This window comes from Scyliorhinus canicula, chromosome 13 (assembly GCF_902713615.1).
Source record: "Scyliorhinus canicula chromosome 13, sScyCan1.1, whole genome shotgun sequence".
Lineage (NCBI taxonomy): Eukaryota > Metazoa > Chordata > Chondrichthyes > Carcharhiniformes > Scyliorhinidae > Scyliorhinus > Scyliorhinus canicula.
Genome location: NC_052158.1, coordinates 29,513,887 through 29,802,244, shown reverse-complemented (window position 1 = coordinate 29,802,244; position 288,358 = coordinate 29,513,887). Strand labels below are relative to the sequence as shown.

The following is a 288,358-nucleotide window of genomic DNA, read 5'->3' as shown; positions in this document are numbered from 1 at the left end:
CTGAGGACCGCAGCAACGGGGCGGGGATGGTTCGCGCAGAAGTGCTGATAACAGCAGGGTCCATATCTACACGTGCTGCGAATCGTCAACAGCCTCTCCGACTGGAGGGCGAGGCATCACACAGAGCCCAGTCAACAGTCCCTCCTCAGCAGGCTCCATTACCTTTCTCGGGTTGGGCTGAGGTGGGACGGAAAGGGATCCTGAAGGGTTGAGATACGTAACAATCCTGAATGGGAGCATTCATGTTCTCTCTCATGTTGTCTCTCTCTCTCTCTCTCTCTCTCGCTGTAGAAGGCGGGGGTGGGACATTAGATTCCTTCGCCCTGCAGCTGATGTATGTTTACAGCTAAGGCAGACCAGCAGGAATGTGTGGGCTCCCGCCAGGAAAGACATATCCTTGCACTGCACTCTTGGTCGCACATTACTTCCTTACTTGATCAGTGCCCTCCCAGCCTTGGGGCAGGCAGATTTCATTGTGCCAACCCCTGGCAATTCTGCCCCCCCCCCCCCCCCCCCCCACCCCCCGCCACAGCCAAACATCCCAGGGAGAAAGTTTCCTCCAGTCACTGTGTGCTGGAGATATTAGTCGGGACAACAATTTGCATTTACATAAAGTTAAGCAATGCAGTGCACTTCACGGGAGCAGATACGAAATGAGATTTGGATAGTTTATCAAAAGTATTTTAGCCGGGGTGGCACGGTGGCGCAGCGGTTAGCACTGCTGCCTCACAGCGCCGAGGACCCGGGTTTCGATCCCAACCCTGGGTCACTGTCCGTGTGGAGTTTGCACATTCTCCCCGTGTTTGCGTGGGTTTCCCCACCCCCCCCAACAACTCAAAGATGTGCAGGGTAGGTGGATTGGCCACGCTAAATTGCCCCTTAATTGGAAAAAAATTATTGGGTACTCTAAATTTATGAAAACAAATATTTTAGTCCAGAGGTAAGTTTTCGGAAGCAATTTTAAGGAGTTGAGGGATGGAAAGTTTTTAAGGTGGAAGTGCAGAGCCTGAGGCCTAAGCAGCTGAAGGCACACGGTGAGTTCAGTCGTGCTTGAAAGGCACATTGGATGGGCGCAGAGATCTCAGAAGATGGATGTCGCCTGAATATTATTCTTGGAAACCTTGTTGTGCAGTGGGTAGGGTCCCTGCCTCTGAGCCACGAGCTCTGAGTTCGAATCCCGCCCCAGGAATTGACGGCCAAAGCAAGATAAGTTCATAACGTGGTCAAACAAGTTGACACTTTCAAATGCTACCAAACATGCTAACGGCTGGCAGTAAGAGTGGGAGAGACTCTTGGTCAGCCACACTTGATGTGAAGGTGTGCCACCTCAAGCTATAAACCCCTGGCGACAGATTAGCAAGCGGATCCCAGAATTACTAGCTGAGCAAACAGACAAAGGTCTGCCTTAGTGCACCACCAGGTGTTGGAAGAGAATTGGAATTGGAATTAGGTTCAGCCTGAAGAACAAGTTATTTATTAATTAATTAGGCAGAGGAACAGACATCCTTCCAAATACTGAAGCTGAGCCAACCAAACTCAGTAAACAAGAGTGTCCTGGCATACTGCCCCTGTATCAAATTCCTGAGTCCGCTAAAGCGGATAGGCTGAACCCCAATCTCTTATGGTTAAAATGCATCCCTAAGGAAGGCACGAAGGCAACTTTGGAAGGTTGCATGAAATCCCCGGAAAACAACCCCAGAAACAATACACATGCTTTGAAGATTGCTTTTGTAATCAGGAGCCATTAAAATACTTGGTGTGTAGCTCCCCTGATTACACGACTGAACTGCTGTTAAATATTATGCTTCAATTGCATTCCATTAAATGATATGCCTCATTTGAAGGTAAAAATGCTGAAACAGTTTTCCTTCCGAGCAGTTCGCTGGTCTGCTGCTAACTCAAGTATGGGAAATTGCAAATACCCGACATCTGAAATAAAGCCAACATATTGAAAACACAAGGGTCAGTCTGCTGGTATTTGAAAAGAGAAGGTTGTGTTTCAGATGTAGCAGATATCTTCTACCCGTAACATGGAATGTTATGTCAGATTTTAATGGGCAAGTTTGGAAAATAGCATCGCAGGCAGCACACAGGTATTCAGTTCCAGCTTGAACAGGCCGTGGTTAAGCAAGTTACAGCCAGTAATTTTAGGTTCATGTACCTACACCTCTGATAGTCCCCCACTGTGGGAGGTCTTTGGGTACAGTGGGCGGCATCCTTATCTCTGGGCCAGAAGCTCTGGGTTTGTGTCCAACGCCAAGACTTGTCGGTCATGGAAGGGGCATTCAGGACGCGGTTCAGCGGCCCGATAATCAGATCGGGAAACTTTCCGCTGTTCCCCCAAGGAGGAAATAAACATTGTGTGTGTGTGTGCACTGAGATATGCTTTAAAAAGAATACGAGCCCCCTGAATTCCACCCTGCATTAAAAATATATTTCATTTTTGTCTGTAGAAACCATGATGTAATGGAGTGTTGGTGCAGCATTTTTAACATCAAAAGCAGTGATGCAGTGGCATTGTCATTTGTTGAGTACTCCAGAGTCCTAGGGTCATGCTCTGGGAATCTGGGTTGGAATCCCAGCAAGACAGATGGTGAAATTTGAACCGATTTAAAATCTGGAATGAAAAACCTAATGATGGTCATGAAACCATTGTTGTAAAAACCCATCTGCTTCCTTTAGGGCAGAAAATATGTTGTCCTTCCGTGGCCAGGTCTACATGTGACTGCAGACCCACAGCAATGTGGTTGACTCTTAAATGTGTTCAGGAGCTGGCAATAAATGCACATCTCATTCGTGATTTTTTTTTAAATGGTGCCAGGTTTAGAATAAAGAGTAAACTTTCTGCCTTTCTTCTTAATAAGGTAATTGGCACAAGTTCTGAGCCGAGAATTGTAACATCTGGCTGCTGCCTAAACAGGGGAGGAAAGACTGCTGTGATTATTTGAGCAGTGCCATAATAGGCCCTGGCAGCTGCCCACGCCATCACCCACTGCGACATAGGGGAACAATAGAATCGATTGCGCATGCCCGCCATTTGCTGTAGCTTTGGCAGCGAACGCAGCTGCAGGTATTACCCCCCTCCCCCCCCCCCCCCCCCCCCCGCCCCACATAGGAGACGATTCAGAGGAAATTGGCCAGATTGATACCTAGAATGGGATTTAAAAGGAGGGGGCTGCCCTTTTAGGACTGAAATGGGAATATTATTTTGTCAGAGGATTGTACGACCTTGGAGCTGTTTGCCCCAGAAGGCGGTGGAGGTGGGTCACTGAATATTTTTAGGCCGGAGGTAGTTAAATTCTTGTTGGAAAAGGGACTCAAAGGTTATCGGGGCAGGGGGTTAGATGGAAATATGGGATTCGAAACAGGAACAGGCCAGGCGTGACGTTATCGAATGACAGAGTAGGTTCGATGGGTCGAATGGCCTACTCCTGCTTTTGCTCCTGTTACATATGGGCGTACGTGAAGCGTTCATATGTGAGGGATTGCCCCCAACATTGAAAGTGTGCGTTCAGCTGCCTGTGCCCACGTCCCTCCCTTTCACTGGCCTGCCCAGTCAATCATTGTGCAATGCACCCCCCCCCCCCCTCCCTACCCACCGACCTCAACCACACAAACTCACATCTTTCTCTAGTTTCTCGCCCCTTCAGAACTCATCTCCTTCTTCTTGCACTAATGGTGCTCTCGCTTCAGGGTTATCCCACTGTCCTTTAAATAGAGTCTCTTAAGAGTCACAAGGAGGCTCAAGTCCATACCTGCCCCATCGCAGAGCTAGCCAATCAGTCCCTCTCCCCTTGCCCTCCATTCAATGCCCATTATCCTCCAGGTTTAACGCCGTCAAGTGTCCACCTAATTTCCCTTCAAAGATTAATGATGTCTGTTGCAACCACCCTCGAAGGCAGTGGGTTCCAGGGCTTTTTTACATGCTGCAATAAAAACGTTCTTCCTTGCATTTCTCCCATATTTCTTGTCCAACGTCTGAGATTTGTGTCTCCTCGTCCTTGTCCCATCAGCCAATGGGAAGAGGTTTTGCTTGTCGACCTTAATCCTGTCACAATGTTGTCCACCTCCTAGCAAATTTCTCCTCAGTCTCCTTTGCCCCATGAAGAACAACCCCAGCCGCTCAAACCTAATCCTGGAACTGAGCTTCTCCCCGCACCTTACCCTCCCCCACACCCTTATGTCCATCCTGGTCAATCTCCTTTTCGCCTCCTCAAGAAGCTTCAACTTTTCTCAAAGCGCGGTGACCAAATCTGCTGTCATCAACCATCTCCTCAGAAAATCGACCTTTGGCACCCCTCTCCTCAAAAGCTATCACCACCATCTCCAACCTCCCTATCCTACTAAACCTTCAACGTGCCTATCTCCACCTCTGTAACAGCGCCCGTCGTTCTCAGAAACCCGCCCCCCCCCCACCCCCGTCCACTCCCCCAGGCCGATGTCTCGGTTCATCTGCTGCTGAAACCCACCCACCCCACCATCCATTCCTCCATAACCACAGGCTCAATAATTTCATTACACTCCCAGCTGCTCTCCCATATTTTATCCTCTGTGAACTCTGCACAATTCTGCTGCCCATGTCCCAAACCTGCACCGAATACCTATCCCCTGTCACCAATGCCCCGATTGTTGACCTCCAGGTCAGGAAACATTTTGATTTTAAAATTCTCCACCCTTGTTTTCAAAGCCCTCCCTGGCTTCACTCCACATCACCTCCCCCTCCACGGCGCTGGCTGGGAGGGCCGAAGATCAGAATGATCAGCCATTCTGCCAGCTGCTGTAGGAGGCCATGCATCTGACTGTACTAAAGCCTCTGTTGTACCAATCCGAGTCTTTAGTACAATTGTTACAGTCAGATTTTCCACATTATGGACATCAGGATCAAACCAGATCACCTGCAGCTGGATCCGCACTCGCCAGACGCCAGAAAGGACTTTAATCACTGGATGGCTTGCTTTGAGGCCTACATCAACTCAGTGACCCCCGCGCCGACGGAAGATCAGAAGATCCAAGTTCTATACTCCAGGTTGAGCTCCAGCGTGTTCCTGCTGATCCAGGATGCTACTTCTGCGGCCAACAGAAGCACCCCCGCCAGCGCTGCCCAGCCCGCGCCGCCACCTGCAAATCCTGCGGTAAGAAGGGCCACTTTGCGGCGGTGTGCGAGGCCCGCGCAGTCGCCGCTATCGCACCCGAATTTGCTCCCTTCCCCCAACCAATCGCGCAACGGCGCTGCCATCTTCTGCTCCTGGGGCCACGTGCGGCCAGTGGGCGCCGCCATCTTCTATTCCCAGGTCCACGTGCGGCCCGTGGACACCGTCATCTTGCCCCGCCCCCACAACGTGCACACCATGGGCACCGCCATCTTGCCCCACCCCGACAACATGCGCTGCATGGGCTCCGGAAGTCGCTATCGCCGCCATTTTGTCTCCACCTCGGGACTGGAACGCTGGACCCGGGTCGCCATCGCTCCCCATCTGATTCCTCGGACGACCGCCTGCTGCTTGCCTCTATGACGCTGGACCAGTCCCGTCCTCACAACCTGGCCACCGCTTCGACGACAGTGCTAATCAACGGCCATACAACCTCCTGCCTATTGGACTCCGGGAGCACCGATAGCTTCATCCACCCAGACATGGTAAGGCGCTGCTCCCTCGCGGTCCACCCCGCCAACCAGCGGATCTCCCTGGCCTCCAGGTCCCACTCTGTCCCGATCCGAGGTTTCTGTGTGGTCAATCTCACTGTCCAAGGCGTAGAATTCAGCGGATTCTGCCTATACGTTCTACCCAACCTCTGCGCTGCACTATTACTGGGTCTAGATTTTCAATGTAACCTCCAGAGTCTCACCCTCAAATTCGGCGGGCCCCTACCCCCACTCACCATTTGCGGCCTCACGACCCTCAAGGTTGACCCTCCCTCCCTCTTTGCCAATCTAACTGTGGATTGCAAGCTGTCGCCACCAGGAGCAGACGGTACAGCGCCCAGGACAAGGCTTTCATCAGGTCCGAATCCACCGGCTGCTTCGTGAGGGTGTTATCGAGGCCAGCAATAGTCCCTGGAGAGCCCAAGTGGTAGTGGTTAAAACTGGGGAGAAGCACAGGATGGTTGTGAACTACAGCCATACTATCAATTGGTACACGCAGCTCGAAGCGTACCCCCTCCCTCGCATATCTGATATGGTCAATCAGATTGCACAGTACCGGGTCTTCGCGACGATTGACCTTAAATCCACCTACCACCAGCTCCTCACTCGTAAATCGGACCATCCATACACTGCCTTCGAGGCAGACGGTCGCCTCTATCAATTTCCCTTTGGCGTCACTAACGGGGTCTCGGTATTTCAAACAGAAATGGACCGAATGGTACGGACTGCGGGCCATGTTTCCGTACCTGGACAACGTCACCATCTGCGGCCATGACCAGCAGGACCACGACGCCAACCTTGCCCAATTTCTCCACACCGCCTCTCTCCTCAACCTCACCTACAACAAGGAGAAGTGTGTGTTCAGCACCAACCGCCTAGCCATCCTCGGCTACTTAGTCCAAAACGGACTCCTGGGGCCCGACCCCGACTGCATGCGCCCCCTCATGGAGCTTCCCCTCCCCCACTGCCCCAAGGCCCTCAAACGCTGCCTTGGGTTCTTCTCCTACTACGCCCAGTGGGTCCCAAACTACGTGGACAAGGCCCGCCCACTTATACAGTCCACTCTATTTCCCCTCACGGCCGAGGCACTACATGCCTTCGCCCGTATTAGAGCAGATGTAGCCAAGGCCGGGATGCACGCAGTAGATGAGACACTGCCCTTTCAAGTAGAGAGCGACATTTCAGATGTCGCCCTTGCCGCCACTCTAAACCAGGCAGGCAGACCCGTGGCATTCTTTTCCCGCACCCTCCATGCCTCTGAAATTCGACATTCATCTGTTGAAAAAGAGGCCCAAGCCATCGTTGAAGCGGTGCAGCATTGGAGGCATTACCTGGCCGGCAGGAGATTCACTCTCCTCACTGACCAACGGTCGGTAGCCTTCATGTTCAACAACACACAGCGGGGCAAGATCAAAAATGATAAAATCTTGCGGTGGAGAATTGAGCTCTCCACCTATAATTATGAGATTTTGTATCACCCCGGCAAATTCAATGAGCCCCCAGACGCCCTCTCTCGAGGTACTTGTGCCAGCACACAAGTGAACCAGCTCCGTGCCCTACACGAGAGCCTTTGCCATCCGGGGTCACTCGGTTGTACCATCTGGTCAAAGCCCGCAATCTGCCCTACTCCGTCGAGGAAGTACGGACAGTCACCAGAGACTGCCAGGTCTGTGCGGAGTGCAAGCAGCACTTCTACCGGCCAGACCGTGCGCGCCTGGTGAAAGCGTCCCGCCCCTTTGAACGCCTCAGCGTGGATTTCAAAGGGCCCCTCCCCTCCACCGACCGCAACACATATATCTTCAGTGTGGTCGATGAATTCTCTAGGTTCCCCTTTGCCATCCCATGCCCAGATATGACGTCTGCCACCGTCATCAAGACTCTCAACTCCATCTTCGCTCTGTTCGGTTTCCCCGACTACATCCACAGCGACAGGGGATCCTCATTCATGAGCGATGAGCTCCGTCAGTTCCTGCTCAGCAGGGGTATCGCCTCCAGCAGGACCACAAGCTACAACCAGCGGGGAAACGGGCAGGTAGAGAGGGAGAACGGGACGGTTTGGAGGGCCGTCCAGCTGGCCCTACGGTCCAGAAACCTCCCAGACGCTTGCTGGCAGCAGGTCCTCCCGGATGCACTGCACTCCATCAGGTCTCTACTGTGCACTGCCACGAATACCACACCCCATGAACGTGTTTTTACCTTCCCTCGGAAGTCCACATCCGGGGTGTCGCTCCCGACTTGGCTCTCAGCTCCAGGACCGGTTCTACTACGTAGGCATGTCCGACTCCACAAGGTAGACCCCTTGGTGGACAGGGTACGCCTGCTCCACGCCAACCCCCAGTATGCGCCTATGTGGAGTTCCCCGACGGCCGCCAGGTACGGTCTCACTCAGGGACCTGGCTCCCTCGGGTTCCACTCCCACACACTTCCCCACCCACGCGCCACCCTCCCCTCCCCCGGCGCTCCCAGCATCAGCCCCACCAGGTCCATCCCTCCTTCCCCTGCCCACGCTAGAGGACGAGGAAGATTTCGACACGCTCCCAGAGTCATCCAACTACTGGCCAGCACCAACACCGCCAGCCGCACTTCTACCGGCTAGACCGTGCCGCCGTCAACGCCGACACCGCCAGTACCGACATCGCCACCACCACTACGTTGCTCCCAGCGAACTGTCAAACCACCGAACAGGCTTAACCTCTGAAAGGCACCAGACTACAAGATGGACATATACTTCTTCCCCTCCCCTCTGTAAATAATTCACAATTCTGTATATCGTTCCACGCCACCCCAGCCGGACTAATTTTTAACAGGGGGTGAATGTGGTGATCCACTGTGTTAACTGTGTGCACCTGTATTTGGGGATGTACGGTAGTACCCATACTACAGGTTCGCCGGTAGCCCCTGCCGGCTAGCTCCACCCACAAGGAGCCGTATAAATGTGCATGACTTCTACTGATCAACCATTCTGCCAGCTGCAGCAGGAGGCCACGCATCTGACTGCAATAAAGCCACAGTTGTACCAATCCGAGTCTTTAGTACAATTGATAGTGCATCAGTGCACAGATCATGCAGGTTGAGGAGGCCAGCGGTAAGAGAACAAATATCTATTTAACTATCTCCAATGTTCTGCTCAAGGCAGCCAACTCTCTCCTAGTATAGTCCTTGCTGGGAGAATTAACCACGTCAGGCCCTGCTTTGGGCCGGCTTTTATGTTCGGGTGTGATGAGCACCAGCTGGGTGATGTCCGCCCCTACCTGGGAAGTTCGTATTCCACGGGTTTCATGGGGAGACCAACAACAGTTTCTCCGTGGTCTTCGTGAGAGTTATAATAGCGAGTTTTGAGATTGAAGAGACATTAATAGTGGATTATTTATTGCTTGCTGATTAGAAAGACGTGTGAATAAGGTAGTGGATATCATTCCTGCCATGACAACCCTGTCCTGTTATCATACTACCACGATACTCTGTCCTGTTCTAGTACAGTTGTGTTACTCTGTTCTGTTCTGGTATAAGAAGGATACTCTGTTATGTTCTGGTATCAGAGGAAATGCTACGTCCTGTTCTGGCCATGGAGTGATAGCTTATATTTCAGCTTTCTGAGGAACAAAGAGCACCAGCAGCAAACATGACAGGGTGATGTGTGGGTGCATGCATACCCTTACATTAACATATATATATCTGTGTGTGCCTGAGTGCATTTTTGCATCATTAACCTTTGGAATGTAGATATCACTGGCTGGATCAGCATTTCGAGCCCATCTCCCATTGCCCCAGAGAAGGTACTGGTGAGCCATCACTGCAGTCCACCTGGTGGAGTTCCAGAATTTTGACCCAGCCACAAATAAGGAAGAGCGATATAGTTCCAAGACTGGATGGTGTGTGACTTGGAGGAAACGCACAGAGATGTCTTTGCAAGCATGTATATCATTGAAAGTATGCTTTTATATGTAACTTTGCATGTGTGTGTATATGTGTATATATTATTGCATGTGTTTCTTTGTAAATATGTATGTGTAACTGTGTGTGTGCATGTGTGTGTCTATTTGTGTATGTATGTATCTTTACAGGTGTGCATCCTTATATATCCGTGCATCTTTTTCTCTAAATTTAAAGTACCCAATTCTTTTTTTTTCTAATTAAGGGGCATTTTTTTCCAATTAAGCGGCAATTTAGCGTGGCCAATCTACCTACCCTGCACGTCTTTGAGTTGTGGGGGTGAGACCCACGCAGACATGGGGAGAATGTGCAAACCCCACATGGACAGTGACCCGTGGCCGGGATCGAATCCGGATCCTTGGTGCCCTGAGGCATCAGTGCTAACCACTGTGCCGCCGTGCTGCCCCTCTGCATGTAACTTATCTTTGCATGCATGGACACATCTTCATACATGTGCATATCTCTTTATATGTGTGGGTATCTTTGGGTGTGTATATCTTGATATGTGGGTGTGCATCTATACTTGTGTGTATTATTATATATCTGTGAACCTTTGTGTGTGTGTTTCCTTAGAAAAACATGTGTATTGTTATATATGCGTGTTTATCATTATATAATCATGTGTAGGTTTCTTTATCTGTATACTTGTGTGTTTGCATTGTTATGTGTATGTGTGTTCTGTGCATGTGTGTGCATCTGCACCTTTATATATGTGTGCTGGTTTTTCTTTCTATGTGCCTATGTGGGGCCGGCTTTTTCTGTGTGAGGATTTTGAAAATTCAAGGAGGCTTCAGGGATGCCTGGGACAAAAGGGTGGAGAGAGAGAATCAGCTCCCCCTGTAAAGAGCCGCACTGTGCCCCAGTTTGGCAGCAGGAACTAATGATATTTATTTCCCGAGGTGGAGCTGGCGGTGGCTGACCGCAGCTTTTCCAGCGGGGCCTGTCTCTTACTGACTTTCTTTCTGACTGAATTCCAGAGTGCTGAAGAAGCATCCTGACATGTTTTCCAGAGCGCGTGCATCACAGCAGCTGGGTGTCTTCCAATTTGTGTTGCGTGCAGAGCTGAAGGAAAAAGCACTGGAGGCCTTCAAGGGGGGAGGGGAAGGAGGTGTTTTCTCATTGAGATATGCCTCGTTCCGACTCCTGGCAGCTTGCGTGTCCACAGAATTTGAAATAGGTTTCCAAGCCTGGAGCCTGGGAGTGAGGTTCATGAGCAGAGAACGAAAAGGAAAATCTGGTATTGATCAGCTTACCCACCATTGGCTGCCAGCGGGATCTACCGGTCCCACCTGTGTTTACAAGCTTTCCTGTGGCGCACATCCGTGGCGGAGGGAGGGCTTTCCATCGGTGGGACAGGTAGATCCACTGGCCGGGACGGGAAGGAAAGTCTGCGCCAACATGTAACGCACGGGCGATTAAAGAAATCCAGTGGAGAGCGCTGTGCCAGGGACCAAGGGTTGGATTCCCGGTTTGGGTCACTGTCTGTGCGGAGTCTGCACGTTCTCCCCATGTCTGCATGGATCTCCTCCGGGTGCTCCGGTTTCCTCCCACAAGTCCCGAAAGACGTGCTGTTAGGTGAATTGGACATTCTGAATTCTCCCTCTGTGGACCCGAACAGGCGACGGAATGTGGCGACTAGGGGACTTTCACAGTACCTTCATTGCGAATGTAAGCCTACTTGTGACAATAAAGATTATTATTATTATAAAATCCTCCCCGTAATCTACTTCCACTGATGTAATGTTGCCCTTTGTCTCAAGGGAGGTCGGGCTGCTATTTTATGTGCAGATCACTTCAGTCATACCGGTGGAAAGAAAACTATGCAGACAGAAACCAGCGGAATTTGGCTACCCTGCGCGTAGACAACACTCAGTAAAATGACTCGTGGCTGCACTCAGAACCCAGATGGGCCACATGTGGCCTCTGGGGCCGCAGGTTGCCTACTACTGAGTGAGACAGTTCGGGGGTGGCCATCAGGTAACACTTCCCCGCACAGGGGGAAGGCTGTAACTGTGGCCTTCAGAAAGTTGGCCAGGATGGGGTCAATTGAAAAGTTCCAAACTGAGATCACCGGACTTTTTTTCAAATCGGGGATGGCCGCCATTATGGGATGTGAAACCAAGGCAGGTAGGTGCAATCAAAGTGCAACCTAATTTGAAAGATGGGGCAGGTTCGAGGGGCTGATTGGCCTATTTTGGATCCCGCAACCTTCCATCAGGAAATGATTGACAGGTGAACCCTGCGAGAAGCAAGCAGAGCATTACAACAACAGCAACGTCCTGCATTTATATAGTATTTTTAAGGCAGTTAAAATAAATTGTCCCATGGCACTTCACAGGAGGGCTAGTCAGTAAAACCTAACGCTGAGCCATGGGGGGGCGGCGCAGTAGCACAGTGATTAGCACTGTTGCTTCACAGCTGCAGGGTTCCAGGTTCAATTCCCATCTTGGGTCACTGTTTGTGTAGAGTCTGCACGTTCTCCCCGTGTTTGCGTGGGTTTCCTCCGGGTGCTCCGATTTCTTCCCACAAGTCCCAAAAGACGTGCTGTTAGATAACTTGGACATTCTGAATTTTCCTTCTGTGTACCTGAACAGGTGCCGGAATGTGGCGACTCGGGGCTTTTCACAGTAACGTCATTGAAATGTTAATGTACTTGGGACATAAATATTACTATTATGAGAACACGCAACAGGAACAATGTTCAAGGGGTTATGGGGGAGTGGCACAAAGCCAAAATGTTCATTGAAAGGGTCAGTGCAGATGCGATGGGCTGAATGGTTTCCTTTTGAGCCTTAACAATAGTGTGATTGGAAATCTAATGAAAGGGCGAGGTTTGAAGGAGTGTCTTAAAGAAGGAAAGGTGGGGAGAGAGTGAGAGCGAGAGAGAGGAGTGCCACAGGGAGGTTTAGGGAAGAAATTCCAGAAGTCAAGACTAAGGCACAGGGGTCAATTGAAAAATTCCAAACTGAGCTCACCAGTTTTTCTTTTCAATCACCAGTGGTGGGGCAATGGAAATCAGTGAAGCACAAGAAGCAAGAATTTGAGGAGCTCCAAGGGTTGGAGGGCTAGGGGAGTCAGGGGAGGGGAGGAGGCAAGCTGTGGAGGGATTTAAAGACAACATGAACAGGACAGGCAGCCAATGCACATCAGCGAGTTCATATACAGGGGGTGACGGACGAACAGGACTTGCTGTAAGTCAGGAACGACAGATATTTTGGGTGACCTTGAGTTTACAGGGGTTGGAGGTTTGGAGGATGACCAGGAGAGCATCCGATTAGTCGAGTCAGTAGATAACAAAGGCCTGGGTGAGGGAACAACGTGCACTGAGGGATGGGCTAGAGGGGGTGGGCCAACCTTCCCTCAGCTGTGACAAAGAGTCATCCAGACACGAAACAAAGAACAAAGAAAAGTACAGCACAGGAACAGGCCCTTCAGCCCTCCAAACCTGCGCCAAACACGCTGCCCATCTAAACTAAAATCTTCTACACTTCCGGGGTCCGTATCCCTCTATTCCCATCCTATTCATGTATCTGTCAAGATGTCCCTTAAATGTCACCATCGTCCCTGCTTCCACCACCTCCTCTGGCAGCGAGGTCCAGGCACCCACTACCCTCTGTGTAAAAAACCTGCCTCGTACATCTCCTCTAAACCTTGCCCCTCGCACCTTATACCTATGCCCCCTTGTATTTGACCCTCTACCCTGGGAAAAAGTCCCTGACTATTCACTCTGTCTATGCCCCTCATAATTTTGTGGACCTAAAACGTTAGCTCCCTTCTCTCTCCACGGATACTGCCAGACCTGTTGAGATTGTCCAGTATTTTCTGTTCATGTTTCTGAATCCAGCATCTGCCGTAATTTGATTTTATTCCATTCGCTTTCCTGATGCCTGCTCTGCACTGATTTCACACAAACTGGGCGAAATGAAATCTATCAGAACTCATTCGCTCAGGTATTACAATCGGGCCCAAAAACTGAGTCCAATAAGATTCGGAGATCGATCTTGATTTTTGGCTTTAGCTATTTCAACACTTGTTCGCAGCGTGTCTGCCTGGTGCCAATTTCCTGTGTGCAATAAGTGAACATGCAGGATTTTAGCTGCCATGTCTCATTCACTCATTCACTGCGCATCAGGTTTGTATTCATGCAATCCAAAGGAAATCACGGCAATAAGCCCCGAGGAACCATCCACCCAGCGACTCCCGCCCATCCCATTCCGTAATCTGACATAACTCCTCTAACCACTACCTGTTGTTTCATATCCTGTCACCCGTGTCCTTATCCTTCCTCAGGCTTTCCTTTAGATCTATGCCACTTTCAGTTTTTACTCTTTAGCCTTTTGTTTGGAAATCTGTCCAAAAAACATTGGACTTCAGGTCATTCTCAAACTTTAAACTTGTATTCATTCCCCTGATGACGGGAGGTAATGTGGTCGAGGGGGTTTTGTACAGTCTTTCTCCTTGTCTTTTGTTTTTCAGAACATCCTGTGATAAGGGAGCACATTCAGGTTTTACATTAGCAAACCCAACTTCCATTTACAAATGAAGAATTGGCCTTGGTCAGGCCCTCCCCCGCATTGCCCCCACCCTCCCACCAGCCCCCGCAGCTGGAGGACTGAGCTCAGCTCTGGCTGCTGCGGCAGGAAGAATTGGGAAGCAGTGGCGTAATGGTATTGAGTAGTCCAGGCACCCAAGGTAATGCTCTGAGGACGCAGGGTTCCAATGCCTCCACAGCATCTGGTGAAATTTGATTAAAGAAAATCTGGAATTAAAAGTCTAATGATCGATTGTTGTTAAAAAAAAAAACCCGATCTGGCTCACTAATGTCTTTTTAGGGAAGGAAATCAGCCGTTCTTACCCAGTCTGGCCTACATGTGACTCAGGAGTTACAATCAGGCCCAAAGCAATGTGGTTGACTCTTAAATACCTTATGAAATGGTCTAGCAAGCCAGCCAGTCGATGGTTAATTAGGGATGGGCAATAAATGCTGGCCCAGCCAGTGACCCAGGGTGGCACGCTGGCAGAGTGGTTAGCACTACTGCCCAATATGCCAGGGACGTGGGTTTGATTCCGACCTTGGGTGCTGTGACTGTGTGGAGATTGGAAATTCTCCCCTTATGCTCCAGTTTCATCCCACAATCCAAAGATGTGTAGCTTAGGTGGATTGGCCATGCTAAAATTTCCCCAGTGTCTAAAGGTTGGGTGGGGTTACAGGGATAGGGCAGGGGAATGGGCCTAGATAGGATGCTCTTCCAGCGGGTCGATGCAGACAATGGCCCAATGGCCTCCTTCTGCACTGTAGGGATTCTGTGATGTTATGACTCACGTCCCAATGAATGAATAGAAAAAATATACAGAATTGACAGAAGTGCAGCTCAGATCCACCAGAAAAATGGGGAACCTGAAAGACTTCAATTATGAGGAGAATTTGCCCAGACTATTTTCCTTAAGTAGAGAAGGTCGAGGGGGCGATCTGATTGAGATGCTGGAAAGGTTAAAAGGATTCGATAGGTTAGAGGCAGAGAAAATACTTCCTTTGATGAGGGAAGCCACAATCGAATGGCGATAACCTGGAAATGAGAGCACGTCATTGCATTTTGGAGGGAAGCCGGATGGCAGTACTTCAGGCAAAGGGGAGAGGGGCTCTGCAATCATCTTGCTCAACATTAAATAACAACAAAAAAGGCTGAATTAACTTAGCATGTCCGGCAGCATCTTGCGGAGAGAGAAACAGAGTTGGCCTTTCGAGCCCGTACGATGCTCTCCGAAGACAGTTTTTTATGAGCACTTTCTCTTTTTTTCCAGTCGCCAGTGTTTCGCTTTAAATAGAGATCATTCTCTGTTGGCTCACAGTGCCATGGGATAGGGTGGAAAGGTTGGCATATGGATTTAGGGCGCAAATCACCCATGACTTCATTCAGTGACAGAGCAAGACTGAGGGGATGAATGGCTCACCCTCCTGTTCCCATTCTGATAAAGTATTGCAAGGGTTTATGCCACAGAGACAGGCCATTCAGCCCAACAAGCTGATGCTGGTGCTTATGTTCTATGCAAGCCTCCTCGCAGCCTGCCTCAATCTGGCCTTGTCAGCCTATCCCCTCCCTCGCTTTCATGTTATCTAGATTTTCCTTAAGTGTAGCTATGCTATTCACTTCAGCTGCCTCATGTGGCAGCGAGTTCTCCCTTCTTATCACTGCCTGAATAAGATCAATAAAATGTCATTGGGTTAGTAATGCGGATGCCCAGGCTGATGCCCAGGGGGGCACGGGTTGGAATCCCATAACGGCGGCTGGTGGAATTTAAATTCAATTTATTTCAGATTTTATGGAATGAAATGAAGTGAAAATCGCTTATTGTCACAAGTAGGCTTCAAATGAAGTTACTGTGAAAAACCCCTAGTTGCCACATTCCGGCACCTGTTCGGGGAGGCCGGTACGGGAATTGAACCCGCGCTACTGGCCTGCCTTACAAGCCAGCTATTTAGCCTTGTGCTAAACCAGAGCGAGTCTCAGTAATTGTGAGCATGAAACGATCCCAACACCCTTGAGGGAAGGAAATCTGCCATCCTTACCTTATCTGGCCTACATGTGACTCCAGACCCACAGCAAGCGTGCTCTGAAATCGCTTGGCAACCACACAGTTCAAGGGCAATCAGAGATGGCAAAATCAATGTCAGCGGCACCCACATTCTTGAATATAATTAACAATCTTTATTGCCACAAGTAAGCTTACATTAACACTGCAATGAAGTTACTGTGGAAAGCTCCTAGTCGCCACATTCTGGCGCCTGTTCGGATTCACGGAGGAAGAATTCAGAATGTCCAATTTACTTAACAGCACGTCTTTCGGGACTTGTGGGAGGAAACCGGAGAAGCCGGAGGAGACCCACACAGACACAGGGAGAACGTGCAGACTCCGCACAGACAGTGACCCAAGCCGGGGATCGAACCTGGGACCCTGGAGCTGTAAAACAACGGCGCTAACCACTGTGCTACCGTGCCGCCCTGGAGAGAAAAAAAAGATCAGTTGAATCCAAATAGCCTGTTCCTATACTGTGATTCCTCTCAATACAATCGAGGCATTCAGTGGGGTAATAGATGATTTGAATAGAAGCAATGGGCAAGGGGACGGGGAAAAGGCGGGCAGTACGTCATAATGCTCATGGGGAGAGCTGGTGCAGACACAATGGGTCGAATGGCCTCCTTCTTCACTGTAATGAATCTGTGATTCTCCCTGTATTTATTAGTGACTATGTTATCATTGTGGTCCTCAGTTTCAGACTACCTCACAAGTGAAAACATCTCCCCTACATCTACCTCAGTGAGCTCTTCAGTTTTAAGGGTCTTGAACATGTCAGCCTTCACTTCTCTGGAGAAAGGAGCTCGAGCCTGATGGGTATAACCTCTCACTTCTGACCTTGCCGATCTTTGTTTTTGCGCCTCCTCCATTGCTTCTGCAGACTTCTTATAATATGGGGCCCCGAGGTGCAGTGGTTAGCACTGCTGACTCATGGTGCCAAGGACCGGGTTCTATCCCGGCCCGGGTCACTGGCGGTGTGGGGCTCTCCCCGTGTCTACATGGGTCTCACCCCACAACCAAAAAAGTTGTGCAGGGAAGGTGGAACGGTCACGCTAAATTGCCCCTTAATTGGGAAAAAAGAAGAATTGGGTGGCCTAAATTTTAAAAATGATAAGAATACGGGGGCCAAACTAAGAAAAGTACTCAAAGCCTTGTCTAGCCAAGATTCTGAGCAAGTTTAACGTAATTGTTGCACAAACAAGATGCTGCTAATGCTGGGGCTCTGAAATGAAAACAGAAACTGCTGGCGGAAACAGAAATGGTACCGGTCCGGCAGCATTTATGGAGAGAGAGAAACTGAGTTAATGTTTCGGGTCCAATATGACTCTTCTACATTACACCACTGGCTTAAAATCCACTGGCTTAAAACCCAGTTCTCTTACAAATGAATCTCAGCGCTTTGCATGCATTTATTTGCCATTGTTAATCCATAGTTTTAGTGAGCTCTGTATCTGTCCCCCCAAAATTGCTTTGTTTTCCAACCCATTTCAATTCTAATTTTCAAGTAATTTTCTTTATTCATGCATCCAAAAATGTAGCACCACATCTCCGATTTGCATTGAGTCCCCTTTGTGCATAACAGATTTATTATATGCGTATGAACATATGAATTAGGAGTGAGAGTAGGCCACTTGGCCCCTCGAGCCTGCGCCCCTCAATAACGTCATGGCCAATCTGATTGTAACCTCAACCCCACATTCATGCTGACCCCCCCCCCCCCCCCCCGATAACCTTTCACCCCCTTATTAATCAAGAATCTATTCAGCTCTGCCTTAAAAATTGCCAACGACCCACTGGTTCCACTGCCTTTTGAGGCACAGAGAACCAGACTCACGTCCCCTGTGAGAAAAAAAGTTCTCTTCACCACTGCCTTAAATGAGCGACCCCTTATTTTAAAATGGTGACCCCCAAGTTCTACATTGTCCGACAAGAGGAAACATCCTGTTTTTTTTTAAATGTTTCCAATTAAGGGGCAATTTTGGTGTGGCCAATCCACCCAACCTGCACATCTTTGGGTTGTGAGGGTGAGACCCACGCAGATCTGGGGAGAATGTGAAAACTCCACACGGAGAGTGACCTGGGGTCGGGAACGAACCTGGATCCTTGGCACCGTGCAAGAGGAAGCATCCTGACCATATCCAACCTGTCAATACCCCCTCAGGATATTAAAGATATCGATCAATCCATCTCTTGCTCTTCTAAACTCTAGGAAGTATAACAAGTCGAACAACCTGTCTAAAATCAGCCTTCCTCCCGCTTTAACAATGCACACCCTCTCTACTGCCCCTCCCATTCCTCCAGCACCCTCACACAATTCAGCATCACCCGCAAATATTGATAATCTGCTTCCCATCCCCAAGCCCAAATAATTTCTGTTAATGCTGAATAGTATTCCCAGCTAGAATTCCCGGTGGAACACTATTTCCCATTGACGTCAGTCTGAGTAACTGCCTTTAACCTATGCTCTCCAATTAATAGCCAGTTTAGAGTCCGTTTCTCAGTCCACATCCACACTGAGCAATTACTCATACCTTCACCTACGCTTCCTGTGATTCCCTTAAAAAATTCCATAGGCTTGTTCGAGCATGACCTTTCCACTTCCAGTGTCATTTCAACCGTGAATTGTTTTTTTCCATCACATTTTCAAGAACCTTTACATTCAGCGAACATAGACTCCAGTCGCTTCATTAGTTCTTTTTTTTAAATGTTCCAATTAAGAGGCAATTTAGCGTGGCCAATCCATCTACCCTGCACATCTTTGGGTTGTGGGAGTGAGACCCATACAGAAGTAGGGAGAATGTGCAAACTGCACACGGACAGTGACCCGGGGCCGGGATCGAACCCGGGTCCTCAGTGGCATGAGGCAGCAGTGCTAACCGTTGCACCACCGTAATGGCCTCTCCCTTCATTAGTTCTAACTCCCTTTTTAAATATATGAATGATAATAGTTGTCCACCTGTCCTCTGACATTTAGGCACTTCAAAAATAAATAAACAATCAATAGTTTCCCTGGTATCTCTCCCCGTTAATTTATTTTAATATGCAGATAAGCATTCTGCGCAAACCCTCCTCAACGAGTCTAATTTTGGCTCAATTATAAATGATCTCCCAATTCCATCATATCTGTTTCAAAGTTCATCGCTTCACAGAGTTTTACAGCTCGGAAGGAGGCCCTTTGGCCCATTGTATCAGCGCCGGCCATTAATTCTAGTCGCACTTTCCAGCACTTGTTCCGTAGCTTTGTATGCTGTGGTATTTCAGGTGCTGGCCTAAATGCTTCTTAAATGTTGAGACAGTTCCTGCCTCCACCACCCTTTCAGGCAGTGAGTTCCAGATTCCCATCACCCTCTGGGTGAAAAGGTGTTTGCTCAGATCTCACACACAGGTTGCCCCTTTGGTTCTAACTGGGTCATTTTAGAACATAGAACAGTACAGCACAGAACAGGCCCTTCGGCCCTCGATGTTGTGCCGAGCAATGATCACCCTACTTAAACCCACGTAACCCGTATACCCGTAACCCAACAACCCCCCCATTAACCTTACACTACGGGCAATTTAGCATGGCCAATCCACCTAACCCGCACATCTTTGGACTGTGGGAGGAAACCGGAGCACCCGGAGGAAACCCACGCACACACGGGGAGGACGTGCAGACTCCACACAGACAGTGACCTAGCCGGGAATCGATCCTGGGACCCTGGAGCTGTGAAGCATTGATGCTAACCACCATGCTACCGGGTTCCCCTTCTTCCCCTGGTTCCCCTCTTTCCCTTAATATACTTATAAAACACTTTGGGATTTTCCTTTATTTTGCCCAAATGTATTTTCATGTACCCTCTTTGCTTTCCTGATTATTTTTAAATTAATTATTTATCTCCTAATTATTACATTACGTTCATTACTCCTCTCGGGCGCCCACTGTTTTGAGCCCCCTGAATCTGCCATAAGAAGCCTCCCGTTTTTTCCTGATCCAATATTGTATATCCCTTGACATCCAGTGAACTCTGGGCTTTTTGGTCCCCTGCCTTTACCTTTACGGGAACATATTGGCCCTGTACTCTCTCTATTTCCTTTTGGAATGACTCCCATTGCTCTGATTTCCTGCACTTTGTTTTTTTATTACAGGTTTCCAGCATTATCCGTGTATTTTTTTTTAAGTTTCAGATTTCCAGCATTTTGATTTTGCTTCCTTTTCAATAATCGCTTCCTCCTGACCCTTGCCCTACGATGTTGCCACATCTGAGCACAACCTGGGGTTTTCCCGCCCTGTCGGCCACTTGCCTTTCCATTCATGAAAAGAAAGTCGCCCCCGGGCTCCCAGCCAATGGCGCGCGGAATAGAATGGGCAGGCATTGTGACGCGTGGCAGAGGTATCCAATCGGAACGGGGAGGCGGGGCGCGCATGAGGCAATAAAAGGGCGGCGGCGCGCGGTTGTTTGTCATCCATTTACAAATCGAGCATACCCATGGAGGTGATCTACACTACAAGCGCCGTGCATTTTAACCAGAGTTGCCAATTGAGCCAGCGGGCTGGCTCAGATTCGCAGCCTATGTCATTCCCCAGTCGCAAGTCTAAAATGCCCCAGGTCTTCACTTTCGAGCCCATCCGGCAAAGTGTGAAACCCAAAAGGCACAAGCGACGACATCTGAAAATCCTCTATCCACCTGGCCAGGTAAGCTTGATGTTGCTACAAAAGGGTGGGGGACAAAAATCAATGCCTCGTTCACTTGTACAATTCAGTCTGAAAGCATTGGATGTTTCGTTTAACAGGTTCTCTTTTTCTTCCCTCTCTCTTTCTCCAGGTTAGAAAGTCACTTCCCACAGAGAAGGACATGACCAAGAGGCTGCTGCTATTCTTCCTCTCCATCGTCCTCTTCCAGGTGTACACCACGGCCACTGAAGACGAGCTGAGCCTGCTGGCCACCCCGGAGCCGAGCGCCGGGGAGCAAGTCGCCACGTCCTCCACCCATTCTCCACAGCCGCCTGCACCCTCTGCCGTTCTCTCGGTTGTCTTCCTCCCCGCCACCCCTGGTGCTGAGAACAACTGCAGCCAGCGGCTGCTTGCGGTGGCACACTTGAGGCCCGTCCGCTCCTGCAAACTGTGAAGTTTGGGAATAACTGACCAGGAACTGGAGGAACTCCCCTCTGGACAAGTGGATGCAAATGTCTGAGAAGAAAAGGGACTATTTTCTCACGGGCAGAGACTGGAGGGGGGTGGAATTGACCGCCCCCATCTTACATAGAAAAACTTTTGACTATGCTGGAATAATATTTAAAACCCCAATAATTTATTTTGTACCGGTTACCTCGGTATTAACTATCTTAAATGTGCTGTTTGGCTTAATGGGGGGGCCTGTATTAATATTTAAAACTCCAGTAATTTATTTTGTCTTGATTACCTTGATACTAGTTATTTAAAATCCAATGTTGGTTGTCTGGCTTAATAGAAGTTTTGAAAGCTTGTGTAATTTATCATATTTATTACTGAATATTTATTAAAATGTTAAATTAATATTAGTAGAAGACTTGTTTTAGAAGTCTCAATGAATCCGTTTGTGTTGAAGATCTCACCTAGCAGTGGGACTAGAAACCTCACTTTGTAACTAAGTCTGTTGTTAATGGATCAGACAATTTGTGTCCAATATGTCTCTTCCATTTTGATGCTGGTATGTTCTGTGAACAATTATTTGTAATAAAAAGTTCTTTATTTCAAAACAAAGCTACTGGTCTGTCACAAATACCTGTGGAAGTCGCCACCACAGAAAACGTTTGTTTTCAAGAAGCAGTTTGATATAGCACATGGGGGTGAAGGGGATCAAAGGATATGGGAAGGAGGTATCAAGCTATTGAGTTGGATGAGTGGGGAGCAGGTTCAAAGAGCCTCCTCCTGCTCCTATATTTTCTATATTTTTTTGTATTAAAATATTATCCAATTCCCTTTTGATACTGATGGATTCTGCTGCCCTTGACTTTCCTATTGCAGTAACTTGCTGTGTAATCGTTACCTCATGCCACTTTTAATCCTTTTTGCTAGTTACCTTCAATCTGTAGATGCTAGTTTTAGTCAGCATTTATTGCCCATCCCTGATTGTCATTGAACTGTGTCGCTTAAGACCCTGAGGGGTATACACTGACGGGGTGTGGAAAGGATGTTTCCTCTTGTGGGGGATCCAGCGTCACTTTAAAAATCAGGGGGTCACTCATAAGACAAATGGAGGGTGTTGAGTCGCTGGAACACTCAAATGGCAGTGGAAACCGAGCCTTTGAATATTTTTAAGGTAGAGCTTTTGATACATTCTTGATCAACAGGTGGGTAAAAGGTGTGGGAGAGGCAGGAATATGGGGTTGAGATTACAATCAATCAGCAGTGATCTAATTTAATGGCAAAGCAGGCTCGAGGGGCCTATGCCTAATTTGTATGTTCCTATGCAGCTTGATTGGACCGTTTGAGGCCATTTCTTTCTCGAATATCCCAATTCGGGGGCCATTTAGCGTGACCAATCTACCTATCCTGCATACCTTTGGGTTGTGGGATGAGACCCATGCAGACATGGGAAGAATGTGCAAACTCCACATGGAAAGTTATCCAGGGCAGGGGTTGAACCTGGATCTGTAGTGCTAGCCACTGCACCACCTTTCGAGAGGGCATCGAAGAGTGAAACACATTGCTGTGAAACTAAATGGTCTGGAGTCGCATGGAGGCCAGACTGGTGATGTTTCTAACTCTAATGGATATTAATGAATCAGATGAGATTTTTTTTTTTTTTTTTTTACTGACCATTAATGACAATTTCATGTTCACCAATTGTTTCCAATTCAGTATCTTTTTAAATTAATTGAATTTAAATTTCACAATTTGAACCTATTTCCCTAGAGCCTCAACCTGAGATTTACACTTCCAGTGATGTTCCTGTTATGCCAAATTCTTGGCAATTGCAAGTCATTAAGGTTTAGAACGGGCTGCTGATCTGTAGCACCAGGTATATAGCAGGCCTGGAATCTGAAAAAATTCTTTGTTTGTCAAACGAGGAGCTAATTGTTTCCAGAAAACTGAGTAAAACAATAAAATATCTGCAGCACTGAGGGTGATAGGATATACCAGCGCTATCAATATTTGGCCGAACAACTTTATAAATATTACATTTAGGTACACCTCCCATCAACCTGATTCATAAATCTAGTTCATTTTTTAATTTGGAATACTGTGTGGGGCTATACCCATGGAGCTGTAGCACCACCACTTGGAAGAAGAGAATGTTTCGAAGACCAAGAGCTCAGGCGCAACACCACGCTACAGAGCAGTAGTGACACCCTCCTCTTGTGTACAGCAGGCACCTCAGAACCCTGAAGAAGTACCACCTGCATTACCTCCGCCAGGTCCTGAAAATTCAGTGGCAGGATAGGCGCACCAACATCAATGGTTTTGCTCAGGCCAACATCCCCAGCATCGAAGCATTGACCACGCTCGATCAGCTCCACTGGGCGGGCCACATCGACCGCATGGTGGTTAGCATAAATGCTTCACAGCTCCAGGGTCCCAGGTTCGATTCCCGGCTGGGTCACTGTCTGTGCGGAGTCTGCACGTCCTCCCCGTGTGTATGTGGGTTTCCTCCGGGTGCTCCGGCTTCCTCCCACAGTCCAAAGATGTGCGGGCTAGGAGGATTGGCCATGCTAAATTGCCCGTAGTGTCCTAAAAAGTAAGGTTAAGGGGGGGTTTGTTGGGTTACGGGTATAGGGTGGATACGTGGGTTTGAGTGGGGTGATCATTGCTCGGCACAACATCGAGGGCCGAAGGGCCTGTTCTGTGCTGTACTGTTCTAAAAAGAAATGTCCAACACGAGACTCCTAAAACAAGTGCTGTACTCGGAGCTTCGGGAGGGCAATGGAAATGCTTCAAGGACTCCCTCACAGCCCCCTTGAAAAAGCGGAACATCCTCACCGACACCTGGAAATCTCTGGCCGAAGACCACCCAAAGTGGAGGGAAAGTATCTGGGAAGGAGCTGAAGTCTAGAGTTTCATCACAGAGGGAGGCAAACGGCAACAGCCAGAGGAACACGTGGCGACTCGGGCACACCTCCCACTTTCTCCTGCAGCCCGACCTGTGACAGAGACTGTCGGGTCACACATTGGACTGACTCCTCAGTCACCCGAGAGCTCATTTGTCGTGTGGAAACTAAGACATCCTCAACTCCGAGGCGTGAATTGTAATTCCAGTTTAAATGGGCAGCTCGGGTTGCAGGGTCATTTCGACAGGAAGCGTAGAATCTCTCCCTCTATCCATGGTTGCCGCCAGAGCTTTTGCAGCACTTCCTGAAACCTTAACTCTGTATCTCTCTCCACAGATGCTGGCAGACCTGCTGAGTTTATCCACCATTTTCTGTTGAAAATGAAAAATGCTTATTGTCACGAGTAGGCTTCAATGAAGTTACTGTGAAAAGCCCCTAGTCGCCACATTCCGGCACCTGTCCGGGGAGGCTGGTATGGGAATCGAACCGTGCTGCTGGCCTGCTTGGTTTGCTTTAAAAGCCAGTGATTTAGCCCAATGAGCTAAACCAGCACTCCATCACTGAAAATGATTTCTCCTTATTTAATCTGTCAAAACCTTCCAGGATCTTGAACAGCTCCATCACGTTCAAAGTATTCTGCCCCCTTTTTTAGACATGCACCTTTGTCATCCATCCCCTCTCCATTTGGATATGAGCGCGAGAGATGTTACTGGCTTCATGACCTCATACATCAAGTGACACTACCCTCCCCACCAGTGACCTTGCCACCAACCGTCATTTAGGTATTAACAATTCCTTTTTTTAATGCTACTTTTCTTTAAAATTTAGAGTAAAATAGAGGTTTTTTTTCCAATTCAGGGGCAATCTAGCATGGGTAATCCACTAGCCTGCACATCTTTGGGTTGTGGGGGTGAGACCCACGCAAACACGGGGAGAATCTGCAAACTCCACACAGACAGTGACCCAGGGCCGGGATCAATCCTGGGTTCTCAGCACCACAGGCAGCAGTACTAGCTACTGTGCCACCATGCCACCCTGGTATTTAACAATTCCGCTGCTTTACTGATCAACCTGCTATCTTCCACTCTGCCGTAACTGGAGCTCGTCCAAAACTCTGTGTCCCAATTTGTAGAAAGGTCCCATTCACCCATCGCTCCTGCATTCACTGACCCGCATTGGCTCCCAGCCCGGTAACACCTCTATTTTAAAATGATCACCCTTGTTTTCAAGGATGCTTCCCCACCTCAAACAAAAAATGTCTACTGTTGGCTGTGATTCTGTGATTGGGCAGCAATTTACTGAACAATCCTGAGTGCGCTGATAGCCACAGGAACAATCAGTTTAAGATAATCTGTTGTTCAATCTGGTAATGGAATTTACCCAATTGGAGTTGACTTGACCAATCAGACTCAATCAGCATCTCTTTTCTCCTGTAATATAAATTGTTGTGGTTATTTGAGATTTGGCATTCTTGTGTTTGTCCTGATGAATGCAAGATGAAAAGCTTTGGCAACATGTCTCACTTTTCAGCAAAATTAAAGTACTGTATAAATGAAAGTGTCTCTTCTTGTCAGCTTTGTTCAATGGCTAGCACTCTCACCTGTGAGTCAGATGGTTCCTTGTCCAGGGACCTCACTACATTCATCTAAATTCATCACAGGGAAGTACTAAAGGAGTGCCGCACTGTTAAAGGTGCCGTCTTTCAGAAGTGATGGATCAAGACTCTCCGTTCTATATCGGTCATATGTGAAGGATCCAACATTAGTATTCAAAGGGTAAATTGCTGCCATAATTCCTACATTCTGGGCAGCGCGGTGGCACAGTGGTTAGCACTACTGCCTCACAGCTGCAGGGCCCCGGCTTCAGTTCTGGCCTTGGGTGACTGTCTGTATAGAGTTTGCTCTTTCTCCCCGTGTGTGCATGGGTTTCCTCCGGGTGCTCCGGTTTCCTCCATCAGTCCAAAGATGTTCAGGTTAGGTGGATTGGCCATGCTGAATTGCTCCTTAGTGTCCAAAGGTTGGGTGTGGTTATGGGGGATGGGTCGGGTGGGTGGGGTGCTCTTTGAGACGGTTGGTGCAGACTCGATGGGTTAAATGGCCTCCTTCTGCATTGTAGGAATTCTATTACAACCATGACTGTTTCAAATTACTTGATTGATGGTGAAGTGGTTGGAGATGTCCTGAGGCCACGAAACAGAGAACAATCCGATGCCCAAAATCTGGCCCCCTCTCGGCCGAGACCAAGACCATGGAGGATTCCAGAATTTTCCAGATTGCCCACTGGTGGAAGAGGCAGCTTTGTATCAAAATAATAGGGAGGGCCACGACAAAGCACGACTTAAAGTGTCCCAATGGACTCCAATAGTGTGTGCAAAGGATCAGTCAGAGAATGGCCACTTCAGTGCCATGCTAACTCTGCTCCGGGAGTGGTGGCCAAATCTCCCGGGAGACAAATACCAGGTTTTTGGACAATTCTGGTTTCTGACTGCTGAATTTTGGATCCTCTCTCCCTCCCATCTCTCCGTCCTCATTCCCTCCCTCTCTACCTCTCTCCCTCCCTACCTCCCTCCTTCCTTTCTTCCCACCTCCTCCCCTCCAACTCCCCCCTCCTTCCTTCATCCATACATCCATCCCACCATTCATTCATCCACCCATTTATTCATTCACTGGGAACTACCTCCGACCATTCCGAAATGAATAGGATATGTCAATCCTAAACGCCCACGCGCTTCCCCCTGCCTCCCTGCTAGCCTGTCACTGAGAGATTTCAGCCCCACATCAGCCAAATGTAACAGGAATTGTATTACTTGCAATCATGCCAAGTTTACATTCTTGCCAAACTGTCAGCAATTCCTGAAATGTGAGAAAGCACAAGGTCATCACTGAGGTTATTGGGTGTGCCCTCACTTGTCAGAAACAAAGTTCTGTGGTGGCCACAGGTGAAGTAGCTGCAGTAAGCGGAAGATATTGACTAGGACATCTTCCTGTGCCAAAGGCAGCGTGAGCGATTGCTATTGATCCGGTTACTGCTGCGACATTGTTCAGGATGTCCAAATCAATGGGGACAAATGCTCCAACGGGTCAGACAAGGACACTGGCCGAGCATGACCTGCACACCCAACATGCACAGCTGGTTGAAGCACCTTTATGGCATTTGAAATATTTCTACAACTTTCTTTTTCTAAATGACTACCATTGACACACATTCGGGACTTAAGGTGTGCAGCAACGGACCTGTATGAGTCAAGTGCCAGCGCAGTGTCAGAGAGATGAAATAAGTAGCTGTGGGATGGGCACGTGAGTCACTGAATTACCTGTTCAATTAACCGCATCCAGCATATTAATTTAAAACGAGGCCAAATATGTGCTTTTCCTCATTGATGTATGATTTAAAAAAAAAATTTAGTGTACCCACTTCATTTTTTCCAATAAAGGGGCAATTAAGCTTGGCCAATCCACCTATCCTGCACATCTTTGGGTTGTGGGGGTGAAACCCACGCAAACACAGGGATAATGTGCAAACACGGACAGTGATCTAGAGCCAGGATCGAACCTGGGACCTCGGAGCCATGAGGCAGCAGGGCTAACCCACTGCGCCACCATGCTGGCCCTCATTAATAAAGGATTGAGATAGGACACTTATATTTTGAACACTATCAAAATGGTAAAATTCTGGAAAAATCTCGACAGGTCGGGCAGCCTCTGTGGAGACAGAAAATCGGGTTAACATTTTGACTTCTTCGGAGTTAAAGAGAGCGAGCAATTTGTTAAAATCACAGAATCATAGATAATCTGCAGCACAGAAGGAGACCATCCAGCCCATCTTGCCCATGCCAATCTGAGGACACCCTGGTGCCCTTTCGAATCCCAACTTCCCACACCCGCTCCGTAGCCCTGTAGCGCAGAGCACTGAAGATGCAGATCCAGGTATCTCTAAAAGAGTTTAGGCTCTCTGTCTTCACCATCAACTCGGGCAGCAAATTTCACACACTCACATAGAAAAAGGTTTTTCATCACGTCCTCTATGCACCTTCTACCATTTATCTTGAATCTATGTCCCCTGGTTCTAGAATTCTATGCCAAGAGAATCAATTTATCCTGTCCACTCTATCACTTCCCCTCATAATTTTGTACACTTCAATTAACTCACTCTCAGCCTTCGTTGTTCCAAGGAAAATGACCCCAACCTATCCAATCTCTCCTCGTGTTAGATGATGTTTAAGAGGGGCTGTACTGGACAGAAGATCCACAATTGGTGGGAGCTAGGAGAGATTACAGCAAAGAGATGTAGGTCACAGACAGAGGCAGTGTTAATGGCAAAAGGAGGTGCTAGTAGCTGTATAAAGGTAAGGTATTAGAATAGGAAAATAAAGGTTGGTGCTCAGTATGAACAAAATTGAATAACAAGTGACAAATGGCCCAGTTGCGGAGGGCGAGTCATTGGGGAGGGTGTGTGTGTGTGTGTGTGGGGGGGGGGGGGGGGGGGGGCAGAGTGTTTAATTGGGACAAAAAAGAATTTGGCTAGAACAAAATAAGGTCAATACAGAGAAGAAAGTTCACATTCTAAAGTTGCTGAACTCAGTATTGAGTCCTGAGGGCTGTAATGTGCCTATTCGGAAGTTGAGGTGCTGCAGCTCCAGTTTGCAATGGGCTTCACTGGAACGTTGGAGCTGGCCCATGGTTTTTGGCATGTAAGGGAATCCATGATTACCAGCCCAGCGGAAAAAATAATCTGTCCTGTTTATGTGGTACCTCATCGTGCTTCTTAAAGGGACATGGGAATAGCCCACACAGGTACTCCAGTCTGTCCTGCCACTCAATCATGGCCAATCTGTATGTTAACACCACTACTTGCCTTGGTTTCCCCAACCCTTAGTACCCTTACCGAACAAGGATCTATCGCTCTCACTTTTAAAATTTTCAATTGATCCCCAGCATCAACAGGTTTCTGGGGAATCCTCATTTCCATGATGCTTTGTGTTAAGATGTGGCACCGGCCCCTTAACAATAGCCTAAGCCAGTGCAGCATGGTGGCGCAGTGGTTAGCACTGCTGCCTCACGGCGCGAAGATCCTAAGGTCGATCCCGACTCTGGGTCACTGTCCATGTGGAGTTTGCACATTCTCCCCGTGTTTGCAGGGGTTTCGCCCCCCACAAGCCAAAGATGTACAGGGTAGGTGGATTGGCCACAATAAATTGCCCCTTAATTGGAAAAAATTGGGCACTCTAAATTTATTTTTTAAAGAACAATAGCCCAGCTCTAGTGATTAGGGTATGCTCCATTCATCTGGTCTCCCTCAAGCTGGAGGTAATAGTTTCTCTCTCTCAACCCTATAAAATAATTTAATCATCCTAAACTCCTCAATGAAATCTGCCCTTATTCCTGTATTTTCTCAATTTCCAAGCACTTTGCGTCAAATATTTACTTCTAGGAGGGGTGGTAAATATTTCTACTGGGTGAAAGTGGCAGCCATATTACAGACAGGAAGATGCCATCGAACCAAAATGAATTACTAGTTAATTTGGTTTTGGTATTTAGGATTGTAATTATAACACAGCAGAGGAGACCATTTGGCCCATTACTCTCTCTTCCTCTCCCCTATGGCGCTGCAAATCTTTCCCCTTTGTTATAACCCGCACGGGTCTTATGGGGTCGGTACGATTCAGTACACATAGAATCTTGCAGAATGCAAACTTCTCCAATAAGGGAGCGTGGGACCTTTAACAAAGTTTGCTTTGTATAAATAGAGTCGGCCAATAAGGCGGCAACTAGAGAAGGCCCACTAGGGAGCTATTGGAGCTGGACATAATAGTAGAATGTAAAATAAAGTTTTTGTTTTTGACCGACTCGGTTATAGACCCTTCATGCCCCTTACAAAACCATTAAAAAAAATAATCTTTATTGTCACAGGTAGGCTTACATTAACACTGCAATGACGTTACTGTGAAAAGCCCCTAGTTGCCACATTCCGGCGCCTGTTCGGTTGCACAGAGGGAAAATTCAGAATGTCCAATTCCCCGAACAGCACGTCTTTCGGGACTTGTGGCAGGAAACTGGAGCAGACACAAGGTGAACGTGCAGACTCCGCACAGACAGTGACCCAAGCTGGGGATCGAACCTGGGACTTTGAAGTCTTTAGCCAATTCTTCATTGATCCTCAGGGGACACCACAGGTAACTTTGGGAGTGATAGAACATAGAACAGTACAGCACAGAACAGGCCCTTCGGCCCTCGATGTTGTGCCGAGCAATGATCACCCAACTCAAACCCACGTATCCACCTTATACCCGTAACCCAAACAACCCCCCCTTAACCTTACTTTTTAGGACACTACGGGCAATTTAGCATGGCCAATCCACCTAACCCGCACATCTTTGGACTATGGGAGGAAACCGGAGCACCCGGAGGAAACCCACGCACACACGGGGAGGACGTGTAGACTCCGCACAGACAGCGACCCAGCCGGGAACCGAACCTGGGACCCTGGAGCTGTGAAGCATTTACGCTAACCACCATGCTACCGTGCAGCCCCATGTAATGGAAAAGTTTCGAAGTGTCATTTGTGGTGGGTTTTTCCCATTGGGTCAGCTCCGATTGATCCATTTCATCACCGGGGACCAATGGGTACCTTAGCAGTGCCATGATGGGAGTGCAAATGTGCCAGCTGGGCAGTGCTAAGATGCCTGTGGTCCAGGGGGAGGGACAGGGGGCCACCCTGCACTATCCATGGCCAGCCAGGGGGCTCTAGTGGCCCAAGAGACCCATAGAAGTTATTCTACCTGCTCCATGTTTGTGGAGACCAGAATTGAATGACGCCTGGCTGGCGTCTCCCTGGGGAGGCCATTAGACGTCAGGTGGTCGGTCGAACCTGGGTGAGTAGACCTTAGTAGGTTTAAAATCTTCTGAAGCGAGCACAGCTTGGTCCAGCCCATTGTAGGCGACATTCTGCACCGCCTTGCAGGACTTGGGTAGATCCCGTGAGGCGTGGTGACTGCCGGGAAGCCTGCAGGAGGCCCTACCCTGCATCTACTAGCTGCATTGCACTCCCAATTGGGCATGTCGTGACCACATCACGCCCTTTGTTTCTTATTCATTCAAAGAATGTGCACATCACTGGTGGTGCCTGCATTTATTTCCCATCCCTAATTGCCCTTCAACTGAGCAGCTTCCATTTCAAAGTCAACTGCTTCGCTGTGGATCTGGAGTCACACACAGGCCAGAATCAAGACAACAGATTTCCTTCCCTGAAATGGGCCAGACAGGTTTTTAAAACAACAACTTCGATTTTTATTACCCTGTTGGGATTTGAACCTGGGGTCCCAGAAAATTACTCCGGGTTACCCGCCCGGGGACAATACCAAGATACCACTGCCTCGGTTATGCTGTGGTAATGCAATAAATATAGTTAATGTGATCAAATGTCCCAAGGTAATTCTCTATTTGACACTGGGTGACATAAGGAGATAATTAGGACAGGCAATCTAAAGTCTGTTCAAATAAGTAAGAGCAATGAAAATGTGGACAGTAGGTGGAGAGATTTAGGGAGGAAATTCCAGGCCCTGAGTTAAATTAAACAATGTCAATTAAATTCAGCTTCGCTATTCATGTCTCTACCCTGAGAATAAAATTAATGTTCAAAGTAATGATTCATCATATACACAAAAGCCACAGTTGATCTCCTTACCTGATGTAGGTGTGAGAGAGAGGGTGAGATGTCTAAATATGGCCACTTGCCCTTTTAGGGATGTGTATATTACTCATCCTTTTGCCCCGAAGGCTCTGTTCCATGTTCTACTGACCCTCCCTATAGCAAAACAGAAGAAGTTTCTCCGTATGTAAATGATAGTTACACAATAGTTATATTGTTAGGTCAGTTTGCTGGACAGCTGGTTCATGATACAGAGCGATACAAACAGTGTGGGTTCGATTCCTGTATCGGCTGCGGTTACCCTGAAGGCCCTGTCTTCTCAACCTTGCCCCTCAGCTGAGGTTAAATCATCACCGGTCGGGACGCCATGGTGAGCGAGTGGTTAGCACTGCTGCCTCATGGCGCCAAGCAACCGGTTCGATCCCGGATCTAGGTCACTGTCCGTGTGGAGATTACACATTCTGCGTAGGCCTCACCCTCACAACCCAAGAAGGTAGAGGGTAGATGGATTGGCCACACTAAATTGCCCCTGAATTGGAAAAAAAAAATTGAGTACTCTAATTTTATTTTTTTAAATCATCACCGATCAGCTCTCTTTCAGTTTCGTACAATTTAACACACTGTGTATCTATTGAATGTGAATGTTATCGCTGGTGCTGAGTGCCAGTTCGTGTTGGTGGCGTCATCAAGACCACACACCGCATGTCATGATCAAGTCATTCTGACTCTGTTATGCTTTATTTAGTAGACTGTCACAGTAAAGTCAGGTAGCTGTCACTGTGTGATTGGAAGATGGTCATGTGGTTCATGAGAAATGGGTCTTTAAGAAATGGGTCTTTATCAGTGATGTCAGAGTGTGAGTGGAGCTGGGCTGTCTGGCTGCTTTACTTTTGATTTTGAGTAGGCTGCTACAGAGTGAGGTTTTCGTTTCGTTTTCAGAGAGAAGAGCTGCAGTGAAAGCCAGCACATGTGCATGGATTTCTCTACAAGCTAAAGAGTGTTCATTTGGGTGATTTCAAAGGGATGACTGCTCTCAATAGAGAATTTAAACCTGATCTCTGTGTTTAAAAAGGGTCTTTTGTCTTCCGGATGTTGTTTGGGAATTAATTAAGGGTAATCTATAGAAAACTGTATTCTTTGGGGATTTATTGGTGTTGATACTTGTTAAGATGTTTACTGTGGGTTTATAAAGTGTTAACTGGTTTCATAACTAAACATTGTTTTAATTTAAAAGTAGTGTAACTCTCTGTTGGATAACACCTGAAATGCAGGCCCGTGTGTTCCCCATAACCACAGTAAATTCAAAGTTAAGGATCAGGTGAACTCCATGATACACTTTGGAGTTCTCTAAACCCTGGACCTGAACAAATTGGGGGCTCGAGGGGGATAAAAGTCGATCTATTGGATTGGCTTAGTGAACTGAAAGACAGCGAGGGGTGAGCATATTGTGGTTGCTTTTCAGGTGTGGTACTTCAGTTTAAGTAGGGAGTGTGTCATGGACAATGGCTCTTTCAGAGGCTCTGAAGTTTGTGGAAGTGGAGACGGTCACACACAGTACCTTACAGACAGAGACTAAAAACACGCGTTCAGAGTTGGCAAAAACATTGCAGTTAACATTACCTGACAAAATGCAAAAAGATGAGGTAATTATGGTGGTGGCTAAGCATTTAAAATTGCCTGAGATACTGTTTGACTCAATGGAAATGGCAAAAATTCAGTTACAAGTTAAACAAATGGAACATGAGAAAGAATTAAAGCAGCTTAAATACGAAAGTGATAGAGAGGAAAAAGAAAAGGAGAGAGAAGAAAGGAGAAAAGAAAGAACAGCCCTAGCAGAACAAAAAGAAAGAAAAAGGGAGATACAGATCAGGGAAAAAGATAAAGAGAGAGTTTGAACTTCAGAAAATGGCCATGAAACATGACAGTCAGTTAAAATTGGTGGATATAAAGGGAAATAAACGGTTGGATGATAGTGATGAGGATAGTGAGAAAGAGCGTCATAGTCGAAGGCTTGTTGGGGATCTATTTATATATGTCCAAGCATTGCCAAGGTTTGATGAGAAGGAAGTAGAAGCCTTTTGCTTTTCATTTGAGAAGGTAGCTAAACAAATGAAATGGCCACAGGACATATGGGTATTACTGATTCAAACAAAGCTGGTAGGTGGGGATAGTGAGGTGTTTGAATCACTACCGGAGGAGGTATCTGGGACGTATGAGGAGTTGGAAAAAACCCATCTTAGGTGCATATGAACTAGTGCCTAAAGCCTACAGACAAAGGTTTAGAAATTTAAGGAAAGAATTTGGTCAAACTTACATGGAGTTTGAAAGGATCAAACAGAGTAATTTTGATAGGTGGATAAGGGCTTTGAAAATAGACCAAACGTATGAAGCTCTCAGAGAAATTATACTTTTGGAGGGGTTTAAAAATTCAATTCCTGATGTAGCGAGAACTCATGTGGAAGAGCAGAGGGTTAAAACTGCGAGGTTAGCAGCAGAAATGGCAGACGATTATGAATTAGTTCATAAATGAAACCTTGGTTTCCGACATGTGTTTCAGCCTGTGAGGGATTGAAACTGGAGACATGAGAAATACTCTAGTGGTAAATGTAAAGGTGATATGATAGGAGATAATAAGGAAAGTGTGCCTCAGGTTAAAAAAGAAATCCAGGAGGATGGAAAAGAAATGAAAAGTTTCAAATGTTTTCACTGTAATAAACTAGGCCATGTGAAGTCACAGTGTTGGTGGTTGAAGAAAAGCACTGGGAAGGCTGATGTGCTAAAACAGGATAATACAGTGGGGTTTGTTAAAGTGGTAAAGGAAAGCCCAAGTGAAGCGAAGGAGATGCAAAAGACTGTACAGCCTGATCAAGAGGTGATTGATAAGAAGGTGCCAGATGTCTTTAAAGAATTTACTTGTGTGGGTAAAGTTTACTCGTGTGTACCAGAAGGAGACGGTAAAGAAGTCACAATTTTAAGAGATACGGGAGCTGGTCAATCTTTAATGGTAAGAGATGAGGAGTTATGTAGTTTGGGAAGAATGTTGCCAGAAAAGGTGGTAATATGTGAAATTCAGGGTGAGAAGAGTAGTGTTCCATTATATAAGGTAAGGGTGGAAAGTCCAGTGAAGAGTGGTGAAGTGGTAGTAGGAGTAATTGAGAAACTATCTTGTCCAGGAATACAGTTTATCTTGGGTAATGACGTAGCTGGATCACAGGTGGGAGTGATGCCTACTGTGGTTGATAACCCAGTGGAAAATCAGGCAACTGAAATGTTGAAGGACGAATATCCTGGCATTTTTCCGGATTGAGTAGTAACAAGGTCGCAAAGTCTCAGGTTAACAAAGAGATTGAAAGTATGCTTTAAAATGGCATAATTGAGGTGGGTTGTAGCCAATTGCGCTCACCCATAGTGATGGTACCAAAACCGACAGTGCCCAACGGTTGTGTGTGGACTATAGAAAGGTTAATGCAGTTACAAGAACGGACTCTTATCCTATTCCACGTTTGGAGGATTGCATTGAGAAAGTGGAACAATCAGCTTTTATTTCCAAACTGGATTTAATTAAAGGTTACTGGCAGGTACCTTTATCCGACAGGGCGAAGCAGATTTCAGCTTTTGTTACTCCAGATGGTATATACAATTCAAAGTTATGTCATTTGGCATGAAAAACGCCCCAGCCACATTTCAACAGTTAACTAACAAAGCATTACACAATTGTGTGAAATACATCGACGATCTGGTAATTTTCAGCCAGACAAGGAAAGAACATTTAAAACATCTGATGGGTTTATTCGATCGACTTCAGGAGGCGGGTTTGGTGATAAACCTAGCCAAAAGTGAATTTGGAAAAGCCCAAGTCACTTTCCTTGGCCATACAAACGGACAGGGTCAAATGGTCACATGGGATGTGAAGACAACAGTTATTGAGGAGTTTCCAATACCCTCGACGCACAGGGAAAAAGGGAAATAATGCAATTTCTTGTCATGAGTGGATTTGATCAAACATTTTTGCAAAATTTTTGGAGCGTGGTTGCTCCACTGATGGACTTGCTGAAGAAACGTCAAAAATGTCAGTGGACAGCGGACTTTCAACAGGCATTTGATGGCCTGAAAGCTGTGATAACCAATGCTCTTCTGTTGGAGAATTACATTCTGTGATCAGATTGAACAAAAGTATCCGACTTTAAAGAGAAATACCGAGGCATAGAGAAATGGACGGATCGTGCAAAGACCTTCTTGTTCAAAGAGACTGTTAATCGAGAAGGATTATTGTTGAAGAACTAAAATGGACCATATTATTATAAATGTTTGCGTGTTTTGTTGAGTTAAAAAAAGAAATGTATATTCACTGTCCATGTTTCTTAAAGGAAAGTGAAAAGGTGAAAATGAAACCATCTTGAAGTTGATGGGTTTTTTTTCTTGGGGGGGAGGTGTCATGTGAGAGTACCTTTAAGAAATGGGTCTTTACGAAAGGGGTGTTTATCAGTGATGTCAGAGTGTGAGTGGAGCTGGGCTGACTCTGCTTTACTTTAGTTTTTGAGCAGGCTGCTACAGAGTGAGGTTTTAGTTTTGTTTTCAGAGAGAAGAGCTGCAGTGAAAGCCAGCCCATGTGCATGGATTTCTCTACAAGCTAAAGAGTGTTCATTTGGGTGATTTCAAAGGGATGACTGCTCTCATTAGGGAATTTAAACCTGATCTCTGTGTTAAAAAAGGTCTTTTGTCTTCCGGGTGTTGTTTAGGAATTAATTAAGGGTAATACTGTAGAATACTGTATTCTTTGGGGATTTATTAGTGTTGATACTTGTTAAGATGTTTACTGTGGGAATACAAAGAGTTAACTGGCTTCATAAACAAACATTGTTTTAATTTAAAAGTACTGTAACTCTCTGTTGGATAACACCTGAAATACAGGCCCGTGTGTTCCCCATAACCACAGTAAATTCAAAGTTAAGGATCAGGTGAACTCCATGATACACTTTGGGGTTCTCTAAACCCTGGACCTTAACAATATGTAGTTTAAGGGTTGGCCACATATATGGTTCATATGTGGGACTGAGTATTAGTAACATCCACACAGTAATGCAGGATGGCACCTGACCTAGACCCAGGGTCAGTGTGGTACTGAGCAGAGTTGAATATAGACCTGAGCATGGACAAAGCCCATCTAGTGTCCTTTGCTCTACATGTAACTAGTTCCAGTTGTAATGAAGGCTTTGGCCAGAATTCTCTGAACCGAGATCACCCTGCTACCAGTGAGAATGCAAAATTTGGCACTCGCTGCAGCGGGAGCGGAGAATCCCGCCGACATGATTGGATGTAGAATTCCAAACTTACAGTGAACCCACCGAGGACTATGGGGTTTCTTTAAGACACACTGTTCTGTAACCTACACCCTCAATGAGATTGGTTGACTGTCACGGTGAGGTTGGCAGACTCAGGGCCGGTGCTAGGAATTGCGGGCCCAATTAGAAAAGTGATGGCGGGGCCCCTACTCTACAAAAGTAAAAATTTATGTATGTTTATATTTCGTGTAGTATTATCGTCTTTAACCAAAAAAAACCATTAAATGCTTGATATACTAAAATTTTGAAACTTACTTACCCGGGCGGAAGGATTTGGCGGCGCAGGGCTGAAGGATTTGTCGACGGTAATGCGGTGCGTTCCCCAAGAGTAAAAACGACCCTATTGTTCCTCTTTGAATACAGAAAAGGCTTCTTTTGTAAATCATTTTAAGTCTGTACCCTCTCGTTCTGGATCCTTTGACAAGCGGGAACAGTTTCTCCCTATCTACTCTGCTCAACCCCCTCATGATTTTGAACATCTTTTATCAACTCTTCTCTCAGCCTTCTTCTCTCCCAGGAACACAATCCCAACTCTCCAATCTATCCTCATAACTGAAGCTTTGCATCCCTAAAACCATTCTTGTAAGCCTCTTCTCCACTTTCTCCAATACGTTCACATCCTTCCTACAGTGTGGCGCCCAGTACTGTACACAATATTCCAGCTGAGGCCTAACTAGTGTCTGTAAAGGTTCAGCATAACCTTGCTCTTGTACTGTATGCCCATATTGATAAAGGCCAGAACTGCTCTCTCCACCTGTCCTGCCATTTCAACGACATGTGCACATGTACTCCCAGATCCCTCTGAGTCTGCGTCCCTTTTAGAATTTTACCTCTTATTTTATAATGTTTCTCCATGTTCTTCCTGCCAAAATGCATCACCACACTTCTCTGCATTGAACTTCATCTGCCACCTATTTGCCCACTCCACCAGTTTGTCTATGTCCTTTTGATGTTCTACACTGTCCTCTTTGCAGTGTGCAGTGCTAAAATTTTTCTGGTATAATTTTATACTATATACTATATATATTTGGTGAAGTACATGAGTCTGATATAGTGCTGTTGAGGCCAAGGTGTTGACTTTTACCTGTGACTCGTATGGTTCATGCTGAGATGGGACCCAGTTTCCTTGATAACATGATGCCTTCTCTCTGAGCAACAGGTGACTGTTTCCAGTTCCTCCGCATCCTGTGTGACGTGAGTAGCTAAAGTGCTACTGCGCTTGTGTCAATCGGTGATTCAGGTCTGGCAGGTAAAACTGGGCCAGAAACAAATGACCTTTGGGGATTAGTGTTAAACTTGATTTCATATTATCTGTGTGGTGGAGACAGCGAGATACTGACAGGCCTTTTCAAATCTCCACGTGGACCCCTACAGACTTAGGATCCCAATAATACATAATAGGTACTAGGCTGGGATTAGTGGAGGCGTCATTAATGGGTAAATGTTTACTATATTCTCATTCCGCTCATGCTCAGCTGTTTTAAATGAGGCAGTGAAATATTTCAAGGTTGTAGTGCATTAAAATGCAGGAATGTTTTAAAGGAATGTTTTAAAATGGACAAGGTAGTGAAGAAAGCATACGGAAAGCTTGCCTTCATTGGCCGGGGCATTGAGTATAAAAGCTGGAAAGTCATGTTACAGTTGTATAGAACTTTGGTAAGGCCGCACTTGGAATGTTGCGCACAATCTGGTCGCCACACTACCAGACGGATATGGAGGCTTTGGAGAGGAGGTTTACCAGGATGTTGCTTGGCCTGGAGGGCGTTAGCTAAGTGGAAAGGCTGAATAGACTCGGTCTGTTTTCATTCGAAAGATGGAGGTTGAGGGGTGATCAGATAGAGGTCCACAAGATTATGAGGGGCATGAATAGAGTGGATAGGCAGCCACTCTTTCCCAGGGTGGAAGGGTCAATCACCAGGGGGCACAGGTTTATGGTCCGTGGGGCTAAGTTTAGAGGAGATGTGTGAGGCAGGCTTTTAACGCAGAGGGTGGTGAGTGCCTGGAACGCGTTGCCAGGGGAGGTTGCTGAGGCAGAGACATTAACGGCGTTCAAACAGCATCTTGACAATGGATAGGATGAGTATAGAGGGATACGGCACAAGGAAGTGCTGAGGGTTTTGGCAAAAGTTGGTATCATGACCGGTACAGGATTGGAGGGCCGAAAGGCCTGTTCCTGTGCTTTCTTTGTTCTTTGTTCTGTGTTCTGTGTTCTTTGTTCTTTGAAACGATAACTTCAGTTTCCTTAACACTCAACTGCAGAAATATAAATTAGGCTTAAAATTAAAGCCACATCTTATCCCTAACACCCACAAAATACAAATATAACTTACTTAAAACGATCTCAATTTCCCTAACAGATTCTGTTTGTAATGTCAGTTCCATAGCCCTCTCTGCCTGGGCTGTTTGTTCGAGATAAAAGTAGGTCCACGATACGTTACTGTTGCCTCCAATGTCTTGGGAGGAAGGGTAGCACAGTGGTTAGCACTGTTGCTTCACAGCTCCAGGGTCCCAGGTTCGATTCCCGGCTTGAGTCATTGTCTGTGCGGAGTCTGCACGTTCTCCCCGTGTCTGTGTGGGTTTCCTCCGGGTTCTCCAGTTTCCTCCCACAAGTTCCAAAAGACATGCTTGTTACGTGAATTGGACATTCAGAATTCTCCCTCCGTGTACCCGAACGGCTGCTGGAATGTGGCAACTGGGGGATTTTCACTATAAATTAATTGCAGTGTTAATGTAAGCCTACTTGTGACAATAATAAAAAGATTCTTAAGATTAAAGTAACGTTTGAAAATGATTAACAGTCCTTCTGCCACACTCTCTCCTCCGCATTTACAAACTCCACACGAACAGTCACCCAAGGTTGGAATCAAACCCAGGGTCCCTGGTGCTGTGAGGTAGTAGTGCTGACCACTATGCCACTGTGCCACCCCTTGTTCATGTTCAAGTACCTGTGAGGTGGGAGCGGCATGTAGGACAGTGGATAGCGCTGGTGCCTACGGCACTGAGGACCTGGGTTTGAATCCCGGCCTTTGGTGACTGTCCGTGTGGAGTTTGCACATTCTCCCCGTATCTGCGTGGTTTTCGCCCCCACAACCCAAAGGTGCAGGGTAGGTGGATTGGCCACACTAAATTGCCCCTTAATTGAAAAAAAAATTGGGTACTCTAAAATTTAAAAAACAAGAAAAAATAACTGTGAGGTTGAACCTCTGTCATTTGACACTGAGAGTGACAGTTACAACATAACTGGTTGATTAATGCTCTTTCCTTTGTTTGCTATTTTAAGCGGCTAACATGCGTAGGAAGAGCAGGAAATAGCCAACAGAGCCCAGGCGGATGCATGCCGTTAACCCTTTCTTACCCTTCCCTCTCCCAGTTATGAACCTGATGGGAGCCAAAAACTGAGGATGGGGTTGGAGAGGCGAGAGGCCTCGGAGAGGGGTGGGGGGGGGGGGGGGGGCATGGGAGAGGTGCACGTGGGAGGGATAGATGGGGAGAGGTGAGAGGGAGAAGTAGAGGAGTAAAGTGGGGAGGGTGGGAAAAGGGTGTGGGAGAGGAAGGTGGGGCAGGTGGAGGAGGGAGGTTGGGAGGGGGTGGGGAGGTAATGGGAGGTGGGGGTATTAAGGTGGGGTTGAGGTGGCGGGGTGAGGGGCAGGTGGTGGAGGTGTGAGTTGGGGAGAGGGGAAGGGTGGCGGGGAGGGAGCTGGGGAGTGGGAGAATGGGAGGAGGGGGGGATTTTGGGTGGTGGGAGAGAGAATGTGGGTTAGAAGTTGATGGGGGATGGGGGACAGAAGGAAACGGGTGGACAGGGGGAGGAATGAGCATGGTGGGAGTGGTTTGGGGTGTGGGAAGGGGAAAAGGGTAAACATGTGGTGGATGAAATTCCATGCTAAAAAATGCTGTGTGATGTGGGGAATGAGGAGAGGTGCCACAAGTGAAATGGTATCTTGTTAAAGGCAGTTCAGGAAAGAATAAACCGGCAGTGCGTGCATACATTAATGTTCGAAGGTGGCAGGACCAGTTGAGCAGGCTGTTGTTAAAGCATATTTGATTCTTGACTTGATCTGTTGATACCACAAAAAACAGGAATGTATGTTAAACCAATAATAAATGGGGCCTTATTGAAATGTTGGATACTGAGAGGCCTGGATTGCATGGACGTGGAAAGGATGTTCCCACCAGTAGGAAAAACTAAAAACAGAGGACACAATCTCAGACTAAAGGGACGATCCTTTAAAACTGAGAGGAGAAGGAATTTCTTTAGCCAGATAGTGGTGAGTCTGTGGAACTCTGCCGCAGAAGGCTGTGGAGGCCAAATCGCTGAGTTTCTTTAAGACAGAGGTAGGTTAGAACATAGAACATAGAACTGCACAGCACAGTACAGGCCCTTCGGCCCACGATGTTGTGCCGAACTAGTCTGAAACTAAGATCAAACCAACCTACACCCAATCATTAATAAGCGGATCAGAGGTTAAGGGGAGAAGGCAGGAGAATGGGGATGAGAAAATCATCATCCATGGTTTAATGGCGGAGCACACTCGATGGGCTGAATGGTCTAATTCGTCATATGTCTTATGGTCTTAAACACTCGTCCTAAACATCGCAGACCATAGGCGAGTACAACCAGAATTGGGAATTCTCACCTTCCATGTCTTGGGAGGCGCTGAAGGTGGTGATTAGGGAGAAATGATAGCCTGCAAGGCTCGCACAGGGAAAAGAGTGCGACCAGGCAACAACTGATCGACTCCATCTTTTATGAACACGGAGAGAACGTGAGCCGCCTACTGGCTCATCAGCTGAGAAATATCCACCAGGGAACTAGCCCAGAAGGACAGCAGATGCGGACTGGTAGCCGAACCAAAAAAGGTCAACCAAACATTTGAGGCCTTCTACCGGGGACTGTGCACCTCCGAACCCCCCGACGGGAATTTGGGGATGAAACGGTTCCTTGATGGACTGGACATGCTAGTCGTGGGAAACAACTGATGGGGGGTGCTGGAAACACCAATAGAACTGGGAGAGGACATTGAGAGCATCAACTCCATGCAGGCGGGAAGGTGCTGAGACCCGATGGGTCCCAGAATCGCTGGCGAGGGGCACCCTGCCTCCAACGCTAACACAGGCCACCATTTCGCTGATACCCAAAACCCAGCGGAATGTGGATTTTGCTGCTCAATGTGGACGCGAAAATACTCACAAAATCCCTGGCCAGGAGACTGGAGAACTGCGTACCCACAAAGTACCCCAAACACACTCGGTTCATCTCTATACTCGCGACTGGTGCCTTATATAATAGCCAGACCCAACCTACAATCCCCTACCCGCACCGGCCAATACCTCTAACAAATACACCCACTCCATCCAATCAAACACCTTCTCTGTGTCCATCACAACCACTACCTCCTCCTCCTGCCTCTCCAAAAGCATCATAATCACATTGAGTAACCTCCTCACATTCACTGATAACTGCTTTCCCTTCACAAAACCCTTTTGATCTTTGCCAATCACCCCCTGATCACAATCCACAATTCGCGGAGTCAACACCTTCGCCAATAACTTGGCGTCCATGTTCAGTGATATCGAGCGGTTCGACCCATACTGCTCCGGATCTTTATCCTTCATTAAAATCAGGGAAATGGAAGCCTGCGACAATGTGGTGGGGGAGTTCCCATCTCTCTTCTGCTGCAATACATGCCCTCACCAGCAATTGAACCAGGTCCGCTTCAAACTTTTTATAAAACTCTACCAGGAACCTATCCGGCCCCGGGGATCTTCCCCGCCTGCATCGTCCTCATACTATCCCTCACCTCCCTCAGCCCAATTAGTGCCCCTAGTTCCTGAACCAATCCCTCCTCCACTTTGGGAAACTCTAACTGCTAAATCCCCTCCGACTCATATAGCCTCCTATAAAACGCCTCGAACATCCCATTCACCCCCTCCGGGTCATCACCACATTACTCTTATTATCCCTCACTACCAATCTCCCTCACTGCCTCCTGTTTCCTCAACTGATGGGCTAATATCCTACTCACCTTATCCCTGTACTCATACAATGCACCTCTGGCCCTCTGAAACTGTCCCACAGCCTTCACCGTAGAAACTAGCCCAGACTCCATCTGGAGCCTCTGCCTCTCCATCCACTACCCTGTCACTGACACCTCTGAATATCTTATATCCATCCTTCAAAATCTCATCTACCAGTCTAGCTCTCCCCTCCCGCTCCATTTTCTCACGATGCGTCTGAATTTATATGAACTCCCCCCCATGATGACAGCCTTAAGTGCCTCCCACAACCTCCCCCATCCCATGTTGTTTAGATTAACGTAGCCACGAACGGCTGCCTTCACCTGCTCACCTGCCAGCAACCCCACATCCAGCCTGCACTGTGGGTGCTGCCCCCCCCCCCCCCCCCCCCCCCCCAGGCCAATCACAAATCCATCCAGTGCGGCGCATGGTCGGAAACCGCAATCGCCGAAAACTCCAAGTCAGCCCCTCCGCAGGCAACATCTTGTCCACCACAAAAAAAATCAATCCGGGGTACATGGGAGAAGAATGAAAACTCCTCCGCCCTTGGCCTCCCGAATCTCCATGGGTCCACCCCTCCACGTCCTCCATGAACCCCCTCAGCTCGGACTCCCGGTGGCGGCCATGGAGGAGTAGGTCACGCATTTGATAGCTCCCGCCTGTAACAGACTTTTGGAATTTTTCCCCCGTTTCTTTTTGGATTTTATGGGATAAATCAGTGACAAGTGAGACAGTGAGGAGAAATCTCCCTCCGGTGTATGGAGAATTGGACCAGAGGTGGCCGTGTGAGACGACAAAGTCCCATAAGGCAAACAGAGCTGGTAACACGGCACAGCATGGCGGAGAGCAAGGGCCGCGGGGAGACGGCACAGTGGTTGACAGAGCAACTGGTGAAGTTTTTCGAAGATTGCTTCGCCAAGCTGAAGAAGGACACGCTGGACCAAATTAAGGCTTCAATTGATCAAGTGGTTCAGAATCAGGAAACCCATGGGAGAGGGATCCAGGAGGTTGAACAAAAGTTGCCCTAGGATGAGGAGTATATATCCGTGCTGGAAAGCAAGGTGGGGATGATGAACGACTGCCAGAGAAGAATGCAGGAGAAGCTGGAGGACCTGGAGAATAGGCCCAGGAGGCAGAATCTCAGAATTGTTGGCCTCCGTGAAGGTAGTGAGGGATCGGATGCGAGGGCCTATGTGACGGACATGTTGGAGAAGTTGATGGGGACTGGGGCGTTCCCTCGGCCCCTGGAATTGGACAGAGCGCACAGAGCCCTCGCGAGGAAGCCCAGAGTGAACGAGCCGCTGAGGGCCATGGTGGTACATTTTCACCATTTCATGGACAAGGAACACGTTTTGCGGTGGGCCAAGAAAGAATGGAGCAGCAAGTGGGAGAACTGTGAGTTGCGCATCGATCAGGACCTGGGAGCGGATTTGGCCAAGAGGCGAGCTGGGTTCAATCGGGCAAAAACAATCTTCTTTAAGAAAGTGGATAAGTTCGGGATGCTGTACCCAGCCTGTCTGTGGGTCACACATGAGGGATGGGACTTCTGCTTTGAAACGCCAGACAAAGTGTGGACCTTTATTTTTAAAAATGAAGCTGGAGGCGAATTAAAAGACACTTAAGCCTTGGAGAAGAACTGTGGCAGTGATTTGTGGTGCTGGATTGTATATATTTAAGTAGCTCTCTGTGAAATAATGGGCTATGTGGATGGTTAAAGGTTGATCTGTCTAGCAGGGACCTTGTTAGAGGGGGCTAGGGTTTGAATTTAGTTCTACTTTTTGGGTGACTTTTTCTAAAGTAACTGTTTCTTCACTGTTTTTTCTGTTGTTTGTTTACTGGGGAATGCGTTTGTTATAACCTGCCTGCTTACCACTGGCTGGGGACTAATGGCAATCCCACAATCCTTTGGGAGTATGAGCTTCCCCAATGAGGGGGGCGGAGAAATCATTAGCAGATTCCCTGCATAAATAGAGCTGGCCAGTTTGGAACCAGCTAGAGAGGAGTGAGCAGCAAGGGAGTTTCTGCTGCCATTGTATATATATGTTATTGCAAATAAATGTTACTTCTTTCTATCCTTCAACTTGTGCTGGGTTCATTGTGAACCTCACAAAAGTGATGCTTTTAAAATGTGGGGGGGGGGGGGGATACAGGAGAGTACAATAGGGAGACAGACTGCTTGGTGCCAGGGACGGGAGCTATTGAGTCAGAATGGGTCAGTTGACTCCCGGATGCGCAGTGGGGGGTGAACAGGTGTTAAGCTGGAGCTTGACTTGGGGGATTGGGTATCTAGTATTGTTGCTAGAGGGGAGGGAGGGGAAGGGAGATCTGCTTTGCTGACAGGGGAGGAACTGTTCAGAGGGGACACATGGGAGTTCAGGAATGGCGACAGCCCGAGTGGGGACTCGAGGAAGAGGAGGGCGCAAGCTCGAGGCAGGCCTAAAAAGGGTAATGGCTAGTCGGTTGGGGGGGTGGGGGGGGGATTGAAAGGGTGGGTTAACCAAGTGTTCCACTCAGGACTGGGCTCAAAGACCAGGGGGGGTAGCAATCTTGATCAGCAAACGGGTGGCATTCGAGGCAGGGAGAATCATGTCAGACAAAGGGGGTAGGTACATAATGGTGAGTGGGAAGCTGGAGGGGGTGCGAGTGGTACTTGTGAACGTATATGCTCCGTATTGGGATGATGTGGAATTTGTGAGGCGGGTGTTAGGTAAGATCCCAGAATTAGAGTCACATAACCAAATCATGGGGGGGGTCTTCAACACAGTCATTGATCCGGAATTGGACCGGTCTAAATCCAGGACAGGAGGAGGCCGGCTGTGGCAAAGGAATTGAAGGGTTTTATGGAACAGATGGAGGGAGTAGACCCATGGAGGTTTGCACGGCCGAGGACAAAGGAGTTTTCCTTTTTTTCACATGTCTACAAGGTATACTCTCGCATCAACTTTTTTGTTCTGAGCGGGGAGCTAATACCGAAGGTGGTGGATACTGAGTGTTCAGCTATTGCAGTGTCGGATCATGCCCCATACTGGGTGGATCTACAGGTTAGTGTGGAGAGAGGGCAATGCCCCCTGCGGAGACTGGGTGTGGGGTTGCTAGCGGACGAAGCAATCTGTGGACGGGTTAACAAGTCCATCCAGAACTACCTGGAAACAAATGATACAGGGGAGGTCCCTGCAGCGATGGTCTGGGAAGCTTTGAAGGCAGTAGTCAGAGGGAATTAATCTCGATACGGGCCCACAGAGAAAAGGTGGAACGGGCTGAGAGGGATAGATTAGTGGAGGAGATACTCCAGATGGACAGGAGATACTCGGAGGCCCTGGACGTGGGGATACTGAGGGAGTGACGGAGGTTACAGGTGGAGTTTGGGCTCTTGACCACAGGGAAAGCGGTGGAACAGTTGAGGAAGATCTATGAGTACGGGGAAAAGGCAAGCAGAATGCTGGCACAACAGCTCAGGAAAAGGGAGGCAGCCAGGTAGATAGGTAAAGTAAAGAGTAGAGGCGGGAATACTGTCCTGGACCCAGTGGGGGTGAACAAGGTGTTTAAGGACTTTTACAGTAAATCATATGAGTCGGAACCCCCGGCTGGGGTGGAAGGGATGAGGCAATTTCATGATCAGTTGATATTCCCGAGGGTGGAGGAGGACCTGGTGGAAGGGCTGGGAGCCCCAATTGAGATTGAGGAAAGAATCAAGGGGCAGGAAGGCATGCAGTTTGGCAAGGCCCCGGGGCCTGAAGGCTACCCAGTGGAATTCTATAAGCAGTTTTCAGAGATATTGAGCCCACTGCTGGTGAGGACATTTAATGAAACAAGAGAGAAGGGAGACCTCCCCCAACAATGTCACAGGCCGCGATTTCATTGATCCTGAAACGGGAGAAGGATCCGGAGAAATGCAGGTCATACAGGCCGATTTCTCGACTGAATGTGGATGCCAAACTGCTGGCTAAGATATTGGCCACAAGGATAGAGGACTGTGTCCCGGGGGTGATAGGGGAAGACCAGGCGGGATTTGTCAAGGGCAGGCAACTCAAGGCCAATGTTCAAAGGCTTCTGAATGTTATTACGATGCCCTCAGAAGAAGAGGAGGCGGAGGTGGTGGTCACGATGGATGCGGAGAAGGCTTTTGATCGGGTGGAGTGGAATTACTGTGGGAGGTGCTGGGAAGGTTTGGGTTTGGTGAGGGCTTTATTGACTGGGTGCAGTTGCTCTATCAGGCACCAGTAGCGAGTGTGCGTACAAAGCGGCTGAGGTCGGGGTGGGGGACACCGAGGGACGAGGCAAGTGTGCCTCCTCTCCCCGTTACTGTTTGCTCTGACCATAGAGCCATTGGCCATGGCTTTAAGAGCCTCTCTGAACTGGAAAGGGCTGGTTCGGGGGAGGGGGGGGGGGGGGGGAGGGGGTGGGTGTGGAGCACCGGGTCTCACTCTATGCAGATGCCCTGCTCCTGTACATTTCGGACCCGTTGGAGGAGATGGGGGAAGTAATGCGAATCTTGGGGGAATTTGGCAATTTTTCAGGGTATAAATTAAACATGGGGAAAAGCGAGAAGTTTGCGATCCAGGCAAGAGGGCAGGAGAAGAGACTGGGAGAGCTGCAGCTTAGAATGGTAGGGAAGAGCTTTCGATATCTGGGAATCCAGGTGGCCCGGGAATGGGAGGCACTGCACAAGTTAACCTCCCGGTTGGTACAACAAATGGAAGGGGACTTTAAGAGATGAGACATGCTCCCACTATCACTGGCGGGGAGGGTACAGACCGTGAAAATGACGGTCCTCCCCAGATTTCTGTTTCTCTTTCAGTGCCTCCCCATCTTCATCCCTAAAGCCTTTTTCAAGCGGGTGAATAAGGTTATTTCAGGCTTCGTGTGGGCGGGTAAAACCCCGTGAGTGAAGAAAGTGTTGCTGGGACGCAGTTGGGGGAGGGTGGGTTGGCGCTGCCGAACTTCTCTAATTACTACTGAGTGGCTAATATAGCCATGATTAGGAAGTGGGTAGTGGGGGAAGGGTTAGCATGGGAGCGGATGGAGGCGGTGTCATGTAAAGACACCAATCTGGGAGCATTGGTAACAGAACCTCTTCCGTTCTCGCCGGCCCGATACTCCACAAGCCCGGTGGTGGTGGCGGCTCTGAGAATCTGGGGGCAGTGGAGGAGATATAAGAGAGTGGAGGGAGCATCGATTTGGACCCCGATTTATAATAACCACATGTTTATAGCGGGTAGGCTAGATGGCGGGTTCCGGAGTTGGCAGAGGGCAGGAATTGGGAGGATGGGGGATCTATTTATAGACGGGAGCTTTCCCAGCTTAAAAGCTTTGGGAGATAAATTTCAATTGCCAGCAGGGAACGGTTTTAGGTATTTTCAGGTGCGAGATTTCCTGAGGAAACAGGTTCTGGCCTTCCAGGTGCTGCCACCACGGGGAATACAGGACAGAGTAGTCTCCAGTATCTGGGTGGGAGAGGGGAAGGTATCGGATATTTACCAGGAGCTTTCGGAGGCAGAGGAAACTCCGGTGGAGGAACTTAAGGGAAAATGGGAGGACGAGCGAGGAGGAGAGATAGAGGCGGGGCTATGGGCGGATGCCCCAAGCAGGATTAATACCTCCTCATCATGTGCCAGGCTTAGCCTGATACATTTAAGGTAGTCCACCGGGCACACATGACAGCGGCTAGGATGAGCAGGTTTTTCGGGGTAGAGGATAGGTGTGCAAGATGCGCGGGAAGCCCAGCAAATCATGTCCACATGTTTTGGGCATGCCCGAAGCTTAGAGGGTTTTGGCAGGGTTTTGCTCAGGCAATGTCCACAGTACTAAAAACACGGGTGGTTCCAAGTCCGGAGGTAGCGATCTTTGGAGTGTCGGAAGATCCGGGAGTTCAGGGGGTGAAAGAGGCCGACGACTTGGCCTTTGCCTCCCTGGTTACCCGGAGACAGATCGTGTTAATGTGGAGGGACTCGAAGCCCCCGAGTGTACAGACATGGGTTAGTGACATGGCTGGGTTTCTCAGTCTAGAGAAAATAAAGTTTGCCTTCAGAGGGTCAATGTTAAGGTTCTCCCGGAGGTGGCAGCCGTTCCTCAACTTTCTCGGGGAAAATTTAAATGTCAGCAGATGCAGTATTCCAAAGTGGGGGGGCGGATTGTTATTGTATGGTTGTGAAGAATGGACTGGGTGGGAGAAATGTTTATCTTACCATGTTGCTGTCATTGCTTATGTTACTGTTATAGAAATTTTCAAATACCTTAATAAAATATTATTTAAAAAAAACCCTCAGCTCCTTCGCCACTGCCAACACCCTTGACGATTTAAGACTCGACCGGTTCAAGCTCGGATCAATGAACGTATTAAAATCGCCCCCTGGATAATCAACAGATGTGAGCCCAAATCCGGAATCTTCCCTCACACCTGTCTCATAAAGTCCACATCACACCCAAATATGGGACATAGACCCGTTCGCCAGAACGATTGGCATCCCCTCCAACCTCCCACCACCCATCACATGAAAATGAAAATCGCTTTATTGTCACGAGTAGGCTTCAATGAAGTTACTGTGAAAAGCCCCTAGTCGCCACATTCCGGCGCCTGTCCGGGGAGGCTGGTACGGGAATCGAACCGTGCTGCTGGCCTGCTTGGTCTGCTTTAAAAGCCAGCGATTTAGATGAGTGAGCTAAACCAGCCCCCCCCCCCCCCCCCGGATCACCCCAATACCCCCACCTTGAACGCAACCCACTATTAATCAACATCGCCACCCCCTCCCCCCCCCATCTTCAAATCCAGCCCTGAATGAAACACCTGTCTCACCCAGCCCTTTCTCAGCCTCGTCCGATGCCCCAGCTTTAGGTGCATCTCCTGCAAAAAAGCCTCAAACTCCTCAGGTACATGAACACACGCGATAGTTTAACCAGCCCATTCAACAGCCTCACCTTCCGCGTGGCTCCTCGCCCCCTTCCCCTGCCGATCAGTCATGTCCCCTTTTCAGCCAACCCCTGACCCGCGTCACGCAACCCTCCAGGCCTGCCCTCGGATGTCCACCGTCACCGATCTCTTCCCAACTGCGCCACACCAACCACACCCATGTCAGCAACCCTCCTCCCTCCCCTTCCCCCCATCCTTAAACAAAGAACCAAATCCATCCGCCTCCTCACCAGCCTCCTCACCCCCCCCCCCCCCCCCCCCCGCCACACCTTCCTCCTGGCAACCCCCTACTTCACTCCCGTTAACTAGCCCGCCCATCTAGTATGAGGTCCTCGTCCAAGGCCTCCAACCATCCTTCCTCCCTTCAGCTCCCCTTCACCCTGTCCAACACAACCATCAACCCAGAAAGAGTAACAAAAGGCACACTCGCTATCATTGCTCCTCCGTGAGAGCCTGCACCAAAAAAACCTACCACCAAATATTACAAAAAACACACAATACTCCTCTAAAGGTCAATGTCTTCACACTCCTCCATTGCCCCTCATATATTCCATCGCCTCCTCTGGCGTGTCTTAATAAAGCTCCCATTTCTGGAAAGTCACCCACAGGCAGGCCAGGGACAATACCCCAAACTTCACCCTCTTTTCAGAGGACAGCCTTAATCTGGTTAAACCCGACCTTCCTCTTCGCCAGCTCCACACCCAGGTCCTGGTACACCCGCAGCTCACTCCCTCCCCAGGTACAGGTCCTGGCCTGCCTTGCCCATCGAGGAGTCTTCTCCTTGTCTAGAAAGCGTTGCAACTGTACCATCACCACCCTCGGCGATTTACCCACCTGAGGGCTCCTCCTCAGCGCCCTGTGTGCTTGGTCCACCTCCACAGGCCGCTCAAAGGCCCCTTCCCCCGCCAATATCTCCAGCATCCTTGCCACGTACACATCGGCCTCGGCGCCTTCAATGCCTTCAGGCCTCCCGTCAACTCAGAGGTTTTGTCTTCTGGAGTGATTTTCCAAATCCTACACCTTCACCCTCAGTTTTTTCTGGCTCTCCTGCATCACCCCCACCTCAGCCACCAACGAGGCCAACTGCTCCTCATGCTCCCCACTGCCTCCTCCACTTTCTGGATCGTGGGACTCCAGTCCCTGGGACTCCAGACTCTGCTCCACTCACTTGATCGCAGATCTCAGCAGTTACCACTTTGACTAGATCCTCCAGGACCTCTTTCCTCTGTTGCCGAAACTTATTATCCAGGAACTCGACCAACTGCTCCGCTGACCACTGGGCAGGCAGCGCAGGCCCCTTGTCTTCCGCCATCTTTCCCTGTAGCGCAGCATGAAGACTCTCTTGATCCCGCTGCTCTTTCTTCCTTGCGCCACTCCTTGGCCGCGAATCCATCCTCCAGTCACACCAGAAGAGTATTACCTAGCCCAGGCGCTCCTCCACCCTTTGCTCTCAAACACTTTGCCCTTCGGGCAGGGAGAATAACCGAAAAAATCCGCCTTGCGCGGAAGCCACCAAATGTGCGGCCACTCACTCCATGGCCACCCCCGGCAGTGCACAGAAAAGATTTACCAGATTGGACGCAGTGTTTACGGATTGCGATTATGTAGATAGTCTGGAAGAACTGGGGTGGGGGGGGGGGGGGTGTGTTAGTTTACACACGCCTACGACACCCAGCCTTATCAGCACCTCTGTCTCGACTCCCACATAGTTACTAAATTACCAGGCTTCAGACCTGCCATCTGGTACCTGGATAACCACACATCTCCTCCAATTCAATAGCGGGAGGACTGAAGCCACGGTTTCAGCCCTGGCTCCAAACTGCGTCCCCTAAATATCAGTTCCATTCCCCCTCTTTGGTGGGCTAATTCCTTACTCCTGGTTTGGAGGTTTCCTCAGAGCATCAGCAATTGAGGGCGAGCAAACTATTGTCTGCACGCCGCGCGTTTATTCAGAAGTCCAAAATCTGACGCTCAATAAGAATTAAACTCACACGTGGAAGTGGGCAACGCTGCTTGGGTTTGTCCGAGAGTCAGAACGGAGTGAATTATTAGTTCTGCCCTCTGGTCCCCAAGCAGCTGATCATAGAAACATCAAACCTAGGAGCAAGAGTAGGCCATTCGGCCCTTTGTGTCTGCTCTGATATTCAATAAGATCATGGCTGATCCCGAATCTCAATGCCACATTCCCACTTTCTCCCCGTACCAATGTCATTAAAATCTAACAAGATATCTATCGCTTTCTTGAATATATTCAGTGACCTGGCCTCCACAGCCTTCTATGGTAGGGAATTCCACAGGGGCACCATCCTTCCAGTGAAGAAATGTTTCCTCATCTCAGTCCTCGGTGGTCTACCCTGTGTCCTGAGACTGTGGCCACTCGTTCTAGATTCCCAAATCAGGGAAAAACATCCTCCCTGCACCTCGTCTGTCCAGCCCTATTAGAAGTCTTACAACAGCAGGTTAAAGTCAAACAGGTTTGTTTCAAACACTAGCTTTCAGAGCACTGCTCCTTCCTCAGGTGACCCAGGTTTAATTTCAGCCTTGGGTGACTGCGTGTGTGGAGATTGCAATTTCTCCCCGTGTGTGCGTGGGTTTCCTCCGGGTGCTCCGGTTTCCTCCCACAGTCTGAAGATGTGCAGGTTAGGTGGATTGGCCATGCTAAGATTTCCCCTATATGTCCAGTCAGGTGCGGGTCAGGTGGGGATAATGGGTAGGGTGGGGGAGTGGGCCTAGATGGGGTACTCTCTCAGAGAGTCGGTGCAGACTTGATGGGCCAAATGGCCTCTTTATGATTTTGGTGAATCATAGGGATTCTATGATTCACCAAGACCCTGTATAACTGCAGTGAGACATCAGACTAACTACGTTCTAAGCTGGCTAACTTTATCCTTGGACCATAATTTCTTATACTGTGCTCTGTGCAAGCTGCCTGCATGATTGGTTCATGATAGGTTGAACCTACCTCTGAGAGGATCAGTGATTGGCCAGTTGTCTGTTGGCAGATGTCACGGGTGCACAACATCAGTCAAAGTCAGCTGACCCTCTCGCCGGTCTCCTCGTCCACTTGATTATCGGCACCCTTTAAGAAATGGGTGCTTATTACTGCAGTGATGTCAGCGAGTGGGTGGAGCTAGGCTGTCTGCCAGCTTTTTACTTTTGTTTTAGGCTGTTTCCTGCAGGGTGGGTTTTAGTTTCTTTATCAGAGCTGGATAGCTGCAGTTGCAGCCAGAAGGGGTACGAATCTCTCTCTGTAATCTAAAGACTGTAAATCGATCCTGGTGATTTAAAACTAACAATGGTAGTGACTTTAAGCTCATGTGCTTCTGGTGAAAGGTGTTTTAAGTCTCATGGATGGTAAAAGAAAAGCTTAAAGGATTACCTAGTGTTGTATTCTTTGGGGGTTGTATTTGTATTAATGGTTGCTAAGATGTTCACTGCATGTTTTAAAAAGGTTAACTTGAGTTCATAGAATAAACATTGTTTTTAAAAAAAAACTTTTCCATTTCTGCTGTACCACACCTGTAGAGTGGGCCGTGTGCTCCCCATACCACAATCTATTAAAAGTTGTGGGTCAGGTGAACTCCATGATACACTTTGGGGTTCTCTAAACCCTGGGCCATAACATCTCATCAATTTTGACAACGTCACATAGCTAGCTCTTTGTTCTTCAGCCCTTACATCGGGACACAATTCTTCGAGGACACCCAACGGCAAGGGGAGACCCGGAAAAAGGAGCCTGAGAAAGGAATACCAGTGATCCAGAGTCCAAGGACCGATCCCACCTCCTGGAAACACCTGCGAAGATGCAGCTCTAGGATTGGGTTCATCAGGACCCCCCCAGAACCCCTGACCAATATTGCAGAGTTTCTCAGGTGGACAATCATCCTCGTTAATGAGTGATCGCCGTAGAAGAAGATAACAAGACCCTAACTCATCTCCACCAACTTCTTTGTCTCCGAACTACCAGTCCCCGTTGTGCACCAGTTAAACATTCAATAACTTCAGCAATATTTTGACCATCTTGCACCTCCCATACAGTCATTTCCTTTTTGAAATACACAATGACATCGCATTGCAGACTTGGCACACCCCCTTCTTCCAACTTCTTAATACGTGCTCACCACACTTAGAATTTTTAATGTATGCCATTTCCTCTTCACATACAGTTACATACTGTTCACAAGTTGGACAGTGGGGGGCAGTGTGGGGTGGTCATTTTCATTACATCAGTCATTTTCAAACCCAGGGTCGCGACCTGTGGGTGGGTTGTCAGAAAGGTCGCGGGGTCATGCATCGCGGTGTTCCCGATCGCGGGGCCATACGCCGTGGCGGTCCCGGTCACGGGAAGAAGTGCCCAACATCACGACCGGCTTTTAAAAATGCCGGTCGCCACCGACTTTCAAAATGCCGGGCATTCGTGCACTCTCTCAGCAGCGCGCAGGCCGGGATCCAAGCCAAGAAAAATGTCTCCTCCTGACGTCAGCGTGCTGACCCAGGAGAAGATTTTTTTTTTAGGCGCTGCCGTCTTCCTGCCTTGAGCGGTGGCAGAGAGCAAGTCATGCTGACGACGTCATGTGTTCTGGGCATGGGAGATTCCTCCATTTTGCAGCTGCCAGCACTGACGTCCACTCTTTCTGGCAACAGTCTGAAATTAAACTTGTCTGTTTGCAACCTTGCTGTCACATTTGATCCTGAGATGTGCTTGCAACCTCATATTCGAGCCATCTCTAGCAGTGCCCATTTCCACATCCCTAACATTGCCCATCTTTGCCCAGTCTCAATTTATCTGCTCTCGATAGTGCCTTCGGTACTTCTGATCTCAACTATTCCAATGCACTCCCGGCTGGTCCCGCACGTTCTACTCCTTCTAACCTCGAGGTCACCTGAAATTCTGAATCTCGAGTCTGAACTCGCACCAGTTCCTGTTCTCTTGCTACCCCTGTGCTTGCACACAGTACCACAGGGCTATCCACTTGTACTGAAAGTACAAAATAAATTTTAAGCACTACAAAAAAGACCTACATTTAGATAGCACCTTTAAACATCGTAAAGCTATCCCCAAGCTATCCCAAAAGGATTGGGCCTCACGGTAGCATGGTGGTTAGCTTCAATGCTTCACAGCTCCAGGGTCCCAGGTTCGATTCCCGGCTGGGTCACTGTCTGTGTGGAGTCTGCACGTCCTCCACCTGTGTGCGTGGGTTTCCTCCGGGTGCTCCGGTTTCCTCCCACAGTCCAAAGATGTGCGGGTTAGGTGGATTGGCCATGCTAAAATTGCCCGTAGTGTAAGGTTAATGGGGGGATTGTTGGGTTACGGGTATACGGGTTACGTGGGTTTAAGTGGGGTGATCATTGTTCGGCACAACATCGAGGGCCGAAGGGCCTGTTCTGTGCTGTACTGTTCTATGAGTGCAATCCAACAAGGTTTGACACTAAGGCAACATCAGCAGGCAGATAACACCGAGCTCGGTCAAAGTGGTCGATCCTACGGCGCAGTATATAGGTGGAGACAGCGGTAGCCAAGTGCAGAGAGGCTGAGGGAGAGAATTCCAGTGTTTAGGGCTCAGTCAGCTGAAGGATACCCTGGGGGCAAAGTGATGTAAAATCAGGGAATGCATAAGAGGGCAGACTTGGAGTAGTCCAGGGATCTTGAAGGGATGCGAGGGAGGCGGAGGCCACGACAGAGTGGGTTTCAAGGCTCTTTTGTGGTCCATGACATTTATTCACTGTCGCAAATATGTGTTGACCTTGAGCCATTGGATATTGAGGTCTGTCAAACAGAAAACCTAATAATTGCACCCCTATAAATATTACCCTATCCTCTGAATTGCTTTTGATCCATTTGTTTACATTTATAGGTTGTGTCTTACGGGCAGCACGATAGCAAAGTGGTTAGCACAGTTGCTTCACAGCCCCAGGGTCCCAGGTTCAATTCCCAGTTTGGGTCACTGTCTGTGTGTAGTCTGCACGTTCTCCCTGTGTCTGCGTGGGTTTCCTCCAGGTGCTCCGGTTTCCTCCCACAGTCCAAAGATGTGCAGGTGGATTGGCCATGCAAAATTGCCCTGAGTGTCCAAAAAGGTTAGGTTTGGTTACTGGGTTATGGGGATAGGGTGGAGGGTGCTTTTTCCCAGGGCCGGTGCAGACTCGATGGGCCGAATGGCGCTGTAAATTCGATGGTTAAATTCTATTCTATGGTTACACTTTGTTAATGCTTAATGTGTGGAAAGTATCCCTGTCATAGAATCATAGAATCCCTCCAGTGCAGAAGAAGGCCATTTGGCCCATCGAGTGGGCACCACCCCTCTGAAGGAGCTCTCTACACAGGCCCAGGCCCTCACCCTATCCCCCCAACCCCTTAACCCCCCCCCCTAACCTGCATATCTTTGGACACTACGGGCCAATTTTAACATGGCCAATCCACCTACCCTGCGCATCTTTGGACTGCGAGAGGAAACTGGAGCACCCGGAGGAAACCCACGCACACACGGGGACAATGCGCAAATCCCACACAGACAGTCACCCAAGCCCGGAATCGAACCCGGGACCCTGGAGCTGTGAAGCAGCAGTGCTAAGCGGTCCTAACAGTTGAACCTGCATTATGCTGGCCACATATGCGGTATTTCCTCTTTGCTGGGGAGAGAGCTAAAATATGGGTTGGCGGGAGTGGGGGAGTATTTTATAATCAAACTGTTGCCAGACCCGAGCCAGCATGCAATCAAGATCAAGGAGTGCTGGGCTAAACAGGAAGATGTGGGTTCAAATACAAGGAGCAGACTTTCGGATGGGCTGACGTTTCCAGTAATTAGAACTTGAGGTCATGCCCACTAAACTGGAACAGATACAATTACAGGTTTCACTCACTGCTTGCAGGTAGTGTGACCAATAAATGAACAGAGCTGTTTGCTTTTCCTCAGACTTCAGTGGACCAGTGGGAGTTAGTCAGACATCATGTCACTAATCAATACCTGTGTCGTTTCCTTTCCTGAGAATGCAGATAATCACTGCCAATTAAACCTGCCCAAACCAAACAGTATAAGACTTCCTGGTACTTGGATTTCAGGAATTCCTTTACAGCACGCTGGGAGCAATGAGCACAGCTTTGGTCCCGAGACCCAGTTTAAAGGAAATAGTCATTTTACCCCTTCAGGGACGTGACCAATGCCAATTTACAATTCTCTTCCCACACCTCGTGGTGCTCTGAGGCAGACTTTTTAATCCCTCTTTTGTGAGGTCCGCAGAGTCAAACTGAAACTTTGACCGCGGTGCAGTGGTTAGCACTGCTGCCTCATGGTGCTGAGGACCCGGGTTTAATCCTGGGCTCGGCTCACTGTCCGCGTGGAGTTTGCACATTCCCCCGTGTCTGCTTGGGTCTCATCCTCACAACCCAAAGATATGCAGGGTAGGTGGATTGGCCATATCTTTTTATTAAAACCGTGAAAAATATATACATGGCCAAACGGTACAAACACTAACTTTGTGTTGGAGAAACAGGGTATCCTCTCCTCAGTACCAATGTAAGGGGGGGGATTATTAAAACAGTTCACAACACATTTCTACAAAAAGCAAATGGTACAAGCACCAGACTTTGCGCAGGAGATACCAGATACCCTTGCCTCTGGACCAACAGAAAGGAATGGAAGTGGGGTGGTAGGGAGAGAGGGGAAAGGAGGGTGGTGGGGAAGGAGGGAGACGGGGTATTGGTGGATGGGGGCCCAACAGGACACTGCCTGAACTATCTACGGAAGCAGAATAACAAAAGAACCTTCAATTATGATGTGCCAGATTCCGGGAGTCCCCCAGAGGGGGTGAGGGGCGACACAGTGTCAGTCACGAGTGAGCCCCGCACTGCACTGCAGAGAGCCTCATGTGCACCCTTCGCTCCCGACACTGGGCGGCTGACAGCCTGCGGACAGTCGCCCTCCGGGCCCGAATCCTCCACCACACTGAGTGCGGATGGCCATACAGGCCCACCAACCAACTCAGGAGCTGCCTTGATCCCACCACCGGGATCATCGACAGGCGGGATCTCCTCAGGTTCCTCCTGGGGTCCCGGGCCGGTGGGAGGAGGTGCTGCAGATGCCTGCTCCGCCCCGGTCACCGGAAGGCCCCGGAAATAACTCCGGAAACAGGTCCCGGATTGTGGCAGAGGTGCCCGAAGACAGCATTTGGGACAGAGGGTCTTCCAAACTATAACCCACTAAGAAGCTAAGAAACAGGAGGTTATTGCTGACCCCCCTTCCCCTGAGAAATTAAACAAGTCCAGGGTGCTAAATTGTACTGGGTGGAACGGGCCCTCTAGGGCCCCGTCTGATCCTGAAGCACCCTGCTAAATTGCCCTTTAATTGAAAAAGAAAATGATGGGATACTGTAAATTTAATTATTAAAAAAAAACTTTTATTTCCAACAATATTTACACAGCACCTGTATTTCACTGCTGGCTTTCTCCCCAGCCGGTTCCATACTGGCTGGCTCTATTTATACAGATGAAAGGTTAACTATTGCCCTGCCCCCTAATCGGGGAGCTCATATCCACAAAGTGCAAAGGTCCAATAGGACCCAGGCAGGTTACAACACCCTCATTTAGTACTCCTAATGTGATCCTGAAGGATAGTGTGCAAAACAAACACATGAATATGACCTTCCCGTAAGAAAACATAAGTAACGAGGACGGGTTATTCCTGACCTGTTCTTTTTCCCTGACTGGCCCAAAACTTCTCTTACCAATTTAACAAAGCAGACTATTGCCTGTTCCTGTAGCTTGTAATTCCCAGAACAGGTCGCTAGCCTGTCACCAGAGGCTTATAGCTTGAGGGGGTACCACTCCTCATCAAGCGTGGCTGACCAGGGGTCCCTCCTGCTCTTACCGCCAGCCAGTGGCATATTGGAAGGACTTTGCAGGTCGATCCTCAACCTGTTTGGCCACCTTATGGACACACCTTCTTCCTGGGCCAACAAATCCTGGGGTGGGACTCGAACCCGGAGCTTCTTGGCTCAGAGATGGGGTCGCTACCCGATGTGTCTACCCTATGCTAATTTACTAGCTCTTAATAACTTTCCATCTCGTTCTACTTATCTCACGCACAATTACACTCACGCTCCCCCTCTCCCTCCTGCCCACCTACTGTCCCGCTCACTGCCCCCATCCTGCTCTCTGATCCTCCCACTCACTGCTTCCTGCCCTGACACTGCCCCCATCACCCCCCTTCCCCCGCCCACCCCATAAGGAGGGTTGGGGAGGGAAGCGGCGAGGGGGAGGGGCAGTGAGTGGGAGGGTTAGAAAAGGAAGTGGCGAGGGAGAGAGGGAGTGTTTGGGAGGGAAGTGGCAAGAAGGAGGGTCATTGAGTGGCTTTCAGGAAAGACAAGTGCTGAGGGCTGTGCAGTGAACACCGCTGGTCTAGATGTGTTTAAGTGGAAACTATATGAACATATGAGGAGGGATCAGGGATAGAAGGACACATTGACTGGATGAGACGGTGGAGGGAGGATTGTGAAGGTCTGTATTAAGATATAAACAGCGGTTGTTCCAAAAGGCCCATTTCTCTGCTCTATAATACTTTATAAGTATAAAACTGTAAGACGCTGCACTTACTTAGAGTCATAGAAGGTTCACAGCATGAAAACAGGCCCTTCAGCCCAGCTCGTCCGGGCCGCCCAGTTTTTACCACTAAGCTAATCCCAATTGCCCGCATTTAGCCCACATCCCTCTATACCCATCTTTCCCATGTCACTTATTCGAGAAATAATAAAAACTTTGATGTCAGAGTGTGGGTGAAGCTGAGCTCTACTTCTGCTTTTTAGTTTCAGTTTGAGAAAAGCTTGGGTGTGTGTGTGTTATTCAGTGAGCTGCATCTGAAGTTTAAACAAAGAGCTGTACTGTTGATCTCTGCCATCCAAAGACTATCCATGGACCATTTGGTGAACCCAGAATTGTAAAAGGTCTCAGTATTGAATGTAAACCTAATGTGCTCCTGTTTGAAGGTTTGTTAAGTCTTTTGGATGTTAAAAGGACAGCTTACTTAGTGTTGTAGTCTTTGGGGTTGTATTTGAGTTAATGGTTGCTTAGATGTTCACTGTTTGTTTTAAAAAGGTTAACCTGCGTTCATAGAATAAACATTGTTTCGTTTTAAAGAAATACTTGTCCATTTTCTGCTGTACCACACCTGTAGAGTGGGCCGTGTGCTCCCCATACCACAATCTATTAAAAGTTGTGGGTCGGGTGAACTCCGTGATACACTTTGGGGTTCTCTAAACCCTGACCCATAACACAGGCAACTGAAGGCAAGGCCACCATTGGTGAAAACCTTAAAATAGGAGCTACTCGCTACGCCAGAATGAGAGGAACGCAGATACCCCAGAGGGTTTTGGAGCCAGAAGAGATTACGGAGACATGGAAGGGCGAAGCTATGGAATGTTTTGCAAACAAGGAAGAGTTTTTAAAATTCAGGCGTTGCTTAACTGGGGGATGATGTAGATAAGTGAGCACAGGGGTCAAGGGTGTCAAAGGTCAGATTTATAGCATAGACATTCACAGCACACAAGGAGGCCATTTGGCCCATCAGGTTCATGCCAGTCAAAAAAGGTCTGACTGCACTAATCACGTTTTCCAGCGCTTGGCCCACAGCCCTGAAGGTTATGGCAGCGCAAGTGAACATATAAATACTTCATAAATATTACGAGAGTTTCTGGCTCAACCACCCTTTCGGGCAGACTCCCTCCACCCTCTGGGTGAAAAGGTTCTCCTCAACTCCCCTCTTAGCCTTCTACCTCTTACCTTGAATCTATTTCACCTGGTTATGGACCCCTCCACTAATGGAAAAACTGTCTTCCTACCCACCCTATCTACACCCCTCATAATCTTATACACATCTATCAGGTCTCTCTCAATCTTCGATTCTCCAAGGAAATCACCCCCAGCCTATCCAATGTCTCCTCACAGCTCTGACCCTCCAGCCCAGGCAACATCCTGGTAAATCTCCTCTGCACTCTCTCCAGAGTAATCGCATTCTTCCTATAATCTGGCATCCGGAACTGCATGCAGTGCTCCAGTTGAGGCCTAAGCAGCAGTTCCAGCAGGACCTCCCTGCTCCTGTATTCCATACCTCGGGTAATAAAGTCAAGCATCCAATGTGCCTTCCTTCTTTAAAAAAGTTTTTTTTATTTTTTTCCAATTAAGGAGCAATTTAGCGTGGCCAATCCACCTAACCTGTATATCTTTGGGTTGTGGGAGTGAAACCCACGCAGACACGGGGAGAATGTGCAAACTCCACACGGACAGTGATCTGGGGCCAGGATCGAACCCAGGTCCTCGGCGCCATGAGAGAGCAGTGCTAACCACTGCCCAACCATGCCACCTTCAATATGCCTTCTGAACCATTTTATGTACCTGCCCTGCCATCTCATCGATAGAGTCATAGATGTATACAAGCCCAGCTTGTCCATACCACTCAGTTACTATCACAAAACTAGTCCCACTTGCCCACGTTTGGCCCATATCCCTCGATACCCAACCTGTCCACGTAACTGTCTGTTTTTTAAGGGACAAAATCATACCTGCCTCTACCACTGCCTCTGGCAGCCCGTTCCAGATGCTCACCACCCTCTGTGTGAAAGGATTTCCTCTCTGGTCTCTTTTGTATCTCTCAACTTAAACCTATGCCCTCTAGTGCTAGACTCCTCTATCTTTGGGAAAAGTTGTCGACCTTATCTACCTTATCTATGCTCCTCATTATTTTATAGACCTCTATGAGATCATCCTTAAGCCTCCTACGCTCCAGGGAAAAAAGTCCTAGCCTATCCAGCCTCTCCTTAGAACTCAAACCATCAAGTCCTGGTAGCATCCTCTTAAATCTCTTTCTAGTTTAACAATATCCTTCCTATAAGAGGATGACCAGAACTGAACACAGTATTCCATGTGTGGTCTTACCAATGTCTTGTACAACTTCAACAAGACATCCTAACTCCTATATTCAATATTCTGACCAATAAAACCTACCATGCTGAATACCTTCTTCACCAGCCTGCCCACCTGTGACTCCAAGGAGCCATAAACCTGTACTCTAGGTCTCTTTAATCTGTAACTCTCCACAACTCCCTACCATTAACTGATTCGGTCCTGTCCTGATTTGATCTACCAAAATGCAACACCTCGCACATATTTATCCAAATTAAACTCCAATTTATCCAAATTAAACTCCAAGGGATCTGTGGATATGCACTCCAAAGTTCCTCTGATCGTCAGTACTTTCCAGAGTCCCGCTATTTACAGTGTAATCCTTTGCATTGTTAGCCCTCCCCAAGTGCATTACCGCACACTCTTCAGTCAAACGATTGAGATCATTTCAAGACAGGGGAGGTGTTGATGAGGTAGGGCTGGCTGTCACCTCAATACAGATGTGGCAATGGCTGTTGATGCTGAGTAAATGGTAGCTTCATAAAAAGTGAAAACAGTGGGGTGTATAACAACAATTCTACCCGACCCTTGTCAGTTCATGGGCTGGGTTAAGGTAAAATTGCTCTGAGTTATTCCAAAAGACCAGCCAACCTAAGCTAAGTGTGTGGAACTCCAGTATCGCGTTGATGATCTTGCTTGCACTCTGTAGGTCATTCTGAAAGGTTGTCCCATTAACCAGCTGTCACTTTGTTTGGCTTTGCAGACTCGGAGATCCCTCCCTGCCGAGAAGGACGTGGGCAAGAGGCTCCTTGTGCTTCTGCTCTCCATTGCTATCTTCCAGGTGTACTGCGCTGTGGAGTCACAGGACGATGAGCTGGCTCTGCATCCTGAAGGACTGGAGCTGGAAGCAAGGCCCGCTCTCCCTCTCACCATGCTTTTGAAGTTGGATTCTGCCGTTCTCCACATGGCTACCTCCCCACCAGGAGCTGAAGCCAATACCACCGTTTGTTCCATTTGAATTCCCCCCCCCCACAGAAATCTGAGGGGCGGGCTCCCATCTGAACCAGCATCAGTGAGCAATTGCAAATTGGTAACTGTCTGTCTTACCTCCCGCCATTGCGTCGATGACCTGTCCGCCTGCAGCAGAATTCCTCCCTGCCGGAGATTCGACCACGGTTGCCAAGCGGGAGCAGCGATTGGGGTGTTGGGGCTCGGACAGACTGACCAATTCTATTGTACCAGGATTCAACTGGCACACCTCGCTGCCAACTGTGCCCTGTTGGCTTAAAACCCACAGGAGCCATTGAGCCTCATCCCACTCCAGGATGAACTGGGAGATGTGTGTGTGAGGGGCCTCAACAGGGTAGACAGGAAAGAATTGATTCCCCTAGCGAAGGGATGAGTTACCAAGGGTATCGATTTAAGGTGATTGGTGGAAGGATTAGACGGTACATGTGGAAAAACTTTTTCACCCATGGAATTCACTGGCTAAATCGGTTGTTGCAGTTGAAACGCTCAACTTATCCAAAAGGGACCGAGACCTGCATCTGGAGTGTTGGAACCTGCAAGGACCAGGTGCTGCAAAGTGGGCTTGAAATGAGTGATAAGTTTCTTTTTTCTCTTTTCTGGCCTGCGCAGACACGATGGGCTGAATGGTCTCTTTCTGCGCCGTAACGTTTCTACAGTTCTATGCGCTGAAGCATTCAAAGGCGTGTTCCCAAATCCGTTAGGTTATGTTACTGTTGGAGTGAAAGTATTTATTGTCACATCAATGTTCACTACAACAGGCAGCACTGGCCAAATTTTATGTTAGACCCTTTAACAGAACCCGCGAATAGATTCATAGAATCACTGCAGTGCAGAAGGAGACCATTCGGCCCATCGAGTCGGCACTGACCCTCTGAGAGAGCACCCTACTCAGGACCATGCCACAACCCTATCCCAGTCCGCCTCTGTAACGTGCATATTGGACACTAAGGGGCAATTTATCACGCCAATCCACCTAACCTGCACATCTTTGGACTGTGGGAGGAGACCGGAGCACCCGGAGGAAACCCACGCAGACATGGGGAGAACGTGCAACTCCACACAGTCAGCCGAGGCTGGACGCAGACAGTGACCCAAGGCTGCCTCGCAGCTTTACATTCACAGATGAAAATGTGCAGAGAGTTTGCTGCTAATTTAAATGAAGGTCCATTGTTACCAAACCATTTGAAAAGGGGTCCTTCAGTCGAAAAGGCTTGACGACCACTGCTTCAGAGCTGTATGTCAGGATTGCAAATGTAGTGGCATTAGAGGCAGTACAGAGGAGGTTCACTAGATTGATTCCAGAGATGAGGGGTTTGTGTTATGAAGAGAGATTGAGCAGTTTCGGTCTTTACGGTCTCGAGTTTAGAAGAATGAGATCAAATTGATCAAAAAGATGATAAAAGGTAAGGATAAAGTAGACACGGAGCAGATGCTTCTTCTTGTGTGGCAATCTAGAACGACAGGTCATTGTCTCAGGATAAGTGGTAGAAAATTTAACACAGAGACGAGAAGAAACTACTTCTCCCAAAGGATTGTGAATCTGTAGAATTTACTACACCAGAGTGCAGTGGATACTGGGAGTGGGTAAATTTAGGGAGGAGATAGACACATTTTTAATTGGTAATGGGTTGAAGGGTTACTGAGAATGGGCAGGATGGTGGAGCAGGCTCAAGAAGCTAAATCAAGAAGGTCCTAATTCTTATGTTATAAAAAATAACTATTCTGTCTAATTCCACCTTCCAGCTCTTGGTCTGTAGCCCTGCAGGTAACAGCACCTCAAGCACAAATCTGGTGTTTTGGATAATGAGGGGATTTATTCATTAATAAGGGGATCAGGGTTTATGGGTGAAGGCACTTGAGATGAGGAACATATCAGCCATGATTGAATGGTGGAGCAGACTCGATGGGCAGAATGGTCTAATTCTGTTCCTATATCTTATGGTACTGGGAATCGGGAAACCTCAGTGTCTATCAGCATTGGCTTGAGAAAGGCGGCACGGTGGTGCAGTGGTTAGCACTGCTGCCTCATGGCGCCAAGGTCACGGGTTTGCTCCCGGCCCCCCTGTCCATGTACAGTTCACACATTCTCCCCGTGTCTGCGTGGGTCTCACCCCCGCACTCCAAGGATGTGCAGTGTAGGTGGATTGGCCACACTAAATTGCCCCTTAATTGGATTTTTAAAAAAACCTTTGGCTTGAGAAAGAGCAAAAGCATATTCTCGCTGCCTTCATGATAATATAGGAAGGAGATAACTGAAAGAGAGAAGGCAGAGTTCTGTACAAGGTGGAAGTCCCCACCTCCCATCGAATGATTACACAGGCAATCCCTCTGATCATCTACTCCAACGAATAAGGAAATGCCGTAACATCTTACTTCAAAGAATTGCTGATGATTAACTGAAACCTCAAGCTATTAAAGTAGGTGGGTCTGCATTCCCTCTTGATGACACCTCTCCTCAGCCTGAAACTCAGTCTACCTGGAATGTGCAGCGACTGTGTTTAATCCCACAGCACCACATTATGATGACATTGAGGCTATTGGGTTTTAATAGGGTTAACCAGCTTCATACTTCACACTGTGATAAGGGACTAAAATGATGAAATTTTCATCATTGAACTTTTTCCGTTTCGATCTAATTATTCTTCTTGAACATCATGCTGAATCTTAATTATTGCCAATGAATGAAATGTGTTGTTTACTATTCAGAGATTAAAGAATAAAATTAGAAATTGGGAAAAGAATATCCTTTATTTCTCTATCTCATTCCAACCTTTCTTTCCATCACTTTAGGCGGCTATTTTAACATTAATTTTACTATTGTAACCTGCACACCCTGGTTAATAGAATCATAGAATCACCACAGCGTGGAAGGTGGCCATTCGGCCCATTGAGTCTACACGGACCCTCTGAAAGAGCGCCGTACCTACGTCCACTCCCCTTGTCCCATCCCTGTAATCCCACCTAACCTTTGGACACTAAGGGCATTTTATCCTGGCCATTCCACCTTAGCTGTACATCTTTAGACTGTGGGAGGAAACCGGAGCACCCGGAGGAAACTGACACAGAAATGGGGAGAAAGTGCAAACTCCACACAGACCGTGGCCAAAGCTAGAATTGAACCCTGGTCCCTGGCACTGCGAGACAGCAGTGCTAACCGCTGTGCCTCCCTGCATAAGATGGTCTGCTCTGCTCGTAACAGACCTTCAATCTGATTGGTTAAAGGGGACACAGTTGCTGAGTCCCACTTGCCCTGTAGAGGGCACCACACCTTGGGCAGGATTCTCCCGTACCCGGCAGGGCGGGGGGTCCCAGCAGGGCGGAGTGGCGTGAACAATTCGGGCTGCCCCAAAGGTACGGAATTCTTCCGCACCTTAAGGGGCTAGACCCACCCCGGAGTGGTTGGCGCCAAGCCGGCCGGCGGGATAGGGGCCTGGCGCCACGCCAAACGGCGCCGAAGGGCCTCCGCCGGCCGGCACGAGTTGGCACATGCGCGGGAGGGTTTGTCTCCGCATCGGCCATCGCGGAGGACCACAACGGCCTTTGCGGAGTAACAGAGTGCCCCCACTGCACAGGCCCACCAGCGGATCGGTGGGCCCCGACCGTGGGCCAGGCCACCGTGGGGGCACCTCCGGGGCAAGATTCCCCCCGCCACCCTCCAGGAACCCCGGAGGCCCCCCCCCCCCCCCCCCGCACTGCCAGGTCCCGCCGCTCAGGGACCTACTCTGATTTACACCGGCGGGACCGGCTACAAGCGTGCGGGACTTTGGCCCATCGCGGGCCGGAGAATTCGGGCGGCCCCCGGTGCCCATTGAGTCGCGCCCGACCCCGCCATTCTCCGAGGCAGGCGGCGCTGCTCACACCGGGCCGGTTTCTGGGGGGCGAGAGAATTGGGAGCACGGCGGGGGTGGGATTCACACCGATCCCCGGCGATTCTCTCGGAGAATCCCGCCCTGTATTGATATCCTACTCCCCATCCAGAAGTATGTGGCCATGGACAAATTTGTTGTTTGTTTGCCAGTTATAGTAAATTCCAGCCCATTATGTGTTTGACAAGTTGTGATTGACAAGGTTAGAATTTTCCACTGGAAAAGTTCATCCCTGAGGTGTTAGAAGGAGCTTTGTGGGGGGGGGGGGCAATAGCACAGGTTCAATTCCTGTACCGGCTGAAGTTATTCATGAAGGCCCGGCCTTCTCAACATTGTCCCTCACCTGAGGTGTGGTGATCCTCAGGTTAAATCGCCACTGGGCATGCTGGCACAGTGGTTAGCGCTGCTGCCTCACGGCACTGAGGACCTGAGTTCCACCCCAGTCCCGGGTCACTGTCCATGTTGTCATGAGAGTATTACATTAAGAAACGTTTGTCTGCTCATATTACTGCCATGATGTCAGAATGTGGGTGGAGCTGAGCTCTGGCTCTGCCTTTTAGTTTCACTTTGAGAAAAGCTTGGGTGTGCCTGTGGTTTTTTTTTTTGGTTTTGTTTCAGTGTTGGAGCTGAAGCCAGACAAAGCAGGTGTACTGCTGTTCTCTCTGCCATGAAAAGACTATCTCTTGATCATTTGGTGAATTCAGAATTATAAATGTTCTCAGTAGTGAATTTAAACCTGATGTGCTTCTGTTAAAATGTGTTTCTTTTGCCTTCCCGTTGTTGTTTGGGAATTGATTAAGGATTACTTAGTGTTGTATTCTTTGGGGGTTGTATTTGAATTCATGGTTACTAAGATGTTGACTGTATATTTTAAAACGGTTAACTTGAGTTCATTGAATAAACATTGTTTTGCTTTGAAAAATACTTTTCCATTTCTGCTGTACCACACCTGTAGAGTGGGCCGTGTGCTCCCCATACCACAATCTATTAAAAGTTGTGGGTCAGGGGAACTCCATGATACACTTTGGCGTTCTCTAAACCCTGGCCCATAACAATGTGGAGTTTGCCCATTCCCATGTCTGCGTGGGCCTCATCCCCACAACCCAAAGATGTGCAGGGTAGGTAGATTGACCCCTTAATTGGAAATTTAAAAAAATTAAACATGCGACTCAAGACCCACAGCTCTGTGTTGACTCTTATTTACTCCTCCAAAACAGCCGAAGAAAGCCACTCAGTTCAAGGACAAGTAAGGATGAGCAGCAAGTGCTGGCCTTGCCAATGGCACCCACGCCCCCATGAAACGATTTAAAAAAAAATGTGGTGGTCTCAGACAAATGTCGTGCCGTAACTTCAAGAGGGAATGTTGACGCAATAAAATCTGTTACTTAATTACAATATTCGTCACTTATTCATGGGTTGCATTTCATGAAGCAACTTCTGAAACTGCTGTGAGTCACGACGTGAAAATGTTCCAGTCAAAGCGGTGTAGCATGACACCCTCTAGAGGGCACAGGCCAAAGAAGTAAAATTGAAGCCACTGGGAGTTGGGGGGGAGGGTGGGGGGTGGGGTAAGCAAAGAAAACTCTCTTCTCACAGGGGCACTTTACAGGCTTGACAGGGCCTGGGTTTGCCGTTGCCAGTGCCCCGGTTGATGTTGCATGGTCCATCCATGCCCCCTTGTACCTTGTACTCAAGGCAGCACGGTAGCATTGTGGATAGCACAATCGCTTCACAGCTCCAGGGTCCCAGGTTCGATTCCCGGCTTGGGTCACTGTCTGTGCGGAGTCTGCACATCCTCCCCGTGTGTGCGTGGGTTTCCTCCGGGTGCTCCGGAGGGTGGATTGGCCATGCTAAATTGCCCTTAGTGTCCAAAATTGCCCTTAGTGTTGGGTGGGGTTACTGGGTTATGGGGATAGGGTAGAGGTGTTGACCTTGGGTAGGATGCTCTTTCCAAGAGCCGGTGCAGACTCGATGGGCCGAATGGCCTCCTTCTGCACTGTAAATTCTATGTAAAAGATTTGGACAACATTTAGGCTTGGGCTAATGTAAGTGTCAAGCAACATGCGAACCACAACCAAGGACCCGGCAATGCCCATTTCCAAGAAGACAGTGACCACCCACGACCTCTTTATCCTTAGTGGTTCTGCCATCGCCGAATCCGCTCATTGAAGGTCGGGGAGGTTACAGCCTTGGGTCTGTAATTCCAGCTTTCCTTTTCCCTTCTCTGTTCGATCTTTTAATATACTTCAGAAAAGCCACTGTGATTTCTCATTCTTTAGCATAGGGAGAATGGAGTTCTTTCAGCCCTGTTTGTGAGGTTTGGTGTGAGCTGTGGATAGAGGGATTGTTCTGCGTGTGAGAATATAGAATCGTAGAACTTACAGTGCAGAAGGTGGTCATTCGGCCCATCGAGTCCGCACCGGCTCTTGGAAAGAGCACCCTACCTAAGCCCATACCTCCACCCTATCCCTGCAACCCAGCAACCCCATCTAATCTAAAGGCAATTTAGCACGGCCAATTCACCTAACCTGCAAGTCTTTGGACTATGGGAGCACCCGGAGGAAACCCACGCAGACACGGGGAGAATGTGCAGACGCCGCACAGACAGTGACCCAGCAGGGAATCGAACCTGGGACCCTGGAGCTGTGAAGCAATTGTGCTAACCACTGTGCTATCGTGCCACCCCAGGGTCAGGGTCCTGTCATCCCTGAGGTTTAGTGTAGAGTTTACGAAAGGCAACATTCCTCATCTTTCCAATATTTATCCCTGGGGAAACATCACTAAAACAGAGCTGAACAAATATCATGCCGCTAGCTACTTGTGGGATTTTGCTCTGCTGTGCAGAAATGGCCTGCTGCATTTCCTACTTTACAGCAGTTGGGGGCCTGTATTTTCCACCCCCCCCCCCCCCCCCCCCCCCACTCCATTTCGAAAGCAAGACTTGCCAAACTTTGGGTCATGGCCTGCCTCTCCCCAGCTGAGGAGCAATACTACCCCGGCCCAGCACAGGAGCTGAAGCAAATATGTTGTTCTATTTATTTATCTTGGTGAACCATAAGCCTTTCCCTTATATCGATCAAATGACCATGCAACCAGTTAGTTAGTTCAAAAGATGGTTTATTTACATACACAAGTTATCTCAACATGCAAACACAATATCTACGATGGGTTAAACTACACCCATCAGCTACGATAACCTGCACTTAACTTCAGAGCAACCGGCACTGTGCAAGTGGATAAGGTCTTTATCTGGGTTTCACTTGGCTGGTTCGAAGAAAATGGCTCTGTCTCTGCTGGGCTCATCCGTCAGGTAGCGATCGTTGGTCTTGAACTTGGCTGGCTGTTCCTGCTGCAATTGGGTTGGCACAGACCGGATCCAAGAGAGACAGAACACTAGGCTGTGCTCTCTTTTATCCCTCTGGGATTTTGCACTCTTTGGGGCGGTCCTTAACCTTGGACCCAATAGTACGACGGGGCTCTGATCACTCTCTTTGATTTAGGCCAATAAAGGGGCGGGTGCCTTGGCGTCCTTAGCGGTCATTGACCTTGGCAGTTGTGCTTTCTGAGCAATGGAGTGGCGCCGATCAGTTTGTGGCTGTACCAGTTGCTTGATTGGAGTTCTATTGTCCAGGGAAAATGGGCAATTGAAATGTAAACAAGCGGTGTTTCAGTCATGTCTGGTTACCTGTGTTTTAGATACACATCGGCTGTGTATCTGTTCTGAGTCCTGGGTTGGCCATAATTCCCATGTTCCTTTGCAGGTAGCCATCTTTGAAGGCTACAAACAGCCCCACCAAAATTGTGTTTGGTGATTGGACGGAGAATGGGCTCCGAACCCCTAATCAGGGCCACCGCTGGTTTGGTGCCGGTCAGCCATGCTCCGCTCCCTCTGAAATGGCGTCATCGCTTCGTGCTCCATTGCAACAACGTTGGCACGCCATCAGCCGGCTCTCCCACGATGCTCCATCCAGGATGGGCCGAGTTCCCGACGGCTCGGGGCAGGTGTGGTCTCAGCAGTCAGGAACCCGGCCTGGCGCGTGCGGACTGTGTCCAGCCGCCGCCACACCCAGCCGGGATCCGTGCTGCTGGCCGGAGGGGGGGGGGGGGGGTTGCTTCTGCGAGGGCTGGAGGGACTGGTGGCGGGGTGGGCTATGGGGTCGCGGATTGTGGGTTGGGCCAGCGCACGGCAGGCGGCAAGCTGTACAGCACGACTGCTGCAGATTGTCAGGATTGTACATGCGCGGCACGGGACCCAAGCGTTCTCCGGCCATTTTCTGCGTGGGAGGCGAGAGTTTCACCCAGCGCCGGTGCTATCCCCTCACCGGCCCCAGAATCGGTGAGGGTTTCATACCGATGTTTTGGTCGTAAAGGACCCCACATGCTCCGCTGGCGCTGGTGCCGGCACTTAGCCACTGAAACGGAGAATCCAACCCACAATGTCTGAGGCATTAATTTAGGTTTTAAGACACAGCGAGTCCACAACAAACTGAATAGAAGAACCAAAATGTATAAAGGTACACTGCTCCGGTGATATCCAACCCTTATATACAATGGCAATTACGCTGACCCGATCCCTTAGCGGAAAAGCTCGTATTCCGCAAAGGACATGGGGAATACAATCCCGTAAATCCCATGCAGATGCAGGTTATGACATTCTCCTCCCCCCCCCTTTCCCCACCCCCCTCCCCCCACAAAGTCCAAAAGACTCTCCAGAGGCTGTGCACAAGGAGACAAAGAGAAGTAGATGAAGAGGAAAGGTGTCGGACTCTCTCTGGCACAGGCGGAACACCCTGCACCTTAGGCACTGGGTTTAATGGCGTATATCATGTGGGAGAACGCTGTTTCCCACAGGAAGGCCACGGCGGAAGTACGGCAGGAGGTAGCTGCACAGCAGAGTCCACATCAGAGGCCGCAGAAGACTACGTTTCCATTTCGGAGTCGGAGTGTCCGCATCGAGACCACTGCGGGGTGTCATAGTGGGTCGGTCCGACAGCAGGACCGGACAATCCGGAACAGGACGCACATCAGGAACCTGATGAAGGTGACCCAGATGGCACTTCAGCAGCTGGCCGCCACCCTGAACTTGGTAGGAGACCAGGCCAGCCTGGCAGAAAACACCACGTCCCCCGGAGCGAAGTGCCAGGTGGGCGACGCCAAACTGGGTCTTCAGCCCAATTATCGAGGAACAGCAAGCTAAGGCGGGTACAGAGTCATCGGCCCACAAGCATCTTAGCTAGGGCCACTCCGGTCACTGTGCATGACGTGGTCCCTTAAGCGAACAAGAACCGAGACAGCTTTGTATCTATGATTTCCGGAGCCCCCGTTTGAACATCTATACGGCCTGCACAGCTGACTTGTTAAACGCCAGGTGGTAAGGGGAAATGAGCACATGCTGAAACCCTTTGGCCTTCAAGAACATCGAGAACACCCCACTGGTGAAAGAAGTCCTGTTATCCGTGAGGAGGACGTCGGAGATGCCGTGTGTCTAAAAAGAGACACACAGCTTCTCGAAGGTCACGTGAGAGGTGGATCGCTGTCATTCTGTGGACCTTTAACCACTTGGAACGGGCGTCGACCAAAAAAAAGAACCATTGAGCTCAGCCACACTCAGGGAAGAAGGGACGCAGCGGGAGGGAGTATCTGGTGCTCCTGGCAAACGGAGCACTGTTGAATGTCCGTACGCATTCCTGGCCACCACGCCAGCTCCACGCCAATATTTGCTTCTTAGGCACCCTTGGGCATTCATTGTGTAGGTCATCCCTATAGTCAGGAGGCCATTCGGCCCGTCGTGTCTGCACCGACCATTTGAAAGACCACCCTACACAGACCCAATCCCCGCCCTATCCCTGCAACCCTATCTAAACTTTGGACACTTAAGGGCAATTTGTCAAGCCCAGTCCCCCTAGCCCTCATGTCGTTGGACTGTGGGAGGAAACCGGAGCACCCGGAGGAAACCTACCCAGACACGGGGAGAACGTGCAGACTCCACACAGTCACCCGAGGCCGGAATCAAACCCGGGTCCCTGGCGCAGTGAAGCAGCAGTGCTAACCACTGTGCCACCGTGCCGCCCTTGGGGAAGTTCTTCAAGACAAACTCTTGACCCTTCACCGGAACTACAACCTGCATGCTCCACCGTAGAATACCATCCTCCACACTCAGTTCAAACATTCTGGAGGAGAAGGTTCGCAGTTCCCCAGTAGCTGTCGATACTGGGCACCAAACAATACCAGATGCCGCACCTTGGCGAGTACGGGGTCCATCTGAGTCTACCGACGGATACGTGATGCATGCGGTGACCAGCAAGGAGTCCATGAATTTCAAAACGACGATGACTTTGTCTGCCAGAGCTTGGGCCACGGCCTCGGTCAGCCGTGGCAACTGGCTCAGTGCATCAACGTGCACAACGTGGGTTCCTGGCCAATGCTCGGAGTGCTCAGCGGGGCTCAGCGCTCGATCCGTGCTGCGCAATTAGGCGGGATCGGCACGTCCTCTCGAAAAAGACCAAGCAAGGGCTCATGGTCCGACACAATGTAGAAATGACGGCCGTTGACGTACTGGTGGAACGTTTGTACCCCGAATACCAGTGGCAGACACACCTTCTTGAACTGCGTGTACTGACACTCGGCCGTGGTTAGCATTCGGGATGGAAAAGCGATCAGCCGCTCCCGACCTTCTGGCATCTGATGGACCAGAACGGCCCCAATCCCATAAGGGACGCGTCACATGTGACGATCAATGGCTTGCATGAATTGTAGTGTTGCCAGCACTTCCGAGGACAGCAACCGTCTCCTGATATTCCGAAAAGCCGTTTCCTGGGCTTCTCCCCTTCAGGAGCACACACACAGACTTGGGACAAACTTCCCATAATAATTGACCAACCACAGAAACGAGCAGAATTCCGTCACATACGTAGGGGCGGGGAGCAACCTCATGGCACACACCTTCTCCGCCATCAGGTGCAAGCCATCACGTTCCACCCGATGACCCAAGGGAACCACCTCTCTTGCGTGAAACACGCACTTTTACCGGCGCAGGTGGACGCCAAACCCCGAGGAGCGTTCTAGGTTCTTCAAGTGCTTCTGGTCGATATCCCCCGTGACCAGCACATTGTCCAAATACGGCACCACGTGAGACAATCCCCATAGCACACTCTCCAAGCGGTAATGATAATCAATTTGTAATTCCCACAGAGGTACACCATCCCATACGGTTTTAGGACAGGAACCACTAATGCTGCCCAGTTGGCAAAACGCATAAGCCAAATAATGCGCAAACTGTCTAACCTGTCAAGCTCGGCTTCCACGTTCTCCAGCAGGTAACCGGACGCACCTGGAAGAGGTGCAGCTCAACCGCTGGCTCAATTTGTATTTTAGCCACGGCTCCTTTTGTGGTTCCCAAGCTGGGTTTGAAAACTTCCAACTGAGCACCTCGCACAGCCCACCCGACCCCAACTGTACCACGCGCTGCTAGTCCAAGCACAAAGGGCGCGCCCAATTGTGCCCCTGCAGGCTGGGCGATCCCCATGAATAACAATAAGGGAGAAGGTGAGCCGACTGGTGGCCAGAAACAACAGCGGTCAACATGTTCCCATGATATGCAGATGTTCCCCAGTGTTGTGGCCAAACGAGCTGCTGTGTCCGTCAAGGTTAAGGTTTATGCAGTCAAAGGTGCCCTGAGCCACGACGGAACCCAAGGCCCCAGTGCCAAACTCTATGCTCAAGGTGTGCTCATTCACCTGCACCAGGACCCAAATGGGGGCAACACGGGCACCACCAGACAACGCAACTACATCATAGCCTCGTCTTCCTGCTCAGCCAAGCGGAAATTCTGGACCCCAGACAGATGTCAAGCGCTGCCAGGGCGAATATACTGTTGGGACGCCCGGTGCCTGCGGTCGAAGTCATGCATGGAGGCGAATCACCCTCGCCCGATGGTTCCCCTCATGAAGGTAGGGCTTGTGATCAAAAGCCTGTCGGACCCGGGTGTGTGGGGGGGGGGGGGGGGGGGGGCACAGGAGAACGGGCCCACAGGAGAACCGTGCTCAGGGAGTTGGCCACCATGCCCTCTATCTCCTGAACCCCATGCTCTGCACTCTCACGGGATAAGGATATCTGCAGCCTGCTGGAGGTTCAGGGATGGCTCAGCCGAAGGATTTTTCTGTGTTTCTGCGTTGTTCATGGCACAGAGAGGGTGATTGCGCAACATCTCCGACAGTGTCGCCCTATATTCACAGAACCTGGCAATTTTCCGAAGCCGGGACGTAAACTAGTTGACCGACACAAGGAGTCCACACCAGTTTGAATTAAATAATCAACTGTTTATTTACAAGGCTTGAGGTACACTACTCCTAGTTGTACCCAATTGGGTCTGAGACGGCCAGTCCCAGACAGGCCGACTTTATATACAATGGCAATTAAGCTTCCTCCATCTCCTCAGTGGGGAATTTCATATTCTGCAAAAGGACACAACCTTCCGGACCCGGTAAGTCCCTTGCGGATGCAGGTTATGACAATAGAGTCACAGCTGCACATCCAGTATCAGCCACAAGATGGCGCTGGACATCCAGTATCAGGCACAAGGTGGCGCTGGATTGGAGGTCCTGGAGAAATGTGTGTAGCGCCATTTGTATAGGGGGCAGCATGCAGCAGGCAGGATATGCGGCTGCCATTTTTATAGGGGGCAATGTGCGGCAGAGAGGATGTGCGGCTGCCATCTTTATGAAGGGCAACATACAACACAAGAATGTATGGACAGGAGTGTGGGACTTATCAATGAATCTTGTGTCACTGGGTGGGGTGTGTGGAGAGAACCTGGTTGAAATCAACATAAGTATAAGAAATAAGTTTTACCACCTGCTTTTAAACCATGGATTTCATATCACAATGTGGATCATATTATTTTAGTAACGAGTCTGACAACACCACCAGGTTAAAGTCCAACAGGTTTGTTTCAAATCATTAGCTTTCGGAGCACTGCTCCTTCCAGGAGGAACTGTTGGACTTTAACCTGGTGCTGTAAGACTTCTTACTGTGCTTACCCCAGTCCATCGCTGGCATCTTCACATCATATTATTTTAGTTCAACAGCACCGACAAAGCTGGAGGAGAAGTTGGGAAGGCAGGCGGAAGTGGGAAAAATGGGAAGGAAGAGAAAGGAGATGGAAAGAGAGTAAGAGAAAAGAGGGAAGTGGAGAGAAAGGAGGGAAAGAGAGACAGAAACAGGGAGGGAGAGAAAGGAGAGGGTAAGCAAGACAGAAAGAGAAAGGAGAGGGGTGCATGGTGGCACAGTGGTTAGCACTGCTGCCTCACTACTAGGGACCCTGGTTCAATTACTGCCTTGGATAACAGGAGTTTGCACTTTCTCCCTGTGTCCGCGTGGGCCTCCTACACGAGGAATTCTATGGTTCTATGGAAAGAGTACAGTAAGAAGTCTTACAACACCAGTTTAAAGTCCAACATGTTTGTTTCAAACACGAGCTTTCGGAGCACTGCTCCTTCCTCACCTGAGGAAGTGAAGCAATTGTGCTAACCACCATGCTACCGTGCTGCCCTCAAGAGTCAGAAGTGTGGCTCAGAAATAACAGGTCTGACATATCCGTCAAGGTATGAACGCAATCGTTTGCAATATGGTTGGATCTAGAGGACATGTATTTTGTGAATGAACATTCTGCAGGAATTAGACGAGAGAAGATGATAATTATCAGTATCAATCTGATAGGTCTAAAGAAGTGGTGCTGGGTGGAGCGAGGGGGTGGAGAAGAAGCAAGAAGACTGATTAGAGAAGACCCACACAGGAGGGGCAGGTTGGCAAGAGAGCATGTTGGGGTATTTGGGATTGTTGCTTCTTGGGTATTGCTTTTTTTTTTAAATGTTGAACAGGTAGGGTGGGGGAGGTTTGTGAATCAAGCTGGTGATGGTGACTTGCAGTGGGGAGCATTGAAGAATTGAGAGCCCCACAGGGAGAGCAGGGCAACTATTAGGGATGGTGGGGAATCACGAAGGTAGCTCAACATGAAGGCATCCATCTCAGAGTCGTGGATTAAAATGGTCAGGAGCAAAGCCATTAGGCTCCTCAAAGGGGAAGCACCTCCAAAGGATCGATGCCGAGAGGTTGTATTCCCTTGTGGGAGCATCGAGAAACAGAGGACATAATCACAGGGTCAGGGGACCGCCCATTTTAGACAGAGATGAGGAGGAATGTGCGGAGTCTGCATGTTCTCCCCGTGTCTGCGTGGGTTTCTTCCGGGTGCTCCGGGTCCCAGGTTCGATTCCCGGCTTGATTCACTGTGCGGAGTTTGCACATTCTCCCCATGTGTGCGTGGGTTTCCTCCGGGTGCTCCGGTTTCCTCCCACAGTCCAAAGATGTGCAGGTTAGGTGGATTGGTCATGTTAAATTGCCCTTAGTATCCAAAATTGCCCTTAGTGTTGGGTGGGGTTACTGGGTTATGGGGATAGGGTGGAGGTGTGGGCTTGGGTAGGGTGCTCTTTCAAAGAGCCGGTGCAGACTCGATGGGCCGAATGGCCTCCTTCTGCACTGTAAATTCTATGATCTATTTTTTTAAAATAAATGTTTTTATTGTTTTTTTTGTATTCTATGATCTATGATCTAGCGCCAGGGACCCGGGTTCAATCGTGCATTTGGGTGACTGCGTGTGTGGAGTTTTTATGTTCTCCCTGTGCCTGCGTGGGTTTCCTCTGGGTGCTCCGATTTCCTCCCACAGTCCAAAAGATGTGCAGGTTAGGTGGATTGGCCATGTCAAATTACCCCACAGTATTCAAAGGTGTGCTGGTTAGGTGGGGTTTGGGGACAGGGCGTGGTAGTGTGCCTCGGTCGGGTGCTCTTTCAGAGGGCTGGTGCAGATTGGATGGGCCAAAGGGCCTCCTTCTTCCTTGTAGGAATTCTTTGGTTCTCTGACACCTTAGCGATCTTCAAGCATCTCATCTTCTTCCACCCCTTTACCAATCCTTTTCAGTCCTCATTGATCGAATGTAGCCAGCAATCGATCCACTTGTGGGAGTGATAAGAACCAGGAGACAAAGTTTAAGAGTAAGAGGTCTACCATCTAAGATCGAGATGAGAGGGTTTTTTCTCTCTCAAAAGATCGTTCGTCTGTGGAATTCCTCCGACAGCAATGGAGGCTGGGTCATTGAAAATATTCAGACTGGAGTTGGACAGATTTTTGATAGGCAAGGTTGGGGGGGGGGGGTGTGCAGGTCATTGTGGGTGAGGGGGCGAGGGGTGGGGTTTGGGTGCAATGGTAAAGTGGAGTTGAAACCACAACGAGATCAGCTATAATCACACTGACTGGCAGAGCAGGTTTGAGGGCCTGAATGGCCAACTCCTAAGTCCTACTGTTCCCAAGGCCGTGGTATTTGGCCCTGATACCCGATTGAGAGAGCCAGCCCATCTTGCTTGATGAGGTGGTAATTAAAGTTTGTTCAGGTTTTGTTTTGTGTGGTGGTGGGATTACTATTAGCTACTATTTTTCTGCAGATGGTGGTGAATCCTTTCTGTCTGCTACTATGAGCTTCACTTTTCAAAATTGAAAAGAGAAACAGAACTGGAACCTGATGTCCTCAATGATATATCACATGTGCGGGAGGCAGGAGATGGTGCCAATACTCATTTGGAGAGCCGATGCAGAAGTGATAGGCCAAAAGGCCTCCTTCTACACTGTAACAATTGTACGATGCTGTGCGAAACTTGGTAAGAGTGACTTCCAACTCATATACGTCTGACAACTGTGCTGGGGCTGACAAAATGGTTTGAGCCACATTGCAGTTGTGCACTGATCTTACCTTGTGGTTGTCAATAAGCACTCGTGAAAATATATGGTGATGAATGTAGAGTTTGCCATATATTATCGTTCATATTTGTAGCAACAAGAAATCTGGTTTAAAATACATATTGCAGTGTGTCTACAAAAGCTGTAGTTAGAGTGTTCAAAAGGTGAAGTAATCATTCATTCCAACCACTTACTTGGTTACAGATAAAGGGTGAATGGAATAGGGTTTATATTTTGGATGGTTCCCCTGGATATAGATAATTTGAGGGATTGTATTTAGTCCTAGCTAAGCAGATCACAGGACATCTTAGTGGGATACAGATGATAGTAATTAATGGGAGGTGCCTGGTCTGTCTGTAATTTGCGGTTTTGCAAAATGATGCTAGGTTGAACAGAAGGGTCTGACAAGACCGAAGTGTGCAGTATCTGCACTCGAAAGGAGCTCTCTCTCTAAATATCTCTGCACAGAGACCACAAGTAAACCTGTTGTGTTAACTTTACTTATGAGTGGAATTGAGCTGTATAGGTGTTGCTTGATTAGAATATTTATAGTGAAGGGCTGGGATTCTCCGACCCTATGCCGGGTGGGAGAATCCCTGTGAGGAGGCGCGAATCCCACCCCGACGCCGGCTGCCCTATTCTCCGGCGCCGTTTCTCGGGAGCCGGCAGGATTCCTGCCACGCCGGTCGGGGGCCGTTGACATCGCCCCCCCCCGGCAATGATCTGGGCCTTGATGGGCCGAGTGGCCGTAAAGTTTTAGCCAGTCCCGCCGGCATGAATTACTCAGCTCACGCACGGCGGGACCTGGCAGGTAAGTGTGGCCTGGGCCGCGATCGGGGCCTACCGATCTTCGGGCGGGCTGGTTCCATGGGGGGCTTTCTTTCCTCCGCCCCTAAAGGGCTCTGCCATATTGACCGGGGCCACGTGGAGGAGGGAACCGCTGGCCGGTCTGCGCATGTGCGGAAAGACACCGGCCGGTCGCGCATGCGCGAGATCACACTGGCCATTCCGCGCAGGCTCGAACTCGGCGCCAACTGCAGCAGCACCAACCACTCCGGCATCAACCTAGCCCCTGAAAAATTGGAGAATTCCTCACTTTCGGGGGCTGTTGACGCCGGAGTGGTTGGTGCCGGTTTTTCTGCCGGCCTGGGGAGATAGCCTCATTTTCAGAGAATCCTGCTCAAGGTGTAAGGCATAAGGTAAGTGTTTTCCTTTTATTTAAGAACTGTTAAACTCAATTGTAAAGCTATTTCTTTACTGTTAATGTGGTTAATTCTGTGTTTAAATTAAAGTTTGTTTTAACACATAAGATACCTATTGGTCAGAGTCATTTAAAATATAATTTAGAATATCCAATTCTTTTTTTCCAATTAAGGGGCCATCACACCTACCCTGCACATCTTTTTCGGTTATGGAGGCTGAGACCCACGCAGACAATGAGGAGAATGTGCAAACTCCACACGGAATCGAACCCCGGGTCCTCGGCGGCCGTGATGCAGCAGTGCTAACCATTGTGTCACTGTGCCACCCTATTGGTCAGAGTCATCAATCCTGGGGTGAAGGATTCATTCCTCACAGTTTTACAATTTTAAAATTGTGTGGGGTTCTCATTTGGTATCCGAACCAATGTTGACATTTGGCACGGTATCTTAACAAAATGTCTTTAAAAATATTCATGTTTATTCTTCCATTTTATCAAGTTAGTTCTTTACACATCTTTTTTGTTTTAATTTAAAATACCCAATTCTTTATTTTTCACAATTAAGGGGTAATTTAGCGTGGCCAATCCACCTACATCTTTGGGTTGTGGGGGCGAAACCCATGCAGACACGGAGAGAATGTGCAAACTCCACACGGACAGTGACCCAGAGCCGGGATCGAACCTGGGTCCTCAGTGCCGTGAGGCAGCAGTGCTAACCAATGCGCCGCTGTGCTGCAACAGTTCTTTACACATCTTTAAAAAACAAACAAACATTTGCCATTTTACTTATCGAAAGTATAACATAAATGTAGAAATTGTTATCAGTGGCAAACTTACCAGTATTTTCTGTTAAGGTCATAAGAAGGTTTTTCCAAGAACACTTGAAGTGAGTTATTCGTATTGGACTGTATCTGGCCCCTCAGCTCAGACCTGAGAAGTTACAAGGATACTACCTTCCCGCAGATCTTCAAAAATCTCAGTTTTTTAAAAGTGCATTTTCCAACAAATCACAGCAAGTGTGGATGAAATAACATGCAGTTTTGTCATAATAATTTGGAAAACAAAGGGTTCATTGAGAGCACAGACTAGAGTTACTCCCTTTTATTTTTCTCTGGAAATTGAACTCCAAAAATTGAGAGTTTCCCACAACCCAGAGCCTCAGCCCAGTATACTGCAGACCTGTTTGGACTCTCACAACCATGTTCTGGTGGGTTACATGTCCGCATGTCATTTGGTACACAGGGAGGGGCGAGGGTCAACATGAGACTGGGGAGTAGCACCACACGGTATGATTTAAAGAGTCACATGGTAAGTGACCCTGAGAGAACATTCTGAACAGCCTACCACTGTAATCTGAAATCTGTAGAAAAACGCTACCATTACAAGGCTCATATTTAAACATACATGGCTCAAAATTGTTCGTGGAGGAATTAAAAAGAACAAGTAATACATTTGGAACAATCATTGCTCCAGGTTGATAGGCAGCATTGGCATAACATCGGTCACCTTGGCCATATACCAGTCTTGAGATTCTGGGCCACAACATCTATCGAAAAGGATCTGGCAGCAAGCTACTCAAGAAAGCCATTCTTCCTGGCTGTCAGCCCAGTCTTCTGTGGTTACACCTCGCCGGGATGCCCATGAAGACGGAGCTAACAGAACAGTGGAGAAAATCAAATCACTGTGTCTTTAAGGCAGATATAGATAGGTTTTTGATCAAAGGGGATCAGGGGTTATGGGAAGAAGGCAGGAGAATGGGGATGAGAAAAATATGAAATGAAAATTGCTTATTTTCACGAGTAGGCTTCAATGAAGTTACTGTGAAAAGCCCCTAGTCACCACATTCCGGCGCCTGTCCGGGAAGGCTGGTACGGGAATCGAACCATGCTGCTGGCCTGCTTGGTCTGCTTTAAAAGCCAGCGATTTAGCCCAGTGAGCTAAACCAGCCATGATTGACTGGCGGAGCAGACTCGGTGGGCCGAGCGGCCTAATTCTGCTCCGATGTCTTATGGTTTTATGGATTAGAACAGCACGTCAGGGATCATTCCAAAAGCGAGATCCGTATCACCTTGACAACCATATGATCTGCGATTCTTCAGGGATGTAACTAGTAGAGCTGATGGGGGAGTGGCCAGTTGATGTGGTTTGTTTGGACTTTCGGAAGGCTTTCGACAAATGCCACATAAAAGAGATTAGCGAGTAAAATCAAGGCGCATGGGATTAGGTGTAATCTCTTGAAAGTTGGATAGGCTGAGAAGGAACCGGATAGAAATGTATGAGATTATGAGGAACTTGGACAGGGTTGATAGAAAGCAGTTGTTCCCCTTAGTTGAAGGGTCAATAACAAGGGGGCATAGTTTTATGGTGGCAGGCAGGAGTTTGGACGGGAATTTGAAGAAATAATTTTCACCCAGAGGGTGGTGGGAATCTGGAATGCACCACCTGGGATAGTCGATAATAATAATAATCTTTATTGTCACAAGTAGGCTTACATTTGAGGCAGGAAACCTCACAATCTTTAAAAAATACTTGGATGGGTACTTAAAATGTCATAAAATTCAAAGCTTTGGACCAAGTGCTGAGAAGTAGGATTAGTGTAGATTAGAGTAATCCTTTTTTTGCTGGCGCAGGCTTGATCGGCTAAAGGGATTCTTCTGCACTGTACAATTCTATGAATTTGTTTATCTGTTCAATTGTTTACTCAAAAATATATACCTCACTTGGGGTAATTGACCAGTTGGCTCAGATGATGGAGCATGGTTCTAATAATGCCGCGGTCATGGGCTGAATCCGTATTCTATCCAGCATGCCAGGTGCATCCAGGGGCAGCATGGTAGCATTGTGAATAGCACAATGGCTTCACAGCTCCAGGGTCCCAGGTTCGATTCCGGCTTGGGTCACTGTCTGTGCTTAGTCTGCACATCCTCCCCGTGTGTGCGTGGGTTTCCTCCGGGTGCTCCGGTTTCCTCCCACAGTCCAAAGATGTGCAGGTTAGGTGGATTGGCCATGATAAATTGCCCTTAGTGTTGGGTGGGGTTACTGGGTTATTGGGATAGGGGGAGGTGTTGAACTTGGGTAGGGTGCTCTTTCCAAGAGCAGGTGCAGACTCGATGGGCCGAATGGCCTCCTTCTGCACTGTAAATTCTATGATCTATGATGCCTGTTCTGACATCGAAGGCTTCGGGGTTGCGCATTTGTGATTTGTAACATTTCACTTTGTGAATTAATCAATCCAAAAATTGACTTCTGGTCCCCTCCATCGCTAACTGGCTGCAAGGAGTTTCTAACAATCAATTCTCCAATGTAACGGGGGTAATTTTCAATGGCTCCTGAGACCTCCATGGACAGAAGAATGGGAAAATGGTCTCTGTAAATGCAGTATGAAACGTATAGAGCTGGTCTTTCTTGTCTGCGTTGTGGAATGAAACAACCCCTTCGTCGTAATTGAGACAAATTCCCACCTTCCAGGGTTTCTCGCTGACGAAAATCTCAGTCTTTGCCGCGTTTTTCACCTCATACTTCTCCCAGTAACGCCCAATGACAAAATATCCGTGCTCCTCGTCGAGGGTGATCCGGCCCTTCCGTTGCACCGTCTCCTTGGCCACACCCAGGTCCCAATTGTTGCTCTCTCCCACCTCCACTTCCCAGTAATGTTTCCCCGTTTTGAAGCCTTCGGTGGCCAAGACAAACGGGTATCGTTCAAACCTCGTTGGGTTTTCGGTGACGTTCCGCCAACCCCCGCCGTCTTTCACTGTCGTCTGGTCCTGCGACACATCAAGGTTTCCGTTTGCCGTAGCAGGGTCCAGGCTAACTGAAACTGCGGAAAGAACATCATTGGGATCATTATCGAACGGAATGCATCGTTCTGACACACTGGGCAGCGAACACTGTCAACATCAGCCCGTGTCAAAGGAGACCAACAACCTGGCAATGGAATTCTCATTGCTCACCAGTAGCAGGAGTACAACTAGGCCACCCAGGCTCGCTCCAGCCTGAACGACCATTTCTAGCTAGTGGGATGGCACAGTGGTTCCGCTGCCTCACACATCGTCAGGGACCCGGGTTCAATTCCGGCCTCAGGCAACTTTCAGTGTGGAGTTTACACTTTCTCCCAGTGTCTGTGTGAGTTTCCTCAAGGTTTTCTGGTTTCCTCCCACAATCTAAAGTTGTGCAGGTGGATTAGCCATGATCAATGCACAGGGTTATGGGGATTGGGCGGGGAGTGGGCCCAGGTGGAGAGCTCTTTTGGAGGGTCGTTGTCCCTTTGATGGGCTGAATGGCCTCATTCAGTACTGAATGCATTCTATGAACATGATCAGGGTTGATCAGTGTCAGCTTTCTGCCATATCCCTTGAGACACCAAACATCCATCTATCCCAACCTTAAATTTAGACAACGATGGAGCATCCAAATTCCACAGCTGGGGAAAACAACTGGGGAGGGATTCTCCGAGCCTTGGGCCGAAATTGCGCTTGGCGCGGGTCGGAGAATGGGGTGTCAGACCCGCAATCTATTTTTAAAAAAATATAAATTTAGAGTACCCAATTCATTTTTTCCAATTAAGTGGCAATTAAGCGTGGCCAATCCACTTATCCTGCACATCTTTGGGTTGTGGGGGTGAAACCCACGCAAACATGGGGAGAATGTGCACACTCCACACGGACAGTGACCCAGGGCGAGGATCAAACTGGGACCTCGGCTCCGTGAGGCAACAGTGCTAATCACTGAACCACCATGCTGCCCTGAGATCAATAGGTTTTTAGTCAGTGGGGGGAATTAAGGATTCTGGAGAGAATCCAGGAAAGTGGACTTAGTGAACATTAGATCAGTCATGATCTTATTAAATGGTGGAGTAGGCTGGAAGGGCTGAATGGCCTGACCCCCGTTCCTATTTTTATGGTCTCCTCTTCCACCCCATCCCTCGTTCTGCAGGCGTGGTTTGGTTAAGGTTTCTGACCCGACTGAAACTAGCAAATGCTTTGGCTTCTGCGAGATTTGCAAACCAGGGCAAAAGACTGGTTGGTTAAATCGAGGGCAGTTCTGAGAGTTAATACGACTCAACAATCACCCCCATGCCCCAGTCACCAGCTCAATAATCTGCAGAAGTACCTCGTTCAGTCCACATCTTCCCTGCTGAAGTACTGACCGGCTGAAATAAATTGAAGTTAAAAGCAATGGAACCATGCAAACAGGCACAGGGTTGAGATTCCCACATCACAAAACTCACAAATTTCACAAAGCAGTTCCAGCCCATTATTCAAGCATCAATCGCAACATACGTGGCCTGCCCCAAATATTTCAATGCGTTTCTAAATGCAGGCGGTTGAAGCAGAAGCAGACTCCCTTTTGCGATTACCCCATCGTTCTGCGGGAGGGGTTTTTACACCAATGCTTTGGTGTGTGCTTAGCATTTAGCCATTTGCCGATAATTTCTCTTACCTGCGCATCTAAGCATCTTGTCCCACTCTGGAAAGAAGAAGATTGTGTGTCAGTAATGACTATCAGCTCGCTTCGTATACCAAATAGCTCTGCAAACAAGATGGAAGACATGAAAGGGCGGCAGAAGCCTAGGGATTACATCCCAATTTGACCGTGGCTGCAATTTTCAGAATGGCGAGTTTAGTTGGGCAGCACGGTAGCACAGTGGTTAGCACTGTTGCTTCACAGCTCCAGGGTCCCAGGTTCAATTCCCAGCTAGGGGAGTCTGCACGTTCTCCCAGTGTCTGCGTGGGTTTCCTCCGGGTGCTCCGGTTTCCTCCCACAGTCCAAAGATGTGCAGGTTAGGTGGACTTGCTCTGCTAAATTGCCCTTAGTGTCCAACAAGGCTAGGTGGGGTTACTGGGATAGGGTGGAGGTGTGGACTTGGGCAGGGTGCTCTTTCCAAGGGCCGGTGCAGACTCGATGGGCCAAATGGCCTCCTTCTGCACTGTAAATTCTATGATATGATTCTATGAGGAAAGGCGGGAGGAGGCCCAAGTGGAGCATAAACACCAGGATGGACTTGTCAGAGCGGCACGATGACACAATGGTTAGCACTGCTGCCTCACACAGCCTCAGGACCTGGGTTCGATTTCAGCCTTGAAGTGACTCTCTGTGTGGAGTTTGTACTTTCTTCCCGTGTCTACGTGGGTTTTCTCCAGATGCTCCGGTTTCCTCCCACAGTCCAAAGATGTGCAGGTTAGGTGGATTGGCCATGTTGAATTGCCCCTTAGCTGTCCAAAGAAGTGCAGTGGTAACCACTGCCACTCCAGATGGAAACCAGCAAAATGTGGCAACATGGCATATGGGTAACGGTCAACAAAATGTCTCATGCGGCACAGTGGCACAGTGGTTAGTACTGTTGATTCACAGCGCCAGGGTTCGATTCCCGGCTTGGGTCACTGTCTGTGCGGAGTCTGCATGGTCTCCCCGTGTCTGCGTGGGTTTCCTCCCACAGTCCAAAGATGTGCAGGTTAGTTAAATTGGCCATTTTAAATTGCCCTTAGTGTCCAAAATGGTTAGGTGGGGTTACGGAGATAGGGTGGAGCTGTGGGCTTGGGTAGGGTGCTCTTTCCAAGGGCCGGTACAGACGCTATGAGCCGAATGGCCTCCTTCAGCACTGTAAATTCTATGTAAATCTATGTTGCCCCTGGCCTGCAGGTTGCCCACTACTGGTGTAGTGTGATAGCGTTGCATTACTATTTAACTCCAAGTAATACCAAATAAAAATGCTACAATTTAATAAAGGCATAATAAGATTTAAAAATAGAGATTTAATTATGTCAGTGTGTTCCAATTAAATCATTGCCTTCTCCCCAATCCCCTTTTGAAAAATGAAATCAAATGAAATGAAAATCGCTTATTGTCACAAGTTGGTTTCAAATGAAGTTACTGTGAAAAGCCCCTAGTCGCCACATTCCGGCGCCTGTTTGGGGAGGCTGGTACGAGAATTGAACCGTGCTGCTGGCCTACCTTGGTCTGCTTTAAAAACCAGCTATTTAGCCCAGTGTGCTAAACCAGCCCCTGAAGGCTATGAGTAGATTAACTTGTTCTTGCCATTTTTAAGCATTTACAAATCAGTAGTTTTCCCACAGCTGCAGGCAAGCCTAAAACAGTAATGAGCTACAAATAACATTTTAAAGGTTCTAAAATTAAAGCAGGTGGTTAGCACTGCTGCCTCATGGCGCCAAGGACCCAGGTTCAATCCCGACCCGAGTCACTGACCGTGTGGAGTTTGCACATAGATGTGCAGGGTAGGTGGATTGGCTACGCTAAATTGCCCCCTAATTAGAAAGAAATAATTGGGTACTCTAAATTTATTAAAAAATAACGTGGTTGCTAGAAATCTGGTGAAGTCATAAAATGATGGGAAAACTCAACAGGTCTGGCAACACCTGTGGGGACAGAAACAGAGGCCGTGATTCAAGTAAATGGGAACAAAGTCCCATAGCAAGTGCGTTTAGCCACATGTTTCCCAGCGCTCACAGCACCAAGAAACACATGGCTATACAACGCCACTCGGGTTAAATAAGGGGCATGGAAAGTGCAGCCGAGGCCGCATGTAGCCCCATTTTCTACATTGAGGCTCACTGGAACTCCTCAGTATAGTCAGAGATCAGGGCAGCATGGTGGTGCAGTGGTTAGCTCTGCTGCCTCACAGCGCTGAGGACTTGGTTTCGATCCCGGCCCTGGGTCACTGTCCGTGTGGAGTTTGTACACTCCGTATTTGCGTGCTTTCACCTCCAAAACCCAAAGATGTGTAGGTTAGGTGAATTGACCCTTAATTGGAAAAAGAATAACTGGGTACTGTAACTTCCTTTTTAAAAAGTACAGCGAGAGATCGCTACCCCCGACACGACCACAGAACCCCCCCTGCTCCAAAGCACTATGGGAGGGTTCCCCACCACTCCCCCTCAACACCCACGCAGAGCACCTGAACACCCAGTCCAATCACTAGCGTACAGACAATGCCAGTTTGGCACCTTGGCAGTGCCCCTCCCATCTGGCAGTGCCACTTAGGCACCACCAGGACAACAGGTAGCACTGCCAGGGTGCTCAGGAGGCACCAACAGTTCCAGGTACCACCCTCCCAAAAGGGCATGCACCTAGGGTCCTCTGATCCCCTTTTAGGCCCCCCCCCCGTACCATTCCATCTGGTTTATAGAGACCAGTACTGAGCAGCACTTGCCCGAGGCCTCCCAGGAGAAAGGGATGAATCCCAAAGCCTCCGGTAATCTGCACATTAAAGCGAGACTAGCTGTCTCGCGCTAATATGCAGATTTGCTAAAAAAGCGATCTCGCGCTAATATGCAGATTTGCTAAAAAGTGATCCCACCCACAATGGGCAGGATTTACATCACAACGTCTCGCGAGATTGCGTTAGATCTCGCGAGGCATTGCCAGCTGGGTAAATCTCGGCTTTTATCGGCAACGCTGCGGAGAGCAGCATTTCGAGCGCCGCGTGGCCGCTGGATCCCGCCCATAATTAACGTTTCGAGTCCGTAGGACTCTTCCTCAGAAGACGAGTCACATCAGACTTGAAACAGTAACTCTGTTTCTCTCTGCAGATGCTGCCAGGCCCGCAGACTTTATCCAGCATTTTCTGCTTTTTAATTTAGTGTTCTAACTGCAATCCCGTAACATTAGACACATAAATATCACAAGACCGTGTGATGCAGAAATAAAAACTATCCTCAAGGAAACAAAAGACATGAAGACGCAAGTGCTACCGACAGAGCATCTTACCTATAAGGTGGAGAAGTTTTTCAGATTCTGCAAGAAAGAATACATTTGAGATATAATTTCATGGTTTAAAATTACTAATTGAAAACTTTGCATCTTTCACAACCTGTATTTTACAGTCAATTAATTATTTCTGAAGGATTTCACTGTTGAGATGCAGGCTGAATTCTCCAGTCCTCCAGCTGTGTGTTTCTCGGCAGCACACCGCTGCTTGTCAATGGGAGTTCCCATCGAAGCCACCCCACGCCGCCTGGAAACCCACGGGCTGTTGGCAGGAACAGTGAACCATATCGTCGGAGAATTCCAGCCCACATGCAGGCTCCTCCAGCCCCCAACATTGCGGGGAGTTGGACTGGCACGGAGATATCGCCAGATGCTGAGTCCTAATTGGCCATCTTCGAGCTTGCCACCTGGAAAAGATGTCGCTGTTGCCAGCCCCGTGGAAAACTTGGCAGACCCACCAGAAGGAGCTCAGAGGGCAGAAAAGGAGCCACAAAATCAGTGCATTCTTATATTGCAATAATGGGTGGCTGATGATGAAGCAGTTCACAGAATGGAGGGACAAAAGTCAGGGGTCTTTCAATGGGCCATGGCAACATCGGCTCCACTAGGCCCCACCCCACCATCCCCAACCCCCTTCCAGGCTGCTGGCCTCCAAACACTGAGCTAAACCATGGCCTCCGCTGGCAAAATGCCAGTGGGTGCTCTGAATTCCCCCAGAGTGGGCCTTGATCAGTGGTCAGCAATCCTCATCTGGTCCCAACCCCTGGGAAACGTTCCCAGCGTCAAGAATGCATTGGGAAGCCATCTTGATATGCCTCCTCACTATTCCTGCAGCAAGCCCCCCGACCCATCCCCATCATTGCCTGCCACCTCAGGGCCAGGAAAGCCCCATCACTAATCATTGTGCAACCAAAATTGCACACAAGATCTCACCTACAGCAACAAGATAAACAAATAGATAATCTATTTTCTGGTGTGGTTTCAGAAGGCAGATACTCGACCAGGGCACCAGGATGATGCCTCTGCCCTTCGTTGACTAGTGTCATGGGATCTTTTAGGGCAGCACGTGGCACAGCGGTTAGCACTGCAGCCTCACGGTGCCGAGGTCCCAGGTTTGATCCCAGCCCGGGTCACTGTCCGTGTGGAGTTGGCACGTTCTCCCCGTGTTAGCGTGGGTTTCACAACCCAAAACATGTTCCTGAGACAACAAAGGAATGGTAAGGTGACGGAGCCTTGGATGACAAGAGAAGTGGAGCTTCTGGTCAAGAGGAAGAAGGAAGTTTGCTTAAGGTTGAGGAAGCAAGGAACTTGTATGGCTCTAGAGGGTAACAAGGTAGCCAGGAAGGAACTCAAAAATGGACTCAGGCGAGCTAGAAGGGGGCATGAAAAACCATTGGAGGGAAGGATTAGGGAAACCCTAAGGTGTTCTACACTTATGTGAGAAATGAGAGGATGATCAGAGTGAGAGGAGGGCTGCTCAGGGATTGTTGAGGGAACTTGTGCCTAGAGTCTGAGGAGGTAGGGGAGGCCCTGAATGAATATTTTGCTTCAGTATTCACTAGAGAGAGGAGCTTGTTGCTTGTGCCAACCAGGTTAATAGACTCGAACAAGTTGATATTATGAAGGAGGATGTGCTGGAAATTTTAACAAGCATCAGGATAGATAAGTCGCCTGAGCCAGATGGGATATATCCAAGGTAACTACGGGAAGCGAGAGAGGAGATTGCTGCGCCATTGGCGATGAGCTTTGCATCCTCACTCTCCACTGGATTAGTACCGGATGATTGGAGGGAGGTAAATGTTGTTCCCCTGTCCAAGAAAGGGAATAGGGAAATCCCTGGGTATTACAGACCAGTCACTCTTACGTCTTTGGTGAGCGAAATACTGGAAAGGATTCTGAGAGATAGGATTTATGATTATTTAGAAAAACATAGCTTGATTAAAGACTGTCAGCATGGCTTTGTGAGGGGCAGGGATTTAGGGCTTTTCTCACTGGAGCGAAGAAAGAAGAGAGGTGACTTGATAGAGGTGTACAAGGTGATGAGAGGCATGGATAGAGTGGATAGCCAGAGACTTTTCCCCAGGGTGGAAATGGCTATCACAAGTGGACATAATTTTAAGGTGATTGGAGGAAGGTATGGGGGAGATGTCAGAGGTAGGTTCTTTACACAGAGAGTGGTGGGTGTGTGGAATGCACTGCTGGCAGAGGTGGTGGAGTCAGAGCCATGGGGACATTTAAGCAACTCTTGGACAGGTACACGGACAGCAGTAATTTGAAGATATGTAGGTTAGGTTGAACTTAGAATAGGATAAATTGGTCGGTACAACATCGTGGGCTGTACTGTGTTGTACTGTTCTATGAGCAGGTTAGGTGGATTGGCCACGCTAAATTGCCCCTTAATTGGAAAAAGAAATGAATTGGGTACTCTAAATTTATTTTTATTTTTTAAAAAGCGACATGGGATCTTTTACCCGAGAGAGGAGAGGAGGAAATGGGACTCCTTAGTTTAATGCCTCATCTAGAAGGCTATCCTCCACCTCTGACAATGCAGCAATCCCTCAGTACTGCACTGGTATCACCGAAGGTTATTTCTGTGGAGTGTGGGGTTGGGGGCGAGTCCATGAACCTGACTCAGGAGATGAGTGTTGTGTTGCTAATTAGCTCTGCTGACATCCGGAACTCTGTGAAACTCACTCACAATATTCAATCTAGTTATAATGTTTTCATACCCAGTTTAGCTGCCAGCTTTTCATTTTCTGAAAGAAAACGGACACAAATTAATGATATTCCGATCCCAAGCCAGTTGATGCAGTCTGAAAGTAGGTACACAATAGTTTTCATGACAATAGGTTCATTCACAGAATACGGCATTATATCCACCTACTTCCTACTTACCAACCATGTATCCCAGCAGTCCCTCTTTATATGTGCTCTAAGTACTTAATTAAACAATGCCTTTTGCCTGTGTATCTTAGCCGTATAATTAAAAAGGTACCATTAATGATGAATACCAATGAGTTCAGTTTCAGAGTTTGGGTAATTTCACCAAGTCCAGGGATAGCTATTTTAAAAAATAATTCAAGGGCAACACCGGTGGCACAGTGGCTAGCACTGCTGTCTCACGGTGCTGAGGACCCAGGTTCAATCCCGGCCCCGGGTTACTGTCCATGTGGAGTTTGCACATTCTCCACGTGTCTGCGGTGTCTCACCCCCACAACCCAAAGGTGTGCAGTGTAGGTGGATTGGCCACACTAAATTACCCCTTAATTGGACTAACAATCCCCAATTGTCCCTCGGACGGAGTGGCTCGCTCGGCCATTTCAGCGGATAGTTAAGAGTCAAGCACCTTGCTGTGGATTGAAAGTCAGATGCAGGGCAGACCAAGGAAAGACGACAGATTACATTCCCTGAAGGACATGAGTGAACCAGATGTGCTTTTAATGGCAATTCACAATGGTTCCATGGTCATCATTGGACTTTTAATTTCAGATTCTTATTGAATACAAATTCCACCATCTGCTGTGTGAGATTTGAAACCCGATTCCCAGAGCATTAGCCTGGGTCTCAAGGTTACTAGTCCAGTGGCAATATCGCTGTGTCACCGTCTCTGATCATCACCAGCTTTCCGCCACCACTCATTACCGAGGCCATGGGCTAAGCACAGCCCGAGAGATGCTTGTTCCTCTCCCATTGAAACAGGCCTTCTTCACTCGTCTGCCAATGTTGTATATGACCCTGCCCACCCCATGTATTTCTAATCAGGGTCACTGCACACCCACGAAGAACAAAATACCATCCAGTAATGATCTTCTCCAAAGCCAAAGGCAATCAAGTTAGGAAAAACGGTCACAGGTTCCTCCGCGACCGAGGTTGCGAATGGCAAGACTGGTGACCGTATCATTAGGTTTAACGAATACTCTGAACAGCAACAATGATACAAAGAAATATTCACATTATGTAACATCAAAGTGTTTTTTGCCAGGCCCAAATGCTTGGGAGTGAACAATGCGAGGAAGGAGATGAAGAGGGGGCAGAGGAGGAGAGGTAGCGAGGGCAAAAAAATTAATTAAGATCTTCAAATAGGCAGCACGGTGGCACAGCGGTTAACACTGCTACCTCACAGTGCCAGGGAACCGGGTTCAATTTCGACCTTGAGCGACTGTCGATGTGGAGTTTGCACATTTTCCCCCGTGTCAGCGTGGGTTTCCTACGGGTGCTCTGGTTTCATTCCACAGTCCAAAGATGTGCGGGTTAGTTGGATTGGCCATCGCAAAACTGCCCTTTCGTGTCCAGAGATGTGCTGGTTAGACGGGGTTACGGGGATAGTGTGGGGAGCAGGGTGTTCTTTCAGAGGGTTGGTGCAGATTCAATGGGCCGAATGGCCTCCTTCTGCACTGTAGGGATTCTATGGATTCTATGTATAGAGGTGAAATTTTAAGGCAGCACGGTTGTGCAGTGGTTAGCATTGCTGCCTCACGATGCCGAGGTCCCAGGTTCGATCCCGGCTCTGGGTCACTGTCCGTGCGGAGTTTGCACATTCTCCCCGTGTCTGCGTGGGTTTTTCCACCACAACCCAAAAGATGTGCAGCATAGGTGGATTGGCCAGTCTAAATGGCAAAAAATGAATTGGGTACTCTAAATTTAAACAAAAAAAGAGGTGAAATATTAAATTAACCTGCCCAGCAAGTGGATAAAAGGCGGAATGTACATCCTGCACAAGTTTAATTCTTGATGGCAATGGTGAGTGATTTAGGTGAGATACCAGGCGAGAAGATTGACAAATTAGCAATGCTCATACTAAATGGCAGAGCAGGCCCGAAGGGCTGAATGGCTGACCCCTGCTCCTGTTTGCCATGATTCCAAAAGCAGTGTCTGTACCTTGCACTCGGCCCCTGACCCATTGGGATTGCTGGGCAGCCAGTCAAGATAAGTTAGGCCCACAAAGTGACACAAATTTAATTTACCTTCCGCTGCACCTTCCCTGCAAGAGAATAACACAATAACTGTGACACGATGCAGTACCTTACCTATCTCATTTAACAGCCTCTCCTTTTCTGTAAGGGAGAAGAAAAAAAAAAGCAGATGACGATAATGATTAGGCAGCTTGTTCGCAAACTTTCAAAATTCCGTTGTTCGTTTCCAAACATTTTTTGCAGGCAACAGAGAATTAATGTTCATGAGATAATGCCAAAAATTCGACATGACCCACCTTGTTCTGCCAGTGCTTGCTCCTTATCTGTGTGAAGGAGAAAGCACAAATGTTAACAGCACTGGTCATGTTGGCAACCTTCAGAACCTTATCAGCATGACAGAATACAGTTATTGGGTATATATTACTTTTTAAAATTATATACGCTTTGTTGAGCAGTCATGTTGTGATATGGAAACATTTTCTGGTAACAGTCAGCACCAACTGAGAGTTTTCATGGGCGGCACGGTGGCATAGTAGTTAGCACTGATGCCTTACAGAGCCAGGGACCCGGGTTCGATTCCAGCCATGTCTGTGTGGAGTTTGCACTTTCGCCCGTGTCAGCGTGGGTTTCCTCCGGGTGCTCCGGTTTCCTCCCACAGTTCAGGGATGTGCAGGTTAGGTTACGGGGTTATGGAGATAGGGCGGGGTGGACATGGGTAGAGTGCTCTCCGAAGGGTTGGTGCAGACTCAATGGGCCGAATGACCTCCTTCTGTACTGTCCGGATTCTATTCTATTCAGACCTAATATTAAGGAATCACTGACTGATACAGATGGAGGTTTCAGAGAAAGAGAGTGAGGGGTGCGTTATTGGGGGGTGGCGTGGGTTCTCCAATGTGTATATGTGGAGGGTCTCATGTTTTATCTACAGGGTCTCTCTGTGCAGCTTCTGGGTCCTTTGCATCATGGCAGTAATAAATGATGACATTTTAAATATAATTGTAGCACTACTGCTCCTTCCTTGCAGCCACGTCTGCACAGGTTACATTCGCTCATTAAACCCCATCGAAAATCATTCTACATTCACAAATCAGCACCAGGATAGTGAAGTAGGGAAAATGGGCCCGATCAGTGTTTCTCCCCAAATGACGATGTGGTACTAAACCGTTCCACTCAGAAAAGCCCATGGTTCAATTCCTGCCCTGTGCTGTACCAGACTTCAGACAGTATGCCACCAACAATCTGCAATGTTAACATAAAATTAAAAATATGTATCATTTGTATGTTGTACTGAAAATATATTCGCTAGACGGGAGATTAATAAGTTGTTTACTACATGTTCAGGGAGTAGACAAAGGTCACGTGTGTCTGAAGTGTCCTTTGCTTATGCAAGATTTTAACATATTATCCACCGTTAGAATGCCAATATAGGGCAGCACAATATAGTGGCGCAGTGGGAGCACTGCAGTCTCACAGCGCCGACGTCCCAGGTTCGATCCCGGCTCTGGGTCACTGTCCGTGTGGAGTTTGCGCATTCTCCCCGTTTTTGCGTGGGTTTCGCCCCCACAACCCAAAGATGTGCAAGGTAGGTGGATTGAACACACTAAATTGCCCCTTAATTGGAAAAAATGAATTGGGTACTCTATAAATTAAAAAAAAGAACCCCAATATTTACCGTCAGATCCCCATTGCCCACCATCAGATCCCCATTGTCCACCGTCTGCTCCCCATTGTCCACCGTCTGCTCCCCATTGTCCACCGTCAGATCCCCATTGTCCACCGTCTGCTCCCCATTGTCCACCGTCTGCTCCCCATTGTCCACCGTCAGATCCCCATTGCCCACTGTGAGATCCCCAGCCCACCGTCAGATCCCCATTGCCCACCGTCAGATCCCCATTGCCCACTGTCAGATCCACATTGTCCACCGTCAGATCCTCTTTGCCCACCGTCAGATCCCCATTGCCCACCGTCAGATCCCCATTGCCCACCGTCAGATCCACATTGTCCACCGTCAGATCCTCTTTGCCCACCGTCAGATCCCCATTGCCCACCGTCAGATCCCCATTGCCCACTGTCAGATCCCCATTGCCCACCGTTAGATCCACATTGTCCACCGTCAGATCCCCATTGTCCAACGTCAGATCCCCATTGTCCAACGTCAGATCCCCATTGTCCACTGTCAGATCCCCATTGTCCACCGTCAGATCCCCATTGCCCACCGTCAGATCCCCATTGCCCACTGTGAGATCCCCTTTGTCCACCGTCAGATCCCCATTGCCCACCGTCAGATCCCCATTGCCCACCGTCAGATCCCCATTGCCCACCGTCAGATCCCCATTGCCCACTGTCAGATCCCCAGCCCACTGTCAGATCCCCATTGCCCACCGTCAGATCCCCATTGCCCACCGTCAGATCCCCATTGTCCACCGTCAGATCCCCATTGCCCACCGTCAGATCCCCATTGTCCACCGTCAGATCCCCATTGCCCACCGTCAGATCCCCATTGCCCACCGTCAGATCCCCATTGCCCACCGTCAGATCCCCATTGTCCACCGTCAGATCCCCATTGTCCACCGTCAGATCCCCATTGCCCACCGTCAGATCCCCATTGTCCACCGTCTACTCCCCATTGCCCACTGTCAGATCCCCATTGTCCACTGTCAGATCCCCATTGTCCACCGTCAGATCCCCATTGCCCACCGTCAGATCCCCATTGTCCACCGTCAGATCCCCATTGCCCACTGTCAGATCCCCATTGTCCACTGTCAGATCCCCATTGCCCACTGTCAGATCCCCATTGTCCACCGTCAGATCTCCATTGCCCACTGTCAGATCCCCATTGCCCACCGTCAGATCCCCATTGCCCACCGTCAGATCCCCATTGTCCACCGTCAGATCCCCATTGCCCACCGTCAGATCCCCATTGTCCACCGTCAGATCCCCATTGTCCACCGTCAGATCCCCATTGCCCACTGTCAGATCCCCATTGTCCACTGTCAGATCCCCATTGCCCACCGTCAGATCCCCAATCTCCACCGTCAGATCCCCATTGCCCACCGTCAGATCCCCTTTGCCCACCGTCAGATCCCCAGCCCACCGTCAGATCCCCAATCTCCACCGTCAGATCCCCATTGCCCACCGTCAGATCTCCAATCTCCACCGTCAGATCCAGCTCTGACGTACTTTTGTGCCAAATGTTTTATAAAACCAATTTCTCATGATTTTCTCCCTCTCTGCGAGGGAGCATTAATTGATTACAGACTTAAAATGGAGCAAAGCTCTTCTTCATTTGGAATCAGTGCGAACTCTTAAACCCCAGTCATTTTTAAAACTGATTTTGTGGGATGTGAGCGTCGCTGGTGAGGCCAGCATTTGTTGTCCACCCCTAATTCCCCGCGAGAAGCTGGTGGTGAGCCGCCTTCTTCAACCACCTCACTTCTTTTGGTTCCTTAAATCACTGGGCAAGGGCTGTAAAGAGTTCTAACCACAGCTCAAGTTTCAAAGGCATCAAAGCTGTTTTCAGTTATTTTGTGCCAAATAACTAATTTGACAAATGGGCAAAGTGAAAAGCATGTTCTTGCTTCCTGTTTAAATGTCTATAAGGGAAAGCAGCAATAACAATCAGTACATATGTCAGCGACATTGCAAGGGACCCTCATAAGAATTACATCCCGTTCTCTCGGATTTTGACTGGGAATACAATGCAACAATACATTTCGGTACAATTACTGTGTATGCTTTTAGTGGTCACTTACTGAGCTTTGCAGTCAGTTCTTCGAACTCTGAAAAAAAAAGGTTGAGAATTTATTTCATTAACATTCACGTTCAGTGAAATCCTCTGAAAGATGAAGGCAGCTTTTAAGTTTAACAAACCATCGAGAGTTGTTATCGCTGTATTCAAAGGGCACATTTTACAGGTTGGCTTTCAGCACTGACTGACTATGAGAAATTGTGTTCAAGTTCACACACTCTTATTTTAAATGTGGATATTTCAATTGCTAAATATCAAACTTACGATGGATTGTCGGCCGCAAACACAGGCCTGAAAGAGAAGACACATATAGTTAGTTAGCCAGTAATCACATAGGCTGCCTCCTTTTGTCCTGTAAAACTCCATGAAAATGAAAGTCGCCATAGGCCCCGAGGACCATCGGCTGATTGGTGGGGATTAAACCCAAGGGTCACCGCACCTCAGGCCAAGGTTGAGAAGGCGTGATAACCTTCAGCCGGTATGAGAATTGAACCCGCGCTCCGCATCATGAACCAGCCATCCAGCCAAATGAGCTTCCCGGCCCCATAAAAGTGGCTCTTAAAAGTACATAACGTCAGGGCAAAGTGAGTGCACCCTCTATTTTTGCTTCCTTTTAACAGCACTAAATGTGCATTAAACTAAATCTGCTGCATTTGAATTCAAAGCTTTGCTCAGTGAACTAACCTTTCATGACGAGGAGTTGTTTTTGCCGCTTCCTATAGAAGTAGAAAACAGCGCCAATTCCTGCCAGAAGAAGAACGAAAAGGACCCAGAAAGCCACAAGCCAGCCGGTGACGTGAGGGAAGAATTCAGCTGCAAGGAAGGTTTCAGAGGGAAAACCACATGAGTAAAGTGCAGGCATCAGATTCACCAAACACAAAAGGTGAAATGTCCGTGCAGTATTTAATCCAATAAAAAGGCACCAGCAAAAGGAGATCTCGACAATAGCTCCTGTGACACCAAGGGTATCGAGAACTGAGACATTCTGTGCAATTGCTTTAGAACAAGTGGTTTTGTTACATAAATGTGGAACAAGATCATTTGACAAAAATATATCGAATATATATTGAAATAAATGCAGCTTGTTCCCTGTAAACCAAATTGATACCAACATGCTCACTGCATTTAAAGGCAATGGTGATTACAAGTGGAATTTAGCCCTCACCCTCACAACAGTTATCCTGCATTAGATCTAATATCTATCCTCTGCAAAATAAATTCTCTACTTGCATGTAAAGATATTGAACAAACAAAATGAGCACCACCATAATTCCACTATTACAAATCTCTGATGGGTTACAAGGATTAACTTCTCATGAAAGCAAACACATTTCCATTCAGATGCCACATCAAAGATACCTAATCCTTTAATAGCCACTTTAAAAGGTAAATCAAACTGTGACTCAGACTGTAGCTTTTGAAACTCAGCTAATAATAGCCCTTGGGCAAATGGCAAAGACCTCTACTAAAACTGTTCAGAGACTAATATTTTTATCCAACCTATAACAGGTGACAGCACAGCAGGGGTTTTTCTTTTAATGTCACTGACATTTGCCAGTTGATTTTCTATTTGTGATGTTTAAAGTAAAGGATATTTTGAAAAAGTCTTCAGGTTATGACACTTAAATGCACTTTATCCACCCTTGAAGAGCACTTATATCTACTCCATCAATTTGTGACTTGTACGCTGCAGGTTAAGGTCCATGGAACATCAAAATTGGAGTGTGTTTGCACTCAGCCCCAAGTCTAAATGGCTCTGCACAATTCGGATTTCTCACCTATGTGAATCACGCCCTGCCCTCTTCACCCTGCCAGGAAAAATGGGATCCTTTGTAAATGTGTGTGTGGGCGGGGGGGAAAGAGTTTGTCATGGGGGGGGGGGGGGGGGGGGGGGGAGTTTGTCATACAGGTCCCGTCTGCTATTTTTTAAAATAAATTTCCAATTAAGGGTAAATTTAGCTTGCCCAATCTACCTACCCTGCACATCTTTGGTTTGTGGGAGTGAGACCCATGCAGACATGCGGAGAATGTGCAAACTCCACACGGACAGGAACTGGGATCGAACCCGGGTCCTCGGCCCCGTGGGACAGCAGTGTTAACCACTTCGCTACCGTGCCATCCTTAGCCCCCCCCCATTTTTAAATGTCCGGACAATGTAATTTGTCCACACTGAGGGAAGGGCGGTGGCAATGTCGCTGGATTAGTAACACTCTGGGAACTTGAATGTGAATCCCACCAGGGCAGACAGTGAAATCTGAATTCAATGGGGGAGAAAAATATCCTGAATCAAAAGTCGAACAACAACCATGAAACCATTGTCAACTTCTGTTGAAAGAAACTCATCTGGTTTGCCAATGCCTCTTCGGGGAAGGAAATCTGCCGCCGTGACCGGGTCTGGCCAACATATGACTCTTATCTGCCCTCCGAAATGGCCTAGCAAGCCACTCTGTTCAAGGGCAATGAGGGATTTGCAACAAATGCTGACCCAGCCAATGACGCTCCACAGCCTGTGAAAGAATGATAAAAAATTCCAAAGATGGTATTTTACTGACCTGATATTTGAACGTTGCTTTCCTTCCATTTGTTCAATAAATTGTTGATGATGGTACATGTGTACTTGTTGTGCAAATCATTTGCAACCTCAAGACTGCTCTCCACTTTTAAGAGTCCTCTGGAGTTATTTGTTTGTTTCTCAAGTATCCCAGTATTCACCTCTCTGTTTTCTTTCGACCATTTTATGCTTGGTTTTGGATACCAGTCATCGGACTCACACGTAAGCTTTATCCTGCTGCCTTGGTAGCCAGATAGCTTTAACACAGGTTCGAGGCCCACATCTATTATTTAAAAACAGATTTGCTTGTTTGTGAAGGTTTCTGTGAACATTCAAAATCTTATTCCCCGCAAGCATGTTCCTGCCATTCAGCCAGATCACAGTCAACCTGTCCCTCAACTACTGCCAAGTCTCTTAACCAAGCAACAGTCTTGACATATAATAAAAGCAAAATATGACAGGTGCTGGAGATCTGACATAAAAACAGGAAAGGCTGGAAAAGGTCAGCGATCTGGCACCATCCGTGGAGATGGAAATAGGGTTCAAGTTTGATGTCCAATCTACTCGTCTTCACTAGAGGGCAAGATTTAACCTGAGTTGACAGACATGTGGGAGCCAGATGGAAATATCATGAGATCACTGACACGACAATTCATAATAATAATAATCTTTTATTATTGTCACAAGTAGGCTTACATAAACACTGCAGCCAGATAGGATGCTTTCTCCAGTGCATCTGTAAAAGTTGGTAAGAGTTAATGTGGGCATGCCAAATTTCCTTAATTTCCTGAGGAAGTATAGGCGCTATGGGCTATACGGAGAGTATGGGGTTAGTTTGGGATTGATATCGGGCTATGGGGAGGGTATGGGGCAGTGGGGTTAGTTTGGGATTCGTGATAATAATCTTTATTACTGTCATAAGTAGACTTACATTAACATGCAATGATGTTACTGTGAAAATCCTCGAGTCGCCACATTCCGGCGCCTGTTCGGGTACACCAAGGGAGAATTCAGAATGTCCAACTCACCTAACAAATATGTCTTTCGGAACTTGTGGGAGGAAACCGGAACGCCCAGAGGAAACCCACGCAGGCACAGGGAGAACGTGCAGACGGTGACCCAAACCGGGAATCGAACCCGGGTGCCTGGCACTGTAAAGCAACCATCGCTGCTTGACATTCAATGGCATTACAATCAACATCCTGGGGAATTACCATTGATGAGAAACTGAACTGGGCTAGCCATATTAATACTGTACCTAGCAGAGCAGGTCAAAGGCTAGGAATCCTGTGGTGAGCAGCTCATCTCCTCACCCCCCCCCCCCCCCCCCCCCCCCCAAGCCACCATCTACAAGGCACAAGTCAGGAGTGTGATGGAATACTCTCCACGCACCCCTCTTGATTGCTCCCCCTTCCATAAACATTCAATCCCTCCACCACAAAAACAGTGGCAGCCAGGTGTACAATCTGTAAGATGCACTGCAGGAACTCACCAAGATTCCTTGGACAACACTTTCCAAACCCGCAACAACTATCATCTAGAATCACTGTGCTGCTAGGGAGGGAAGGCCAGGATTTTGATCCAATGAAGGAATGGCCAATATATTTCCAAGTCAGGGTGGTGAGTGGCTTAGAGGGGAACCTCCAGGTGGTGGGGTTCCCAGGTATCTGCTGCTCTTGTCCATCTAGATGGACAATCTTCCTTCATTGGATCAAAATCCTGGGCTTCCCTCCCTAGCAGCACAGTGGATGTACCTACACCTCAGGGGCTACAGCGGTTCAAGAAGACAGCTCACCACCACCTTCTGAAGGGCAACTCGGGATGGGCAATAAATGCTGGCCCAACCAGCAACGCCCACATCCCATAAATGAATATTTGAAATTACTAGAATACGAGGCTTTTTTCGAAAGGACATAGTGTCCAAGGGCAAGGAGGCTATGTTGAACTTGTCATAGAATTTACAGTGCAGAAGGAGGCCATTCAGCCCATCGAGTCTGCACTGGCTCCTGGAAAGAGCACCCTACCCAAGGTTAACACCTCCACCCTGTCCCCATAACCCAGTAACCCCACCAAACACTAAGGGCAATTTTGGACACTAAGGGCAATTTATCATGGCCAATCCACCTAACCTGCACATCTTTGGACTGTGGGAGGAAACCGGAGCACCCGGAGGAAACCCACGCACACACGGGGAGGATGTAACTTGTTTAACACTGCTAGTTTGGCTTCAGCTGCAGTATTGCGTCCACGTCTGGGTACCACACTTTTGGAAAGGTGCGATGGAGTTGGAGAGAGTGCAGAAAAGAATTGTGAGAATAGTTCCCAGGATGAGGAAATTCAGTTATGAAGATAAATTGGAAATGTGTGGATTGTTTTCCTTGAAGAAGGCGCAGAGGAAATTTGCTTGGGGTATTCAAAATCATGTGGAGTCTGGGCAAAGTAGATAGGGAGAAACCATTTCCATTTACAAAAGGGGGGAGAACGAGAGGAAACGCATGAGAAAGCAAACAGAGAAAATGAACAACCTTTCCCACATGGTGAGATGGTTGGGGTCTGGAATGCACTGCCTGAGAATGTGGTGGAGACAGGTTCAATTGAGGCATTCAGGTGGGAATGAGATGGTTATCTGAAGAGGGTCAATTTGCAGGCTGACAGGGAGAAGGAGAGGGAAAGGCATTAAGTGTATTTTTAATTACTCAACAGTGACATAGGCTCGGGTCATGAGTGCAGAATGGGGGCTCACTTACCCGCACCCTTATGCCAGGCCCACACACAAAAAGACTCAAAGCACAAATGGGTGGGGGAAACCCAAAATTGGGTTCCTACCGCAGTTCTGTATTCCTGACACCCTCACAGTCCCCCTCCTACCACCAGACACAGACAGAAGCATGACATTTATAAGACCGAGTACCTTTAAAAAAAAATTTCGAGGACCCAATTATGTTTTTCCCAATTAAGGGGCGATTTTGCGTGTCCAATCCACTTACCCTGCACATCTTTGGTCACAAAGACGGGGAGAATGTGCAAACTCCACACAGCCGGTGCAGACTTGATGGGCCGAATGGCCTCCTTCTGCACTGTATGTTCTATGTTCTATGAGATAATAAATCAAATCCAATCAAGACAGTGACAAGGCCCGCGTACCTAACCACCCGACTCACTTGCAACTTTCAGGTTCACTGTTCCCTCTGCATCCTCAGCCTTTGAGATCACGAAACAGGTGTAGTCTCCTTCGTCCTGCACAGTGACTTTCTTCAGCAACAGGGAGACATTCCCAGTGTGAAAGAATCCGCGAAACAGTTCTGTTCGACCAGAGTATTCCTTCATTTGCGACTCAGTGATATCCTTGCCTTGTCTATTGCGATGTACCATTTTGGACCATTCTGATCGAAACCACCTCACTTCCATCTCCGCAGGCTCCTCTGCTGGTATCAACTGACAGTCCAGGGTGACATTGTCACCAACGGTCGCAATTACTGGCCCGTTTGGAGTGGTAACAATGAATATTCCTAGAATTGGTCAGCGACAGGAAAAAAACATAAACAGACAAATCAACTTGCATTTATATAACTCTCCCGTTGCAAAGGTAGACCAGTGTCAACTGGACCAGAGCTCCCTCTCAGAAGGGAAGGGTGAGAATAGAAAAGCGAAAGGAGACTCAATGATTAGAGGAACAGATAGGAGATTCTGTGGTCGCGAACGAGATTCCCGGAAGGCATGTTGCCTCCCAGGTGCCAGGGTCAGGGATGTCAAGGTTCAAGCCTACAGGATTCGTAAGGGGGAAGGGGAGCAACCAGAAGTTGTGGTGCACATAGACACCAACAACATAGCTAAGAAAAGGGATGAGGATGTAAAAAGTGATTCAGGGAGTTAGATTGGAAGCTGAAGAGCAGGACGAGCAGAGTAGTAATCTCAGGATTGCTACCAGTGCCACGTGCAAATGAGGCAAGGAACAGAGAGCAAGTGCAGCTGAATACGTGGCTACAGGGCTGGTGTAGAAGGGAAGGCGTCAGCTATGTAGATCATTGGGTTACATTGAGGAAGGTGGGACATGTACATGAAGGACCGAAACTGGCAGGGCACCAATATCCTGTGCGGGAGGTTTGCTAGAGCTCTTCGGGAGGGTTTAAACTAGTTTGGTTGGGGCATGGGAACTAGAGCTACGGATCAGAGGATAGGGTAGCTGTTGAACAGGCAGAAATAGTATGCAGCAAGTCTGTGAGGAAGGGCAAAGTTGCACTCAGTGGGATGGGTTAAAGTGCATCTGTTTCAATGCAAGGACTGTCAGGAATAAGGGAGATGAACTTAGAGCATGGATCAGTACTTGGAACCACGATGTTGTGGCCATTACGAAAACATGGATGTCACAGGGACTGGAACGGTTGTTAGATGTTCCAGGGTTTAGATGTTTTCATAAGAATAGGGAGGCAGATAAAGAGGAGGGGGAGTGCACCGTTAATTAGGGATTGCGACACAGCTGCAGAAAAGGAGGTTGTCGAGACGGGTTTGTCTACTGAGTCAGTATGGGTGGAAGTCAGAAACAAGAATGGAGCAGTCACTTTGTTGAGCGTTTTCTATAGACCGCCCAATAGCAGCAGAGAGATGGAGAAACAGATTGGGCGGCAGATCTTGGAAAGGTGCAGAAATAACAGAGTTGTTGTCATGGGTGACTTCAACTTCCCTAATATTGACGTAAACCTCCTTAGTTCGGATGGAGCAGATTTTGTCAGGTGTGTACATGAAGGATTCCTGACTTATTTTGTAGATAAGCCGACTAGGGGGAGATCAATTTGGATTTGGTGCTCGGCAAAGAACCAGGCCAGGTGTCAGATGTCTCAGTGGGAGAGCATTTCAGTGACAGAGACCACAACTCCTTGACCTTTACCATAGTCATGGAGAGGGATAGGAACAGACAGTATGGGAAGGTATTTAATTGGGGCAGGAGCTGAGCATAAATTGGGAACAGTTGTTCTCAGGGAAATACACAACAGTAAAGTGGGAGTTGTTTAAGGAGCACTTGCTGCAAGTGCTGGATAGTTTTATACCACTGAGATGAGGAAGAAATGGTAAGGTGAAGGAGCCTTGGATGACAAGAGAAGTGAAGCTTCTAGTCAAGAGGAAGAAGGAAGCTTACGTAAGTTTGAGGAAGTGAGAATCTGGCATGGCTCGAGAGGGTTACAAGGTAGCCAGGAAGGAACTCAAAAATGGACTTAGAAGAGCTAGAAGGGGGCATGAAATAGCCCTCGCGGGAAGGATTAGGGAAAACCCCAAGGCGTTCTACACTTACGTGAGAAGTAAGAGAGTGATCAGTGAGAGTAGGGTTGATCAGGGATAGCGGAGGGAACTTGTGCCTAGAGTCCGAGGAGGTAGGGGAGACCCGAAATGAATATTTTCAGTATTCACTAGATTGAGGGACATTGTTGCTCATGAGAACAGCGTGTACTAGGTCAATAGGCTCAAACAGGTTGATATTAAGAAGCAGGATGTGCTGGAAATTTTGAAAAGCATCAGGATAGATAGGTCCCCTGGGCCAGACAGAATATCCACAAGGTTACTACGGGAAGCGAGGGAGGAGATTGCTGCACTATTGGCGATGAGCTTTGCGTCCTCACTCTCCACCGGAGTAGTATCAGATGATTGGGGGGAGGCGCGTTGTTCCCCTGTTCAAGAAAGGGAACAGGGAAATCCCTGGAAATTACAGATCAGTCAGTCTTACGTCTGTGGTGAGCAAAATACTGGAAATAGTATAGGATTTATGATTATTTAGAAAAACATAGCTTAATTAAAGATAGTCAGCATGGCTTTGTGAGGGGCAGGTCATGCCTCACAAGCCTCATTCTTTGAGGATTTGACGCAGCATATTGATGGAGGTCGGGCAGTGGATGTGGTGTATATGGATTTCAGTAAGGCATTTGATAAGGTTCCTCATGGTAGACTTTTTCAGAAAGTTAGGGAGCATGGGATACAGGGAAATTTGGCTGTCTGGATACAGAATTGGCTGGCCTAAAGAAGAGCGAGTGGTAGTGGATGACCAGTGGTAACCCGCAAGGATCTGTTCTGGGACCTTTGCTCTTTGTGGTTTTTATAAGACTTGGATGAGGAAGTGGAAGGGTGAGTTAGTAAATTTGCCGATGACACATATGTTTGGGAAATTGTAGATAGTGTCGAGGGCTCTTGCAGGTTACAACAGGACATTGACAGGATGCAGAGCTGGGCTGAGAAGTGGCAGATGAAATTCAACCTGGATAAATGCAAAGTGATTCATTTTGGAAGGTCAAATTTGAATACTGAATACAGGGTTAAAGGCAGAGGGCGGGGTTCTTCAATCATGGGGCTATGTCCCCACGCCGGTGTGAAAAGTGGCGCCAACCACTCTGGCGTCAACGGTCCCCTTCCTAGGGGGCTAGGTTGGCGAGGAGTGGTCCCCGCAGCTCCAGCCGGCGGGGAACGGTCCACGCGAGTTTGCCCATGCGCAGAACAGCCGGTGTGATTTCGCACCTGCGCGGAATGGCAAGTATATTTCTGCGCAAGTGCGCTACGGCCAGCATATTTCCAGGCATGGGTTCCTTATCCGTGCCAGCCCCCGGGCAATATGGCGGAGCTCTACAGGAGTCCAGAGCAGAGTGAAATAGGCCCCCACAGAACCAGCCCGCCCTCCGATCGGTAGGCCCGCTTGCGGGCCAGGCCACCCCCCCTCCCCCCCACTAGGCCGCCCCCGTACTCACAACTCCAGGTCCTGCCATGTGGGACCTGAGTAATCCACACCGGCGGGACTCGGCCAGACTTTTAGCCACTGGGTCCATCAGGGCCTGGAGAATCGCCGGGGGCCGCCGCTGTCAATGGCCCCCGACCGGCGCGGCAGGAATCCCGCAGGCACCCGTGAAATGGCGCTGGAGAATGGGGATGTCGGAGGCGGGGAGCAATTCCCCCCCCCCCCCCCTCCCCAGGGATTCTTGGATATCTGGAGGAACAGAGGGACATTGGGGTCCACATACATAGATCTCTCAAAAGTTGCCACTCAGGTTGATAGGGTTGTTAAGGGTTGTGTTGGCTTTCATTAACACGGGGATTGAGTTTAAGAGCCGCGAGGTTTTGCTGCAGCTTTATAAAACCCTGGTTGAACCACACTTGAAATATTGTGAACAGTTCTGGTCGCCTCATAATAGGAAGGACGTGGATGCTTTGGAGAGGGTACAGAGGAGATTTACCAGGATGCTGCCTGGACTGGAGGGAATGTCTTATGAAGAAAGGTTGAGGGAGCCAGGGCTTTTCTCACTGGAGCGAAGAAGGCAGAGAGGTGACTTGAGAGAGGAGTACAAGATGATGAGAGGCATGTGTAGAGTGGCGTGTTCCCAGGGCAAAAATGGCTCTCATGAGGGGACATCGTTTTAAGGTGATTGGAGGAAGGTATCGGGGAGATGTCAGAGGTTGGTTCTTTACGAAGAGAGTGGTGGGTGTGTGGAATGCACTGCCAGCAGAGCTGGTGGAATCTGAGTCATTTGGGACATTCAAGCGACTCTTAGACAGGCACATGGACAGCAGTAATTTGAAGGGATGTTGGTTAGGTTGATCTTAGATTAGCATAGGTGTTCTATGTGGGGGGGGGGGGGGGGGGAAATCGCTCCCCGCCGCCGGCTTCCCTATTCTCCAGGGCCGTTTCCCGGGCGCCCGCGGGATTCCTGCCGCACCGGTCGGGGACCATTGACAGCGCCCACCCCCGGCGTTTCTCTGGGCCCCGATGGGCTGAGTGGGCCGAATCCCACCACGGCAATTGATTTGATTGCAATAAAAATCTGGAATTAATCCAATGATGCCCATAAAACCATTGCCGATTCTCATAAAAACCCATCTGGTTTACTGATATCTGCCAGACCTGGCCTGGCCTACATGTGACTCCAGACCCACATAATGTGATTGACTTTTAAATGACCCCACAAGGGTAATTAGGGATGGGCAATAAACGTCCATGTCCTCTGCCCGAGGAAAAATCGAAAAAGGAGAAGTCAAAAGTTGGCTTAAGCGAGGACCGGAGTTTGAAAGAGGCAATGGCAGGGAAGCACGGTTCGACCTCGCCAGCTCAATGGTCGCCGAACCAGTTGGTGGACTTCTTGACTGAGAAGTTCACCCAACATCGCAAGGAATGTGCGGAGGACCTGGCCCGGGAGGTGGGCTCAATGAGGGCCGTGGTCGACCGTGTGGAGGAGAGATTGACGACCCAGGTGATCCAGAAGTTGGAGGAGCTGGCGGTGGAACGTGAGGAGCAGTCCACTGTGATGGCAATGGAGACTGGGATGCTACAGGACCAACAGAAACAGCTGCTGGAGAAAGTGGAGGACCTGGAGAATCATTCTCGGAGACAAAATAGGCGGATCGGCGGTCTGCCAGAGGGGAAGGAAGGATCGGATGCTGGTGCGTATGTGGGGAAGATGCTGGAGAAGCTGGTAGGGGAAGGTTCGTCCCCCAAGCCATTGGAGGTGGTGCGGGCCCTTAGGACGCTTATGCATAAGCCCCAGAGGAGTGAGCCCCCAAGGGCGATGGTGGTACGGCTGCATTGGTTCCTAGATAAGGAACGCATCATGAGGTTGGCCAGGCAGACGAAACGGTGCAAGTGGGAAGACTTTGAGATCCGGGTGCACCAGGACTTGGGAGCAGAACTCGCGAAGAGGTGGGCGAGTTTTAACAAAAGGGTTGTGTTGGCTTTGTTGAACCTTGACTGTGGACAACTGAGTTAGAAGTTATGCATTGCCCTTTCAAAAGCCTTAGTCTTTTAACGCTGTAATTTAAGTTGCGATGTTTGAAAAGCAGTTTGAGTTTGACATGGATAATTCCTTTTTCTTTGTCCAGGCTTTTCTATTTTGTCCTGCTTGAAGGTGTCAGAATAGGTAAGATTTTGTTGAGGGAGGAGGGGCGGGCCTCTGTGCTTGGACCATGGGAGGGATTGTTTGTTTATTTTTTGTGCTTTGTGCCATTGTTTTGAGAACTTATACTAAGAGTGGGGGGTGGGGGATGGGAACCAGCAGGTGGTCGGATGCTAGACGCCGGGGGCAGGAGCTGCCAGGCTAGCTGGGAGGGCTAGTTCACAGAAGCAAAGTGGGGGAAGAGGAGAGGGTGGGAAGGGGAGGGGGGTGCTGCTGACAAGTATGTGACTTTTAGGAGGTTGGAGGAGGAGATTAGATGGCAGTAGCTGCCGAGGGGCGGGCCAGGTGAAGTGCGGGGCATGGGCCAAGGGCTGGCCTAGTATAGGTCATGACTGATCAACAGGGGTGGGGGGGTGGGGGGGGGGGGGGGGGGGGGGGGGGTGGTCCCCTCCCGACCAGGCTGGTTATGTGGAATGTTCGTGGACTGAATGGGCCGGTCAAAAGAGCCCATGTGTTCGCACACCTGAGACAGCTGAAGGCTGACATGGCCATACTGCAAGAGACGCACTTGAAGTTGGGAGACCCAAGTTAGACTGAAGAAGGAATGGGTCAGACAGGTCTTCCATTCGTGATTGGACTTTAAAACAAGGGAGGTGGCAATCCTGGTTAATAAAGAGGTGGCATTCGAGGTGGGGAAGATAGAGGCAGACCCGGAGGTTAGATATATTATGGTTAGTGGGAAGCTGGAAGGAATGGCAGTGGTGTTGGTCAATATATACGCCCCAAACTGGGATGATGTCGCGTTGGTCAAGAGGGTGCTGGGAAGATTCCGGACCTCGACTCAAACCGGCTGATGATAGGGGGGGGATTTTAACGCGCTTCTGGATCCGAGGTGAGACCGGTTGAGTTCCAGGTCGGGAAAAGTATCAGCAATGGCGAAAGAGCTGCGGGGGTTCATGGAGCGCATGGAGGGATCCGTGGAAATTTGGGAGGCCAAGGAGCAAGGAGTATTCATTCTACTCCCATGTGCACAAGGTATATTCCAGGATAGACTTTTTCGTACTTGACAAAACGCTGTTAGCGGGGGTGGAGGACACGGAGTATTCAGCAATCGTGGTGTCGGAACACGCTCCTATCTGGAATGGCCTACGGCTAAGCGCAGGAAAGACCCAGTGTCCACAGTGGAGGTTAGATGTAGGGCTGTTAGCAGAGGATGACATTTGTGAGCGGGTGAGGGAGGCCAGTACATAAAGAGCAACGACACGGACGAGACCGCAGCAGGGATGGTTTGGAAAGCATTGAAGGTGGTTATCAGAGGGGAATTTATCTCGATTCGGGCTCACAGGGAGAAGACTGAACGGGCGGAGTTCGACAGGCTGGTCAGTGAAATCTTTCAGGTGGCCAGGAGGTATGCGGAGTCTCCGGATGAGGAGCTCCTGAAGGAGCGTTAGAGACTCCAAATGGAATTTGAGCTTCTGTCCACAGGTAAGGCAGAAGGGCAGTTGAGGAGGGTGAAAGAGGCAATATACAAATATGGGGGAAAAGCCAGTAGGATGTTGGCACATCAACTGAGGAAGCATGAGGCGGAGAGAGAAATTGGGAAAGTAAAGGATATGAGGGGAAGGTGGTGGTGGACCTGGGGGCTGAGGAGCTGGTGGAACGCCTGGGGGGGGGGGGGGGGGGGGGGGAGGCCTGGGCTCGGGGAGGTGATAGACCTAACCTGCACATCTTTGAAAAATGAAAATGAAAATTGCTTATTGTCACGAGTAGGCTTCAAATGAAGTTACTGTGAAAAGTCATACGTATAGAGGATTGTGTTCCGGAGGTAATCGGGGAGGACCAGACGGGATTTGTGAAGGGCAGGCGCCTGACGTCAAACATAAGATGGCTCCTGCATGTTATAATGATGCCAGCGGAGGGGCGCGAGGTTGAGGTGGTAGTAGCTATGGATGTAGAAAAGGCCGTTGTCTGGATGGAGTGGACGTACCCATGAGATATTTTAGGCATGTTCGTGTTTGGGCAGGGATTTGTGGATTGGGTCCGGTTGCTCTACCAGGCTCCGGTGGCAAATGTAAGAACAAACTGGGTCCGGTCAGAATATTTTAGTCTCTGTAGGGGGACAAGACGTTCAATTTTCCTTGAAGAAGGGGTGCCCGCTCTCCCCATTACTGTTTGCCCTGGCCATGGAGCCCCTGGAAATGGCCCTTGGGTCATCGAATGTTTGGCGGGGGTTAGTGAGAGGGGGGGGGGGGGGGGGGGGGGGGGGGGGGGGCTGGTGGAGCACAGGGTCTCGCTCTACGCTGACGATTTACTGCTTTATATCACAGACCCATTGGGGGGATGGCTGGAATTATGGAGACACTGGAAGAATTTGGGCGGTTTTCAGGCTACAAGTTAAGAATGGGAAAGAGTGAGGTGTTTGCGATTCAGGCACGGGGACAGGAAAGGAGACTGAGGGAGTTAACTTTTAAGGTGGTGGGGAGGAGCTTTAGTTATCCGGGGATCCAGGTGGCTAAGGATTGGGGGCAGTGCCACAAGTTAAATCTGGGCAAAGCGGTCAATCAGATGAAAATGGATTTCCGCAGGTGGGACATGCTCCCACTGACACTGGCGGGGAGGGTGCAGATGTTGAAGGTGACAGTCCTGCCGAGACTGCTTTTCTTTTCAATGTCTCCCGATTTTTGTCCCGAAGGCCATTTTTTAGGAAAATGAATGCCGCGATCTCGGGTTTTGTGTGGGCTGGGAAAACCCCGAGGGTGAGGAAGACACTCCTGGAATGGGGCTGTGGGGATGGAGGCTTGGCCCTCCCGAGTTTTATTAATTATTACTGGGAAGCCAACATATCGATGGTGAGGAAGGGGGGTAGTTGGGGGAGGGGTCGGTTTGGGGGCGAGTAGAGGCGGCATGCTGTAAGGGTACGGGCTTGGAGGCTTTATTGGAGGCGCTCCTGCCGTTCCCGCCGGCTCGGTACTCCACAAGCCCAGTGGTGGTGGCAGCTCTGAGGGTGTGGGGACAATGGAGGCAGCACATGGCACTGGAGGAGGCGTCGGTGTGGTCACCGATCTGTGACAATCAACGTTTTGTTCCGGGGGAGCTGGATGGGGGCTTTAGGAGGTGGCAGCGGGCAGGGATTGAGAGATTTGGGGATCTCTTCATTCAGGAGGATTTCCCGAGCCTGGAGGCATTAGGGGAGGAGTTTGAGTTGCCTGGTGGAAACGGATTTCGGGACCAGCAGGTAGGGAACTTTGTCCGGAGGCAGGTTCCAAGCTTTCCTTGCCTTCCCTGAGGGGACTACTGGATAAGGTGATTTCAAAAACAGGAGTTGGGGAGGGGAGGGTCTCCGAGATATATAAGGAGTTGATGCAGTGGGAAGGAATCCCTATCGGGGAGGTGAAGAGGAAGTGGGAAGAGGAGCTGGGAGGAGAGTTGGAATTATGGGAAAAGGCTTTGAAGAGCATTAATTCATCCTCGTCTTGTGCCAGACTTAGCCTGATTCAGTTCAAGGTGGTTCATAGGGCCCACATGAAGGTAGCCCGGATGAGCAGGTTTTTTGAGGAAATGGAGGATAGGTGTGGACGCTGTGGGGGAAGCCCGGCGAATCATGTACATATGTTCAGGGTGTGTCTGAAGTTGAGGGGATTCTGGTAGGGATTTGCCAACACTATGTCAGAGGTCCTGGAAGTGAGGGTGACTCCGAGTCCAGAATTGGCAATATTTGGGGTATCAGAAGATCTGGGGGTCCAGGGGGGGGGGGGGGGGGGGGGAGGCCAATGTCTGACCTTCTCCTCCCTGTTGGCCCGGAGAAGGATTTTGCTGGGATGGAGAGACTCGGAACCTCCAAAGTCAGGAGCGTGGGTCAGAGACATGGCGGGGTTTCTCAGTCTGGACAAGATTAAGTTCGCCTTGAGAGGATCAATTCAGGGGTTCGCCAGGAGGTGGCAGGCGTTCAGAGGCTTCTTCAAGGAAAATTGAACATCAGCAGTCAGGGGGGAGGAGAACAGCGGGGGCGGGGGGGGGGAGGAAAATGGGAGGCATGGTAGTGTAAGACAAGGACAGGGAATTTAGTACATGGGTAATTAGGAAATAAGGCAGGGGTAGTAGGGGACGTTGCTTTTAGTTTTTTTGCGTGCGTCGGCCCGCGCGGTTGGCAGTTGTTTAAGGAATGTTAAATTGTTAAACTATAAACTGTGAAAATTACAAATGCTTCAGTAAAATATTTTCTAAAAGAAAAACGGGACAAGACACGACGGGCTACTTTCTGTGAGGTAAAGCTCTATGACTCTCTCTGGAGGGAGTGCCGTACAGTTGAAGGTGCTGCCTTTAAGGTCAGGCATTAAACAAAAACCTCATCTTCCCTCTCAGGTGTATGTAAAACACCCCAAGACATTGGGTGGAAATGTCTAGTAGTTAATACCGCAGCTGGTATTAACCCAGCAGCAGCCAGGGACTCCCCCATGTTGGGGGAACAGGCAAATCCTGGGGTGTTTGTTCGCGGGCTCCCTGGATTTTGGCGTGGTGGGGCTCCTCATTCAAAAGCACATCGTGCTTGATCAAGAATACCAGCATCAGAAAATGGGAGAGGTGGGGGTGAATGGGGTGCTACTAATATCGATCATTCTGCCCATACCACCTCCTGTCATCACTCACCTTCAGCGCTCCTCAAACCACGGCCTCAGGTGGGTGCAGTACTGACAGCAGCCACTGCCTCCCTTTTGGCGATGTGGAGTACTGAAGAGCTGCTGACCTCTGATTGGCCGGAAGCATTCGGTGGGCAGGATTTATGTCCCTGGGGTTCCTTGATCCTGGGGCAGGCCTGTCACTCGTCTGCCCTGCCAAGTGCCTGATTGGCACAAGATTCAGTGGGCCTTCCCGAAAAGAGACAACACCAGCCCTGCTCTCCCGCGATGGCAAAATAATCAGAGGTGGCGCGCGAGAAACAAAAAGAGGGTCGTGATCTTGTGCCTTCCATGAAAGGAACAGATTCAATAACAACATAGAAAAAGGCAATTTGGAAAGGAAGAAATTACAGGGTCACAGATCAAGAACAGGGGAGTAGGATTGAATAGATAGTTTTGTCAAGAGCTTGCACCGGCAGGGTGGGCAAATGGGCTTTTAATATGCTGTATCGAACATATGAATTAGGAGTAGGAGTAGGCCCCTCAGCCCCTGGTGTCTGCTCCACCATTCAATTAGATCATGGTGCATCTGATTGAAACCTCAGCCCCACATTAATGCAACCATCAATAATCTTTCACCGACTTACATATCAAGAATCTGTCCAGCTCTGTCTTAAAAATATTCAAAGACGACCCTGCTACAGAGGCAGAGGCAGCAATGGGGGTTTGGCATTGCCGAACTTGCTTCATTATTATTGGGCGGCGATGCGGACAAGGTGCGGCAGTGATGGGAAGGAAAAGGGGCAGAGTGGGTTGGCATGGAGGAGGAATCTTGGCAGCATTGCCAATAGCTCCGAGAAGGTATTCAAGCAGCCCGGTGGTGCAGTCCATGGTGAAGATATGGAATCAGTTGAGGTGGAATTTTAGGGTGGAAGGGATGTCAGTGCTAATGCCGCTGGGCGAGAATCATGAGTTACAACTGGGGGGGGGGGGGGGGGATGGATAGTGTGTACAGGAGGTGGAGGGAAGTGGGGCTGGTCAAGGTGAGGGATCTGTATTTGGAGGAAGGATTTGCCAGTCTGGAGGAGCTAAGGGAGAGGGCAGAGCTGCCGAGGGGAAGCGAGTTAAGGTATCTGCAGGTTAGGGGCTTTGCGCGAAAGGTCTGGAGGGGGTTCCCTAGGTTGCCGGAATACACCCTGCTGGAGCGACTGCTGCTCCCGGATGTGGAATGGGAGGGAAGAATTGGGGATATATATACACAAGTGGCTGGGGGAACAGGGAGGCGAGTGGGTGGTGAAGATCAAAGAGAAATGGGAAGCATGGTTGTGAGGGGAGATCAATTGGGGAGCATGGAGTGAGGCACTGCGTAGGGTAAACGGGACCTCCTCATGTGCAAGGAGGAGCCTGATACAGTTTAAGGTGGTGCACAGGGTGCATATGACTCGGGCGAGAATGAGTGGGTTCTTTCAGAGGGTAGCAGATGAGTGTGAGACGTGTGGGCAGGAGTGTTCGCAGTCTTAGCCAGGATAGTGGAGGAGGTGGACCCGGACCCTTTGGTGGCGATATTTGGGGTTTCAGAGAAGCCGGAGCTCATGGAGAGGAGAAAGGCCGATGTCTTGGCCTTCGCCTCTCTGATTGCACAGCGGCGAATTTTGCTGGAGTGGCGGTCGGCATTGCCACCGGGAGTAGCAGCTGGATTGGGTGACCTGTACGACTTCCTGCGATTAGAGAAGATAAATATGAGTTAAGGGGCTCTTCAGGGGGGGTTTGAGGAAAGGTGGGGGATGTTTGTGACCGTGTTTGAGGGGCTGTTCGTTTCGGGGGAGGTGGGGTGAAAAAGGGGACAAATCTACAGCCTGTATAGTCGAATATAGGGAAGCATGATTCCCGGGGTGTTTGTTCACTGTAACCTGTTTTCATACATGTTTGTAATAAAATACATTTTAAAAAAAATATTCAGACTCTGCTTCCACCTCCTTTGGAGAAAGAGCGTTCTACAGCCACAACTCTCTGAGAGAAACAACTTCTCCTAATCTCCATCTTGTGTATTCTAGATTCTCCGGCAAGAGGAAACATCCTCTCCATATCGACCCTGTCAAGGCCACTCCGGATCTTCTATGTTCCAGTCAAGTCACCACTTACTCTTCTAAATTCCAATGGATACAATCCTAACCTCTCTAACGTTATCCTCACAAGACAACCCACCGATTTCTGGTATCGGTCTTGTCAACCTTCTCTGAACTGTTTCCAATGCATTTAAATCCTTCCTTAAATAAGGAGACCAATATTGTGCACAATACAGCAGATGTGATCTCACCAATGCCCTGTAAAAACTTAGCATAACCTCCATACTGCTATGCTCAATTCCCCTTTTAACAAACAATAAAATTATATTAGCTTTCCGAAATACTTACTGTACATGCATACTAGAATCATAGAATTCCGACAGGAACAGGAGTGGACCATTCAGCCCGTCGAGCAGGCTCTGCCATTTAATGAGATCCTGGCTGATCTGTGGCCTAACTATATACCTGTCTTTGGCCCATATCTTAACACCTTTGCTTACAAAAATCTATTTATCTCAGATTTTAAATTATCACCTGATCTAGCATCAATTTACATTTGTGGAAGACAGTTCAAAACCTCTACCACACATTATGAGCAGAAGTGTTTCCTGACATCTTTTCCGAATGGTCTGGCCCTAATTTTTGGTCCAATCTCCAACCAGAGGAAACAGTTTATCTTTATCTGTGCTGTCTTTTCCTGTTAATGTCTTGAAGACTTCTATCAGATCACCCCTTAAACTTCGAAATTCTGGAGAAAAGACATCTAATTTAGACCCATAGAATTGCTACAGTACAGAAAGAGGCCATTGGGCCATTGAGTCTGCACCAACCCTACCTAGGCCCACTCCCCCGCCCTATACCTGTAACCCCACCTAACCTTTAGACACTAAGGGGCAATTTAGCATGGTCAATCCACCCAGCCTGCACATCTTTGGATTAACCTTTTGTGATTCATGCACTGAGGTACCCACATCTCTCAGCATCTCAGAGCTCTGCAAACTCTCACTATTCAGATATTATGATTCTTTTTTATTCTCCCCGGCCAAAATCGACAATTTCACATTTCCCCACATTTTACTCCATTTGGCATATCCCTTTGTTGCCTCATGTCCCCTTATCAATTTACTTTCCACCTATCTTTGTGTCATCAACAAATTGAGCATCCATATCTTTGGTCTCTTCAGCTAAATCATTCATATAAACTATAAAAAGTTGAGGCCCCAGCACGGATCCCTGTGGCACAACATTTATTATATCTAGTCAACCAAAAAATGACCCATTATGCCTCCGATGTTTCTTGTTAGCTAGCCAATCTTCTATCCATGCCAATATGTTACACTGAATCCATCAGCTTCTGTTTTGTCTATATTTTATAGTTCATTCACGGGATGAGGGTGTCGCTGGCGAAGTCAGCATTTATTGCCGATCTCGAATTGCTCTCGAGAAGTTGGTGGTGACCTGTCCTCTTGAACAGCTGCAGTCTTGTTGGATACGGTCATTGCCTGGCACTTGTGTGGCACGAATATTATTACTTGTCAGCCAAAGCTTGGATATTGTCCATGTCTTGCTGCACTTGGACATAGACTGCTTTGGTATCAGAGTCCAGATTGGCCCTGAACATTGTGAAATAATCAGCAAACATCCCCACTTCTGACCTTTCCGCAATAACCTTTGCTGTGGCACCTTTTCAAAAGTATTTTGTAACATAGGAGCAAGAGTAGGCCATTCAAACCATTGAGCCTGCTCTGGCATTCAACGTGATCATTGCTGATCACCCACTTCAATGGCTCTCCCCCCCCCCCCCCCCCCCCCCCCCCCCCCCCCACATTGTCCCCATAACCCTCTAAGTCATTGGTATTTAGAGAGACCTCAATCTCTGCTTTGAACACACTCAATGACTGTTTCCACAGCCCTCTGGGATAGAGAATTGGAAAGACAAAGGCAGCAGGTGCATGGGAAAACCACTTGCTGCAAGTCCCCATCCAGGCCACTCACCATCCTAACTTGGAAATACATTGGTCGTTCCTTCACTGTCGCTGGGTCAAAATCCTGGTACTGCCTCTCTAACAGCACTGTGGATGTACCTACAGCAGTCAAAAAGACAGCTCGCCATCCTCTTATCAAGGGCAATTAAGGATGGACAAATAAATGCTGGCCTAACCAGCGAGGCCGCATCTTGCAACAAAAATGAATAAAAACTCATAACCCTCCGAGCAAAACTATTTCTCCTCATCTCGGTAACTGGCATTCCCCCTTATTTTCAAATTGTGTCCCCTGATTCTAGACTCCACAACCAGGGGTAACATCTTACCTGCATCTACCCTGTCTATTCCTTTAGGTTTCAATTGAAAATGAAATGAATGAAAATGAAATGAAAATCGCTTATTGGCACGAGTAGACTTCAAATGAAGTTACTGTGAAAAGCCCCTAGTCGCCACATTCCGGCGCCTGTTCGGGGAGGCTGGTACGGGAATTAGATCACCTCTCATTCTTTGACAGAGAATACAGACCCAGAATCCCCAATCTCTTTCGATATGACAGTCCTACCATCCCTGGTACAAGTCTGGTGAACCATTGTTGCACCCCCTTCTTTGGCAATAATAACCTTATTGGGGTAAGGGGACCAAAACTGTACACAGTACACCAGGTGCGGACTAACTAAGCTTCTATACAATTGAAGCAACACCTCATCACTCAAATTGTCTTGCAATAAAGGCGAACATACCATTATTCTTCTAATAGCTTGCTGCATCATCATGTTAGCCTTCAGTGACCTATGGGCATGAACACCCAGGTCCTTTTATACATCTATACTTTCTAATCCATTTTGGACCAAAAGGATAGGTCGGGGTACTTTCTAGAGGGTATGAAGTTAAATTCAGTGGCTATCCAAAGAGACCCGAGGGTTCAGGTGCATAAGGGTTGCACGGTGCTGCAATGGTTAGCACTGCTGCCTCACGGCGCTGAGGACCCAGGTTCAATCCGGGTCCCAGGTCACCATCCCGTGTGGAGTTTGCACATTCTTCCCATGCCTGCGAGGGTCTCACCCCCACAACCCAAAGATGTGCAGGCTAGGTGGATTGGCCATGCTAAATTGCCCCTTAATTGGAAAAAAAAATGGGTACTCTAAAATTTATTTTTAAATAGGTTTCAGGTGCATAGATCTTTAGATAGCCATGAACAAGTGCAGAAAGTAATCAAAAAGGCTGATGGAAATTCTGGCCTTTTTATGTAGTGAACTGGAGTATAAGGACACAGAAGTTATGCTTCAGCTTTACAAAAGCCTGGTTAGACCCCACTTGGAGTCCTGAGAGCAGATCTGGGCACCACAGCTCAGGAAGGATATTTTGACCTTGGAGGGAATGCAACGTTGGTTTAATACATCAACTTCAGCGGTTAAGTTATGAGGAGAGGCTGTATGGGGTGGCACAGTGGTTAGCACTGCTGCCTCACAGTGCCCAGGGACCCAGATTCAATTAAAGCCTTTGGTGACTGCCTGTGCGGAGTCTGCACTTTCTCCCTGTGTCTGCGTGCGTTTCCTCCGGATGCTCCGATTTCCTCCCACAGTCCAGAGATGTGCAGATTAGGTGGGTTGGTCATGATAAATTGTCCCTTAGTGTCCAAGGATGTGCAGGTTAGGTGGGGTTACAGGATTACAGGGATAGGATGGGGGAAGTTGGCCTAGGTAGGGTGCTATTTCAGAGGGTCAGTGCAGACTTAATGGGCCGAATGGCCTCTTTCTGCACTGTAGGAATTCTACGTGTCTAAATTAGACCCATTTTCTCTAGAATTTAGAAGGTTAAGGTGTGATTGATCGAAGTCTTCAAGATATTAACAGGAAAAGATAGTGTAGATAAACTGTTTCCTCTGGTTGGAGATTCTAGAACTAGGGGGCATAGAAATTAGGGCCAGGCCATTTGGTAAAGATGTTAGGAAACACTTCCACTCATAATGTGTGGCAGAGGTTTTGAACTGTCTTCCACAAATGTAAATTGATGCTTGATCAGGTGATAATTTCAAATCTGAGATAAATATATATTTGTTAAGCAAACGTATTAAGGGATTATGGGGCATAGACAAGTATATAGAGTTAGGCCACAGATCATCCAGGATCTCATTAAATGGCAGAGCATGCTCGAGGGGCTGAATGGTCTACTCCTGTTCCTATGTTACCGCGTAAGAAACGCTCTGCACATCTGTTCCTCCAACCAAAGTGGTGGAGCTCACATTTTTCCATCTTCTATTCCATCCACCATGTTCTTGCCCACCCACCAAGTCTGTCCAAGCACTCTTGAAGCCACATTGCATCTTCCTCACAACGCACATTCCCACCTGGCTTTATGTCGTCTGCAAATTTGGAAAGATTACATTTGGTCCCCACATCCAAATCATTTACATATTGTGAACAGCTGGAGCCCCTCCAGTCACAGCTTGCCAACCCAAGAATGATCCATTTATTCCCACTCTGCCAATTTTTAGTCCATGCCAGCATATTACTTCCTGTTCCTGCGCTTTAATTTTGCTAATCAACCTCCTGTGGGAAAGTACAGTACATCTACTTGTTCCCCTTTAACCACAGCACATGTTACTTCTTCAAAGAACTCCAATAAATTGGTTAAGCATTATATCCCTTTCAAAAAACCATGGGCGGGATTCTCTGCCCCACCGCGCCACATTTCTGCTTCACCCCGCCGGCAGGATGCTCCGTTACGCCGGCTGGCCAATGGGGTTCCCCATTGTGGGGTAGCCCCACGCCGTTGGGAAACCCCCGGGCTGCTGGCAAAACGGATTATCCCACCGGCAAGAATCCAGCCCTATATTGACTTTGCTTGATGTCTTTGAATTTTTCTAAGTGCCCTGCTATAACGTCTTGAATAACAGCTTCTAACATGTTCTCTATGACAAATGTTAAGCTAATTGACCTGTAATTTCCTACTTTCTGTCTCTCCCTGTTTGAATAATAGGAGTTTACATTCATGGGGCGAAATTCTCCAACCCCACGCAGGGTCGGAGAATCGCCCGGCGGCGCCGATAATCCCGCTCCCGCCATGTTCAAAATTCTCCCACCCGCCATAAAACGGCTTTCTTCAAATACCGCCGCCCGCCTCGGAGAACGGCTGGTGCCGGCGGGATGCCATTGTTTATTGAGGCCTAATTCGGATGGGCCGAAGTCCCGCCGACGTGGCCACGGGTCACGTCGGCGAAAATCAAAGTTGGTTTATAACGGCGTCAAACATTGATGATGGTTGACGCCGTTCAGCTTGGAGGTGGGTGACAGGCCGGGGAGAAAGATAAATTACCTACTTCGAGTGCGGGGGGGGGGTTGTGAAGAGAGAGAGTGAAATCACTTACTTTAAGTGCCGGTGGGTTGGGGGGAGGGTTTGTGAAGAGAGAGCGTGAAATCACTTACTTTGAGTGCCGGGGGGTAGGGGTGAGGGGGGTGGTTGGGGGGGGGGGGTGGGTGGGGGCTTGTTGGGGGTGGGGGGGTGTTGGGAAGAGAGAGAGATAAATCACTTACTTCGAGTGCCGGGGGGTAGGGGTGGGGGGGGTGGTTGGGTTGGGGGGGGGGGGGAGTGGTTGGGTTGGGGGGGGGGAGTGGTTGGGTTGGGGGGGGGTCGGTGGGGGTGGGAGCTATTTATATCATGTTTCGCCAGGCGGCGTTGATGATGTCGCCCGACGTCAACCGACGCGCCACTTCCGCAGCGGGGGAAACTGACGCGTACAGCGTCACTCCGCTGCTGGCCCTTTCGGGACGGGAGATTTCGGGCTGATAAGCGGGCCCCGACGCCTGAGTCACCAGCGCCGTTTTTGCCCGCTGGTCAAGGGCGTCACGATTGTCTTCGGTGAATTTCGCCCATTATTTTCCAATCTAATGAAACCTTCCCCCGAATCTAGGGCATTTTGAAAAATTAAAACCATCACATCAACTATCTCACTAGCGAATTCTTTTAAGGCCTAAGGAGGAAGTCCATCGGACTCGGGGACTGTCAGCCCACAGTTGCAACAATTACTTATTACCAATTCCCCAACAGTTGCAATTTTCTGGAGTTCCTCCCTCCCTTGCATCTCTTGATTTACAGCTATTTCTGGGATGTTACTTATATCCTCTATAGTGAATACCAATGCAAAATACCTGTTTAATTATCTGCCATTTCCTTATTAATCAGTGTTCACCCCCAGACTCACTTTCTATAAGACACTTTGTGAACTCATTTCTTTTTCAAATATCGATAGAAACTCTTATCGGCCTTCATTTTTCTATTTCTAGCTAATTTTTCTCGAAGAATTTATATAGATACATCAGTATGTTGCTTCTTACCAGTAATTGAAGCTACTCGCAGGAGAAGAATAAGAATAAAATATCTCCTCTTCATCTTTCACAGGATCACCAGGAGAGCTAGTCATCAAAACCATGAGCACTGCATGATTTTCATTAGAAGCTGTAAGAAATATTTCAGGCTTCATTTATACTGTTGTTCAATACCAAACAAATTCAGAACACAATATCGATTGAAGATGGATCTACCAAGAACCAAATGAAAAAGTTACAATTGTTGTGCGATCTGTTACAGGGGCAAATGCCGCTTAAATTGTAGCAAATTAACATAACTACCAAATGTTGCAATATCTTTGGATTAAGTGATGCAGGTGTATGGGAAGTGGGGAATTTGTAGCTTGGTGTGTAACAATCGCGTCTCGGAGTCACAAGGCTGCATTCCAGAACATGAGCACAGAAATCTCGGCTGATACCACATCCAGTGTGGGCACTACGCTGTCAGAGGGCTGGTACCGAGGGAGCACCGCACTGTCGGAGAGCCGGTACCAAGTGGGCGCTGCACTGTCAGAGGGCCGGTACTGAGGGGGCGCCATATTGATTGCACGCACCAGTGACTGTGAGAACTATGCTCTCTCTGCGTCCTAAGTGTAAATATTTATTTTGTTTTTCCCATTTGAAGTTGATGCCAGTACTATTAATACAAGAATGGGTACTGTGTAATGAGAATGGAATCATTGGCAATCCAGTTGTGCGAGACTCTTGGGGCTGAGCGGCCATAATATGATAGTGAAGAGTGATGTAGTGGAGAGTGAAGTAGTTGATTCTGAGACAAGAGTCCTGAATCTTAAGAAAGGAAACTAGGATGGTATGCGGCGCAAGTTGGCTATGATAGATTGGGAAACATTACATAAAGGGAGGACAGTGGATAGGCAATGGCAAACATTCAAGGAGTGTATAGGGGGACTGCAACAATTGTTTTTTCCTGTCTGGCACAGAAGTAAAGTGGGAAAGATGACCAATCCGTACAAGGGAAATTAGAAACAGTATTCGATCCAAGGAAGACGCATACAAATTGGCCAAGAAAAACAACAGGTCTGAGGATTGGGAGCTGTTGAGAATTCAGCAAAGAAGAACTAAGGGATTGATTAAGAAGGGGAAAATGGAGTACGAGAGTAAGCTTGCAGGGCAGTTAAAAATGGACTGCAAAAGTTTCTATCGGTATGTGCGGAGAAGACATCTACAGGTCCCTTACAGTCAGAAACAGGGGCATGTATAATGGGGGTAACAAAATGGCTGAGCAACTAAACACATACTTTGGTTGTGTCCCCATTCAGATACCAGAAATGTTGGGGAACGCAGGGTTTAGTGAGAGAGAGGAACTAAAGGAGATCAATATTAGTAGAGAAATGGTGTTGGGAAAAATGATGGGATTGAAGGCTGATAAATCCCCAGAACCTGATAATTGATCATTCTTTTCCCGCGTTGAGTGTCTTTAAGACAGAAATTGATCAATTCTTGATTTCTCGAGGAATTAAGGGCTATGGGGAGAGAGCGGGTAAATGGAGTTGAAATCAACCATGATTGAATGGAGGAGTGGACTCGATGGGCCGAATGGCCGTACTTCCGCTCCTATGTCTTATGGTCATGGTCTAATTAAGGGGCAATTTAGAGTGGCCAATCCACCTATCCTGCATGTCTTTAGGTTGTGGGGGTGAAACCCACGGGCGGACATGGGGTGAATGTGCAAACTTCACACAGTGAGGTGAGCCAGCAGTGCTAACCACTGTGCCACCGTGTCACCCTGGGCCTGATAATCTGCACACCAGAATACCTAAAGAAGTGGCTCTAGAAATAGTGGATGCATTGGTGGTCACCTTCCAGGGGTACACACTGGAACATTTCCTGCAGATTGGAGGGTGGCTCATGTAACTCCACTATTTAAAAAGGGAGGTAGAGAGAAAACCGAATTATAGACCAGTAAGCCTGACACCAGTAGTGGGGAAAACTCTAGAATCCATTATCAAAGTTTTATAGCAGAGCACTCAGAAAACAGTGGCAGAGTCAGTATGGATTTACAAAAATCATGCTTGTCAAATCTATTGGAATTCTTCGTGGATGTAACGAGTAAAGTTGATGAGGGGGAGCCAGTGGCTGTGGTATATTTAAACTTTCAGAAGGTTTTGACAAAGTCCCGCATAAGAGATTAGCGTGTAAAATTAAAGCACATGGAATTAGGGGTCGTGTATTGAGATGGATAGAAAACTGGTTGGCAGACAAGAAACAAAGAGTAGGAATTAATGGGTCTTTTTCAAATTGGCAGGCAGTGAATAGTGGGGTACAGGGATCGGTGCTGGGATCCCAGCTCTTCACAATATATTAATGATTTAGATAATGAAAAAAAATGTTATATCTCCAAATTTGCTGATGACACCAAGTTGGGTGGGAGGGTGAATGTTATGGGCAACGGTTTAGAGAACACCAAAGTATATCATAGAGTTCACCTGACCCACAATTTTAAATAAATTTTGGTTATGGGGAGCACAAGGGCCCACTTTACAGGTGTGGTGCAACAGAGATCTAAAGTATGTTGAAACAAAAACAATGCTTAGTCTATGAATCCAGATAACATTTTATAAACACACATTAAACATCTTATCAACTACCAACACTGATAATCCCCAAAGATACAATACTCTATAGGTAACCATTAGTAACTTTCCTAACAACATCCATAAGTCAAAAAACCCTTGTTAACAAAGACAGTAGGTTTGCATTCCTTACAGAAACAGGTATTATTTTGAAATCATCAAGTGATCTGGAGACATTCTTTAGTAGGCAGAGAGAGAGAGAACACCCCCTTGGTTTTGATGCAGCTCTCCAACTGAAAATGAAACTAAAACTTAGAGCCAAAAAACAGCTTCCAACTCAAACCGAAAGTAAAAAGCCAGAAACACAGCTCAGCTCCACCCACATGATGACATCACTGCAGCTATTTGATTCACAAACTTCTCTTAAAGGGACCCTCACATGACAGTGAGGAGGATGCAGAGATCCTACAATGTGATTTGGAAAAGTTGAATGAGTAGGCAAATGAATGGCAAATGCAGTAAATTTGGTGAAATGTGAGATTATCCACTTTAGTAGCAAAAACGAGAAGGCAAACTATTATCTGAATGGCCCTAAATTCGGAGAGGGGAATGTGCAATGAGACCTGGGTGTCCTTGTACACCAGTCATTGAAGATACGCATGCAGGTACAGCAGGTGGTAAAGAAGGTAAATTGTATGTTGGCCTTCATTGTGAAAGGATTTGATTATAGGCGCAGGGATGTCTTGTTGCAGTTATACTGGGCCTTCGTGAGGCCACATCTGGAATATTGTGTGCAGTTTTGGTCTCCTTATCTGAGGAAGGATGTTATTGCTCTAGCGGGGGTGCAGTGAAGGTTTACCAGACTGGTTTCTGGTATGGTGGGACTGATGTATGAGGAGAGATTGAATTAGTTAGGGTTGTATTCACTGGAGTTCAGAAGAATGATGGGGGATTTCATTAAAAAGACCTATAAATTCTAACAGGACTGGACAGGGTGAATGCAGAAAGTATGTTCTCGATGGTGGGGGTGTCCAGAACCAGGGGTCACAGTGTGAGGATACCCAGTAGACTATTTAGGACAGAGATGAGAAATGTCTTCACCCAGAGAGTGGGCGGCCTGTGGAATTTGTTACCACAGGAAGTGGTTGAGGCCAAAACATTGCATATTTTCAAGAAGCAGTTAGATATAGCACTGAGAGCGAAGGGGATCAAAGGACACAGGGAAAAGCGGGATTAGGCTATTGAGTTGGATGATCAGTGGAGCAGGCTCAAAGGGCCGAATGGCCTCCTCCTACTCCTACTTTCTAAGTTTCTATCACTGTCCCACTTCAACTCCATTTCAACCCATTTTCCTGCATGATCCTCATATCACTTGATGCTTTTACTATCTAGAAATCTTGTACTGCCAACAGGGGAACGTTTTCTAAAAGGTAATAGGAGGAGGGTCGATGACAGGGGACGCCTGAGGGTGCGCCTATGGATGCGGGCTGGAGGCTGGCCCAAGAGAAGCTACGGTTGATTGACAGGGGGCGGGGAGGGGGGGCATAGGGGGGTCCCCCAACCAGGCTGATCACGTGGAACGTACAAGGCTTGAATGGGCCGGTCAAGAAGGCTTGTGTGTTTGCACATTTAAAAAGATTGAAGGCGGATGTGACCATGCTACAGGAGACTCACTTGAAGGTGGGGGACCAGATTAGACTGAGGGAGGGATGCATTGGGCAAGAATTTCATTCAGGATTTGACTTTAAAATGAAGGAGGTGGCGATTTTGATCAATAAGTGGGTGGGGCTTGAAGTGGGAAGTATAGTGGAGGACTCTGGGGGGAGGTATGTTATGGTGAGTGGGAAACTGAGAGGGGTTGCCAGTGGTATTAGTGAACTGGGACAACATCGAATTTATGAGGCGAGTGCCGGGGAGGATACCTGACCTGGACTCTCATCGACTGATTATCGGCGGGGATCTTTAATACGGTCCTGGATCCGAGACTGGACCGGAGGGCGAAAGATTTTTCATTCTTCTTCCATGTGCACAAGGTGAACTCCCGAATAGACTTTTTTGTGTTCGATAAGACGTTGTTGGCAGGGGTGGTAATAGTTGTGTTGGACCATGCCCCACACTGGGTGGACCTACAGGTGAGCAGAGGGGGGCCTAGCAGAGGGGGGCCCGCAATGGAGGCTGGATGTGGGACTGTTAGCGGAGGAAGAGGTGTGTGAACTGGTGAGGAAGGCCATCCCGGGATATGTGGAAATTAATTATATGGGGGAGGTCTCAGCAAGTACGTTATGGGAGGCACTAAAGGCAGTGGTCCTGGAGGAGTTCATTTCAATTCGGGCACATAGGGAGAAGGTGGAGCTAGAAAGGCTAGAGGAGGAAATCCTGCAGGTGGACAGGAGATAGGAGGATGCCCCGGAGGCGGGGCTGCTAAAGGAGCGGAAGAGGCTGCAGATGGAGTTTGGGTTATTATCTACAGAAAAGGCGGTGGGGCAATTGAGAATGGTGAGTGGGGCGTGTATGAATATGGGGAGAAGGCGAGCAGGATGCTAACGCACCAGTTGAGGAAGCAGGAGGCAGAAAGGGCGATTGGGAAAGTAAAGGACACAGGTGGGAATATGGTCTTGGACCCGGCGGGGTGAATGGGGTGTTTAGGGACTTCTATAGCAAGCCAGCCAGGTACTCCACAAGCTAGGTATGAGCCGTTATCCCCAGCCGGGGTGGAGGGAATGAGGCCATTTCTAGGGAGGTTGGAGTTCCCGAAGGTGGATGAAGAGTTGGTGGAGGGCCTGAGGGCCCCAATTGGGTTGGTAGAAGTAGTGGAGGGGCTGGAGGCGATGCAATTGAGCAAGGCCCTGGGTTCGGATTGGTGCCCCGTGGAATACCCCGGGGATATTGGGACTGCTGCTGGTAAGGGCTTTCAATTATGTAAAGGAGCTGGGAGTTCTCACCCCGATGTTGTCGCAGGCGTCGAACTCCCTCATTTTAAAGCGGGATAAAGACCTGGAACAATGTGGATCACAGAGACCGATTTCCCTGCTAAATGTAGATGCCAAACTATTGGCTCAGATCTTGGCCTCGAGGATCTAAGATTGTGTGCCGGGGTATAGGGGAGGACCAGATGGGATTCACGAAGGGGAGGCATCTGGCGGCCAACATCACGAAGTTACTTAATGTGATCATGATGTCTCCAGAGGTAGATGTGGTGGTTGTCATGGACACAAAGAAGGCCTTTGATCAAGTGGAGTGGGAATACCTATGGGAGGTCCTGGGGTGGTTTGGGTTTGGGCAGGGATTTGTGGACCGGGTCCGGATGTTGTATCAGGCACCGGTAGCGAGTGTGCGGACGAACGGGTGAGTTCAGACTACTTTAGGCTGCACCCAGGGACGAGGCAGTGATGCCCACTTTCCCAACAGCTGTTTGCCCTCGCTATAGAGCCATTGGCAATGGCCTAAGAATGCCAGGGGACTAGCGGGGGATAGTACGGGGGTGAGCACAGGGTCTCACTTTACACGCATGATTTACTTCTATACATTTCAGACCCGCTTTGGGGGGGGGGGGTATTGGAAGGATTATGAGGATATTAGAGGAATTTGGGGTATAAATTGAGTGTGGGCAAGAGTGAGGTCTTTGCGATTCAGGCAAGGTGGCAGGGGAAGAGATTCAGTGAAGTGCCGTTCAAGGTCGTAGGGGGGAGCTTTCGGTATCTGGGTATCCAGGTGGCACGGGAATAGGAGCCGATGCAAAAGCTGAATTTGGGTCGGCTGATGGAACAGATGAGGGGGGAATTTCGGAGGTGGGATGCGCTCCCGCTGTCATTGGCGGGGCGGGTACAGACAGTTAAAATGATGGCTCTCCCGAGATTCCTGTTCGTCTTTCAGAGCCTTCCAATTTTTATCCCCAAGATGTTCTTTAAAAAGGTGAATGCCATGATCTTGGGATTTGTTTGGGCGGGTAAATCCCCGAGGATGATGAAGGTGCTGCAGGAGGCGGGGGGAGGGGGGGGGGGGGGGGTGTGCTGGCTCCTCCAAATTTTATAACTTATTATTGGGCAACAAATATAGCAATGGTCAGGAAGTGAGTAGTGGGAGAGGGGTCAGTTTGGGAGCGGGTGGAGGCAGCCTCATGTAAAGACACAAGTTTGGGGGAACTGTTAATGTCACCTCTGCCGTTCTCGCCAGCCAAGTACTCCACAAGCCTGGTAATAGTGGCAGCCCGGAGGGTCTGGGGACAGTGGCGGCAGCACATGGGGCTGGAAGGGGCTTTGGTAGAGGCACTGATATGTGGCAACCACCGGTTCACTCCGGGAGGGGGATTGGATGGGGGGTTCCGGAAGTGGCAGCGGGTGGGAATCGAGAGATTTGGAGATGTCTTTATGATGAGGGCTTCCCGAGCTTGGAGCAGGAGTTTGAGTTGCCCGGTGGGAACGGGTTCCAAGTGAGGGACTTTGTGCGGAGGCAGGTTTCGACCTTCCCGCACCTGCCGCCCCAGGGGCTACGGGATAAGGTGGTGTTGTGAATAGGAGTATGGGAGAGGAAGGTTTCAGAGATCTATAAGGAACTGATGGAGTGGGAGGAAGCCCCGATAGGGAAGATGAAGAGAAAGTGGGAAGAAAAGCTGGGTGGGTTGGATTATGGGAGGAGGCCCTGAGATGAGTCAAAGCATCCTCGTTGTGTGCCAGGCTCGGCCTGTTACAATTCAAGGTGATCCACAGGGCACATATGACGGTGGCCTGGATGTGCAGGTTCTTTGAGGAGGTGGACGATAGGTGCGAACTATGTCCAAATGTTTCTGGGTGTGTCCGAGGCTGAGGGGGTTTTGGCAGGGATTTGCTGGCATCGTGTCAGAGGTATCAAAAGTGAGGGTGGTGCCGAGTCCAGAGGTGCCGATCTTCGGTGTGTCAGAAGGCCCGGGAGCCCGGGGGGATAAGAGAGGCCGATGTCCTAGCCTTTGCCTCCCTGGTGGCCCGGGGACAGATCTTACCAGGGTGGAGGGACTAGGAACCCCTGAAGTCAGGGGGTATGGGTTAGCGACATGGCGGGATTTCTCAGACTCGAGAAAATTAAATTTACCTTGAGGGGATCGCTGCAGGGATTTGCCCAGAGGTGGCAGCCATTCATTGCCTTCTTCTATAGAAATTAAGCTGTCAGCAGGAGGGGGCGGGAAGGAGACATGGGGGGGGTCGAATAAGGTCAGAAAACCAGTGGGAAGGGAGCTGGGGAAGGAGGTCCTGTTTGTATAAGACATGTTGGCTGGGGTTTGCTACTGGTGGAGGGAGGGGGATGTTGGTTATATTGCATTGTTCTTGTTGAAACCTGATTGAAATTGTTAAAATTATAAATGCCTCAATAAAACATTTTCCAAACAAAATATCTAGAAATCTATTGATCTCAGTCACGAACATACACAACGACTGGAGCCTCCACGGGGCAGAGATTTCCAGATTCACCAGCCGTACCCGAAGGCCGGAATGAGGAATTCCGCAGCCGATTAGCTGAAAACGAAAGTGGATGTCAAACTGCAGCAGACCACCGGGGGGTGGGGGGGATCTCACAGATGATGTGAGATATCATGACATTGACAACAAAATCATTCTGAAGCATTACATTGTCAAACGTATTTGCAACAACGCGGTTAATAACTTCTTCAACACTAAACTGTATGTAGTGTAAGGCTTGATTCACTGGAACCCGGAAGAGCGCCGAGCTCCAGCTTGTCCGGATACTTTTATGTAACTTTTTGATCACTCTTTGTTTAAAAACTATAACATTCTTGTCACCCTGTCTGGTTATTCAGTGGTGCTCGCTGTCGGGAGCACGCGTGGGGCTCCCGAGGGTGGGGAGTAACCCCAACCCAGCTCACACTCTGGGGGTGAGGGGTGACTCCATCAGGAAGAGATCCTTCAGGGGCCACCCGCTTCACTTTGAAACTCACCTTTCACATCTGATGTTCCTCAGGGCAGCCTCATCTCAACAACTCTCCTGGCGAAGATTGCAGTGGAAACCCTTTTACCCCTGTCCCCTTGTTCAAACTGGTATCGGGGGTGGGTGGGGGATTTTATGGGTGTGAAGTTGACGTCTGTGAAATCGACAAAACTAATTTCGCTGCAATGACTTCCCACGATCGAGAGAGGGAGCTCAGGAGTCAGGCACGAACGCAGGCAGCTGGGAACTCTGCAACTGGGCAGTTGAGGAAGTGTTGTCATGGGGCAGTTTGATCGTTTAAAAAGTTGCAATTAGTATTGATATAGGGGGCTGTGGCGAGAGCTGGTCAGTGGCGTTAGTTTAGAGTTGAAAGGGCTATGAGGGGGATTAGTTTAGAGATTGATAGGGAACTATGGGGAGAGGGAGTGCAGTGGAATCAATGCAGGATTGATACAAGGAGAGACAGTGGGTATTGTTTGTGAATGATGTAATGCCATTGGGATTAGTTTTGGATTGATGGAGGCAGAACAGAGGGATTTGTTTGGGAAATACAGGTGGCTATTAAAATGCAGGGGCTGTTTAGCACAGGGCTAAATCGCTGGCTTTGAAAGCAGACCAAGGCAGGCCAGCAGCACGGTTTGATTCCCGTATCAGCCTCCCCGAACAGGCGCTGGAATGTGGCGACTCGGGGCTTTTCACAGTAACTTCATTTGAAGCCTACTTGAGACAATAAGCGATTTTCATTCATTTCAAATCGCCACAGTGATGACCATGGTGGTGATTTAAATTGAGGATCACCACACCTCAAGAGAGGGCCAAAGTTGAGAAAGCGGAGTCCTCATGAATAATTTCAGCCAGTACAGGAATTGAACTGGTCCGCTCTGCATCACAAGCCAGCAATCCAGCCAACTGAACTAAACAGGGGCACTGAGATTCCTTTAGGGTTTATATGGGCCAAGGGGAGAGAGATGGGGAAAGCGGCATTGCTTTGGGATAACAGCTATTAGGAGAGACAAGCAGTACGATTAGTTTGGATGAGATATTGGGGCAGTATACTTTGGGAGTGATACACGGCTATGGAGAGAGTATGGGAAAGTGGGGTTAGTTTGGGATTGATATAGGGCTATCGGAGAATATGGGAAAATGGGGTTAGTTTGGGATTGATATAGGGCTATCGGAGAATATGGGAAAGTGGGGTTAGTTCAGGATTGATATAGGGCTATCGGGGAATATGGGAAAGTGGGGTTAGTTTGGGATTGATATAGGGCTATCGGAGAATATGGGAAAGTGGGGTTAGTTTGGGATTGATATAGGGCAATTGGAGAATATGGGAAAGTGGGGTTAGTTTGGGATTGATATAGGGCAATCGGAGAATATGGGAAAGTGGGGTTAGTTTGGGATTGATATAGGGCTATCGGAGAATATGGGAAAGTGGAGTTAGTTTGGGAGTGATATAGGGCAATTGGAGAATATGGGAAAGTGGGGTTAGTTTGGGATTGATATAGGGCTATCGGAGAATATGGGAAAGTGGGGTTAGTTTGGGATTGATATAGGGCAATCGGAGAATATGGGAAAGTGGGGTTAGTTTGGGATTGATATAGGGCAATTGGAGAATATGGGAAAGTGGGGTTAGTTTGGGATTGATATGGGGCTATCGGAGAATATGGGAAAGTGGGGTTAGTTTGGGATTGATTTAGGGCAATCGGAGAATATGGGAAAGTGGGGTTAGTTTGGGATTGATATAGGGCTATCGGAGAATATGGGAAAGTCGAGTTAGTTTGGGAGTGATATAGGGCAATTGGAGAATATGGGAAAGTGGGGTTAGTTTGGGAGTGATATAGGGCAATTGGAGAATATGGGAAAGTGGGATTAGTTTGGGATTGATATAGGGCTATGTGGAGCACATGGAGTTTGGGATTTTTCTTTATTTTGAGGGATGTGGGTGTCGCTGGCTGGGCCAGGATTTCTTGCTCATTCCTACTTGTCCTTGAACTGAGTGTCAGGAATTTCCAGAGGCCAGTTAAGAGTCAACCACATTGCTGTGGATGTGAAGGAACATGTAGGCCAGACTATGTAACCATGGCTCATTTCCTTCCCTGAAGGGCATCACAAAACCAGATGGGTTTTTATAACAATCAACAGTAGTTTCATGGTCACCATTACTGACTAGCTTTATAATTATAGATTTATTCATTGAATTTAAATTCCAATATCTGCTGTGGCAGAATTGTTGCCAATTTAATGGGATACTGTCCCACGAGCGTCACCAATAATATTGCTCTTTAGAGTCGCCAATATGATACTGAGACTCTTTTTATGAGATGATGTTATATCCCAATAGCGTCGCCAATACTGTGGGTGTTTCTGTTTCTCTTACCGAACCACAAGGCTTTCCCGTATATCGGCCAAATGACCACACAACTAGTTAGTCAGTTCAAGTTCAAAGATGGTTTATTTACACACAAGGGTTACTTCGACATGCAAGCAAAATATACTACAAGTTAATCTACACCTATCAACTACAATAACCTATACTTAACTTCAGGCGACCGACACTGTGCAAGTGGATAAGGCTGGTGGCTGATAAGGTTGATCACGTGGATGGTTTGAAGAAGTGGCTCCGTCTCTGCTGGGCTCATCCATCAGGTAGCGATCGTTGGTCTTGAACTTGGCCGTCTGATCGTTATGCTGCAGTTGGGCTGGCACAGACCGGGTCCAAAGGAGGCTGGCACAGGCCGGGTCCAAAGGAGGCTGGCACAGGCCGGGTCCAAAGGAGGCTGGTACAGGCCGGGTCCAAAGGAGGCTGGCACAGGCCAGATCCAAAGGAGGCTGGTACAGGCCGGGTCCAAAGGAGGCTGGTACAGGCCGGGTCCAAAGGAGGCTGGCACAGGCCGGGTCCAAAAGAGACTGAACACATGGCTGTGTCCCTTTTTATCCTTAATCTTGGACCCAATAATTCGACAGGCTCAGATCACTGCCTTCGATTTCGGCCAATAAAGGGGTGGGTGCCTTGGTGGCTGGTCGGGTCCTTAGGGGCCATTGACCTTGGCAGTTGGGCTCTCTCAGTAAAGGGGGTGGCGCCGATCAGTCTGTGTCTGTATCGGTTTCTTGATTGGAGTCCTATTGTTCTGGGAAATGAGCCATTAAAATGCAAACGAGAGGGGGTTTCAATCAGGTCTAGCTACCTGGGTTGCAAATACACACAAGGGGCGAATTTCTCCGACCCCACGCAGGGTCGGAGAATCGGCCGGCAGCGGCGATATTCCCGCTCCCGCCGGGATTTTAATTCTCCGAGCGGCCAAAAACTGGCGTTGTGCAAATCCCACCGGCAGCCTCTGAAAACAGTTGGCGCCGGCGGGATGTCATTGATTTTTTACTTTCAACAAATCTCCGGGCCGGATGGGCCGAAGTCCCGCCGACGTGACCCATGGGAAAAAAGCAGTAGCTTTAAAACGGCGTCAACCATTGATGATGGTTGACGCTGTTCAGTGACCTAGGGCGAGTGCGGGGGGGGGGGGGGGGAGGAGGAGAGAGTCCCGGCGTTTGTGTGGGGGGCGTTTGGGGGTTGGGGGGGGGAGAGAGAGAGTGTCCCGGCGTTTGGGGGGGGAGGGGGGAGAGAGAGTGTCCCGGCGTTTGGGGGGGGTTGCAGCGTTGAGGGAGGGGTTTGCGGCGATGAGAGGGGGGTTGCGGCGTTGAGAGAGAGGGGGGTACCGGCATTGAGAGAGATGGGGGGGGGCGGCGTTGGAGGGGGGTAGGCGTGGTGGGGAGGGGGGTAGGGGTGGTGGGGAGGGGGGTAAGGGTGGTGAGGGGGGTAGGGGTGGTTAGGGGGGGTAGGGGTGGTGAGGGGGTAGGGGCGTTGGAGGGGGGTAGCGGCGTTGGAGAGGGGTGGGGTGGTGAGGGGGGGTTGGGGTAGGGGGCAGCGGCGTGCAGGGGGGTCGACGGTGCATTGGCCCCGGGCATCCGTCGCCCCCCCTCACCCTCACCACCCCTACCCCCCTCCAACGCCCCTACCCCCCTCACCACCCCTACCTCCCTCCAACGCCCCTACCCCCTCACCACCCCTACCCCCCTAACCACCCCTCTCCCCTCAACGCCCCTCCCCCTCACCACCCCTACCCCCCTCCAATGCCCCTACCCCCCTCAACACCCCTACCCCCCTCCAACGCCACCCCCCCCATCTCTCTCAATGCTGGTACCCCCCTCTCTCTCAACGCCACAACCCCCCCCTCAACGCCGCAACCCCCCCTCATCGCCGCAACCGTGACAACTCGTCGTGAAAGGATTACCGAAGCGTGAGTCAGAATCTGAATCAACACCATCTCCCGGTTGCCAGACTTGTGTCTGCCGTTTTTGTGCCGAGGCCGAGTGGGCCATCGTAGGATCCGAATCGTCATGTCTTACCAGTCGACAAGAGTTGTCACGGTGCCAAAGGGGGGTTCGTTTCTCGTGAGGCGTAGGAGCGTTGGCAGTGAAGGGCATTCTTCTCCCGCACCCTTCATGCCACAGAAATTCGGCACTCATCCGTCAAAAAAGAGGCCCAAGCTATTGTTGAAGCTGTGCGGCATTGGAGGCATTACCTGGCCGGCAGGAGATTCACTCTCCTCATTGACCAACGGTCGATAACCTTCATGTTTAATAACACACAGAGGGGCAAGATCAAGAACGATAAGATCTTGAGGTGGGGGATCGAGCTCTCCACCTATAATTACGAGATTTTGTATCACCCCGATAAGCTCAACGAGCCCCCAGTTGCCCTATCCCGAGGTACATGTGCCAGTGCACAAGTAGACCGACTCCGGACCCTTCACGACAGCCTTTGTCACCCAGGAGTCACACGGTTGTACCATTTCATAAAGGCCCGCAACCTGCCCTACTCCGTCGAGGAAGCACGGACAATCACCAGGAACTGCCAGGTCTGTGCGGAGTGCAAGCCGCACTTCTACCGGCCGGAACGTGCGCGCCTGGTGAAGGCCTCCCACCTCATTGAACGCCTCAGCGTGGATTTCAAAGGGCTCCGCCCCTCCACCAACCGTAACACTTATTTTCATAGTGTGGTCGATGAGTACTCCAAATTCCCCTTTGCCATCCCATGCCCCGACATGACGTCTGCCACCGTCATCAAAGCCCTCAACACAATCTTCGCTCTGCTCGGCTTCCCCAACTACATCCACAGTGACAGGGGATCCTCATTCTTGAGTGATGAGCTGCGTCAGTTCCTGCTCAGCAGGGGTATCGCTTCCAGCAGGACGACAAGCTATAACCCCGGGGAAACAGACAGGTAGAGAGGGAGAACGGGACGGTATGGAGGGCGTCCAACTGGCCCTATGGTCCAGGAACCTCCCAGCCTCTTGCTGGCAGGAGGTCCTCCCTAATGCACTACACTCCATTTGGTCACTACTGTGCACCACCACTAACAACACACCCCATCAACGTCTCTTTGCCTTCCCCAGGAAGTCCACATCCGGGGTGTCGCTCCCGACTTGGCTCGCAGCTCCAAAACCAGTCCTGCTCCGTAGGCACGTCCAACTCCACAAGGCGGATCCGTTGGTGGAGAGGGTGCAATTGCTCCATGTAAACTCCCAGTATGCCTACGTGGCCTACCCCGACGGCCGCCAGGATACTGTCTCCCTTAAGGACCTGGCACGAGCAGGTTCCACACACACCCCTCCAGCCCGGCGCCACCCTCCCTTCCCCCAGCGCCCCCACCAGCACCCCCCCCCCCCCCCCCCCCCCCCGCCCAGGACCATCCATCCTCCCCCTGCCCACGCCCATGATGAAGAGGATTTCGGCATGCTCCCGGAGTCACCGAACATCAGGCCAGCATCGACATCGCTGCTGCCACTACGTTGCTCCCAGCGGAACATTAAGGCCCCAGGCCGGTTAAACCTCTAACTGGTCCACTGGACTTCAAAAGACATTTTTTTCCCGCTCTCAAATATAGTAAATATAAATTCATTGCTGTATGTAGTTCTCCACCACCCCCGCTGGACTCAATTTTAACAGGGTGTGAATGTGGTAAACCACTGTTACACCTTTATTAGGTGATGTATGGTAGGACCTGTACTACAGGTTGGCCGGTAGTCCTTGCCTGCTGGCTCCGCCCAGTAGGCAGAGTATAAATATGTGTGTCCTCCATGCAGCAGCCATTTCGCCAGCTGCTCTGGGAGGCCACACATCTTCGAGCAATAAAGCCTCAGTTGTATCCAACTCTAGTCTTTGTTCAATTGATCGTGCGTCAACTAGTCACCTCCTCAAAAAGTCAATCGAATTTGTTGCACATGATCTCTTTGTGACAAAATCATGCTGACTATCCTTGCCTCGCCAAGTGGAGATTAATTGATCCCTCAGAATCTTTTCCAGTAATTTGCCTACCACTGATGTTAGACTCACTGGCCCGTAATTACCTGTTTTCTTCCCCCCCCCCCCCCCCCGCCGACTCCACTTGCCTTCTTGAAAAATGGTACCACGTTAGCTGTCCTCCAGTTTTCTGACACCTTACCTGTGGCCAGATAGGACTTGAAAATGAAAGGGGTCTTGAAAAATCCAGGACTCTGCAGAGAAACGGGCAGCGGGATTAGTTTGCGATTGATACGGGACTATTGAAGAAGAGATGCCATGGAATTAATTTGAGATTGATATAGGGCTACGGGGAGAGAGAGAGAAGCAGTGCAATTAGTTTGGATTAGACTTTGTAAATTTATGTTTAACATCTTTTTTAAGAGTGCCCAATTTTTTTTTCCAATTAAGGGACAATTTAACGTGGTCAATCCACGCATAGCTGAATTTGTAAATATATTGGGGCGGTGAGATTAGTTTGGATCAGATAGAGCTGCACTCTGGCAATATATTGGGGCAGTAAGATTGGTTTGAGGTGTGTACATGTCTGTGGAGAGTGAGAGGAGCACATATAACGTGACCCTTTTAGTTCCTGCGCAATCGCACTGACAGATCAGGAAGTTAGAGTGACTGAAGTGTTTCTGTTTTTTTGTGTGCAGAAGTACAGACACTTTAAAGGGCTCACACCTACGAGAGGAAAGAGTTGGTTTATGGCGAGCCGGCTCCAGCTGGAGTGCCTGAGCGAGGAGTTAACATGCTCCATCTGCCTGGAGTTCCTCAGCGATCCGGTGGTGCTGGCTTGCGGCCACGATTTCTGCCGCTCCTGCATCACCCGGAGCTGGGCTGGCCTGCCGCAGCAGGAGGAGTCCTGCCCGCAGTGCAGAGCCGTCTCCCCGCAGGGGAGCCTGCGGGCCAGCCGCTCGCTGGCCACCCTGGCCGAGAAGGCGCGGGGGCTGAGCGTGCGGCCGGACGGCAGGACGGGTCGCTGCCAGCAGCACCGCGAGGAAGAGCTCAAACTGCTCTGTGAAACTGACGGCAAACTCAGCTGCCTGCTCTGCAGAGACTCGACCAGCCACCGGCACCACCGCTTCCTGGTGTTAGACGAAGCTGTCGAGATCTACAAGGTAAAAGATAGATAAAGACGAGTGTCAACCAGAAAGCAAAACAAATAAAGCAGTCCACCGAAACTGGGCGGACGCTGGCGAGCTGAAATTAAAAACAGGAAGTGCTGGAAACCCCTTCTTGGGAACATTTACTTCGTTGATAAAATATTTGAAAGAGCATTTCAAAATAGGCATCCCAGAGTGCAAATATAAGATTCAAGTTTTCTACATCGACGGTGTTGCACTCTTCAATACATAGAATGCTAAAAGTGCAGAAGGAGGCTATTCGGCCCATTGAGTCTGCACCAACACCTGCCTCGGCCCTATCCCTGTAATCCCTAACTTTAGAAAAAGTACTTCTGCCTCCACCCTATCCACACAACCCAGCAACTCCACCTAACCTTTTGGAGACTTAAGGGGTAATTTAGCGTGCCAATCCACCTAACCTGCACATGTTACCGGAGCACCCGGAGGAAATCCAGGCAAACCCCATACAGTCACCCAAGGTCAGAATCGAACCTGGGTCCCAGGAGCTGCGAGGCAGCAGTGCCACCGTCCTGCCCATGCTGGGCCTCTTTCAGTGCTGTAAAATTCTGGTTGTATTTCGAATCAGTAGCTAGTGGTGTCCCTCAGGGATCCGTGTTGGGCCCACAATTGTTCACAATTTACATAGATGATTTGGAGTTGGGGAGCAAGGGCAATGTGTCCAAGTTTGCAGATGACACTAAGATGAGTGGTAAAGCGAAAAGTGCAGAGGATACTGGAAGTCTGCAGAGGGATTTGGATAGGTTAAGTGAATGGGCTAGGGTCTGGCAGATGGAATACAATGTTGACAAATGTGAGGTTATCCATTTTGGTAGGAATAACAGCAAATGGGATTATTATTTAAACGATAAAATATTAAAGCATGCCGCTGTTCAGAGAGACTTGGGTGTGCCAGTGCATGAGTCACAGAAGGTTGGTTTACAAGTGCAACAGGTGATTAAGAAGGCAAATGGAATTTTGTCCTTCATTGCTAGAGGGATGGAGTTTAAGACTAGGGAGGTTATGTTGCAATTGTATAAGGTGTTAGTGCGGCCACACTTGGAGTATTGTGTTCAGTTTTGGTCTCCTTACTTGAGAAAGCACGTACTGGCGCTGGAGGGTGTGCAGAGGAGATTCACTAGGTTAATCCCAGAGCTGAAGGGGTTGGATTATGAGGAGAGGTTGAGTAGACTGGGACTGTACTCGTTGGAATTTAGAAGGATGAGGGGGGATCTTATAGAAACATTTAAAATTATGAAGGGAATAGATAGGATAGATGCGGGCAGGTTGTTTCCACTGGCAGGTGACAGCAGAACTAGGGGACATAGCCTCAAAATAAGGGGAGGTAGATTTAGGACTGAGTTTAGGAGGAACTTCTTCACCCAAAGGGTTGTGAATCTATGGAATTCCTTGCCCAGTGAAGCAGTTGAGGCTCCTTCATTACATGTTTTTAAGGTAAAGATAGATAGTTTTTTGAAGAATAAAGGGATTAAGGGTTATGGTGTTCGGGCCGGAAAGTGGAGCTGAGTCCACAAAAGATCAGCCATGATCTAATTGAATGGCGGAGCAGGCTCGAGGGGCCAGATGGCCTACTCCTGCTCCTAGTTCTTATGTTCTTATGAAATGGTCATTAAAGAAAGTGCTGAGATTCAAGTTTTCTACATCGATCATGTTGTCCATTTCGGTACAATAAAGTTCAAGTTTCAACTCTGCACAAGCTTGAAGGATGGCATCTAGGGTGGGAATCCCTGGTCCCCAGTGTTTCTCAGTGGCATGATGTTTACAGGTGCCTGGGTTCTACAGTCCCAATCTTGTCAATGGGATTTCCCATTGAAGCCACCGCACACCGCCAGGAAACCCGCGGGCGGTGGGAGGGAGCTGCCGGGAACAGAGAATCCCAACGGCCGGAGAATTGCGGCCCTTATCTTACGAGGAAGGGTTGAGTAGATTGGGCCTGTGTTCATTTGCGTTTAGAAGAATGAGAGGCAACCTTATTGAGACATCGGATTTTCAGGGGGCTTGGCAGGGTAGATGCTGAGAGGATGTTTATCCCTGTGGGAGAGTCTAGAATCAGAGGGCATAATCTCAGAGTGAGGGGTCACCCATTTAAGACAGAGATGAGAACGAACATCTTCTCTGAGTAGTGAATCTGTGGAATTCTTTACTGTAGAGACTGGGGTATTGAAAGTTTGTTCAAGACTGAAACCGACATTTTATAATGAGTAAGGGAATCGAGGGTTATGGGGATAAGGTCGGAAAGTGGAGTTGAGGATTATTATAGTCTTATGATCTTACAATCAAGACAAATTGCGGGGAAAAACTCAGCCAATATGGCAGGATCTGTGGAGAGAGAAACAAAGTTTTTTTTAAAAATTTAGATTACCCAATTATTTTTTCCAATTAAGGGGCAATTTAGCGTGGCCAATCCACCAACTCTGCACATTTTTGGGTTGTGGGGGCGAAACCCACGCAGACACGGGGAGAATGTGCAAACTCCACACAGACAGTGACCCAGAGCCGGGATCGAACCTGGGACCTCAGCGCCGTGAGGCGGTTGTGCTAACCACTTGGCCACCGTGCTGCCCTTAGAGAGAAACAGAGTTAACGTTTCGAGTCCGATGTGACTCTTCAGGAGTTCTCAGACTGCAAACTCTGCTTTCCTCTCTCCACAGATGCTGTCAGAACTGATGACCTTTTCCAGCACACGTTGATTTTGGTTCATATCCTCAGCATCTGAAGTATTTTGCTTTTATTTTGAAATATCATTGGTTTTGAGCAAGTGAAAGGGGTAAAGGGAAAAAGAAGGACCCAAAGGAAAGAATGAAAAGCAGGAGAGATTAAATGACAAATGAAAAACCAAAGGGTGAAAAAAAGAAACAATTTTTTTAAATTAATGGGATGTGGGCATCGCTGGCTGTGCCAGCATTTATTGCCCATCCCGAATTGTCCTCAAACTGAATGGCTTGCTCTGGCCATTTCAAAGGGGCATTTAAGAGTCACTCATGTCGCTGTGGGTCTGGAGTCAGATGTAGACCAGATCATGTAAGGACGGCTGATTTCCTTCCCTGAAGAACATTAGTGATCCATATGAGCTATTACGATAATTGCCAATGGTTTCATGTTCACCATTAGACTTTTTAATTCCAGATTTTTACTGAATTCAAATTTCACCACCTGCCGTGGTGGGATTGAAACCCGGGTCTATGGATTGCTAGTCCAGTGACAATACCACCTTATTTCTACTACCTCCCCTGTCTCCAGATAGTGCACATTAAAAAAAAAATTATTTGTGGGCATCGCCAGTTCGACCAGTATTTATTACCCATCCCTTGTTGCGAGAAGGTGGTGATGAGCTTCCTTCTTGAACCACTGAAGTTCCTGTGCTGTAGGAACACCCACAGTGCTGTTAGGGAGGGGGGTTCCCGGCTTTTTCCGCAGTGACATTGAAGGAACAGTGATATGTGGGATGGCATGGTAGCACCGTGGTTAGCACTGTTGCTTTAAGTGCTGGGGTCCCACGTTCGATTCCGGTCTGTGCGGAGTCTGCACGCTCTCCCCATGTCTGCGCTCCGGTTTCCTCCCACAATTCCCCAAAGACGTGCTCTTAGGTGAATTGGACATTCTGAATTCTCCCACGGTGTACCCGAACAGGCACTGGAATGTGACGACTAGGAGATTTTCACAGCAACATCATTGCAGTGTTAATGTAAGCCTACTTGTGACAACAAAGATTATTATCATTGTATTTCCAATGCGAATGGCAGTGTAGAAGCCATCCAAAGGAAAAGTAAAGGAAATAGGGAAGAAATAATGGAAAAACTGAACTAACAAAAAAAAGGGGGGGGAAAACACACAAATGACTCAAGATGGGAATAGATGTTCTGATCTAAAATTGTCATACTCAAATGTTGAGTCCTCAAGACTGTTGAGTCCTCCAGGCTGACACTCCCAGGTTGAAGGTTGCTGCAACACGGACTGTGTCAACCTGTGTGTTTGTCATATTCCTAGATTTCAGCTTCTCTCAGTCGCAAGATCCTGGGTTCAAATCCCACTTCATACTGTTGACGTGAGTGCATTTAAAAAATTCATTCATGGGATGAGGGCATCGCTGGCTGTGCCAGCATTTATTGCTCATCCCGAATAGTCCCTTAAGAAGGTGGGGGCGAGCTCCCTTCTTGAATGGCTGCAATCCATGAAGAATGCTGAATGTGTCAGCAATGCTGTCTTTCGGGCGAGTTGTTAAAACGTGGCCCCACCTGCCATGTTGGGTGGGTGTAAAAGATTCTGTGGCATCTTTTTCTAAAAAAGCTGTATTTATCCCCTCAAGCAACATGACCAATAAAGAAAACCAGATTAATCTGGCCATTCGCTCATTCTTTCATGGGATGTGAGGTGTCACTTGCAAGTGCCAGCCTTTGCTGCCCGTTCCTAACTGGGTGGGCTCGCTGAGTCTCTTCAGAGAGGTAGTGTAGAGTCAACCCATAGTGCAGGCCGGGTAAAGGCTGGCAGATTCCTTGCCTTCAAAGGATATTCGGGAGCCAGATGGATTTTTAAACGTCGATCGATGAGAGCTTCATGGTCATCGCCATCACTTGAGTCTTTCTCCCCTCACCCCACCCCCCTCAAACTAATTGTTGTTCGTTGGAGATTGCTGTGTGCAAATTGGCTCCCATTTTTCCTACATTGCAACAGAATACACTTCAAAGAAGAGTACATAATTGGCTGTAAAATGCCCAGTGATGGCCTGAGGTCACAAGAGGTTCTATAAAAATGCAGGACCTCTTTTAAAAAAAAAAAATTAGAGTACCCAATTCATTTTTTTCCAACTGAGGGGCAATTTAGGATGGCCTAACCACGTACCCTGCACATCTTTGGGTTGTGGGGGTGAGACCCACGCAGATACAGGGAGAATGCGCAAACTTCACACGGACAGTGACCCCGGGCTGGGATCGAAGCAGGATCCTCCACACCGTGAGGCAGCAGTGCTAACCACTGCGCCGCCTCTTGGTCCTCTTTTTTTTGTTGTTGTAAAACCCAATGAACCTAAACGTCATTTTTTCTTCCTCCGTATTCCATTTAAATTCTGCATTGAATTAGACCGTAAGACAGAGGAGCAGAATTAGGCCACTCGGCACATCGAGTCTGCTCCGCCATTCAATCATGGCTGATATTTTCTCAGCCCCGTTCTCCTGCCTTCTCCCCTGAACCCCTGATCCCCTTACTTGATTCTCTGTTTCCAGGAGAGGTTGAAATTATCGTTGAACTCTGCTGCCAGAAGGAAGCTACGAGTACTGATGGCTAAACTGAACCAGAAACAGCAGATTTCCAAAGTTCGGGTAAGGCCTATCCAGTATAAATGGGGCCTGGGCATCTTTTGCTCCCCGCTTTGCCTGCGGTCCACTAATTATGTTGCCGCCTCTCATTTGGCAGGAGCGATCGAGCAGCCTGAAAGCCCACATCACCTCTGAGTTCACCGAAATGCACCAGATTCTCACCGAGAAAGAGCAGCGATGGCTTGGCGATCTCAAGGAAGAAGAGGAGAGGATTCTGGACACGATGGAGAAAAACCTCCGTGTGATCCAAGAGGAGTTGGACCGTGTTGAGCAAGAGCTATCAGACTTGCAGGGGCGAATGAGTCAAGAAGATACAATTGCTTTTCTGAAGGCAAGTAGTTGTTTAATTCGTCTGACCTTTGGGGTGGGGAGGGGGGAGTAATTACTGTAAAGCCGAAATTCCTGATGAAAAATAAAACCCAGAAATGCTCGCCAGGTCAGGCAGGGTCTGTGGGGACAGAGAGCAAAACAGAGGTAACGTTTCAATCTTAGTTATCCCACTCTCCACCAATTCACATATTTTGAGTCAACTGAAGTGGCGTTTTTTTCTTTCTCTTGTGTCAGCGACAGCTCAGGGTAGCCCTGCATTGGCAGAATACGGGTTTAAGTCCCACTCCAGGACTTGGGTGCAAAGATCCAGGCTGACACTCCCAGTGCAGTGCTGAGAGAGTGCCGTGATGTCGGAGGTGTAGCCTGTCGGATGAGACATTGCACCGAGATTGCATCCTCCCTCTCAGGTGGACATGGGAGAGTTAATCACCCTCAGTGCCCTGGCCAATATATAATCTGCACATCATCATCATCACAAAGATAAACGCAAAATACCATGGACGCTGGAAATCGTGAGATTAAAACGGAACGTGGTGGGAAAACCCAGCAAGTCCGGCAGCATCTGTGCAGAGAGGAAGAGTTAACGTTTCAAGTCCAGTATGATTCTTCTTCAGAGCATCAGGGCGAAAAACATAGATTATCCGGTCTGTATCACAGTGCTGGTTGTGGGAGCTCACTGTGCACAAATTGGCTGCTGAGGGGCTGAATTACCTAGTCCTGTTCCTAATTCTTATGCTCTTATGATGGGGGAGGGTGATGGGTGGGCGGTGGGGGGGGGGGGGGGGAGGAAAGGAAAGGAAAGTTGAGTTAAAGCCACAGTCAGAACAACCGTGATCTTGCTTAATGGCAGAGCAGGCTGAAGGGGGCAAATGGGCTGCTCCTGATCCCGTTTCTTGTGTTCATATCTCATTTTCGTCCTGCAGTGGGGTTATTAATGGAGCGAATTGTGAGACTTTTCAGTCACCCAGCCTGAACTTTTTGCTTTTGTCATTATTTAGGTGGAAGCCTCTCGGAAGAATGGGTGAGACATGTTCTAACTTCTTTTAAATGATAAAAGATTGCATTCAACAGTTTTATTGAATTAGCTTGTGCTGCAAAAACTGTGCCCTAACATTTAAAACAAAAATAATTTTCCAGCATCGAGTACAAGGAATACTCTGCACTACCATTTGTCGGTGAAGATCTGGCTGTGGGTGTGTTCAAAGGTCCTTTGCAGTATATTACCTGGAGAGAGATGATAGACAGCATCAACCCAGGTAAACCTATTCTATAATTCTAATGAAAAACTTAGCATGCTTGACGTGTCAAAAAACAAATGCTGGACGACATGATCATAAATATGGAACGCACACACAGTCAGCAAAAGTTATTGAATTCAGCAGCTTTAGCTTCATATTGATGGGGGGAAATCCCTCTGGCTTCTGTCCTGGTTCAGGAGCATTTTTTGTTCCAAAAATATTTTATCTTCATAGAACATTGCAAACATTTAAAAATGACCATCACGCAAAGTGTATATTCCGGTTCTCTACATACATCATGTTGCTCGCTGTTTGAGCTGCTTCAATACAATCAAAGAAACATTACAGACATTTCAAAATGGTAATTACAAATGGTACAAATGTATTTACATTTGTCTACATAGATCAAACACTCTGAGGTATTGCAATGCAATTGTGATGTGTATCATATTCACTGTAAACATTCAAAGTGAGTCATACAGCCCAAGTGGGGTTCTACACAATTCCGCTCCGCTCAGTTCTTAATGGTTGAAAGGTCTTATAAACCGATCTTTCCCCATTGCACTTCTGTGGCGGCTGCCCCAAGCTTTAGTGCTTCCCTCAGCACATCGTCCTGGGTTTTGAATGTGCCAGTTGCAACTTGTTGGGGGCAACTCCTTGTACTGGAAGAAAAACAAGTTTCGGGAACATACAGAAGGTATGGATAGTGTAATTCTCTCTGAGCGCTGATATCTAATCCCTTGGGATTGAGATCACCGAGAGTATAACTACATCAAGCTATGAAATAGAGTCCCTATGGTGCAGAATGCGGCCATTTGGTTCATCGAGTCTGTACCAACCTTCCAAAAGAGCAGCCTACCCAAGTCCACTCTCCCGCCCACCCCTAACTAGTTTATAAAGCAGAGGTGGGCAACCTGTGGCCTGTAAGTCCCAAGCAGCCCGCCAGGGTTCTGAATGTGGCCCGCTAGATATTTTGTTCACCATCGCCAACATACAGGGTTGCCAGATTCCACTGACTTTGGTCTGCATGTTTTTTGCCCTACCGGTATGACTGAAGTGATACACACGTAAAGCAAGGGTACGTGAGGTGAGGTGCAACATTGACTGTGAGAGTCATGCATGCCCTCTGAATCAAATGAAAGAGTAACTGTTTCTTTTGTTTTTAACCACTTGAAGTTGATGACAGTGCTATTAATGTATGAATGATTCAGCATTTTCTATTACTCATATGAAACATTCGACGTGTATTAAATGTATTCACTCTCATTCGTGGGGTCACGATTACCAAACGTGCCCGATTTCAATCTTATGGCCCACCGAGATGATGGAGGGCCTCTCGGGTGGCCCACTCACCAGCTTGGTTTGCCATCACTGCTATAAAGTAAACATTTCTATTTGCTGCTCTGTTGAAACGACATGTCTTTTTTAGTTTAGCCACTAGGTGCTGCTGGCATCCTCCTCCAAACAGTGTCTGCGCCCATGGTGCGAGATACAGTGATATTGTTATGTTGCACCCAGGAGTAAGTCGCTATAAAACCAGCAAATGCACAGGGCTGTATTGTGTGTTGCCCTGTGTGTGGAGTTAAGGAAATATGATTTGTTGCATTGTAAACACATTGAATATTCTTAAATAAGCAAAATACTGTGGTATTTGGAAGTTGAAACGAGAACAGGGGATGCTGGGAAAACCCAGCAGGTCTGGCAGCATCTGTAAGGAGATGCTCTTCGTCAGTCCCATTCTGAATGTTGGATATTTATAACTCATCTGCTTGTCTTTAAATCCCTCCATCACTTCCCTACGAAGGAGCCCAAATTCATCTTGTTTCCTTTCAATCATTCTTTCAGTAAAAATATACCAATTGTTGCGGGAATTGTATGTAAAATTCAACGCAACACGCCTAAAGTATTTTTCATCCCCACAAGAGCACTTTCCGCAGTAGAAGTATTCTGGTAGCAAAAGGGTCAATATGCGACCGAGTACAGTACCACCGCATGGCGATGTAAGAAGGCACATGACCTAGAGCTAAGGTCAAACTGGAGATAGGGAGCAATATGCAAGGACCTAGCATGGGGTCCTCTCCATATCTGTGGTGCGACTGGTAGCAGTATATGTGCACAAATTGTTGAAGGTGGTGGGGCGGATTGATAAAGTGGGTTAATGAGGCTGGGCTTGATAATTAGGGACTTGACTATAAAAACAAAGTGAACCTTAACTAAGCACTGGGTTGGTCTCAACCGGAGTATTGTGTCCTATTCTGGACCCCATACTTTAGGAAGGATGGGATAGCCTCAGACGGAGTGCAGAAAGGATTCTTGACAATGATGCCAGGCATAAGGAACTTCAGTTACGTAAATATCTTGGAGGAGCAGGGACTGTTTCCCTCGGTGAAGTGACGGTTGGATCGGAGATATGGCAGATGTGTTCACGATGGGCCGAAGTGTCTCTTTCTGTGCTGTAGAACTAAAATTATGCGGAGGCCTGTAGAGAGTAGATAACGGGGACTGTCCCAACTGGCAGAAGGATTAAGAATGAAAGAATACCAAGTTAACGTGACTGGCAGAAGAGTTAAAGGCAGTATGAGGAGGAGCTTTTATTATGTGGTTACACCACAAGAACATAAGAAATAGGAACAGGAGTCAGGCCATTCAGCCTTTCGAGCCTGCTCAGCCTTTGCTAAGATCGTGGCTGATCCAACACTCACTAAGTCGACTTTCCTGCCTTCTCTCCGTCACCCTTAATACCCCCACTGATTAAAAACTATCGATCTCAGCCTCAAAAATGTTCAAGTGTATCGGCCTCCACAGCTTCCTCGGGTCAAGAATTTCAAAGATTCACCACTCTTTGAGAGAAGAAATTCTTCCTCAAATCCATCTTAAATGACCACCCCCTTATTCTCGCTTATTCTTAAATGAACACCCCTCTGATCCTACACTCTCCCATGAGTGGAAGCATCCTCCCAACATTTACCTTGTCTAACCCACTAAGAATGTTATATATTTCAATCGTATCACCTACCATGTTCTATACTTTGAGGAGAACAGACCAAACGTGTTTAGTCTTTCCCCAGATTAGCGAGGGATCATCCTTTTATAAAAATTCATTCATGGGTTGCGGACGTTGCTGTTCGGCCAGTATTCATAGAATCATGGAATTTGCAGTGCAGAAAGAAGCCATTTGGCCCTTCGAGTCAGTACCAGCCCTTGGAAAGAGCACCCTATTTAAGCCCACACCTCCACCCTATCCCTGTAACCCAGTAACCCACCTAACCTTTTTTGGACACTAAGGGGCAGTTTAACATGGCCAATCCACCTAACCTGCAGATCTTCGGACTGTGGCTGGAAATCAGAGCACCCGGAGGAAACCCACACAGACACGGGGAGAACGTGCAGACTCCGCACAGACAGTGACCCAAGCTGGGAATCGACCCTTTGACCCTGAAGTTGTGAAGCAACAGTGCTAACCACCATGCCGCCCTTATTTGTTGCCCATTCCTAATTTTCCGCTCTTGAAGTGAGTACCATTTCAGCCATTTTAAGCGCCAACCCAATTGCTGTGGGTCTGGAATCACATGTAGGCCAGACCAGATAAGGATGGCAGATTCTCCCCCCTAAAGGTCATGAGTAAACCACTTAGACAACTTTTCAGTCCATTTTTCAAAAAATTGAATTGAAATTTCGCCATCTGCTGTGGTGGGATTTGAACCCAAGTCTCCAGAATATTTCCCTAGGTCTCTGGATTACTAGCCCAGTGACAATACCACTATGCCACTGCTTCAGGATCTGGATCAGGATCAGGAATGCTTTGCCTGAGAAGCAGATTCAATTGTGGCTTGTAAAAGCGAATTGACTAAGGACCTTGAAGAGACAAAATTTGCAGGACCGCAGGGAAAAGGCACGAGAGGGGGACTAGGTGAGTTACTCTTGCAGAGAGCTGGTGCAGACACGATGGGCCGAATGACAACAGTACAAAAGGAGGCCATTTTATGATTCTGCTCTATGATTCCGAGTATTGCTTTATCCAGAAGGTTAAGCCGAGAGGCTGCAGTTATAGTATGAGGGAGGTCAGTAGCTTTCCAGTGCCACTGTAAAACTGCTTTATACTGTAAATAATGATCACACTCGAGAGTTTGCGTGTGCACCTACATTTTTCAAAATATTTCTCCACAGGATGTGGACTTTGCTGCCTAGGTCATCATTCATCGCCGATCCCTAATTGCCCCTTGAGAAGGTGGTGTTGAGTTGCCTTCTGGAACCACCGTAATTCCTATGGTGTAGGTACTCCCACAGTGATGTTAGGGAGGGGGTTTCCTGAGTTTTGAACCAGCATTAGTGAAGGAACGGAGATATATTTCCAAGTCAGGATGGTGAGTGGCTTGGCAGCAAGCTTGCGGGTGGTGGTGCTCATCATAAGAATATAATGGGGCAGCACGGTGGCACAGTGGGGTAGCACTGCTGCCTCATGGCGCCGAGGTCCCAGGTTCGATCCCGGCTCTGGGTCACTGTCCGTGTGGAATTTGCATATTCTCCCCGTATTTGCGTGGGTTTCGCCCCCACAACCCAAAGATGTGCAGGATAGGTGGATTGGCCACGCTAAATTGCCCCTTAATTGGAAAAGATGAATCGGGTACTCTAAATTTATAAAATAATAATAATAATCACTTATTGTCACAAGTAAGCTTCAATGAAATTACTGTGAAAAGCCCCTAGTCGCCATATTCCGGCGCCTGTTTGGGGACGGCGGTACGGGAATTGAACCGGCGCTGCTGACATTGTTCTGCATTACAAGCCAGCTTGTAGAATCCTTGCAGTGCAGAAGGAGGCCATTCAGCCTATTGAGTTTGCACCAACCCTCTGAAAGAGCACCCTACCTAGGTCCAATCCTCCGCCCTATCCCCGTGACCTAACTTGCAGATCCCAGGGCTCTGTGGGGCAATTTAGCGTTGCCAATACACTTTAGGCTGCACATCTTTGGAGTGTGGGAGGAGAAACTGGAGCACTCCAAGGAAACCCACGCAGACACGGGAGAACATGGAAAATCCACACAGACAAGGCCAGAATTTAATTTGGTTCCCTGGCACTGTGAGGCAGTATTTCTGCTGCATGTGTCCTTCTAAGTTAGGTAATTTGGACATTCTGATTCTCCCTCTGTGTACCCTAACAGGCGCCGCAATGTGGCGATGTGGTGACTGGGGGCTTTTTGCAGTAACTTCAATGCAGTATTAATGTAAGCCTACTTGTGACAATAAGGATTATTATTATTAAATGGGAGATGTCAGGGATTTGGAAGAGATCTGTCGATCAAGAAGATGTGGAATATTCTGAAAATATTTATTTACAAATATATATATTTTTAAATGCTCTCCCTGAGCTTATCAATTGAACAAGTTGGGCTCCCCGGGCACGGCTTAAACTTGCCTGGGAGTAGTGGCCAGCCCATGTCCTAAAATCCCCTCCCTGAAGGATGCATCCAGCTCTGATTCCCCAGATCAACCAGGGACTGGATTTCAGAGTTATAAACATATGCCCACAATCATTTCAATGATGCAGTATAAGTTCAACTGAATTCACATTCTAAGAGTCAGTTCGGTCAGTTGACGAGATGGCTAGTGTTATGGGTCAGGGTTTAGAGAACCCCCAAGTGTATTATGGAGTTCACCTGACCCACAACTTTTAATAGATTGTGGTATGGGGAGCACACGGACCACTCTACAGGTATGGTACAACAGAAATGGAAAAGTATTTTTTAAAACAAAACAATGTTTATTCTATGAACTTAAGTTAACCTTTTTAAAACAAACAGTGAACATCTTAGCAACCAGTAAATCAAATCCACCCCCCCAAAGAATACAACACTAAGTAATCTGTATGTTGTCCTTTTAACACCCAGAAGACTTAACAAACCTTTAAACAGAAGCTAATCAGGGTTTAATTCAATACTGAAAACATTTATAATTCTGAATTCACCAAATGATTAAGAGATAGGGCGTGATTCTCCGCCCCCCACGCCGGTTGGGAGAATAGCGGGAGGGCCCCCGACATTTTTCACGCCCTCCCGCTATTCTCCCCCTCCCTCGCCCGACCCACGTCACGAATCGCCGTTCGCCGAGCGGCCGGGCCTTTACGCCCGTTTTTTCACGTCAGCAAACACACCTGCTCGCTGCCGTCGTAAAAACGGGTGCTGGATGCCCGTTCGGGGCATCCAGAGGCCCGTTTGGGGCGGGAGCACCACCGTTGTGCTCGGGAGGGGACAGGCCCGCGATCGGTGCCCACCGATCGTCGGGCCTGCGTCCAAAAGGGACGCACTATTTCCCCTCCGCCGCCCGACAAGATCAAGCCGCCACATCTTGTCGGGCGGCGGTGGAGAAATGCGGAATCGCGCATGCTCGGGTTCCGTCAATGGCGTGATGACGTCACCCGCGCATGCGCGGGTTGGAGCCGGCCGCGCGTCATCTTGGCGCGCGGCCTTAACGATGGTCGTTAAGGCCGCGACGCCGTGAGTCCCGGGATCCCGCTCCTAGCCCCGATTGGGGGGGGGGGGGAATCGGGTCCCGGGAACGGGCGTGAAGGCTGCCGTGAAACACGGCCGGTTTCACGGCAGCCTTTACGACTCTCCGCATTTGCGGAGAATCTCGCCCATAGTCTTTCATGGCAGAGAGAAACATCAGTACTCCTGCTTTGTCTGACTTCAGCTGCAACACACTGAAAAACAAAACCAAAATGACAGACATACACAAGCTTTTCTCAAAGTGAAACTAAAAAGCAGAACCAGAGCTCAGCTCCACCCACACTCTGACATCACTGCAGTAACATGAGCCACTAACCATTTCTTAAAATGACACTAGTGATGCTGCAGAATAATGCCAACCACACAGTATAGATCCACATTCTGGCTGATGTATCTCTTGGGGGCCTGCCTCCTCGCCTTGCCCCATGGTGATTCCTGGCACAAGCCATGAGAGAGCAACCTTTGGGTAAAGAGGGCTCTGCATAAAGAGAGAGGAGAACAAATCTGCGTCCAGCCACTTACACGTCAACGCACCGCAATCACACTATTCCAAAACCATAGATTCTGTCATGTAAGGGAGGAGGAGATACTTGTTTAGGAATTTGAAACTATAAATACGATTTGTCTCACTTCATGCTGCGGTAGGCTAGTAATCCAGAGGCCTGAGCTAATGCTCCGGGGATAATGGGTTCAAATCTCACCACGGCATTGTGGAAATCAACTCAATTCATTCAATTGAAAACTATTCATGGTGACTGAAATGATCATTGATGATCCTTAAAACAATCATCTGGTTCACTATAGGGAAGGAAATCAGCCATCCTTACCTGGCCTACATGTGATTCCACACTCACAGCAATGAGGGCAGCACAGTAGCACAGTGCTTAGCACTATTGCTTCACAGCTCCAGGGTCCCAGGATCGATTCCTGGCTTGGGTCCCTGTCTGTGTGGAGTCTGCACGTTCTCCCCGTGCCTGTGTGGGTTTCCTCCGGGTACTCCGGTTTCCTCCCACAAGTCCCGAAAGACGTGCTATTAGGTGAATTGGACATTCTGAATTCTCCCTCTATGTACCTGAACAGACGCTAAAATATGGCGACTCGGGGCTTTTCACAGCAACTTCCTTACAGTGTTAATGTAAGCCTACTTGTGACACTAAAGATTATTATTATGTGATTAATACTTGCCTTTATTAGTCAAGGCATAGAATAAAAGAGGTGATGATGGAGCTGTGTAAAATTCTGGTTAGGCCAAGCAAGAGTACTTCTTCAGTTCTGGTTGCCACACTATAGGAAGGATGTGATTGCACTAGAGAGGGTGCAGAGGAGATTCACCAGGATGTTGCCTGGGATGGAGTGTTTCAGCTATGAAGAGAAGCTAGTTAGGCTGGGATTGTTCTCCTTGGAGCAAAGAAGGCTGAGGAGGGACCTGATTGATGTGTAGAATATTATGAGGGGCATAGATAGAGTAGAAGGGAACAAGCGGCATAGATTTAAGGTAAGGTGATTTGAGGAATAGCCTTTTCCCCCAGAGGGTGGTGGGAGTCTGGAACTCACTGCCTGAAAGGGCGGTAGAGGTGGGAACCCTCACAACATTTAAAAAGCATTTAGGTGAGCACTCAAAAGCATACAAGTCTATGGACCAAGTGCTGGAAAATGGGATCAATAGATAGGAGCTTAATGCCTAGCACAGACACGATGGGCCGAAGAGCCCCTTACTGTGCTGTAGAACTCTGTGACTCTGTGACCCAACTGCTCCGTTCACTTGGAATATTGACCAAGACGCGTGACAAATTTGTTTTTGGACCTTGGGCAAGCGAGAGATGCCCAGGGAGTGTTAACTTTATTTAAAACACAATGGCATTTCAATTGTGATTTACTGAGTTCAGTTTCATTGTAATACACATATATCTACCAGGCTGTGTATTATCACAGGGAACATAATTTGCTTTGGCCAAATCAACACAGGTTTATAAAGGGAACTTGTATTTGGCAAGTTTGTCTTGCATCTTTTGAAGTTGTGAAGAAGCAGGGAAGATAATGTGCAGCGTATTTGGGTTATCAAAAAGTTTTGCGAGAGGTGATTAGAATGTGCACACAATTAGGGTTCACGGGTTTGGCAAATAAGCTAAACAAGGAGGTCAAGGACAATAAAAAGGCAAAAACTAAGGGTTACCATGTTGCAAACATCACCAAAGGGATACTAAAAAAGTAATAAAAAGAGCCAAGGTAAATTACGAAAGAAAGCTAGTGCGAAATATCAAAAAGGATAGCAAAATCATCTATAAAGGGGAAGAGACTCGCTAAAGCGAATGTTGGACCCTTGGAAAATGAAACAGAGTTTTTAAAAAAATATTTTTATTCTCCTCCTTTTTCACAATTTTCTCCTGAACTTACACCCACCAACAATAATCAACAGCAAATATATCATTCCCCATAGCAATAACAACGATCCCATCCTCCCACAAACCCCCAAACATCAGCCCACATGTTAACATAAACAAATGACAAAAAAATAATCAGGGATTACCCACAGCCCTCTTTAATATACACAGACTCCCTCCCCCCAACCCACCAACCCATCCCCCCCCCCAACTAATGTTCGATGTTATCCAGTTCTTGAAAGTGCATAATAAATAGTGCCCATGACTTGTAGAACCCCTCCGAGCTTCCCTTTGGGCGATCAATGAGGTGAAGGCTATAATATCTGCCTCCGCACCTGTTTCCAACCCTGGCTGGTCCGACACCCCAAATATGGCCTCCCGGGGACCTGGGTAAAAGTAAACAGAGTTAATACTGGGAAACAGAAATGGCAGCGATGCTAAATCAATATTTTGCCCCAGGTTGCACAGTGGAGGTCACGAGTACCATTCCTAAAGAAACAGGCAATTCAGAGGTAATAGAAAGGGTGGAACTTCGAATAATTAGCATTGATCGAAAATCAGTACTCAACAAACTATTGGGATTGAGGGCAGACAAGCCCCCAGGACCTATATGGCCTACGTCCTAGGGTGTTAAAGGAAGTGGCAGCGGAGATAGTGGATCCATTGGTTATAATATCCAAAATTCCCTGGACACGGGAAAGGCTCCAGTGGATTGGAAAAATTTTAATGTAACGTCCTTATTCAAAAAGGGAGGGAGGCAGAATGTAGGAAATTACAGACCGGTTAGTTTAACATCTGTTGTTGGAAAATTGTTAGAATGCATTATTAAGAAAGTAATGTCAGGGCATTTGGAAAGTCAAAGCGCAATCCATCAGAGTCAGCATGGTTTTATGAAGGGCAAATCATGTTTGACTAATTTGCTAGCATTTCTTGAAGATGTAGCAAGCAAAGTGGATAATGGGGATAATGAGGGGAGATCAAATTATGGTATATAAGATGATAAATGGTATGGATGAAGTAGACATGGAGCAGATGCTTCCTCTGTGTGGCAATCTAGAACGAGAGGTCATAGTCTCAGGATAAGAGGTAGCAAATTGAAAACAGAGTTGAGGAGAAACTACTTCTCCCAAACGGTAGTGAATCTGTGGAATTCGCTATCCCAGAATGCGGTGGACATTGGGTAAATTTGAGGAGTTAGATAGATTTTTAATTAGTAATGGGTTGAAGGGTCACAGAGAATGGGCAGGACAGTGAAGTTGAGGCCATGATGAGATTAGCCATGATTGTACTGAATGGTGGCACCGGCTCCAGAGGCTAAATTGCCTACTCCTGCTCCAAGTTCTTATGTCCAGAGAAAGAATATTCTGTCTAATTCCACCTTCCAGCTCTTGGTCTGCAGCCCTATAGGTAACAGCATCTCAAGCACAAATAAGGGGATCAGGAGTTATGGGGAGAAGACAGGAGATTGGGGGTGAGAAACATTTCAGCCATGATCAAATGGTAGAGCCGATCCGATGGGCCAAATGGCCTAATTCTACTCCGATATCTTCTGGTCTTATATATTAGCGTGGACTGATGATTGGTTAATGATCAGAAAACAAAAGGGTTATTTTTGGGTTGACCAGTTCAAACAGCAATGGTTCCCACTGCAAGGCTCTGTGCTTGGACCTCAGGCTTTGCAGTGACTTAGTTGGAACCATGATTGTTGAAGACGCAAAGTTAGGTGGGAATGAAAGCTGTGAGTAGGGTGCAACGAAGTCGCACAGGTCCATTGGCAGATCAGGTGAATAGACAAGAACATGGAGATGGAATATAATGTGGGGATATTGCAAACTTATCCATTGTGGCAAGGAAATTAGAAAGACAGAACATTTTAACATGGAGACAGACGAGGAAATGTTGCACTCAAGTACTTGTGCTCAAGTATACAAATCGCAGAAAGTTAACGTGCCGGTACAGCAAACAGTTAGCATAGCAAGGTGTATATTAGCCTTTATTACTAAGGAATTTGATTGTGAGAGAAAATCATTCTTATTTCAGTTGTATAGGATCTTGGTGAGACTGCACTGAAAGTACTGGGTCCAGTTTTGGCCTCCTTAACCTGAGGATGTAAGGGTTGAAAGTTGACAAGACTGGAGTGAGGAGGGGGACAGAGTAGACGAGGCCTGTATGTCCAAGGAATGCACAGAGTGAGAGGTGATCTCAATGAAATATTCTTAAGGAGCGTGACAGGACTGAAACTGAATGTTTCTCCTGATGGGGGTGTCCAGAACATAGGGCCTCGGTTGCAGAATAAGGGACCGACCATTTAGGACTCAGATGAGGAGAAATGTCTTCACTCCGAGTGTTCGGGAACTTCGTAATTCCCTACCCTCGAGAGCTGTGGTTGCTCAGTTGTGGAGTAGGTCCAAGTCGGAGGACGATGGATTCTTTTGGTACCAAGGGAATAGGGTGAGGTGGGAGCAGAGCAACCTTGAATGCCCCGCCCCACCCCCCTGCTCCTATTTTGTATGGTCTTATGTGAAGAATTGCTAAATCTCCTTGACCTCGAGCTTTTTGCCTCTAGTACTGGACACCTCATGGACAGCATAGTTTCTTCACCACCTTCTGAAGGGCAATGAGGGACGGTAACAAACACTGACCTAGCCAGCAATACCCACATCCTGTGAAAGTAAAGAAAAATCTATGATGCGTGTCGGGATTCTTCATTGAATAAAATCATTCATTTTTTTTATTTGTTCCCCCCCCCCCCCCCCCCCCCCCCCCCCTTCCCCCCCCCCCAGCTCCAGCCTGTCTGACTCTGGATCCTGACACGGCGAATCCCTGGCTCGTCCTGTCTGAGGACCGGACCAGTGTGAAACAGGGGGACGAATGGCAAGATCTCTCCGACAGCCCCAAGAGGTTTGATCAATGCGTCAGCATCCTTGGCACGGACGGGTTCACGTCGGGGAGACATTACTGGGAGGTGGAGGTGGGGGAGAAGACTGAGTGGGATGTGGGAGTGGTCAGGGAGTCCGCCAACAGGAAAGGCGACATCACCGCAGCACCCGAGGATGGATATTGGATTATGTGGCTGACCAACCAATCGGATTACCTGGCTTGTACGTCATCTCCGACCCGCCTGACCGTACCTGCCAAACCCCAGAAGATCGGCGTGTACCTTGACTACGAGGCTGGACAGGTGTCATTTTACAATGCGGACAACATGTCCCATCTTTACACTTTCACCCAAACTTTCACTGATAAACTCTTTCCTTATTTCAGCCCGGGACTGATTGACGATGGACAAAACTCCGAAGCTCTGAAAATCTGCCCAGTGATAGGCCACTGTTCGGAGTAAACCCGGGCAATAAATTTCCTGTCCAGTAATTTGTTTATTTAAAACGTTTGGCATGAAGGAATAATCCCGCAGAAATTGAAAGCTGTCATAATCTGCGTTGCAAAGGCAGAATATTTTCTTGATATTTAATATAATCTCTAGGGCAGCACGGTGACTCAGTGGTTCGATCCTGGCTCCGGGTCACTGTCTGTGAGGAGTTTGCCCTTTCGCTCCGTTTGCTTGGTTTTCGCTCCCACAACTCAAAGATGTGCAGGGTAGGTGGATTGACCATGCTAAATTGCTCCTTAATTGGAAAAAATGAATTGGGTACTCTACATTTATTTTAAAAAAGAACAAAAAATTAATATAATCTCTGTTCAAAGCAGCACTGCCATAATGCTGAATTGTAAATGTTAGGTAAGGATTAGTTCAATAGGGGCAACCTTCAACATTATGCCAGACTTTAATAAACATCATCTGCTATCTGGTTTGAAATCTGTCATTATTTTAATCATAAATATGTAAATTGTCCAAACGCATGAATGTGCAAATTGCCTGATTGAATAAAAACTGAGTTGCCAACAAAATCCATGCCCATAGAGGACAATCTCACCAGCAGCTTATTAAAATTGCCTCGGGCTCCTAACTGAATCATGCAACCTTACTGCGCACAGATTCAACCACTTCAATATCATCACCGTCAACTGGCGGTGGAAACCTTAACCCCAGGATTAAAATCACCAAGGCGTGATAGACAACAAGGTTTTAACTCCCACCTGCCCAGTTTCCCCAAGGTGAGAAAATGTGGGCCGACCCATTTGGCATCCTTGGCCATGTCCTTTTCTCGTCCTCATATAATGTACTATTGGGCACAATGAAAAGGTACCGAGCAATTTACCTGTTTGATCTCCAGTGTGGCGCAGATGAAATACGTGTGAGGAAGGGGTGAATTTCACAGAACGACATTCAAAGAGAGACCTGGAAGGCTGGGATTCTCCGACCTAGTGGCGGCTTCCCCATTCTCCGGCGCCTTTTTTCGGGCGCCGATGGGATCGCCGCCATGCCGGTCGGGGGCCGTTGACAGCGGCACCCCAGACGATTCTCCGGGCCCCGAGTGGCTGACGAGTTTGGTCGCGTGGATTACTCGCCTCCCAGGCGGGACCTGGAAGGTAAGTGTGCGAAGGCCGTCCTGGAGGGGTGGTGAGGGGTTCCGACCTGCGGGGAGCCCCCACGGTGGCCTGGCCCGCGGATCGGGGCCTACCAATTGGCGGGTGGGCTGGTTCCGTGAGGGCCTACTTTACTCTGCGCCGGGCCCCTGTAAGGCTCTGCCATATTGCCCGGGGGCCGGCGCGGAGAAGGGAAACCCCGCGCATGCGTGGGAATACACTGACCGTTTCCAGCCGGCTGGAGCTGCGGGGACAACTCCGGCGGCAACCGTGCAAACTCCACACGGACTGTGTGAGAATTTCTCACTTTCTCACTTTCGGGGGCCGTTGACACCGGAGTCGTTGGCGCCGGTTTTCACGCCGGCGTGGGGGACATAGCCCCATTTTGAGAGAATCCCGCTCCATCCATGGGTTGGGTTTGTTATTGAAGGTGAGAATGCATTGCAACGTTCTGGGATGGACTGTGAGGGGAGAAGGTGATAGACACAATGATTGTGTTTGAATCTCGGACAGTGGTCATGTAATAAAAAAAGAACAAGAATACCAGCCACCGAGGAAACATACAGACTGATCGGGGATGGTCGAAGGTGGGGCAGCAGGGTGGCACAGTGGTTAGTCTTGTTGCCTCATGGAGCCGAGGTTCCAGGTTCAATCCCAACTCTGGGTCACTGTCCGTCTGGAGTTTGCATATTCTCCCCGTGTTTGCATGGATTTCGCCCCCCCAACCTAAAGATGTGTATACTAGGATGATTGGCCACGCTAAATTGCCCCTTAATTGGAAAACAAATTAGGTACTCTAAAATTTTTTAAAAAGGGATGGTTGGAGGTGGCCAGAATCAAGGTTTAAGTGATATATGTTTAAGGGGCTGTTCAAGGTGGGCAGAGAACAGGGTAGAAGAGTTTATCGAGGAGGCTTCGTGCTTCTGAGCAAAACCCCACACGTTAACATAGAGCCCAATGAATCACTACATTGTAGGAGGAGGCTATTCGGCCCATTGAATCTATACCGACCCTCTAAAAGAGCACTCCCCCGACCTGTCCCAGAACCCCACCTCACCTGCACATCTTTGGACACTTAAGAGGAAATTCAGCATGGCCAATCCACCTACTCTGCACATTTTTGGACTGATAACATTCATACATTCATAAGATAAAGGAGCAGAATTCGGACCATCGAGTCTTCTCCGTCATTCGATCATTGCTGCTATGTTCCTCATCTGCTACCTACAATGCTACAGACCAAGAGCTGGATTGCGTAATCAGCCAGAGCATCTTAAGACCATAAGACATAGGAGCGGAAGTAAGGCCATTCGGCCCATCGAGTCCACTCCACCATTCAATCATGGTTGATTTCAACTCCATTTACCCGCTCTCTCCCCATAGCCCTTAATTCCTCGAGAAATCAAGAATTTATCAATTTCTGTCTTAAAGACACTCAATGTCCCGGCCTCCACCGCCCTCTGTGGCAATGAATTCCACAGACCTACCACTCTCTGGCTGAAGAAATTTCTCCTCATCTCTGTTCTAAAGTGACTCCCTTTTATTCTAAGGCTGTGCCCCCGCGTCCTAGTCTCCCTTGCTAATGGGAACAACTTCCCTACGTCCATCCTATCCAAGCCATTCATTATCTTGTAAGTTTCTATTAGATCTCCCCTCAACCTCCTAAACTCCAATGAATATAATCCCACGATCCTCAGACGTTCATCATATGTTAGGCCTACCATTCCTGGGATCATCCGTGTGAATCTCCGCTGGACCCGCTCCAGTGCCAGTATGTCCTTCCTGAGGTGTGGGGCCCAAAATTGCTCACAGTATTCTAAATGGGGCCTAACTAGTGCTTTATAAAGCCTCAGAAGTACATCCCTGCTTTTATATTCCAAGCCTCTTGAGATAAATGACAACATTACATTTGCTTTCTTAATTACGGACTCAACCTGCAAGTTTACCTTTAAAGAATCCTGGACTAGGACTCCCAAGTCCCTTTGCACTTTAGCATTATGAATTTTGTCACCGTTTAGAAAATAGTCCATGCCTCTATTCTTTTTTCCAAAGTGCAAGACTTCGCACTTGCCCACGTTGAATTTCATCAGCCACTTCTTGGACTATTCTCCTAAACTGTCTAAATCTTTCTGCAGCCTCCCCACCTCCTCAATACTACCTGCCCCTCCACCTATCTTTGTATCATCGGCAAACTTGGCCAGAATGCCCCCAGTCCCGTCATCTAGATTGTTAATATATAAAGAGAACAGCTGTGGCCCCAACACTGAACCCTGCGGGACACCACTTGTCACTGGTTGCCATTCCGAAAAAGAACCTTTTATCCCAACTCTCTGCCTTCTGTCTGACAGCCAATCGTCAATCCATGTTAGTACCTTGCCCCGAATACCATGGGCCCTTATTTTACTCAGCAGTCTCCCGTGAGGCACCTTGTCAAAGGCCTTTTGGAAGTCAAGATAGATAACATCCATTGGCTCTCCTTGGTCTAACCTATTTGTTATCTCTTCAAAGAACTCTAACAGGTTTGTCAGGCACGACCTCCCCTTACTAAATCCATGCTGACTTGTCCTAATCCGACCCTGCACTTCCAAGAATTTAAAAATCTCATCCTTAATGATGGATTCTAGAAGTTTGCCAACAACCGAGGTTAGGCTAATTGGCCTATAATTTTCCATCTTTTTTCTTGTTCCCTTCTTGAACAGGGGGGTTACAACAGCGATTTTCCAATCCTCTGGGACTTTCCCTGATTCCAGTGACTTTTGAAAGATCATAACTAACGCCTCCACTATTTCTTCAGCTATCTCCTTTAGAACTCTAGGATGTAGCCCATCTGGGCCCGGAGATTTATCAATTTTCAGACCTTTTAGTTTCTCTAGCACCTTCTCCTTTGTGATGGCAACCATATTCAACTCTGCCCCCTGACTTTCCTGAATTGTTGGGATATTACTCATGTCCTCTACTGTGAAGACTGACGCAAAGTACTTATTAAGTTCCTCAGCTATTTCCTTGTCTCCCATCACTAGATTACCAGCGTCATTTTGGAGCGGCCCAATGTCTATTTTTGCCTCCCGTTTGTTTTTAATGTATTTAAAGAAACTTTTACTATCATTCCTAATGTTACTGGCTAGCCTACCTTCATATTTGATCCTCTCCTTCCTTATTTCTCTCTTTGTTATCCTCTGTTTGTTTTTGTAGCCTTCCCAATCTTCTGACTTCCCACTACTCTTTGCCACATTATAGGCTCTCTCTTTTGCCTTGATGCATTCCCTGACTTCCTTTGTCAGCCATGGCTGCCTAATCCTCCCTCTGATAACCTTTCTTTTCTTTGGGATGAACCTCTGCACTGTGTCCTCAATTACTCCCAGAAACTCCTGCCATTGCTGTTCTACTGTCTTTCCCACTAGGCTCTGCTTCCAGTCGATTTTCGTCAGTTCCTCCCTCATGCGCCTGTAATTACCTTTATTTAACTGTAAAACCTTTACATCTGATTCTACCTTACTTCTTTCAAATTGCAGACTGAATTCTACCACATTATGATCACTGCTTCCTAAGTGTTCCCTTACTTTAAGATCTTTTATCAATTCTGGCTCATTACATAACACTAAGTCCAGAATAGCCTGTTCCCTCGTGGGCTCCATCACAAGCTGTTCCAAAAAGCCATCCTGTAAACATTCAATGAAAGTCCCCCATGATCACTGTGACCTTGCCTTTCTGACATGCCCTTTCTATTTCGTGGTGCATTTTGTGCCCCTGGTCCTGACCACTGTCAGGAGGCCTGTACATAACTCCCATTATGGTTTTTTTGCCTTTGTGGTACCCACACAGACTCCACATCGTCTGACCCTATGTCGTTTAGTGCTATTGATTTAATTTCATTTCTAATTAACAAGGCAACCCCGCCCCCTCTACCCACCTCTCTGTCTTTTCAATAGGTTGTAAATCCCTGGATGTTTAACTGCCAGTCCTGAACCCCCTGCAACCACGTCTCTGTGATGCCTACCACATCATACCTGCCAGTCACAATCTGGGCCACAAGCTCATCTACCTTGTTCCGTACACTGCGGGCATTTAAATATAGCACCTTTAATTCCCTATTGACTGTCCCTTTTTGTTTTCTTAGTGTGGTGGACCTTGGTTTACTGAGCCTTTCCATACACTGTGTCATATTTTGTGAGATGGGGACTATCGTAACCTCTCCTGAGCTCTGTTTTTTCGTGATTTTTTGTAATCCTAAGCAGCTACGCTTCCCACTGATTCCTTCACCTCTTGGTTCCCTGACTTTCCCTTCCCCCCAATCTCTAGTTTAAAGTCCTATTGACCACCCTATTTACTCTTTTCGCCAGAACACTGGTCCCAGCTCGGTTCAGGTGGAGACCATCCCAACGGTATAGGTCCCCCCTGTCCCAAAACTGATGCCAGTGTCCCATGAAAAGGAACCCCTCTTTCCCACACCACTCTTTCAGCCACGTGTTAACTTCCCTTATTCTTGCCTCCCTATGCCAATTTGCACGTGGCTCGGGCAGTAATCCGGAGATTATGACCCTTGAGGACCTGTTTTTTAATTTGAATCCTAACTCTTTATAATCTCTAAACAGGTCCTCTTTCCTAGACTTGCCTAAGTTGTTGGTACCGACATGGACCACAACAACTGGATCCTCCCCCTCCCTCTCCAATATCCTTTCAAGCCGGTCAGAGATGTCCCGCACCCTAGCACCGGGCAGGCAACATACCATGCGGGACCCTCTATCCTGCTCACAAAGGATACTATCTATCCCTCTGATAATAGAATCCCCTACAACTACAACTTGCCTATTTACTTCCTCCCCTTGAATGGCCTGCTGAACCATGGTGCCTTGGTCATCATCTTCTCCCTTGAACACATGTCCCAGGATCAGGAGTAGGCAATTTAGCCTTCAGAGTCTAGACACCCTCAATGTATTCATGGCTACGGCGCCGATGTCCCAGGTTCGATGCCGGCTCTGGGTCACAGTCCGTGTGGAGTTTGTACATTCTCCCCGTTTTTGCTTGGGTTGCACCCCCACAATACAAAGATGTGCAGGGTGGTGGATTAGACATGCTAAATTGCCCCTTGATTGGAAAAACATAATTAGGCACTCTAAATTTATTTTTTTAAATGTATTCATGGCTGATCCCAACCTGGCCTCAACTCCACCGTCCTGCCCGTTCTCCATAATTCTTCACCCTATTGCCAATTAAAAATCTGTCTAACTCCTCAAATTTACTCACAGTCCCTGCATCCAAGGCAGTCTGGGGTAGTGAATTCCACAGATTTACAACTCTTTGGAAGAAGTAGTTTTAACTCAAATCTGTTTAAAATTTGCTACCTCTTATTCTAAGGTTACGACCTTTCATTTTAGAATGTCCCACAAGAGGAAGCATCAGCTCCACGTCTACTTTATCCATACCTATTAGCATCTTGTCCACCTCAATTAGATCCCCCCTCATTCTTCTAAACTTTAGAGAGTATAGGCCTAAACTGTTCAATGTCTCCTCATACGATAAACCCCTCATCTCTGGAATCAATCTAGTGAACCTCCTCTGAACTGCCTCCAATGCCACAACATCTTTCATCAAATAAGTGGTCCAAAACTGTGCACAATACACCAGGAGCGTGTGATATTATGATGAATGTACAGAACTGTAAGGGTTAATGTTATGTCCAAATCCATCACTGGGGGGATCTAAATGCAGAACTATATAAGGCATTGATGCTAAGCCTTCTGGGTGAGAGGTTGAGGAGAATGCTGGAAGACAGACTGGAGGAAAGATAGTGTGAGTGAGAGCAGATCATAGTTATTGCATTAATGTAGAGATTAGTAGTAGATGAGTGTAGATTGTATGTTTATTATCAACTGTTTATTATATAGGAATAAGTGTCGAATCCAATTCAGTAGTGTAAATAAATCATTAGATTTGTCCAATATAAAAGCTAGTTGTGGGGCGGGATTCACCCAACGGGAGTCTAAGTGCCGACGCCGGAGTAAAAATAGGAGTGTCTTACTCCAATGTCGGCACCTGTTCCGGGACCCCATTCTGTGGCCTCCGTGGGGCTGGCAGGGGCGTGCCGTGATTTGTGGGGGTGGGGCCTCGGCGCAGCGTCGGAGACCCAGCGCCATGTCTTTTACGCAGGTCCCGCGCATGCGCAGTTGGGCCTGCACCAACTTGTGCATGCGTAGTGGCCGGCATCCCAGAGGCCGCCCCGATGAAAAATGGCTGAGGAATCAACCAGCGCTCGCGGAGGAAAGGAGGCTCCCAGACAGATAGGCCGGCCCGCCGATCGGTGGGTCCCGATCGTGGGCCAGGCCACTCCGGAGGGCCTCCCCGGGATTGGAACCACCCCCAACAGGCCGCTCCTGGCCCTTCTGCCCCCAGGTCCCGCCGGCCCGAGAGCAGGTTAGTTTGGCCGGCCGCTCGGCCTATTCGGGCCGGAGAATCACTGCCATGCCATTCGCACGGCGTCCGTTTTTTGGGGGGGGAGAATCGCATGCAGGGGTCGGGTCGGTGTGGCGCGTTTCACGCGGCGCCCCAGCGATTCTCCCACATGGCGGGAGGGGATGTATCCCGTCCCTTTGTGAACACTGCGCCAACCATCCTCGGATTCAAACCACAAAGGACACCACAGTGCGGTCTTGAACAGTTGCAACGACACTTCCTCACCTTTATACACAATTCCTTTTGCTATAAATGCCAACAAATCAATTGCTTACCTTATTATCTACTGCACCTGCATGCTTGTTTTCTGTGACTCATGCACGAGGACACCCAGATCCCTCTGCACTCATGTCACAAGTGCCAGACAATGACCATCTCTGATGAGGGAGAATCCAACCACCGTCCCTTGACATTTAACAGCAATTCCACCACATCAATATCCCCACCGTCAACAATCTGGGGTCACCGTTAACCAGAAACCTAACTGGGCCAGCCATATAAATACAGTGACCACAAGAGCAGGTCAGAAGCTTCTGCAGTGAGTAACTCACGTCCTCCTTCAGGATTTGACTCAGTCTATGAAAGGTGTCATGTGAGAGTACCTTTAAGAAATGGATGGTTGAGCAATGTACCTTTAAGAAATGGAGCAGTTCATATTACTGAAGTGATGTCAGAGGGGGGAGGTGAGCTGAGATCACTTTTGCTTTTTGGGAGTTTTAGTTTCAGTTTTGAGGAAAAGAGCTTGGGTGTGCCTGCGTTTGCAGTGAGCTGGATCTGCTGTGATCTCTGCCATGAAAGACTATCTCTGAATCATTTGGATGATTTAAACTCATAATAATAATGTCTTTAACCTGATGTGTTTCTGTTTAAAGGTGTTAAGTCGATTGGAGGTTTGAAGGAACATTTTGAGGGATTATTTAGTGTTGTATTATTTTCGGGGTTATCTTTGAAGAAAGGGTTGGTCAGTGATCCAATGTTTATTTAAAAAGGTTAAGTTGAATTCATGGAATAAACAGTTTTGTGTTTAAAAACCCACATGTCCATAATTACAATATCACACCTGGAGAACAAGCCGTGTGCTTCAAAAGCAACAACACATTAAAGGCAGAGGTTGGTTGAACTCCATGATACATTTTGGGGTTCTGAAAACACCGCTCCCATAACAAAGGGATAAAAATGTAACTCAAATCAAATACCAGTTCAAAAAATACTTTGCAAAACCCACACACTTTTATTTCACACACACGTACACAGAGGTTAAGGCCTTGAGACCAGGCCTTTTTTTCCAGACTTGGGAGACTAGCTAAATGCTGGTAACAAATGTAATATTTTTATTTCAAATTTTCTCACTCCGACAGAGATCCAACAGTAAAACAAACAACAGTCAGGTTATTCAACTCCAGCAGATTTTCGTTGTGTTACAAATCTAGTTAAGTGAGCCAGTTTTCACAAGAGCATAATTGAGTCGAGACCTTAAGACAGTTTCCCTCATAGCTGAGACAAAAACAGGGGAAAATATGGGTGCGGTTCTCTGGCCATATTGTGCTCTGGCTTGAGGGCAAAAGTTACCCAAGGAAGTTAATGCGCCTCTGGTGTGGTTGGGGCATGGATCAGCGGATAAGGAGCGCCACAAGAAGGAAGGAGCAGATGGAGCAGCAGAGTTTTCATGGTGCGCCACAGGAAAAGATGGCGGAGGGCAAGGTGGGGCACGCTGCCTGCCTATTGGTCGACAGAGCAGCTGGTGGAGTTCTAGAAGAACAAGTTTTGAGAATTGGGTTGCCATTGAACATTACCGGTGGGGGGTGGGGGGGTGGGGTTGTTCGGCGGTCTTGTTGTCTTGGTTACACTATTTACGGATTGATTATTACTTTTTACCTGGAATGTACGAGTGGATGTTATGGTCTGTATATTGAGCGGGGTGCGGTTTGTGTGTGGGGGATTGTTATTGTATTTGTTTTTGTTTGTTTTTTTCTTTGGTTGTTTATTAATGAAAATGTTGAAAATGAGGAGAATAAAAAGATTAAAACAAAAACGAAATAGGGGAGGGGAAGGTGTCGGATATCGAGAAGGAATTGATGGAATAGGAAGGAGCTTTGGTGGGGGATATTAAGCGTAAATGGGAGGAGGAGCTAAGAGGGGTAAGGGGCCATGACGTGGACGGAGTCCTTGCGGAGGGTGAATGCGTCCTCATCGTATGCGATGTTAAGTCTCATCCAGTTTAAGATAGTGCATAAGGCTCATATGACGGTGGCATGGGTGAGTAGGTTCTTTGCAGGGATAGTGGATAGGTGTGGGCCTGCGTATCACATCCACATGTTCTAGACATGTCCAAGACTGAGGGCTTCCAGCATGGGTTTTCGGATGTCCAAGTGGTTGGGTGTGGAGGTGGTTCCGGGTCTGGAGGTGGCGATATTTGGTGTGTTAGACCCGGGTGTCCAGGGGGTGAGAGGCCGATATTTTGGCCGGAGACAGATTTTGCTCAGATGGCGGGGCTCGGAGCTGCTGAAAGCGGGAGTGTGGGTGAGTACCTGTCAGAATTACTTTTTTTTAAATTTAGAGTACCCAATTAATTCTTTCCCAATTAAGGGGCAAGTCCAACTACCCTGCACATCTTTGGGTTTTGGGGGCGAAACCCACACAATCACGAGGAGAATGTGCAAAAGCCACACGGACGGTGCCCAGAGCCGGGGTCGAACCTGGGACCTCAGCGCCGTACGGCAGCAATGCTAACCACTGCGCCACTGTGCTGCCCTAACCTGGCAGACGTCCTGAGGCTGGAAAAGGTCATGTTCACCCGGAAGTGGAAACCGTGTATTGATTTCTTTAGAGGATTGAGGTATCAGTAAGAGGAGAGGGAGGGAGGTGGTGGGGGGGGGGGGGGGGGGGGGGGGGGGGGAGGGGGGAAGGGGGTTAAAATAGAGAAGGCGGGATGTGGCGGGGTGTTGGTGTCAGAGAGAAAGAGGGTTGTGTTGTTTTTCGAGTTGATATGTTCTGACATTTTGCGTTTATGTGAAAATGCGTGCAACAAAAATATATTTTTTAATGTATCAATTCAACAGTGAAATATTTTGAGGGACTGACACGTTGGCCATCAGCGAAGAACAGCGCTGACCCGGTGAGGTTTTGGCTTCACTATGATTCCAACGTCTGGTGAGAGGTCCAGGTTAGTTACCCCGGGTGGAGCTTGGAACTGAAACCTCTGCAGCAGGGTGGTGAAGAATAGGAAGAGCTCGACCTTCGCCAGAGCCTCACCGGCACACATCCTCCGACCTGAAAAACAACAGGGGATGGTCAGCACACAGAGGCAACAAAGTTCAAAACATCCTTTTTCTGAAAAAGTCTGCACTGCCAGCAAATGATAGGCAATTTAATTTTCAGTAGTGTCTCTTGTTCCTCAGTGAGCATAACAGGAGCAGTTGGGAGTCCATTCGGCCCCTCAAGCTTATTCTGCCATTCGTGGCTGATCTTCTACATCAACTTGGGTGGGTTGCCTCTGGGTGCTCCTGTTTCCTCCCACAACCCAACGATGTGTGGGTTAGATGGATTGGCCATGCTAAATTGTCCCATAGTGCCAAAGATGTGCAGGATAGGTTGCGGTATCGGGTAGGTGAGTGGGCCTAGGCAGGATGCTCTTTCGGAGGGTCAGTGCAGACTCGATGGACTGAATGGCCTCCTTCTGCACTGTCAGGATAGCCATTCGAAGAATGAGAGAGGGTGTTACGCACATATATAAGATCTTGAGGGGACTCCTGCCTCAGGATTCCAGATTTATTAATCAAATATAAATTCTTGTATTGTCCTTGGATCATTAGTCCAGGCCTCTGGATCATTAGCAGCCCAGTAATATTACCGTGCTCCGAGGATGCTCTGCTTGCTGCTGTATGCTCCCGTGCTTCTGACACAACCCTGCTAGAATCGTTAAGTACACTCGGTAATCGCCTCAATTGCTGACATGCCACTTTTGGATGGATTGCCGCAATGTCCAATAAGATATTTCTGCCATAAACCACAGAGTGGAGGAATGAGTTGGGAAACTGCCACGTTCATCGGTGCTGGAAAGTCACCAGCTACCGTCACCACCTTAACCGTGCGGCGTGCGGGGAATATGATCCCATTCCATGCAACAGTCAGGAGAGAAGCTCAGAAGTGAAAAGGGAGATTTGTCTCTCTATGGTGGTGGCCGAGAAAGGTTCCAACTAAAACCTGTTCCCAACGGGGCCTCATTAGCATGTTGAGGATTGAAAATGTATAACAAAAAAGAAAGGAACACACATGGTCCTTGCATCCATTACCTGCAGAGAAAGGCATGAAGGCCTTGTTCTTCACAAACCTCCCTTCAGCATCCAGGAAGTGAGCCGGATCAAACTCGTTTGGGTTTTTCCATTGAGTTTTATCGAACAGCACCGAGGTCAGGAGAGGAATCACGTACATTCCCTGAAAACAAGCAAAACAATTCTGACTCTGGGCATGCGCCTGACTTCAATGGAGAGTGAATGGGGGGTGAGGGGGGAGTGGTGTTGAACTGATTATATTGTCACCATATTGTTGTTAATGTTAAGTAATGGGTTAAGAGACATTGCAATTAGTGTCTCATTCATGTTAAGTGTCCAATAATTGACACTGATATGTAATGGGGCTTCAGGTGGCCTCTGGGCCTGGTGATGTGTAGAGTTTTGTGCAGAGTCTGTTGGAAGAAATAAAAATGTGTTGGTGAAAAAAGAACAGAACTTTTGTCTCTTCATACACAGCATCTAATACGTCTAACAATTGGCAGCAGAGGGTGGTTGCTGTGTAAATGTGAAGGGATGAAAGATACAATTTTTCCAGATCAAACCAAGGAGTGAGAGAAAAAAAAGGGATATATGGCTGAACCCAGGATAAAGATGGCTGGATATGACTATCCTCCCTTATTTTCTGAAAGGGAATTGTATTACCAATGGAGAAGTGCAGTAGTTATGTGGACTAAGGTAACTGCTTTGGGAAAGACTAAACAAGGTATGGCATTGGCTCTTTCTTTACCATATGGCAGTAAAATCCGAAACAAAGTGCTTTCTGAGCTGGAATTGGAAGAGTTACACTGAAGAAGAAGGTCTGGAGACTTTATTACATTATATGGATAAGATTTATCAGAAAGTTGATTTGTCAAGTGCGTATGAAGCATGGTCGGATTTTGATAAGTTCCGGAAAATGGAGGATGTATCAATGGAAGACTATATAATGGAATTTGGCAGACTAGATAAAAGGCTGCAGAAACAAAAGCTGGAATTTCCACAGCCTGTGTTGGCCTTTAAATTACTTGACTGTGCTAGAGTGAGCAACATGGATAAACTTTTGGTTTTGACAGGAGTTCAGTTTACAGATAAGGATACCTTATTCGAACAGATGACAAAAGCTTTACAAACGTTTCTGGGAAAACATTCAATTCCAATGGCTCTGATGACCCAAATAGGTCAGCCTGCAATAAGGCAGAATATGGAAGATACACTACTAACAGGATGGCAAAATCGTATGGCTACGAACAGGCCTCAAGACTATAAAAGGAGAAGACCGAGACAAGGAAATTATGAAGACAGAAACCCAGTTAGAACCTACAATAGGAAGATGAACCCCAGAAATGCACGGGGCATGATAAATCAATGTTTTCAATGTGACTCTCAATACCATTATGCTTTCAACTGCCCAACTCGTTATGATAGTGTTTGAAGCGACACATGACACGGAAGAGTCAGAAGAGGAAAAAGATAGTGACCAGAAAGAAGGCATTGTCCTATTAACAAGCAGTTTTACGCCGGTAATGAAGGTATTGGTTGCAGAATCCTTCAACTGTGCTGTATTGGACAGTGGCTGCACATCTATTGTGTGTGGGATTGACTGGTTAAAATGTTATCTGGACTCCTTGGATGCTGAAAATCGTAAAAAGGTTAAGGAATTTGAAAGTTCCACAAGTTTCAGGTTTGGGGATGATAATACTCTGAAGTCGCTGAAAAGAGTGGTGATCCCTTGCAATGTTGCTGGAGTGAATCATGTCATTAACACGGATGTTGTATCAAGTGAGATACCTTTGCTTCTGAGCAGACCGTCGATGAAGAAAGCACACATGAAATTGGATATGGAACAGGATAGAACATAGAACATAGAACAGTACAGCACAGAACAGGCCCTTCGGCCCTCAATGTTGTGCCGAGCCATGATCACCCTACTCAAACCCACATATCCACCCTATACCCGTAACCCAACAACCCCCCTTAACCTTACTTTTATTAGGACACTACGGGCAATTTAGCATGGCCAATCCACCTAACCCGCACATCTTTGGACTGTGGGAGGAAACCGGAGCACCCGGAGGAAACCCACGCACACAGGGGGAGGACGTGCAGACTCCACACAGACAGTGACCCAGCCGGGAATCGAACCTGGGACCCTGGAGCTGTGAAGCATTTATGCTAACCACCATGCTACCCTGCTGCCAGTTTTTGGAAAGACGGTGGACTTACAATTTACAGTCGGGACGCTTTTGTATTCCATTACTGACAAATAATATTTCAAGTAGAGTGGTTAAGGATGTGTTAATGGCAGTTGAAAATGGGACTTTAGCTGATAAAAAGCTGGTTGTAGTAAAACTGCATAGGCAATTTGCACATCCTTCACCTCGGAGGCTGAAGAATTTATTAAAGAATGCAGGGGTAAGGGATGACGACTATACTAAACTGATAGAACAGGTTAGTGATCGCTGTGAAGTTTGTAGGAAGTACAGAAGGACACCACAATCCACCACCTCCTCCACAATAGTCCTCAATACCGGTGCCCCACAAGGCTGCGTACGTAGCCCCCTACTCTACTCCCTATACACACACGACTGTGTGGCAAAACTTGGTTCCAACTCCATCTACAAGTTTGCTGACGATACGACCATAGTGGGCCGGATCTCGAATAATGACGAGTCAGAATACAGGAGGGAGATAGACAACCTAGTGGAGTGGTGTAACGACAACAATCTCTCCCTCAATGCCAGCGAAACTAAAGAGCTGGTCATCGACTTCAGGAAGCAAAGTACTGTACACACCCCTGTCAGCATCATTGGGGCCGAGATGGAGATGGTTAGCAGTTTCAAATTCCCAGGGGTGCACATCACCAAAAATCTGTCCTGGTCCACTCACGTCAATGCTATCACCAAGAAAGCACAACAGCGCCTATACTTCCTCAGGAAACTAAGGAAGTTCGGCATGTCCTCAGTAACACTTACCAACTTTTACAGATGCACTATAGAAAGCATCCTATCGGGCTGCTTCGCAGCCTGGTATGGCAACTGCTCGGCCCAGGAACGCAAGGAACTTCAGAGGGTCGTGAATACCGCCCAGCCCATCACACAAACCTGCCTCCCATCCATGGACTCCATCTACACCTCCCGCAGCCTGGGGAAAGCAGGCAGCATAATCAAAGACCCCTCCCACCCGGCTTACTCACTTTTCCAACTTCTTCCATCTGGCAGGAGATACAGAAGTCTGAGAACACGCACGAACAGACTCAAAAACAGCTTCTTCCCTACTGTCACCAGACTCCTAAATGACCCTCTTATTTATTGACTGACCTCATTAACATTACACCCTGCATGCTTCATCCGATGCCAGTGCTTATGTCATTACATTGTATATCATGTGTAGCCCTATTATGTATTTTCTTGAATTGTGTTTAATTCCCTTTTCTTCCATGTACTGAATGATCTGTTGAACTGCTTGCAGAAAAATACTTTTCACTGTACCTCGGTACAAGTGACAATAAACAAATCCAATCCAACACCATCACGACCGATAATAGCCCTACCTTTGGCCAGGGATTTTAACGACATCGTGGCATGGACCTTAAGATCTGGGATAAAGCAAATAATATATTTATTTTGCATTTTGTAGATTTAGCAACCAGATTTAGTCAATCAACGATTGTACGAAGTAAAGAAAAGAGAGTAATTCTGGATCAAATCCTGGAAAAATGGATCGGGACAGGAATGGGTCCACCGGCAAAATTCCTTACGGACAATGGGGGAGAATTTACTAATGATGAGTTTAGGGATATGTGTGAAAACATGAATATCAAAGTTATGAACACTGCTGCAGAAAGCCCATTTAGTAATGGTGTCTGCGAAAGAAATCATGCTGTCATCGATGACATGCTTTGGAAAATTTTGGCAGATCGACCAAGCTGCAGGCTCAATTCAGCTTTAGCATGGGCGGTACATGCAAAGAATTCATTGCAGATGGTTGGGGGCTGTAGTCCTTAACAATTAGTGTTTGGTAGAAGTCCTAAAATTCCGTCCATTTTGGATGACCAGCCTCCAGCTTGGGAGGGAACTATAATTAGCTCTGGTTTTGCTGAACATTTAAATGCATTACATAGCAGTAGAAAAGCTTTTTTGGAAGCAGAAGTCACTGAAAGAATTTGCAGAGCTGTAAGACATAATGTACGGCCATCAGATGCTGTTTTTCAGCAAGGAGACATGGTATACTATAAGAGAGACAATTCTAATGAATGGAACGGCCCAGGCAAGATCATAGGCATAGATGGCAAAACGATTATTTTGCAACATGGTACAAACTGTTAGGGTCCATTCATCAAGGATAATGGGTACCGATTACAAATGTTCAAATTTAGACAGAGCAGACAGACATGATGAGGAACCAGAGTCATCTGGTACGCACGTGTTACAGAACTATGAGGACCAGTTAACTGATATAGACAGGGTTTCTGTCGAGGAACATGACACTTCTGATAAATTAGAACAGGCCATTTTTCGAAAGGGCAGCTGCCAAAAGTTGGTACAAAAGTGACATACTTGCCTGAAGGGTCTAGTCAATGGAAGGATGCAACTGTTATTAGTAGAGCATGGAAGGCCACTGGAAAGTATAAACATTGGTTGAATGTACAGTATTCAGGGTAGAGAGTTAAGACAATGGATTGGGAAAACAAAGTTCAAAAATGGAGGGCTCAGAAACGCAGTGCTAGTTCAGATAGTACATCGGATAGTGAACAGGTTCACAGGAAAAGGTCGAGAACTATTGAAAGGACATCCCACAACAGAAGGGAAAGAATAAGCAGTAGCAGTACAGAACGACATACCAGGCGGGAGAGGGGATGTAGTTTATCAAGATCTCGGAACATGAGTAAGACTACAAATACTAATAGGAGTAGAAGCCCACATGCACGTGAGATTTTGGTAGCTTCAAATAAATTAGATGAAAAAGTTATCAAAGATGCTAAACAGCAAGAATTGCATAGTTGGAGTGAATTTGGGGTATACACGGAAGTACCGGATAGGGGACAAAAAGCTCTATCCCACAGATGAATTTGCACGGAAAAGGTTCTTCCGGATGGAACATAGAAGGCAAAGGCCAGGCTTGTGGCAAGAGGATTTGAAGAAAACTTAGAAGATCAGGATTTAAGGGTAGATTCACCACCAGCAGGAAAGGATATTTTAAAGATTTTCTTGGCTCTATTAGCCACAAAGGCATGGGAATGCAAATCTATAGATATAAAAGCTGCCTTTTTGCAGGTGCATCAGCTCCAGAGAGACATTTTTCTCCGTCCTCCTAAAGAAGCAGCTAACACAGAAGGGGTATTCTGGAAGTTGAACAAATGTGTATATGGATTAAATGATGCATCTAGAGTGTGATACTTTTCGGTAAGGTCAGTTTTGTTAAAGTTAGGCTGTAGCCAGTTGAAAGCAGATCCTGCAATGTTTTACTGGCACTAAAATGGAAATCTTTCTGGCATCTTTATGATGGATGTCGGTGATTTTTTGTGGGGTGGGACTAGTGATTTTAAAGCTATTGTAATCTCTGGTTTGAGAAAAGAATTCAGGGTTGGAAGTCAGGCCTCCGGTGCATTTAAATATATTGGACTGGAAATCGGACAGACTAAGTTAGGGGCAACTTTACGTGAGCGATCTTATTTGGAAAGCATCAGCCCAATAGCAATTAGTCGTGGCCAGGTTTCACAAAAAGATGCAATGGTTTCAAAGATAGAAAAAGAGCAACTGCGAAGTTTAATTGGGCAACTGAACTGGTTAGGTAGACAGGCTAGACCAGACATGAGTTTTGATGTCTTAGAGTTGTGTACAAAAATGAATGATCCCAAAGTGGAAGACATAATAAGAGCAAATAAAGCGTTGGCCAAACTAAAAATGCAGGAGTGTGTTTTGAAGATCCCGGTTTTAGGTAATCTTAGGCACTTGAAACTCATAGTTTATAGTGATGCGTCCTGCGCAAATTTATGTGATGGGGTTTCAAGCACAGGAGGTTTTATAATTTTCCTTTTGGGGAACCATGGTAAATGTTGCCCGCTTGTGTGGGAAACAAAATAATGAGAGTGGTAAAAAGCACGTTGGCTGCTGAGACGATAAGCTTTGTAGAGGCGGTGGATATGGCCTTTTATATATATCTGAGATATTGGCAGACATTTTGGGATTAGGGGATTTGGGTAATATATCTATTGACTGTCACATTGACAATAAATCCCTGTGGGAAAATGTGCACTCTACAAAAAGTGCCAATGAAAAGAGGTTACGGATAGTCATCGCAAGTTTGAAACAGATGTTGGACAGGGGGGAAATAACAAAAATTAAATGGGTCGACAGTAGCAATCAACTGTCAGACTGTTTTATGAAAAGAGGGGCTAGTTCATGGAAACTTTTGGATATTGTTATTGAAGGGCACCTGTTTCTGTGACTTTTTATTTCTCTTCCACAAAAAAAACTGGGGAAAAAGGGGGGGAAATCATGTGTGTGTTTTTGAGTTTCTTGAAAAAAAAATTTCACTTAATTGTTTTTTTCCCCAAGGAAGTGGAGACTGTTAAGTAATGGGTTAAGAGACATTGAAATTAGTTGTCTCGTTTATGTTAAGTGTCCAATAATTGACATATGTAAAGGGGCTTCAGGTGACCTCTGTGTCTGGTGATGTGTAGAGTTTTGTGCAGTCTGTTGGAAGAAATAAAAGTGTGTTGGTGAAAAAGGAACAGAACTTTTGTCTCCTCATACCACAGCATCTAATACATCTAACAGTTAAATGTAACATAATTCCTAATAACCAAAATGAAAATGTCCAAGTTGCAGCACTTAAACATTAGTTTATTTTTATTCGTTCATGGGATCTGGACATCTCTGGCTGGGACATCATTTATTGCCCATCCCTAATAGCCTTTGAACTAAGTGGCTTTAGAGGCTATGACAGAGGGCATTTTTTAAACTGTCAACTCACATTGCTGTGAGTCTAGAGTCACATGTCGGCCAGACCGGGTAAGGACGGCAGATTTCCTTCCTTAAAAAGAAAATTAGTGAACCAGATGGGTTTTTACAACAATTGACAAATGGTCATCAGTAGACTTTTAATCCCTTAATGTTTTTTATTGAATTCAAATATCACCATCTGCCGTGGTGGGATTCGAACCCGGTCCCCAGGGCATGAGGCTGGGTCTCTGGATTATTAGTCCAGTGACAATTCCACTGTGTCACTACCTCCCCTGTTTTTATTTAGAAGGATATTCTGTAAATTGTAAAACTTACACCTCACTTGTCCAGTTAAAACCTACCTTTGGAATGAAATATCCTCTGAAGTGCACGTCCACAGTTGTTGAATGAGGAAGGTTCAAGGGGATAATGTTGGCAAACCTCTGGATTTCATGTATCACCGCGTCAGTGTAGGGCATGTGTTTCCTGTCCTCTATTCTGGGGCATCTTCCAGCTCCTATCACTTGATCAATTTCTCCCTGTACTTTCTCTGAAATAGAAAAAAAAGTTTGGAATGGAGAAACAGTACTGGGGAGGGATGGAGTAGAATTTCGCCCTGATCAGGAACACAAATACGAGAGCTGTCAATTCGGCTGTCCTGTCGCAGGAAAGGCAGGTGAGTCCTTCATAGCGGAGCTGAGCTGGAGAAATCGGGACTGCAGTCTGAGACGGTCAGTGGTATTTGTGCCTGTGTCTCTGAGTGGGAGAAATCGGGACTGCATTCTGAGAGGGTAAGTGGTACTTGTGCCTGTGTGTCTGAGCGGGAGAAATCGGGACTGCATTCTGAGAGGGTAGGTGGTATTTGTGTCTGTGTCTCTGAGCGGGAGAAATCGGGACTGCAGTCTGAGAGGGTAAGTGGTATTTGTGCGTTTTCACATTGTTTGGCGGGGGGGGGGGGTAAATCAAAGTGATGTCACAGTAAAATTGTGACCTGATTGGCTGGTAGGGAATCTGTGTTTTGAATTAATTAACTAGTGACTTAAATGTCACTCAGCGGGGTGCAATGCTCCAACTGCAAGATGTGGGAGATCCATGACACTTTCAGCGTTCTGATCGACTACATCAGCAACAATTGTAACCAATGGCAGCTCCTCACAGACCACGTGGTTTGGTTGGAGTAGCAGTTGGATGCACTTAGGTGCATGCAGGTGGGGGAAAGCATCATAGATAGGAGTTATAGAGACGTGGTCACACCCAAGGTGCAGGCAGACAGATGGGTGACTACTAGAAAGGGCAGGCAGACAGTGCAGGAATGGGCTGTGGCTGCCCCCCTCTCTAACAGGTATACCATTTTGGATACTGTTGGGGAAGATAACCTATCAGGGGCAAACAACAGCAGACTGAACAGTGGCACCACAAGTGGCTCTGTTGCTCAGCAGGGGAGAGCAAAGTGCAGGAGAGCGATAGTTATAGAGGACTCTATAATAAGGGGCACAGGTAGGTGCTTCTGTGCATGGTGTAGCCACCTGGGGTGGCCACTTCCTGATTCCAAAATGGAGGCCCGCAAAGAATGCAGGGAAAATCGGCCAGGCACAGGAAAACAGGCAGGTGCAAGGTTTCCTGTGTAATAAGACTTGCAGAACCCAGACAGAACCGAAACCAGTAGCCATCTACAGACTAATGAGCAATACCCAGAAACAATTAGAAACATTGAAGCAATCGGGTCCAAACCAGACACCCCGGTGCCAGCGGGAGCCAGGACAAAGGAAGGCCAACGGACACATAGGAACCGCCCAGCGATCAGGGAACAGCTCCAGTATTGGAGAAATCGATAGAACCGATTGGGATATGGTCCAATTAATTGGGACCAGGTTCAGGGTCCGCCCAGAAGGGCGCGAAACCCCTGGGGACTATAAAGTAGAGTCCCCAAGTTCAGTTCGCTCTCTTGGCAGCTCTCAAAGAACTCTTGACCATGACTCTCAACAAGGAGAGACCTGCCTAGCAGCTGCACCAACCAAGTAAGTCTCCAGTCAACGCACGCTTCGAGATAGGCGCTCCTAGCTACTATTCCATACCAGTTTGAAACCTGTAGTCTCAGAACCGGACAAAGGCCATTGTTCCTCTGACCTGGAGGGCCATTTGAAAGCTAAGTATAGGCCTTTAGTTATAGTGATAGTCTAGTAAGTAGAGTTTTATGCATGAGTAGTGATTGACTGTGTGTATAATAAATGTGTTTTGATTTGAAACTTACTAACTGGTGTATTGAGTTATTGATCAACACTTGGCTTTGAACCTTGTGGTGGTATCAGAAAGATACCTGCCGACTCTAGAGCAAAGGTTATTAAAATAGAACCATTAAGTAAAAGCACACTTAGCAACAATGGGAAAGTGACTCCAGGATGGTTTTTTTGCCTCCCTGGTGCCAGGATCAAGGATATCTCTGAACGAACACAGGACATCCTGAAGAGGGAGGCTGAACAGCCAGAGGTCGTAGTACACATAGGAACTAATGACAGAGGCAGGAAGAGTGATGGGGTCCTGCAGAAGGAGTTCAGGGAGTTAGGCAATAATCTAAAAAGGACCTCTCGGGTTGTAATCTCAGGATTACTCCCTGTGCCACGTGCCAGTGAGGCTAGAAATAGGAGGATACTGCAGCTAAATACGTGGTTGAACTGGTGGTGTAGGATGGAGGGTTTCAGATTTCTGGGATCTCTTCCAGGGCAGGTGTGACCTGTACAAGGAGGACGAGTTGCATCTAAACTGCTTGCACCAATATCCTGGCTGAGAGGTTTGCTCGAGTCACTCGGGAGGATTTAAACTCGTTTGACAGTGGGGTGGGAACCAGAGCGCTGGATTGGAACATTTAATAATGGAAGGGGAAATAGAGAATAAAAAATAAGAGAATAACATCACTCTGTCTGCTCAAACGCAATGGTTTGAAGAGTATTTGTTTCAACACCAGAAGTATAGCGCTAAGGCAGATGAATTTAGAGCACTTATCAGTACTTGGAATTATGCGACGGGATTCTCCGACTCCCCGCCGGGTTGGAGACTTGCCAGGGGGCAGCGTGAATCCCGCCCTCACCGGCTGCCAAATTCTCCAGCGCCAGGGATTTGGCAGGGAGGGAATCGCGCCGCGCCGCTGGCAGTGGCCTCCCCGGCGATTCTCCGTCCCGTGATGGGCCGAGTGGCCGCCCGTTTTCGACCGGTCCCGCCGGCATAAATTAGAGTAGGTACTTACCGGCGGGCCTGGCAGCGCAGGTGGCCTCCGGAGTCCACGGTAGGGGGAGGGGGTGGGGGTGGGGGAACGAGGGGGGATCTGGCCCCGGATGATGCCCCCGCGGTGGCGTGGCCCGCGATTGGGGCCCACCAATCCGTGGGCGGGCCTGTGCCGTGGGGGCACTCTATTCCTCCGCGTCGGTCGCTGTAACAGTCCGCGATGGCCGACGCGGAGAAGATTCCCCCCCTGTGCATGTGCTGGGATGACGCCAGCACACGCTGGCGCTCCCGTGCATGCGCCAACTAGCGCCGGCCGGCGGAGACCCTTCGCCACCGGTCAGCGTGACACCTTCCCCGCCGGCCGGTGTGGCGCAAACCACTCTGGGACCTACCTAGTCCCTGAAGGTGTGAACGCCAGAGTGGTTCACGCCACTCCTTGGTGCCGGGACCCACCGCCTCGCACGGGTAACGGAGAATCCTGCCCACGATGTTATGGCTATCACAGAAACATTGTTAAAGGGCGGGCAGGATTTGCAGCTGAATGTTGGAGGATATAGATGCTTCAGGAGAGATAGAGGGGGATGTAAAAGCGGTGGGGGAGAATCGTTACTTGTTGAGGAGAATATTATAGCTGTACTGCGGGAGGACACCTTGGAGGGCTCATACAATAAGGCAATCTGGGTAAAGCGCAGGAACAGGAAGGGGGCAATCAGAATGTTGGGCGTTTATTACAGACCCCCAACTGCCAGCGAGAGATAGAGGAGCAGATAGAGAGATATTGGATAGGTACAAATGTAACAGAGGTGTTATGGTAGGGGATTTTAATTCCCCCTATGTTGACTGGGACTCACTTAGTGCTGGGGGCTTGGATAGGGCAGAATTTGTAAGGCGTATCCAGGAAGCCTTCTTGATGCAATATGTAGATAGTCCAACTAGGGAAGGGGCAGTACTGGGTCTGGTATTGGGGAATAAGCCTGGATCTGTGGTTGAGGTTTCAGATGGGGAACATTTTGGGAGTAGTGACCACAATTCCATACATTTTCAGGAACTTTTGGACAGGGATGAAGGTAACCCTGGCGTTAAGGTGCAAATGCAGGGAATGGCAAACTATGATAACATGAGACATGAATCGAAGAATTTGGATTGGGTGCGGCTGTTGGAGGGCATGTGGAAGTCTTTCAAGTGACAGTTGATTACGATTCAGGAAAGTCACATTCCTGAGAGAACGAAGGATAAGTACAGGAAGTTTAGGGAGCCTTGGATTATGAGGGATATTGTGAACTCGTCAAAAAGAAAAAGGAGGCTGTTGTACGGTCTAGAAGGTTGGGGACCCTTGAGGAGTATGAAGAAAGTAGGAAGCTACTGAAGCTGGAAATTAGAGGGCTGGGAGGGGTCATGAAAAGTCCTTGGCAAGTAGGATTAAGGTGAATACCAAAGCTTTAAATTCATATGTAAAAACAAGAGGGTGGCCAGAGAAAGGATTGGACCACTTAAGGACAGTGGGGGGAATCTATGTGTTGAGTCAGAGGAAATGGGTGAGGTACTAAATGAGTACTGTGCATCAGTGTTCACCAAAGAAAATGACTTTGTGGAAGATGATTCTTGGTTAGGATGTGTGGACAGTCTGGATCATGTCAACATTGAAAAGGAGGTGCTGGGTCTTTTAAAAGATATTAAGGTAGATAAGTCTCCTGGGCCAGATGGGATTTACCCCAGAATAAGCAGGGAAGCAAGGGAGGAAATTGCTGGGGCCTTAACTAACATATTTGTAACTTCATTGCCTGCAGGTGAGATCCCAGAGGACTGGAGAATAGCTAATGTGGTACCACTGTTTAAGAAATGTAGCAGGGATAATCCTGGAAACTATAGGCCGGTGAGCCTCACATTGGTAGTAGGTAAATTATTGGAGAGAATTCTCAGGGACAGGATTTACAACCATTTGGAAACAAATGGACTCAGAAGCGATAGACAGCATGGTTTTGTGAAGGGGAGGTCATTACTCACTAACTTGAACAAGTTTACTGAGGAGGTGACAAAGATGATTGATGAGGGGAGGGTGGTAGATGTTGTTTACATGGACTTCAGTAAAGCCTTTGACAACGTGCCTCATGGCAGACTGGTACAAAAGGTGGAGTCACACAGGATCAGAGGTGAGGTGGTAAGATGGATATAGAACTGGCTCGGTCACAGAAGGCAAAGGTGTAGCCACCTAAGATGGACCCTGGGCTACAAAATGGAGAACTGCTAAGGCTGCAGGGAAAAACAGTCTTAGCAAGGACAAACAGTTTGCGAAGACTAATTAGCATTCTGCACGTACAGAAACCAGTTTGTGGCCAGGTGCAGAGTGTCAGCCAAAGGTGTAAATGGCAACAAGATCTACATAGTAATGAGGTGATCCAGATCCAGACCCCACACAATAGAAACATTTAAGTATGAATGGATACTTTTGAGTAGACGCCCAGACAGAACGGCACCATAGTATCCAACACAAAGAACCATAGGTACCGCCCCACCCATCGAGAAGCGACCCTCAGATTGGGGGGTTTGGAAGATATCGATTGGGAAAAGGCCCAATCAATACATGGCAGGTAAAAGACCGCCCCGAAGGGGCACGGACTTTGGGGGACCTATAAAAGTAGACCCCGCACATGGTTCGGTCTGTTTTTGGCTCCGGCTCTCTGCTGTTTTCATCGCTCTGTCTTCGCTTTGCTGATACATCGCATCCTGACTCCAGTTCCATCACCAGCCGTTGAGCCATCAGCCATCGAACTGTAAGTGCCACTACGACGATCGCTACGTGATCCAGACTTTGCTAGACCCTGACAACTTTAAATACCTGAGAGTTGCAGACCAAGAACGGGACGAAGGCCTTGTTCCCTGACCTTGCCTGTTCCTGTCTAGATAAGTATTTTAGTTGTTTAGTATTAGAAGTAAGTTAGTCTCTTTAGCGTATGCATGTGTATTTATTATATTTGTCATAATAACTATCAATCGTTTGGACTTACTAATCGGTGTACAGATTTATTACTTTGAACCTGACCTTGATATACTTGTGAGGTGTCTAAATACGGCACCTGGCGACTCCTGAGCATAATTACATACACAGAGCCATAGCAGTGTTAAGCACACGGCCTTTAAACGGAGGCGTGTTAATAAACTCCAGTAAAACGAGCAACAATGGGCAGCAGTAGAAGGGTGTTTTTCTGAATGGGTTGTGACTTGTGGTGTTCCACACGGATCTGTGCTTTGGCCTCTGTTGTTTGTACTGTACATAAACGTTTTGGAAGAAAATGTAGCCGGTCTGATTAGTAAGTTTGCGGATGACACCAAGGTTGGTGGAGTGGCAGATAAGTGTTGAGGAATGTCAGAAGACACAGTAGGACATAGATAGGTTGGAGACTTGGGCAAACAAATGGCAAATGGAGTTTAATCTGGACAAATGTGAGGTAATGCATTTTGGTAGGTCTAATATAGAGGGGAAATATAACGTAAATGACAAAACTCTTAGGAATATAGAAAGTCAGAGAGATCTGGGCGTGCAGGTCTACAGATCTTTGAGGGTGGCATCACAAGTGGACAAGATAGTCAAGAAGGCATACAAAATGCTTGCCTTCATTGGACGGGGCATCGAGTATAAAAACTGGCAAGTAATGCAACAGTTGTATGGCCTTGGTAAGGCCGCACTTGGAATATTGCGCACAATTCTGGTTGCAATACTACCAGAAGAATATGGAGGCTTTGGAGAGGGTGCAGTGGTCTGGAGGGTATTAGCTATGTGGAGATGCCGAATAGACTCGGACTGCTTTCATTAGAAAGACGAAGGTTGACGGTGACCTGATAGAAATCTACAAGATTTTGAGAGGCATGGATAGAGTGGATGGGCAGGCACTCTTTACCAGGGTGGAGGGGTCAGTCACCAGGGGGCATAGGTTTAAGGTCCACGGGGCAATGTTTAGAGGAGATGTGCGAGGCAGGTTTTTTTACGCAGAGGGTGCTGAGTGCCTGGAACGCGTTGCCTGGAGGTTGTGGAAGCAGATAAATTTGCAGCGTTCAAAAGGCATCTTGACAAACACATGGATCAGATGGGTGTAGAGGGATACGGCACAAGGAAGTGCTGAGGGTCTTGGCAAAGATTGGAGAGCCGAAGGGCCTGTTCCTGTGCTGTATTGTTCTTTGTTCTTTTGTTATGTTTCCTGTTCAATATTCAGCTTCCACGTACTTCAAAAGACCCAACAACCAATCATGCACAACAAACGACTGATGTAGCTTTGCCCATGGAGCACTAAATATTTTTTTTAATTAGAAATTTAGAGTACCCAATTATTTTTTTTCCAATTAAGAGGCAATTTAGTGTGGCCAATCCACTTAACTTGCCCATCTTTGTGCTGTGGGGTGAAATCCATGCAGACACGGGGAGAATGTGCAAACTCCGTGCAGACAGTGACCCGGGGTCGGGATCGAACCCGGGTCCTCAGCGCCGTAGGCATCAGTACTAACCACTGCCCCACCGTGCTGGAGAGCACCTCTAAAATAATGCAGTGCGACCATCTTTAAATAATCACTAAAATACCCCCAGACCCTGCAGTGCCCTCGGTGGCCTTTGAACTATTTTGAGTCTGTGAGAAGACAATGTGTCCTTTGTGGTGAATGTATAATATAAATTCACACTGTGGATCACTGTGTCCCTGTGGGCTCCATCTGTGAGCCGTTGCGCGGCTCTGCCCACAGTAGGAGATGAGGAGCATATACAGGGCTCCACCCTTGGCTCTATCCATGGCTCCGCCCATGGCTCCTCCCATAACCAGAAGTATAAAGTGCTGCGGTCTTGCGAGCCTGTCTTCAGTTCAGCTAGTCGCAGGCAGGCTCAGTTGTAAGTCGATTAAAGCCACAGTTTACTTCTACTCGTGTCCTTGAGTAAATTGATGGTCGCATCAATTTAATCGACTTAAAAAAACTACCATTGAATCAGCCCTCAAACCTGATCGACTAGAACTCGGTCCACAGGCCGCGGAAGCGAAGGAAATATTTCTGCATTGGCTTCGGTGCTTCAAGGCCTACCTGGCTGCGTCGACTACCTCCGCTGCTACTGAAGAACAGAAACTCAGTCTTCTACACGCATGGGTGAGCCATCGCATTTCAACTCAACTTGATAGTACCGACTCGTACACCGAGGCCCTCGCAATACTCGACCGCCTGTACATGCGGCCCGTAAATGAAGTTTACACGCGGCATATTTTCACTACCCGCCGCCAGCGCCCTGCAGAGTCGCTAGAAGACTACCTGCGTGACCTAAAAGCTCTAGCACGGGAATGTAACTTCAAGGCTGTGACAGCCTCCCAGCACATGGAACTCGCCGTCCGAGATGTGTATGTTGCAGGGGTACGGTCCATTTATGTGCGCTAGCGTCTCCTCGAAAAAGGGGCCCAGAACCTGGAGGACACAGTAACACTAGCGACTTTGTTAGAGGTCGCTTTTCAAAGCTTAAACTCGTTCCCAGCCGACCACGCGACCCCATCGTGGACCCCCGACCAGAGACTACCCCAGGCCTGCGCTGCACGGCCACCCGCCCACCACGGAGGGCTATCGTGCCACTTTGGCAACCAGCCCCATCACCCACGGCAGCACTGCCCGGCCCGTAACGCGACCTGCAGCAGCTGCGGGCGGAAAGGACACTTTGCGAAGGTATGCCTGGCTAAAACCAAAACCTCAAACTTGAACGCTACCCAGAACAATCGCCCCTCCAACTCACAGGCCCGCAGGCCCCGCAATGTAGCAGCGTGTCTGACGACTCCACTTCCGCACGACATGTGCGACTCATGGCGGCCGCCATCTTGGGCGTCATCTTCCTCGCCGCCCGCCACGTGCGATCAACAGGGCCGCCATCTTGGCCATCACCCGATAAAACGCCACCGACGACCCGCAGCTCAGCGCAGTCACTTTGGACCAGTCGCGGCCAAAGCACCTCAGAAGCTCCATGATGTCCGTTCAAGTCAATGGATGCAAGGCACCGTGCCTCTTCGACTCCGGGAGCACCGAGAGCTTCGTTCACCCAGACCTGGTAAGACGCTGCTCGCTCCCGATATTTCCAGCATGGCAAACTATCTCCCTCGCCTCGGGGTCGCACTCTGTCCAAATATAAGGGTGCACGATGGCAACACTAATGATACAGGGCGCCAACTACTCCAACTTCCAATTGTATGCACTCCCAGACCTCTGCGCCCCTCTCCTACTCGGGCTCAATTTCCAGTGTAACCTCAGGAGCCTAACATTCAGCTTCGGCGGACCCCTGCCCCCTCTCACTATATGCAGTTTAGCAACTCTAAAAATCGATCCCCCTCCACTCTTCGCTAACCTCACCACTAACTGCAAACCCGTGGCCACTCGCAGCAGGAGGTATAGCCTGCAGGACAGGGTATTTATTAGAGCCGAAGTTCAGCGGCTCTTACGTGAGGGAGTCATAGAGGCCAGTAATAGCCCCTGGAGAGCTCGGGTGGTGGTCGTCAAGAGCGGGGAAAAGTTCCGGATGGTGGTTGATTCCAGCCAGACCATTAACCGGTTCACGCACCTCGATGAATACCTCCTCCCCCGGTTTGCAGACATGGTCAATCAGATCGCCCAGTACCGCATCTTCTCCACGGTGGATGTGAAGTTTGCACATCACCAGCTCCCAATCTGCCCGGAGGACCGCCACTGCACGGCGTTCGAGGCAGACGACCGCCTCTTCCATTTCCTCCGGGTCCCCTTTGGCGTCACAAATGGGGTTTCGGTGTTCCAATGAGCAATGGACTGAATGGTGGACCAGTACAGGCTGCGGGCAACGTTTCTGAACCTGGATAACGTCACCATCTGCGGCCACGACCAGCAGGACCACGATGCCAACCTCCACTAATTTCTCCAAACCACCCAAAAACTCAACCTCACATACGATAAGGAAAAATGCGTTTTCCGCACAACTAGACTAGCCATCCTTGCCTACGTCGTGGAAAACGGGGTACTAGGGCCTGACCCTGACTGTATGCGCCACCTCTTACAACTCCTTCTCCCTCACTGTTCCAGGGCCCTCAAGAGGTGCCTTGGATTTGTCTCCTACTACGCCCAGTGGGTCCCCCAATATGCGGACAAAGCCCGCCCACTATTTAAGGCCACACTCTTCCTGCTGTCAGCCGAGGCCCGCCAGGCCTTCAACTGCATTAAGGAGGACATCGCCAAAGCCGCCATGCGGGCGGTGGATGAATCCGTTCCCTTTCAAGTAGTGAGCGACGCCTCAGAGATCGCTCTCGCTGCCACTCTGAACCAGGCAGGGAGACCAGTAGCGTTCTTCTCCCGAACCCTCTCTGCTTCGGAACTTCGACACTCCTCAGTCAAAAAGGAAGCTCAAGCCATTGTGGAAGCCGTATGGCACTGGAGGCACTACCTCGCAGGTAGGAGGTTCACCCTCATCACCGACCAGAGATCGGTTGCCTTTATGTTCGATAACTCGCAGCGGGACAAAATAAAAAATGACAAAACCTTGAGGTGGAGGATCGAACTCTCCACCTATAATTATGATATCATATACCGTCCTGGGAAGCTCAACGAGCCCCCAGATGCCCTGTCCTGCGGCACATGCGCCAGCGCGCAAGACAACCGATTACAGGCTATCCACAATGACCTCTGCCACCTGGGGGTCACCTGGCTCGCCCACTACATCAAGGCCCGCAATCTGCCCTTCTCCACCGAGGAGGTTAAAGCTGTCACCAAGAATTGCCCGATATGCGCGGAGTGTAAACCACACTTCTATAGACCAGACAAGGCCTACCTGGTAAAGGCATCCCGGCCCTTTGAACGACTGAGTATCGATTTCAAAGGGGCCCTTCCCTCGACCAACCGTAATGTGTACTCCCTTAACATCATAGATGAATTCTCTCGCTTCCCGTTTGCCATCCCGTGCCCCGATATGACCTCCCATACAGTCATCAGAGCCCTGCACAGTGTCTTCACCATGTTCGGTTTCCCTAACTATGTCCACAGCGACAGAGTTTTGTCCTTCATGAGCGACGAGCTGCGTCAGTACCTGCTCGATAAGGGCATCGCCTCGAGCAAGACTACCAGCTATAACCCCAGGGGGAATGGGCAGGTGGAGAGGGAGAACGCGACGGTCTGGAAGACCGTCCTACTGACCTGACGGTCCAGGAATCTCCTGACCTCCCACTGGCAGGAGGTCCTCCCCGATGCGCTCCATGCAATTAGGTCCCCCCTGTGTATGGCCACTAATCAGACTCCTCACGAGCGACTATTTGTTTTCCCTAGGGGCACTACCACGGGGGCCTCGCTTCCATCCTGCTTGAGGACACCGGGCCCTGTTCTCCTTCGGAAGCACTTCCGGACACATAAAACAGGCCCGCTGGTAGAGAGGGTCCTCCTTCTACATTCAAACCCCCACTACGCATTTATCGAGCACCCCGACGGCCAGCAGGACACCGTTTCCCTCCGTGACCTGGCATCTGCAGGATCTACCACCACTACTACCACTACCGCCGAGGTACCCCTCACATCACACCCCACCCGACCCCCCCACGCCCTGCGCCCCTGCGCCTACAGGTTTCCTGCGCCCCCTTTCACTCATCACACTGGTCAGGAACGAAGCTCGGAATGAACCACCCCCGGAGTCCACCCTCGGATTCACACTGGATTCGGATTCATCAGCACACAGCCATCCGAATCAGCTGCAACTCCGGTGCTCCGCCGGTCCCAGCGAACAATTCGAACACCGGACCGACTCAACTTATAGACCCGTCACCCCCGCCAGACTTGATTTTTTTTAACAGGGGGCGAATGTGGTGAATGTATAATATAAATTCACACTGTGTATCACTGTGTCCCTGTGGGCTCCATCTGTGAGCCGTTGCACAGCTCTGCTCACAGGGGGAGATGAGGAGCATGTACAGGTCTCCACCCTTGGCTCTGCCCATGGCTCCGCCCATGGCTCCTCCCGCAATCGGAAGTATTAAGTGCTGCGGTCTTGCGAGCCTGCCTTCAGTTCAGCTAGTCGCAGGCAGGCTCAGTTGTAAGTCGATTAAAGCCACAGTTTACTTCTACTCGTGTACTTGAGTGAATTGATGGTCGCATCATCCTTCAATTAATTTTGTACTAAAGAGCTGGTTAATTAAATTAAGGCTCATTGGATAGAAGGATCAGTGCCCAATTGGATTATTAAAAATTGGCTCAAGATAGGAGACAGTGAGTTGTGTTCAAGAAAAACAAAATACTGCGGATTTTGGAAATCTGAAATAAGCTCAGAAAAAACTGGAAAAACTCAGCAATTCTGGCAGTGTCAGCGGAGAGGGAAACTGAGGGGTAAATATTGCGATCTCGCCCACCACGGGAATCGTCGTGGGAAGGACGGACAATTTAACAGACTGTTAAAAGATCGCAAAGCGAAGGGTGGAGGGGATTGCCTCCTCATCAACTCCTCCTGGTGCTTGGATGTGGCGACCCTGGCGACCTACTGCTCCCCAGACCTGGAACATCTGACCGTGAAGTGCAGCCCATACCATCTTCCACGTGAGTTCACTTCAGCCATTATCACAGCGGTCTACATTCCACCCCAGGCAGAAGTGAGGAAGGCGCTGGATGAACTGTAACACAGTCATAAACAACTATGAAACAGAACACATTGTGGCCGGAGACTTCAACAAGGCCAACCTCAAGAGCGTACTGCCAAAATTCCAGCAGCACATCTCCTGCCCTACCAGGGGCGACAACACTCTTGACCACTGCTACTCAAAAATCAAGGGCGCCTACTGTTCCATCGCCCGACCGCACTTTGGGAAATCAGACCATAAGACTGTGCTCCTTCTCCCGGCTTACAAGCAGAAACTCAAGCGGGAGAATCCAGCTAAGAAGATTGTGCAGTGCTGGTCTGAGGAGACAGAAGAGCTCTTACATGACTGCCTGGAGACAGTGGACAGGTCCATATTTAAGAACTCAGCGACCAACTTAAATGAGTATGCCACCACCGTCACAGACTTCATCAGCAAATGTGTGGACGACTGCGTGCCAAATAAAGCAGTACGTGCTTTCCCCAACCGGAAACCATGGCTCAACTGCGAGATTGACTCCCTACTGAAGGACAGATCTGAGGCGTTCAAGGCAGACAACCCTGTCCTATACAAGAAATCCAGGTACGACCTCCGCAAAGCCATCCGAGATGCCAAGAGAGAATATCAAACTGAGCTAGAGTCACAGACAGACTCTCGGCGGTTGTGGAAGGATTAAACAACATAACGGGCTACAAAGCGAAGCCGAGCAGTATCTCTGGCAGCAGCGCACCCCTCCCCAATGAACTTAATGCATTCTATGCTCGGTTCGAGCAGGTAACCAACAATCCGCTGTCGAGTGCCCCAGCCGCCCATAATTCACCCATACCCACCATCACAGCTTCCAACGTCATATCGGCCTTCCTGAAAGTGAACCCGTGGAAGGCGATGGGCCCGGACGGGATCCCTGGTCGTGCACTCAGAGCCTGCGCAGACCAGCTAGCAGAGGTATTCACAGACATCTTTAACCTGTCCCTACTCCACTCCGAGGTCCCCACATGCTTCAAGAAGACCACCATCATACCGGTACCAAAGAAGAGCCAGGCCTCAATGACTACCGCCCGGGGGCCCTGACGTCAATTGTAATGAAGTGCTTCGAGAGGCTGATCATGAAGCGCATCACCTCCATACTCCCTGAACGCCTTGACCCACTTCAATTTGCATACCGTCGCAACCGTTCCACATCAGACGCCATTTCCCTACACTCATCCCTAGAGCATCTCGAAAACAAGGACTCCTACATCAGACTCCTATTTATTGACTACAGCTCCGCCTTCAACATAATAATCCCAGCCAAGCTCATATCAAAGCTCCAAAACCTAGGACTTGGCTCCACTCTGCAACTGGATTTTTGAATTTCTGACCAACAGACCACAATCAGTAAGAATGAACACCAACACCTCCTCCACAATAGTCCTCAATACCGGTACCCCGCAAGGCTGCGTACTTAGCCCCCTAAATGCCCTGTACAAACACGAGTGCGTGGCAAAACTTGGTTCCAACTCCATCTACAAGTTTGCTGACGATACGACCATAGTGGGCCGGATCTCAAATAACGATGAGTCAGAATGCAGGAGGGAGATGGAGAACCTGGTGGAGTGGTGTAACAACAACAATCTCTCCCTCAATGCCAGCAAAACTAAAGAGCTGGTCATTGACCTCAGGAAGCAAATTACTGTACACACCCCTGTCAGCATCAACGGGGCTGAGGTGGAGATGGTTAGCAGTTTCAAATTCATAGGGGTGCACATCACCAAAAATCTGTCCTGGTCCACTCACGTCAACGCTGCCACCAAGAAAGCACAACAGCGCCTATACTTCCTCAGGAAACTAAGGAAATTCGGCATGTCCACATTAACCCTGACCAACTTTTACAGATGCACCATAGAAAGCATCCTATCGGGCTGCATCACAGCCTGGTATGGCAACTGCTCGGCCCAGGACCGCAAGGAACTTCAGAGAGTCGTGAATACTGCCCAGTCCATCACACAAACCTGCCTCCTATCCATTGACTCCATCTCCACCTCTCGCTGCCTGGGGACCCCTCCCATCCGGTTTACTCACTCTTCCAACTTCTTCCATCGGGCAGGAGATAGAGAAGTCTGAGAACACGCACAAACAGACTCAAAAACAACTTCTTCCCCACTGTCACCGGACTCCTAAATGACCCTCTATTTATTGACTGACCTCATTAACACTGTATGCTTCATCCAATGCCAGTGCTTATGTAGTTACATTGTATATCTTGTGTTGCCCTATTATGTATTTTCTTGTATTTTCTTGAATTTTGTTTAATTCCCTTTTCTTCCCATGTACTGTTGAGCTGCTTACAGAAAAATACTTTTCACTGTACCTCGGTACACGTAACAATAAACAAATCCAATCCAATCCAATCCAATCTGATGAGCAAGGATGGAAATTTTCGGTCCCCAGACGGACGGGACTGGAAAAGACGGGACGGGACCCAACGACCACCCCCCCCTAACCTTTACTTTTTAGGACACTACAGGCAATTTAGCATAGCCAATCCACCTAACCCGCACATCTTTGGACTGTGGGAGGAAACCGGAGCACCCGGAGGAAACCCACGCACACACGGGGAGGACGTGCAGATTCCGTACAGACAGTGACACAGCCGGGAATAGAACCTGGGACCCTGGAGCTGTGAAGCATTTATGCTAACCACCATGCTACCGTGTTGCCCACAACACGGTTAAAGAGAGGTAGAAATGTGATGGATTTTAAAATGTTCTCTCATGCCCACATGTTTGTCCTTGGCCTTCTACAATGTTCCAGTGAAGCCCAATGCAAACTGGAGAAACAACACCTTAGGCTAAAGAAACTTGGCATGTCTGCATCGACTCTCACAAACGTCTACAGATGTGCGATAGAGAGCATCCCATCCGGCTGCATCACAGCCGGGTATGGCAACTGCTTGGTCCAAGATCGCAAGAAACTGCAGAGTGTAGTGAACTCAGCCCAATGCATCACACAATCTTGCGACCCCCACATTGATTCTGTATACACATCCCGCTGCCTCAGGAAGGCTGACAGCATTATCAGAGACCCCTCCCACCCAGGCATTGCCTTCATCCAGACCCTTCCATCAGGTAGAAGGTACAGAAGTCTGAAATCCCGCACATACAGCCACAGGTACAGCTTCTTCCCCACAGCTACTAGACTCCTCAACGACTCCCCCTCGGACTGATCTGTTCCCTGTAAGAACACTATTCACGACGCTCTATGCTGCTCTTGCTCATGTATTTGCTTTGCTTTGTTTGCCCCCTTTTTCCGCACTGTTACCAATCACTGTCCCATCTATCAATGTTCTCTGTTAATTATTCTTGTGTCTATTATGTACATACTGTGTACGTTCCCTCTGCCGCAGAAAAATACTTTTCACTGTACTTCGATACATGTGACAATAAATCAAATCAGATCAAATCAAATCATGATTCTCCCAAAATTCCTCTATGTCCGGTTTAGGGAGCGTTTGGCGGAGTGTTTCTCAGCGGCTGCAGCATCGAGAAACATCTTGCGATTCACCGGCTCTTTGTCATTGCTTTTTAAATTTTAGAGTATCCAATTATTTTTTTCCAATTAAAGGGCAATTTAGCGTGGCCAATCCAACTACCCTGCAGACATGGGGAGAATGTGCAAACTCCACACGGACAGTGACCCAGGGCTGGGATTTGAACCCGGGTCCTCAGCGCCACAGTCCCAGTGCTAACCACTGCGCCACATGCCGCCATTTCTTTTGGCCTTGGGGAGATTGTCGCCGCCGAGGCTGCACTTTGAGTAACTTCTTGCTGGCGATCTTTAGCTCACCAGCAGGGCAGGCTCCTCGCAGATCGGGGCGGCGTTTTGGAATGCTGCCCTGATATTTTCCTCTGCCCCACCCTCCTTTTCAGGCCCCCCTCACCCAACGACAACCAGGCATCCTGGCACTGCCAACCTGGTGCCATGGCAGTGCCCTGCCAGTGCCACCCAGGCACGCTGACAGTGCAATGGAGGCACTGACAGGGTGTCAGACTGGCAGTGCCAAAGTTCCCAGGTGCCATAGGGAGTTCCAGGGTACCAGCCTGCCCTGTTCGCGATCACCTGGGGCTCTCCACTGACCTGGGAGATCACTCCAGGTGCTGTTACACCTGGACCATTTTTGTATCATCTGTAAATTTGGGTACAGTACACCGTGTTCCTTCCTCCAAATCATTCATATATAATGTGAACAGCTGCGATCCGAGCACTGATCCCTGTGGCACTCCACTGGTTGTTGCCAGGCAACCTGAGAAAGACGCCCCTTATCAATAGTCATTGCATCCTGTTAGTCTGCCTCAGAGATCATGTGTACAAAAGGCCTCATTAGGAAACGTTTCCTGATTTCTCATCAGACAACACCACAACAAAGCAACAGGAGAGAAGTTAATGATTTCTCACTCTGGATTTCTGGATATTTCATCATTAGGAGAAGTCCCCAGCAGACGGTCGTGGAGGTGGTTTCTGTGCCGCCAGCAAACAGGTCAATGATAGTAGCCAGCATATCCCTCTTCTCAAATTCCGAATCTTGGCCTCTTGATTCCTTCAGGACAAAGGGAATAAAGGAGAATGTACTGCATTCATCAGGAAAATGTCTGGGCACATACCAACTGCAAGACCAACCTGTGTAACCGAGAGCTGTGGCCCTCTCACCTCATAAGTAAAAGTCGCACTTTGCAAACTTGAGCAAATAATCTGGGCTGACATTTCTGCCGTTCTGAGGGAGTGCTGCACCGTCAGGTGCTCAAATCAGGTCAGGTGGATGCAGAAAGATCACATGGAACCAGTTGAGTAAATGCAGTGGAGCTCTTCATACTGTGCCAGCCGATATTTCAATGGAAATAATGATCTACTCACCATCACTGTTTCTGTGGGGCCTTACTGTGTAAAAATTCACTCCCCTCACTTCCCTGTATCACAGCAATGAGCAAACTTCGCAAATAGTTCATTGACTGTCAAATGCGTTGGATGTCTTGGGGGTCATGAAAGGTGTCGTATTAATGGCTCAGACTCGTGTTTAGGAGACATCATTTTAATTTTGACGAATTTGTGAAAGTCAGAAATGTAGTAAGCAATGAGGAGGTTAGTAACAGACGTACGGAGGTGATAGGCAGATTGGTAAAGTGGAGGAACATGTATGAAATTTAACGCAGAGGACAGTGAAGTGATACAATTTGGGAAGTAGGAGAGTCAACAGGAAGTAAATGGGATCAATATTAAAATTACAGCATGTGGGCCAAGGTCACACATTGGGTGGTTCCTGCTCGAAACTCTGGGTTTTGGATTTTAATGCAGGTTTAAGGGACAGTTTTTGAACACGCTGGTGCAGGAAGGCATAAGGAAATTGGGGGATGCCGAATACCCAGAGGAAAGCCACTGAAAGAAGGGGCGAGCGAAAGTTTGCCATCGAGTGAACGGTTAAATGCAGCAGGAGGAAAGATGGCAGAGGCTGGATTGCTGGGTGGATTGCTCCCCTCACCGTGGAAACTCTGACCGAGCTGATGGGGGAAGAATTCGAGAGGCTGGTCACTAAGTACATGGAGGAGCTGCGAAAGGAGATGATGGCTGCGATGAAGGAGTGGGTCCTCGAGCTGATTGCCCCGGTAAAGGCATCAATGTTGAAGACATCGGCCGAGGTACGGGAACAAGGAGAGAACTTGAAGGGGGTGGAGGAACCTCTGTCGCAGCACAGTGACCAGTTCACCTCGATGGGTGAGGAGCTGTGGAGGGTGACGGTGGCTATCAAAGGGCTCAGAACCAAGATGGAAGATCTTGAGAATAGGTTGAGGAGGCAGAACTTAGGAATAGTGGACCTGCCCAAGGGGGTGGAGGGTTGAAGGCCAACTGAGTACTTCGCAAAGATATTGGCAGAGCTGTTGAGGGAGGGGGAAGAACCCTCCCGATATGAGCAGGAAAGAGCACACCGGTCGCTCAGGCCTAAGCCTAAAGCAAACGAGTCACCAAGGGCAGTTATAATCTGCTATCATAAGTTTCATGTCAAGGAGAAAGTCCTGAGTTGGCTGAAGCAAAGGAGCGAGGTGAAGTGTTAAGGCCTTGGTATTCGGATGTACCAAGCCTTGACGGTCCAGCTGGCGAGAAGGCAGGCGGCCTTCGGATGGGTGAAGGTGGCACTCTACAGTAAAGGCATGAGATTTGGTATGGTCTACCTGGCGAAACTGAGGGTGGCATACAATTTGAGGGACTTCTACTTAGAGAAGGTGGAGGCCGATGTTGTAGCGGTATTGGTGGGCAAGAGTTTCATATGGCGAAGGTGGTTGTGGATCGGGGTTCAGGTACGTGATAGTGACGGGGGGGGGCCTAGAGGGAAGGTCGGTGGCACTGGTGAGGGTATATGGCCCCAACTAGGATGATGCGGGGTTTGTGAAGAGGGTGCTGGGTGCCGACCCAGATCTGGATACCCACGAGTTGATAGTGTGGGGGGCGGGGGGGGGGGGGGGGGGGGGGGGTGTTGGAAGATGGTGCAGGAACCGAAGGTAGTCAGGTCTCAGCCGCGCTTGCTGGCCCATTCGGGTGAGGGAACGGGAGGGGGGAGGTGGGTGTGGCTGGCTGGGCTAATGAGGGCGATGGGAGTAGTGGATCTATGGTGGTTCCTACATTCGAGAGAATGGGAGTATTCGCTTTTCTCCCCAGTACACAAGGTGTACTCGAGGATAGACTTTTTCATTATGGGGAAGGCGCTATTGGCTGGGGTTAGGAGGTCGGAGTACTCAGAAATTATAATTTTGACCATGCTCAGCATTGGTTGAATGTGGGTTTGGGAAGGGGATGGTCCAGAGGACGGGGTGGAGAATGGACACGGGGTTTTTAGCAGACCAGAGTTTTTGTGATAAGATTGGGAAGGTGTTAACGGAATATGTGAGTTTAATTGCACAGGGGATGTTTGGCAGTAACCTGGGAGGCTCTGAAGGCAGTAATGAGGGAAGAGGTGATATTGTTCAAAGCTAAGGTGGACAAGGAAGAGAGAGAGGAGCACCACAAACTGATTGAGGAGATTTTAGAGATGGATGGGATGTATGTAGGGGACCTGGACACAGGACTCTTGGCCAAGAGGAAGGAGTTGCAGGTGAGGTTCGACCAACTGTCCACAGAGAAAATTGGTGCACTAGTTGGGCAGGGTGAAGGAGGCCGTCTACGAGCACAGGAAGAAGGCATGGCGTATGCTGGCCGGCCAGGTCCGGAGGGAGGCAGCGGCGAGGGAGATAGTTCAGGTGCGGGACAACACGGGGAAGCTGGTGGTGGCCCGGGAGCAGATTAATAAAGTATTCAAGAAGGTTTATAACGATCTCTAGGTCGGAGCCGCTAGGGGAGGAATGGGAGATGAGGGAGTTCTTGGATGTGTTGGAATATCCGAGGCTGGGTGGGGAGGATAGAGCAGGGTTGGAGGAGCCGGTGGGGGAGCAGGAAGTGAAGGAGGTGATTGGCAGGATGCAGGCAGGGAAGGCGGTAGGGCCTGACAGGTTCCCAGTTGAATTTTAGAAGAGTTGTAAGGACAGGTCGGTGCCACTGAAGGCAGTAATGAGGCGATAGGCAGGGGTGTGTTGCTGCAAATGACGGGGAAAACTTCTATTTCATTGCTGCTGAAGAGGTTGCTGGCATCAATGTTGGAGGTATGTCTACCGAAGCTGATTGGGGAGAATCCGACTGGGTCTGTGAAGGGAAGGCAGCTGTTTTCAAAACGTGAGGAGGTTGTTGAATGTGATCCTGTCTCTGGTGGAGGGAAAGGAGACGGAGGTGGTGGTGGCACTGGACACAGAGAAGGCGTTTGAACGGGCTGAGTGGGATTACTTGATGGCGGTTTTGGAGAGATTTGGAATTGGGCTGAGGTTCGTGGTGTGGGTTCAGCTGTTGTATAAGGAACTGATGGCAAGTGTTCTTGTTACCAGCATGAACTCTAGGTACTTGCAATGCACCGGGGTGCGAGACAAGGCCCTATGTCCCCCCTATTGTTTGCATTGGCTATAGAGCCCTTGGCCATTGTGCTAAGGAGCTCAGGGCTGTGGAAGGGGATAGTGAGGGGGGTATACACTGATGATTGCTGGTATATATCCCGGAATCGAGCACATCGTTGGGGAGTATAATAGAGCAGACCCTGTGATTTGGGTCGTTCTCGGGGTATAAATTGAATTTAGGTAAAAGCGAGCATTTTATCGTCTCCCTGCCATGGGTAGGGGTGGGGGTGGGGGGCTGCCATTTTGTTTGCCAGCAACCACTTAAGGTACTTGGGGGTGCAGGAGGCCCAGAATTGGGGAGGGCTCCGAAAATATAATTTCACTAATTTGATGGGGAGGGTGAAGGCTGATCTGTCGAGGTAGGACAACGTCCCTCTGCTATTGACGGGTCTGATGCAGGCAGTTAAATGCACGTTCTTTCACAATTCTTGTCTTTATTTCAGTGCCTGCCGGTCTTTCTATCAAAGTCCTTCAGGTGGTGGACAAGTTGATCTCCTCGTTCAGTTGTGGTGGGAAGATGGAGGGTTAGGAGGGTGGTTCGGCCGAGAGGACAACAGGTGGAGGGGGGGGCGCGGTTAGGCCTCCGAAACTTGCTGGACTGTTATTGGGCAGTTAATGCGGAGAAGGTGAGGGATTGGAGCAAGAAGGGGACAGCCCAGTGGGTAACCATGGAGGTGAGCTCATGTAGGGGGTCAGGTTTGCGGGCGCTGGCAAGGGCACCATTTCTACTGGCACTGGGTAAGTACTCAGTGAGTCCGGTGGTGGTGGTGGCCGCATTGAAGATTAGGAGACAGTTACGGCAGCATTTTAAGCTTTGGCCGGTTCAGGGGGGATGCCGATTAGGGGAAATCACGGATTCGAGCCGGGGAGGATGGATGCGAGGTTTCAGAAATGGGATCAGAGGGTGATTAGGGGAATTAAGGATTTATTCCTTGGGGGCGATATGCAAGCCGAGTGGAGTTGGAAGGGTTTAGGTACTTGCAGGTTTGGGACTTCCCAAGTAAGATTTTCCTGACAATCCCGATAACGCCAGCCTTTTCATTGCGGGAGGAGGTACAGTCAGCAGGAGAGCTGGAGAGGGGGGTTGTTTCGGCGATCTACTGGAGGTTCCTGGAGGAGGATATGGTGTCCATGGAGTGGGTTAAGGCAAAGTGGGAGTAGGAGCTGTGGTGGTTGGGGGGCGTCGTTCGAATCTGTGGTGTGAGGTGCTGTGGAGGGCGAATGGTCAAAGGCTCTATAGCCAATGCAAACAACAGTGGGGATATAGAACACCCATGCCCAGTACCCCAGTGCCAAGGAAAGTATCCTAAATTCATATTATTCGTGCGAACACTCACCATCGGCTCCAAATACAGCAGCCGTACCCATTCCGTGAACCTCGTCCCAATCCCAAATCTTTCCAAGACCGCCATCAAATAACCCAACTCTACCCAATCAGATGCCTTCTCTGTATCCAATGCCACCACCCCCTCCATCTCCTTTCCCTCCGCTGGCGAAATGATCACATTGAACAACCTTCTCACATTTGAAAACAGCTGCCTTCCCTTCACAAACCCGGCTGATCTTCCCAATCACCTTCGGGAGACGCCCCTCCAACCTTGCTGCCAGCACCTTTGCCAATATCTTGGCCCCTACATTCATTAGGGATATGGACCGACACGACCCACACTGCACCAGGTCCTTATCCTTCTTTAACAGCAGGGAAATCGAAGCCTGACCCAACATCTTTGGCAAGACGCCCCTGTTATGTTCTCTATTCTGCTTTACCTGGATGGCTCCGATACGTCGTGTTGAATAAAGAACACAAAGCTTTGTTAACAAACAAAACTATGAATTTATTACACTACGAACTAAGATTTGTTCACATTCCTCAATTAGGTTACTGTAGAAAACTATGCTATCTCTAACTAACAGAACTCTCAAGTATACAACTGCTCTCTAAGCCTGACACTCTTCCAGCTCTCCACTAACTCTCAACTAATCATCTAAGTATCTTCTAATCCCAGAATCCTCTCGTCACATGATAGATATGACTGTTCTGTGGTCCCCTCTCATGGCAAGAAGCATTATCATTAACTTGTTAACTCTTTATATCCCAGTCAATATACATATCATTACACCCCCTACCTATCGTCTCCTCAAACATTCCCACCATCAGCGGCGCCAACTTGTCCTTTAACTTCTTATAATATTCCACTGGGAATCTATCCGATCCCACCACGTTCCCTGACTGCATCCTCCCAATTTTCTTCTTTACCTCTTGTTCCCCCACCGGCCCCTCCAGACCTGCCCTACCCACCTCCCCCAGCCTCAGATACTTCAACCTGCTCCGGGGCCACCACTTGTTTCTCCGTCTTATCCCGCACTGGACAATTTCTGTTGTCACTGCCTCCCTCTGAAGCTGGCCAGCCAACATATGCCCCACCTTCTCCCCATGTTCATAGAATGCCCCCGCCACCCTGAAAGGAGATCACCTCCCCCCTTACTGCTGACTTAGAGCCTCCCAAACCACTGACTGTGAAACGTCCCCTGTGCAGTTAAATCCCACATATTCCTCGATCACCTTCCCCATCTTATTGAAAAATCTCCGGTTCCCCTACAACCCCACATTCTCCATCCCAGCCTCTGGGGAACCCTATTCTCCAGAACCACATCCAAACCCCAGTCCCAACTCTCATTTTAACCCATCTTTCCGCCTTCACAAATGCCTCCGCTACCTCCACCGTCCCACAGTAGAAGTCTCTCGAGTTATAGGTCACCCTCAGATTCACCAGGTAGACCACGCCGAACCTCACACCATTACTGTGGAGTGCCCCTTTCACCCGGCTGCCCGCCTTCCCACCAGCTCCACAGTTGAGTCCTGGTATATACGAATACAAGCTCCCACTGCACCGCGCACATTTATTTCGCCCAAATCAGGACCTTCTCCTTGACATAGAATTTGTGAAAACAAATTATGACCACCATTGGTGGCTCATTTCTCTTCGGTGACCGACGAGCCCTGTCCAGTTCATACAGGGAGGTTCTTCCCCCTCCCCCAGTTACTCCACCAACATCTTAGTGAAGTCTCAGTTGGCCTTGGGCTCTCCACCGCTTCGGGCAAACCCACCATTCTTAAATTCTGCCACCTCGACCTGTTCTCCAGGTCCTAACCCTTGGCTCTCAGTCCTTTGTTGGCCTCCACCACCCTCCGCAGCTATCAAGGTGAACTGGTCACTATGTTGTGACAGAGCTTCCTCCACCCCCTTCACCTTCTCTCCTTGCTCCCGTAACTCGACTAATGTCTTCAACACTGCCGCCTTCACCGGGGCCATCACCTCCTCTGCCCAACGTGTGACTTCCACTTACATGCTGCCACCGGAAGTACCTCCCGATCCACTTATTAATCAAGAGCCTATCTATCTCTATCTTAAAAACACTTGGTGATTTGGACTCCACATATCTCTGCAGCAAAGAGATCCACAGATTTGTCTTAAAGAGCTGAACATCCCAGTCAAAATGAGAGTAGAAATGGCATCCAATGCAGGAAGCACAATAATCCAGGTGTAATTTCACAGTAAGTTTAAAGAAAAAATAATATTTAACCTAAGGTTTATCACAAAATAAAGTATTTTCAACAACTTTATGATGGGGTGTACGGTGGCACAGTGGTTCGCACTGCTGCCTCACAGCGCCAGGGACCCGGGTTCAATTCCGACCTCAGTTGACTGTATGGAGTTTGCACGTTCTCCCCGTGTCTGCGTGGGTTTCCTCCCACAGTCCAAAGATTTGCAGGTTAGGTGGGTTGTCCATGATAAAATTGCCCCTGATTGTGCAGGGATTTGCAGGTTCGGTAGAGTTATGGGGATAGGGTGGCGGAGTGGGTTGAGGTTACGGTTCTCTTTTCGAGGGTCGATGCAGACCCGATGGGCCGAATGTCCTTCATCTGCACTGTAGAGATTCTAAAGGCCCAATCATGGCCACGCTGTGCTGGAAAAGCAGCTCGCTCGCACAGCATGGCTGTTGAAAGGCGGGGGACCGTGCTCCCGGGATCTACCTGTCTCGCAATGCCTCACGAGATTCAATGCGATCTTGCGAGACGTTGCGATGTGAATCGCGCTCACAATGGGATCACCTTTTAGCAAAACTGCATGTTCGGGCAAGGCAGTAAATCTCACTCTAATGTGCAGATTCCTGAGGTACCTGAGGCTTTGGGATTCAACCCCTTCCCCTCAGAGACCTCGGGCGAGCGCCATTCAACACTGGTCCCCACAAACGGGACGGTGCAACTGCATTCGTGGGGGTCTCCCAGGGGATCAGAGGCCCCCAGTTGCTTGCTGTTTGGCAGGGTGGTGCCTCCAGGGTACCCTGGCAATGCCAAGCTGGCTGGGTGCAAGCCTGTTACTGTCAAGACGCCCAGGTGGCACTGCCAGCTGGGTGGGGCACTTCCCAGGTGCCAGTTTGGCACTGCCAAAGTGCCATGCTGGCATTTTATGTGCATGTGCAATTGGTCCAGGGTTGCTCGGCGTGGGTGTTGAGGGTGGGGGTGCCTCAGGCTGGACTCGAGCTGAACTCCCCACTATACAAAACGGAGCTGTGTGCAGCATCGGCCGCGTTCCCCGTTCAGGCCCCTTATTCAATGCGAGTTGTGTTGAATATCCATGTTCTTCTTGGCACTGCGAGTGCTGGGAAACACGCGGCTAAACACGCTTCCTTGGGGACTTTGTTCCCTTTTGGGGGAATCGCACCCTACGTCTTTTCAGGGTTTAATTTGCAAGATCAAAACTCGCACAACATCAATGTTAATCTGCAATTTCACTTTACATTTTTCAGAATATTCAGCAATTAGCACATTGAGGTAGAAAAGAGGATAAAGGTTTTGGTCCCGCCAGCTGTGGTAATCGGCTCAAAACTCATGATATCCGGCAGCTGGTGGAATCATTAAATCTGCGATTGAAATCCAGCCTCAGTTATGGCAACTGTGAAGCTTTCTTCTAGAAGGAGGCCATTCAGCCCATCAAGTCTGCACCAGTACACTCTGAAAGAGCACCTCGGCCCTGAGCCTCCCTTGCACTCTCCCCGTAGCCCCATAACCCCTCATCTTTGGACACTAAGGGGCAATTTAGGATGGCCAATCCACCCAAACTGCACATCTTTGGGCTCTAAGGGACAATTTAGGATGGCCAATCCACCTAACCTACACATTTCTGGACTGTTTCCTGTATTATCGAAAAAACGATTTTGCCGCCACTGCTGGAAATGCGAGTCACTCTACCTGTCGGTATTTCATGATTAATGCCTCACTGAACGACTGGATGCTGTTCTCACTCATGGTTTCTTTGGCCGCTTTGAAGAAATCATTAAAGATGGCATGCATCTTGTCTCGATTTTCCATGATTTTCCTGTGAGCCGGAATCAGGAATCCCAGAAATGGGTAAGCATTGTACAGCTGCATTGGAGGAAAGAAAGACAGCAAGTTCGAGTCTTCAGTTAATTAGTGATGGGTTTTACTCGTGTTCAATGCACAGAGCAGGTGACTTTCAGTGATGTTAGTTGGGGGCTAACGGATCGGCCGGCCGTTCGGCCCCTCACAACCGAATTTCCTTTCCATCGAAGCCATTTGTAACCTTTGGCAAAATGTTGAACGACTGGCCTAACTGATAGCACCTGTTTTACACTGACACAAGCAATCTGACAGGATGTAAAATGGGACCCACCTCCTTTCCATAGTAAAAACAAAATACTGCAGATGCTGGAAATCGGAAATAAAAACAGAAGATTCTGGAAAAGCTCAGCAGGTCTGGCAGCATCTGCTGAGAGAAGGAGTTAATTTTTCAAGTCCGTATGACGTCTTTAGAGCTACAGAGAGGGAGAAACCTGATGGATTTTATACTGTATAAGAGGGGGTAGAGTGGGTGGAGTAGATTAGAAGGTCAGTGATAGGTGGACGCGCAGGAGAAATTGCAACAAACATGTGTCGGGCACAGGTCAGAGGAAGTGTTAATGGCAGTGTGAAGGACTAGAGGAGGTACTGACAGTGGCATAAAAGGTAAGATAGCAAACTGTGTTAATGGGAGGAGAAAGGTCAGTGCTCAACGGAAGCAAATTTTCAGAATAAGTGACAGATGTTCCAGTGGGGTAGTGGGGGTGCGAGGGAAGGTTGTGTGAGGACATTTTCTTTTCGATCGACAAAAAGGATCAAAATGGAGGAGAAAGGTCACCATATTATTGCCAGGCAGGGTTAAAATGGAGCAAAATTATTGAAAGGAGAAGGGGGCATGTTTCAGAATCCTAGAACGTTCCATCCATTAACTTAGTCAAGAAGGGCAATAGCATCTGAATTGAATTTCTATTCAAGTTTTTCTATGAGGAAGGGGTCACAGCTACAAACTGTTATTATGTCGCAAGTCACAATGGTTTTCTTTTTCTCCCTGGCTTAGACTGAAACCTGGGGACAAATATCACAGTGAAGTCTGGTGAAAGTGACCTTGGTCGCAATTTTTTGGATGTTGAGATTCACTTTTCCCGCTGGCAGCTCACCCTTGGCCGTGGGTTTCCCGGCGGCAGGAGGGGGGGATGGGCTTCATTGGGAAATCACATTGACAAACAACAGGAACAGAATCCCTTTTCCAGCAAATAGGGCGCCGCCGAGAAACGTGCAGCTGGGGGAATCGGAGAATCCTGCCCACAGTGTTTATACTCGGATTTAATCCACACAAGTGTCTGTCAGTTTGTAACATTTGGACCGGGATTCTCCGACGTCACTGGCGGCCGGGATTCGCTGGTCCCGCTGAGAGTCACATTTGTGGCGGGGCAGCAACGGACAAGATCGGAGAATTCTGGCCACACCAACATTTTCTGTCCATTACCGGCGACGGGATCTTCCAATTCTGCTGATGGTGACCACAGCCCCCCCACTCGGGGGACACATTCCCTACCAGAGAATCGGTGCGGGACAGACAAAATCTGGCAGACATCGGCAGGACAGGAAGATCCCGCCACTGGCCAATGGTGGACCACCTCTGCTGCCGGAAAGTAGGCCAGGGGCTCGGAGCTAGAAAATCCTTCCCTCGGCCTATTACAGTGAGATGAGGAAGTTGTCATGCACTCAAACCTACAACGTTATCACAGTAACATACAAAGATAATTACATGTATTGGAGCTGTTCCAGCTAGTCTGGTAACCTCATCCGCCGTGGTTGTTAAACTGATAAATATCTCATCCTCATAATCAAAGCGTTGTCCAAATATGATGGAACAGATGATATTGCTGACTGCAGATCTCATAATCTGTGCTGTTTCAAATGGCTGACCTGTAATAAATTCAATATAAAATTAAGCCTCACAAGAGCAATAATGCATGTTTGACTTTTAAAAAATCACAAGACATAAAAACATAAGAACGAGGATCAGGAGTCGGCCATCTGGCCCCTCGAGTCTGCTCCACCATTCAATAAGATCATGGCTGATCTTTTTGTGGACTCAGTTCCACTTATCCACCCACTCACCATAACCTTTTATTCCTTTACTGTTCAAAAATCTATCTACCTTTGCCTTAAAGACATTTAACGAGGTAGCCTCAACTGCTTCACCGGGCAGGAAATTCAACAGATTCACAACCCTTTGGATGAAGAAGTTCCTCCTCAACTCAGTCTTAAATCTGCTCCCCCTTATTTTGAGGCAATGCCCTCTCATTCTAGTTTCACCCACCAGTTGAAATAACCTCCCTGTTTCTATCCTATCTATTCCCTTCATAATTTTAGATGTTTCTATAAGACCCCTCATTCTTCCAAATTCTAAGACAGGCAAATAGGAAGGTTCCCAATATGGGCGTTAACCAAACTTGAGAACAAAATAGGGGAGAACTGAAATAATTCAGGTTTCGGGTTTAAAAGCCTGAATATGGAACAAGAAGACACAGGTGGATAAGGGACAGAGCAGTAATGGTAGCCGGAGTAGGCCATTTGCCCTCTCCCCCACCAAACATCACCCCCTGCTTTCCCCCTCAAGCCCCAAAAGCTTGTATCGTAACCTTTTATGTGGCACTTTACCAAATAGTTTTTGTAAATCTTTTTTTTAATTTTTATTGTGATATTTTATGTACTTCGAGCACCCAATTCGTTTTTTCCAACTGAGGGGCAATTTAGCATGGCCAATCGACCGACCTGAACATCTTTAGGTTGTGTGGGTGAGATCCTCACAGACATTGAGAGAATGCGCAAACTCCACACGGACAGTGACCTGGGGCCAGGAATGAAACTTAGTCCTCGGTACCGTGAAGTAGTAGTGCTAACCACTGTGGCACCGCGCCGCCCCGCTCTTGTGCATCCAAATACATTACATCTACATGTATCACTTTATCCACCCTGCTTGCTACATTCTAAAAGAGCTCAGGTGTACTACTCAGGTGCACTATCAACAACTTTTTGGAGAAAACAAATAACATTTATAAAAGGACTGTCCCCAGAAATTGTAGTTGACGGGGGCTTCAACTCCACTGAATTTTCAGGGGCACCGTGAAAAATGTCTGTTTCGGCCACAAAACCAGGAAAGAGCTCATAAGGAGCGAACTATCTATATTTACCTTTTGACATTGTTGTAATTTGGCTGAAAGTAATCTCCCACTCTAAACTTGTAATTCTGCATGCTCGTGTGTGTGTTGCAAAGGTATATCAATATCTTCACTTTTTTACCTGGGTGGCTTTTTTTAGCACAATAAAAAACTGATGCTTTTGTGCTAATAACTCAAGAACCCCTGCCAGTCTGGTTTCTTTGCAATCAGCATTTAAAGGGTTAAGCGCAGACATGGGGGATATTCCACCCCCTGCCACCATGCTGTGTTTTGTGGCAGAGGAGGTGGCTCGTCATTGGCCAGCAGTGCCCGATCCCACCACTGACTTCAGGAAGCAAAGTACTGTACACACCCCTGTTAGCATCAACGGGGCCGAGGTGGAGATGGTTAACAGTTTCAAATTCCTCGGGGAGTTTCAAATTCCATGGGGTACACATCTATCCAAAAATTTGTCCTGGTCGATGCTGCCACCAAGAAAGCACAACAGCGCCCATACTTCCTCAGGAAACTAAGGAAATTCGGCATGCTCACATTAACACTTACCAACTTTTACAGATGCATCATAGAAATCATCCTATCGGGCTCCATCACAGCCTGGTATGGCAACTGCTCGGCCCAGGACCGCAAGAAACTTCAGAAAGTCGTGAACACCACCCAGTCCATCAGACAAACCTGCCTCACATCCATTGACTCCATCTATACCTCCCACTGCCTGGGGAAAGCGGGCAGCATAATCAAAGTCCCTTCCCACCGGGCTTACTCACTCTTCCAACTTCTTCCATCGGGCAGATGCAAAAGTCTGAGAACAAGCTCAAACAGACTCAAAAACAGCTTATTCCCTCATGTTCAGTTTCCCCGCCTACATACACAGCGATAAGGGGTCCTCCTTTATGAGCGACGAACTGCGTCAATTCCTGCTCAGCAAAGGCATCGCCTCGAGCAGGATGACCAGTTATAACCCCCAGGGAAACGGGCAGGTAGAGAGGGAGAACGGAACGGTCTGGAAGACCGTCCTGCTGGCCCTACGGTCCAGGAATCTCCCAGTCTCCCACTGGCAGGAAGTCCTCCCGGATGCTCTCCATTCCATCCGGTCACTGCTGTGTACCATGACCAACCAAACACCTCACGAACGTCTCCTTGTCTTCCCTAGGAAGTCCTCCTCTGGGATCTCGCTCCCAACCTGGCTGGCAGCTCCGGGACCCATCCTGCTCCGCAAACACGTGCAGGCGCACAAGTCGGACCCATTGGTCCAGACGGTCCACTTCCTTCATGCTTACCCTCAGTACGTCTACGTGGCGTACCCCGATGGCCGACAGGACACGGTCTCCCTTCAGGACCTGGCACCCGCTGGGTCCCCACCCACACCCCCACCACCACCACCTCCCTCTCTCCCACCAGCGCACCCCACAGCCGCCTCCTTCCCAGGTGGATTGGTCCTCCCACCAGTGCATCTAGGGGTGATGCAGAAGAAGCCAAAGCCACAATCTTGGAGCCACAGACGCCCGAACCGGTGCCTGCATCACTGCCGAAGCTACGACAATCGCAGAGAACGACCAGGACCCCCGATCGACTTATTGCTTCGTTCTGAACTGTAAATAAATTTGTAAATAGTTACGACGCAACGAGGCAAAACACTGTACTGATGAATACCGGGTACCTCCATAACCTTAACCTCTACTACTGTGAAATGCGAGGCCACCACCCAGCTTTTTTTAAACAGGGGGGGAATGTGGTAGTCAGTATTAGAGGTATTACGGTACCCTGAATAATGCTGTAAGACCATTGGTGTGGGAGGTACCTAAGATTGCTGTTTCATTGGTTAAGACTGCTTGCTGGTTCCGCCCAGTAAGGCGGAGTATAAGAGCCCGTGTCTCATCTAGGTTGTGCCCTCCGCCACTGAGGAGTTCATGTTCACTTGGCAGGGCGGGGAGGTGGGGGGGGAAGAGATGGTGGTGGGGGGCGGTTGCAGCGGGGGTGGGGGATTGATGTCGGCAGGACCAGGAGATAATGCTGGCGGGAGTGGATGGAAAATTTCAGCATTCAGATAATACAGCCAGCATTATAAACTCTCTCTACCCTCTGTTACAGTCAGACCTGGAGTGGTAGTCCAGGGAAGCCATTTTCTACCCCTCCTCACGGGGCGGTAATGATGTGCAATCGAAACTTCCTCTGCCTTAAAAATATTCCTTTGTTGGGACCTGTGGGGATCCTGCAGAGGCCGGCAAATCCAGCGACAAGATAAAAGTTTGACTGCACCAACTTAACCAGCGAATGTGCAAACTCCACGCAGACAGTGACCCAGGGCCTGGATTGAACCCGTGTCCTCGGCGCCGTCGGCAGCAGTGCTAACCATGGCGCCACTCTGACATCCTGAAAAGCACAGGGTGTCCCTACATGCAGACAACCTGCTGATGTATATATCGGACACAGTGGAAAGCATCAGGGATGTCATGTACATTTTGGTAAAATTCAGTTGGTTTTAAACTAAAGATGGGGAAGAGTGAAGTCTTTCCGATTCAGGCAAGGGGGCAGGAGAGGAGATTGGGCAAGTTGTCGTTTAAGGTGGTGGGGGAGAGTTTTAGATATTCAGGTGGCGCGGGGGTGGGAGCAACTACACAAGTTGAATCTGACTCAGTTGGTGGAGGAAACGAGGGGCAAATTGAAAAGGTGGGATGTGCTTCCGTTGTCATTGGCGGAGCGGGTGCAGTCTAAGGATGACTGTGCGCCCAAGGTTTTTGTTTGTATTCCAGAACCTCCCAATTTATATCTCCAAGACCTTTTTCAAGAAGGATAACATTGATATTGGGATATGTGTGCGTGGGGAAGGCCCCTCGGAAAAGAAAGCATTGTCGGATCATGGGCGAAGGCCTGCCAAATTTGATAAATTATTATTGGGCGGCAAATATAGCCATGGTAAGAAAGTGGGTAATGGGGGAGATGTTGGTTTGGGAACAGATGGAGGCAGCCTTTCTAAGGGTACTAGTTTGGGAGTGCTGTTGATGTTGTCTCTGCCGTTCTCTCTGGTCAGATACTCCACAAGTCCGGAAGTAATGGCAGCCCTGAGGGTGTGGAGACAGCACATGAGGCTTTAGGGGGCCTCACTTTGGGCCCTGATCTGTGGGAGCCACAGGTTCGCTCCGGTGGAACTGGATGGGGGTTTTAGGGTTGGCGGTGGGGGGGGGATTGAGAGGTTTAGAGATTTGGGGCTGGATTCTTCAATAATGAGCCTAAGCGTTTAAGCCATCGTGAAAACGATGGAGTTTCATGCCTCCAGAAGGCGCAATTAAACGGCCCAGAAGGGGCTAGCATGGGTGTGACGGGAAGCACCCAATGGATCAGCCGCCGATATGTGGGTTGCGTCATTGATTCCTGATTAACATTCTCCGTTGCAGGCAAGATAGCCGCCAGACGAGCGGCCCCGTGATTTAGGGATGGCGAGCTGGACACTCTTGAACACTGTGGAGGAGAGGAGGCTGGAATTGTACCTCGGGCCTGGACGCAGGACAGTGGGCACCATTGATCGGCGTGCCTGGGCAGAGGTGGCAGCCGCTATCAGCGAGGTGGCCCAGACCACTGGCCCACTGCAGACCAGTGCCGAAAGAAGCTGCCTGATCTCCTCAGGGCAGCCAAGGTGAGTACCCAGCATTGCGCCACTCCACATATACCCTCCACACACATGCGACCCCCCTCCCTCCCCTCCCCCAGAGAGACGGTCGAACCCCCACCCTGACCCATGGCTGCACCCATCCATGCCAGTGACAATGGTTGGGTGCCCTGTGCTCTTTGGCCATCAGAGACCACACCCCTGGGCTCTGTTGTGTTCTGTAATTTGGAATAACACAAGCTGCCACTTGATGGAGTTTTGAGTAAAAAATGCTCCAGACTTTGAAGTGAGTTCAAAGTGTTTTATTGAACTGTTAGCTCAGTTCACAATGAGTTTGACTCTCTGCTAATCTAAATGTAGTAACTCAGTCTAACTGAACCAGCCTTGCTTTAAGCCACGTGCTGGGGTGTGATGCTGAGGATACACCCTGGGCGCGATTCTCCGCTCCCACGATGGGTGGGAGAATAGCGGGAGGTGAGCTCCCGCACCTCCCAATATTCTCCCACCCCCCCCAAAATGGCGTGGCGCAAAACCCGCGGAGAATCGCGGACCACTGTTTTTCACGGCGACCGCCGATTCTCCGACCCTGATGGGCCGAGCGGCCGGCCATTTACGACCGTTTCACGACGATGGCAACCACACCTGGTCGCTGCCATCATGAAACGGGCGCCAGATGACCGTTTGGAGCTTCCAGGGGGCCTTTTGGGGCAAGAGCACCATGACTGTGCTCGGAACGGGATAGGCCCGTGATCGGTGCCCACCGATCGTCCGGGCCGGCGTCCAAATCGGACGCACTATTTCCCCTCTGCCGCTCCGCAAGATCAAGCCGCCACATCTTGCAGGGCGGCTGAAGGGAAAGACGGCAACTGCGCATGCGCGGATTGGCGCCATCCAACCTGCGCATGCGCGGCTGACGTCATTAGGCGCATCAGCCGTGACATTTTCGGCACGCCGGGCGAGTTACGCGACACGGCCCACCTATCCCCCTGGGGAGGGGAGAATAGGGGGCCGGAAGAGGCTTCCTACGCCGTCGTGAGCCTTTCAGAGAATCGCCCTCCCTGTCTCACTCTGTAGATGTTGGTCAGTGGAAAGAGGTGCGGTGTGAGTGCCTCATCCCTTTTATAGTGAGATACCACCCCTGAGTGTACTGACTGCTCATTGGTCGTGTCCTATTCAATGTGTTCATTAGCTGCATGTTTGCATATCATGACATCTCCCCCTTTATTTGAATATTTTGTTGGCATATGTCAATGTATTTACATGTGAATGAGTCTGTCTAAAGTGACTGATGGAGGGCAATAGAACAGAGCAAACAAAACAAATGTTCACAAGTCCAGTCTCTGAGGCTTGCGTCTGATCCTGGTCAACCGCCGGAGAGGTGGCGGAGGGGACGATGACGCCTTGACAGGCGGGATGGAAGCCTGATTGGTGGCCTCGTGGTGCAAGGTATCAGGAGGTGGCAATTCAACATGTGGAAATGGAGGAGAAAGTGGTAGCGGGTAGGCAACTTTGCGCAGTGCCCATCGATTCCTTTGCACGATTGAGCATATGTACAACATAAGAGCGGGGGACTTCTGGTTGAGGTTATGCGGAGCTAAGTCGCACGCTCGGCAGCTCCCGCTAGCAAAGATCATCCAGCACATCGAATCGCAGGTGCAGGTGTGTCCCAGGACTCTCCCGGTGACAGATGAGAAGGTAGTTCTCATCCGTGATGAGACAGCCAAAGACCCCCTCTTGCAGAGCATCATCCACAATCTCACGAAGGCTGGTGGAAAGGGCAGTGCCCACAATTTTACAATGTGAAGGATGACCTGACGGCGATTGAAGACCATGGCGGGGCGGAAGAAAAAGAGTGCCCCCACGGCACAGGCCCGCCCACCGGTCAGTGGGCCCCGATTGCGGGCCAGGCCACTGTGGGGGCACCCCCAGGTGTCAGATCGGCCTGCGCCCCCCCCAGGATCCCGGAGCCCGCCCGCGCCGCCAATCCCTCCGGCACCAGAGGTGTTTTGATTCCCGCCGGCGGGAAAGGCCTGTCAGCGGCAGGACTTCGGCCCATCGTGGGCCGGAGAATCGCCGCGGGGTGCCCACCGACTGGAGACCGAATCTCAGGGGCGGAGAATTCAGGGCACGGTGAGGGCGGGATTGACGCCGTCCCCAGGCGATTCTCCATGCCCCCGGGGGCGTCGGAGAATTCCACCCCTGGTGCCCAGGATGATGCAACATCTCGTTGAAGCAAAACCTCACCGATGCCATCCTGAATTGCATCTGTGGATATCCCGTACCAGCCTCCCCGGACAGGCGCCAGAATGTGGTGACTAGGGGCTTTTCACAGTGATTTCATTGAAGCCCACTCGTGACAATAAGCGATTTTCATTTTCTTTGTCTCCCGGTCCAGGTCAAAGAATGCCAGGGCTGGTGCAGTGGTGAGCTTGGCTTTCAGCTCCAGCCACTCTGTCTGGTGTGCCGTCCTTCCACTCGAAGGCAGTTCACCAGGTTGCGTAGGGCCGTGGTGTGTGTGGCCATGTTTGGAATTAACTTGCCCAGAAAATTGACCACACCCAAGAAGCGCAGCTCTGCTTTTTTGTCCTCAGGGACCTTCATTGCCTCCATGGCCTTGAATTTGTCTGTGTCCGGCGCACACTATGCTGTGAGATCTGGTTGCCGAGGAACTTGAGTGTCGATGTGCTCAAGCAACATTTGGAACCTGTTTAACTTTAGCCGTTGGTATGTACACAGGGGAATACCTTCTGGAGACGGGTCACATGTTCTTCAGGAATCGTGGACCATATGATGATGTCGGCCATGGACACACGGACCTCTTCAATGCCTTCCATCATCTGCTCCATGATGCGATGGAATATCGTCAGTTGTAATGAAGTGCTTCGAGAGGCTGATCATGAAGCGCAACACCTCCATACTCCCGGAACGCCTTGACCCACTTCAATTTGCATACCATCGCAACCGGTTCACATCAGACGCCATTTCCCTGGCCCTACACGCATCCCTAGAGCATCTCGAAAACAAGGACTCCTACATCAGACTCCTATTTATTGACTACAGCTCCGCCTTCAACACCATAATCCCAGCCGAGCTCATATCAAAGCTCCAAAACCTAGGACTTGGCTCCCCACTGCAACTGGATCCACGATTTTCTGACCAACAGACCACAATCAGTAAGAATGAACACCAACACCTCCTCCACAATAGTTCTCAATACCGGTGCCCCGCAAGGCTACGTACTTAGCACCCTACTCTACTCCCTGTACACACACGACTGCATGGCAAAACTTGGTTCCAACTCCATCTACAAATTTGCTGACGATACGACCATAGTGGGCCGGATCTCGAATAACGACGAGTCAGAATATAGGGGGGAGATAGAGAACCTAGTGGAGTGGTGTAACGACAACAATCTCTCCCTCAATGCCAGCAAAACTAAAGAGCTGGTCATCGACTTCAGGAAGCAAAGTACTGTACACACCCCTGTCAGCATCAACGCGGCCTGAGGTGGAGATGGTTAGCAGTTTCAAATTCATAGGTGTGCACATCACCAAAAATCTGTCCTGGTCCACTCACGTCAACGCTATCACCAAGAAAGCACAACAGCGCCTATATGTCCTCAGGATAACTAAGGAAATTCGGCATGTTCACATTAACCCTTACCAACTTTTACAGATGCACTATAGAAAGCATCCTATCGGGCTGCATCGCAGCCTGCTATGGCAACTGCTCGGCCCAGGACCGCAAGGAACTTCAGAGAGTCGTGAATACCGCCCAGTCCATCACACAAACCTGCCTCTACCTATGGACTCCATCTACGCCTCCCGCTGCCGGGGGAAAACTGGCAGCATAATCAAGGATCCCTCCCACCCGGCTTACTCACTTTTCCAACTTCTTCCATTGGGCAGGAGATACAGAAGTCTGAGAACACGCACTCAAAAACTAGCTTCTTCCCCACTGTCACCAGACTCCTAAATGACCCTCTTATTTATTGACTGTCCTCATTAACACTACACCCTGTATAGAACATAGAACAGTACAGCACAGAACAGGCCCTATGGTCCCTCACTGTTGTGCCGAGCCATGATCACCCTACTCAAACCCACGTATCCACCCTATACCCATAACCCAACAACCCCCCCCTAACCTTACTTTTATTAGGACACTACAGGCAATTTAGCATGGCCAATCCACCTAACCCGCACATCTTTGGACTGTGGGAGGAAACCGGAGCACCCGGAGGAAACCCACGCACACAGGGGGAGGACGTGCAGACTCCACACAGACAGTGACCCAGCCGGGAATCGAACCTGGGACCCTGGAGCTGTGAAGCATTTATGCTAACCACCATGCTACCCTGCTTCATCCGATGCCAGTGCTTATGTCATTACATTGTATATCTTGTGTTGCCCTATTATGTATTTTCTTGAAGTGTGTTTAATTCCCTTTTCTTCCATGTACTGAATGATCTGTTGAGCTGCTTGCAGAAAAATACTTTTCACTGTACCTCGGTACAATAAACAAATCCAATCCAATCCAATCCAATCCAATCTCCGATGCCGAGATGATGCCAAATGGCATGCGATTGTAGCAGTATCTGTCAAAAGGCCTGTTGAAGGTGCAGAGCCTTCTGCTGGACTCTTCCAGCTGGATTTGCCAAAATCCCTGTGATGCATCTAATTTGGTGAAGAACCGCGCGTGTGCCATCTCACTCATGAGTTCCTCCCGCTTCATGATGGGGTAGTGTTCCAGCATAATATTCTCATTGAGATCCTTGGGATCAATGCAGATGCACAGGTCCTCCGAAGGCTTCTTGATGCACACCATCGAGCTGACCCAGTCAGTCAGTCGGTTCGGTGACCTTGGATGTGATGCCTTTTTGCTGAAGATCCTTGAGCTATGCCTTCAGGCGCTCTCTCAGTGGAGCAGGGACACATCGTGGTACATAGACCACTGGCTTGGCATCAGGTTAAGCAGAATCTTGTATCGATACGGCAGTGTGCCCATCCCGTTGAACACATCTGGATACTGGGCGAGGATGTCGTCGATGCCGGCCTGAAGATCCACATGGGAGGATGTTGTGGTGTAAACCCGTTGAATGAGCTTACAGACGTGCGCACTTAGTAGGGATGCCCTGTCCGGCTGAAAAGTTTCAAAGCGTAGCCATGCTTGTGTGTGTCGGTTGGATACGTGCAGATGGCAGGATCCCAGTGCCGTGATTGCATTCCTCTTGTAATCCAGGAGCTTGTAGGCAGCTGGAAGGACTGTGGGGGGCTTCTTAATGCGTCTGAAGTCTGCCTGTGAGAGGAGGTTGGCAGAGGCACCTGTGTCCAGCTTGAACTGGAGGGGGCAGTGGTTGACCATCATCACTGCTGGTCATTCATCCTCAGAATCCACAGGTAGGTTTGACTGGCCTTGTGATGAGTCCGTTGTGGCATATTCGCACATTGTAATAATGGGCAGCACGGTAGCATGGTGGTTAGCATAAATGCTTCACAGCTCCAGGGTCCCAGGTTCGATTCCCGGCTGGGTCACTGTCTGTGCGGAGTCTGCACGTCCTCCCCGTGTGTGCGTGGGTTTCCTCCGGGTGCTCCGATTTCCTCCCACAGTCCAAAGATGTGCGGGTTAGGTGGATTGGCCATGCTAAATTGCCCGTAGTGTCCTAAAACATAAGGTTAAAGGGGGGGGGGGGGGGGTTGTTGGGTTACGGGTATAGGGTGGATACGTGGGTTTGAGTAGGGTGATCATTGCTCGGCACAACATCGAGGGCCGAAGGGCCTGTTCTGTGCTGTACTGTTCTATAAATAATGCCCACGGTCGGCACGTCCAGGCATTCATCATCTGGATCCATTGCACTGCCGGGATCAGAGTCCTGTCGGTGTTGTTGCACACTCCGGATGCACTGTAGTCGGAATTGGGAGCGCTGACTCCTGACTGGTGGTGCAGATCTGCACAGGACTGCATAGTGGCCTGGCTTCCTACAGTTTAAACAGCGTTTGCCTCTTGCAGGGCAGTGTTTCTTTAAATGGGCGATGCCACAGTTCGAACACATCATGACATCGGCATCTTGACACTCCGTGCATCGTTGCACATGCGCAGTGGGGTCCTCAGACGACTGCATCTGCACAGTGCGGATTTTGGCCGCTTCGTTATCCTGTTCGCATCGCGCATGCACCAGGCTCCGGTAAGAGCATGCAAAATGGCAGCTTTCGTCAATGTTGAGGCGCTGCATCTGGGAGATGGCCTGCACACTCTCTGCCTTGTGGGAGGCTAGTTTATCATTTTCTGCCACTTTGTACTGGGAATAGCAATTTTTAGCATGCTGATGCACTGTGCATGTTTCAATCGCAACTGGCCGGGTTATATGCTTGATCTTCAGTAACTTCAGTGGATCAGAGTGAACTCCAAAAACGATTTGGTCTCTGATCATGGAGTCAGTGATATCACCGAAGTTGCAGGATTACGCCAGCAATCTAAGGTGAGTTAAATATGAGTTGTAGGATTCGTCTTTACCTTGCAATCGCTGCTTGAATATGTAGCGCTCAAAGATTTCATCGGTGTCCACCTCACAGTGGCTGTCAAACTTGTCCAGGATGGTCTGAAACTTTGTCTTGTCCTGGTCTTTGGCGAAGTGAAAGGAGTTGAATATTCCCAAGGTGTGATCACCCGCTGTGGTGAGGAAAAGAGCTATCTTCCATGCATCAGACGCACCATTGAGGTCTGATGCTTCGATGTAAAGCTGAAATTTCTGCTTGAATGTCAGCCAGTTGGCACTGAGATTGCCGGAGGTCCTGAGCTGCCACTGAGTAAAAGATGCTCCAGACTTTGAAGTGAGTTCAATGTGTTTTATTGAACTATTAGCACAATTCTCAATGAGTTTGACTCTCTGCTAATCTAAATGTATAACTCAGTCTAACTGAACCAGCCTTGCTCTAAGCCACGTGCTGGGGTGTGATGCTGAGGGTACACCATGCCTCACTCTGTAGATGTTGGTCTGTGGAAAGAGGCGGGGTGTGAGTGCCTCATCCCTTTTGTAGTGAGATACCACCCCTGAGTGTCCTGACTGCTCATTGGTCGTGTCCTATTCTATGTGTTCATAAGCTGCATGTTTACATATCACAACCGGTTGCATGCGTCGGACGGTCTAACACTGCTGCTGTTTGTGTTTCCCCCCCCACCCACAGGAAAAGTCTGCGCATGACCGCCGGGAGCGGGAGAAGACCGGAGGGGGAACCACCAGAACTGAGTACCCTCACTGTGCCTGAGCAGAGGGCGCTGGGCATTGTTGACGGGCCGGAGGAGCCGATGCTGAGGTCGGAGGCGGGCCACCAAGTGAGAACCCCCTGCGGGTATGCTGCCCCTCACAGCACGTGTGCTCCAGACACCAGACACTTACTGGTGCGCGCCACACAGCCGTTCCGGCACAGCAGGTGGAGGTAGTAGCAGCCGAGGGGCCAGACGGTCGGAGGGCAGTCCGGCCCCAACATCCAGCTGCTGCCCAGAGGGGCCCCAGGTTCCTGGACTATCCACTCTCACCCATAGTTCCGGTGCAGTCAGAGACCCAGGGACTACAGGAGGGGATGACGGCCGGCTTCCAGCATCTGCAGACGGAGGTGGAGGTGTCCAACCACCTGCAGGAGTAGGGAGCTGTGATGATCATGCGTGCCACCCAGGCCGAAACCGTATAGATGTCGTCCGCGGTGGAGGCACTGGGGGCAAGATGTCGGACATGGGTCAGGTTATGCAAGGCCTGGGGCTACCTGTGCAGGCGGGGCCATGGTCCAGGACATGGCTGCCCACTCACAGGCAGCCATGTGCCAGAGCCAGCTGCAGATTGCAGAGGTGCTCCTCAGTGTGGCCCAGTCTCAGCAGGCCATGGCCCAGTCCCAGTAGGCCATGGCTGAGAGAATCGGCGCCATTGCCCAGCTGCTGGCCGGTGTCGCAGGGATGGCCCACTCCCTGAGCTCCATGGCCGCTAACGTTCAGACCCTGGTCGATACCAGAGCGGGTCTCCAGGACTGGCAGGGCCAGGTGGCATGGGGGGCCTTGGGGGATGGCTCCGCCCATCCCTTGGGAGAGGCCTGGAGGCCATCGGGCACCCCGAGGGATGAGGGGGTTCTGGGGCCCGTGCCAGTGCCTCCTGCAGGGGAGGTGCCAGACCAGCTAGAGGCTGGATTATGGGAGGGTGAACGGGTCCTATGCGTCTGCCACTCTGAGTCTCATTCAATTTAAGTCCATCGAGCGCATATGACGGTGTTGAGAATGAGTAGGTTCTTTGAGGGGGTGGAGGATAGGTGTGTACGGTGTGCAGGCCCCTGAATTATGTTCACACATTTTGGGCCTGTCCGAAACTGCAGGGATTTTGGCGGGGGTTCGCTGACGGGATGTCAGAGGTACTGAGGTGAAGGAGGTTCCGAGTCCAGAGTTGGTAGTGTTTGGAGTGTCAGATGACCCGTGAGTCCAGGGGGCGTGAGAGGCCGACATCCTGGCCTTTGCCTCTCTGGTAGCCCGGAGACGGATCTTGTTCCGTGGAGGGGCTTGGAGCCTCAGAAACCAGGCGTATGGGTGAGCGACCTCACGGATTTCCTAAGATTGGAGAAAATTAAATTCGCCGAAAGAGGGACGATGGAAGGGTTCGCCCAGAGATGGAAATTGTTCATTGACTTCTTCCAGTACAGTTACATCAGCAGAAGGACTGGGGAATGGGGGCTGGGGGGTATGGGAGGGAGGGTGGGGGGTATGGGAGGAGGGTGGGGGGGGTATGGGAGGAGGGTGTGGGGGGTATGGGAGGGAGGGTGGGGGGTATGGGAGGGTGTGGGGGGGTATGGGAAGGAGGGTGGGGGGTATGGGAGGGAGGGTGGGGGGGGTAGGGGAGGGTGTGGGGGGTATGGGAGGGAGTGTGGGGGGTATGGGAGGGAGGGTGGGGGGTATGGGAGGGTGTGGGGGGGTATGGGAGGGAGGGTGGGGGGTATGGGAGGGAGGGTGGGGGGTATGGGAGGGAGTGTGGGGGGTATGGGAGGGAGTTGGGGGTATGAGAGGGAGGTGGGGGGTAGGGAGTAGGTGGGGGGCATGGGAATGGGTGGGGGGGTATAGGAGGGAGGGTAGGGGTATCTAGGGAGGTAGGGTGGGGGTTATAGGAAGGGGGGTGGGGGGTATGGGAGGTAGGGTGGGAGGGAGGGTGGGGGTATGGGAGGGAGGGTGGGGGGTATGGGAGGGAGGGTGGGGGTATGGGAGGGAGGGTGGGGGGTATGGAGGGAGGGTGGGGGGTATGGGAGGGAGGGTGGGAGGGAGGGTGGGGGTATATGGGAGGGAGGGTGGGGGGTTGGTATGGGAGGGAGGTGTGGGGGTATGGGAGGGGGGGGGGGTATGGGAGGGAGGGTGGGGGGTATGGGAGGGAGGGTGGGGGCTATGGGAGGGAGGGTGGGGGTATGGGAGGGAGGTGGGGGGGTATGGGAGGGAGGGTGGGGGGGTATGGGAGGGAGGGTGGGGGCCTATGGGAGGGGAGGGTGGGGGTATGGGTAGGTATGGGAGGGAGGGTGGGGGGGTATGGGAGGGAGGGTGGGGGGTATGGGAGGGAGGGTGGGGGTATGGGAGGGAGGTGGGGGAATGGGAGGAGGGTGGGATGGGAGGGTATGGGGGGGAGGGAGGGGGGGGGTATGGGAGGGAGGGTGGGGGTATGGGAGGTAGGGTGGGTGGTATGGAAGGGGGTGGGGGGTATAGGAGGGGGTAGGGTATGGGAGGAGGGGGGGGTATGGGAGGGAGTGGGGTTATGGGAGGTAGGGTGGGAGGTATGGGAGGGAGGGTGGGGTATGGGAGGGAGGGTGGGGGTATGGGAGGGAGGGTGGGGGGTATGGGAGGGAGGGTGGGGGGTATGGGAGGGAGGGTGGGGGGTATGGGAGGGAGGGTGGGGGGTATGGGAGGGAGGGTGGGGGAATGGGAGGGAGGGTGGGGGGTATGGGAGGGAGGGTGGGGGGTATGGGTCTGGGTATGGGAGGGAGGGTGGGGGTATGGGAGGTAGGGTGGGGGTATAGGAAGGGGTGGGGGGTATAGGAGGGAGGGTAGGGGGTATGGGAGGGAGGGTGGGGGTATGGGAGGAGTGTGGGGTATGGGAGGGAGGGTGGGGGGTATGGGAGGGAGGGTGGGGTATGGAGGGAGGGTGGGGGTATGGGAGGGAGGGTGGGGGGTATGGGAGGGAGGGTGGGGGGTTATGGGAGGGTGGGGGGTATGGGAGGGTGTGGGGGGGTATGGGAGGGAGGGTGGGGGGTATGGGAGGGAGGGTGGGGGGTATGGGAGGGAGTGTGGGGGGGTATGGGAGGGCGGTTGGGGGTATGGGAGGGAGTCTGGGGGTATGGGAGGGAGGGTGGGGGGTATGGGAGGTAGGGTGGGGGGTATGGGAAGGGGGCGGGGGGTATAGGAGTGAGGGTAGGGGGTTATGGGAGGTAGGGTGGGGGGTATAGGAAGGGGGTGGGGGGTATGGGAGGTAGGGTGGGAGGGAGGGTGGGGGTATGGGAGGGAGGGTGGGGGTATGGGAGGGTGGGGGTATGGGAGGAGGGTGGGGGTATGGGAGGGAGGGTGGGGGGGTATGGGAGGGAGGGTGGGGGGTATGGAGGAGGGTGGGGGCTATGGGAGGGAGGGTGGGGGTATGGGAGGGAGGGTGGGGATATGGGAGGGAGTCTGAGGGTATGGGAGGGAGGGTGGGGGGTATGGGAGGGAGTGTGGGGGTATGGGAGGGAGGGTGGGGGGTATGGGATGGTAGGGTGGGGGTATGGGAAGGGGGTGGGGGGTATAGGCGGGAGGGTAGGGGGTATGGGAGGGAGGGTGGGGTATGGGAGGGAGGTGGGGGTATGGGAGGTAGGGTGGGAGGTATGGGAGGGAGGGTGGGGTATGGGAGGGAGGGTGGGGGTATGTGGAGGAGGGGTGGGGGTATGGGAGGGAGGGTGGGGGGTATGGGAGGGAGGGTGGGGTGGTATGGGAGGGAGGGTGGGGGGTATGGGAGGGAGGGTGGGGGGTATGGGAGGGAGGGTGGGGTATGGGAGGAGGGTGGTGGGTATGGGAGGGAGGTGGGGTTGGGAGGGAGGGTGGGGTATGGGAGGGAGGGTGGGGGTATGGGAGGTAGGGTGGGAGTTATGGGAGGGGGGTGGGGTATGGGAGGGAGGTGGGGGTAGGGATGGTGGGGGGTATGGGAGGGAGGGTGGGGGGTATGGGAGGGTAGGGTGGGGGGTATGGGAGGGAGGGTGGGGGTATGGGAGGGAGGGTGGGGAATGGTAGGGAGGGTGGGGGGTATGGGAGGGAGGGTGGGGGGTATGGGAGGGAGTCTGAGGGTATGGGAGGGAGGGTGGGGGGTATGGGAGGTAGGGTGGGGGGTTTATAGGAAGGGGGTGGGGGGTATAGGAGGGGGGTAGGGGGTATGGGAGGGAGGGTGGGGGTATGGGAGGGAGTGTGGGGGTATGGAGGGAGGGTGGGGGGTATGGGAGGGAGGGTGGGGGTTCTATGGGAGGGAGGGTGGGGGGTATGGGAGGGGAGGATGGGGGTATGGGAGGGAGGGATGGGGGTATGGGAGGGAGGGTGGGGGGTATGGGAGGGAGGGTGGGGGGTATGGGAGGGAGGGTGGGGGGTATGGGAGGGAGGGTGGGGGAATGGGAGGGAGGGTGGGGGGTATGGGATGGAGGGTGGGGGAATGGGAGGGAGGGTGTGGGGTATGGGAGGGAGGGTGGGGGCTATGGGAGGGTGGGGGAATGGGAGGGAGGGTGGGGGCTATGGGAGGGAGGGTGGGGGCTATGGGACGGTGGGGTAATGGGAGGGAGGGTGGGGGCTATGGGAGGGAGGGAGGGTGGGAGGTATGGGAGGGAGGGTGGGGTATGGCGGGAGGGTGGGGGGTCTATGGGAGGGAGGGTGGGGGGTATGGGAGGGAGGGTGGGGGGTATGTGAGGGAGGGTGGGGGGTATGGGAGGGAGGGTGGGGTATGGGAGGGAGGGTGGGGGTATGGGAGGGAGGGTGGGGTATGGGAGGGAGGGTGGGGGTATGGGAGGGAGGGTGGGGTATGGGAGGTAGGGTGGGAGTTATGGGAGGTAGGGTGGGGTATGGGAGGGAGGGTGGGGTAGGGTTGGGGGTATGGGAGGGAGGGTGGGGGGTATGGGAGGGAGGTGGGGGGTATGGGAGGGAGGGTGGGGGGTATGGGAGGGAGGGTGGGGGTATGGGAGGGAGGGTGGGGGAATGGGAGGAGGGTGGGGGGTATGGGAGGGAGGGTGGGGGAATGGGAGGGAGGGTGTGGGGTATGGGAGGGAGGGTGGGGGGTGTGGGAGGGAGGGTGGGGGCTATGGGAGGGTGGGGGAATGGGAGGGAGGGTGGGGGCTATGGGAGGGTGGGGGAATGGGAGGGAGGGTGGGGGCTATGGGAGGGAGGGTGGGGGGTATGGGAGGGAGGGTTGGGTGCAGTTGTTAGCTATTTATTGAATTGTGCTTTGTTCTCCTGTTTGTTACATGTTGGTTATCTTTTTTCATCCAGGTTGTGGTTTTATTTGATGTTTATTTATCAATGCCTTAATAAACATATTTTTTAAAAAAGTTTGACTGCACCCATTTAACTGTCTCAACGCAGTTTGAGGAAGTTCTGTTTATTCAGGCAGCACGGTGGCATAGTGGTGAGTAACAATTGCTTCACAGCTCCAGGGTCCCAGGTTCGATTCCCGGCTTGTGTCACTGTCTGTGCAGAGTCTGCACGTTCTCCCCGTGTCTGTGAGTGTTTCCTTCGGGTGCTCCGGTTTCCTCCCACAGTCCAAAGATGTGCAGGTTAGGTGGATTGGCCATGATAAATTGCCTTTCGTATCAAAAATTGCCCTGAGTGTTGGGTGGGGTTACTGGGTTATGGGGATAGGGTGGAGGTGTGGGCTTGGGTGAGGTGCTCTTTCCAAGAGCTGGTGCAGACTTGATGGGCCGAATGCCTCCTTCTGCACTGTAACTTCTGTGATTGTATGATTTCTATGATTCCACTGAGACTCATTTGTGCAGATGAGAATTTCTTTTTTTTTTCTTAAACTTAAGAGTACCCAATTCTTTTTTACAATTAAGGGGCAATATAGTGTGGCCAATCCACCTAATCTGGACATCATTGGGTTGTGGGGGCGAAACCCACACAGACATGGGGAGAATGTGCAAACTCCACACGGATAGTGACCCAGAGCCGGGATCGAACCCAGGTCCTCAGCGCCACAGGTAGCAGTGCTAACCACTGTGCCACCATGCCACCCCTAGATGAGAATTTCGAATGAATAATTAATTGCAACACTTCACGTGCCTGACACACAAAGTGCTCACCTTTATAGCTCTCAAAGATGTTCACAAGTAAGTTGACCTCTTCAGCAATCTTGTCTTCAATGGATTTCTTGCCCATCCCAAAGTCACGGAGTTTTGATATCGCAAACCTTCGTGTGTCCTGCCATTGCTTCCCGTTGCTGAATGAGATACCTAGAAGTGGTACAACAGCAGTTGATCACATATTGTGTAGAATGTGAGTGTATATAAATGGAAATCATTTTAATTCATATAATAATAAACATAATCTTTATTGTCACAAGGAGGCTGACATTCGCACTGCAATGAAGTTACTGTGAAAAGCTCCTAGCCGCCACATATCCGGCACCTGTTCAGGTTCACTGAGGGAGATTTCAGAATGTCCAAATGATCGAGTTGCAGAGTAACACCTTGGGTGGGAGGGTGTCTGCCCCCAATGCAGTGGAATACTCTCTCCCCATCCATTCCCACCTTTTAACCAGTTATCTTAAGAACAACGGCCTTCTCTTCACTCCCCTCCCCATCACTATCCAATGGTCATGAAGGCAGTTTGAATTGGCCTTAATTGGAGAATAATTGGCCAATTACAGGCCTCAATAGGTCAAAGGGCCAGCACGCGAGGGGGTGCCCCAACCACACCTCCTGTGTTTTGAAGACCAGGTAGGGGTGCGCAGGAAGGTGCTGGAATACCCACCTGGCATATTTTAGGTTATCCTTCCATCCCCCCCCCAGCTAAATTCTTGGGGTGAGGGTGGGGACGGGGGCTGCGGTAGGGACAGTAACATCCAGCCCTTGGCTATTACCGAGCTGAGAGAGAAGGTGGTCAATGAGCCACAGCTCAATTCCGCAGTATTCCACCCCACTTTGATATCTGCGATGCGACAAACTGATTGAGCCGAGGAAGCAACGCAAGAAAAACACAGGTTCAAATTGTTATATTACAGTTTGTGGTAATATGTTGTTATTCTTTGCCTTGTGATCCAGAACGGTCTGATGAGTTGATGATAAAGAAATCAACAATCTTCAGATTGAAGCAGAATTTATTGAATAACGATTAATCAAATAAAGTTCATGCACACTACTGAGCTATAACTACAAATAAAGTAAGGTTGAATCTGTTAAACAGTAATCTATAATCTGGTATTAACTAATGATGACCTTGTGTTAACTCTCTCTCTGATCTAAACTACCCCTCGTGCTGTGATCAATATTTCTCCTTTGTAAACTACCCAGCATTCCCTGAGGTATATACTGGGAACTGGTGGTGCCCTCTAGTGTTGAATTACACTGAGATGTAATAATTAACCCTTCACTGGCGTACCGATATACATATCATTACACAAATGTCAATTACCAAGTTGGAACGTAAAATCGTCAAAGATCGGAATGTGTGGCCTCCCGGCAAATTGATCAGCGTGGTCCACAAGAGCATCTTTCACCGTGTCATAGCCCGCCAGCACCACTACCTTCTGTGCCCCAATCGCCACTGAAAATACACTTCCGTATTTCTCTGAGAGCTAAAGGAGAGAGAGAGAGAGAGCTTTAATTAGGTTGAATTTTCCTTTCTCGTGAGCTACAATGAAGAATGAGTAGTGGGAAAAACAGAGGAAACTAACAACTGATTGAGCCTCAAAGCCCAGCCCCTCAATCTGGTGAAAGTTAACGCCTCAGAATCATCGACGATTCATAACAGCCGTAACCCGGGATTGTCACAAAAAATATTGGATTCCGGTGTGATCAAACGACCCCCTGAGCCATTGGAGGCCCTCGGCTGGTTGCGCTCTGCGCAGGCTGGTACCCTGGCGCTCCCGCTGCCACCTGGGCACCTAGGGGCACTGGCTTTGCTGTCCAGGGTGTCTGGGTGGCACTGCCAAACTGGCAGGGGCAATATCAGGACGCCAGGCTGGCAGTGCCAAGGTCCCCAGGTGTCAGGTTGCCAGGTATCAGGTCTGGGGTGTCCTAACCTTGAGAGGTGGGGTAAGGGGTCCCGAGGACCCCCTGAGAGATGCATTGGGGCACTGGGGGTTACCGAGGCCGCAGTGGGGAGTCTGAGGGGATTAAGAGTTCGGAGCAGCATTTAAAACTGGCACCCTGAGCTCTTCGTGCACTGATGAACTGAGCTAAGCTCGCCAGCACAGTGAGTGAGGTAAGTGTGGGCTCGGCAGGTCGTTCCTCATTGAGGGTAAACAACTGTCTAGTTTGATAATGGGATTGTTCTCGACGCTGCAGGCCCCAAGAAATACCCTGCTGTATGTTCCCAAAACAAATCTCTGTTTTCTGGGCATTAAGTCGCACCTTCCATCTCCTCAACCCCCTTAATATCACAAATCAGCTCCGTTGCAGCGATAATCCTTGTGAACCGACTGGAATTTGTTTTTTTCACGGAAGAATCAGTCATCAAGCAAGCCAAACAATTTTGCTGGGTGACAGGTCCTGTTAACACCCAGACTCCAACGTACTGGAGAGGCAGTGGCATTGTGGTGGTATTGTCACTGGATGAGTAATCCAGAGACCCAGGGAAAATGTTCCGGCGACCCGGGTTCTAATCCCACCACAACTAGATTTGAATTCAATAAAAATTCGGAATTAAAAGTCTAGCGATGACCATGAGTTGCTTGTCATGAAAAACCTTCAGGGAAGGAAATCTGCCGTCCTTACCCGGTCTGGCTTGCACATGACCCCAGATTCACACAGCGATGCAGCTGACACGTAACTGCCCCTCTGTAATGGCTGAACAAGCCACTCAGTTCAAGGGCAGTGAGGAATGGGCAACAAATACTGGCCCAGGAAGTGATGCTCGTTTTTGAGTTCAGTGGTACCAGCCAACAAACCCCTTGGTTCTCCGGGAATATTTACTGAGAGGCCCCTTTTCCATTCCTGATGCACTCTGGCCTTCTGAAAGGCAGGGGAGTTATCTCCTGGTGTCCCGCTCAATTTTTATCCCTCGATCAACATCACATTAATCAGATTATCACATTGCTGCCAATAGGATCCTGCTGTGCAAATTGGCAGCTAGATTTCCTACAACAGTGACAGAATACATGCCATTGGCTGTGAAGCACTGAGAGTGTGGCTGTGAAAATCACTGTATCAATGCAACCTTTCTTCTTTCATCTCTGTCTCCTCAATGTAATTAATTAGCTACATAACTCAGAAAAATTCAGGACACTTTAATGTTATTATAACCTGTTAGGGGCCTTCTCCCCTTGGTGTAATTAATTGGCTGAACACTGCGACCGTGCTGCTGGGCAGGGCAGCACAGTAGCACAGTGGTTATCACAGTTGCTTCACAGCTCCAGGATCCCAGGTTCGATTCCCCGCTGGGTCACTGTCTGTGCGGAGTCTGCACGTTCTCCCCGTGTCTGCGTAGGTTTCCTCCGGGTGCTCCGGTTTCCTCCGAAAGTCCAAAGACATGCAGCTTAGGTGAATTGGCCATAATAAATTGCGTGGGTGCACTGCCGGCAAAGTGGAGGATCCCGCCAACAGAGAATCCTCCAAGTGATATTTTTTAACCAAGTAATTTTAACACCTGTAATTGATTAAATTAAATGTTCACTAGCACACTCGCCTTGCCCAACTGCTTGTGAAGTGACATTATTTTGCAATTTTCTTTCTCCTCCCATTTGGTTCAGACAGTCCAATTAGGAACCAGACATCCTCAGCATTTCAGATCATCGACTCACAGAATCTCAGATCACAGTCTCAGAGAATCTCAGATCACAGGCTCACAGCTCACAGATTACAGACTCAAAGATCACAAAATCTCAGATCACAGATAACAGACTCCGGGATCACTGAACAAGGAACCACAGATTCACAGGCCATGGGCGGGATTCTGCCGTAATCGGCGGGGCGGGCAACTCCGGCAGGAAGGAGTGGCGTGAACCACTCTGGCTTCGGGCCTCCCAAAAGGTGAGGAAGCCTTCCGCACCTTCAGGGGCTAGGCCGGCCCCATCGTGGTTTGTGCTGCGCTGGCCGGCAGGGAAGGGGCTTGGCGCCACGCCAAACGGTGCCGAAGGGCCTCCGCCGGCCAGCGCAAGTTGGCGCATGCACAGGAGCACCCACGTGTGCTGGAGTCATCCCCACGCATGCGCAGAGGGATTCGTTTCCGCACCGGCCATGGTGGACCGCTACAGCCACTGGTGCAGAAGAATAGAATGCCCGCATGGCACAGGCCCGCCCGCGGATCGGTGGGCCCCGATCGCGGGCCAGGCCACCGAGGGGGAACCTCCCGGGGCTAGATCCCACCCCCCACCCCCTTGCCCCGAGAACCCCGGAGGCTGCCCGCGCCGCCAGGTCCCGCCAGTAAGGACATACTCTAATTTACGCTGGCGGGACTGGGAATAAAACGGACGGCCACTCGGCCCATCGCGGGCTGGAGAATCGCTTGGGGGGGCCACTGCCGGAGGCCGCCCCCGCCAAATCTCCGGTGCCGGAGAAGTCGGCAGCCGGCCTGGGCAGGATTCACGCCGCCCCCGGCGATTCTCCGACCCGGCGGGGGGTCTCAGATCAGAGACTCTCAGATCACAAAATCTCAGATCAGAAAAAGAGATTCACAGATCACAGGCTCACAGATCAGAGACTCTCAGATCACAGATCATAAAATTTCAGATCACAAATAAGAGACTCTTTGATCACAACTCACAGATAATAGACTCTCTGAAATACGATTCTCAGATCACAAAATCTCAGATCACAAAATCTCAGATCACAGACAACAGATTTAGATCACAGAATTTCAGACAAGAGATCACAGTCTCACAGATCACAGATTCAGAACCACAGTTCACAGATCCAGTATCACAGACTTACAAGTCAAAGACGCAAATATCCAGACTCTCAGATCACAGGCTCTCTGATCACAGACTCTCTGATCACAGACTCTCTGATCTCAGACTCTCTGATCACAGACTCTCAGATCACAGACTCTCAGATCACAGACTCTCAAATCACAGACTCTCAAATCACAGACTCAAATCTCACAGACTCTCAAATCACAGACTCTCAGAGCACATGCTCTGAAATTACAGTCCCTCAAATTACAGTGTCTCAGATTGCAGACTCAAAGATCTCTGTCAAAGGTGTACAGAGATTACACGCCACACACTTAAAAATCATCAAAGATGTGCTTCATCTCAAGGGCTGTCCTTTCCTTATTTCAGAGCCCCCCCCCCCCCCCCCCCCCCCCCCACGGCCACCCCCAGCACATCTCCTTGGGATGTGTAACTGGTAAATGCCCGGTGCCCCGCAGTCCTCAGTGAAAGATTCTCACTAACCTGCATGAGAGACCAGTGCAGCCTCTTGAGGTCCAGTTGGTGCAGGTTGCCTATCAGGGGTAGGGGACTGGGTCCGGGAGGGAGGTTGTCTCCAACTCCACCCTTACGCCGTGCAAGGGAAACCAGCAGGACAAGGAGCAGCGTCAAGGCCAGTAGGCCCAAGGTGTAGTCTGTGGGGCAGATACTGGAGGCAGACATCGTGTGCAAACCAGAAACAGGGAAATGAGAATCCTGCTCTGAACTGGTCTTGTGTACTTTAAAATGGAACGCCAGTAAAACTGGGAAATAAGGGTGCTACTTTCTGGGGAACCACTCAGCAACGGAGCAACTTGTTTCCTTATCTTATCATCTGGGATGGTCCTTCAGTCCCTTCCCCCTTCTTAATGGGTTCCAAGAATCCGCCTCAAAGTCCTTAGTCGTCAAGCAGAGGGATTTTAATCAACACCTTCCCTGTCCAGACGGTTATACTTTAACTGAACAGATTGTTGCACAGGACTCTGACCTTTCAGTTTACGATATTTGACAGCGTTTGACCTTGAACAGGGAAATCGTTACGTGCGGGACTGCATTCCCCTGGGAGTGAGGCTGTGAGGCCCAGCAGAGTCCATTCGGACAGAGAGAAATAGAGAATGCATTTTGGATCCGGACCCACAATTTAGATCTGAAGCTGCAGGTCTGACCTTTTTCTGTTGCTGCACCTCAGAGTGGCAAAGTTCCTGGTTCAAGTCCCACTCGTGCCCAGAATGCTTCAGTGCCTTACTAAGGGAGCGCTGCACTGTCAGCAAGACTGGGCAGGATTCTCCTTTAGCTGCTGGTGAAATCGGAACGTACGATCAGGCGGAGAATAGCTCCCAACGCAGAAATCGCGGCCACTGCCGGTTTGATGCCGAATCGCGATGCCACTCCTCTAAAATGGCGTCAATGCGGTGCACAATGCGTGTAGTTGCAACACCGTTTGTATATCATTAGTGGGCCCACCTGCGATTCTCCACCTCCGATGGGCTGGGTTCCCGAAGACGTGGCCCACGTGTGCTCTCAGAAATTGTGAACCTGGTGCTGAAAGAGAGAGAGAGGGTGTCCAACACCACCAAAGTTCAGGGGCCTTCTGCCAGGGCTGGATAGAGTACTCGGGTTGGCCAGGAGGTAGCTGTGGGGTCGGGGTGGACGGGTACGCAACACCATTACCACAGTTGGCAAGGCAGCCATGCAGCTGTGCATGCCGCTGACAGCCCGCTTTAAACCTGGTGCCCTGGGTCTGTCGCTGGGTGTCCGCTGGCCCCAGCCGACCCATCAGCTTTATGGGTACATTCCAGCACAACCTGTCCCATCTTTTCAGCCCCGATCAGTGTGTGTCAGTGTGTGTCTGCGGGGTGTATTGTTTAAGCACGGCTTAATATCAGCCCTGCAATTGTCCACCATGGACCCAGTGATTCCGCACCGTTTTTCTTGGGTTTCAATGGTGTTCCACGTGGTGCCTGTGCTAGCCCCTCACCGGTAACGGAATCGGTGGGGGTTTTGCGCTGATTTTTCTGACATGAACATCCACGCATTCTCCGTTGGCCTCAACACTTCAACTCAGAAACGGAGAATCTGACCTTAGTGTGGGCACCGATCGCGGGCAACGGGTACTTACCCCACGCACTCTTTCTCCCTCCGCCGCCCCGATGGATCCATCCGCGGGGCTTCTGCGGGGCATAACGGTCCGCGCATGCGCGGGTTTCACGCACAAGCGTGATGACGTCATCCGCGCATACGCGGGTTGGAGTCGTCCAATCCGCGCATGCGCGGCTGACATCATCTGACGCGTCAGCCGTCGCTAACTCTGGCTAGCGGGCTTAACGAAATTCGTTAAGCCCGCGATGCCGGAGTTCACAGCCGCGCGATACTAGCCCCGACCGGGGAGCTGAATCGCTTCCCGAGTTTTCGTGACTCGGGAGAATCGCGCCCTTTGTGAGGCTCGATTCTCCACTGGCCATCATGTGGACTTCAGCCCAGTTAAGTTGAACGTTCTCCAGCCATGCACGACCATCAAGGCAGGGTAGTTTCCCTTCACTAGGTATAGAGGCAAATCTGCTGTTTGTCCATTGAACTGCACAGCCTCTTCAATGCGGTATTTTAGGGGTACCACCTCTCTTGTGCACACGTTCAGCACTATTCTTGATGGGCTTAATTAAGGGAATGTGTTGGTATTTCTCATTGTAGATAGTCTCTGGCACCAGTGAGACTGATGCCCTAGTGTCAACTTCCATCCTCACTGGCTGCCCTTCCAGCAGTGAAGTGACCCATTATCCATATATATATATTAAAATTTATTTTAAATTAATTTACGGGATGTGGGCATCACTGATTAGGTCAGCATTTATTTCCCTAGTTGCCCTTCAGAAGGTGGTGGTGAATTGCCTTCTAAATCGCTGCAGTCCTGGAGGTGCAGGTACACCCACTGTGCTGTTAGGGAAGGAGTTCCAGGATGGTGCACCAGTGGCAGTGAAGGAACGCCGATATATTTCCAACTCAGGGTGGTGGGGTTCCCAGATATCTGTTGCTCCTGTACTTCTGGATGGTAGTGACTGTGGGTTGGGGAGGCGCTATCTAGCCATAGGGTAAGTAAGGTAAAGGTGAAATCACCCCTTTGAGCGGGAGAGCTGACTTGTGGTGAGGATTACCACACCTCAGGTGAGGATCAAGGTTCAGAAGGCAGGACCTTCATGAATAATCTCAGCCGATACGGCAATTGAATCCACACTGCTGGCTTGATCTGCATCAGGACCCATCTTTGCAGCCAACTGAGCTACGCCAGAGGTTATTCAGCCTGTGGTAATCAAGGACTATGGCAACATTACCTCAAACTTTCTGCAGTCATAGCTCCTCCTCTGACTGTCTGTCATTTGGCTCTTCTCGTCCCTGTTCTACATCATGAATATTTCTCCTTTTATTTTGTTTTAATATTGTCTTGGTTTGTTCCTACTTTATATTTTTATTCATAGTTTGTTTTTTTTATTCCTGCAAATATGCTCTACGTGGCCTTTTTTTTTCCATAGCGTTGACATGTCTTGACACCAGCATTCAGTAGCAGAGCGCCCTGGCTCTCTCTGTACATCGGTAACGTGTACGAACCCCATGGATTTTGGGTGTTGAATCAGTGGATGTTTTGCGCCCCCAAGTGGATGAACTCAATATCTCAGCTTCTTGTGCAGCCAGCTCCACAGAAACAGCAATTTCTGGCTTTCTGCAGAGTGAGATGACTCTCAGTTAACGGACGGTTTTGTGGTGGATTCGAAAACGCTCCCCATTCGCCAGGGGTTTCAGGTGAAAATGTGCTGGCAAAATGTCCATAATTTGTTTGTGTGTTTTCGAGCCGGGCTCATCAGGTTGTACAGGACTGTGGAGGAGATTGAAAGTTTACCCTGCCATTATGCACAGGAAAGTGGGCACCACAATTGGTCAATTTTGTTCCCCTGCGCAAAATAATCAAAACACTGAGTATAAGAGCTCCACTGCTCCACATTTTTATCAAAAACTCCAATGATGCTGAACCCTCGTCCCAACCCACCATTTTTACTCACGCACGTTTCCCGTAGGCGCGTTTTGGAACCACGTTTCTAGCAGTCACTTCGGTTACCTCTTTACACAAGGCAATAATTCGAACCTTGGTCTGTCATTTACTACAGCCAGCTCTGGGATCTGTACAAAGATTCCCTTTCTCTGACTTTCTTTGCTTAATTTCTTCTTCCAAGTGATTTAGCAATTGCCCCCCCCATTATCCTCATCGCCAGTAGTGTTGAGTATTGGATTGGTTTATTGTCACATGTACCGAGGCACAGTGAAAAGTATTTTTCTGCAAGCAGCTCAACAGATCATTAAGCACATGAAAATAAAATAAAATAAAAAGAAAATACATAATAAGGCAACACAAGGTACATAATGTAACTACATAACACCGGCATCGGGTGAAGCACTCAGGGATGTTGTGGTAATCAGGTCAGTCCGTAAAGAGTTGCTTAGGAGTCTGGTAACAGCGGGGAAGAAGCTGTTTTTGAGTCTGTTTGTGCATGTTCTGACTTCTGTATCTCCTGCCCGATGGAAGAAGTTGGAAGAGTGAGTAAGCCAGGTGGGAGGTGTCTTTGATTACACTGCCCGCTTTCCCCAGGCAGCAGGAGGTGTAGATGGAGTCAATGGATGGGAGGCAGCTTTATATGATGGACTGGGCTGTGTTCACGACTATTTTGCGGTCCTGGGCTGAGCAGTTGCCATACCAGGCTGTTATGCAGCCAGATAGGATTCTTTCTCTGGTGCATCTGTAAAAGTTGGTAAGAGTTAATGTGGGCATTCCAAATTTCCTGTTTCCTGAGGAAGTATAGGTGCTGTTGTGATTTCTTGGTGGTAGCGTCGATGTGAGTGGACCAGGATAGATTTTTGGTGATGATTTTTGGTACCCCTAGGAATTTGAAGCTGCTAACCATCTCCACCTTTGGCCGCGTTAATGCTGACAGGGGTGTGTACAGTACTTTGCTTCCTGAAGTCAATGACCAGCCCTTTAGTTTTGCTGGCATTGAGGGATAGATTGGTGTCACTGCACCATTCCACTAGGTTCTCTATCTCTCTCCTGTATTCTGACTCGTTGTTGTTCGAGATCCGGCCCACTATGGTCGCGTCGTCAGCAAATGTGTAGATGGAGTTGGAACCAAACTTTGCCATGCAGTCGTGTGTGTACAGGGAGTATAGGGGGCTAAGTAGACAGCCTTGCGGGGCCCCAGTATTGAGGACCGTGAGAGGTGTTGTTTATTCTTACTAATTGTGGTTTGTGGGTCAGAAAGTCGAGAATCCAGTTGCAGAGAGTGGAACCAAGTCCTCAGGCCTTCTGGGAGTATGGAGGATTTGGAGAATGACATTCAGGAACACTCGGAAGGGGATGCTCCATTCCTGAGACTAAGGGCTGGATTCCTAATTTTGAGGCTATATCTGGAGCATGTGTCTAGTATTAAGACCAAAATTGCGCCATACAACATGGCGCCGGCCTCGCATGGACCCGGCCTGCCAGATAGTTCCCCCCTGTAACTCCCCTCGCCACCCCTGCATCACTCCGCCCCCAATCATCCCAGCCCCCTCCCCCCCAAAGCCCTCCTGGCCAGAGGAGAGCCCTCCCCCAGACTCTACCCGCGCTGGACACAGTCCGCAGTCAGCATGCGAGGTTGACGAAACCTCAGACCACAAGTGATCCACGCCGTGGGGAAGTCGGCCCATCAGGGGGTAGAGCATCGGGGGGGGAGGGTCTTCATGTGACGTCCTGAGGCAGCCCAACGGTGTACGGCGTACTCAGCGATGACGCCATTTCGGAGGGGGTGGAGCATCTTGAAGCAGCCGCCGTCCCCAATTTTCACGTGCCGAAATCAGGGCCAATGCGGGGGCGGAGAATCCATGTTCCCATGATAAATCGGGACCGGCGCTGGATCACTGATTATGCGGGTCCTGCCGCCTGGGACCTACCTGGGGCCATTGCCAGAGGCCTGCTCCGCCATCCTCCGCCCTTGACCGGCGGAAGGCCCGACAGCGTGGAACTAATGTGCTCCAGCCGGTCGGGATACTCACGTGGCGGCTGCGGACTCAGTCCGCGGACCCCCCTGGTCGGGGGCAGACTGATCGGACGCCAAAGGGAGGTCCTCTAGGCGGCAGGGGAATGTTTGTGCAGGGGTTGAGGGTTGGATGCCCGGCCGATTGTGCGTCTAGCTCCGCGGTCTGAGTCCGCCATGGAGCACTGCGCGGTCGCTGGAGGCCGCCGCCATGCGCATGCGCGGATTCTGACCCTGAAGCGCAGGGGCCGTATCTGCAGCAAAAGCTACGAGATTTACTCCAGGTCCCTGCCAACCCCCTGCAGGGCTGGGAATTTGTGCCCCTTGGATGCCAGGTTTTCTGGAGTATAACTCGACCGTTTTGACGCCAGCGTGGGGTGTCGTCCCAATAATGGAGAATCCAGCCCAATATATTCCAATGAAAAATGGTGCAGGATTCGCCAGGTTTGTGATTGACACTCAGGAGGCTGACAAGCTGAAGCCGCATATACACACTTCACTCCCCGCACACGCGCATCCCAGCCAACGATGGCACTGGTTGTGCTGGAGCAAGCCCATACAGCTGATGGGTTGGGTGGGCTGGGGCCAGCGGGAACTTAGGGGGTGGCCTGGGGGGGACACCTATAATCACCCGTGGCCCAAAGTTCACAGGGAGCTGTCAGCGGCCTGCACAGCTGCATGGCTGCCTTGCCGGCTGCGGTAATGGTGTTCCGTGCCCATCCACCCCAACTCCACAGCCACATCCTGGCCACCCCCCACCTCCCCTGCTACCCCGGGCTGGGTGAACCCTCAAGGCCAGCGGCACAACTGTCAGCAACTACGGTGATGTTCGACACTTTCCGTACCCCCCCTCTCTCTCTCTCAGCATCCACCATGCCGGTTTCACGATTTTTAAAAGCCGAAGTGAACTCGGCCCATTAGAGGCGGATCATCACAGAGGTCCTGGGGATTAGCGGATCAAGCCGGCTAATGATATGCCAACGGCATTTACTGTACGTGTGTTCCAGACCGCACTGAAGCCGCTGCTGACGTGACGGAGAATTTCGATTTGTCGTCAAATTGGCGCCTGACGTGATTTTGGTGTCGGAACCTATTTTCCGCCCAATCGGGTTTTGCGATTTCAGCGTCAGCCAGCGGAGAACCCCGCCCTCAATAAAACAAATGTAACTTTATTAAGGCGGGTTCCCTCTTATACCGGCTTCTTCTCTGTTTCCCGTGCTACATTGCATTACACCGCCTCCTTACACACCTCCCTACAGCGGAACTCGACGGTGAGCAAAATGGACAAATATATCAGAAAAAGTGTGGCAGGTTTCGTTGGCAGACCCATCATTGCACACAGGCCTGGCTTGTCAGGGGAAATGAGTCAGCTTGAGAGTGAAGGGAACACCCCCACCAGCTGGTCATTATCCATATTGCAGACAATTTTCCAGGAGGGCGGGTGGTTGCCTTTTAAGGGCAATATGCAAATATAAATAGACACTCTCTGAAGCAAACAGCTTTTGTTCTTCAACTAGAGGGAAATTGATGTAATAAATGAGGAAGGACGAACTGTGGAAGGGAAGCAGATTATGAACAAGGTTCGGTTCTGAGTTTGAAATCTGAGTTAGTGTGACTGTGAAGGGTAGTAGCTGATGTGGGCTGGGAGGATGTGAGAGTTTTCAAGCATACTTACCTGGCAGGGGTGAAACCATGATCAAGAAGGTGGTTAGCCCAGGACGAGGCTAGCCCATTGCACTTCGGGTGTGCTGACGCCTGCGATGTCCCCAAATGCGGGATACTCGACTGCAAAATTTGTGGTAGTGGGGGACTGCGTTCGCGCTCTCCCCTGATTTACAAATTAAAAACAGAATTCTATTTTCTTTCCATGTTTGGGTCGTCATGTACGGTTTATGCATTCTACCACTTTGCATTTGTAATTTATTTTAAGTATGCTTGGCATCTTTTCTCCCAGCAAATATCCGCCGACCATTATTTTAATTGCTTTATCATTCATTCTCCGCACATTTCAATACTCTGCCTGTAATTGTCCCAGACCTTGCACAACTACATTTTGCCCAGTCATTTACCCACGCAATTCTCTCCCTGCTATTTTACTTTGCGGTCTGCAAATTCCAGCGCCAATTTTATTCCCTCAATTGATACACACCTCGGACTCCTTGCAGCATCTTCTGTATAAATTAACTAATTTACATTCAGCATTGCGAACGCTCCCCGCCCATTTGAAACAACCTGTCCCCATGTCGACACTAATTCCCTCCCTGTGAACACCCCAGCCCTTCCAATTCTCTGTCCGAAGCAAAGACCCCACCTCACCCACTTCTTTACAAACTCCCCGCGAACAGCCCCCTGTGAAATTCCGACCGCGTGAAACTCCTGCCCCTCCCCCATGTGTAATGTCCTTTCCTGCCCCTGGTGTGGGTCTATGTCGAACAATCTTTTCATTCACTTGAGAAATCTCTGTCCAGACCGCAGCAAATTAAATTGAAATGGCCGTGGGGAATTTAACCCTCACATTCGTCGCACAGCCGAAAGCGAATTATTCCTGGATTCTAACAACACTTCAGACAATTTCACATTTACCGTTTTAATTTCCTCCTGTGGGGGATCCTGTTTGTCACAAACCCGGGGGGGGGGGGTGAATATGTTTGTTATAATTTTCAAGTTCCGGCGACTTCAACCCCAGGGTTTAAACCTGTTTAAAACCCCAGGCTCTCGGTTCAGCATTCACCAGAACCAGCAAAACACCGGGTCCCAGAGAGGAAATTAAATCTCGGGGTAAGAAACAGACACAAACTTCAGTGGGCCCATGGGGTGCAGACTTGGAGAAGATCTCAGTCCGTCCCCTCTGGTCAGGAACTCTCCCCGTTGGATCTTTCTGTTGGAGGTTTTAACATTCCTTGCGGGAGAGAGAATAAGTTGGATAAAACGAGAAAACAAGGACATTTTTAAACAAAATAACACACAAGTCAATGATTCACGTTCGGTTGCACAATCTCCCAGCAACATCCAAATACAAACAAGTCAGAGTTATTATAAACCAGATTGTGACACAGGGAACACACACACATTGAATGAGCAGATTCCAGCCCTGAATCTCTGACATGTTGGGATGTTTCTCAATCTGATCCCTGTCCATTGGTATGTTCATCCCGGGATAGCAGTGCTCTCAGCCAATTTTTGGTTAATGCCTTTTCCTCTTGTCGGGAATGTCGCCGCAGATTGAAATATCCAACACTGAACCCCCAATACAGGACTGGACAGAGGATGTGGATTCTTACTGAGATTCTGTTTGTGGATTTATAGTGATATCAATGTGGATTATACAGTCTGTGTGTGTCTGAGTGTCACTGGGTCCCACAATGACAAATGTCTCCCCACCTCCTGTGCTTCTGGAGTGTCTCATAGTCTCCCGCTACTGTCTGCGTTGCCTGGTGAAAACATTTTAAGAATTTGAGTTCAACCCAATCTAATGTTTGGCTCTATTTTAAACAGATTTTGCATTTTCAGATGTTAGTGCGGAATGTAACTGCCTACTGTACGTTTACCCCTGGATCTTTTCACCCATCTGCAGCTTGTCCAGGCTCTTCCCACTCCTGGTCTCCGCTCGACCTCTGGGTTGGCTTTTATTAGGCATCCTTCTCTCTTTCATTGTTCTGCTAATGTTGGAGGGATGGGTTGCCCAGTTTACAAGCGTATTTCAGGTAGAAAGTGCCTGTTTTTCAAGTTCGCGGGAGGAGAACCACCTGATGTGCCACTTCTCAGCACATCCCCGTCGCCAGACGTCCCTCTCAGGGGAAGGTTGATGGACTTGGTCTTCCTGGTCTAGCTGGTTGCCTGGTCCTGAGCTCCACACTGGCCTGGCTTGGGCCCCACCTGAATGTGTTGGCGCCTCTGCTCCTTTGCCACAACCCTCGTGCACCAGACTTCACAGCCGGCTTTCCCACTGAGGACCTCTGATCTTTTTGTCCCTCGATATGTATGAAAGAGGAAAGAAAACCCGAGGAGAAAAAAAAGAAGAAAAAGTGAAAAAAAACACGAGAAATAAGAAACGAAAAAAAACCCTCACAAGAAAAAAAATGACAAAACAAAAATGGGGTTCGCCTTCGATCGGGCTAAGCCCCAAGTGCCGACAGGTGCGTGGGAACCACCTGAGATGCAGCCATTACTAAACCAAACCCCCGAGAGAGAAAAAAAACAAAGAAAAAATGGAGAGAAAAAAATCCACGAGACGAAAAACAAAAAAGAGAAATAAAGAACCCACGAGAAAAAAAAACAAGAAAACAAAAACGGGGTTCTTCGATCAGGCTGACAAGCCCAAAGTGTGGCACTTGTGTGGGAGCCACTTGAGATGCGGCCCTTACCCCAAGCCGCCCTCCACTTACAAAGTCGGCCCGCTACACCTCAGGCACTCTCTTACCTTCCGATTCTTTGGTCGTTCAGCCATTAGTCTTTTTGTCTCCCGTCCCCCCCCCCCCCCCCCCAATACTCTGGTAAGTGCCTTCTTATGCCAAGTTGTGAATTTTCAAAACTATTTCAATTGTCTGTTGAACTTATGTCATGTGAGAGTACCTTTAAGAAATGGGTGTTTATAAATGGGTGTGTATATAAATATCTGTAGTGAGAGTACCTTTAAGAAATGGGTGTTTATTACTGCAGTGATGTCAGAAAGTGGGTGGAACTGGGCTGTCAGCTTTTTACTTTCGTTTTAGGCTGTTTGCTGCAGGGTGTGTTTTAGTTTCGTTTTCATAGCTGGATTGCTGCAGTCACAGCCAGAAGGTGTATGAGGCTCTCTCTCTGTAATCTAAAGCATATAAATCGATTGTTTGGTGATTTAAAACTAATAACTGCCCTCAGTAGTGACTTAAACCTGATGTGCTTCTGCGAAATGTTATGTTTTTAAGTCTTATGGATGTTAAAAGGACAGCTTAAGGATTACTTAGTGTTGTATTATTTGGGGGTTGTATTTGAATTAATGGTTGCTAAGATGTTCACTGTATGTTTTAAAAAGGTTAACTTGAGTTCATAGAATACACATTGCTTTGCTTTAAAAAAATACTTTTCCATTTCTGCTCTTCCACACCTGTAGAGTGGGCCGTGTGCTCCCCATACCACAATCTATTAAAAGTTTGGGTCAGGTGAGCTCCATGATACACTTTGGGGTTCTCTAAACCCTGGCCCATAACACTTAATAAAGGTATTTTTAATAGAGAGTCTCCACATGCGTGCTACCCATCCTCAGCTGAGGCCCTGCCCCCAACGACCATATATCTTAAACATTGGACATTCAAGCTGTTACTATGGACATTAAATTATATTTTGGTGATAAACCACAAACCTGGCCATTTGCCTTTAGGAAACTGCTCAGTTGGGGAAATAAGACATAGGGATGGCAATACACTAAATAGGAACAGATGTGTATAAAAACAGACAGATTCTCAGAATCGGTACTCACTCTGTCTCCTGCCAAGAGTGCAGTCAAAGTTCTGTTCCTCAGCCTGCGTCAAAGACCATTGTTGTTTTTGTAAGTAAGTTTCTATTAAACGTCTTAGCAATGTATCAGAAATTGATTTGAGATACTTTAGGATTTTCCATGTTTGGATCTGTCCTTCTCTTAGAGGTTAGTTTGTTAGCAGATAACAAAGGACTTTTAACTAATTTATATTTTTAAACAGACAACAAATAACTGTTTTAGTTGTTTAAGGCACAAAAGAGTAACCTTCCTCTCATGAGAGCTATTCTGAGTCTTTGGTAGCTGAGCCTGATGTAGGCTTGTAAGATAATCCCTTCAGTCCCTGGAACACCTAAACCGCTCACACGCTCTGAAAGAACACACCACACCCCACCTCGGCCCACTCCCCTACCTATCCCTGCAACCCCACCTAACCTGCACATGTTTGGATAGTTAAGGGGCAATTTAGCATGGCCAATCCACCTACCCTGCACACTTTTCGACTGGTAGCGTTCATGTCACAAGTGCCAGGCTATGACCATCTCTGACGAGGGAGAATCCAAACATCTTCCATTGATATTCAATAGCAATTCCACTGCTTCAATATCCCACCATCAACAACCTGGGGTCACCATTGACCAGAAACTTTACTGGGCCAAAAAGAACAAAGAACAAAGAAAATTACAACACAGGAACAGGCCCTTCAGCCCTCCCAGTTTGCACCGATACATATCCTTTATTTAAACCTGTCGCCTATTTTCCAAGGATCTACTTCCCTATGTTCCCCGCCCGTTCATATATCTGTCTAGATGCACCTTAAATGATGCTATCGTGCCCGCCTCTACCAGCTCCACTGGTAAAGCATTCCAGGCACTCACCACCCTCTGCGTAAAAAAACTTTCCGCGCACATCTCCATTAAACTTTCCCCCTCTCACCTTGAAATCGTGACCGCTTGTAATTGACATTCCCACTCTTGGAAAAAGCTTGTTGCTATCTGCCCTGTCCATACCTCTCATAATTTTGTAGACCTCAATCATTTCGCCCCCTCAACCTCCATCTTTTCAACGAAAACAATCCTAATCTACTCAACCTTCCTTCATAGCTAGCACCCTCCGTACCAGGCAACATCCTGGTGAACCTCCTCTGCAACCTCCCGAAAGCATCCACATCCTTGGCAACCATTGTGGCCAGCCATATAAATAGTGAGACCACAAGAGCAGGTCAGAAGCTTCTGCAGTAAGTAACTCACTTCCTTCTTCAGGATTTGGCTCAGTCTATGAAAGGGATAAAAATGGTTAAAAAATACTTTGCGGAACGCATCCACTTTAATTTCGCACACATGTGCACAGAGGTTAAGGCCTTGAGAACAGCCATTTTTTTCCAGTCAGGGAGACTTAATGCTATTATCTTAAAAATAAATTCAGGGTATTTTTTTCCTATTAAGGGGCAGTTTAGCGTGGCCAATCCACCTAACCTGCACATCTTTGGGTTGTGGGGGTGCGACCCACGCAGACATAGGGAGAATGTGCAAACTCCACCTGGACAGTGATCCGGGGCTGAGATCGAACCCTGGTCTTCGGTGGCGTGAGGCAGCAGTGCTAACCACTGTGCCTCTGTGCTGTCCCTGAATACAAAACCTTATCACAAAATGAATGTCCAATGGAGGAATGACAAAGGTAATTCGGTCATTTTAGCATCATAGAGCCCTCTTGGATTGTAAGGGCTCACTCTCACAACTGGATCAATTCACCACGCTCCAAATTATTCTGAGACTTGGGCAAGCGACAGCACGTACCTCAAAGCACTGGGGAAGTCCCAGCAGCACAACCTTCACAAGATCCTCCAAATCCAGTGGCAAGGAAGGTGATCGAACAGCAGCATCCTCTTGAAAGCCAACATACCCAGCACCATGGCACTAATCACGCAACTCAAACTCCACCACGTGGGACATGTCGTCCATATGCCTGACACCAAACATCTGAAGCAATGGTTCTATTTGGAACTCGGTCGCAGTAGGAGACTCCCAGGAAAGGCAGACAAAAGGCTTCAGCGATGTTCTCAAAGCTGTCACTGAAGAGGTTAAACATCCCCGCCGACTCACAGGAGTCGCTGGCTGACCAAAATGGACAAGGCTCACTCGGCACGGCACTACACACTTTGAGAGACTTCATCAGAATATGCGGAGATGAAGCTGGTGCGCCGGAGACAGCACAGAAAACTCAAAACAGCCTGTCCACCCAATCCTTCAAGCATCACCTGCCACACATTTGGCAGAGTCTGCGGATCACGTACTGGACTTATCCACCTGTTTAGCTCAGTACTCTGGACAGCTGGTTTGTGATGCAGAGGGAGGGCAGCAGCGTGGGTTCAATCCCCATACTGCCTGAGGTTATTCATGAAGGCCCTGCCTTCTCAACCTTGCCCCTCACCTGTGGTGTGATAATTCTCAGGTTAAATCACCACCAATCAGCTCCCCCCCTCAAAGGGGATAACAGCCTATGGTCAACTGGGACTATGGTGACTTTAAATACTGAACCCACCGTGCCACCCACTTCTGCACTTTGAATAATGTTTTCTCATAACAAACAACATGTGGTGATATGCATCACTGTAAATACACAAGGGGTTAATGTAAATACACTAATACTAAATAAACACTAGAGACAGCACCACAGACGTCATAACATGCAGACATACAGCTAATGAACACATAGAATAGGACACGACCAATGGGCAGTCAAGACACCCAGAGGTGACACTATCACAAGGGGGCATTACACAACCCATATATAAGGACAGGGCACACATGCTCTGTCTCTTTCCACAGGCGACACTTAGAGAGTAGGACAGGGACAGATCAGGTTACAGAGGGACATAGATAAGCTGCAGAGCTGGGCTGAGAGGTGGCAAATGGAGTTTAATGTGGAGAAGTGCGAGGTGATTCACTTTGGAAAGAATAACAGGAATACGGAATATTTGGCTAATGGTAAAATTCTTGGTAGTGTGGATGAGCAGAGGGATCTCGGTGTCCATGTACATAGATCCCTGAAAGTTGCCACCCAGGTTGATAGGGTTGTGAAGAAGGCCTATGGTGCGTTGGTGTGTTGGCCTTTATTGGTAGAGGGATTGAGTTCCGGAGCCATGAGGTCATGTTGCAGTTGTACAAAACTCTTGTACGGCCGCATTCGAAGTATTGCGTACAGTTCTGGTCGCCTCATTATAGGAAGGACATGGAAGCTTTGGAGCGGGTGCAGAGAAGATTTACCAGGATGTTGCCTGGTATGGAGGGAAAATCTTATGAGGAAAGGCTGATGGACGTGAGGTTGTTTTCGTTAGAGAGAAGAAGGTTAAGAGGTGACTTAATAGAGGCATACAAAATGATCAGAGGGTTAGATAGGGTGGACAGTGAGAACCTTCTCCCGCGGATGGAGGTGGCTAGCACGAGGGGACATAGCCTTAAATTGAGGGGTAATAGATATAGGACAGAGGTCAGAGGTGGGTTTTTTACGCAAAGAGTGGTGAGGCCGTGGAATGCCCTACCTGCAACATTAGTGAACTCGCCAACATTGAGGGCATTTAAACGTTTATTGGATAAGCATATGGATGATAATGGCATAGTGTAGGTTAGATGGCCTTTAGTTTTTGGACTTCCCATGTCGGTGCAACATCGAGGGCCGAAGGGCCTGTACTGCGCTGTATCGTTCTATGTTCTATGTTCTAAGCATCACTCCCACCACATGGCTTAGAGCAGACTGGTTAGTTAGACTGAGTTACTATAGCAAGATTAGCAGCAGAGTCGAACTTATAGAGAACTGTGCTAATGGTTCAATAAATCACATTGAACTTACTTCAAAGTCTGGAGTAACTTTTAGTCAAAGCTGCATTGCGTTGTTATCCCATAACACAACTCAACAATTCACATAATTTGAATTGGAGTACATTTTGTAGGTATTTATTCGAGGTGACAATATTCATCTGACAGACAATAGGCACCCAAGGACTTTCTGCATTTAGATGAGAGACTGACAACAAAAGCTGTGGGTCACTACCTCAAACAAAGGATCAGAGATGAAGGCTTGTTTCTGTGCAATTTGTTAACATTCATTGCAAGCATCAGATAAAAAGCATTTTCGATGACCCGATTAACTTAATGCTCCATATAAAAGCAAGCAGCGGGATTCTCGTTTTATGAGACTAAGGGCTGGATTCTCCGATTCCAACGTCAAAATCGTGTTCGGCCATTGACCGTAGAATCTATTTTTAATGCCAAAATCGGGGGGGGGGGGGGGGGGGGGGGCGCTGTTTATCATGATGCTCCGCCCCTCAAAAATGCCGTAATCGCTGAGTATGCCGCACGCCGTTGAGACGTCACCTGAGGTCCCCCCCCCCCCCCCGATGCTCCGCTCTTAATGGGCCAACTTCCCGACGGCGTCGGTCATGTGTGCTCACAGTTTTTGGGGACCTCTTGTGGCGGCTGCGGAATGTTCCCAAGGCCGCCACAGTCAGGGGTTAATCTGTTCCGCTGTCTGGGGGTGGCTTCGGCGGGGGCTGGGGGACTGTTGAGAGGTGGTCCAGGGGTAGTGAGGGGGGCAGGGTTACAAGGGGACACTATCCGGCATGTTCGCATGTGACTGATGCCCCTTGTTGTGTGGCGCGGCCACCGCAGATAGCCGCCATGAGCGTGTACGGCCATGGACCCGGCAATTCTCCATCCATACCTGAAGATGAAGCCGAGGGCTTTACGTGGCACAGCTGCTAGCCCCCCACCGAGTGGAGAATTGTTGCGGGGGTGGCACCGACGATTTGGTTGTAAGACTAGACACATACTCCGGACATAGCCTCAAAATCGGAGAATCCAGCCCGAAGTGTTGATGCTGGGTCAGGATGCGTGGACTTCCATGACAGCAAAACTGGCATCACACTGGACCGATTCCGTGACTGGTGAGGGGCTAGCACTGGCACCATGTGGAATACAATTTATTCCAATTAGAAACGGTGTGGGATTTGCCAGTTTTGGGATTGACACTCTGGAGGCTGACAAGCTGTAGCCGTATGTACACACTTCACTGCAATGATGTTCTATGCCCATCCACCCGCACCCTACAGCCCACCTCCTGGCCAACCCACGCTACTCACCCTGGCCCTGGCAGAAGTCCCCTGGCCAGCAGCTCAACTGTCAGCAAACCACAGTAATTTTGGACACTTTCTGTACAATCTCTCTCTCCCTCAGGAGCTACTGCGCCTGCTTCACGATTTTTAAAAGCACGAGTGAACCGTGCCATCAGAAATTCAACCCATCGGAGGCAGAGAATCACGGAGGCCAGGGGAATACCGGATTGGGCCCCCTAATGATATGCCAACGGCGTTTACTATACGTGCGTTCTGGAATGCATTGACGCCGCTGTCAGCGCGACGGAGAATTGCGATTTGGTATGAATTCGGAACCCACTGCGATTTCCGCGTCAGAACTGATTGTCTGTCCAATCGCGTTTCCCGATCCTGGTGCCGCCGACGGAGAATCGCGCTCAATGTTTTTCAGAAAATTATTAAGGTTGAGCTGGAAGTATAAGTTTGGAATTATGTCTCAATTCATTTGCAAATAGAATACCAGCCTCCCGATGAAATTCCAGTGTTTTTTTATAATTGTGAGAACATTTTCAATTCATTTCTCGGAAATGTTATGGTTTGTTCAGTGATGACACTACGAGGTAAAGTATTGGTACAAACTGCGAACAATTGTGTTGCAGGTAGGTTAGAGAGAGGGTGCCCCCTGGTGGTGATGCTGCCAGGTTGCCGCTGTACATTTTGGTGTGAGCAGCTATCTATAAATTCAGCAGTGAAATGTTGAGAGGGACTGGCACGATGGCCATCAGCGAAGAACAGCGCAGACCCGGTGAGGTTTTGGGTTCAGTATGATTCCAACCTGTGGTGAGAGGTCCAGGTTAGTTACCCCGGGTGGAGCTTGGAAATGAAACCTCTGCAGCAGGGTGGTGAAGAATAGGAAGAGCTCGGCCTTCGCCAGCGCCTCACCGGCGCACACCCGGCGCAAACATATAAGATCTTGAGGTGACTCCTGTCCCAGGATCCCATATTTATTAATCAAATTTAAATCCTTGTTGTTGTCATGTTAGAATTTGAACTCATGTCCCAAGGTATACATGGTTCTCTCATCCATTACCTGCAGAGAAAGGCATGAAGGCCTTGTTCTTCACAAACCTCCCTTCAGCATCCAGGAAGTGAGCCGGATCAAACTCGTTTGATTTTTTCCATTGAGTTTTATCGAATAGCACCGAGGTCAGGAGAGGAATCACGTACATTCCCTGAAAAGGAGTAAAACAATTCTGACTCTGGGCATGCGCCTGACTTCAATGGAGAGTGAATTGGGTGGTGGGGTGGGATTAATCTGATTATAATTGTCATTGCATTGTGAAATGTAACACACTTCCTGAAAACCAAAATGATATTATCAAAATTGCTCCTTTTCAAAATTAGTTTTTTTTATTCCTTCATGGGATCTGGACATCGCTGGCTGGGACATCATTTATTGTCCATGTTAAATCGCCTTTGAACTAAGTTGCTTGTGAGGCCATTACAGAGGGCATTGTTTAAGAGTCAACCACATTGCCATGAGCCAGGAATCACATACAGGCCAGACAGGGTAACGATGGCAGATTTCCTTCCCTAAAGAAGACATGAGTGAACCAGATAGGTTTTTAGGACAATCGACAAATGGTCATCAGTAGACTTTTAATCTTTTCATGTTTTTTACCAAATTCAAATATCACCATCTGCCGTGGTGGGATTCGAACCCGGTCCCCAGGGCATGAGCCTGGGTCTCTGGATTATTAGTCCAGTGACCATTCCACTTTGTCACTGCCTCCCCTGTTTTTATTTAGAAGGATATTCTGCAAATTGTAAAACTTAAACCTCACTTGTCCAGTTAAAACCTACCTTTGGAATGAAATATCCTCTGAAGTGCATGTCCACAGTTGTTGAATGAGGAAGGTTCAAGGGAGAATGTTGGCAAACCTCTGGATTTCATGTATCACCGCGTCAGTGTAGGGCATGTGTTTCCTGTCCTCTACTCTGGGGCATCTTCCAGCTCCTATCACTTGATCAATTTCTTCCTGAACGTTCTCTGAAATAGGAAAAAAAGCTTGGAATGGAGAAACAGTACTGGGGAGGCATGGAGTAGAATTTCGCCCTGATCAGGAACACAATACGAGGTTGTCAATTTGGCTGTCCTGTTATGTTTCCTGTTGAATATTCAGTTCCATTAACTTCAAAAGACACAAAAACCAAGCAGGCATAACAAACTCCTGATATGACGTTGCCCATTGAGCACTAAACGTAAAGATCTCCGCTGGATTCGCCAAAAATGGAGCTATGTCCCCATGCCGGCGAAAAAACACTGGCGTTTCACACCAGACTTTCCTGAAAAATATTTACAGCTATTCACCTACCTTGAAGCGGCTGGCAGGGCCCTGGTCTGCTCTTACACCTTCAGCTGCGGATAAGGGAACCCGCAAGTCCGCGCATGGGTACGACGGCGGCCTGCAGCGGCCGCGCCGAATGTGATGGCGGCCTCAGCTGGCGGATTAGGACCGGCAAAGAAGGTCCCAACGATCTGCCCTGCACCACTCATTCTAACCCGCCTGATTGCCACCCCAGCTGCCCATAAGGCCCCCCCCCCCCCCCCCCCCCTCCCATCCCCCCGGTACCTTGATCGCCCCCAACCAATTCATTTTATTCCAACCAAGGGGTGATTTAGCGTGGCCATTCCACCTACCCTGCACATCATTTGAGTTGTGAGGATAAGACCCACGCAGGCACGGGGAGAATGTGCAAACTCCACATGGACAGTGACGCAGAGCCGGGATCGAACATGGGACCTTGACAATGTGAGGCAGCAATGCTAACCACTGCGCCATCGTGCTGCCCAGTATCAATATTATGGGAAATATTCTGTGGCTTTTGAACTATTTTATGTTCAACTAATTAAAACAAACAAACTTGAGGGACAAATTAAGAGGGGCTGCTCCTTCAAGGGACACTGCCCGAAACGAAAACAAAGAGCAAATGAAACTTAAAACATCAAATCAAATGTGATTTAAAGGGTCAATAAAGCACTCCCAGACCCTGTAGTGCTTTAAAACTATTTTGAGTCTCTGTGGCTTTTGAGTCTGTGAGAAGTCATTGCGTCCTTAAGCTAATTTTATTTTACCCAATTAGACACAACTCACTATTCCATGAGCCTCAATTTTGTGAATCAGTCTTTCCGTGGTACTAAAGAGCTGGTTAATTAAATTAAGGCTATTTGGATAGCAGGATCAGTGCCCAATTGGATTATTAAAAATTGGCTCAAGAATAGAAAACAGTGAGTTGTGTTCAATAAAACAAAATACTGCGGATTTTGGAAATCTAAAATTAGCTCAGAAAAAAATGGGAAAACTGAGCAAGTTTGGCAGTGTTTGCGGAGTGGGAAACCGAGGGGTAAATATTCCGATCCCGCCCACCACAGGAATCGTCGTGGGCAGGACGGACAATTTAACATTTATAAAAAGGTTTGTTGACCTGGAACGGGAATTTCGGTCCCCAGACGGGCGGGACTGAAATATTCAAGCCCAGGATTAACATTACACATCCACATGATTCCTCTGGAGTTGAAGAGAGATAGAAATGTGATGGATTTTACAGTGTTCTCTCATGTCCATCCTTGGCCTGCTACAATGTTCCAGTGAAGCCCAAATCAAACTGGGGGAACAACACCTCAGGCGGGACTCTCCCAGAAAATGTCTGTCCGGTTTCGGGTGGGTTTGGCTGGGTGTTTAGGCCCGAGAAACATCTCGCTATTCAACGACACTGTGCTGCTTTTCTTAGGCCTTGGGGAGATTATCGTCACTGAGGCCACAGTAAATAAGAGTGATTTACTGCTGGCGATCTTTAGCTTACCAGCAAGACAGGCTCCTCACAGATCGGGGCGGCGTTTTGGAAGGCTGCACCGATCTTCCCCTACCCCTCTTTCAGGAACTTGCACACCACCCTACAATTTTCAAACCCCCTCATTCCCCCAATCTTAGTGAGGACCCCAGGAACCCCATCTTAAACCCACTCTAATTGGTAAGGCCCCTCCCTGGTCCCAATGCCTGGCAGTGCCCCAATAGCTTGGCATTGCCTCCCAGCCACCCAAACCGTGATGTCTTGTGAGATTCCGTTGAATCTTATAAGACGTTTTGAGCGGCGCAAATCTCATGAGAGGCCTTCAACAGCCTCATCCCGAGACCAGGTCGGGCACGAGGAGGTCACTGAATCGCCCGCCTCTTCTTCTGATTCAGCACTTTACAGCCTTCTGGACTCAACATTCAGTTCCACATCTTTAGAGTGTGAACTTTCTCCTCCATGAAGCGTTTTTTTTATGGTAAGGTAAGTATTTTTGCCCCAACGTAATCCCCTTTCCCCGACAGAACCATCTGCCACTGTAGTTTTGCTTTTGCTGATCACCGGCCTTTGTCCTGTTATTATCACATTACGCTATGTCATAGAATTTACAGTGCAGAAGGAGGCCATTCGGCCCATCGAGTCTGCACCAGCTCTTGGAAAGAGCACCCGACCCAAGGTCAACAACTCCACCCTATCCCCATAACACAGTAACCCCACCCAACACTAAGGGCAATTTTGGACTTTAAGGGCAATTTATCATGGCCAATCCACCTAACCTGCACATCTTTGGACTGTGGGAGGAAGCCAGAGCACCCAGAGGAAACCCACACACACACGGGGAGGATGTGCAGACTCCGCACAGACAGTGACCCAAGCCGGAATCGAACCTGGGACCCTGGAGCTGTGAAGCGATTGTGCTATCCACAATGCTACCGTGCAATGAGAAGGCAGCTTCCAGATGAGACTGAAACTGTAGGTCAATTAACATATTGATGGCCCATCTCCGGGAACAAAGGAATGACACTCAAGCAACCGATACGTTTTCAGACTTCCCGGCGCCAGTTCCCCAAATCGAAAGCACAAACAAAGCCAGGCCGACGGCCACCTAAGACACGCCCAACCATCAGGACACCCACCCCTTTATTGGTCAAGATCAATACCAGTGATCAAGATGTGGCCCAATTAATTGGGGCCAAGTTTAAGGCCCGCCCAAAAGCGCACGAAGCCCCTTCGGGTATAAGAAGAAACCCCCGAGAGAGAATCACTCTCTTGGACTTGGCTCTCAAAGCAGAGAGACCCATCCACCAGCTGCACCAAATGCAAGTAAGTTCAAGGTCAACGCTTGCTATCAGACGGACGACCTTAGCTATTCTCTTGTTACCTCTTCGAAACAACAACCTCAGCTCCAAACAACAGCCATTGTTCCTCTGACTGAGTGGGCACCCAAAGTTAAGTATATGCGTTAGCGTTAAAGATAGTTTAGTTTGTAGTATTTTGTGCATGACTAGATATTACTGTGTGTGTAAATAAATAGTATTGACTTTGAACTAACTAACTGGTGCATTGGTTCTTTGATCAGTATTTGGGTTTGAACCTTGTGGAGATACCTGTCGACTAAAGTAAACATAATTAGGATTAAGGAAGGCGACCATATTGACTGCCATATTTATAACTAAATAACTGTAGCAACACTCAGATGGCATACTTAAGCTTCTCCAGGCGGAGAAATCCCGAAAGGCCAGCGAGCCAGTCTGCAGCTGTGGGTGGTGCTGCCGATCGCCAGCCAAGCAGGATTCTCCAGCGTGCGATTAGGGAAGCGAAAGCAAGGGTGTCGGCCCTCTTCCCCATGTGTAGTCCTGGCTGCTCCGATACCCCAAAGGTTGCCACATTTGGGCCTGGCTTCACCCTCACCCCCACAACCTTGGACATTGACTCGGAGAAGGCTGCCCAGAACCCAGCAAGTTTGGGACAAGCCCAGAACATGTGGGTGAGGTTGGCCGGGCCCCTCTGGCACCGTTCACATTTGTCCTCCACCTCCGGGAAGAACCTGCTCATTCGGGTTCTGGTCAGATGTGATCTGTGCACCACTTTGAGCTGCAATAGGCTGAGCCTTGCGCAGGAGGAGGTGGAGTTCGCTCTGCTCAGTGCTTCGCTCCAGAGTCCTCAACCCACTTCTGTCCCCAGTTCGTCCTCTCATTTCCATCTGGTCTCATCCAGTGGTGTCTGAGCTCTATCCAGTAACTGTCCGTACATTTTCCCACATAGTCCCCCTTCTTTGCTGCTTGTGCCCCTTCTTTGCTGCTGTGCCTATCGTCCTCTAATAGGGGTATCCTACTAACTGAACCCTAACTCGAGGAAGTGTTTTATTTGCAGCTGCTTCATTTCCTGTCCTTTCGATAGTCTCCACTTCTTTGCCAATTCGTCCAGTGTCGCCAGTCTGTGCCCCACATAAATATCCCTGACCGTCAGTGTGCCACCTTCCTGCCTCCATCTTTTGAAGGTGGCGTTCGCATGGCTGGGGGGAATTTGTGATTGCCACAGATGGGGGAAATGGGGGACATCTTAGTTAGCCCGAAGTGTTGTCTCAGCTGGATCCACATTCTCAGAATGGCTGCTGCAACTGGGTTCATTGTGTATCTTGTTGAGGGGGATGGGATTGCTGCTGTAGCCAGGGCCAGGAGGGTCATTCCTTTACTGGAGGTTTCCTCCATCCGTACCCACTCTGAGTTGGGTTTGTGTACTCATCCCCTCACTCTTCCTGCCGTTGCTGCCCAGTGGTACTGTTGTAGGTTCGGTGAAGCCAAGCCACCTTTGATTTTCCATCTTTGCAGTGTCGGTTTGGGAATTCTCGGATTCTTACCCTCCACAGAAACACCATGATTGGACTTCTCCATTTTGGAAAAGGGCTTTGGGGATGATGATCGGGATGGATCAAAGCAGGAAGAGGAACCTCGGCAGCACGTTCATCTTGATCATAGGCACTCTCCCCATCAGGGAGAGTGGGAGTGAGCCCCACCTCTGTAGGCCCTTTTTTACTTCCTCCACAATGTAGTTATCTCTATGTGCATGTACATAAGGGGTTAATTGTAATCAGTAGCACCAGATGATCACGAGAGGCCAGACCAACAGTGGTATAAAAGCAACTGCATTGTGCCTCTCGCTCTCTCTTTCGGGTGCACTGTGACCAGGACAGGAGTATAAAATTAGCTCAGATGGTTAGTGTAGGAAAGCATAGTTACTGTAGTTGACCTTATCACTGCAATAAAAGATGGCACAAGGGCAGCACGGTAGCATGGTGGTTAGCATAAATGCTTCACAGCTCCAGGGTCCCAGGTTCGATTCCCGGCTGGGTCACTGTCTGTGCGGAGTCTGCACGTCCTCCCCGTGTGTGCGTGGGTTTCCTCCGGGTTCTCCGGTTTCCTCCCACAGTCCAAAGATGTGCGGGTTAGGTGGATTGGCCATGCTAAATTGCCCGTAGTGTCCTAAAAAGTAAGGTTAAAGGGGGGGGGGTTGTTGGGTTACGGGTATAGGGTGGATACGTGGGTTTGAGTAGGGTGATCATAGCTCGGCACATCGAGGGCCGAAGGGCCTGTTCTGTGCACTACTGTTCTATGTACTGTTCTATGTTCTATGGTACCAGGAAAGATCATTGACAGACTCCAGAATGGAAGCAATTAAAGACTCCAGAGTGACAACCATGCATGAAGAGGACTATGAAGGTCTATGCACCTTATTTGAACCACCAGAAGAAGACTATGAAAGTCCAACCAGCTCATTTAATCAACAAGAAGACAATGAATGTCTACCCACTGTATGTGAGAACAGTGACTATGTGATCACAAGCGACATACAAAATGTGCAAAATTGCAGCGAGACTGGCAGATCTCAGCTCGTCTGTACAGAAGCATTTAACAATCAAAGTAAAACTTCTCATGAGTGCTGTGCGACTACGTCAATTAAAACCTCATAGACTCTAAACTACCCAAACGAAAATAAAATCTTGAAAATTTTGACTCCAGAAGAGAAGCACAAAGAGATCACAGATGAAGCATATCAACCAGAAATGACTCCAGAAGAGGAGCACCAAGGAGTCAAAGAGGAATCAAATCAACCTCAAATGACTGATGGCACCAGGATCAATGCAACATCCGATCAGTCTCACAAACCTTAAGTCGAAACGCTCAATGAACCATCAGATACCACAAAGAACACTGATACCAATAACTTTGAGAATGACTCAAATTATCCAAAGGGAACAGTCATTGAGCACAACAAGAACAACAACAAAAACTACAACATGAAGCACAACAAACGCAACAACAAGAAGCACAACAAATGCAACAAACAACAAAAACAACAGCAACAACAAGCACAACAAAAGCAAGAACAACGACAACGACAGAAACAACAAAAACAACAACAATGAACAATGACCTGTACAAAATGGTACAACTCTGCACATGAGGGACAATGTAATGGCACAATCCAAAACAATGGCAAGAGGACAAACATAAAATGGCATGGCAATGCATTTCACGAGTTCACATTTGCTCCAAGACAAAGAAGCAAAACAGTTGTTAAAGAAAATGTAACACAGAACCGCTACCACACGCATAGAAAAAAAAAGTCAAAATCAGACAACAAAGTGATTCAACCATCTGAACATCTCATGCTGACTTGTCGGGACTGAACCACAAGCAAACGGAAGAAAGAAAAGAAAATCTAAGAGACTAAATATATTAACATTTGACTGCATCCATTATGTTTGTTCAATTTTCTTTACAACATACAGAAAATATGTAACACATAAAAGAAAATGGGGGATGTAGTGATCTCTATGTGCATGTACATAAGGGGTTAATGTGTAATCAGTAGCACCACATGATCACTAGAGAGCCGGACCAACGGGGTATTAAAGCAACCGCATTGTGCCTCTCGCTCTCTCTTTCTGGTGCACTGTGACCAGGACAGGAGTATAAGATTAGCTCAGATGGTTAGTGCAGTTAAGCATAGTTACTGTAGTTTGATCTTGTTGACCTTATCACTACTATTAATATTAAAGTAAAGAACTCATGCAATTATTGTTATAGTTACTCAATAAACCTTTTGTTACTACTGGATAAGTTTGAGACTTCTTCATCGAGATTCAGAAGACCTCATCAGTAGCCAAGGTTTGAGTAACACATAGTACACTCAGTATATCAAAACACACAAAGAAGTGTAATAAAAGATGATACAGGAGTGTCATCAAAGACACTAGGCTGGTCAAGTTCAAAATTGTGGATCTGTGTCCAGTCTCTGGCTATCGGGGCAGCAGGGTAGCATGGTGGTTAGCATAAATGCTTCACAGCTCCAGGGTCCCAGGTTCGATTCCCGGCTGGGTCACTGTCTGTGTGGAGTCTGCACGTCCTCCCCCTGTGTGCGTGGGTTTCCTCCGGGTGCTCCGGTTTCCTCCCACAGTCCAAAGATGTGCGGGTTAGGTGGATTGGCCATGCTAAATTGCCCGTAGTGTCTTAATAAAAGTAGGGTTAAGAGGGAGGTTGTTGGGTTACGGGTATAGGGTGGATACGTGGGTTTGAGTAGGGTGATTATGGCTCGGCACAACATTGAGGGCCGAAGGGCCTGTTCTGTGCTGTACTGTTCTATGTTCTATGTTCTATGTTCTATCTGGATCCCCAGGTAACGGAATCTGTTCTAGGCCGTTTTAAATGGAAGTCCATCCAGCTCTACTCCTCTCCCATTTGGGTTCACTGGGAATGCCTCACTTTTGCCAAGGTTAAGTTTGTAGCCCGAGGGCAGCACGGTGGCCTAGTGGTTAGCACAACCGCCGCACGGCGCTGAGGTCCCAGGTTCGATCCCGGCTCTGGGTCACTGTCTGTGTGGAGTTTGCACATTCTCCCCGTGTCTACGTGGGTTTCGCCCCCACAACCCAAAAATGTGCAGAGTAGGTGGATTGGCCACGCTAAATTGCCCCTTAATTGGAAAAAATAATTGGGTAATCTAAATTTTAAAAAACGTTTGTAGCCCGAAAAGGTTTCAAACTCTTTCAGGATTTGCAGTATTGCCTTCAGTCCCTCCTGTGGCTTTGAGACATAAAGGAGCAGGTCATCCACATAGAGTGAAATTCTATCCTCTCTGCCTCCTCTCTGGATTCCCTTCCAGCTTTTTGCGTCCCGTAGGGCTATCGGCAGGGGTTCGATCGCTAGCGCGAACAAGAGTGGGGACAGCGGGCAGCCCTGCCTTGTTCCTCTCTGAGCTGGAAATATTCAGAGGTGTTGGTGTTAGTTCGAATGCTCGCCTTGGGAACGTTGTACAGGCGTCTCAGCCAGGCAGTGAATCCCGCTCCTATCCCAAACCGTTCCAGTACCTCGAGGAGGTACTTCCATTCAACTCTGTCGAAGGCCTTTTCTGCGTATTGGGAGACGATCACCTCTGGTGCTCTCCCCCCCGGTGAGGGGTCATTATTACATTCAGCAGCCACCTGATGTTCGCAATGAGTTGACTTCCGTGGCACAGCCCGTTTGGTCCTCTGCGACCACCTCTGGTACACGCCTTCCAGCCTTTTGGCCAGGACCTTTGCGAGTATTTTCGCATCAACGTTCAGCAACGAAATGGGTCGATATGATCTGCATTCCGTCGGGTCTTTATCCTTTTTGGGTATTAGTGAGATTGTGGCCTGCTAGTGTCAGTGGCAGAGTGTCCCTTGCCAGCGGGTCCAAGAACATATCCCTTAGGTGTGGGGCCAGGGCTGTCCCAAATTATTTGATGGAAGACCACCGGGAACGCATTGGGTCCCGGTGCCTTCCCGCCTGCATGGAGCTGATGCTCTCCATGATTTCTCCCAGGTCTATTGGTGCTTCCAGCTCCCCCCTTCTGTCTTCCCCCACAACTGGTAGTTCCAGTCCATCAAGGAAGTGTTTCATCCCCGCATCCCCGTTGGGGGGCTTGGACGTGTACAGTCCCCGGTAGAAGGTCTCAAATACCCGATTGACCTCCTTTGGTTCTGTTACCAGTCTGTCTCTGCTTTCCTTTACCTGCGCTATTTCCCTCGTGGCTGCCTGCTGGTGAGCCAATAGGTGGCCAGCCTTGTCTCCGTGTTCATAGAAGGTCCCCCATGTCTGGCGGAGTTGGTACACGGCATTCCTAGTGGATAGCAGGTTAAAGTCCATTTGCAGCTTTTTCCACTCCGCCAGCAGCTCGATGGTCGGGGCCTCGGAGTACTTTCTGTCGACTTCCAGGATGGAGCCCACCATTGTTGCCTGGCCACCCTCTCTTCCCGATCTCTGCTTGCCTGTCTTTCGCCCGCTGTTCCTGACCCTTTCATTCGCTGCTACTTCTGATATCTCGCCATCCCCTCGGTCTATTGTTTCCAGACATATTCTTCTCCTGTGTCCTTTGTATAAAGGTGGGTTTTGGTGTGCTTTTCAGGCCTCAATCTTCGATAAATTGACTATGTTGGGTCCGATTGGGTGGAGAGCCACTGGTGTGCGTCCACTCAGCACATCGCTGCCACCGGAAGTCTTTGTTCCAGTTTGTTGGTGTTTGAATTGGTGAAACGTCCTGTATAAGAAGTGATAGAGTGGAGATGGAATGGGTAGGTGTGGGTGCGAGTGGAGTGGTGGCAGTGTTCTAAGTTTCAATATTCATAACGGAAGCTGGAGAGGGTGATCATTGAGAGCCGGGACCATTGCAGAACTCAGTCATGTAACTGCGCGATGGTGAAAAAAGGTCACATTCATAATCTGCCCACATCAAGGCTGCCACCAAGAAAGCACAACAGCGCCTATACTTCTTCAGGAAACTAAGGAAATTCGGCATGCCCACATTGATTAATATCAACTTTTACAGATGCACCACAGAAAGCATCCTATCTGGCTGCATCACAGCTTGATATGGCAACTGCTCAGCCCAAGACCGCAAGAAGCCTCTACAGATATGTCAGGAATAAAAGAATGACTCGGGTAAAGTAGGGCCAGTCATAGACAGTAGTGGGAAGTTGTGCGTGGAGTCCAAGGAAATAGGAGAGGTGCTAAATGAGTATTTTTCGTCGGTATTCACACAGGAAAAAGACAATGTTGTCGAGGAGAATACTGAGATACAGGCTACTAGACTTGAGGTACATAAGGAGGAGGTGTTAGCGATCTGGAAAGCATTAAAATAGATAAGTCCCCTGGGCCAGATGGGACGTATCCTAGGATTCTCTGGGAAGCTAGGGAGGAGATTGCTGAGCCTTTGGCTTTGATCTTTAAGTCATCTTTGTCTACAGGATTAGTGCCAGAAGACTGGAGGATAGCAAATGTTGGCCCCTTGTCCAAGAAGGGGAGTAGAGACAACCCCGGTAACTATAGACCAGTGTGCCTTACTTCTGTTGTGGACAAAGTCTTGGTAAGGTTTATAAGAGATAGGATGTATAATCATCTGGAAAGAATAATTTGATTAGAGATAGTCAACATGGTTTTGTGAAGGGTAGGTCGTGCCTCACAAACCTTATAGAGTTCTTTGAGAAGGTGACCAAACAGGTGGATGAGGGTAAAACAGTTCATGTGGTGTATATGGATTTCAGTAAAGCATTTGATAAGGTTCCCCACGGTAGGCTATTGCAGAAAATACGGAGGCATGGGATTCAGGGTGATTTAGCAGTTTGGATCAGAAATTGGCTAGCTGGAAGAAGACAAAGAGTGGTGGTTGATGGGAAATGTTCAGACTGGTGTCCAGTTACTAGTGGTGTACCACAAAGATCTGTTTTGGGGCCACTGCTTTTTGTCATTTTTATAAATGACCTGGAGGAGGGCGTAGAAGGATGGGTAAGTAAATTTGCAGATGACACTAAAGACGGTGGGGTTATCAGTGCAGAAAGATGTTACAAGTTACAGAGGGACATAGATAAGCTGCAGAGCTGGGCTGACAGGTGGCAAATGGAGTTTCATGCAGAAAAATGTGAGGTGATTCATTTTGGAAGGAATAACAGGAAGACAGAGTACTGGGCTAATGGTAAGATTCTTGGTAGTGTGGATGAGCAGAGAGATCTCGGTGCCCATGTACATAGATCCCTGAAAGTTGCCACCCAGGTTGAGAGGGTTGTTAAGAAGGCGTACGGTGTGTTATAAGAACATAAGAACATAAGAAATAGGAGCAGGAGTAGGCCATCTGGCCCCTCGAGCCTGCTCCGCCATTCAATGAGATCATGGCTGATCTTTTGTGGACTCAGCTCCACTTTCCGGCCCGAACACCATAACCCTTAATCCCTTTATTCTTCAAAAAACTATCTATCTTTACCTTAAAAACATGTAATGAAGGAGCCTCAACTGCTTCACTGGGCAAGGAATTCCATAGATTCACAACCCTTTGGGTGAAGAAGTTCCTCCTAAACTCAGTTCTAAATCTACTTCCCCTTATTTTGAGGCTATGCCCCCTAGTTCTGCTGTCACCCGCCAGTGGAAACAACCTGCCCGCATCTATCCTATCTATTCCCTTCATAATTTTAAATGTTTCTATAAGATCCCCCCTCATCCTTCTAAATTCCAACGAGTACAGTCCCAGTCTACTCAACCTCTCCTCATAATCCAACCCCTTCAGCTCTGGGATTAACCTAGTGAATCTCCTCTGCACACCCTCCAGCGCCAGTACGTCCTTTCTCAAGTAAGGAGACCAAAACTGAACACAATACTCCAGGTGTGGCCGCACTAACACCTTATACAATTGCAACATAACCTCCCTAGTCTTAAACTCCATCCCTCTAGCAATGAAGGACAAAATTCCATTTGCCTTCTTAATCACCTGTTGCACTTGTAAACCAACCTTCTGTGCCTCATGCACTAGCACACCCAAGTCTCTCTGAACAGCGGCATGCTTTAATATTTTATCGTTTAAATAATAATCCCGTTTGCTGTTATTCCTACCAAAATGGATAACCTCACATTTGTCAACATTGTATTCCATCTGCCAGACCCGAGCCCATTCACTTAACCTATCCAAATCCCTCTGCAGACTTCCAGTATCCTCTGCACTTTTCGCTTTACCACTCATCTTAGTGTCATCTGCAAACTTGGACACATTGCCCTTGGTCCCCAACTCCAAATCATCAATGTAAATTGTGAACAATTGTGGGCCCAACACGGATCCCTGAGGGACACCACTAGCTACTGATTGCCAACCAGAGAAACACCCATTTATCCCAACTCTTTGCTTTCTATTAATTAACCAATCCTCTATCCATGCTACTACTTTACCCTTAATGCCATGCATCTTTATCTTATGCAGCAAGCTTTTGTGTGGCACCTTGTCAAAGGCTTTCTGGAAATCCAGATATACCACATCCATCGGCTCCCCGTTATCTACTGCACTGGTAATGTCCTCAAAAAATTCCACTAAATTAGTTAGGCACGACCTGCCTTTTACGAACCCATGCTGCGTCTGCCCAATGGGACAATTTCTATCCAGATGCCTCGCAATTTCTTCCTTGATGATAGATTCCAGCATCTTCCCTATTACCGAAGTTAAACTCACTGGCCTATAATTTCCTGCTTTCTGCCTACCTCCTTTTTTAAACAGTGGCGTCACGTTTGCTAATTTCCAATCCACCGGGACCACCCCAGAGTCTAGTGAATTTTGGTAAATTATCACTAGTGCATCTGCAATTTCCCTAGCCATCTCTTTTAGCACTCTGGGATGCATTCCATCAGGGCCAGGAGACTTGTCTACCTTTAGCCCCATTAGCTTGCCCATCACTCCCTCCTTAGTGATAACAATCGTCTCAAGGTCCTCACCTGTCATAGCCTCATTTCTATCAGTCGCTGGCATGTTATTTGTGTCTTCCACTGTGAAGACCGACCCAAAAAACCTGTTCAGTTCCTCAGCCATTTCCTCATTTCCCATTATTAAAACTCCCTTCTCATCCTCTAAAGGACCAATATTTACCTTAGCCACTCTTTTTTGTCTTATATATTTGTGAAACCTTTTACTGTCTGTTTTTATATTCTGAGCAAGTTTACTCTCATACTCTATCTTACTCTTCTTTATAGCTTTTGTAGTAGCTTTCTGTTGCCCCCTAAAGATTTCCCAGTCCTCTAATCTCCCAGCAATCTTTGCCACTTTATATGCTTTTTCCTTCAATTTGATACTCTCCCTTATTTCCTTAGATATCCACGGTCGATTTTCCCTCTTTCTTCCGTCCTTCCTTTTTGTTGGTATAAACCTTTGCTGAGCACTGTGAAAAATCGCTTGGAAGGTTCTCCACTGTTCCTCAACTGTTCCACCATAAAGTCTTAGCTCCCAGTCTACCTTAGCTAGTTCTTCTCTCATCCCCTTGTAATCTCCCTTGTTTAAACACAAAACACTAGTATTTGATTTTACTTTCTCACCCTCCATCTGTATTTTAAATTCCACCATATTGTGATCGCTCCTTCCGAGAGGATCCCTAACTATGAGATCATGAATCAATCCTGTCTCATTACACAGGACAAGATCCAGGACCGCTTGTTCCCTCGTAGGTTCCATCACATACTGTTCTAGGAAACTATCGCGGATACATTCTATAAACTCCTCCTCACGGTTGCCCTGACCGACCTGGTTAAACCAATCGACATGTAGATTAAAATCCCCCATGATAACTGCTGTACCATTTCTACATGCATCAGTTATTTCTTTGTTTATTGCCTGCCCCACCATCTCGTTACTATTTGGTGGCCGATAGACTACTCCTATCAGTGACTTTTTCGCCTTACTATTCCTGATTTCCACCCAAATGGATTCAACCTTATCCTCCATAGCACCGATGTCATCCCTTACTATTGCCCGGATGTCATCCTTAAATAACAGAGCAACACCACCTCCCTTACCATCCACTCTGTCCTTCCGAATAGTTTGATACCCTCGGATATTTAACTCCCAGTCGTGACCATCCTTTAACCATGTTTCAGTAATGGCCACTAAATCATAGTCCTTCACGATGATTTGTGCCACCAACTCATTTACTTTATTCCGAATACTACGAGCATTCAGGTAAAGTACACTTATGTTGGTTTTTTTACCTCTGTTTTGAATCTTAACATCTCCAGTTTTATTCCTTTTGTTATTACTGGGCCTATTCACTGTGCTCCCCTCAGTCACTGTACCTTGTACTGTCGCCCTTATGGATTTCTGACTATGTCTTCTCTGCCTTGCCCTTTTCCCCTTACTTCCTTTTGTTTCTGTCCCTGTTTTACTACCTTCCAACTTCCAGCATTGGTTCCCATCCCCCTGCCACATTAGTTTAAACCCTCCCCAACAGCTCTAGAAAACACCCCCCCTAGGACATCGGTTCCAGTCCTGCCCAAGTGCAGACCGTCCGGTTTGTACTGGCCCCACCTCCCCCAGAACCGGTCCCAATGCCCCAGGAATTTGAATCCCTCCCTCTTGCACCATCTCTCGAGCCACGCATTCATCCTATCTATCCTGACATTCCTACTCTGACTAGCTCGTGGCACTGGTAGCAATCCTGAGATTATTACCTTTGAGGTCCTACTTTTTAGTTTAACTCCTAACTCCCTGAATTCCGCTTGTAGGACCTCATCCTGTTTTTTACCTATATCGTTGGTGCCTATGTGCACCACGACAGCTGGCTGTTCACCCTCCCCCCCCTAGAATGTCCTGCAGCCGCTCCGAGACATCCTTGACCCTTGCACCAGGGAGGCAACATACCATCCTGGAGTCTCGATTACGTCCACAGAACCGCCTGTCTATTCCCCTTACGATCGAGTCCCCTATCACTATAGCCCTGCCATTTTTCTTCCTGCCCTGCTGTGCAGCTGAGCCAGCCACGGTGCCATGAACCTGGCTGCTGCTGCCTTCCCCTGGTGAGCCATCTCCCTCAACAGTATCCAAAGCGGTATATCTGTTTTGCAGGGAGATGACCGCAGGGGACACCTGCACTGCCTTCCTACTCTTGCTCTTTCTTTTGGTCACCCATTTTCTATCTCCCTCAGTAACCTTCACCTGCGGTGTGACCAACTCGCTAAACGTGCTATCCACGACCTCCTCAGCATCGCGGATGCTCCAAAGTGAGTCCATCCGCAGCTCCAGAGCCGTCAAGCGGTCTAACAAGAGCTGCAACTGAACACACTTCTTGCACGTGAAGGAGCCAGGGACAGTGGACGTGTCCCTGAGCTCCCACATCGCACATGAGGAGCATGACACGGGTCTGGGATCTCCTGCCATGTCTTAAACCCTTGGTAAACTTAAACAACTACAATTTTAAAATAAAAATAAATAAATTAGGCAATGAAAAGAAAAAGAGAGACTACTTACCAGTCACTTACCAGGGTGAAAGAGCACCTCCTCACACTCTGCACCGAATTACCTCACTGCACCAAATTACCAAATTTCAATCCTCCACTCTGTACGAGTCTCACTCTGGATGCGTCTCCTGGAAAGTGCTTGCTTACTTCGTGCGCAGTCTCTCTGTCTTTTATACAGACCTCAGCTAACCGATGACTCAAAAAAATACCTTAACTTCAAAGAGAAGAATACAATGTGCCCCTAAACAGGCCTCAACAGGCCTCAAGTGATTGCCAGATAACTGCCTCTCAGCAATTAGGGTGGGGGCAGCTTCAACCAATCAGACACTAAGCTCCACACTGCACTTTTAACTGAAAAACAGCAGAATTAGATTTTCCACTTACCTTTGCTGATTTACTCACTGCACCAAATTACCAAATTTCAATCCTCCACTCTGTACGAGTCTCACTCCGGATGAGTCTCCTGGAAAGTGCTTGCTTTTATTGGTAGAGGGATTGAGTTTTGGAGCCATGAGGTCATGTTGCAGTTGTACATAACTCTGGTGCGGCCCCATTTGGAGTATTGCGTACAGTTCTGGTCGCCTCATTATAGGAAGGATGTGGAAGCATTGGAAAGGGTGCAGAGGAGATTTACCAGGATGTTGCCTTGTATGGAGGGAAGATCGTATGAGGAAAGGCTGAGGGACTTGAGGCTGTTTTCGTTAGAGAGAAGAAGGTTAAGAGGTGACTTAATTGAGGCATAAAAGATGATCAGAGGATTAGGTAGGGTGGACAGTGAGAGCCCTTTTCCTCGGATGGTGATGTCTAGCACGAGGGGACATAGCTTTAAATTGAGGGGATATAGATATAGGACAGATGTCAGAGGTAGGTTCTTTACTCAGAGAGTAGTTAGGGCGTGGAATGCCCTACCTGCAACAGTAGTGGACTCGCCAACACTAAACGCATTCAAATGGTCATTGGATAGGCATATGGACGATAAGGGAATAGTGTAGAAGGGCTTTAGAGGGGTTTCGCAGGTCAGCGCAATGTAGTTCTATGTTCTATGTTCTATGAAACTTCAGAGAGTCGTAAACAAAGCCCAGTCCATCACACAAATCTGCCTCCCATCCATTGACTCCATACACACCTCCCGCTGCCTTGGGAAAGCAGGCAGCATAATCAAAGACCCCTCCCATCCGGCTTACCCACTCTTCCAACTTCTTCCATCAGGCAGGAGATACAAAAGTTTCAGATCATGCACGGACGACTCAAAAACAGTTTCTTCCCCACTTTTACCAGACTCCTAAATGACCCTCTTATGGACTAACCTCATTAACACTACACCCCTGTATGCTTTACCCGATGCCGGTATTTATGTAGTTACATTGTGTACCTTGTGTTGCCCTATTATGTATTTTCTTTTATTTTATTTTCATGTACTGTTGAGCTGTTTGCAGAAAAATACTTTTCTCTGTACCTCGGTACAAGTGACAATAAATAAATCCAATCCAAATCCATCAGATCACCAGTCAAACTGCAATGGCTGTTCTTAGTTCTGGTCTGTGTCACGTTGATCCGAGGAAAATCCCAGAAATAGCAAACGGATGATTGACGATCAACAATTGAGTTGAGCTTTCTAGATGTCTGATAGTAGATGCAGAAATATTGGACGGAGTTCTCCGGCCGTTGGGGTTCTCTGTTCCTGCCGGCACTGCACTCCCACCCAGCAGGTTTCCCATTGACATGGGGCTCCGATGGGAAATCCATTGACAAGCGGCAGGAGTGGAGAATCCCGCCACCAGCGAACGGCCTGTCGCCGAGAAACATGTGGCTGGGGGACCGGATAACCCTGCCCATGTTCACTAAGATCCTTCTTCAATAGAACCAGGAGCAGGAGGAGGCAATTCAACCCCTTGAGCTCACTCCACCATTCAATACAACCATGGCTGATCTCATCTCTGCCTCATATCCACCTTCCTCATACCCCTTCATCCTGCTGCTAAATAAAAATAGATCCACCTGCTCCTGAAATATGTTTAGTGTTAAGTGTCCACTGCACTCTGAGAATTCCACAGGTTCATGATGCTTTGAGTGAAGTAATTTCTCCTCATTTCTGTTTTAAATCTGCCCCCCACCGAGCCCAAAACTATGACCTCTCACTCTAGAATGTCCAACAGGGGGAAATATCTTCTCGACGTCTACCCTGTCAATCCCCTTCAGCATCTTAAATACCTGAATTAGATCTCCTCTCATTCTTCTAAACTCCGGTGGGTACAGGCCCAAACTGCTCAATCAATTATTAATAATAACCTTTATTAGCGTCACCAGTCGGCACATTAACACTGCAATGAAGTTACTGTGAAAATCACCGAGTTTTCACACTACGGCAGCTGACAAGATTCCGTCCTGGAACTCTCTCAGCTAAATAAGGTCATGAAAGATTCATCCTGAAAGTTAGATTGGGGAAATGTGCCAAAAGCTTTTTCTAGTAACAGGTTCTTGCATGAATTGCCAAGAGCTAACTTTGCAGGAACAGGTTATGAGGGAGCTTGAATAGACATGCAGAACTTGGTTGATTAAATTATGAATTTTGATCATGTCCCATTCAAAAACTGTTCACAGTAAATAGCCAGGGACCATGGCGTTTATCAAAAATAATAATCTTTATTATCACAAGTAGGCTACATTAACACTGCAATGAAGTCACTGTGAAAAGCCCCTAGTCGCCACATTCCGGCACCTGTTCGGGTCCACAGAGGGAGAATTCTGAATTTCCAATTCATCTAACAGCACATCTTTCAGGACTTGCGGGAGGAAACCGGCTCACCCGGAGGAAACTCACGCAGACACAGGGAGAACGTGCAGACTCCACACAGATAGTGACCCAAGCCGGAAATTGGACCTGGGACCCTGGAGCTGTGAAGCAACAGTGCTAACCACTGTGCTACCATGTCGCCCTCTCTTTATAAGACAAGTCCTTCAACCTTGGAATCAATCCTGCAAACCTTCTCTCAAACATTGAGCCCTTCCTCAAGTAAGGGGAACAAAACTGTGCTCAGTACTCCAGATGTGGTCTCACTAATGCCCTATTCAGTCACAACAGCACTTCCCTACTTTTAAATACCTTCAGATATCACTGCCTACCCCCTCTGCCCCCACGCAACTCCCACCCACCCCAGTGAACAAGCAAACAGGTTTACAGACAGAAATGTTTGAGGCAGAGATAACTGTTCCCATTGGGGGAGAATTGATGACCAGACGGTTATGTTCAGATAACGATCTCGAATAACGACGAGTCGGAATACAGGAGGGAGATAGAGAACCTAGTGGATTGTTGTAACGACAACAATCTCAATGCCAGCAAAACTAAAGAGCTGGTCATCGACCACAGTGTTCAGAAATATCGGCTGAAGAAACAACGGTGACTTGGAGAAAAACAGTTTGTCACCCAGGGAGTGCTGAAGATCTGGAATGCATGGCCCGGGAATGAGGTGGAGATGGATTTAATTGCAGTTTTCAAACGGGAATTGGATAAGCATCTGAGGGGGTGAAATGTTGTGGGGCTACATGGAGATGGCGGGGGAAGTTGCACTGGCTGAATTACTTCAGCTGATAGATGTTGGTCTAGCCAAGAGATGTCAGGAATAGGGAAACTGGGGCTGAATTTTATGGGAGTGGGGTGGAGTTGTATTGTCCTGTCTCACCCCAGAAAAAAAGCCAGTCCTGAATCAGACTACTTTAAACAAGACCACTCTGTGGCCACGATTCGGGGTGGCCCTAACGAGGTGAGGGTCGAATCTCCGGTCGTTGGTCGGGGGAGAAATCCAGCCCTAGCTTGATCCGCAAGCAATCCCATGGGAAAGATCAAGTGCAACCGGAGTGAGTCAAGCCTCGGGATTTTAGATCAGAAAGGGATCGGCCACTGCGGGTGGGTTGCTGAGGGGATCGCGGGTTTGTGGACTGGGTTTTATTGGTTAGGTCGGGAGGCACATGGTGGCACGGTAATACCTTGGGTGGGAGGGGGTGTGTGCCTCCAATGCGATGAAACACCCTCCACATTCATTCCCCCCTTTTAACCAGTTATGTTCAGATAACAATCTCGAATAACGACGAGTCAGAATACAGGAGGGAGATAGAGAACCTAGTGGAGTGGTGTAATGACAACAATCTCTCCCTCAATGCCAGCAAAACTAAAGAGCTGGTCATCGACATCAGGAAGCAAAGTACTGTACACACCCCTGTCAGCATCAACGGGGCCGAGGTGCACATGGTTAGCAGTTTCAAATTCCCAGGGGTGCACATCACCAAAAATCTGTCCTGGTCCACTCACGTCAATGCTACCACCAAGAAAGCACAACAGCGCCTATACTTCCTCAGGAAACTAAGGAAATTCGGCATGTCCACATTAACCCTTACCAACTTTTACAGATGCACTATAGAAAGCATCCTATCGGGCTGCATCACAGGCTGGTATGGCAACTGCTCGGCCCAGGACCGCAAGGATCTTCAGAGGGTCGTGAATACCGCCCAGTCCATCACACAAAACTGCCTCCCATCCATGGACTCCATCTACACCCCCCGCTGCCTGGGGAAAGTGGGCAGCATAATCAAAGACCCCTCCACCCGGCTTACTCACTTTTCCAACTTCTTCCATCTGGCAGGAGATACAGAAGTCTGAGAACACGCACGAACAGACTCAAAAACAGCTTCTTCCCCACTGTCACCAGACTCCTAAATGACCCTCTATTTATTGACTGACCTCATTAACACTATACCCTGTATGCTTCATCCGATGCCAGTGCTTATGTCATTACATTGTATATCTTATGTTGTCCTATTATGTATTTTCTTGAATTGTGTTTAATTCCCTTTTCTTCCATGTACTGAATGATCTGTTGAGCTGCTTGCAGAAAAATACTTTTCACTGTACCTCGGTACACGTGACAATAAACAATCGAATCCAATCCAATCCAATCCAATAAACGGCCTTCTCTCAACCTCCCTCCCCCATCACTGTCCAGCTTGGAAGCAGTTTGATGGTCTTAATTGGCAATAACAGGCTGCAATAGGTCAAAGGGTCAGAATGCTGATGGGTGTCTGACCCTCACCTCCTGTGTTATTAGGACCAGGTAGGGGTGGGCAGGAAGGCAGTGGGATACCCACCTGACATATTTTAGGTTACCCTTCCCTGTACCCCGCTGCTAAATTCCTGGGGGAAGGGGGCTGCGGTAGGGACAGTAACATCCAGCCCAGGGCTATTACCGAGCTGAGAGAGAAGGTGGTCAATGAGCCACAGCTCAATTCCGCAGTATTCCACCCCACTTTGATATCTGCGATGCGACAGACTGCTTGAGCCGAGGAAACAACGCAAGAAAAACAAAGGTTCAAATGTCAATTACCATGTCGGAACGAATACTCGCAAAGATCGGAATGTGTGGCCTCCCGGCGAATTGATCAGCGTGGTCAACAAGAGCATCTTTCACTGTGTCATAGCCCGCCAGCACCACTGCCGTTCTGTGGCCCAATCGCCACTGAAAATACACTTCCGTATTTCTCCGAGAGCTAAAGGAGAGAGAGCTTTAATTAGGTTGAATTTTCCTTTCTCGTGAGCTACAGTGAAGAATGAGTCGTGGGAAAAACAGAGGAAATTAACAACTGATTGAGCCTCATAGCTCAGCCCCTCAATCTGGTGAAAGTTAACGCCTCAGAATCATCAATGATTCATAACAGGCGTAACCCAGGATTGCCCCAATAAACAATGGATTCCAGGTGTGATCGAAAGACCTCGTCGCGCCTGACTCGGTGACGGGGTGAGACCGTTAAATCTCGTCAGATGCCTCTTGTGAGATTTGCGATGCTCGGAATGTCTCGTGAGATCTCACGAGATTAGGCTCATTTAAATATAATGCCGCCCGATTCTCCGGAGATCCGGGAACAAACACCCTCACCTGGAAGACCTCACCATGGTACTGGTTCACACAATCATGGACCAGACGTTGCAGCACCTGGGGTAGTCTCCCGGGCCAATGGAGGCCCCCGGGTGTTTGGTCCCTGGGCAGGGTGGTATCTGGCATTCCCACTTCCATTCGGGCACCTTTAAACCGGCAGACTGTACTCTGGCAGTGCCACCCGGGCACCCTGGAAGTGCTGTCCTGGCACTTTTAGGGTGTCTGCGTGGCTCTTCCAATCTGGCAGGGGCACTATCAGGGTGCTAGGTTGACAGCGTCCATGTGCCAGGTTGCCCATGCCAGCGATCAGACCCGGGGTCCTGCCCTTAAGAAGTGCAGTAAGGGGAGTATCGAGGACCCCCTAAGAGATGCGTTAGGGCACTGGGTGATCCGGAGGCTGCAGTGGGAAGTCTGAGAGGGGGGCTTAAGAGTTCAGAGTGAGGGCAGCACAGTGGTTAGCTCTGTTGTCTTATGGCGCCGAGGTCCCAGGTTCAATCCCGGCTCTGGGTCACTGTCCGTGTGGAGTTTGCACATTCTCCTCATGTTTGTTTGGATTTCGCCCCCATAACCCAAAAGATGTGCAGGCTAGCTGAATTGGCCACTCTAAATTGTCCCTTAATTCGAAAAAATGAATTGGGTACTTTAAATTTAAGGGGGAAAAAAAAGTTCAGAGCGGCATTTAAAACTGGCACCCTGATCTCTTCCTCATGAGCTGAGCCCGTCAGTACAGGAAGTGAGGTAAGTGCAGCGTTCCCTACCAAGGCTGAAAAGGAATCTAGTTTGATAAGGGGGCAGCACCAAGAATCTAGTTTGATAAGGGGGCAGCACAAAACAAACCTCTGTTTTTTGGGCATTAGCTCCGATGCAGCGATAACCCATGTAAAACATTTAGAATTTGTTTTTTCACGGAAGAATCAGTCACCAGCAAGCCAAGTGATTTGGCTGGGTGACGTCCTGTTAACATCTGGACTCCAACATACTGGAGAGGCATGGCGTTGTGGTATTGTCACTGGCTGAGTATCCAGAGACCCAGGGTAATGTTCCGGGGACCCGGTTTCTAATCCCATCGCAACTAGATTTGAATTCAATAAAAAATCCAGAATTAAAAGTCTAGCGATGACCATGAGTTCCTTTTTCTGAAAAACCTTTAGGGAAGGAAATCTGCCGTCCTTACCCAGTCTGGCCTGCATGTGATCTCAGATTCACAGAGCAATGCGGCTGGCACTTAGCTGCCCCTCTGTAATGGCTGAACAAGCCACTCAGTTCAAGGGCAATTTGGAATGGGCAACAAATGCTGGCCCAGGAAGTGACACCCACATCCCGTGAAAGCTTTTAAAATGTGGAAAAGAAAATGAGCAGCAGTGTGAAATTGAGACAAGTGGCTTCAATGAAGCGATGCTACAAGGTTCGATTTAGCTGCCAGCTTTCAAATACGTACTTGTCTTCAGGTTCATTGGAACCAGCCTACAAACCCCTTGGTTCTCCGGGAATATTTACTGAGAGGCCCTTTTTCCATTCCTGATGCACTCTGGCCTTTTTGAAGGGCAGGGGAGTTATCCCCTGGTGTCCAGCTCAATTTTTATCCCTCAATCAACATCACAGAAATCAGATTATCACATTGCTGCCAGTGGGATCTTGCTGTGCAAATTGGCGGCTACATTTCCTACAACAGTGACAGAATACACTTCATTGGCTGTAAAGCACTGAGAGAGTGGCCATGAAAATCACTGTATCAATGCAACCTTCCTTCTTTCATCTCTGTCTCCTCAATGTAATTAATTATCTACATAACTCGGATAAATTCAGGAAGCTTTAATGTCACTATCACTTGTTAGGAGGCTTCTCCCCTTGGTGTAATTAATTATCTGAACTCTGTTTAAATTTGTCAAACTATCAAATTGCCTTTTTATATTAATTAATTAATATGGTATTTCTTTACCAAGTATTTATTTAGATCTGTAGTTGATTAAAGTAAATGTAGCACACTCGCCTTGCACAACTCCTCCTGAAGTGACATTATTTTCTTTCTCCTCCCATCTGGTTCAGTCCCAGTCCAATTAGAGATCAGAGATCACAAACTCAGATAATCTCAGATCATAGATTCACAGAATCTCAGATCACAGAATCTCAGGTCACAGGATCGCAGAATCTCAGATCACAGAATCTCAGTTCACAGGATCGCAGAATCTCAGATCACAGAATCTCAGGTCACAGGAGCGGAGAATCTCAGATCACAGAATCTCAGTTCACAGGATCGCAGAATCTCAGATCACAGAATCTCAGGTCACAGATCACAGAATCTCAGGTCACAGGATCACAGAATCTCAGATCACAGAATCTCAGGTCACAGGATCACAGATGACAATTCACAGACTCACAAATCTGAGACTTACCCACTCTCAGATCACAGATTACGGACTCACAGTTCACAGGTCACAAACTCTCAGATCACAGATAACAGACTCACGGAACACTGATCAAGATTTCCAGATGCAGAGATCAGAGCCTCACAGATCACAAAATCTCACAACACAAATAAGAGACTCACATATCACAGACTCACAGATCAGAGACTCTCAGATCACAATCTCAGATTACAAAGTCTCAGAGCACAGAGTTCCAGATCAGAGATCATAGTCACACAGATTAGAGTCACACAGACTACAGATTTGGAATCACACATCACAGATGTGAGTCACAGACTCCACAGATCATGGAACGGGAGTCAAAGACTCTCAGAAAACAGACTCTGATCACAAACGCTCTGATCACAAACGCTCTGATCGCAGACTCTCTGATCGCAGACTCTCTGATCGCAGACTCTGATCGCAGACTCTCTGATCGCAGACTCTGATTACAGACCACACACTTCAGAATCATCACAGATGTGATTTATCTCAAAATCTTCTCCTTTCCTTGTCTCAGGGACCCCCCCCCCCCCCACCCCCCCACCCACCCCCCCCCCCACCCCACCCACCCCCCACACCCACCCCCCCACCCCCACACCCCCCCCCACCCCCACACCCCCCCCACCCCACCCACCCCCCTTTAAAATGCGTGAAGCATTTACTTTAAAATGGAACGGCAGTAAAACTGGGAAATAAGGGTGCTGCTTTCTGGGGAACCATCCAGCAACGGAGCCACTTGTTTCCTTATCTTATCATCTGGGATGGTCCTCCAGTCCCTTCCCCCTTCTTACATAGAATTTACAGTGCAGAAGGAGGCCATTCGGCCCATCGAGTCTGCACCGGCTCTTGGAAAGAGCACCCTACCCAAGGTCAACACCTCCACCCTATCCCCATGACCCAGTAACCCCACCTAACACTAAGGGCAATTTTGGACACTAAGGGCAATTTATCATGGCCAATGCACCTAACCTGCACATCTTTAGACTGTGGGAGGAAAGCGGAGCACCCGGAGGAACGCACACCGACACTGTGTGTGTGGAGTTTGCACACACACAGTGTCGGTGTGCGTTCCTCCGGGTGCTCCGCTGTGTGCAAACTCCACACACACAGTCACCCAGATTCAACCTTGGCTCCTGGCATTATGAAGCAACAATGCTAACCACCCATGCCGCTGTGGCACCCATATAGGTTGGGCTGTTTTCCTCAGAGCAGGGAAGACTGGGGGTGGACTTAATTGAGGTGCTTAAAATTGTTAGGGGCATAGATAGCGTGGATTAGAAGGAACCTTTCCCCTTTACCCAAGGAATCAATAATAAGGTAGGTTTAGAGGGTATCTGAGGAAAAACCTATTCACCCAGAGGGCGGTGGGAGTCTGGAACTCACTGCCTGAAAGGGTGGTTGTGATGAATGGTTCCTTAACACTATGTAGGTGATGCCCCTTTAAGACCGGGTTTGGATCCCTGGGGAACTCTGCCTCTGGCTCCGCCCACCAGGGAGCCACATACAAGGTGACATCCTGTCGGCGGCACTCAGTGAGCACTCATCTCTGTAGCTGGCTAGTTATCTGCTTAGTAAAGCCTTCATTTACCATTCCAGACTCTTGTGTCGTTATTGAGGGTACTACAATTTAATAAGCAGAAAACGTTAGGACGGATGCCGTTCTCAAGCCAGAAAGGCTCAACCTGGAAGCAGGGACACCGGAGGTCAAATAAATTTTTAAGTACTGGCTCCGCTGCTTCGAAGCCTACCTGGAATCCTCGGCAGCTCCTGTCGAAGGGCCTCGCAAGCTGCGCCTTCTCCACGCCCGGGTGAGCCAGACAATCTCCGCCACGATCGAGAAGGCGACCACTTACGAAGAGGCGATCGAAAGCGAAAGTGTTTCGTTAAACCCATAAATGAGGTACATGCATGGCACCTGCTCTCGACCTGCCAGCAGCGCTCAGGGGAAACGCTGGACGAGTACGTGGAAAAGCTCACCGCGCTCGCCAGGAACTGCAACCATCAGGATGTGACTGGGGAAGTCCATATGAACCTGCACATCCGAGACGCCTTTGTGTCCACATCCATTCGACCTATATCAGGCAGCGCATCCTGAAAAATGGAGCTAAAGACCTTCAGGACACAGTAACGCTCGCCACCTCACTGGAAGTGGCCTGCCACAACCTAGGCACGTACCCTGCGAGCCCCCCTTGGACTACCGCAGACTCGGCCACGCTATGGGCCTGCGCCACGTGGCGACCCGCCAAGACCGGGGGCACACCTTGCTATTTCTGTGGGCAGGGCCAGCATCCACGTCAATGCTGCCCAGCCCACTCCACCATCTGCAGCGACTGCGGAAAGAAGCGGCATTTCGCAATTATCTGCCTGGCCAGGCCCAAGGCCTAGAAACAAAAAGTTCACCAGGCCCGAAAATCAAGCTCACAGGCCCGCAGGACCCGCAAAGCGGCTGCGCAGCGGTCGGACACGCCCCTTTCTGACGCGTCATCGGCCTCATGTGAGTCGTGGGGCAGCCATCTTGCCGGGTGCCATCTTCTAAACCCGACACATGCGAGCGACGGCGGCGGCCATTTTGTGAATCAGACTCGGCTGAGGACTCGGACTACCCACAACTAGGAGCGATCACTCTTGACCAATCGTGGCCAAAGCACCTGAGGAACTCCATGATGCAGGTCCAGATCAACAGGGGCGACACTCCCTGCCTCTTAGACTCCGGGAGCACGGAGAGCTTTGTCCATCCAGAAATGGTAAGGCGTTGCTCCTTGCACACCTATCCCGCTTCCCAAACCATAGTTCTCACCTCCAGGTCCCACTTGGTCCAAATCAAGGGGTATTGTTTTGCGAATCTCGTGATCCAGGGTGCCGAATACGCTCGTTTCAAGCTCTATATCCTCCCTCACCTCTGCGCCCCCCCTGCTGCTCCATCTGGATTTCCAATGCAGCCACCGAAGCCTGACCCTGAAGTTCAGCGGACCCTTGCCCCCCCCCCCCCCCCGCCCCTCATGGTATGCAGCCTTGCAACACTGAAAGTTGCACCCCCCTCACTATTCGCGAACCTCACCCCCGACTGCAAGCCAGGCGCCACCAGGAACCGGCAGTAGTGCCCGAGATATGACTTTTATCAAGTCAGAGGTCCAGCATTTACCGAAAGAGGGGGTCAGTGAGGCTAGCAACAGCCCCTGGAGAGCACAAGTGGTGGTAGTACGGTCCGGGGAAAAGAAACGGATGGTCGTGGACTACAGCGAGACCATAAACCGCTTCACGCAGCTCGATGCGTACCCCCTTCCCCGCATAGCAGAGATGGTCAATCGGATCGCTCAATACCACGTATTCTCCATTGTCAATCTAAAATCCGCCTAACACAAGCTGCCTATCCGACCAGAAGACCGCCCCAATACTGCTTTCGAAGCAGCCAGCCGGCTTTTCCACTTCCTCAGGGTCCCCTTCGGCGTCACAAATGGGGTCTCCGTCTTCCAGAGGGTGATGGACCAAATGGTGGACCAGTACGGCCTGCGGGATACTTATCCATACTTGGACAATGTCACCATCTGCGGCCATGATCAGCAGGACCATGGCGCAAACCTTGAAAAGTTCCTCCAGACCGCCCAGGCCCTCAATCTGACCTACAACAAGGAAAAATGCGTTTTCCCACACAACCCGACTAGCCATCCTCGGTTAGTCATGGAAAACGGGGTCCTCGGTCCCGACCCGGACCGCATGCGTCCCCTTAAGGAACTCCCCTTCCCCTGTAGCCTCAAGTCCCTCAAACGGTGCTTGGGGCTTTTCTCCTATTACGTCCAGTGGGTCCCCAGATATGCGGACAAAACCCGTCCGCTCATAAAGACCACGACATTTTGCCTGACAGCTGAGGCCTGGTCGGCCTTCAGTTGCATCAAGACCGACATCATCAAGGCCGCTATGCACGCGATGGACGAAACCATCCTTTTCCAGGTAGAGAGCGATGTGCCAGACATCGCCCTGGCTGCTACCCTCAACCAGGCAGGCAGGCCAGTAGCATTCTTCTCCTGGACCCTCACTGCCTCCGAGATTCGACACTCTGCAGTCGAAAAGGAGGCACAAGCCATTGTGGAGGCTGTGCGGCACTGGAGGCACTACCTAGCCGGTAGGAGGTTCACCCTCGTTACCGACCAACGTCGGTAGCCTTCATGTTTGAAAACGCACAACGGGGCATAACGAAAAATGATAAAATCTTGAGGTGGCGGATCGAACTCTCCACCTACGCGTATGATATTAAGTATCATCCAGGGAAGCTCAACAAGCCCCCAGATGCCCTGTCCCGCGGCACGTGCGACAACGCGCAGAAAGACCGTCTGCGGGCCATCCACGATGACCTCTGTCACTCGGGGGTTACCCAGCTCGCCCACTTTATCAAGTCCCACAACCTACCTTACTCCACCGAGGAGGTCAAGGCCATGACCAGGGCTTGCCAGATCTGCGCGGAGTGCAAACCGCACTTCTACCGGCCAGACAAGGTTTGCCTTGTAAAGGCCTCGCGGCTCTTTGAGCATGGACTTCAAAGGCCCCCTCCCGTCCACCAACCGCAATATCTACTTCCTAACCGTCATCGACGAGTTCTCTTGCTTCCCATTCGCCGTTCCCTGACCCGACATGACCTCGGCCACCGTGATAAAGGCACTGCGCAGCATCTTCACCCTGTTTGGTTTCCCCGCTTATATCCACAGCGACCGGGGTACACCATTCATGAGCGATGAAATGCGTCAGTATCTGCTCAGCAAGGGCATCGCCTCGAGCAGAACGACCAGTTATAAACCGCGGGGCAAGGGGCAGGTGGAGAGGGAGAACGCAACAGTTTGGAAGGCTGTCCTTCTGGCCCTACGGTCGAAAAGTCTCCCAACGACCTGCTGGCAGGAGGTCCTACCCGATGTCCTACACTCCATTAGGTCGCTCCTCTGCACGGCCACGAATGAGACCCCTTTCAATCGCTTGTTTGTCTTCCCCAGGAAGTCCACCTCTGGGGTCTCGCTTCCACCTTGGTTGACGACTCCGGGACCTGTTCTTCTCCGGAGGCATGCGAGGAGCCATAAGACGGACCCCCTGGTAGAGAGGGTCCAACTGCTACATGCAACCCCCGATACGCCTATGTCGCACAAACCGACAGAAGGCAAGACACGGTTTTCCTCCGGGATCTGGCACCCGCTGGTTCCCCCACTGATGCCCCACCCCTCACGGGATCTGGCACCCGCTGGTTCCCCCACTGATGCCTCCCCCCTCCACACTCCCCACTGGCGCCGGCACCGCTACCCCCAGCTATTCCCCCTGCCCCCTCGACCCCCTCCCACGACCCGGACAAAGGCTCTGACCACCGTGCACCCGGATGTACCCTCACAAAAGACGTCCATATCTGCCACAACACCACCCGAGCTGAGAAGGTCGACGAGGACGATCAGGCCGCCAAAAATAATAGACATGTGATTCCACTTCACCCCCGACGGACTCTGCGTTTTTTTTAAACAAGGTGAATGTGATGAATGGTTACTGTACCCTTAACACCAAGTAGGTGATGCCCCTTTAAGACCGGGTTTGGAACCCTGGGGCACTCCACCTCCGGCTCCACCCACCAGGGAGGCGTATATAAGGTGACGCCCTGTCGGCAGCACTCAGTGAGCATTCATCTCTGTAGCTGGCTAGTTATCTGCTTATTAAAGCCTTCATTTACCATTCCACACTCTTGTGTCGTTATTGAAGGTACTACGGTGGTCGAGGTGGGAACCCTCACAACATTTAAGAAGCATTTAGATGAACACTTGAAACACCATAGCATACAAGGCTACGGACCAAGTGCTGGATTCGAATAGATAGCAGATGGTGGATTGCACAGACATGATGGGCCGAAGGGCCCTTCTCTCTCTGCTGTAAAACAAAAGGACTCTAATATTTGTGTAAGGGGACTTATGGTGCACTGTACAATCAGCCAGAACAACAGACAATCAATCATGAGGGGCAACCTTCTCCATCACTAAATGTTATCATGAGAATCCCACTCCCTGCCCCCCCCCCCCCCCCCCCCCCCCCAACCACCAGTCAGGCCTGAGAGTGACACTTCCCCTCACCCATACATCCTTGTCGGCATCATGGAATCATCCTCTCATGCCCCAGGTAAGCATACCCCGCTATGGGTTTGCTGAGGCCTCTCCCATCTTTAGGACCACCCTCTCTTTCAGCCTTCCCCCTTTTTTCAACAACCCCCCTACTCTTCAGGATCTCCCCTCACCCCCTCAACCTTCATGATGTCTCTTCATATCCGCCTTTCAACCCCCCTCTTCATCGCCCCACCCTTCACACCACCCTTCACCCCTCGTTCATCGGCATGACCCCCTCAGAGCCCACCCATTGGCAGTACCAATCTGGCACCTGGACACTGCCCCAGCACCCTGATAGTACCAACCTGCACCGCCAGATTGGCACTGCACCAGATGGCCAGGCGCCAGCACTACCCTGCTCTTTACCTGACCAACCGGATGGCTCCAATTGTCTCTGAGTCCCCCAGCTTGGTGTTCACGTCTGGTCTCCGCTTGTGAAGACCAGCACAAACTGACACCCAGGTGAGGCTTTGCCTGTGTGGCCAGTGACTCCCGGAAGCCGGGAGAATCCGACTTCAAACAGGCCACAGGTATCTAGTTGAGCCTAATAGATCATTTAAATATGATTCCCTCGATCACACCCAAATCGGGCCTGATCCAGATCAAGCCACAGGCTGCGTTACTCGCTATCGGCTCGGTGCATGGTGCGAAGCATGTTTTGGGCCTCTCCCACAATGCAGCAGGCACAACAGTATAGATGTCAGGTGCAAGGTGGGAAAATGACACTCTGAAACTCTCTGTCTGCTACTCTCCCCCTCTCTGTCATTCCCATTCGACCTCTATCGTGTCTCCCTGCAATCGAAGCAACTTTAATCCCTTGGAACATTTGTAAAAACCCATAAACTCCGTGGCAATTTTTTAATGTTACTGAGACATTTATTCGAGAGACCGGCACCTTCAGTAATGTAACCGTTAGTTCTTCACATGTGACAAAGATAAAGATATGGAGACTCACAGCCGCAGACAGGAGTGAATCATTCCCTTTAGGACATCTATGAAGGCATCAGAGAAGGGGCAGAAAAGATTCTTCTGGAGGTGAGGGTTGCGAGATGTTAGGACCAGCCTCAGGTGGAGTTTCCCAAACGTTACTGATCCAGGCGAGACCCCTCGATCTTTCACTATCCAGCTGAGATACCTCATCCCCCCCCATCCCCCCCTTTCCCCCCGTCCCGCACATCCCCCAAATTGTTGTAAACCCAGGTGAGGAGAGATAAAATGGCTGTCTGTCTTTATTCAACCCACCCCCTGCTGATAGCAGCAAAAGATGAATCTAACAAGGGACCATTTCCCTTGGGAGACTTATCCAGATCCAACAGTGATGATCATCCATGATCATATTTAATTGCAGAGGAGGCTCAAAGGGCCAAATAGCATCCTCCTGCTTCTATTTTCTTTTTTTTTTAAATTGAGAGTATCCGATTAATTTTTTACAATTAAGGGGCAATTTTGAGTGGTCAATCCACCTAGCCTGCACACTTTTGGGTTGTGGGGGCAAAACCCAAGCAGACATGGGGAGAATATGCAAACTCCACATGGACAGTGACCAGAGCCAGGATCGAACCTGGGACCTCGGAGCCGCTGCTTCTATTTTCTATGTAGGTTTCTACGCGACCGATATGTTTAAAAAGGAAGAAATTTAACCAGGCTTTCTTGAGTTAAGACAGAGTAAGTTTATGAACTACTAAAGGGTAAGGAGAAATGGTAAACCACATGTAAGATTAAAGTAAGAATTGAGTCCTTAGAATCATCATCCGAGAATCCCGAGTGTAGAAGGAGGCCATTCGGCCCAGCGAGTCTTCACCGATGTCTGAAACCACTCAACCTAGGCCCACTGCCCCACCCAATCCCCGTAACTCCACCTAACCTGCAAATCTTTGCCAAAATTTGTCAAAAGGCCTTCCCGCTGCGCTGCTGCGCCACTGACCTCTTACCAATTTTATCATTGCCACGAGCTAACTTTGCAGGAACAGGTTATGAGGGAGTTTGAATAGACACGCAGATCTTGGTTGATTAAAGTACGAATTTGATCACGTCACATTCAGAAACTGTTCGCAGTAAATGCCCAGGGAACATGCCGTTTTTTTAGCTGTGCAGACGGAGGAAGCAGAGGGAGAGAGATTGTAACACACAAAAGACAAGGCGAATTGAAGGAGCATGGCCTTTTTTGTCTGAATTCTGGAAGCTAATGATCCCAAAGTGCCACACTGGCATTTTTAAAAATAAATTTAGAGTACCCAATTCATTTTTTCCAATCAAGGGATAATTTAGTGTGGCCAATCCACCTATCCTGCTCATCATTGGGTTGTGGGGGCAGAGCCCATGCAAACACATGGAGAATGTGAAAACTCCACACGGACAGTGACCCAGAGCCGGGAGCGAACCTGGGACCTTGTGAGGCAGCAATGCTAACCACTGGGCCACCATACTGCCCTTATTCTCTTAATAATAAATACAATCGGGGGGATTCTCTATTTCTGAGACTACAGGCTGGATTCTCCAATTATGAGAATATGTCCAGAGGAAGTGGCTAATATTACAATGAAAAATTTGGCGGCACCACGTAAAACCTGCGGCGTTCCTGACAGAAGCGGCCGGAGAACTCCTGGGTCGTGGCCGCGCATGCGCACGGCTGCGACCTGCAGCAGTCGCGCCATCCAATATGGGGCTGGCCGCACGCGGAATGTGGTAAACCACTGTTGCACTTATATTAGGTGATGTATGGTAGGACCTGTACCACAGGTACGACGGTAGTCCCTGCCTGCTGGCTCCGCCCAGTAGGCGGAGTATAGCTATGTGTGTCCTCTGTGCAGCAGCCATTTCGCCAGCTGCTGTGGAAGGCCACACATCTTAGAGCAATAAAGCCTCAGTTGTATCCAACTCTCGACTTTGTGCAATTGATCGTGCATCAATTTATTGCTCTAAGATGACCTCATACGCCAGAGACTTTTTTAGAAGGGGCCACGCTCGATCTCGCAGAGACAAAGAATCTAGCGCTCTCTATGACGGTTGCCTCGCAAAATGTTCAGGCCTACACCCCCAGCCGCGCTGCCCACCCCTCCTTCGCATCGTGGACCCCACAGACGGCCGCCCCAGTGGGGGCCTCACCCAGCCAATACTCCTGCCCCACGCGCCAGCCAGCGAACCACGGGGGTCCCCAATGTTACTTTTGCGGCCAGCAGAAACAACCCCGCCAACGCTGCCCGGCCCACGCTGCCCTTTGTAAGGCTTGCGGTAAGAAGGGGCACTTCGCCGCGGTGTGCCCGGCCCGTGCAGTCGCCACTATCGCCCCCACCCTCCTCGCTTACGGACAATAGGCGCCGCCATCTTCACCTCCCCAGACCACGTGTGGCCATTGGGCACCGCCATCTTCTCCCCCTCAGACCACGCGTGGCCAGTGGGCGCTGCCATCTTGTCCCCCTTCAGACCAAGCACGGCCAGTGGGCCCCGCCAACTTGTCCTTCGCAATCTCCCCCTCAGACTACGCGCCACCATCTTTCCCTCCGCTCGACACTTGCGGCCCATGGGCGCCACCATCTTTCTCAACCCCCGCCACGTGCGGCCCATGGGCGCCGACATTTTGTCCTCCCCAAGACCTTCAGGCACCACCATCTGTCTCCCACACGGCACATGGGCACCACTAGCATTCCAGGACCCGTGCCCCCCCGGCACCCCATCATCCGACACCAGCGGCGACCAACCACGACTCGCCTCAGTGACCACTGACTAGTCTCATCCGTACAACCTGGCCGCCGCATCAACCAGCGTTAAGATCAACGGACACGTGACCTCTTGCCTGCTGGACTCCGGAAGCACCAAAAGCTTCATCCACCCGGATACAGTAAGGCACTGCTCCCTCGCGGTACACCCCGCCAAGCAAAGAATCTCCCTGACCTCCGGATCCCATTCCGTGGCGAACTGGGGGTACTGTATGGTCACACTCACGGTCCAGCACGTAGAATTCAGCAGCTCTATGTCCTCCCTAATCTCTGCGCTGCCCACTACTCGGCCTGGACTTCCAGTGTAACCTCCAGAGCCTAACTCTGAAATTTGGCGGGCTCCTACATCCCTTACTCTGTGCGGCCTTGCGAATATAAAGGTCGATCCACCTTCCCTCTTCGCAATTCTACCCCTGGATTGCAAACCCGTCGCCACCAGGAGCAGACGGTACAGCACCCAGGACAGGACCTTCATCAGGTCTGAGGTCCAGCGGCTGCTTCGGGAAGGCATCAACAGCCCCTGGAGAGCCCAAGTGGCAGTAGTTAAAACTAGGGAGAAACACAAAATGCTCGTGGACTACAGCCAAACCATCAATCGGTACACGCAACTCGACGCATACCCGCTCCCACGCATATCTGATATGGTCAATCAGATTGCATAGTACCGGGTCTCCTCAACGGTAGACCTCAAATCCGCCTATCACCAGCTCCCCATCTGTAAAGCGGACCGCCCATACATGGCCTTCGAGGCAGACGGTCACCTCTATCACTTCCTCAGGGTTCCCTTCGGTGTCACCAACTGGGTCTCGGTCTTCCAAAGGGAGATGAACCGAATGGTCGACCGGTACGGTTTGTGGGCCACCTTCCCGTACCTAGACAACGTCACCATCTGCGGCCATGATCAGCAGGACTACGATGCCAACCTTGCTAAATTTCTCCACACCGCCACTCTCCTAAACCTCACCTCCAAAAAGGAGAAGTGAGTGTTTAGTACAAACCGCTTAGCCATCCTCGGCTACGTGGTCCAGAACGGAGTTCTGGGGCCTGATCACGACTGCATGCGCCCCCTCATGGATCTCCCCCTCCCCCATTGCCTCAAGGCTCTCAAACGCTGCCTGGGGTTCTTTTCATACTACGCTCAGTGGGTCCCAAACTATGCGGACAAGGCCCGCCCACTCATACAATCCACCCATTTTCCCCTGACGGCCAAGGCTCAACAGGCCCTCGCCCATATCAGAGCCGATACCGCCAAGGCCGGGATGCACGCAGCAGATGAGACGCTGCCGTTTCAAGTGGAATGCGATGCATCAGACGTCGCCCTAGCCGCCACCCTCAATCAGGCAGGCAGACCCTTGGCATTCTTTTCCCGCACCCTTCATGCCTCAGAAATGCGGCACTCATCCGTCGAAAAAGAGGCCCAACCTATCGTTGAAGCTGTGCGGCATTGGAGGCATTACCTGGCCGGCAGGAGATTCACTCTCCACAACGGTCGGTAGCCTTCATGTTCAATAACACACAGCGGGGCAAGATCAAGAATGATAAGATCTTGAGGTGGAGAATCGAGCTCTCCAACTACAATTACGAGATTTTGTATCGCCCCGGCAAGCTCAACGAGCCCCAGATGCCCTATCCCGAGGTACATGTGCCAGTGCACAAGTAGACTGACTCCGGGCCCTGCACGACAGCCTTTGTCACCCAGGAGTCACACGGTTGTACCATTTCATAAAGGCACGCAATCTGCCCTACTCCGTCGAGGAAGTACGGACAATCACCAGGGACTGCCAGGTCTGTGCAGAGTGCAAACCGTACTTCTACCACCCAGACCGTGCACGCCTGGTGAAGGCCTCCCCCGCTCCTTTGAACGCCTCAGCGTGGATTTCAAAGGGCCCCCCCCTCCACCAACTGTAGCACGTATTTTCTCAGTGTGGTCGATGAGTACTCCATATTCCCCTTCACCATCCCATGCCCCGACATGACGTCTGCCACCATCATCAAAACCCTCAACACAATCTTCTCTCTGTTTGGTTTCCCCGCCTACGTCCACAGTGTGACAGGGGATCCATATTCATGAGTGATGAGCTGCGTCAATTCCTGCTCAGCAGGGCTATCACCTCCAGCAGAACGACAATCTATAACCCACGGGGAAACGGATTGGTAGAGAGGGAGAACGGGACAGTATGTACTGTCCAACTTGCCCTACGGTCCAGGAACCACCCAGCCTCCCGCTAGCAGAAGGTCCTCCCTGATGCACTACACTCCATTCGGTCACTACTGTGCACCACCACTAACAACACACACCATGAACGTCTCTTTGCCTTCCCCAGGAAGTCCACATCCAGGGTGTCGCTCCCAACTTGGCTCGCAGCTCCAGGACCTGTCCTTCTCCGTCGGCACGTCCGACTCCACAAGGCAAACCCGTTGGTGGAGAGGGTGCAGTTGCTCCATGCAAACCCCCAGTATGCCTACGGGGTGTACCCCAATGGCCACCAGGATACTGTCTCCCTCAGGGACCTGGCCCCAGCAGGTTCTCCACACACACACACCCCTCTGGCCCGGCACAACCCTCCCCTTCCCCGGCGCTCACAGCAGAACCTCCCCAGGACTATCCGTCCTCCCCCTGCCCACGCCTGAGGATGAAGAGGATTTCGGCATGCTCCCGGAGTCACCGAAGACAAGACCAGCATCGGTATCGCCGCCACCACTGCGTCGCTCCCAGCGGCACATCAAGGCCCCGGACCGGATAAATCTCTAACTGGTCCACTGGACTTTAAAAGACATTTTTTTACTCACAAAAATTGTATCTATTAAACTCAATTGTTCTATTTAATTCTCCACCAACCCCGCCGGACTCAATTTTAACAGGGATTGAATGTGGTAAACCACTGTTGCACCTATATTAGGTGATGCATGGTCGGATCTGTACTACAGGTACAACGGTAGTCTCTGCCTGCTGGCTCCGCCCAGTAGGCGGAATATAAATATGTCTGTCCTCCGTGCAGCAGCCATTTCGCCAGCTGCTGTGGGAGGGCACACATCTTAGAGCAATAAAGCCTCAGTTGAATCCAACTCTCGTCTTTGTAGAATTGATCGTGCATCATGGACCCGGCCTGCCGGATAGAGCCCCTCTGTAACCCCTCCCCCCTGCCACCCCCAGACCGCCCCACCAGTCCCCCAGCCCCCACCGAAAGCCCCCGGCCAGCGAAGTGCCCCCCCCCCAACAACTGTGGCGGTGCTGGACACAGTCCATAGCTGCCGCGCGCGGTTGACGAAACCTCAGACCACAAGTGATTGACGCCATCGAGAAGTCGGTCCATCGGGGGCGGAGCATCAGGGGAGGGCCTTCAAGTAACGTCCTAAAGCCGTCCCAATGGCATCCGGCAAACTCACCGATGATGCCGATTTGGAGGGGGTAGAGCATCTGAAAACAGATGCTGCCGCCGATTTCGGCATCAAAAGGGATTATCCGTCCAATCGCCGAATGCGATTTCAGCGTCAACATCAGAGTCTCCCACCTGGATGTGCCCGGCTGCTGCTTGGGTGTCCAGGGTGGCGAGGTGCAGCCCCAACCTGCCCACTGCCCACTAGATCCACCAGGGACAGGGGGAGAGGAAGGGTAAGTCTGAGGTGCTATGGTATTCCAGCACCTCCACTGCAGGAGTCATCGGCATAGGCCCCATCACCTCCTCCTCCCTCGGTGTGCCCGGTGACAGCACAGCGAGTGGACCATCGCCATTTGGGACTGTGCCACATCTGCTGTGCCACCACCTTCTGGGTTTGTGTCAGATCAGCCAGTGGCAGCGCATCGCCGTCTGGGACTGGGCATAACCCTCTGTGTCTATGCCACGTCGGCCAGCGCCTGGGCAATGCCGTCGATGTTTCCAGCTATGGTCTGCTGAGACTGGGCCACGCTCAGGTGCGCCACTTCGATGTCCAGGTGGCTCTGGAACATGGTCACCTGTGAGTCGGCAACCCTGTCCTAGTCCGACGCCTGTACAGAATGCCACAAGCCTTGAACATGCTGATACATAGCCAAAACCATCACCCTCAATGCCATCACCGCGGATGCCACCCAGTGTTGGCCTGGGTGGCACTTATTGCTGGCAGCACTTGCTGTCACTGCACACAGTTGGACTCATCCACCTGCGCCTGCAGGTACTGGATGCTCGCCGACAACCCCTCATGTAGTCCCTGGCTCTACGACAGTATCTCCATGATCAATGGGACGGCAGCTACTTCCTGGGGTCGGATTGACCTCCAAATGTCCGCCCCCAATTTCTCATCACTGTCTTCAAAGAGTGCCCCTTATTTTTAAACAGTGACTCCCTAGTTCTGGGTTCAGCCTCAAGAGAAATCATCCTCTCCACAATCAGGCTTGGAATCAAGCCTCCGGGAATCTGAAGTCTCGCCTAGTCAGAGCTGGTGGTCAATCAGAGACAAGCCATCTTGAGCACAACAGCGCCACCATGCTGGGTGGCTGATGACGGAATCTCAGGATTGTGGAATGAACCAGACCACGGGTAAGTAATGTTGGGAGAAGGGTTTCATTGGGTAAGGGTCATGAGAGAGAGGTGTTGGAGGGGGGGAGGGGGGAACGGTGGTCAGGAAGAAGGGAAAGGGGATGATTCTCAGTGGCTCAATTTAAAAGGAGGTAAAGAGAGGGGGAGACATCATCAAAAGGATTAACTCTCGACCTTCACCCGAAATTCCACTTGGGAATGTTGGATTAACACGAGTCACTCACAAACCCGGGTCACGCTCCAGATTCACCCGCTCAGCCACTGGCCCGGATTTCCCTCCACACCACTGGGAGAGTGGAGTCGGTGGTTAATGCGTCTCTTTCCCTACTGCCTGGCCTGCAGGGCTGCTTGGTGACGGGAGGCGGGACCTCTGCCCCCTCACCCAGAATGAAAGCCCACCTCAGAGAGCTGGCGGCCAATCTGATTGGCAGTCCCTTCCTACCTGGGGCCCGAGCACTTTTGGTGCTTCGTTCCTGTTCTGGAACTCCACCCACCAGCCCGAATAGTGAGGCTGCAATGGGGAACCAGTCCCTGAGGGCCTCAATTGGCACATAGGTGGGCAGACTAGCCAATTGGCTTTGCGTGTCCCATGATAAAATTGGTAAGAGGTCAGTGGCGCAGCAGCGCAGCGGGAAGGCCTTTTGACAAATTTTGCTCACATAAAGAAAGTAATTGAGAAAAGAAGCTAAGAATCGTATTACGATCCCAGACCACAACAGTGGCTCGGATACTGGACAGAAAGGTGGCTGCATGGATTTCCTCTGGGTGCTCTGCTTTCCTCCCACAGTTCAAAGGTGTGTAGGTGAGGTGGATTGGCTATGCGAAAAAATTGCCCCGCAGTGACCAAAGATTTGCAGGTTAGGTGGGGTTACGGGGATTGGGTGGGGCAGTGGGCCTAGGTTGAGTGGTTTCAGACATCGGTGAAGACTCGCTGGGCCGAATGGCCTCTTTCTACACTCGGGATTCTCGGATGATGATTCTAAGGACTCAATTCTTACTTTAATCTTACATGTGGTTTACCATTTCTCCTTACCCTTTAGTAGTTCATAAACTTACTCTGTCTTAACTCAAGAAAGCCTGGTTAAATTGCTTCCTTTTTAAACATATCGGTCGCGTAGAAACCTACACAGAAAATAGAAGCAGCGGCTCCGAGGTCCCAGGTTCGATCCCGGCTCTGGGTCACTGTCCGTGTGGAACATAGAACATAGAGAGAAACAGCACAGAACAGGCCCTTCGGCCCACGATGTTGTGCCAAACTTTTGTCCTAGGTTAATCATAGATCATAGAATTTTGGATACTAAGGGCAATTTAGCATGGCCAATCCACCCAACCTGCACATCTTTGGACTGTGGCAGGAAACCGGAGCACCCGGAGGACACCCACGCACACACGGGAAGGATGTGCAGACTCCGCACAGACAGTGACCCAAGCCGAAATCGAACCTGGGACCCTGGAGCTGTGAAGCAATTGTGCTATCCACAAGGCTACCGTGCTGCCCTTCAGAACAAATTAATCTACACTCCATTATTCTACCATAATCCATGTACCTATCCAATAGCCGCTTGAAGGTCCCTAACGTTTCCAACTCAACTACTTCCACAGGCAGTGCATTCCATGCCCCCACCACTCTCTGGGTAAAGAACCTACCTCTGACATCACCCCTATATCTTCCACCATTTACCTTAAATTTATGTCCCCTTGTAATGGTTTGTTTCACCCGGGGAAAACGTCTCTGACTGTCTACTCTATCTATTCCCCTTATCATCTTATAAACCTCTATCAAGTCGCCCCTTATTCTTCTCCGTTCTAATGAGAAAAGGCCCAGCACCCTCAACCTTCCTCATAAGACCTACTCTCCATTCTAGGCAACATCCTGGTAGATCTCCTTTGCACCTTTTCCAAAGCTTCCACATCCTTCCTAAAATGAGGCGACCAGAACTGCACACAGTACTCCAAATGTGGCCTTACCAAGGTTTGTACAGCTGCATCATCACCGCACGGCTCTTAAATTCAATCCCTCTGCTAATGAACACTAGCACACCATAGGCCTTCTTCACAGCTCTATCCACTTGAATGACAACTTTCAAAGATCTATGAACATAGACTCCAAGATCTCTCTGCTCTACATTGCCAAGAACCCTAGCGTTAACCCTGTATTCCGCATTCAGATTTGTCCTTCTAAAATGGACAACCTCACACTTGCCAGGGTTAAACTCCATCTGCCACTTCTCAGCCCAGCTCTGCATTCTATCTATGTCTCTTTGCACCCGACAATAGCCCTCCTCACTATCCATAACTCCACCAATCTTCGTATCAACTGCAAATTTACTGATCCACCCTTCAACTCCCTCATCCAAGTCATTAATGAAAATCACAAACAGCAGAGGATCCAGAACTGATCCATGCGGTACTCCACTGGTAACTGAGCTCCAGGCTGAATATTTGCCATCCACCACCACTCTCTGACTTCTATCGGTTAGCCAGTTCGTTATCCAACTGGCCAAATTACCCACTATCCCATGCCTCCTTACTTTCTGCATCAGCCTACCATGGGGAACCTTATCAAATACCTAACTAAAATGCATGTACACTACATCCACTGCTTTACCATCATCCACATGCTTGGTCACCTCCTCAAAGAAGTCAATAAGACTTGTAAGGCAAGACCTACCCCTCACAAATCTATCCTGACTATCCCTAATCAAGCAGTGTCTTTCCTTCCTAACAAGTATCTCCTCGAGCTTACCAGTCTGTTTCACTGTCCTCTCCAACAATATGGCCCCTCTCGTTTCTAAATACTGAAGAAAAGTACTCGTTCAAGACCTCTCCTATCTCTTCAGACTCAATACACAATCTACCTCTACTGTCCTTGATCGGACCTACCCTCGCTTAGTCATTCTCATGTTTCTCACATATGTGTAAAAGGCCTTGGGGTTTTCCTTGATCGTACCCGCCAAAGATTTTTCATGCCCTCTCTTAGCTCTCCTAATCCCTTTCTTCAGTTCCCTCCTGGCTATCTTGTATCGCTCCAGCGCCCTGTTTGAACCTTGTTTCCTCAGCCTTACATAAGTCTCCTTCTTCCTCTTAACAAGACATTCAACCTCTCTTGTCAACCATGGTTCCCTCAGTCGACCATCTCTTCCCTGCCTGACAGGGATATACATATCAAAGACACGCAGTACCTGTTCCTTGAACAAGTTCCACATTTCACTTGTGTCCTTCCCTGACAGTCTATGTTCCCAACTTATGCACTTCAATTCTTGTCTGACAGCATTGTATTTACACTTCCCCCAATTGTAAACCTTGCCCCGTTGCACGCACCTATCCCTCTCCATTACTAAAGTGAGTCACAGAATTGTGGTCACTACCTCCAAAATGCTCCCCCACTAACAAATCTATCACCTGCCCTGGTTCATTACCAAGTACCAAATCCAATATGGCCTCCCCTCTGGTAGGACAATCTACATACTGTGTTAGAAAAGCTTCCTGGACACACTGCACAAACACCATCCCATCCAAACTATTTGATCTAAAAAGTTTCCACTCAATGTTTCAGAAGTTGAAGTCACCCATGACTACTACACTGTGACTTCTGCAGCTTTCCAAAATCTGTTTCCCAATCTGTTCCTCCACATCTCTGCTGCGATTGGGCGGCCTATAGAAAACTCCCAACAAGGTGACTGCTCCTTTACTATTTCTAACTTCAACCCATACCACCTCAGTAGGCAGATCCTCCTCGAACTGCCTTTCTGCAGCTGTTATACTATCTCTAATTAACAATGCCACCCCCCGCCCCCCCCAACCTCTTTTACCATCCTCCCTAATCTTGTTGAAACATCTATAACCAGGGATCTCCAACAACCATTTCTGCCCCTCTTCTATCCAAGTTTCCGTGATGGCCACCACATCGTAGTCCCAAGTACCGATTCAAGCCTTAAGTTCACCCACCTTAATCCTGATGCTTCTTGCGTTGAAGTATACACACTTCAACCCATCTCCTTGCCTGCAAGTACTCTCCATTGTCAGTGTTACCTTCCCCACTGCGTCACTACACGCTTTGGCATCCTGAATATCGGCTTCCTTAGTTGCTGGACTACAGATCCGGTTCCCATTCCCCTGCCAAATTAGTTTAAACCCTCCAGAAGACTACTAGAAAACCTCCCTCCCAGGATATTGGTGCCCCTCTGGTTCAGATGCAACCCGTCCTGCTTGTACAGGTCCCACCTTCCCCAGAATGCGTTCCAATTATCCAAATACCTGAAGCCCTCCCTCCTACACCATTCCTGCAGCCACGTGTTCAACTGCACTCTCTCCCTATTCCTAGCCTCGCTATCATGTGGCACCGGCAACAAACCTGAGATGACAACTCTTGTGTGTCCTGGCCTTTACCTTCCAGCCTAACTACCTAAACTTGTTTATTACCTCCACACCCCTTTTCCTACCTATGTCGTTGGTACCAATGTGCACCACGACTTCTGGCTGCTCACCCTCCCCCTTCAGGATCCTGAAGACACGATCCGAGACATCCCTGGCCCTGGCACCCAGGAGGCAACATACCTTAGAACATAGAACATAGAACATAGAACAGTACAGCACAGAACAGGCCCTTCGGCCCTCGATGTTGTGCCGAACAATGATCACCCTACTTAAACCCACGTAACCCGTATACCCATAACCCCCCCCATTAACCTTACACTACGGGCAATTTAGCATGGCCAATCCACCTAACCCGCACATCTTTGGACTGTGGGAGGAAACCGGAGCACCCGGAGGAAACCCACGCACACACGGGGAGGACGTGCAGACTCCACACAGACAGTGACCCAGCCGGGAATCGAACCTGGGACCCTGGAGCTGTGAAGCATTGATGCTAACCACCATGCTACCGTGGGCCCTTCTGGGAGTCTCGCTCGCGACCACAGAATCTCCTATCTATTCCCCTAACCATTGAATCTCCTAACACTACTGCTTTTCTATTCCCCCCCCCCCCCTTCCCTTCTAAGTCAGAGCCAGACTCAGTGCCAGAGACCTGGCCGCTAGGGCCTTCCTCCGGTAGGTCAACCCCCTCCCCCCCCCCCAACAGCATCCACAATGGTATACTTGTTTTGAAGGGGAACGGCCACGAGGGATCCCTGCACTGTCTGCCTGTTAGTTTTCTTTCCCCTGACTGTAACCCAGCTACTCTTGCCCAGTACCTTGGGTGTGGCTACCTCCCTGTAACTCTTCTCGATAACCCCCTCTGCCTCCCGGATGATCCGAAGTTCATCCAGCTCCAGTTCCCTAACACGGTCTCTGAGGAGCTGGAGTTGGGTGCACTTCCCGCAGGAATAGTCAGCGGGGACACCGATGGTATCCCTCACCACCCACATCCTACAGGAGGAGCATGCAACTACCCTAGCCTCCATCCCCTCTTACTTT

At 49.1% G+C, this 288,358-nt stretch overlaps 5 protein-coding genes and 1 non-coding gene across 6 annotated transcripts; 3 read left to right on the top strand and 3 right to left on the bottom strand.

Moving 5' to 3' along the window:
• The first annotated feature begins 20,578 nt into the window (after nt 1-20,578).
• On the top strand, nt 20,579-21,870 carry LOC119976749 (radiation-inducible immediate-early gene IEX-1-like). Its single transcript, XM_038817484.1, has 2 exons — nt 20,579-20,823; nt 20,954-21,870. The coding sequence occupies exons 1-2, from the start codon at nt 20,617-20,619 to the stop codon at nt 21,254-21,256; spliced, it is 510 nt and encodes a 169-aa protein (XP_038673412.1). The 5' UTR covers nt 20,579-20,616; the 3' UTR covers nt 21,257-21,870.
• A 61,011-nt stretch (nt 21,871-82,881) lies between these two features.
• LOC119976357 (butyrophilin subfamily 2 member A1-like) lies at nt 82,882-130,267 on the bottom strand. The gene is made up of 13 exons (XM_038816841.1): nt 130,108-130,267; nt 121,636-121,756; nt 102,938-103,285; nt 99,778-100,059; nt 97,910-98,038; nt 97,490-97,516; nt 97,230-97,256; nt 93,774-93,800; nt 93,592-93,618; nt 91,294-91,320; nt 88,565-88,591; nt 85,280-85,306; nt 82,882-83,657 (listed from the first exon to the last, which is right to left on the bottom strand). Exons 2-13 carry the CDS (start codon nt 121,688-121,690, stop codon nt 83,131-83,133), a joined length of 1,530 nt encoding a protein of 509 aa, XP_038672769.1. The 5' UTR covers nt 121,691-121,756; nt 130,108-130,267; the 3' UTR covers nt 82,882-83,130.
• A 6,787-nt stretch (nt 130,268-137,054) lies between these two features.
• On the top strand, nt 137,055-157,149 carry LOC119976381 (zinc-binding protein A33-like). Its single transcript, XM_038816883.1, has 6 exons — nt 137,055-137,557; nt 142,801-142,896; nt 142,991-143,224; nt 144,222-144,244; nt 144,361-144,479; nt 156,131-157,149. Exons 1-6 carry the CDS (start codon nt 137,144-137,146, stop codon nt 156,685-156,687), a joined length of 1,443 nt encoding a protein of 480 aa, XP_038672811.1. The 5' UTR covers nt 137,055-137,143; the 3' UTR covers nt 156,688-157,149.
• Nucleotides 157,150-167,183: 10,034 nt separating this feature from the next.
• Nucleotides 167,184-227,535, bottom strand: LOC119976256 (cytochrome P450 2K1-like). Its single transcript, XM_038816620.1, has 9 exons — nt 227,020-227,535; nt 223,098-223,260; nt 221,768-221,917; nt 203,431-203,591; nt 201,555-201,728; nt 192,732-192,873; nt 175,860-176,047; nt 168,575-168,716; nt 167,184-167,552 (listed from the first exon to the last, which is right to left on the bottom strand). The coding sequence occupies exons 1-9, from the start codon at nt 227,215-227,217 to the stop codon at nt 167,374-167,376; spliced, it is 1,497 nt and encodes a 498-aa protein (XP_038672548.1). The 5' UTR covers nt 227,218-227,535; the 3' UTR covers nt 167,184-167,373.
• A 6,718-nt stretch (nt 227,536-234,253) lies between these two features.
• Nucleotides 234,254-234,417, top strand: LOC119976829. Its single transcript, XR_005463009.1, has one exon. It is a non-coding gene; the product is annotated as a U1 spliceosomal RNA (small nuclear RNA).
• Nucleotides 234,418-243,908: 9,491 nt separating this feature from the next.
• Nucleotides 243,909-266,318, bottom strand: LOC119975534 (cytochrome P450 2K1-like). Its single transcript, XM_038815326.1, is given in 7 exon segments — nt 243,909-244,083; nt 244,214-244,359; nt 244,991-245,049; nt 245,052-245,177; nt 265,649-265,748; nt 265,750-265,794; nt 266,181-266,318. Coding segments are annotated over 7 exon segments (789 nt in total).
• Nucleotides 266,319-288,358: the final 22,040 nt, after the last annotated feature.

Coding starts and splice junctions, on each gene's coding strand:
- LOC119976381 (XM_038816883.1), top strand. CDS start 137,144: ATGGCGAGCCGGCTCCAGCTGGAGTGCCTGAGCGAGGAGTTAACATGC. Junction 142,897..142,990: donor AGCAGATTTCCAAAGTTCGG/GTAAGGCCTATC, acceptor CTCATTTGGCAG/GAGCGATCGAGCAGCCTGAA. Junction 144,245..144,360: donor GAAGCCTCTCGGAAGAATGG/GTGAGACATGTT, acceptor ATAATTTTCCAG/CATCGAGTACAAGGAATACT.
- LOC119976256 (XM_038816620.1), bottom strand. CDS start 227,217: ATGTCTGCCTCCAGTATCTGCCCCACAGACTACACCTTGGGCCTACTG. Junction 203,592..221,767: donor CATCTTTGAGAGCTATAAAG/GTGAGCACTTTG, acceptor AATTTATTACAG/GTCAGCCATTTGAAACAGCA. Junction 167,553..168,574: donor CTTCATGCCTTTCTCTGCAG/GTAATGGATGCA, acceptor GTTGTTTTTCAG/GTCGGAGGATGTGTGCCGGT.
- LOC119976357 (XM_038816841.1), bottom strand. CDS start 121,690: ATGAAGAGGAGATATTTTATTCTTATTCTTCTCCTGCGAGTAGCTTCA. Junction 91,321..93,591: donor GAGGCTGTTAAATGAGATAG/GTAAGGTACTGC, acceptor GTTTTCTTTCAG/AAAATGAAAAGCTGGCAGCT. Junction 88,592..91,293: donor AAAGCTGGCAGCTAAACTGG/GTATGAAAACAT, acceptor TCTTTCTTGCAG/AATCTGAAAAACTTCTCCAC.
- LOC119976749 (XM_038817484.1), top strand. CDS start 20,617: ATGGAGGTGATCTACACTACAAGCGCCGTGCATTTTAACCAGAGTTGC. Junction 20,824..20,953: donor TCCTCTATCCACCTGGCCAG/GTAAGCTTGATG, acceptor CTCTTTCTCCAG/GTTAGAAAGTCACTTCCCAC.